Source organism: Hirundo rustica, chromosome 1 (assembly GCF_015227805.2).
Source record: "Hirundo rustica isolate bHirRus1 chromosome 1, bHirRus1.pri.v3, whole genome shotgun sequence".
Classification (NCBI taxonomy): Eukaryota; Metazoa; Chordata; class Aves; order Passeriformes; family Hirundinidae; genus Hirundo; species Hirundo rustica.
In genome coordinates this window covers 48310566-48528107 of record NC_053450.1, presented here as the reverse complement: position 1 = coordinate 48528107, position 217542 = coordinate 48310566, and the positions used below count along the sequence as shown (strand labels likewise).

General features: G+C 39.9%; 3 protein-coding genes across 15 annotated transcripts in view; 1 reads left to right on the top strand and 2 right to left on the bottom strand.

Annotated features, from left to right (window-relative positions):
- Positions 1 to 39669: 39669 nt before the first annotated feature.
- GREB1L (GREB1 like retinoic acid receptor coactivator) lies at positions 39670 to 172834 on the top strand. 11 transcript variants are annotated; one of them, XM_040077803.2, is made up of 34 exons: positions 39670 to 39859; positions 96454 to 96557; positions 111259 to 111418; positions 111728 to 111928; positions 119003 to 119179; positions 121764 to 121940; positions 123888 to 124010; positions 127198 to 127335; positions 129206 to 129343; positions 129679 to 129798; positions 131535 to 131672; positions 133447 to 133632; positions 139159 to 139485; positions 140358 to 140486; positions 141262 to 141396; positions 143356 to 143553; positions 144990 to 145170; positions 146651 to 146843; positions 148297 to 148430; positions 150479 to 150818; positions 153719 to 153834; positions 154189 to 154433; positions 155456 to 156018; positions 156470 to 156572; positions 159345 to 159500; positions 159708 to 159847; positions 161564 to 161725; positions 162033 to 162237; positions 162934 to 163099; positions 163790 to 164017; positions 165348 to 165489; positions 166609 to 166809; positions 168546 to 168684; positions 170113 to 172834. In XM_040077803.2, the coding sequence occupies exons 3-34, from the start codon at positions 111262 to 111264 to the stop codon at positions 170274 to 170276; spliced, it is 5922 nt and encodes a 1973-aa protein (XP_039933737.1). In that variant the 5' UTR covers positions 39670 to 39859; positions 96454 to 96557; positions 111259 to 111261; the 3' UTR covers positions 170277 to 172834. The 11 variants fall into 11 exon arrangements, with proteins under 11 accessions (XP_039933737.1, XP_039933701.1, XP_039933684.1 ...); XM_040077767.2 differs by having other exon boundaries at positions 162030 to 162237; XM_040077750.2 differs by having other exon boundaries at positions 123873 to 124010; positions 162030 to 162237.
- A 550-nt stretch (positions 172835 to 173384) lies between these two features.
- ESCO1 (establishment of sister chromatid cohesion N-acetyltransferase 1) lies at positions 173385 to 207724 on the bottom strand. Of its 3 annotated transcripts, none has more exons than XM_040083546.2 (12): positions 207650 to 207724; positions 204949 to 205052; positions 204591 to 204789; positions 202641 to 204009; positions 201889 to 202000; positions 200691 to 200754; positions 198495 to 198609; positions 188467 to 188598; positions 180389 to 180478; positions 177761 to 177904; positions 176730 to 176917; positions 173385 to 174363 (listed from the first exon to the last, which is right to left on the bottom strand). In XM_040083546.2, exons 3-12 carry the CDS (start codon positions 204785 to 204787, stop codon positions 174216 to 174218), a joined length of 2559 nt encoding a protein of 852 aa, XP_039939480.1. In that variant the 5' UTR covers positions 204788 to 204789; positions 204949 to 205052; positions 207650 to 207724; the 3' UTR covers positions 173385 to 174215. The 3 variants fall into 3 exon arrangements, 2 of the variants coding, with proteins under 2 accessions (XP_039939480.1, XP_039939490.1); XM_040083556.2 differs by lacking the exon at positions 207650 to 207724 and adding an exon at positions 207139 to 207273 and having other exon boundaries at positions 173407 to 174363; XR_009208473.1 differs by lacking the exons at positions 173385 to 174363; positions 176730 to 176917 and adding an exon at positions 181058 to 181180 and having other exon boundaries at positions 177856 to 177904.
- Positions 207725 to 213842: 6118 nt separating this feature from the next.
- Positions 213843 to 217542, bottom strand: part of ABHD3 (abhydrolase domain containing 3, phospholipase) — a 24864-nt gene continuing 21164 nt past the window's right edge. The window contains exon 9 of the mRNA XM_040077492.2: positions 213843 to 215940. Within this exon, the coding sequence (XP_039933426.1) occupies positions 215762 to 215940 (179 nt within the window). The 3' untranslated portion in view covers positions 213843 to 215761. The remainder of the gene's footprint in view (positions 215941 to 217542) is intronic.

The following is a 217542-nucleotide window of genomic DNA, read 5'->3' as shown; positions in this document are numbered from 1 at the left end:
ATCCAGGCGAATCTCTGATCTAACACCACCATGTCAATTAGAACATAGCCACTAAGTGCTACGTCTTTTCTAGAACACTTCCAAGAACAGCGATTCCACCATCTCCCTGGGCAGTCCATTCCAATGTTTATCAAGCCTTTCTGTGAAGAAATTCCTGCTAATGTCCAACCTGACCCTCCTGGGCTCAGCTTGAAACTTGAGCAAAGTAATGATTTCAAATATTACTGGACAGAGGCCACTGTACTGGTTCAGTTCCTCAACTTTGGCTGCAGTTCCATAAATGGCAATGGCATTTTTATGAAGATCACTATAAATTGCATAGAGTTTGTCAAGTCATTAATCTCTGGTCACTGAACAGTTGCCAGTAGCAAACCTGAATCATTAGCACTATGAGATATTTTTCATGTCATGGTCAGGAAACAAATTCATAGCCAAGTGTTAGAGCACTTGAGCCATTCAGTCTTTGTTGTCAGTACTTTCTATCTTGCTTTTTTCAGAAAGAATAAGAAATGGCATTCTACATTTTGCTTTTTCTTATCCACAGCTGCCTGTGTCTTTGTTTTCTGCTGAGAAGTATGTACAGTTAAAGCAAAAATACAGGCTACAGCAACATTTCTTACTCTCTTGTTTTATGCTGGCTACTACCACAGCCTTTTGATTCTGAGGGTTTGGTTGTTCTTGGAAATGCAGATGCTCCATTTCAGCAACCACAGTCCAAAGAGAACATTTCCACAAGCTACAGGGAATAGGCTTTGGATCATTTCATATGTGATGCAGTAAGTCATTTCTAAAATACATAGAAAATGTTTCTTGCTGTTGTCATCTAAAGCAAGATGAAAATCATTATTAGAGATACAGAGCCTAATTCTCAGTGCTCTTGGGCACCTGATATAGGCATTAGGGAGGATGTCAGGCATTAGCAGGGTGATTTGAGGCAACTAGCTGGAAACAATGCAAAATTCATGAGCCTGTAATAGAGTACGGAAGAGGAAGCCTGAATCTGCAGCTCAGTGGGCAGGATCACCACTGTGATCAGCAGGTGCCATTTATGTGTTTTATTCTATGTCTGTGGGAAAACTTACGGGTATTCTTGGAAATGCAAAACACCTTGCATCCTCTCCATATCTCCCTACAACAGAGCTACATGGGTCTTGCTCCCTCTTGCTCTTTGCCTCTTTGCATTTTTTTTCACAGTGGTCCAGATTCAACACATAAAGTGGAGAGAAGCACCATCCCATTGTTTGGCAACTTGTAGAATTCACAGAGACAAGAGCTGGGTGTCGGACAGGCCCAACCTCTCATGCTCATTTGCCAGTGGAGGATCTTGCCTCTGGAGCAGTACACCTGAGAACTTCTACCAGTGTTTGGGGTGAGCAAATCTGCTGTGTTTGTGTACATCTGCTTGCAAACTCTGTGTGTTTCAAACATGTCTGTCAGACCGGACTTTTCTCACGACTGTGGTGGACTAAAAGTGCTTGTCTGTCTGTCTCAAATAGAATAGAATTTGTGTGGGAGGTACTCGTGCAGCTGTCTAGGAAACTCTGAGCACTGCTTCGAAACTGTAAAAGGGAGGCTATGGCTGCCAGCGTAAGAAAGGATAATGGATTCTAATTTTTAAAAGCAGGTGTTGTCTGGTGTGATAAAGTACTCATGTTGTAACTTGGGAGTGTAATGTAATCGTTTTTAATCCAGAAGACACTCATTCATATGCTGGGATCTTAAAGCCCATTTTCACAAACTTCAGTTGGACTATTTGTATCTATATGATTAGGAACTTGCATATTTCTAACACTGGCCCCTTAGAAATCGTATGAATCCCCATCCTACACAACCAACTAGTGGACTGAACTACTGAACACTGAATTGTTTTATCTTCTTGATAAATAAACTAAAAATGAGTAATTTCTTCTTGTTGCATTTGTTGTGTCACATATTTTGGAATCGAACTAGGTTTTGTTGAGCGAGATAGTAATTACTCAACATATACATGACCTGATAACACTGAGCTGATAAAGCATGCAAACCTGAAAGATAATTTTTTCTCTCTTCAAAAGCATATCTTCTCTAATCCTTAAAGTGTCTCTAAGTAAGTTGATGTCCATGCAAAGTAAACAAACAAACTGTTAATCCTAATAACACCAAAGCCATGGTCCCCATATCCATATTTTCTTGCCTGTTTCATAAGATATTTAAATGTTTCTGCTTTTTGTGTGATACAAATGGACACTGACTTAAGAGCTGATTGTTTGGCAGAGATTGAAATTTCTTACTAAATACAGAATATCAGTAAACTGTAGAAGGACTACATTGGCTTCCTCCAAACTATAATAAAATACTTATAAAAAGTACAAGTAATACTGTTTATTGTGCAAATAACATTCTTGTACATGAGAATAATAAAACTGTGCATGTAAGAGGTTTCAGTAGTGCTCATTTCAGGAACATTTAGCAAACAGCGAGAACACAAGAGCAGTGGAATACTCAAAGTATTGGTTCAGCCCTCTCTGAACAGGTACTGTTATTCCCATCCTCCTGTGAAAAAGCTAGAAAAAAATGAGCAAAAGAGCTTGTAACAAAGTTAAAGGCCATTTACATTTTTCAGGTAAAAGAAAAAGGAACGTGCATCTTAAAAGGCATACACTCTCAAAATAAGAATGCTGGGACATCCATGTTCCTGAGCCAGCTACTGACTTCAGAAGAGTTGCACAAGACAGAAATGAGACTATATCCTGTTCACCATATTAGGCCAAGTTAGTAATGCATGAGGTCCCCTCACATTCAGCTTCCGATTTAGTCAGCATGAAACCTTCAGCAGTTAAAGCACATTATGTTAAGCCTGCCTTTGGTCCACCACCCTCTCTCCTTTGCCCTGCAAAACTGGCTCAGTTTAGCCTCTGCTCTAGTCCTAGGGACAGCTAATAGCACAGGCCAGTGTGGCTTGAAGCCCTGGGATGAAAACTGGCCAACAAATCCAGTCCTTGGGCAAAATATTTTATCATTGCTAAAGCACATCTGTGCAACAGGCTGTTTGCAGGAGCTTCCTGCTTCAGGCAAGGTGTGATGGATGCTCAAGCAGACGTGTCTGAACTGACTTTGGATAAAGTCACACTAGCACTGATCTGTGTGCTTGCAAAACCTGAAAAATAAAGGCTGCATTAGGTAATGAATGCTGGTGGCTGTAAGTAGCTGTCATGGTGGTGACCATACTGCAGACCCCTCACCTTCCCTGGGGACTCACCTGTGTACTGAAAAGACTCCTCAAGGAATTACAGACTGACAGCTTGAGGTGCAAAGTGCTCTGAGCAGTGAACGCACTAAAATGATTTCTGAATAGGAGAGAGAAAGTAAAGAAATGAGAGAGATATTACCCATAATTTAACATGCTGAGAAAAGTCATCTTGGCTCTTGATGAGGTAAAACATAGGACCTATGACAGAAATAGAATAGAATAGAATAGAATAGAATAGAATAGAATAGAATAGAATAGAATACTAGAATAGAATAGAATAGAATAGAATAGAATAGAATAGAATAGAATAGAATAGAATGGAAGTGGCCCAGGCAATAAGAACTGCTAGCATGAGCAAACACTTTTGCATATAATAGATCAAAAGATTATTTCCTATGGGTAGACTCAAAAAAGTAGTATATTTCAAACATCAGTTTGGCAAAAATGAGTTTGACATTGAAACAGTGCAACATATACCTATGCGTACATAAATGTGTTTTTCCTGCCTGTCACCAGATTTAATAAAGGTGTGAGGCTCCAGGCATATGGCCTTGCCTGTTCCAATGTATCCCAGCTTTCCAACAGAGGGTACTTGCTGTTGTTCCCTATTCCAGTGCATTTTCAAGCACCATAGTACTTGTGCTGGAACCCTGAGGAGAACCTGCTCCTGCCGCCTGCGAGTGGTGAGTGATGAGTAAGAAATGGGACACCTTAATCTGAATCTTTGTTGTATGTTCTTGAACAAACTAGAAATAGAGGGGGGAAATCACCTTTTGGAACTTAATGGCTCAGTTTGATGAAGAGGATCCGGTCTGAAAACAAACTGCTGCAAAGGAGGAAGTAAACTGGATGGCATTGTCTGTTCCAGCACAAACACAGATGCCTTTGCTGCCAGCAGACAAGGGCATCGTTGTATAAACATGATAGACACGCCCAAAGTAACTTCTGTTGTATCTGGAAAGAAGGGGAGCTGTGAGAGCAGAGATAGATGGCAGCTCCCATATCTGGTCACCATATGGCTCAGGCCAACATCAGCCACAAGTGCATATACAGCACAGGCTCCCTCTGCTTTTATGCTTTAAAAGTGCAGAAAAAAATCCTTAAACCAATGTATGTCAAAAGCTCACTAACTGATACGAAATCAAATCAAAATTCCACTGGAATGCTGAAAGGTTCATACCACAGTAAGGACCATTTCCGTGGCAATTACTATTTTCCCATTATAGCCACTTGATGGGTACAGAAAATGTCAAGATGCCAGAAATTCTTCTTTTACCTTGGGGAAAAAGCTTTTTTATTTTCACTATCCCAGGGCTTAAAAATGGCCCAAGTACTTGTTGAAAATCTTTGAAAAGCTGAACAAATTCAACACAATCAAAAAAACCCTACAAACCAGTGGAAAAAAAAAAAAAATTGCCTGAAAAAAATGAAGGTTTCAGAAATGTAGGAGTATATTAAAACAGGAGCTAAAAAGTAATTTCCTAATGGTCTCATCCACCAGGATATAAACAGAAATAATATATCTTTTGTGTCTATATATTTACATTGTATAAATGGAAATATAAATAAATACGTATTTCCATTAAAAGTAGAGTGATTATCATCATTTTAGACCTCTAAAAAGCTATCATTAATCCAATTGTCTGCATTGGTATTAACTGTGAATCACTTATGAGATTAAGAAGTTTTCTACGTATTTCTCCAGTTCATAACCCTAAGTGCTCTCTCCTAGAGCAAATGTCTCCCACCCCACCTTACTCCTGCTTCCCTGACATACACATATCACATTTCCTGTGGCTGGATTAGTTTTGCAGTCCTTGCTCAAATAGTTCTTCTGAAGACAAAAGTTAAAAGTAAACTGGGCTGAGTTGAAGAGTAAACTAGCTTTGATTGCCCTGGCTTTGTTTTTTTGTATGCTGTCCTAAATATCTACACTCCTTGTAAATGCTTTGCTCTGATGAAGACTATGACAAATCCATAAAAAGCCATGGTTTTTTATCTTGGGCCTGGGAAATATTTAACAGTTTGAGCCCTTAACAGATAATTAACTTCTAAGTCACATATCTCATAATTTTGCTGTTATAAACAGAGGGCTCAGTATGATCCTTTTCAGGACAGAATGGCAAACGTTGCCATTCCTGACACTCACAGTATAAAGATTCACAACACAAGTTATAGACAATTGCTTTTATACCATGAAGCTTCACGAGATTCTACGTCTCTTGTCTTAAATTAAATGCACTCAAAGGCCATTAAATATGCAACTTTTTAAAATGCATGCGTTTCATATGACTATCTTCCAGATATTAAAAAAAAAGGTAAAGTTTAGTTACTGAATAAGAAATCAAATTCACTGCAACTGCAGGAAATATAAATGAATCAAGTTAGTAATTTTTTGGTGAATTTTCATAACTAAGTCCCAGAAGCTGATTTTGTTCACAATCGGGATATTTTCAAATTCTTTTTTTAATCTCATGCCACTAGGCAACTGGTTAACCATTATTTTATACCAACACTACCCCTGTTGTTTTCTTTGTAGAGCTCTGCTACTCCTGGAACATATCTATAAGGTTTGAGAGAGTCTAGTCTTAGACAAAAGAGATGATTTATATATTGACTTTTATTATAATTCTGTTTTCATTTGGCCGTAACAACCCTAACCTCAAAAATGAAAATTTTATAGGTGTGTCATAGACAGAAAAGTGTGAGCAAGCTCTTTCTCATCAAAGAGTTAATCTTTTTCTTCTTCTTCTCTTCCTCCCCTCTTGAAGATAAAAGACACCAAACTTTCTGCTTCCTGTGGTAAAATGCTATGCAAGTCTGTTGGGTAATTCAACTCTTGATACTCAGAAGATGGCAATTTTATATCAGTTTTACCTCATGATTTTACATCTTTATTATTATAATTATAATTTATTATAATTATGGTTACTTCAAATCCCCAGAACTGCCTTGTTTGAAATGGAGAAGGGAGATAGGACAAGAACAAATGGCCTCAAGTTGCAGGAGGGAGGGTTTTGATTGGATATTAGGAAAAAGTTCTTCCTGACAAACCAAAAAGATTGTCAAATATTGAAACAGGCTGCCCAGAAAAATGGCTGAGTCACCAGACATGGAGGTATTTAAAAGATGTGCCGATGTGGCACCAGGGGACATGGTTTGGTGGTGGACTTGGCAGTGCTGGGTTAATGGTTGGACTTAATGATCTTACAGGTCTTTTCTGACAGAAACCATTCTATGATTCTATAGACTCCTAATTTGATGATAGCAAAAATAATCTGACAAAGGGACAAACTAACGGCCAGGAACAGGCCATTTCAAAAGTGTAGTAGATGCAAAGCAATACCTTTTAGATAGAGAGATTTTAGGCAGAGGGGAAAAAAGAGCCAACTCAATTTGCTTTTTCCAGAGTCAAATAAAGCCCATCCACCAGGACTGGAGAATGTCAGCACTGTCCTAAGTTACCTCCACACCACAGGAATAGATGAGGCTGCTTTCCAAAGCACTGGATTAAAAAAAGTACAAGGTGATTGAATCATTCATGGCCCATAGCCATACTAATACTTGCAAGATTGCCTCCAGCTGATGTTCTAGAACCTTTGCCATAAAAACAAGAGGTACTGTGGCAAACAAAGCTGTCCCTCATACAATGAAAACAAAGCTGGGAACATGCATATGCAAAGCAGTATTTGTAATGAGTTACATCATTACACCTTTGCAGTCACTCCTTTTTTTGTGTCAAACTTTGCTGAAATTGTGGAATAACTTGGAACTAGAGTGAGTTCTTTTAAACAGATTGTTGAAACTATAAGTACTATGTCCAAATTATTATGGAGTTTGAGTTTGTTTTAATGAAAATGTCTTTTGTTTACCTGAATGCATGGAGTTCCCAGCGGTCCTTGGTGGTGGCCATGCCATCATCTTATATTCCTATGAAGGTAAAAATGTTCTTATACTGTCTGCACTGTAAAATATTCACAGCAGCTTAGACCACATCCCCAATGTGTTGACAGATGTGATTGTATAGTCCAGCTGGCTGAAGTCAAAGCAGGTAACATGAGTTACCTGCTAGCCCCAGGCCATATGAACAGAAGTTTATCCTTTTGCTTGTCAATGTGCATGCAGAAAAGGGACACACAACTCCGCAGCTCCAGACTCACCTGAGCTAGTTTCTAGCCAGCCAGCTGAGGCACCTGCAGTGACACAATCAGCCTCCACAGACCAAACCCCGTGTTGCTGCAGCTTTGTGCAGCTGTTCCTCAGTCAGCTGAATTACACCATCACATCTGCTGAGCACAGTGTGGGCATGGTCTGAATTCCTATGGGCATTTCAGCACCTATAGGTGCTGGGAGCATAATGCTGCTACCTTCACATGCGTAGAAAATGATGGCACCATTACCACAGGGGCCTGCAGGGAACTGCTTCAAGTTGGATAGACGCAAGACCTTTTCAGAGAAGGAAACCTGAACTCTGCTATAGTTTGGATATTGTACATGTAGTTTCAGTAATTTGAATATAGGAATCTGTCCAATTATAAAAAATCATGCAGTTATAACAGTCAGTGGTCAGTGATGTTATCTGCACTGTGGGTAACTATGGCAAGAATTTACTGTAGCCAGTATTTCTACTATTTGATGACCACATGGTTTTTTGCGTTTTTTCTTTGTGGGTTTTTTTTTGTTTTGTTTTGGGTTTTTTGTTTGTTTGTTTGTTTGGGGGTTTTTTTGTTGTTTTTGTTTGTTTTTGTTTTGTTTTTTTGTTTTGTTTTGGTTTTGTTCATTTTGGGGGGGGTTTTGGTTTTTTGGTTTTTTTTTGTTTTGTTTTGTTTTTGTTTTTGGGGGGTTTTTGTTTGTTTGTTTTTTGTTTTTTTGTTTTGTTTTGGTTTTTGTTTTTTTTTTTTTTTTTTGTTAGTTGTTACTATTTCTTTCTTGACTCACTCCGAAAAGGCACTGACACATCACAAACTTATCAGTCACACAGCAATAACTACAACTGTCCTTAAAACAGTTTTGCAAACCTGCATCTAGAGCACCCTGTACCAGAAGGGTGTGTTCTCTGCATCTTGTTAAGTTGAAGTCCCCCACTTGGTTTCAATGTGAGCCATGAGATCCAGCCTTTCATTTGGGCTTCTTTAGGCTGGATTGAGTCTGAGTGGAAGCGCCTGCAAAGCACTGGAGGTAATGCCACGCCATGGGAAAATGAGGAAAGAAATGTATGTCTCCTGGAGTGTGGGAGACAATCAGCTATTAGCCACCATTCTTCTCAACTGGGTGGAGGTTTTAATCCCCCCACCTCACCCTTGGCAGCCAACAGATCATTTCACCGCAGTCATCTTTATAGCATCTATGTGAGCATGGTGGGATGCCTTGTACTTCTGAACACACATTTCGTTAATGTCTCTTTTCAAGTCCTGATCAGACTATTGCAAAACCCCCCACACAGTCTCCCCAAAATGAGTCATGTCTGCCGGCAGGGATGCCTGAAAGATGTCTCTGCACAGAGGTGCAGAGCCGTGCAGGAAGCGTGGGAGAAGACCATCCTGGCACAGCACAAAAGCTTGTTTATTAGAGAGAATGCCTTAGTGGAGCAGAGAGGGCCTAGCAGGGCTACCCCAGGGGGCAATCCGTTAGCTTCTAGATAAAATGTTGTGGGTTCATTGTGACTTCCAAAGTCTGACTGCCATGGGGCCTGCCCTTCTATGAAATAGTCCCCCCTTGCATCTGCAGAGAATTGAAGATTCGGTGTCCAAGGGTAAACCCCAGTCGGACTTGGGACGCTGGAACATGATCTGCTCTGCACCTCTGGGTCCCCAACTTGTCCTTTCTTGTGGCATGTTCTGATTTATCTGGTTTTACACCCACTGTCCATAAGATTTTTCCTGTACATCAAATCTGACACTGGGAGAAGGAGCTATATTACTCATACATAATTTCAAAATTGTGGGCAAACTGGATGGTTTCTTGCTCCCATAGACATATGACTTCATCGTGTCTATCTTGCCAATTTCACGCACTAATATCCTTTGCTTCAGAGGGCTTATCACCAGCTGAAAAAGAATTCCTTCCTTAACAGGTGATGGCCTGTTAAGTTGAAGGATCAGTTGGGGCAGCCATGTGGCATCCCTTGGTTTCTGTCTGCCAGTAAGTTAGCTGCATTCAGTTTCAATAACTGAATGAAATGGCTTTTCTTAATATGTTAATTCTTTTTTGGTTATTTAAATGAGAAAAAAAATAGGTTGGCATGGCAAAATTCAGACCTTCTAAAGCATAGCAGATTAATATAATAAAGCCCTGATATTGAACAAGTGACAAATAGCAGTAAGCTATTAATTGCTGAAACCCTCTGGTTTGCTGCTATAGTCTATAAAGGATTAAAAAAAAAAAAAAAAACAACAACAACAACAAAAAAACAACACTTAAGCAGCCCAGTCCATTTCCAGCCCTACAATTTAAACTCGCTGAATTACTAGGCCAAATCTATATTCAGAAATTGTTCCATCCTACTGTATATGCTTTCTCACTCTGTTTCCTCTCATCTTTTCCCAAGCATGTATTGGACAACTTACATGCAGAAAATAACATCTGTAAGTCTTACCTTGATTTTTAAAACATTTATTCTCCTGTCAATCAAAACAAAAAACAAAAACCCCCCTCCTAACCAAACAAATAGAAAAAACAAATTACAAAGCTATGTGCAGACTGATACAGAGAAATGGTAATGCAAATTTACCCATCTTTCACACTCAATAGCTGATTCTAGTACTCTGCCTTTGTCCTTAGGATTTAATTAAATCTCTCACAGAAAACAGAATTTGCTAGTACTTGACCTTTGTTTTCAGAGCCCAGAAACACAAAAGGCATTTAGAATCAATGACTAAGGCACAAAACACAACGCACTCCATTTAGAGCTCAGGGAAACACAATGCTCATCCTTTATATGGAGAGACCCTGGGTTAAAAAAGGATTAAAATTAAGCCACAGTATTCTTTACTAGGTTGTCTACTGAAGAATCACGACTGCTGCTTCAAGCTAATTATATGTTATGCAGTCCACCAGCACATGATGCTGCCCAATGCTACCCCTAATCTTTTTTTCACTACACAAACTATATGTCCACTCTTTATTTGCCTTCGCTGGCTTCCTTCCTGTCTTAATTCCTCACTGCAAGCTCCTCACCCGCCGCTTGAAGACCAAACACAAACTCCCTGCTCCCATTTCTGCTCCCACTTCCCCTTCCTCTCATCCGGGCCGCCTACAGCCAACATTGCTCCAGCAGCCTTTCTGCTTTTGTTTCCCAGCTGCTCTCTCCTGCATGTCTTCAGCTGCTCTTTACATCACTGACATCCCTTTCCTATATGTTTTTTTGCAGAGATTCTTCACACTTTCTCTTCCTTTTCTTTCACTGATTTCTTGCTGGATTTTTTTTTTTTCTTCACTTTGGTGTTAATGGCAGAGAAATGGTGGATTTATGATAAATAATGAGTAAAATTTTAGTTCTTGCAGAACTCATTGAAGCAAATCTGAAAATTAACAGCTAAAACAAAAACTGGTAGAAAGCTAATTAAGGGAAAGCATGATTGCCTTGAACTATGTAGAAAAAGGCCACTGAATGAGAAGCTACGGAGAATAATTTTGCTTCTGGCCATGTCAAAAAGGGACAGCAAGCCACACATTAATTATATCCCTCAAATTGGAAGGAGCTTTGAGGGTGAAACTCTGCTTAGCCCTTGCAGGGTGGCTTACAGTAGGAGAAAGGTGTGTTCTGCCTATCACACCAGCCAGCCAGGCCCAAAACCTTTTCTTCTGTTGATCTCATTCTCATTTACCATCCCTCAAGCTGCAAGGAAGTCGGTTCACAGCTTATTTCCCACCCAGAGGCAGGCTACACCTCTGCCTGCTATTCATGCAGCTGGGAAAAGTTTGCTTCCCTGAGATAAAAAGTGTCATTCTTGTGTCTGTTAAAACATTGTTGCTCAGCACAGATTACAGTCCCAGGGTTCACTACTGGCTTGTAGTTTAATTACAACCTGGACATGTTTTTGTTTGGGTTTTTGAGGATTTTTTTTTTTTTTTTTTAAATGTGGGATTAGAAGAAGCAACAAATAGAAGCTAATATATTTGAGGGAAATAATTGAAATAATTTAATAATAGCAACAATTAAAATTATATTGTAACTCAAGTTTTTTGCCACCGGTATCCTGCAGAAGGATCACCAGGTTTGCTTTGGCATTTTCAACCCCCTCCCATAATATTGCTCACTGCAATTTATACTGCTGAGGGGCCTCCTACCTCCTGGGATGCCTTCAGCGATACCTGGTTCTGGCCCACATGGTACAAATCACATATTTTAAGCCTTCTGTAGGAAAAGCAAAAGGTGTCCAAAACTTAGGAAAATGAAGACTGGGGGAGATGCATTGGTACTGGTCCCATTTCCATCTTCCCTGTTGGCTGAACACCATTTTAACCAACAACTTTTTTCTTTTTTTAATAACAAATTATTCTGCGGGTCATTTTAAAAAATTCCCATTATCTACACAAAACCTTAGGACTTTTAAAGTTCCTTTGCAACCCGAATACACACATACACACACACAGAGGAATCCACCTCTGCCTCTCTAGGCCACTCCAGCAGCTCTTTTGGCAGGAGCTGCTTCGAGGATGTGTGAATCACTAAGGTGTTCCCAATTTCTGCAGGCTGTTTCACCAGGTGCCAGGCAAGTTACAAGGCTACAATCCCCAGCCTGAGGGACGCTCATGGCCCTCTGCCGGGCTCTGCACAAGCAGGGGCCTGATTCTGCAGACAGATGGAGGAGGGAAAGGCAGATACTCTCCCGAAGGGAAAAAAAAGCATGAGCTGGAGACACATGCTGTACCACCACTGCACATGCCTATAGAAAATGCTCCACATTACTCTGCTACAGAAGCTGCCTCTCCAGGACTTGCATTTCCTTTGCTTTTCCTATGACCAGAAACAGCAAATAACAAATTGGGAATCAAACCCAATACCCACCCCTGAAACCCTGTGCATTTAACAGAAACCAGCTGTTTTTCTGCAGCATTTTTACGGTAATCTATTAAGCTATTTTCAGACTGCTTGAACCAAGAATAGCAGTGAATGTCAAGTCCTTCTGTGCATGGCTGTACCCTTCATTTCTCTGCGAGATACATTTCCAGGCAAGTATCAGGCCTCGACAAACTATATCAAACCTTCAGATCAGGAAATGTTATGTCCAAGAGGTAGATAATTTCCCCCCCTGCTGTGGCCAGAAACACAATATTCTACAACCCAGCTCCTCTGTTTCTTCCCATCACATATGCCAGTTACCACTGTTTTCCTTATTCTGTCTTTGTCCAGAGTTTTGACCTCTGATTGACTTTGAAGTTTACATATGAGGAAAAACAGTCAGGCAGCTGCTAAAACAAGCGCGGAGAGATCAAACGGTTCTGAAAGAATTAAAAACAAACAACTTTTATCTTTTTCTTTTGTGTTTACCAATACATTAACAGATCCAGATAGATGGAGAGATACACAAATGCACATACATATACATATACATATAAATGGTAACATTCAAAAATTACATTTAAAGAATATTGTTTAGATTAATGCAGCCGGACATTGACGGATAAGGAAATCAGGAAAATTAGGAAATACCAGATTAAGACTGTTATGCTAATTTCTTTCTGCCACTGGGTGTGATTATCCTGTGTTGTACAGAATGAGGCATGCATCCTGTGGGAAAGTCTAAAGTCTGACTGTGTCAGGGAAGGGTTTGTAAGAAAATATATGCACATGGGGAGGGACAGAAAAAGATTGCCCAGAGAGTCTTAAATCTGCCATTTTCTAATGTATCAGGAACTGAACTGTAGCTTAAGTGGCACTATTTAATGACTGGAGCATAGGGAATTGGACGTTCTAGCTTGGTTTTGAGAAACAAAGAGAAAAAAAGCTAGCAAAGGGAAGTCCCCTGCAACATGTATAGAGAAACACAGACTCTTGCCCTTTATTGAGTCATTGCAGACATTTAATTAATTGGGTTTGGAGTGTCAGGCATAAGTAGGAGTTATCTGGTCCAGGCCCTGGAGCTAGAATACCACTTAGTAGAAACCAAGTTTTGTTTCCTCTGCCCTACTAAACCTTCTTAAGCTTCATCTTTATTAAATTGAGTCCAGAAATTTCATTCTGCTTTTTCTGTACAATTTCTCCTAGTGCTTCATCTCCTCTTGCTGTTTCAGTGTCAGCAAGAACTCGGATCTTTTAAACAGTGATGTTGCCCAATAACTATCCTGGCAGACTGCCTTGACCTTTCCTGGAGAAACCAACAAGAGAAAAGCAGTGGTGGTTCCCAACAGTTTCCATCTCAATGACTTTCACACAGAAATTCACAGAACACAGGAAAAATGTTTTCTCTGAGATGAATGACTTTGAATTTCAAAGGTCTGCTGAAAGCAATAAAGATGTTAAACTTTACAAAAGACGTCAAATTTCACAAATACCAAAAAAAATTTCTGCAGTTACCATATAAGTATGAATAATAATCTAAACCAGAATGTTATAATTGACAATAAAATCCCATTTGCTTTGTGAGAAGTTGGGGGGGGGGGGGGCGTTTTGTTTTGTTTTATTTTTATTTTTATTTTTAAATATAAGATTACTCTGGCCTGTATAATATGAACTCTGTAGTGCTCTATAACATGTGGCAGAGGCAAGCCAGTCTGTGTGTTCTCCTGCCTCTTGATGTTGCTAGTACATGTAAGATAATTTCCATAGTCAGTTAATTCAAATCTGCTTTCTTAAATGTTTAAAAAGCATTAAGTTATAGGATGAAAATTCTACCAAATCATAACTCTCTGTGTCCTTTTGCCTTTCTGCCATAGACAAGCCATTGTCTCTTATATAGTCTATAATAGACTGCAAAAGGACCAGTTTGGATAAATGGAAATACATTTTCCTGTGGTTTTTGTTGTTTTGTTTGGGTTTTTTTTAATGCTGAATTTCACAGATTTTTAAGATAATTTTTGTAGAGAAAAGTAGCAGTATAAACAGAAGTAAAACTATCTTTTCAATATTAGCTTTAGAGCTGAAGTAGTTTGTGTACAGCTATCTTTTCCATCTATCCCTTGGGCATAAAGGCAATGAAGGAATTCCTAAAGAGGGGAAGGAAATTGCATTGGTCAAGATCAAATTGCAAGCATGCATAATTTGATGTACTGATGACTGTCCACCAGATATCACAGCAGGAGACTTGCCAAGACATTAATTATCCCAAGGACTGGAGTTTGATGTTTAACAAGCATCTTAGTTTTGTTGTGGAAAGTTACGACAGCTGCAAAGACTCCTTGTCTCAGTTGCATGTGCAGTAGTGAGTAGCATTGAGAGAAATCCTGATTTTAGATGAAAATGTCTTCTGCTTGCAAATAGTATTTATTGATAGCGTTACTAGAGATAGAGGAAGTGTAACTTCATAGCTTCTGTGTGTGGAGTCAGTACAAAACGCCAAGGTTGACTTTTTGGCTTCAACTCATTTCAGACATTAGGGAAGCATGTAATTTTGTGTAGCTCTTTCCAGTTTTGAGAATCTCACGTAGTATTTTAGAGACAGTCCCACAACTAAGTCCTTGTATAAAACAACTCAAACCTGTATTTCACAGTCTTTGCATAGAAGTCTGCAGGTTGCAAACCTGACACATTGCAGATTGGAAGATGTCATTTTTCACCTCTCATTTCCAGACATACGAGCCAACAAACAAATAGGCTACTTAGTTTACTGTGTTTTGAAGCAAAGAGGTCAGTCAACAGCCCATCAAAAAGATTTATAATGAATAAAATATTTCTAAACACAGAAGACTCCCCTAATCTGACTTCTGCTAAACAAGCCTGCTATTCATCACCCCAGTCCTGAGCAGTGTACATAATAAGAAGAAATACTTCTCCATTTAGGACAGAAAATGTTCTCACTTTGATAGCCAGGATTTCATTCCAGGTATTAAGAAAACTCTGACTGTACTAATTGTAGATCTGCTGGTCATGCAGGGGGCATTGGACTCCTACCAGCCAAGTAATTACCCAGTTGGAAAATGTTACGGCCTTTCTCTCTGATATTTCCCCTTACCACCAGATGGAGAAGAATCCTTTGACACAAAACGTTACCATGTCTGATTTGTTGTAGCTGTTACTGTGGAAACTGTATACATGGACTTGGATTCTGGTTTTGGTGGAAGTAGATTAAACTGCAGAGGGAGTAATTGGAATTAACCAAGAGCTATCACATATATGCTGGATTACTGAAGCATGTAGGTGATCAGCATTTCCCATGGGCAGCAGTAAAAAAATGTCAAGTCCTTTTTCTGCAATAATCCTAATTTAATCTCAACATTCTTCTGAAAAAAAAAAAAGTGGTAGCTATGTTTATCCACAGCATATATCCATGATTGTTTCAGTTTCTTCTTTGTGCAAACTACACAGAAAAAATGATCCGAGGCGGAATACATTAATTACTTTACTTGCTGATGAAACTGTATCTTTGCTACAGTATTCCTAGACAGAATCCTTGGAAACAAATATAAGGGCAATTATCAATAAAGAACGTTGAGAAAAATAATTATATCAAACCAGAAGAATTACTGGACTGTAGTGACTGAAAGCTGGATCTTCTTCAGGAGTACATCCAGATACCTAAAAATAGTGTGTACTTCAAAGCTCTGTACATCCATATTGATGATGAGAAGTAATAGCCATATTATGGCAATTCCATAATCACTACTGGTTCCTCAAATGCTTGACTATCTGCAAGAGATGCTGTCCATCAATCTCAGTTGATCAAACGGTTGAGCATTTTCTTCCAAAGCAAAAGAACTTGGCATCAGCCTGGAGCTCAACCTGGAGTAAGCAGGATGAGCTGTGAGCTGGGTAGAGCAGCTGTTGATCCTGTTTTTGTTTCAACTGCTGCTTGCAAGGAGTTATTTACCCTGCTACACTTCACAGGCTGCTCCAACTTGCCATAAGGCTTTTCTTTCTTTCTGCAGCATTCAAAAGAGGCAGGTCTGTAAATTGTCTTCTCTGACGACTCTGAATCACATTAGCCTGCTCTTTTTTTGTGAATATACCCCATAGTGATAACAGAATTCAATCAGGCAGGCAACATTGCTGGGCCTGCTCTTCCCCATGTGCATGCACTTTGCCGTGTTCACCACCGCTTGGGGAGCACATACAGGGGAGCAGCTCTTGGAGTTCTCCTGCTGCAGGGACAGGGAGGAAAACCCCACACACCTGCCCTCTGGGGAATGCATAGCCTGTGAGAAACCTACACAGCAGGGAGCCCATCCTCTAAGAGAAAATTCACCTTGGACAGTTTTGTTTCTAACTGCCAGGGAAAATACTGACATTTTTCTGTGGCACTGGTGCCAAGTTACATTTAGGCTTACTCATGCTCAGGAACTTTTTGGTTGGGAGAGAGAAGAAAAAGAAAGCAGTTAGGCTACAAGGCTCTTCACTGCCTTTCATTTTGTCCCTCTGGCCTGCTGCCTTTTTCCTTACTCCACAGCAATTCTTGTGGGAGAGGAAAGAAGTGGCTGTGGCAGAAAAGCACAACAGAAACTGGAGGCAGGAACCTGCATATTAGGGCATGGTGACCAGCAAATCTGCCAGGAGCCAGCGATAACACCCAGGGCACAGTAACCTACACTTACAGCTAGAAAAACTACTTTATGTGCTTCCAGGTTTGCTGGCCTGTTTGTGCTCTTACACATTCCTGGGGAAAGTATGGAGCTGCTTCTTGGTGTCAGCGCTGCTGGGCACCTCGAAAGAGTTTCTCCATGTGCTGAATACTTGCCTCTGGGAGGTTAAGAATTTTGGTTTGCATAAATAGTTCATATTTTATTACTATACTTACCCAATCATAAATTTAATTCATTATTTATTATTATAATGTGTTATGTATTTTATGTAAATATATTTGCTTCTCTAACTCCAAGTTGAACTGCTGGCTTTATTTTCCCAGGAAGAAAGAACCCTTGTTTTGGGAGTGTGTGTATCCACCCTCAGAGGAATTGCCAAAGGCTTGAAACCCAGGTTTCTCCTGCACTATCCAAAGTGAGGAAAATACCATTGGTGATTATTACATATGGCAGAACTGAGGATGAGCACCAAAATCTGAGGAGCACAGTCTGAAAATGGGTGAAATTTTTTGCTTTCCCTACCTGGTCTCCTCTTTGCTCTCTCTTACAGAAAGATGTTGGCCTGGATCAGTTTCTGTTTTTCTGAAGGGACCTCGCCCCGGGACACCAGGGTAGCTGAGAACAACTGCTGAGCAAGGACATTCCCCACTTCAGTTTGAGCAAAATACTGTTTACCCCATTCTCACTCATTTGCCTCTCCCATTTCCCTGTTTCTTACTGGAGGCGACAGCTGCCTGAGGCACGGGAGTAACAGCAGATCCCTCAGCTGCAGCGGGTGTCAGACCAGGAAGGGCACACCGAGCCCCACAGATTGTACCCAGGACCCTTGGAAATCTGCTCTTTGCTACATGGTCCTGTTACTGTGTCCAAAGCCCCCAGGGAGATGCCACTGCCTGGTCTGGCATTCTTCATACACACACCCCACTCTGTCATTTACTTCCAGGTGCCACTGCACAGCATGCTTATGCATAGCTGCAGATGATACTCTTCTTCCCACCACCCTGTCACTGCTTTGAGATGCAGAGGATCCCTATGGATATGAAGAGGGATGTCTCTAATTGTGGTTTCTGGTCCCAGATGTGCTGGTGCCAGGACAAGTGTCCCTCATTTCCCTCATTCATGGGAAAGCACAGAAGAAAGAATCTCAGCACTAGATCTGTAGCTGCCTGAGCTCAGAAAGTCTCAGGGTCTCAACTGCTGGCACTCAGACTTGGATTCCTTTGTGTGTCTGACCCCCTCCCACTTGCCCACAGTTCTTTTCAGTCTTGCCTGTCTTCTTTGCAGGAGAGACTAGGAGGCTTGGGCCAATGAGTTCTGCATACACTTGGTGACATGGATTGAGTGTTGGTTCATCAGGACTGGTTTCTGCGTATCTGTAAGGTTACTTACTCATCACAAACACCACCACTCATGGTGAAAGCCCAGGTTCTCACAGTGGACCATGAGGGAAAATACAGCTTGCCACTGCTCAGGCCAGATTTGTCAGTGGCACACTTGATGGCAACAAGAACAGGAAAGCTCAGGAGAGGGAGCCCAGCAAAACAGTCCTGGGCATGACACACGTATGAAGGTAATTCTGACCTGCCTGCACAAACCATCCTGGCTTCCCATACTTGTGTTTTTTGAGTCCTTCCACTTTTTAATCTGATTTATAAGATTTGCTGCACCTGTCTATGCCAGTTACATAGTGTGCACACAGTGGCTCTAACCCACATATCAGCAAATCTGCTGTGCACTGGCAGCTGCTCTTGGGGCCTGCCTTTCCCCTTTTGTCAGTGCACTTGTGCCTTAACATGGCCTTGGAGCCAGTGTGCTCAGGGTTGTTTCTACAACATGAAGAAACCTGTGGTGGAGCCACTTTTCCCTAGAGTTGATTACAATACTGTTTCCTCAGATGGCACAGAAGCCAAACATCAGAAGGCAGTGCCTTTGTTTGCCCTTACCAGTTCCTGCCACACCAGGAGCTCAGCTAAAGAGGCTCTTAATTTCAATTTTCCTCAGAGATACATTCTCTGGTTTCTTCCTGGACCACAGGATCAAATAATCTTTTGTTCCTTTGTTTCACAGATTCTCCCATCTTTTCTGGTTTTTCTTTCATATATTTCCAACATGCACTGAATGTTGGCCATAGTTGGTTATTCTCTCTCACACATCTTGTATGTCTGCTCTGCTACAGGCACTGACTTGCTCCCATGTTTGGGATGAAGATTGCTATTGTTTGTATGGTCTAGCTACATAGAACTATATTAAATAGGAGATGACAATTAGGCAAATACAAAGCCATGTAAAGTAAAAAAAGGCAAGTTATTTGAAAACTGGGGGAATGAGAGGCTGGAAAGGGACCTGGGGGTCCTGGTCGATGGCAGGCTTGAATCTGAGTCAGCAGTGCCCTGGCAGCCAGGAGGGGCAGCTGTGTCCTGGGGGCATCAGGCACAGAATTACCAGCTGGGCAAGGGAGGGGATTGTCCCACTCTGCTCTGCTCTGGGGCAGCCTCACCTCCAGTGCTGGGGGCAGGTCTGGGTCCCACAAAATTAGAAAGATAAAAAGCTTTTAGAAGGTGTCCAAAGGTGGTTCAGGGCTTCACAAGGAGCAGCTGAGATCACTTGGCTTGTTCAGCCTGGAGAAGAGGAGACTGAGGGGAGACCTCACTGCAGCCTTCAACATCTAGTTGAAGTGTTAGGGCATGGGTTGGACTCATGACCTTGAAAGTCTCTTCCAACCTAGACATTCTGTGATTCTCATAAGGAAAAAACAAGGGGCAGACACTGATCTCATCTCTCTGGTGATCAGTGACAGGACCCAAAGGAATGGCACAAAGCTGTGTCAGGGGAGGTTTCGGTTGGATTGTGGGGAAAGGTTTTTCACCCAGAGGGTGGTTGAACACTGGAGCCGGCTCCTCGGGAAATGGTCACAGCACCAAGACTCCTAGAGTTTAAGAAACGTTTGGACAACACTCTAAGGCACATGGTGTGATTTCTTGGGCTTGCCCTGTGCAGAACCAGGAGTTGTATTCAATGATCCTTGTAGGTCCCTTCCAGCTCATCATATTCTTGGATTATATATTTCTAAATGTTCGCTCACAATTGTCCCAGACTGCTCACTCAAACTTTTTGCTTTGATCCCCCATGTTCTGCTTCACATTTAGGGATGACAATCCTTCGCTTCACTAGAATAGAAAGATGAAGAAATATACGTGAATCTCCCAGATGTTACAATAGTGAGAAGCATAGAAAAGCCTAGGAAGAAGCTGATGGTTTTTCCTCTGACAATGGGACTTGGGTCAGGCAAACATTGATGAAGAAAAACTCAGTTCTACTTTGATTTTGTTCTTTCTTTTCCTACCTAACATTCAGCCCATCTCCTGATACTGTGAGACATGGGGGAATGGTTATGGTAGAAGGAATCACACCACCTTCACCACATGGCAGGAGAAGAGATCCCCTATTCACCAGGGAGAACCTACTGTGGGAATCTCCAGTCAGTTTAAGTTCATGCTCTGCATGCATAAGCAGAGCAAACTTGGCAAGCTGAACAGTCTGTGCCTTGGGAATATTGACAGATGAATATAAACTCAATTACCTTGCTTTTTCATTCCAGTTGGGTTACATGTGCTGTGTAACTAAGTACATCAGTGTCTGGAGTCAATCTGAACAGGAAAAAACATTTTCTGGTGTTGAAAGCAGAATTTTGTACAGCATTTATAACTTGCAATAAGTCAGGAGGCTGGCTGTGCTTTGTTTCCTACCATCCTGAAAAAACCAATCAAACCAAAACCAAGGTAGAAGGGTCACCATTGCCAAGGGCTGGGGTTTCTTCTTTTGGTATAGCTAAAAGGCTGATAGCTGTTTTGCCTATGAGCCTGCACAACTGAAAGATGTAAAACCAGCTCCTGAATTTTCCTTACCATTCTCCCCACCACCTCCATCTTCACTATCCATCAACCTGCCTCATTGCTGAAGGCTGAAAACACAAAAGTAAACATTAGTTAACAAGGTTTGCACCCAGGGATGGTAAACAAAACTGCTCTCCATGCCTGTGAGCTCTCAAAGGGAAACTGCTGCAGGAAAACGAATCTCATCACAGTAAGAACAGGTCTGCCTGGGGTAGGGTGTGTGTGGAGAGAATGAGAAGAATATTTTCATTTTTCTGATTACATAATTAGGGAATGCTGAGGCATAAAATCTTTCCGAAATGTGTCCCCCCAGTTAGAAAATACATATTTGCCTTATCTTTGTTTTCCTTGTAGCTAGAAGCAGAAGTTGATGCTAATCTGATTCCTTACTCCTTTGTAGTTTGGGACATTTCAAATACATATTTTTTTGTCCTGAGATTTTGTCTCAAATGGAGACAACGAGACTTTGTCTTGGGCTAAGAGAATCAAGACTTTGTCTAAAATGCAATAATATGGCGCATGCTAAACAAAACAAGGCTTTGTGTATCATTGTTATTAAAACATTGTAGCAGCAGGAAATAGCTAGACATGGACTTTCCTTTGCTAGTTAACTGCTACTATAGATCTGTTAAAGTTCAACTCATTATACATTTAAATCCCATTATAGTAGCTGAATGGTTTGACAAAGAAAGAAACAGCCTGTAAGACAGTTCCTTGCAAAATAGTAGTGCATATATTAAATCAGTATGTTCTCACCTTACCGTGTCCTTCATTCACTCCACACTTCTCTGAACGTGACTTTCACTCCTGCACCCAGGCGTGACCTCCTCCCGCCTGCCCAGTGGAGCATCACCAGCGAGCAGGCAGGACCCCCCCGGCAATCTGGCCCCCTCGGGAGCCGCACGACAGGGTCAGGTCCCCCCCCTTCGGCATCGCTCGCCAGAGCCAGCCTCAGTCCCAGTCTCTCAGGAGCCGCTCGTGAGCCGTTGGTAAGAAGAAACCCCGCACGATTTAATGCCCGTGGCAGGGTCTGCTCTCTCGTTCGGTGCTCCCCCCTCCACAGGGGTATGGGCTGAAACAAAAGCAAGCTCTATAAAAGCAGATCTCCCTAGTCAGACATTCAGGGATGGATTTTTTCTTCTTCTTCTGGTGCTCAAATCAGGGAGAGGACTAATTCCTCTGAAGATAATAGAGCAAACCAACACAAGTCAAAGGAGAACCAGACTGTAGCTCTAAGAAACACTTATTCCTATTTCTTCCTTGCTTTTTTTTTTTTTTTTTTTTTTTTTTTTTTTTTTTTTTTCCCTTGCAAATATATAAATCTTTGTATTAGCTGACTTCAAAGATCATAAAGCCCTAATTGTAGGTGCAAACTACTAATGCAGTGTGCTGCTGATGCATAAAACATCATAGAAAGTACACAAATACACTCAGGCAGGGCTTAAATTTAGCTTCAACCACACAAAAGATATCTTTATAACTAAGAATGATGGGAAGAAAGATCTCATTCCAGACCAGAAGAACAACTCATTTTTTCACTAATTCTGGATTTGGCTGACCTGACTTAAATGTGTCCTAAGACATTTCTTAGTGCTTTGGAAATTACATCAACATACTTGGGTTGGAGATGCCAGAGTTAGGAAAAAAAAATATAAAAATGTGGATTCTATTTTTAAAATTCTGCTGTTCCTTTTAAAAACAGATCAGTGAAGCACAACTTTTCCTATAGCTGTAATTTTTCAGGCTAAGCAAACTCCAGTAATTTCAAAAGCAGTGGGAACAAGGGGTCACTTGGGGCCAGCCAGAAAACAAAAATTAACTCTTTGCTCTTTTCCGGTACAAGTTTTTGTCATGTCATTTTTGTTGAAAGGAGGCAGCATATCAGTGAAAAGGTGAGCTTTTCCTTTCAAGAAAACACAAACTGAAAAAAGTCTGCAGCAATAGTGATTTCAGAACAGTACGAGAACCTTAATGAGGGAAGAGAAACAACAAGGGAAGTTCAGCTGTGCATTTTCTCAGTACTTATCACTAGAGCCAGACTAGATTTTGCTAAATGACATCTGTCACTGACAGCTGCTGTCATCAGGAGACTGCCAGGAGCCACAAACAACTTTCAGCAGCAGGAGGCTATCAGCCACGGCAGTGTACAAGCTTTTCATGACACTGCCTTCAGTGGTGAGAGCTCCAAAGCCTTTCCCCAATAATATTGCTGAAAGTCTTCAGTTTAGAGGGGAAGAAAGCAGCATGAAAAATTAACATGGATAGTACAGATCCTTGTTTCATCATTGTTTTGTATCAGACAGCTAGATTTTCATGAGCTAGTGTTTTAGGTGATTTTTAGATGTTACATTTTATACAAATATACAAATAACCCCAAAATACTGAAAAACCCAAGCCCAGGTAGATAGGCTGTCCTTACCATTAAGGTGCATTTAGCAAAAGGATGGACTCCCCCCTGCCTGAATTCACACCTTTGAGCTCTGGCCATCTCACAGATAAAATCCCTAGGAGCAAAACTCAATATTTACTTAACCTGCCAGTTGTAGCTCAAGTTTGCTGCAAGATTTCAATTGTAGCTCCATTCACATTTATATAGAAGTCATTTGCCATCCTCCTGGCAAATCATAGGGTAGATGGTTCTTTTCCTCCAGCACTTTTCAAGAATGAGAATGGAGGTTAAAAAACCTATTGGTTCCCCAGTGGCTTCCAACAGGGTAATGATAATTTGGCACTGTAAAGGCTTGGCCTCTGTAGTTTGAGAACCAAACTGGGGAAGCTAGGATAGGTGTCCAGGCTTTGAAAACATCAGCTATCTTCTGTTTGTATCTACATCTGCATTGGGATAAACAGCTCTCAGCAGAAGAAAATGCAATTTGTTTAAGTATTTCAGCCAAAGAACAGCAATTATAAAAATAAGGCACTCCTTTCCCTACCATCAAAGCATTTGCTAGTGTCAATAACTGGGACCTGAGACCAAGTCCTGAGGCTTAAATTTCTTCTAACTGAGCCAGCTTGACCCTTAAGAGATCTACCATTATGCATTAGACACTGTGAAATTTTACAAACACTTTCTAGTTAGAGCTTTCCTTTGCCCCATCGACTAAGGAATAGTCACACTATCTTGTAGACTCCTTGATAATGAGCTGCTTCATGTTGTAACTGCAGAGTGTGATCCATGGATAGACAGGACACCAATGAATCTTTAGTCACAAGCCATCCATGAAGTTCAGTAGCACCCTCTGAAACATCCACAGCTCCTTACTTGTCAGGAATTGTGTTGTCTTAATAAATCACATCAAAAATCTTTAGTAGTATTTTAACAGCATTGAGCATGCATTGTTTCTAGGAAGAAAAAACCCTAAACTCTCAAAAACCAGATATAAGGATTTGAAGTAAAAAAACCTTGGTGGTCTAAAAGTGTATACCAGGAAGAAAAACACTGTACCTATAACTCACAGTAGCTCCTGATGTTGGCATTGACAAAAGGGAGCCTTCTCCAATGTAACAAAGATTTCCATGAGTTCATCAGAACATACAGAACTCTCTGACCAAAAGTCTCTTTTATATAAAAAAATCTGCCATATAGAAGCTATTATAATGAATAAATTTTAAGAGCTTAATCAAATATAAATTTCTTTAATGAAAGATAAATTTCTGCTTATAAAGAATTTTCATAAAATTTCTTAATAAGCAGAGATTGAAAAGTGTTATATAAGGTTAATTGTTTGTTTTGTGTCTTACTGTAAAAGTTCTCCTGCTAAAAGAATAAAAAAAGCCTTTATTGTTTTTTCTTCCTTTTACTTTTCAAGTTTTCCCTATTTTCATTTTTGTATTTTGATTCTGAAAAGCAGCTTAAATATTGGGGCAAAATTACACCTGCGAACGACCCATATTTGTGGGATCAAGTGGCTCAATGCAGTCTGTTGTGTTCAAAGACAGCAGATGGATCCTACATGAAACACTTCCCTGAAAAATCTACTCACCTCAGGCAATGGCTACTTTGAATTTCATAACCGAAATAGTGCCAGACCACCAGTCAGATGAGAAATATGCAAAGAAAAAACCCTGAAGATATTTTAGTAGTGTGGGGACACGGTAATTTTGAGTTTAGGACTTCCAGTATCAGATCAGAAGCTGGCAGTTGCATACTGTAAAACATTTTGGAAAAAAACCTCATGCTTTTAGCTGAATTCTGTTTGAAACAATCTTAACTCTATGCAGGTGGCACTTGGGCTTGTATTGATACTGTCAGAACAAATGTCACCAGCCAGTCCTCAGCTTCTTGTTATTTTGTTATCTGCAGGTTGGTATTGCCAGTCAGTGTCCTTTAATTTCAGATTCATGTCAGAATCTAATAATCTCTGTATTGCAGCCATTTCCAGAATTTGCCGCAGATATCTTGCATGTTCGTTTGACCTCTGCTTTTGCATCCACCCTTAGCCTCCCTCCTCAAATGCTGAAGGAAGTGGAGAAACTCAGGATGATCTCAGGGGACAGACATGGGTTTCTATCCCTAAAGAAGCACACTACAAGTCACGTGCACTCTTTGTGTTTCCCTAGCCCTGTCTGCCAAAATTCAGCCTGGTTCCAGGTTGTCAGCATTCACCACAATAAAGTTTACAATGCCATTTCTATGTGGGTATCACAGGATAGACACCAAAGAGAACTGGAGAACAGGAGCAGAGCAGTGATGGAGTCTTGAAGTGCGACCTCAAGAAAGAAACAGATGACTTGATGCAATGGGGTGCTGCTGGTTCCTGAGGTGACCAGCTCATCCAAAGAAAGTGGATACAATGGGAACTTGAGGGCAGATTTCATACTGAAACTTTGAGCCTAAATGTTCTCTTATCAGAAAAAAGAAAAAAAAAAAAAAAAGAAAAAAAAAAGGATTCAAGGATTGAGGGGACTGTCCTAAGGGTGGCAGACAAAGGGTACATGGGTAGATGGGTAGATGGGCAGTACTTTCTCTGTCCTTGGATGTGGCTACAGGAGAATGTAAAACAAACAAACAAACAACACAAAAAAACCCCAAACAACAACAACAAAAAAACCCCCAACCCAACAAAAAAAACCAAAAAACCACACAGACACAGACACACACACACACACACAGAGAGACACACACACTCACACACACACACACAAAAACCCACAAAAAACAACAACAACAACAAAAAAAAAAACCCAAAAAAGAAACCCCAACCAAACCCAAACCAAACTAAAAACAAACAAACAAAACAAACCTGCCTCTGGCTCAAGTAAAGAAGCCACTATGAGAGCTCTCTTCTGCTTGCATTGTTTTGTTTTCTTGCTTTATTTCTTTTACGAGGTGCTCCAGTTTTCTGGGCGCGTCTCCAGGGGTGTGCTTTGCCAAGCAGCAGCTTCACATTCTCAGGCAGGCAACATCCTGGTTCCACCCTATCCTGAACGGGGTGTGCTCACACACCCTCATCTACCGTCAAGAGCACTTTATTTCAGACAGATGTCTGGTGAAGAGAAGTTAAGACTAAATCTGCATTTCTCCCACGAACTGGCCTAATTTAGCGTACCAGCACCTATAAATATGAGCTGTAGCTTGACATAGAAGTGTTGCATCCTTTGGAGAGCTCCCAGAAGAAGAGATAACTCTCCGAGACTTGCATAGGCTCTTTCCACAGTCAGGTTCACAACGTCTCTTCAGGCATCATTAGCTGCTGATGCATTGTGGCGTAGTTTGACTCGAGTGACAAGGGACTTCAACTGATTAGAAATCATGTGGATGACTGTCACATTCTCAAGCACGGCAGAGATTTCACCTGTGGACCATCGCCCACAGACATTTACTGTCTCCAGGGCTGGCCCAGACAGGGAAGGAAAAAAAAAACAAGACATGCAGATTCTAAACAGAAAGGAAAATAATTATTATCTGTGCAGTAGAGGAGAACTGCTTACATTTTACAATACTGTCCCGGAAGAGGGTGTGCAATTCAAGGGACAGATGATAAATCCACATGTGTAAAACGCCAGGGAGCCGGAGAAGGCAGCTGGGGCGACAAGGGGAGGCCTCAGCCCAGCAAGCACACACCCCTTCCCCGGCGCACAGCTCTGTTCCCGGGCAGCCACGGGCAGCGGCCGGCTGGCTCCCGCGGCCCCCGCTCCCAAGGAGGGGAGAGAACAACCAGCTTGTTCAGGGGAACGAAACTTACTTCGGTGAGTGCCGCGGACCCCACATTCCCCGGGCCGGGCACTGAGCGGCCGGCGGCGGCGGGCCGGGCCCGGCTCTCGGCGCTCGGCGCCGCTGGGCGGCACTGCGGCAGCGCGGGCCCGGCCCCGCGCCGTGAGGGAGCTTGTGGGCTCGCCAGGCGCTGGCGCTTGTGGGAAGCTGTGAGGAATAGTTGGAGATATATATATATTAAAAAAAAAAAAAAAAAAAAAAGGTTTAGGCGCAGAGGGGAGGTTCCGTGGGAGGATGACGTCCATGGCACTACTTGCGTACGGCAGCGAACCCCGGCGGCCCTGTCCCTTTTTCCCCCGGGAGCCCGGGTCACCGCCGATGCGTCCCTGGCCTCCCGAGGGTACTGGAAGCACGTTCTCGTGTGTCTCCCACACCGAGGCAGTGCCGATACTGGAGGGTTTGTCGGGATTTCCACGGGAAGGACACAGTGACAGGCGGCACGCAGCCAGGAGAGGCGGCAGCCGTGTAAGCACCGCAGAAGGGCAAGGACGCCGCAGAGATGAAAAGCAGCATAAATACAGATAATAAACACTTCAGAAGAAGGTTTCTCTAAAATGATAGTAACAAAGGGATTTTAATAATGTATTAATTGCTATATGGGGACGGTATATAAATGATAGCAGTGACGTAGGGAGGGGTGAAGCTTCAACCAACATAACCGTGCTCCTGTAGGAAACACTTCGAGGGGGTTTGTCAAGGGAGACTCGGCCTCAGTTTTGACTCAAGTTTGCCTGGTATTTTTGCCTATGCACAATAAAAACCGAACAAAGATTTGCAATGGACCTGTTTTGGGAATTTCAATGACTACCTCAGTTCAGCGCCTGGGAGTAAAAGCAAGTGGAGTTCCTGCTGTGGAGTAAGAGTAGGAATGTCAAAATGCTCAGAACAGCCACTGATACCAGACAATCTAATATCAGAAAATGTATCAGCACCCCGGAACTTCCTAAGAGCTGGCAGAAGCTTGTCACTAAAACTCACTTTCAGAAGACCTGGAAATCCAGGGGATCTCCAGGGAGTCGAAAAAAAGTTCATGTTGAAACAGTATTTTGAAAGATACACAGAACAACCTAGACACTTCAGGCAGTGAACTTCTGTCCAGCCCTGACATTGCCTGGGTTCTACTGGCTCTGGGGCTGATGGAAGTCCATAGTCTGAAATTTGTGTTGCCCAAAATTATTGTGTTAATAAATACCAAAATAAAAGAAAGTATATTGTTCATACTAAGTGACATGGATTTACAGAAAGCAGATTTTGCTGAGATAATCTGGTACCTTTCTCAGAAGAGTAAGATAGTTTCATATAGAGCTGCTAGATGCACGAGGCTTTAGTTTTGTGTAGCTCTTTGATGGAGATGTTATAATATATCAGTATATCAGTTCACAATCCAGTGGTTAACTCTATCAGTAGTCTGAATGTTAAACAATTATTGTTCAGTATCATTCATTGTTCAGGGGTGTTAACTAGTGAAGCTCCACCTAGATTGTCTCCTAGCTATTTTCCATTTTGATCTGTGGTACAGAAAAAAACCCATAAACTCATCATATGGGAACAGACCAGAGGAACAGAAACGAAAACAGGCCACTGATGTAATCAGACAGTAAACAAAAAGCAAGCATATGATATACCTTATTACAGGTAAACATGAATCTATGTATCTAAGAACAGAGAATGAAGGCCACAAAATCAAGATGGGAAACTATACTTTGAAGCAGTGGCTCTGGAAAAGACTCACAAAAGAGGGACACAGCAACTGAACAGAAACTCCCACTGAAAGAGGACCTAGAGTGATAAGGAAACCTTTATATGTACAGGCAAGTTCTTGAGTTGGGCTAAGGAAGATTTTGAGAATTGTTACTAATCTTGCCATTATTCTGAAATGTTTGGTCTAGTTCTCCTATGCCTGGGTCTGGGAGGATTCTTGTCACATTAGTGGGGGAGAGGTCAGTGTCATTTTGCTATGTTAGACCCAAAGCACACATTAAAGAGCACCTAATGGTCCAGGGACTTCTGTTATAGACAAGAAAATGGTGTAATGCAGCAAACAGAATGCTGACATTGGTGAAAGCAAAGCTTTTTCTACCTGAAAGATTGATTGCTGGTTGTTATCAGGCATAACTTTCCTGGAACTGAAACCATTCAATACAACTGAATTTTTCTCCTAGATGGAAGTAAATACCTTTGAGGTCAAGCTTTCCAGCTTCTATGTGTGACTGAGAACAAAATTATGTCCCATAGGATAGTTATCTGAAAATTAAATCATAGAATCGTAGAATCATTGAGTTTGGAAAAGACCACTAAGATGATTTAGTAAAACCATCAACCTAGCACTTTCAAGTCTGCCATCATTCTTTTTGCAAGGGTTTCCTCAACCTCGATATTTTGCCCTCGTAGTTTGCTGTTGGACTGCTTTTGCACAGAGCAGCCAATGTCAACATTTGCCTGTGTCCCTATGTGAGGATTTATGCATTTGCATGTTGCCTGCATCTTAACACCTCACCACTGTGTTTCATTTTAGTTACAGCAGTACAATATGTGCAACTAGGAGGCTAAAAGTGCATTAAAGTGTCCTTTCTTTTTTACTGAGTCACTATGCAGTTGCTTACTGATGACAGAAAAAAGGAACAACTGGAGAGAGCACCTGCTCCAGCCCCTGCTCAGGACAGGGCCTATTTAACACATGCTATTCTGTGTCTTTTCCAGTCAGTTGTAAATATGCCAAGGTAGGAGATTCCTCAGTCCCTCCAGGTAACCAGTTCTTGAAAGGGTTTTTTCCCTCTAATGTTGTGATGGAATTTCCATTCTTGTTCCCTGATAGGCAAGTAAGTGTCAACTGGTGTTTACAGGGAAGGCACTATGCTTGATGTGATGTGATGAAGGACAAGCGCAGGGAGGTGGCATTTACGTTCTTCAGCTTGCTCTTGGTCTTACTCGTTGCTCAGCAACTTGTCTTCAGTGAAACCAGATAAGATTTGAGTAGCAACATTGTTCTCCCAGTCAGTGGGCAGTTAAAGGACCAGGTAATTGACCAAAGTGTTTGATGAAGTCAAAGCAGCTTCTGTTTCGACCAGTACTCTAATGAGCATTGTGTTTACCTGCCTCCATTTCATGCCCATCTTCTTATGCCAGTTTTAGTGACTTCTGGTTCCCTCCTTAGTTGCATCTCTTGAAAGATTTTATAAAGTATTCCCAAATCTGACTGTTTTCAGCTCTGACTTGCTGACAGCAGTGGACTTCTCCCTTGAGTCTTCACCTCACAAATGATATGCTTTTTCTCCTACCCTCAACTTAATTTGGAATTGAAAAGTTCAAAGTCTAGCAATTTTCAAGTTTACTTTTGCATAACGTTCACGCTCCTGGTGCTGATGTTTACAGCAGATGTAGACAGTACCCGAGCACCAAGAGCATAGTGCCTGACAACACTAAAAGTTGCCACCACAGCTGGAGCCATCTGTAAGATATCACACAGCTCATCTGGTAATTTAGGAAAAGTGTTACTCTCAGGCTGCCCCTTGAGGAGGTTCCTGCTGAGAGAGACAACAGAATGCCTTATTTTTATTTGGGGATGTTAAAATCCAAGAAAACCTTTGGACTTTCAACTACGAAACATTACGTAAAAGTGAACTTACTTATGGGGAAAAAACTTCCTCACAGGCTAGGGAAAATAAACAAACAAAACCCAAAACCAAACAAGACAAAAACAAATGCCCAATCAACTAACCAACCAAAAAGTAAAGGAGGGCAGGAATACCATATAAAATTCATAGATTGCTAAACACCATGAGTGAACATACTAAGAGACTTAAATGACTTTTTGTTAATTCAGATGAACAAAAACTTTTTAAACAAACTGGAAAACCTGGAGGAATTTGTTTTGCATAACCTGGATCTGCCCTTTCTCTGGAGCTACTGGAACATGGGCCATTCTATACAATAACTACACGGTAAGGGAAATTAATTGAGATTAACCCACAGCATTAATAAGTTCATATTTTGTAGCCCTCAGGACTTTCTTGCTCTTTTTGGCTGGCTGGACAGCAGCTGTTTTTGGAATGTGTTTCTAACCAGCAGAGCAAGCAGACAGGTTTCCTTCCCTGCAGACAGTGATCACAATCCTGTCTGTTTCACTGTCAGGTGGTGCCAAGAAACTGGTACAAGAAAGCAATATGTAAATAAAACATGACCTGAAACTACATGTCGCTGTCGTGAGGATCCAACCATGTCCGGAACTGGGGGCCATAGACTCGCTGTTGTGGACTCCAGGGCAAAGCCATGCAGGGAGTTAGTGCAGCAGCCTTCCCTGCTGGCCAACCCACATACAAACACCATCCCCAGATTGCTTTCCAAATGCTACTAGGGACTCTCCACCAATTCTCTTTCACAGATGCCATGAGAAGACTCACAGAAATCCAAAAGCCCTAGAGCAAATTCTTAGCAAAGGTAACTCACTGTGCATTTTTTAGTACCCTTAGTGCTTGAGAGATGGTAATAGAGTAAAAGACAGAAAAATACACTAATCTGATGAAACAGCTGATTTCCCTGAGACACAGATGAATCCAACTCAGTATTAAATCCAATAATTTTGTGAGACATTAACCTAATTTAATCTCTCATGAAATTTACACACAGAGAAAGAGAAAGAAAAAGAAGATGGGTAGTTGGACAAAAGTATTTGTAATTAATACATTATAATTCACATACAAATTTATTTTTGCAACGAGATTTGTAGGCATATAGATATGGCACCATTTAACTTGGTTTGTTTTCGTTTCCGCTTTTGTTGGAGAAACAGCTGAGAGATGAGTAACTAAAGTATTTTGTGTCTGCACAGCAGCAGATTGCAGGTTGAGACACCTCAATTTCAAGACCCTGGAAGCTGCCCAAGAGAAGGATGGTGGGTATCCGGCATGTTTCCAAAGCTCTGTGGAAAACCTTCACTGTGGAAAACCCAGGTGCTAGCAGGTGTGCCCCATGGCACACACCCATTTTTCTTTCTGTGCTTCAAGAGAATTGGGCCAAGCTGTCTCTGCACTCACGTATCTCTGTAAATTTTTCTGGAGAAGACGGAGATTTTAAAAATATGGGAGTAGATATCTGTGTTGGCTTAGATGTTTGCCTCCACAAGACTAAGGCAGCATTTGAGCCAGTCAAGATACAGTGAATGCTGAACTGAGTTCCCTTACCAGCTAAGCTTTTCATTAGCATAAAGTCTGGTCTACCATGATGTATGTGGAGCCAGTAGGAAAACTGGGAGAGGAATGAGTTACTGTTACTTCTGCCAGCTACACAAGCTCAGGAATTTTACCATAGGTTGCTTTAAGTAGGATTTTTTTTTTTTTTTCTGTGTGAAGGGAACAGTGACAAATCCATGAATAGTTAGGGCTTGTGCAGTCTTATCTACCTCACCTTAAAAGTATTTGTAAGAACCCCAAAAGCTCAAACACATCTGTGCCTTTCTGGCAAAAACAAAACAAAGTCACAAACCAAGATGAAAATATGATACCCTAGACAGATAAACCTGCATAGATTATAGGTAGTGGAAACCACTAAAAATTTCTGGCACTACAAAATAATACACTTAGGCCATGGGTGACATTCCACTAAAGATATGGGTGCTGTAATTGTGAAATGACTGTTTTACACCTCTGAAATTACCAATTTCTACATTTTCACTCCAGTATGGATCCAGGGCCATTTTCTCTGCTATTGTTAACATACTTGTAGTTCATAAGCAGCCCCTCTTAATTCAGTGCAAATATCTATTTAAGAAAAGAACAGCAAAAATAAAGTAGCAAAGGAACTAATTGCCATTTCCCAGCTGGATTCAGAATAAATATCCCAACAAACATCAACCAACACTGATGAGGCCAAGTTGAATGGAGCTCTGAGCAACCTGGTCTAGTGGAAGTTGTCCCTGCCAACGGCAGGGTGTTGGAACTAGGTGATCTTTAATGTTCCTTTCAACCCAAACTATTATTTGATGATTCTTTCATAGAATTATTCTATAGAAACTATTATTCTATGATTCAACTTTGATGAGAGATCCTTCTCTTACTGACAACAACTGCAGAAAACCTTGCAAATTTGGAATTTAAAAAACTAACCATTGAGCAAACCATGTCAGTGCAACAACAACAACAACAACAACAAAAACCCATCTCTGTAAGCTCTAAATGTAAATGCTTATATGAAACTGCAACTTACCTTTTTGCTGTATATGACTAACTAGCCAGGGGACTCACAGCCAGCCTGTGAGTGGTTCTGTTGTGTAAGTCAAATGGCGAACAACAGGGAGAATTTTTTTTTATGTCCCTGTGCTATATGATCTTGTGACCCTAAGGAGATAGTCAGCGTTCCCCCAGCATTGGTGGTGTGTAGGTGAATAGTCTAACCTAGGCCTCAAAAGTCAATGAGAACAAGAGAAGAGGGGTTGCCTTTTGAAGGTGCTCATTTAGGAATGGGATCAAACTGCCAAATCATTTTCATTGTCTATAAATAAAGATAGATTAGTTCTCAAGTTTTATACCTCTGAAAGTTAGGCAAGACTGCCTCCTCTGAAAGTAAGTCCTATTTAAGAGGATTATTTCACTCTAGGCTATAAAATAATTCAATTCAATTAGATGTGTTTGGCAATGGAGATGTGTCACTTAGGAGTAATGGGTCTAAGTTTCAGTAGTGTCTCTGAAGGAGCAACCCATGGAGAAAAATCCAGAGCAGACTGAGGTATTTTATAGAATAGTCAGTATTATGCATACCTTTTCCATTTTGTTGAGATTGCTTTCCATATGGTCTTGCACTTTGAAAACATTTAAACAATAGGTAGTGTTACTTTTTATTACATACAATTAGCTAAGTAGCCTTGGCAAAATAATTTTTTTAAAATATTATTTCCCAATTAAAAACCCTAATCTATATCTAGATATCCCTGGGGGAAAAACAAGTCTTTGTTCTATGGGCCTCATGAGTATAGTAACCATGCATTCAAAGATACATGGAAATTCTTTATAATGTAGTTAAAGTGAACAAATACAACTACAACTACAATCAGAAAACACTTCTTGAATAATTTCAAACAGTCACCGTGCTTTTAATTTCCCTTTCAAAAGTGATTGCAGTGTCGATCACATTTTGTTGTGTAGTAAAAAATCTGTCTGTATCTTCTCACTGGAAGAGGTCAAAATGAATTGTGCTAACCACTTGTATAAAAACCAGGCTCCATCCAAAAACCTGAATCCACACTGTGTGATTCATTTTACTCAGCTACATTCTAAAGTAATGCACAGATTAGGTAATAAAAGTGATTCCTTGATCAATAGCTAATAAAAATGATTCACTGAAAGATCAGTGAATTCTGAAAGTGAAATATGACATCAAAATTTTTATTTAAAATTAATAGGAAACATAAAAACTATGTAGACAGTCAGCTTTGACAAGTGCACACTTACAGAGTTTTCCTTAACTGAGAACATACTTTTTTGCAATACGTGTGGTAGTATACCAAAATGGGGTAGTCCTTTTTCACCACCTTATCTGAAACAAAATTATTTAGAAAATGATGAAGAGACACACTGTCTCTCACGTAGTGCATTTTCCCTTTAGCTGGTATCCAGGCTGCTGTTAAGGACAGGCTTCCTAGCAAAGGAAATGGCATCCTGCCGTGCTTTTCATATGCTGTACAGTTACCAATCTGTGAATGACAGCTGACACTGACACCAGTTATTTTATAGAAGCTTCTGAAAAATGGAGACTCTGTTATAGTTTCTAAAGTCAGTGTGACTGAAATCTAAGTGATTAACTCCAGAACTTTTCTACAACCATCATTTTCTTTTTGCGATTATCTCATTAACAGTGGTCATTCTAAATGACCTAAAATCCTATTAAAATCAAAAAGGAATAGAAAGTATATGCCTGTCACTGACTATATACCGCTGCTGAATTTCCAGAAGAGCCTGATGGTGGGTTGCTCAATTTCTATGGAGTGAGTAATAGAAAGATAAAGCAAGTATTTCCTTATTAGTTGTAAGAAACACCATTTGTCTCTTTCATCTTGCTGTGCACTATCAAGTTTATTTGGTAGGATGTGTGCTAAATATTCATGCTAATAACATGGATGCCAAAATATGGATTTTAAAAACATTGCCATGAAATAACAGTGATAAGGAAGCCTAGATATGATGACTTGGAGTTGGAATTACAGCAGTGTCTGAGCATCAGATCTGAATTCAGTATGGCTCTGCCCTCAGACTGTCTACATTAAAGATGTTTAATTTTATGTACTTTCACTCCCCATCTCCATCTCCTGCTTTCTGTTTCTTCCTATCCACCTGTTTCACCCATTTAGAATAAATGCTTTTGGGGGAATAGCTCGTTTCATAGATGCCTAAATATTAAACAGACCAAATAGTATCGGTCCTAATCCCAATCACAATATTACAACTAGGGAAAGGATAATTCACATCAAAATAATGAAGGGGTAAAGTATGAACCCTAAAGTATGAACCTTAAAACATTAGTGGTGATTTATACAGAAGGATAAAAGTTATTTAGAAGGTTCAAACCAGAATTACCCATCAGGATGGTGGGATTCACTTTAGCCCCAAAAAGAAATCAAAGCAAAGTCTGCAATCGGATTTTAGCAACGACAGCTCCAGGTCTGTGGAATTCAGACACTTCAATTCAGTCAAAATTTAATACCAAAAGTTTTGTAGGCTGGATCAACTAAAACATTGATACTAAAACAGGATAGAAATTACTGGATTTAATATGTATGAAATCAATAGTTCACAAATAATAAGAAATTAAAGCAGAGGGTTCTCTTGTGGAACTATTTGTTTATTTCTCTGTGTTTTTTGAAACCTGATTCCTGAGGCTGGATTCATCAGATTATCAGTGAATATTTAAATGCAACCGTCATGGCAACAATAAACAAAAGCTGCGGTTCAGAGAATGATCTAAGATGAACTTAAAACCTTTGCTTGTTAGATTGAGAAAAAAGATTGAAATCTATTGGAAGTTTGCCTTTCTGGCTTGGAAGAGGGAAATGGACTCCCAGAGCGCTATATCATAAAGGACCTTATCCCTATTGCTCTCAAACCCAGCAAACACGAAGAAAGTGAAGAGACTTTCACTAATGTGCAGAGTGAAATGCAGTACACAATGAAGGCTCAGGTCAGAATGATACCTATCAACTTCTGTAGTTCCACTGGGCAGTGGCCCATCAATCTTTGCACAAAGTGTAGTATCATATAGTGTTCTTATATAGTAGTTCTTTACAATAGAATAAAGGTGGTGGTATCTTGCCTTGTGAGCATGAAAATGACCAAAACCCAGCCTGTGATAGACAATTTGCTTTTTGTTTCCTAGTCAGCAATCAGAAAATGCTGTTTGCTAAACCAGGTGCTTTTTTGGATGCTGCCTCTTTACCTCAGTATTAATTGACCTTGATTCCCAAAGTGAGTCTCTAATTGCTGTGCAACTGCGTATCTGCTGTCAATGACTCTGAATGATTGACTTCAATTTCTCACTGCTTGAAGTTGCGCTTTCTTGTTCCCTCAAATGTTCTTTTGTTCTTGATGCCATCATGTCCCCCAAACTGTGTGGTCTCTCTTTTATTTCACTCCAGCAGCTGCTTTGGCATTCTGCGTCTTCTGTTTCAGATACATGAGTGGCTCTGCACATTTGTTTTGTGAATATCATGGCTTCAAACCCTGAAAGACTTTTATGTCCCAAAACGTTCTCATTGCAGATTTTATCCTGCCATCTGATGTGCAATATGGCCCACAGATGGTACAGATGAAACCACCCTACAAGCTGTAAATGTTGATAGTCAAAATAAGAAGTTAGAAGAAAACATATAATTAATCTCTTCCTTTTCAAAAAAGCAAAACAAAAGTAAGTCCAAATAGGAAAAGTGTTATTGCATTAAAGCTACCAAAATAGTTCTCACTCATTCAGTACATATCTCTAATTAAATTCAATCACAAATTTCGAGGGAAATCTAGATTGCAATTACTGGGATCAATTTAGATATAATTAAGTAATCTGAGTTAGAGTTATCATATGCTATAGCACATACAGGCACCTTGATATGCTTTCACATCTCTTACAAACCTTTAATAGCAACAATAGTTACTATCTAAATCTGTCCAGAGCCCCATGGCAACATTATCTCAAGAGAACTGACACTGACATTACTTAATTCCAATCTATTTTTGTGTAGCATCAATAGCAGATTTGACATACACAGCATAAAAACGTACCACTTAGAATGGGCAAAGTGACAAAGTTTGATCCTAAAGCCTGACCTGATTTGGTAAATTCTCTTAAACTCTGGTTCAACTAAATTTTTAGATACATATTGTTAAGGATCATATAACAACTTTATAAATACAGAGATACCAAGATGTTTAGGCTAACGGAGGCAGCATGTCTTCAGGCAATTCATGACTGAAGCCCAGGTCTAAGCAATTGTCCTAGGTTACAATGTAAGATGTGCCCAAAGTATGTATTCTATCACCATCTACATGAGATGTTGAAACTAGGTTGGGCAGTGTTTCCTTGCCCCCTCCCTCCAGACTACGTTCTATGCTCTGCCATCAATGCCCTGCTGCATGACTCATAGATAACTCCCTCCAGGAGCTATCTCTGTTTAATGGGCAATCAAGGACCCATTGCAAGACTGATGAAATTATATCAGCCCATTGTGAGATGCCCCACCCAGGGGGAGGAGCCAAGCATTCCCACCTGAATATAATATGGGATTTGGGACAGCACAGGCAGCCTTACCCACTGGATTCCCACAGGACAAGAGCTACCAGACCTTTCTAAGGGAACACTGCTTCAACAAGATCACTTCATCTGGACTGCTACCACCATGGTTTCAGGCTGTATTCTGACTCTGTCAGTGATCATTTGTACTATTGCATGTGTTTTATTTTATTTTACCTTTTTTTTCTCTCCTATTAAATTGGTTTTTTCTGACTTGGAGTCTCTTCCTGGTTTTGCCTTCAAGCCAGCATACGAATTCAAGCATGTGGATAGTGTTCTTAAAGCCAACTGATGTACCTGTTCACATAAAATTTGCATGAAATCAGAATCAAAGTAGCCAGCTGCACAAACAACACAGTTGCAAAGATTTATTTGGGAGGTGCCTTGGTTTTGAACATTAAATGAACCTAGCCTTTTTCTGTATTAATCAGTCTTGGCTATAGCCGCAAGCTCCAGAACTTCCTTACATTTGTTCTCCTGTCACAGTTGTTCTCAGTTCTGGACCAAGCAGCAGTTTTGCAGCACCACACTGTTGCTGTGCCACCTCTACTTTCTCCAAGAGGTATGGACAGTTTTTTTCCCTCCCACTTTTTGATGGGAATGATACTGGAACTTAGTGTTTCAACCAGCAAGTACAAAAGAAAAGGATGTGACAAAAGTACTGGATTTCTTTTTCTCTGTCACACTGCAGCAGGTTCCTGTCAAAGAAAATGAACAAACAACACTACCACTTTTTTGTCAGTGTACCTTTTTTTTTTTTTTTTTTTCTTTGGGTGTTGAAGAAGAAAGATAAAGCTCTGCATAAGATTGAGCCCTATGATCCCAAGAGATGAGAAAGACTTTTTGAAAAGATCTCAAGAAATATGTTCTGTGAAAAGGGAGATAGTTTATATGTTCGCTTAATCAATCCAAGGCAAAAGGAAGGAAATGCACAATCGTTTTTTCTCCAGTTCAATGGTTATTTACCCTCAGCACCTGGCTATATTTCTAGTCTTCTTCCCACGCTCCTGCTGTGTCTGACCTTCATCTCTGAACACACCAAGGATCCAAACCTGTTTCTTCCCCACCCACTTGGTCACAATTTACAGATCTAAATGTTCCAGATCCTTCTGTTTCCAATCTCTCCAACACAATCAGACCCCCTCATCTTTACCCACCTCAATTAAATATCAGATGCAATATCAGTTCAATTTAATATCAGACACAAATATACTCAGAGTGCCCTTCTCCTATTCACCTCCAGCAACCTCCTAGCCTGCTATATCCCTTCAGCTTCTACTTCAGCACTCCTGCAACAGCTCCATGGCAAACAACCCAAACACGAGGTGATCCTCCCGCCCAAAATTTCAGCTCTGCCCATAGCTCTGACCAGCATGCCCTGTAAGGCCGTCTCTCACAGGGCAGATAGCACCCTCAGTGCCATCTCCTGCCCTATCGGCCACCGAGCCACGCTGAATACACGACAGGGTTTTGACACCCTAACTTGGCTCCTCTCCGTGCAGGGCTTCGCCCTTTCTCTCACAGACTGGAAGCACCCTGTTCGCTCCGTCCTCATCGAGGGCCGGCTGCCAAGTCCCGAGCCTCACTCTTCTCCACCTGCCTCCTCCCCTAACTCATGTTCACACGAGCGCCCGTTCCATCACCTCAGTCCCTGACACGACGCTGGCATCCCCTTCCCAGCCCCGCCGCCCTGGAGCGTTGCCGGAGACGCGGCCGCCGGACACCCCCGCACCTGAGCGCGGCACTCCCGCGGCCACCGCCCGCTGCCCCCGACCCTCTCCTCCCGCTGACAGAGCAGGAGGGGCGGCACCTGCGGGTCCGCCCCATTCTCCTCCCCTCGCCTCCCCTCCCCTCCTCTTGCCGAGAGAGAGAGAGAGACCGAGACCCGGAGGGAGGGAGAGAGAGAGAGACGGTGGCACCGAGGGCGCCAGTAGGGACTGCCTGAGCGCAGTGCTCGGCGTGAGGGGAGGGAGGGGGAAATTGAAACAAACCCCCAAAATTTCAAATATTTAAATTTAAACAAAAAAGTGAGGAAGTTGTGGAAGGAGAGTGTTTCAACTTTTTCTCTCTCTGCCCAGCAAGGTAAGGGGGCGGCGCGGGGCTTTGCTTCGCTTTCTCGCCGGTTTCTGGGAGGGTACAAAGGTAGCGGGATCGGGCGGCGGCAGCGTCTCCGCTGGCGGGGTCGCGCTCGGCGTTGTCACCCCGCGGAGCGCAGCCTCGGGGGCGGCGGGGGCGGGCTGCCAGCTGCGGGCAGCTCCCGTGTCACCCGCGGGCTGCGGGCGCCCGCCCCTGGGTGGGCTCCAGCCCTTTGTTACCGGCTTCTTGGAGCGGGGCGGGGGGAATAACCCGAGCGGATGGGGCAAGGCGGCGGTGGGAGAACCTTGGCCGGGGGGCCGCGGGAGCAAAGGAGCCGCTGTGGCCGGGCGGGCGGCGGGCGGCCGAGCCTCGGGACGAGGCGGGCGCGGGGGGTGCAGGTGGCTCGGCCGGGGAGCGGGCGGCGAGTGCGCGCCCCCGCCCCGCGCTGCCACGCGGGCGGCCGCCGGCAGAGGGGGCTCGGCCGCCTCGCCCTCCGCGCCCGCGGGAGGCTGCGCCCGCGGCCGGGAGCGCCGGCCGCCGGTGGCCCGCGGGACGGGGGTGTCTGGGGGCGCCTCTGGACACGTGCAGGCCGGGTCTGAGGAGCGAGGGGAGGGCAGGGCGCCGGCCCCCCTTCGCGGGGATGAGCGGCTGTCGCTGCGTCCCCGGGAGACGCGACGGTCCCGCCGCCCCGCGGGCCGTGTCAACCCGGCCGTGATGCTCCCAGCTCGGGGGGGCAGCTGACCGACACGGCTCCTTTGGTGTTGGGAAGCAAAGGCAGAACGGGGAAAAAGCGGCCGGGATGAAGCCGGCGGCGGCTCCCCGCGGCAGCTGACAGATGTTCGCGGGGGCCTTAAGGTACCGCTGGCTCCGGCCCTTCCCTCCCGGCGCTTCCCGAAACCTCCGAGAGATAAAAACTTTGTGTACACCGCAGGATTTCGGCCAGCTCAGCGGGTGGGCCAAGCGTCGCTGTTTGTTTAGGCCCCAAGCCTGTAAATATTCATCCATATTCTGAAATTTAGGAATTATCAACGGTTAGATGTGTTTGAAGTGGGGGAGGCTCTTTCAGTTACCCCGTGGAAAAATACTTCCCATGGCTGCTGCTTGTCAGCATGTTTGCTTTGAATACGCTAAAGGGCCTTTTTTTTTACATTATTCTATTTGCCTTCATTTGAATTGCTTCCTCTTCAGACTTTTAAGTATTATTAAAATAATACTTCATATTCTTCATACTTCATTGATACCTTGTTACAAAGAGCTTTTTAAAAGATGGGAATAAAATGCTGCTGAGAAGAAAATGTGTCTTTTTGCCTGACTAGAAATTCTTGGAGCTGTATTTTATTTAATTTATTTTTACAATCATTACTATTTGAGAGGTGAAGCAAATAGGTGCATAGTTCAGTTGCAGGTATAATTTTACATGTGGCTTCTGAGACAGGTAAAGCTTTAAGCTCTTTTAAATGCTATAATGCACGCCTAAGTTTGGATTTTTTTATGGGATATGTCCTCTAAAGAGAAACAATGATGGGTCTTACATTGATTGAAAAACTTATTACATATATGCTAGTGGATTAAAAAATCTTTACAAATTTTAAACTTTATCCTATAGAATTTGCTTGTGAGTACAGCAAAAGCACTTATGAAGCTGGAGGATTAGCTTGTTAAATACCTCTTTGCAGAGCAATAGGGATTGCCTGAGTGTTCTCAGAGCTGTTGAGAAATATTTAGTTATTTGTCATTTTTAACATTGGTGGATTTTGTACATCGGCATACTTTTTCTCATGTATTCTCAACTATTCCCAACCAAATGCTCCAGAAAGTCAATGAATAATGCTCAATACGTGCCTACCTGTTTAAATGATTGGGTTCTGAGCCTTAAAAGTTTAAGTCAACATCTGTAAATACAGATTTATAAAACAGTGTATATTTTTGCTTACTGTTAGTAGTGTTTGTGCAAAACAATTTTTTTCCTAAGGTGTTTAGCAGGGAAAAAAAAATAGCTATAAGAAACAATTTGTACATACCAGGAATTTTTATTGGTTGGGTTTGGCTGTAGAGAATGTAGCAATCATAAATAGTGAGGATTTTTTGGTAAGTCAGTTTTTAAGTCCAGGATGTAATACTAAAGGAAATAAGCAGTAACAGGCAAGCTGATTACTGAGCTTTTACTGGGATAAATAAATTACATGAAATTTCTTAAGACTGCATGAGGTCATCACAGATGAAAGGAGGGGTGATCTGTCTCTGTGAAAAGTTTTTCTAGTATTCAAGAAAAATACATTTGATTCAAGGTCTTCTGAAACATATAGCTACTGGCATTGATATTTGGCTGTTCAACAAGTCACGTCCAAAGTATTTTGTAGATACGAGGTAGAGAAAATTTGGAGTCCAATTTAGAAGACTCTAATTAGTTGCTATGGGATATAGAGAATTAAACTATTTTTGAAAGGAAAAATGTCAATACCTTGAAGCCAGTCACACTACGAATGCTGGGCTCTTTATTCAGTGTAAAATTAGACTCAATATAACGTCAAAAATATACTCTAGGAAACCTTTTAGTGAAAGCTGAAAAAAAAAAAAAAGATTGAATGCATTTCCCTCTAATTTGCAGTACTTCTAGGAAATTTGGAGTGGGCATAGGACTGTAAGGATTTTACATTCAGTGGAGTAACCAGTTTTGTAGTACCTTTTATGTTGAGCATGTGGTTTTTAAAAGTGCTTTTTTTGCTTTGTATGGTTCTGTGCCATATGTTTTGTATTTAATTCTTTGAATGACCACTGCAACGCAGCCAACTTTGGGTAAATGTGGCAACTGTTAACTAGCGCTTAGCAACAGTGCACAATAATCAGGACGGGAAGTGAGGAAGAATACCATGTCTAATTGAAACTACAGGGGGCATTTAGCTAGGTAGGATGTAATTAACAAAACATGGAGCTTGGACATGATATTAAGGCATCACATCTTGACTCTTGCCAAAAAAGGATTGTGAAATCAAGAACATAAAAAATCCCATTTCAGATATTTGGCTTTATACCTTGAAAAAACAACCTCTTTGAGGTGTATGTTCTTTGCCTATTCTTGCATAATCATTTCTTGCACTTAATGCAAAAGATGCATTTTCTTTTGTTTCTAAAGCATAATTGTGAGGAGAGCTGTTGGGAAAACCAACAAATGAAGAAGGAGTAATATGCCTTGACAGTCTAGCAATCATTTCTTTTAGAGAATTAGTTCTGTGAACTGGAGTTCATTAGATATAGTAAGCAATTAAGATATCTCTAATATCCTGAAACAGATTACAGCAGCAGTCATAAAACAACACTAAACTTTTACAATTATTGTGGTGGTTTTTTTTTTTTTTTTTCAAATTTGTTGACTTTCCTCAAATCCTGTCTTGTCATTACTTTCCTTAATATGTTGAGAAAAGTATTGCATGTAAGAATATGTGTTCGAAATGCTTTTGCCTAATGTAGTTTCAGGTTTTATTTTTTAAAAATTCCAGAACTGATCATTTTGTTTCATGCTGTATTCTGTGTGGAAATATTCATGGACCGATTTTATTTTATGTGTATAACCCAAACACATCTTGTTTCTGAGAACTCTGAAGATATCCTTGCATAATAAGGAGATAACTGGTGAATAAAGTTTCAGTGAGTCATTGCAAAACTTATCTGCAACTCTGAGCAAGCTACTGTAGCCCCTGTTAATGGATTTGAATTTGCAGGTAGGTAGTGAAGATGACCCAAAACCAAGGAGCTGTTCTTTGAAGGTGCCTGTATTGGTGAGTTCACCAATATCCAGTAGCATTAGGCTCTTAATAATTAAATAGAATCATTAATGTTTTTGTAATCCAGAAGTAAAAAACACAGGATATCTGTTGGAGGAACTTGTAGACGACAGAAATTTGGAATTGTGTTTATTCACAATGGGGACAGCCAAATTTTGTACGCTGTTGTTGTTGGCTTGAAAATATCAAACAGAAGTATGGAGCTCTTACAGAAATTACAGGCTGGATCGATGGGCCAATGCCAGTTGTATCAGGTTTAATGAGATAAAGTACCAAGTCCTGCTCTTGGGTCATGATAACCCTGTGCAACACTACAGCCTTGGGAAGAATGGCTGGAAGTGTACCCTCTGGAAAAGGACTCAGGGGTATTGGTTGAGAGCCAGCTGAACATGAGCCAGCATGTGCCCAGGTGGCCAAGAAGGCCAGTGGTATCCTGGCTTGTATCACATACTGTGGCCGGCAGGACCAGAGGAGTGATTGTCCCTCTGTATTCAGCACTGGATGAGGCTGCACCTTTAATCCTGTGTTCTGTTTTGGGCCCCTCAGTTCAGGAAGGGTGTCGAGGTGCTGGAGTGTGTCCAGAGATGGACAACAGAGCTGATGATGACTCTGAAACCCAGGTGCTATGAGGAGCAGCTGAGGGAGGCAGGATTGCTTAGCTTGAAGAGGCTCAAGAGGGAACCACCTTGCTAGATGGGTGTTGATCAGTTCTGCAAGGTAAAATTGATAGGACAAGAGGAAATGTCCTCAACTTCCACCAGGAGAGGTTTAGATTGGATATTGGGAAAAAATTCTGCATGGAAAGATTTGTCCAGCATTCTAACAGCCTGCCCAGGGAAGCTGCTGAGTCAGCAGTCTTGGAAGTATTTAAGAGGAGTGCAGTCAGGCACTTACAGACGTGGTTTAGTGCTGAACTTGGCAGTGCTGGGTTAACGCTTAGACTCAATGATCATATAGGTCTTTTTTGACCTAAGTCATTCTATGATTCTGTGATTCTAAAATGTAGTTGGTTTTAGTTTGGATGACTGCTGAAGCCTGGTGAGCTGGTTTCTGTTGTCTTGTTGTATTCTGTCACACAATAATGTCGCAACTTCTGTGACATTCTTTTGGGGCATGAGACACCGTAGAGTATTGTGTAAATTACTGCTTTCATTGTACATTCAGTGTACTGAATGTTATTCTCATTGAGTTAGCATTTTAAGTTCCATGGCACCACAGATGTTTAGTAAAAACCCTCCATATACCTGAAGGTCTTGCATCGTATACTGTCAAGTGCTTTGGTTAACTTGCATTTAATTTTTTTAGCAGTTACACTACACTAGCTAATAAAATGTTCAAAAAATATAAAAGATAGAAAGAACTATGTGTTGTGACATAAAATCACTAGAAGAGCAAGAAGGTAGGGAGTAGCCTGAGTCAATATGACAAGATAGGATTGATTAATATTTCTCATGTAAGTTTCTGGAGAGGTGATTTTGAGGTAGTTTTTCAAACTGCTGGAGCTGTGAACAGAAGACAGTGTGGGCAGACCTAAGATACTGTTACTTAAGAGATTACCAGACATCTGTTGTACTGGTTCAATGAACAAGCCTGGAGTGACTAGTTTTGTGAAGTGCTGTGCAGAGATCCTCTTGTTTTCTGTCTCCTATCTCCACCACTGTCTGTAATTAGCTCTTTTCAAGACCCTTGGTGTAATCTGATCAGAGCACTTTGAGGCAAGTGAAGAAGTCAGTCACTGAATGTAACTGTGGTTATTAATAGTTGCCCTTTTTAAAATGAGGATTCATCTGTGTGTCTCACCAAAAGTGATAATATTTCCCTAGCACATACAGTGTGAAGCTTCTTTAGATGGCTGACTATTTTCAGCTGCTGAACATTTTCCTGGTACTTTTGCACCAAATTCTGCTGCACATCCCTCTACAGTGCTGATTTCTCTGCTGAATGGAGTGTACAGCGCCAAAATTCCAGAGAAATCAGTAGTCTGTTTTGAAAGGCTCCATTTATGCCGTTGTTTTTGTCTAGAGCCATGCTAAATTTCAATTTGGCTTCATAGAGAAGTACTAATGTGCATATGAAACGTTTTACCTCTAGCATTCTGCGCATTTGAGAGATATTCGGATTTGTCCCTCCCCATCCCCTTTCTTTTATAATGCTACCTCCAACTTCAAAACTTGCTTTCTTAAAAGACTCCCAGGTCTTTAGGCATAAGGAAACCTATGTACAATTTTTTTGTGAGTGTGATAGTTAAATTATGCTTTTAATTTGATAGATTTCCATGCCACCCCCCTTTCCCCCTCATTATTTCCAGCTGTCTTTTAAAAGATAGAGGTGGTCATATGGAATTGTAATGCCAATGTTCAGGGAAAGTTGCGTATACTCTGAGTGGTATGGTCCCTTGATGTGTTATCACTCAGGAGTAATTGAGTAATTAGAAGAGTCTTTGGAAATTGCTGTGAGCCTGATCCTCCAGTCTTTCTAGTAAAGAGGAAATGATCACTTATTAAAAAAGTGAAGTGTGGCACAGCTTTCTGGGCTTAGTGAGATCCAAGCTGTTTCTCCATCACACCCACTTCAAAGAGATGGTGTAGCGGTAAGGAACAGCAAACGCAGATAGCTGAGCTCAACTGCTTCTGATTCTGTAAGGAATCTGGGCAACTACCTCTTTACACTGGAATCCCTGGAGAAATAGGGCTGGTCACAGGAAAAATTTACAAACACTACTGTTACCTACCCGTGCTCAGAATGAAGAGCTTTGTCTTGATAGCTTGGTTTGGGATTTGCAGAGAGCCAAGCACTCTGTCTCCTGTCCTGAGCTCTGTGTCCTTTTACTGCTGGTACAGTGCTTCACTGCTGTTAGTTCTCGACTTACTATCTCCTTGGTGATAATGTGTTTCACAGTGTACGATTGCATCTCAGTTTTGCCATTCAGGACGACAAGCCAAACAACTTTTACTGCTTTTGTTCCTGCCTCACTGACTGTCTCCCTGTGCCTTCCCAGGAAGTCTCCCAAACTCTGTGTCGCTTTGCAGCATTAGGTGGCTTTATTCTCTTGCTCTTTTACACCTTCAGTCCACTATGAGAACAGCTGTTCCATAAAGAAAGCCTAATCCTGTGATTTCTTTAAACCACTTATACAGAATCAAATTCTTAGTACAATTAGGTGATTCCTTTGGGAAGACTGAGAAATAGGTCTTGATTTTTATGACTACAGTGCACTGAATCGAGAAGAGGGAAACAGCTTCCTGCCAGTCATGTTGTATGTGACATTTAAGAACATAGGTGATTTCCTATTCTTGTAAAAAATGCTTTCAAAAATTAATATGTATAGATATGGTGTTAAGATACTGTTGTTACTCTTTTGAATTCTAACCTTTTAAAGGGAAATTTCTGTTTGTGAGAAGAATAAGAAATTGAATGGATTAGCCAAGTGATCAGTACCACCCCACAGAGGAGCAGTTTTGAAGAAAATGTTGAGGAGAAGGGTGGGAAAGGCAAAGCCACCCAAGAACACTTTAATACCTCCAACGGAGGCATACAGAACAACTGATGAGATATTTAAAACAGAAGTTCAGAGTGAAAAATATGCATATCCTCACAGTCCCTTTTGCAGCAGTTTCAGTGAAGTTTGACAGTTAGTGCCTGCCATATCTTTTTTTCTGGTAGGAGAGTCAGCCCTCAATTTCCAAGCCTTTTGAATAGCATGAAGACAGCTTGCCCACCAGACATTGGACTTGGAGGAAGAAGGTGAAATAACAATCATGATTATAGCAGATGTGGAAGGTGAGCTGGTTTTCAAGGGCACGAAGACTGTGACATTAGCTGTTGACCAACTTTTGCATCAAGAGCTATGAAATTACAGGGCGTGTAAACATACAGATTTTTTTTGTTTGTTTTGCTGCATTAATTTAGTAATACTCTTCTTTCTTACTACATGTCTGAAAGGGATTTAGGTGCTGCATGGAAAATACATAGGAGACAGTTGCCTCTTCCAAAGTACTCAAAACTATTAAGGGTAGTGTGTATGTTTGTGCATGTACTTTTATATATATACATATAAGAAAGAGAAGAGGACATGAATTAGGAAATTTGAGGTCTAATATCATACTGGTCCAACACATTAGTGGGTCTTTAAAGAAAATTCTTTTTTTTTTTAAATGGTTTACTGGCTGAGATGATTTATGCTGGTTTTTTTGTGTTCGCAGTTTGTCTTTATAGACCAGAAGTTTTTAGTTGGTAGATGTGCCACTAGTAACGTTATTCAAAGCAGTATGCCTTGGAAGCTTTTAAACAAAGGCCACCACCACCACAGAAAATAATAATAATAAAAAAATTTAAACAGCAGATGTGACCTTGGGACAGAAAAGCCTGAGAAGGAAGGGGAAAAAAGGATTCTTCTGGCTGCTCTCAGCCGTCATCAGTGTTGCTTGTTGACTGTCCAGCTTGGCTGTTTTATTGAGGGGAGTCTTCTGTCTGGTGTCTGTGGAGATAGATGCTCAATTTTCATCTGCAGCACAGCTGACTGGCTTTCTGTCAAGCTTGACTTTGGTCTGAGTCCAGTTGTCATGTGGAACTGGTGTAGAAAGAGGGAGACCATGCTTGCAATAGGAGTTAAGCACTCCCCTACACAGTGCAGTGTAGGTTTTCAGCTCAATTTGCTGTCACTGTAGTAAATCCATTTCTGATTATGTGCTAAAGCCAGCCAGATTAACTGCTGGGTTGAACTTGTGAAGTTGCATGTGTGTTGCCAGAGTCTCTCCTGCTGTAAAAGGCAGATCTGTATAGATCTGTAGATTCAGAACAGTTGAAAATTCATCCTAACATTGTTGCTTTGATGTCTGTTTGAAAGAAAAAATCAAAAAAACCCCCAAAAAACCAACAAACACCCCCCCCCCCTCCCCCCCATGTTTGCTTCTGATTACTGTGTTTAAAGGATGCTGTCCCAGCAGAATAATAAATGAGAATTGGATCTGGGACTTTAATTTCAGTAAAAGACTATGTTCTTCCAGATGCTTTTAAATCGAATATTCCTGTGAAAATGGGCTCAGCTTCAAATTAAGTAACATGCAGTTCAGGGGTTTAGGGTTGAAAAAGAGAGAGGAATTCACCAAATGCTGCATAGTGCTGATACTTCTTATGTCAGATGATACTGATACTTTAAGCTTGTGTTCTTTATTCTGATTCACTATATAAACAAGAACAGCATGAACCTCAGTGTATAACCTTGACACGACTGGATCTTTACTTTATAGGTCGCTAGCAATTTGTCCAAATTGCAAAAACTGCGTGTTGAGAAACAGGTGAAGTATTTGCATCAATAAAGCATTTTATTTCCTTTAACAAAAGCTGTTTTGTTCCTTGAGCTTTTTATTTTTAAGAAATGGACCTTCAGTTCTTGATTTGTTATACTCTAGCTGAAAATCACTTTTAGATTTGACAGGATAATAAGTCAAAACTATCAATGCAGATCAGACATGAACCCAAGTACATCATAATATATGTTGTTTGGATGGGATTTCAAACGTGGCCCTACCAAGAGTGTGAGTTTGAACCGGTTAACCTTCAGAGATTCCTTCCAACCTAAGTGATTCTGTTGTTGGTTGTAAAGTGGGGTGGTACAAAACCCATAAAACTTGGTGGTATTGCCTATTGGTAAGATACAGCTTCCTGAAACAATTCATCTGGCCCAAGGCCTTTGCAAAGATACTCAAGGAACAGGCTACTGGCAGCCTGAACTGTTTAGGTAACCTGCTTTCCACTGGCCTCTTTCTGGCCATTTTTCTGCTAGGTGCCAGATGTGCTTTCTGTGTATCCCCAGAAATGTGCGCTGGTTGCACGTCCAGCCGCACGCATCGACAGAGAGTCTCCGTGAGTTCGCTGCTGGCAACTCTCTGATGCTCTTGTCGTGTTGGTGGATGGCAACAGAAATGGTCTGGTGATTGAGGCATCGCTGGGCATGTGTTAATAGGGAGGCTGCAAAGCTTGAGTGACTCCGTAAGAGGTTGTTTGGCCTCCCTGGGATGGAAGATTGAGCATCAAAGGCTAATAATGTTACCTGATGGCTTGATATTGTTGCATTGTCTGAAATCAGTCTGTCCAGATTCACGTTCATAATTGAATGTTTTACTCTAAGAAAACTTGGAATAAGCCCAGTACTATTAATTTTAAACCTTTTTCAGGGCTAAAGTAAAGCATGCATAAAAAGGAGATATTTGTTATTTCAGTCAATCACTTCTACTTCTTCTTTTGTTAATTAGTGAGATTTGGGAACTGCAGTTTTCAATGGCATGCCCTCCAGCATCTTTCTGTTGAGTTGTATGTGTGTCCCTTTATTCTGTTTTTCTGGACATATTGATTCTTATATGATGATTCAGTTTGTGGGTTGCAGTTTCTCCTTGGTTGTCATATTCTAGCTGAACACACTCCATATGTAGAGGAAAACCAGCCAGCTGTGGAAAGAGGGAGGTTGTGCGCTTTTTTTGTTGCAATTATGAAAAGAGGAATGGAGGCTGGATGATAAAATAGCTTTTCCTGCTCCAAATGATTATCTGAATAAACTGTGGGAGATTGAGGTTTTGTTAAAAAAACATGGCAAGGGAAGGGAAAGAACTAGAAATTTGAATTTTCCTTGAGAAACTCCACCTCAGGAAGAAGTTGACTGGCAAATTAATGAGAGCCAGAGAGCAGAACTGGTTTATGATTCATAGTTTTAATCCTTTGTCCCAAAGACAGAAGCAAGTTATTTTGAGGCCATATGCCTGGAAGGAGGCTGGCCTCAGGATGAATTCATTAAAACAATTCTGTCCTCCCTGTTTGAAAGTGCAGTTTGTGCTGAGAGAGACTGATAAATTTCTCATTAAGAAATGCTTGTTGAAAATGTGGTCTATTCTCTGTGTTGTCACACTGCCTTTCTGATCTGGAATAAATTACATAAACTGTGTTCCTTTCAGCTAGCATGCAGAGATAAGAGAATGCACTGGTGAATCTTGTGTCCATTCTGTCATTATGTGTGCCAGAAAAAATAGCCCCAAACTGAATATATAAGCAGAAAATTGGTTTAAGAGAAATGTCCCCTTTTAACACTTTGATGTCAAACTGGGGGGTAAAGAGTTAAATAGCCACATGAAGGATAATATTCAGGTTCTGATGTTCTTTGTTTTGGAAATGAGGCTTGTAGTTATCTACTTGCCGTTTTTACTGGCTTACTTATCCCTGTAGGTGATCCCTTTTGTAATTGCTCCTCTGTTTCTGTGGATAAACTTATTTTTACTTAACAGAGCTTTAAACTGATTATTACTGTTCTTTACCATGCTATTCTTCTGCCTGTCCTTTTATGAAGAGTAGTGTTATTATGATTTTAATAAGACCCAGGAATGTTCTTATGTTTTGAACACTGCCTATTGCTGTTATGTTCTCTGGCAAAAATGGATGGGGACCTGTTTGGGCCATTCACAGATACAGACTTAATTTTGCTGTTGAATGGCTTAGTTCAAGGTAGAGAGTCAAGTTAAACTAACTATTATAATAGACTGTGTTAGAAGACTTAGAGTTCTAAACTAGCAGTTTGAGAGAAGGAGAATGCAAAGAAAATCTGTTACGATTTTTCTACGAAAAAGATACTGGAATGCAGTCTCCTCAGACTTAATTTCATAGAATCATAGAATTATTGACAGAGATTTGAGGTAAACTTGTGTCCTTTTACATTTCAACCAAAAAACATGCAATGTGTCTGGAGATGCAACCTTGGCCAGGGAAAATTGAAATTTCTTCAGTCACTGAAGAAAAAGTATGATGATTTACTTAAGAGGGGGAAAGAAAACTACTTTTCTTCCTCTTCTTAGGTGGTTCTCTCTCTCTTACCATGGCAGAGTGGTGTAAAGGACATATATTTAAATGTAAGAGAAAACACCTCTTTTAAAACTATAATAAATGCTTATGCAAAGCTGTAATGTGTGTTTTTCTCCCAGATGATGATCTGTGTATTAGCAGGTAAAGAGTATGGAGCTTTTGCTACCGTGGTATATTTCACACCATTTTCATCGATGTACAAAAGAAACAAAACCCTTGTAGTCCATAATTCATTTAATATTTATAGAGAATTTGCTAACTTGCATTAAAGAAGGGTTGTAGTTTCATGTCTTATTTAGCCAAATTCTGAATGTGTTAGAAAAATAAGTATCTCTATTCCTGAATAACTCTGAGATGACTATCATTGTCTGCCTGATTGGAGAGATTATTTTTGGTTAAAGAATTGGATTTAATCTACAGGTTTCTTGTTCGGCTGTGAAGAGGCCAGGAAAAACAGCTGTAAAAATGTTGCTGTTGGCCATGAATTTACATAAATAACAACTTGCTTTCTTGCTTTCACATGTGTACCCAGGGTGATAGTACAGTGTGGACTCAGGTCTGCGGAAGATCTGGTTTTATTTCCAGATTCTGAGAGATGGCACATGGCTTCTACATGCCCCATTTTCCCTCTCTCTAAACCAAGGGTGTTGTTGACTTGGGAGTTTTTAAAGCACTACGTGATAATAATGATTTGCTGTTAAGGTCTTTTATGGCTGAGCCTGGAGGGCCCTTAGTTCAAGTCTCCTGGTCAGGTCCTTGGGCTGCTCAGCTTCGTGCTTCTGTCAGAAAGCTTTAGACCTCAAAGAACAAATAGTGCTTTTGCCATACATACAAGCAGCTATTTGGCTTTTGTGTTCAAATCTTCTGTTTAATTTCAATTAACTTAATTTTAATTAATTGAATTTAGACATCACCATCTCTGGTTTGCCTGTGAAAACTATTTTCCATGCACAGAGAGCCCGGGGCAGCGTCACCACTGAGGTGATTTTGTGGTGGAATGGATTCAAAAGTCCGAGGCCTTTGGTCAGTGAAGCAGCCCATGGCCAGGGCTCTGTTTACCCAGCACAGTGGTGGAAACCAGTATCTGCACTGGTGTCAGAGGAGTGGATGGAATACCCAGTGAAAATAGGCTGTGTCTTGCAGAAGGCCTTCAGCTGCCTAGAGGAAACAGTATTCGAGGAGGGAGTAAATAAAGCTCTTGCAGACCACATGCTGTCACAACCTTTCCCTTCCCCCCACACCCCCGCTCTTCTTTTTTTTTTTTTTTTTTTTTGTCTAGTTTTTTTTTTTTTTTGGCCATATGTTTTAGTAGTCTAAGTATGTGTCAGCGGTAATCCAGGCTCTGTGCTTTTAAAGGAAGATTACCCAGTTTGTTGCCGAAGTGAGACTTTTTCTTCCCCATTTAATTAATTTCTGTGAGGGTTGTAATCATAAACCTTTTTTTTTTTTTTTTTTTTTTTAATAATTTATCTCAGATTACTCTTTGTGTGGCTAAATTTAACTCCCATCTCTTTTTTTTTTTTGCTGGCTGGCGGTCTGTTCCCGGTTTGTATGATAGAGGGGGGTCAAACAAACCGGTTTGTTCCCTGGATGCTAATCTGAATTTCAGAGGTGCTGTCCTTCACCCCCGGGCTCTGCTCCCCTCCCCCTACTCCCTGATCTCTGCAAACAGCCTCCTCGGGTCTCTTTCTCCCCTCCATCCCACCCCCCACTCCAGCCCCTTCTTTCCTCCACCGGCTCAACAGAATAGTAAATGTTGATTGTCCTTTCCTACTCATCCCATACCCCAGTTCTCACTTAGGGTGTTTGATGTGCTAGAGAATTAATGCTCCTAAAATTCAAATTGTTTTAAAGCCCGCTGGTCTGTGTGTCGTATTAAATATATCATGGTGCTATTTTGGGGAGTTAAGTTTTATGGATTTTCATGGGTTAAAGCAGGTACAGGGTTTTCTGATGGGTTTTTAAAAAAGAAGGTGGTGACCTTTTGTCAGGGTATGATGAGGTTCATCTTGGTTTTATCTAAAACAGTGATTAGGAACTCCCCTCTGTAGGGAGTAATTTCTCAGGTCACCTTGGCGGAACAAGGAGGGGTTACTAACTAGCGTTGAATTCCTGCCTGTAACCCATCTTCTTGGTAATTCTCCTAGCATGGATACAGTTAACCTCCTCCTTGCCTCAAAAAAAGAAAAAAAAAAAAAAAAAGAAAAAGTAAACGTGGCTAGTGGGCTTGCAGAAAGGCATTGTCCTTGCACAGAATAAACCCTCCTACCTGTTATGTGGAAAATAAACGCACAAACCTACCGCCCTAGTAGATTGAAATGTATGTGTGTCTGGGAGGAGGGGAATAACACGTAGGAAAAGATTTATGCCTTCCTTTGGGCTGTTGCTTGGTAACAGAAAATGCCTCTTAAGCCTATTTTTGGAGAGGGGAGGGGTGAAACTTGATTCAGTGACCATCTGTCCCAAGCTGGTTGATTTCCTGTTGAGCTCTCCTTTGTTTCTGTCAAACAATTGATTCTTACCCTTTACAGATAAGAATACTGTTGGTGACATTGCCCTGAATCAGCAGGTTGCCTTGTGGCAACCACAAAACAGACCTATTAATTTTAATAATTTTTTTTTTGATGTTTAAGAGATTTTGGTTTCTTGGAGGCTACTGACTGTGGGTTTACTGGGATTTATTTATCTGTGTTGTGGTTTTGTTCTTTTTTGGTTTTTAGCTCTTCGGGAATGCCTGCAGTACAGCAGGCAAGCGTAATAAATGTAATTGAAACATTTTTAGAGACGATGTAATAAATTGTTTCTTCAGTCTGAAATTGTTGGGGAAAAGCAGCCATGGTTTTGGACCCATTAAGCCTTTTGTCAGTGGGGGGGAGCAGAAGTTAATTGAAGTCACTATTGCAGAAATCCCCACTGTTTCTGTGAAAACAAAACCAAGATTCTTAATTGCAAATGGAATATTTGCTATTGTTCTTGCTTAATTGTCAGAAAATCATTCTCTGTTTGACTACCTCCTGATGTTTGCTTAGTAGTAGCGTGCTGGATAAAGTTGAACTCAAGTTATTTTTAAGTCATCTGTTTTATTTATATTGCAGAAGCCCGTGTTTTTCCTTTAGTTTTATGCATGCAGGGTTCCAGGCCCATGCATATGCCAATATGTGCGCGTCCTCTGTAGCTGTGATTATTTAAAAGCATTCCAATACCGTTTTCTTCCCTGCCCTGAATTTCAGCGTTCAGAGAAGCATTTCGTAGTTCCAGGTATCTGCTGAAGGGGAACTAAGGCGTGTGTGACACAGAGAGGCAGGTAATATCACCAAAAAAACTAGCGAAGTCCTACAATGCAGTTAGGAAAATGATAGTCACTGTTATTTCCTTCAGTCATTGAAACTCTTTCCTGGAGTATTTCCATGATGATGTGTGTTACAGAGGGGGGTGAGAAGGGAAGACTTTCGATACAAATACCTTGGCATCTTACAGATGTTTGCTTATTTAAGTTTAGGCTACTTGTCACTCAGTAGATGAAATTTGGAGGCAATTCCCAAAGGTCACTTTGCAGACTTGGAGGTGTTAGAAAAGTTAATTTCCCTTTCTCTTCTATTTTTCCCACATGCTTTTCAGATTGCTTTCCACAGTTAGGAGATCTGTTGTCTACAGCTTTCAGCATGGTCCTGGATGCATGGGGATTCAGCTCTTTTTGAAGCCAATGGCAATATGCCTACTGAACAATGATTAAGTGTGTGTTGGGTCAGGGATACTTGTGAGGTTTCCATCCTTTCTTTTAAAAGAAAGTTGCATCTGTGATTTGGCTCCATAAGGGAGGTTCATATCAAACCATGTGAATGAGCCTTGTGGATTGTGGTCCATCAGCCCTTGCTCCTTGTCGGTTGCCCATTTCCTCACCCCAGTCTCAGCCTTTTCCCCTGTTTTGCTGCTATTTGTTTGGAGCATGCTGACATCTGGCAGAATGACTGATCCGCTTGAAAAACAACATCGTTTTCCAGGTTACTTTTCAGATGGATGAATTCCTTGACCCAGTTTACCTGCTGAGTGGCATGCCAAGCTTGGTGCAGTGTAACACGATGGGGTGGAAGTGATCGGTACTGAGCAGATTATTTTTTTCCCCCCACAAACCGCTAGTGCCAAGAGTACTGTGAAGTGTTTCTAAACATGCAATCTCTTTTAGGCTGAGAAATCCTACTTTTGGCTTTTACACTGGACAGGTGTAAAAATTGATTTAAAATGCCTATATGTTGCTTTTTGCTGTTGTTTTATTTTAGAAAGTGATAGCTACCACCAACATGCCTTTTGGCTATTTTCAGTCTGTCTTGAGATTATACTGAGATCAAAAATTCATTTGCAGAACTAGTGCCAACTAGGTCAATGTTGACTTGAGAGTTGAAACTTGGCAGTGAAGAAACAGTTCTGAACTGTTTTAAGAACTGTTTAAATTTTGTTTCTTCCTGCAGACTTAGTTTTGTGAAGGGAAAAAAAACCCCACACCCTGGAAATTTTATTTCAGGCTTGAAATAAAGGAAAAATTAAGCCCTGTTCTAGATATATGGAACACATTTTTGTGTCTGACCTAGAGAAGATGATGAGTGGTTGTTCAGGTTTTCTTGGAACCTTTAAAAGAGCATTACTAAGCTGTATGACTCAAATTGTAGGGAACTGACAAGAAGTTCAGTTCTTCCAGCATCTGTGGCAAGCAGCTGAGTCCATGGCCTGTGCAGATGACATAGCAGTTATTATACAGTCCTGCACTTGTCTTTGTGCTTTCTCTGCCTGGCTTGTACTGCACTTGTCCCCTTAGAACAGATCTGATGTGCTTTTCGTTCCCAGATAAAAGCATCTCCCGGTCTGCCAGTCAGAAGGCACAGCACCTGTGGCTTACCCTACAGACAGGAGGGCAGTAATTCTAGAAAGGGAGGTTGGTAGAAGACAGGCATCTGCTTGCATTCACCTTCTCATGTTGCTTTTGCAAGGATGGAATTATTTATGTACATTTTTTCCCCATCTGAGTGCAGTCAGCCACAGTCTGAAGAACCGCTATTTAATGTCAGGGTGTTTGGCAGGGGTATTTTTTTGGGTGGGGGAGCACAGAGGTAGGGTCATGATGAGCTGCTTCTCTGTGCTGGGTGAGTTCATGTACGTGCCTCAGGTATGTCATCGTTGCAATTGTCCCTACTGCAGTTCTGACTCAGCAGCCATTTACAGAACTGACAGCAGTGCCATCCATAATACGAGTTTGAGAAATCTTCCTCTTTCATGATAAAAAGGCCTGTTTGTGGTTCGCAGGACAGAGTTTGGGCACTGTAGCAATGACTTTATGCTGTAAAGATAAAAATGATGCAACCTTTTCCTCCTCAGCCAAAACCCCCAACTCCAAAACCACGTGCATCAAAGGTGCAAGTGCCAAGCTTCCCTTCTTGGAAGGTATGGCTGTCAGCACCACTGACAGGCTTTTCAGGTAGGAAGCAACAAAAAAAATGTTTTTTAGAGAGCCTTTTTTGTCCAGCAAATAGCTTTCTGAAACTGCAAAATTGAAACTTAACTTTGGAAAGGAAGAACCCCATGTTCTTCAGTGGAGTCACATGGCCAATCACTTCCTGGTCTACCACAGCCCTGTTCTGTGGTAGAAGTTATGGCTTTGGTGAACACTCACCTTCAAAAGAGCTCCAGGCTTGGAGCATACTGGGCTATGCTCATCCTCTAATCTTTGCTTAATATTCTGAGGCCTAAGCTAATGTCTCAAAACCTACCTTCTGCATATTTCTGAATAAAATGAGCGCTTTTGTAACCTATTGGCTCAATGCTCTTATGGGGGTGCTTTCCTTTGTAGAGATGAGCCCATTTCCCACTCAGGAGTGGGGAATAGCAGCTCCCATATTTATCTAAAAAGCATGTGAGTGGATTAGAAAGTATTCTTCCAAACATAATAACTGAATTGATTTAATCTAGTCTTCTTTTTGATTTAACTTGTAAGTTCCAGTTGCCTGGAGATACGCTGCTGTTTTGCGCTATGAGCAGTGCATTGAAAGTGTAACTTTGGTGTTTACTAATAGTATTTAACATGACCCAGGCATTTCGTATATTGTAATATAAAAATAGAGAATCTGGACTATTGCATGTTAAACAAGTGTTGTCTCTGTATGGTACTGCTTTATATATACATGGATAAAGGACTGCAGAAGACTGCAAATACGTGGAGGATGTAACTCTTATGTGTGTCAATGTTACCCTGGAACGGCAGTTTCTGTGAATGGAAAAGAAATACCTTATCAGTTGAAAGAGAAATGAATCAGTGCAAGGCAAGGCCAGTGTCTCTGAACTACTGTTACTTTCCAGGCTTTTTGGTGCAAAGATTTTTGTCATCACATGATGGCCAAGCAGACCTATATTTCTGTGGTGATTTGGTTTTTTGTTTGTTTGTTTTTTTGTTTTGTTTCCCTTCAGTGAGCAAAGATACGTTCATTCCTTCCCCACCCTTGTTCTCATATGACTGAATTTCTTGCTCATTTTTCCAATGGTTTTGCTGGAGTCTTTTTTCAGATTGTTTTCCTAAGTGACTAGGTAGCAGCAAAGAGTAAGGGGGCAGAACTGAAATTACACCAGCTAAAGCCAGCAGCTGGGAGATTTTTCTTCTGTTCAGTCTTGACCACAAGCTTCCCAACAGACATCTGTGGGGGTAGGGGCATGGATCTCAGTTCTTTATCTTCTTAATTTTCTTTTCCCCCTTCATGTGTAAAATGGAAATAAAGTATTGCTTAAATGAGCGGTTAAATTCTCCTTAGTGTTGATGTTGAATTAACGTACTCTGTAAAGCCTGTAATAAACTGTGGGGTTACAGAAATATCCTGGGACGATGTGCTTACTTTTTATTTTTCTTGCGGTACATTTGCTTAAAGTGAATTTTCTAAGTACCATGAAAGTGGGCCTTTGTTTTACTCCTTTTTTTTTGAATGCAATTTATTAGTGATATCCAGAGGGGTCAGCAGCACAAATGTTGGTTTCGAGGCACATAGGGTGCAAAGGAGGGGGGTTCACAGTGAAGAGCTGTTTTGTTTGGTGTGGCCGATGAGGAGCTAGGCTGGAATTGCTCATAGCTGTCATTCAGGTTTTGTTTCAAAGTCCAAGGACCTACTGGGAAAAACAAAAAGCTAATGAAAGCTGACTGTATTTCAACCCAAACCCTGTGGAATCCAAAATGATGTCCTGACACTGCATGTATTCTTATTCTCCTGCATTCCCATGGTTACTAAGGTAACAGGTTTTTAGAGGCTTTACATCTTCATTGTCAAGTATTTGCTACACTTATTGTTGCTGTTTGCAGATTAGGGCAATCTAAACAATGCCTTTTGAAATGGCGACCAAAAAAATACAAAAAGAAATATAGTAGAAATAGATGTAATGAATCAATTACCTTCCCTTGTTTAAATTTTCAGCGCTACATCTTAGAATCTATGTACAAAATGTCACACTGGTTTAGTGTAGAGATTTTAGGCCCAGGAAAATTCTTTTTTTTTTTAAGCTAGTTAATTACAGAACTCTGGATACAGATGTGAGGAGTATCAAATGTGACCTAGTGCCTTTTTTGACAAAAGAACTGTGAAGCAACTGAAGTTGATGTTTGTGTCAGGGTATTGCCTCTCTGCTTATAGTACATCTGAGGCAGTGACCCAAATCTTGTAAGCTGTTTTTCCTACTGCATCTGTGAAATCATACTGGAAAAATTAAGCAGCTGGGGGGAAAAAATTTACTTTTTTTCTAACAAAGCTTAACTATATGCAGAACTCTTGTACTTGAACACACTTTATTGATGGTCCTCTGTGTCCATTTAGATCAAGCAGAAATATGCACGTTCACATCTTCACTGGAGAAATGGATTATAGATGAGATTGTCAGGCTTGTAAGTGTATCTCCAAGAATACGGTACTTAAACTTATTTAGTACCTGCTGACCTCTTGAAAATTAATGCATTGATGCAGCAAAGATCTATGCTAGGAGAACAATTAAAGAAAAAAATTGGTGAAAGTAGTAAATTCTTTACATCACGATAATTTGTGCTACACAGCTGAGGTACGGTATATAATGATTCCACTTTGCCTGACAGAAATACAATGTTTCTAGTTGAGAAGAATTCTGCTAGACTGGGAAAATACAGGTACTGTTCTCCCTGAGTGTCCTTGAAACGAGTCTTTTACCATAGACTCAATAGCCCTTTATTGGACAAACCCATGCACTGAGATCCCCATGCTGCTGGAGTGAATCACCACCAGTGTTCGTGCTGTCTTCATCTGGGCAAGACTCAGAGTATGCCCTTAGACCACTTTTTTAATAAAGGTGGGTTATATGTAACAACTTTATTGCTGCTTATTTGCAGCTAAATATAGTTTCTTTGAAAGCATAAGTGGGGGCCCTGTTGAGCACCATTTTATTGCAGTTTTGTCGATGTTGCTGACGGTGGTTTGTGCTCAGTCAGGCACATGTCTGGGCTCAACCATCTCTACCTAGCAAGAGGTAAATTTCTTGAGATGGACAAGACTTAGAAGTCTAGTGTTCAGATAAATACAGAGCAGATTACCCCAGAAAAAGAGAGGTGACAGATGGGTGGCTGACGCCAGAGGGGTGAAGCCGAATGCAGACTGATTTAGTCCCTGCAACCAAGGACAGAAGGTGCTTGGCACGCAGCTCTCACAAGTTATCATTTTAAAGTGTTTGTAGGGAAGCCTTTAATTTGATTAGGTAATTTCCTTAATAGTTTTGTACTTGTGGTTGTTACATTGCCCTGGACAAAGGTGTGATTTGACATCAAAACTGCTGTTAACATTTAGCTTTATAATAAGCCACGGGATTTAAATTTTTCTGGTACATACAAAAAGCTGAATTAATGAATGTATGTGTATGTATGAAAATAGGCGTACTTCTGTGAGATTACTGAAGGAAATGTCATCTTCCTTCCATCTCACTTAAAAGGATGTATGATACAGAAAAGACATAAGGTGTGCAACTCAAAAAAATTATGCAGGGCACCATATAATTACAATTGTTTATTAATTTTGGGGGGGTATTTTTATGGGGTTTTTTAAACTTGTTTAAACCTATTGTCATACTTTCAGCACCTCTTTAAGTTTTTTGAAAGTTGTAGAACAAGTGGGGAAAAGAAATTTATTATTAATGCTTTGTGAAGCTTTTGAGATCCAAAGCTACCAATATTCAACATGTGTCTGTTGTAAGCTTACTAGGAGGGTTTGTAAATTCCTTAGTTGGGGGAAAAAAAAAGGTCTCTGAAGTGTAAGTTTTTTAAGGACAGACTTGAATGCAGAAGGCTCCACAAGAACTTGTTTTTTAAAAATAAATAAAATAGAAAAGTCATACTGCTTTTTCCCAAACTTGGGACAGTCATTGAAAGCTAATGTGGCAGGAGGCTGTGGCACCCCTCTGGCAGAATTTTTCTCTGATGTATGGAGGGTTTCAGAGGAGCCTGGAGGGGGCCTTTACTTTAGGGAGCAGGGAGGATATCAGGGTGCTTTTTGCATGCTTTGGCATTCCAAATATAACTAAATATCATTTAAAAGCATTTGTATGGGGCAGGCCTCAAAGGATCTTTCCACTTTACTAGTGAAAATCAACGTTTCTCTTTCCTTCTTTTGGTCCCCCATCCAAAAGACAGGAGCAAGTCTTGCACAAAAACATATTTTCCAACCCATATTTTTTAATCAATGCTGCCTCTTTTGGTTTTATTAAGAATGATTTTTATCCCTTTTTGGTCAACTTTTTAGATTCCATTTTTAATTCCTATTGAAAACTTCTCTTTCATGATAATCTTAAGAAAGGTTTCTATTGGATAGGCTCCTTTCTCTTCAAAATGATTATTTCAGACAAACTGAAAGATGTTAAAATTATATGAAACTTAAACTTTCATGAGTCATTAGGTATATGTCCTTCCCTTCAACATGCTGGTCACTGATTAGATTCTAGGAGATTCTACTGGGTGCTTCATAACTAAGAGTGACGGCCTTGACAGTGAATTTGAGATCAGAGTTTGGCAACCTTGATTTAATTTATTTTTTTTTTTTAACGGAGGATGTTTGAATTCTCTTATTTTTAAATAGCAGCCAGAAGGATTTACTTCTTACTTACCTCTAGATCTTTCAACAGTATGTTACTACCCTTCAGCGAGGTGAAGGGTATTTTCCTCAGTAAAAACCAACTATGACTGAGCACCAGAGAAAACAGGAGGGGTTTCTTTTTCTGCATGGTTTGGCTGTTAAAAGCAAATTGAAGTTAAACTAGGAGTTAGTTGACTTAGCTGTTTGCATTCTGACATAGAGCAGCTGTCTTAAAAGATTTTGGGGACTGAAAGTGTAGGTAAAACCAACCAGATGAATTAGTTGCTGGAATGTTTAGTGTGCTTCTGACTCAAGCAAGGGAATGACTTTTATTCTCTGTGGATAAAAATAATTTAATGCTTTAGCAGACATGTAGTTTCTAGACTAATAGCATAGTATGAAGCATAAATGAGTTATAAATTTGCATTATCTTCAGAAGATACGAATTTTGTTCTCCTGAGCCATTAAGCAGCTTACCAGTTTGTTCCCATTGACAACGATGGCTGATGAAGTGGCACAGACATTGCAGGATAAACCTATACATTTAATTTCTGGCACACTGGAAGCTCTTCAAAGTGTCTTTTTTTGGCTAACAAGAAAGTTCTTGCAACGTAAATAAGTGCTGTGTCTTGCAGCCCGCACTGAAGAGAGATGGAATGAAATGTAAGAATATTCTTTGAGTTTTGATGAAGTGGTTTTCTCTGGGAGAAGAGAACACAGGAATATTTCAAGAACCCTTTTAAGGCTGCAAAATTTAACTACTTTATATCTTCTTCAAGCAGCCTGTGCTGAATACCATTTGCTGTATAAGAAACCATGTCTGAATAAGTTGAGGGGTTCTCCTCAGTAACTGCAAAGTGAGAGACTGATAAAAATCAGTACAAACCTTTTCTTTTCTCATCCTCTTTTTTTTTTTTTCCCTATAAACTGACTGTGAAATTTCCACACAAAATTCTTAAAGAATGTCCCATTTTTGACATGGCAGCTCTCAAATCTGGGTGGAAAAGTTATTGGTCATGCACTAGAGCTAAAGTAAATTATTAATTGAATAACTGCTTCACCTGACACTTAGTGTTATAATAGAAAATTTAATATCACATCTCATTTATTCAGACTATCTAGATGGAATGTATCCAGTGATATTTAAATAGACTTTTTTTTGCAATATTTACATTAGCCTAATAATCTTTTTCTTCATTAACTGTATGGAGTGCTACAGCCTCTGGTTAGATTTATATTGGTTGAATAACCTTATGGGAGGAAATTTGGTGGTTTTCAGCTCTGTTTCACGAAACTAAAGTATTCCTAAGGCCAAATAAGTACAAAAGATTGGTTGCAACTAACTTTGGTTTGCAGCAAGGAAACCAAGGGAAACCAGAAGGCCAAGGGGGTTGTCTTCCATCTGTGCTGAAGATGCAAAGTTATGCTATCTATAGGAAAAGAAAGATGACATTGCCCTTTAGCCTGGGTTTAATGTAGGTCAGTTGGGTCACCAGATGACATGACTTTAATGGCCAAACTGCTTTTAACAATTGCCTTGGGCAGTGTTTAATTTCACTGATCTCTGCCAGCCTTCAGGAGAAGAGAGAGGAGAAATCCACCTTATCTTTTGGTTTTCACACAGTGACGATTTAATCCTCTTTTGTACTAAAATTTCTTTAATGAAAACGATTACTTAGTTGAATTTGCTATAGTTGAGCACAACACAAATTTGTATGAAATTTCAGAATGAGCTGACAAAGAGTTCATGGACTGTTCAGCTGCCATGTGCAGAATTCCTAGTCTGCTTAAGTTGACCCGTGGTTTATTATCTCTCTTTCACATGCAATATCTTCCTTCTCACTGCAAACCACTGTAACACTCAATCATACTGTAATAACAGAAGAGGAAGGATAGAGCTGATTTCCAATTGTCCAACTGTTTTTCCATCCTGGTGATGTACTGGAATAGCAGTTCAGGGAATATACAACATTGTCTTTCGGAAATACCTCAGTATATGTCTTAGCAAGTGCATGGATGTGTGTCAGTTTTGTATAGATGCTCTGAATGGGCTACTGCTCAGAAGCAATGCCTTGAGGCTGTAAGGGAGGGTGCTATTAACGTGCTAGCTTAATGGTCTGTAATGGTAGGGGGAAAAGACAAAAGCAAATGTTGAGGCATTAGTGGAAAAAAAAAAAGGAAACCAAAGGAAAGGAAACGAAAATTATTCTGCCATGCATATGCATCTTTTAAGATACCTGCATCTTAAAGGTTATGTGCAATTTGTCATCTTTCTCTTGGTCTGTGATAACACGTATTAAGACTGGAAAAAATACAGAGAAAGAAATAAGGTCGATCCAAGTGTAGAATGACTACTATTATGTAAGGAACAACTACCTTGACTAGACTTCAGCCCTGCAAGTCAGACAGCTGGGGTCCATAAAATACTGTGGGGCAGAAGGTGAGAGCTGTCTGTGTCTTCTGGAGGAAAAGCACTGAGGAGCATCAAATGAAATTAGCAGGGGCCTTGCTGAATGCAAGCAAAAGGTGATAATCACCAGTGTGAGGTGGGCTATGGCACTCCTTTCTCAGGTCCCAGGCATGGTGCTTTCTAAAGCAGCTGGATAAATTCATGGTTCGTGTTAAATGGGCCTTGAGCTGCAGATCACTGGAGGCTGGGAGAATATTTCAGATACTTATGACTGCAGGAACATCCAGAGTTTGTGCTCTTCTCTGAATATCTGCTGTTGGCCACTGTGTGACTTAGGGAAAGCAGCCTGTGGTCTGACTTTTAGTGTGTCTGCTTTTAGGTTGATCTGACCACTCCATTGATTTCCTTTGATAAGTGTGGGTCACTGTGTGAAAACACTTTTGGGCAAGGTGGGCTGCAGAAAGTATTCCAGGTCTGTTCTTTGCTTACAGTGTATTTTCTGCAGGCAGTGAGCCAGATGAAGCACCAGCATACAGGTGTCTTGTCTGCACCATGTTGGTTTTATAGCTAATAAAATTAAGCATTAACAAGCAATTGCAGGAGTGCCAGAACTGAAGAAGCTAGTTTCCTAAAGATTTATCTCTTTCTTTGTTAATAAACTCTGATTTCAAATGTTTTCTATATTTAGGATGTGGTTAGGATCAGCCCTTCCAATGCCTTCCTGGTGTACTATCATTACACAGTCAAATGTCCTGCCTAACTGGCTTAAGTTTCCTCATGAATATTCAGAAGCTGAAATGGTTTTCAGAGCTCTGTTCCTCTGTTTCATTTGCATGGAATTGTGAGTTTAGGAGGTTCTTGACAGAAATCATGTAAAAAGAGACATGTTTCTCCTGGAAGCCAGGCAAACAGAAATAGTACGAAATAAATAGAAATAATACAAGTAAGCCAAGTAATCCTTCATCTTGCCCCAAAGTAGTAATAATATTGTCGAAAAAGTCACATGAAGATGAAAAATAGATTTGTGTTAATCTTTTTAAAGTTCTGAGTGTAATACAGGTTAGTTCAATGCTCCCAGTTACGCACAGAAACAGTGGGGTATGAGTGTGACATCCTATTTTTCTTAGATTATTTAGTAACTGACACATGCTGTGTTCTTGCTGGTTGTTAACAGCATGTGAATTATGAGGCCAAAGGGGTCTTCCTCATGACAATGGCTAATGTTTGCAGAAATGCAAAGGTCACGATCATGAGTACTTTTTTTTTAATGCCAACTGGATACCAATGACAATTACTGAACTAGACAGTTCTTAAAGGGTCAGTTTATTGACTTAGCTTCCCTGCTTTGTGAGGGGTGGTGGAATCAAAACGACTGCCCAGCTTCTGGGCTGCTCCGATTTAAGTGAGTTTAACCTTGGATAGTTTTCCTTTATATTCCCATGCAAAATGAGATCAACTGGTTCATTAGGTTTATTTTTCTGTGAGGTGCTACTTGATTAACAATACTATTACCACCTTTAAAAAAGAAAAGAAATCAACTTCTTAAAACATGTTTTGTGTTTTTGAGATAACTTTCTTTTCCTTCTAACCTCTAGTTTAAACTTTAATGGAGAAAAAATACTGGTTTTGATTTTGTACTTAGAGATTGTAAGTGCCAATGGTGACTGTAGTATACTTTTGAAAAATAAGTTTTTTAAACAAATTTGAATATTGATATCTTTGTGCTAATCCCAGGATGTTCAAATAAAGCTCTTTACTTACTGAAAATATGTGAATGCATATTTTTAGTTTTTTAACAGATATAAGAGGGAATTGCAGCTGTAGGACAAATGGCCTGGGTTGTATCTTCTCTTTCCCAGCTCAGGTGTTCAAAACTTAGTGTCCATGAGCTTAAAATTGTTTCTGAATTAATTCCTCTGCGATGTGGTGACCTTACATCTGTGGGATGCTGGAAGTCTGCACTGCAGTGTGTTTAGTTACCCTTTACAGTGATTAAAAATTTGAAGTGAAGACATGAAGGCTATTACTTGTTTCTTTGGAAACCATACTTTCCAATTACTGCACTGAGTGATTTCTGGAGTAGTAAAATACTAGACTAGTATTTTGAGAGAGAGCAGGTCATACATCAGGAAGTTGAGTCACAGTTGGAGTGGACACAGCACTAGGAAGTTTCTTTCTTAATAGCCCGAGAAGACAAGAGGCATTAGATGACCTAATCTTTTTAGATGACCTAATCTTTTTCCTGTGAAATTTTTGCTCTTGTGACTTTATTTTCCTGGTTGCCAAGACTAAATGTGGAGGTGTGGTTTTTTGGTTTTGTTTTTTTTTTTTTTTTTTTTGCCTCCCACTCCATCTTTACACAGAAAAGTTTCATCAATATAGAGCTGGTTAGTTTGAACCTTACCTGAATTTGTGGCGTTCTGATGCAGGTATGGTAGGAGTATGGTAGATGTGATACCACAACTTAATTTTATCAGTTTACAAAACTGTTGATTAATTGCTAAAAAGAGGACTTTGACTGTATGATGGGTATCTTTGTCTCAAAAGAGTCTGGAAATTATACAATCAATGACTTTGTGTTTGGTAATAGCAAATATGCATACTTACCAAACACAGAGTCATTACATATACTGTACATATGTATGTACGGTAATAGCAAACATGAATTTTGTCTGAAGTGAAAGGAGTTGGTCTGCAGCCAGATGTATCAATGGGACAGTTCGAGTGTAAGCTTAAAAGTCCTTGTTTGCATCCCCTTGGGAGCTGGGGTGTTGTGGTGGCAAAATGAGGGTTAAAAGTCTTGCCAAGATTAAAACCAGCAGTGAAGGAAGACTCACTTTTAGAAACAAATGATGGGAAACAGCAAATACTTTTAGGCAAATTATATTATTTTATTGTTTTAAGTAACTACAGGTGAAATTTATAATCTGCTGAGATTTGCAAGTGGTTTCTGTGACACAATTTAATATCCCAGTGCTTTACCAGACTTCAGTCATTTGTGTGAAACTTGAGTTTGCTGAACAGCTGTTGAAGACTACTCTGCCCCCTTAGTTCAATTGTTGGCAGTTTTTGGCATCAGGCACACAGCTGGAGCAATTGCTTTTTTTGCAGAAGGGAAAATACTGTGAAAACATTGTTCTTGCTTGCTTTTCTTTTTTTAAATACTTGCTGTCTGATTACTTTGTACTTGGCAGGAGTAGATTTAATCTTGATTTTACATCTTTGCTGTCCCTTCAGAAATTAGCCAAAGTTATTCCTGTTAAGAGCCAAAACTTCTAGTTTGTTCATGCTCAGAAACTTGCTAGGGTGCGCTGCTAAAATTCTGCCTCCCCTATGGTTCTGTTACAGCCTGCATCTCTACAGCCTTTAGTTGTACCCCCTGATCCTCACAATCCCTCTGAAGATCAGGCACTGAAACTGATCTGAAACTGAGGAGGTTTTTAAAGGTGGCTGTTGTGTGTCTGTGTCTGTGTGACTTCACTGGTTGGATTTAGGCAATGTGAAGGTGGAAGATGCTGAGGAAACGGAAATAATCATGGGAGGAGTAAACAAGGAGGGTGACAAAGATAGGGAAGCTTGGAATGAAGGATGTAGAATAAATTGAGGAGATTGGGCTGGCCATAATAGAATCTGAGGGCTTGGAAACTAAAGGGTGTGCACATGTCAAAATAAATCAAGATTGACTTGATGAAGAGGAAGTGTTTGAGAATGAGAAAGGGAAGTGAAGGGGAGTTGAAGGCAAAGCTGGGCAATAACACTGAGAATACGTTGACAAGGAACCAGAGAACTCCTGAGATGAGGAGGAAAAAGTGTACTGAAGCCAAGTGTTTCTGACAAATTCCTATATAAATAGGCAGTGTCGTTTTTAATGAGTCTTTGGTTGGCGGGAGAGAGTTGCTGAACTGGGATAAAGCTTTAGGAATGGGATGAAAACCCTACGGAATGACAAGAACTGGCATAGTGTGGCCTAGTAAACAGGATTCAGATTAGGGAAAGGAACTGGTCTGGAGTTTGACAAACCACTTGGGAGAGGAAACGATAGGGTTATATCAGAATAATATATTTCCACAGAAATTTATCCATTGTAATCCCTAAGAAAGGATCAGTTTTTATTTATTTTTGGGGGGATTTTTTGTCTTGTCACTTTACTGCTCTGTTTTGGCCTGACCCTGGCTGGACACCACATACCCACCAAAATAATTTTATCACTCCCTTCTTGAGCTGGGCTGGGGAGAGAAAATACAGCAAAAGGCTTGTGGGTGGAGATAAGGACAAGAAGAGATCCCTCGCCTATTACTAACAAGGGCAAAATAGACTCAACTTGGAGAAATTAGTTTTAATTTATTACCAATCAAGTCAGGGTAGGATAATGAGAAGTAAAGTCAACTCTTTAAACACCTTTCCCCCACTCTCCCTTGTTCCTGGGCTCAGCTCCCTTCCCACTCAGAATATTCTGTGATATTTCTCTCCCTGCTCCCCCCAGCCGCAATATCAGTTCATCACACATTGTCTCTGCCATTCCTTCCTCCTCAGGGGGAGGACTTCTCATCCTCTTCCCCTTCTTCACCAGAGGGTTCCCTTTTCACAGGGTGCAGTCCTTCAGGAACAGACTTTTACAGCATGTGTCCCTTATGGGGTAACAGGTCCTCCCAAAAATCTTCTCCAGCCTGGGCTTCTCTCTTCATGGGCCCACAGGTCCTGCCATGAGCCTGCTCCAGTGTGGATTTCCCAAGGGGTCACAGCCTCATTTGAGCAGGGTTTTGTGTCCTCCATGGGCTCCAGGTGGATCTCTGCTCCACCATGAACCTCCATTGGCTGCAGAGGCACATCCTGCCTCACCATGGTCTGCACCACAGATTGCAGGGGGATCTCAGTTCCTGAGCCTGGAGCACCTTCTCCCTTCTCTTCTTCCGTGACCTTGGTGCCTGCAGTTTTTTCACATATTCTCACCCTTCAGTTGCAGTTGCACATCAACTTTTTCCCCTTCTTAGCTCTGTTATGCCAGAGGTACTACCAAGGTCGCTGATGGGCTCGGCTGCCTTCTGCAGCAATGCCTCCACTAGCATTGGCTTTATTGGACGCAGGAACCTTCTAGCAGCTTCTCATGGAAGTCATCCTTGTACCCTTCTGTCACCCTGTTTTTTCAAAAGGCTTTTAAAAACTCAGAAAAACCAGGGTGACACCCTTCCACCACCATAACCTTTCCACACAACCCAAATACATACTGTCAGTAAATATCATAAATCTTTTCGCTGACAGGGTTTTGCCTTATTACCAGTGTTCCACATGAAGCAACTGGCTCAAGGAGAGGAACTCCAAAGAGCTTTGCTGCTCCCATTTGCTAAGCAGACATGGGAGAAGTGAGCACCACAGTGTTCTTGCTGATCTGTAGGAATACTGGCAGTGCTGCTTGGCTTCTTCTTGTCTTCATGAAAACGGACCACCAACTCGTGGTTGCCCACCTCCTCCCCTGTTTGGGGATTAATTATCCCCACAGATACTCACAGCCGTCTGATCACACACTGCTGGAGCCAGGACATTGGTGAGTTTGGCTTAGTTGTTGGGTCAGGCTGCAGCTGGGATGGAAAGGAGGTCACAGTCAGGGTCAGGAAAACCCAAGGTCAGAGACCAAAGAAGTACAAACACATTAATTTTGAGGGCAAGGCAGGGGTGTGGATGCCCGGCTGTGATGCGGAACGTGGGAAGTGCCGGTGTGCCAGAGTAAGCATCAAAGCCCAGAGTCTGGGATGGGGCTGGACTCAAACGCCACATCAGAACACAGGAATGCTGAAAAAGGGGGCTGGTGAAGCAGGATTGCTGGGAATGAGTCCCAGAGTATCAGAAAGTAGGATCAGGGAGTAAATGTAGAAATTGCAATATAATACATAGTTTTAGGAAAATTGGCAAGCTAACAGAACACCTTCTGTAAAGACATACCTACCATTTTCTGATGGTATGGCTAAATTTGGGGCAGCTGGCAAATGGGGCAGCATAATGGGGGACTCCTATCATAGGAGAGGTTGAGTCAAAGCTCAGTTGTATAAGTGAAGATAATAGTGTTTTTATTAACTTATTGCAGATGCCTGGGCTTCACTCTTTAAGGAGACTATGCCACAAATGTGTTTGTAATGTGCGGTGGTTTCCTTGCTTTGTCCTGGGTGTGGCAGGTGCACTGGCGCAGACAGAAAAAAAATACTTATATGGTGAAATCACATTCTGAACTCTGTTTTTGTGAAGATTTTTGAAGAGGGTCCTGGAGCACTGTTAGGAGAGTAAAATCAGTTCTCTGGGAGGAACTAAAGCCATACATTATTACAATTATACGCTTGACTGTTTCAGAAAATTAGAATTATTAACTTTTCATTGAGGGAAGGAAGAAGGTGTGTGTGAAAGCTGGTCTGAAATGTTAAAAGAAGAAAAGTTATTAATGAGAGTTCATGTACATGAAACCAATCTCACTTATGAAAGCTAACTAGCCCCTCATTTTCATGACTATAATAACATTCATTTATTCCTGGCTGCTGGCAACATAAAGTAGCTTAACAATTAGTGTGGGATGGGTTCATCTGTGGGTGGCATGTGAGGTAATACCAATTATTCGTGAGGGGAAAACTCATACCCAGGCTGTCATATTTTTATCACCCCAAGCACACTCACTGGACTTGACTCCTGCACCTGTGGCTCCAGTGTAGCCAACATGACGTGAGTGTGGGATTTGAATCTGGATTTCCAGGGGATTTTGGCTCAAACAAATCAAGTGACTTGCACTGCCTTCTGTAAGGTGAAAACTCAGGTAGAATTAAGCTTAAAAACTTGTATAAATAAATGCCAATTCACAGTTTTTGAGATGTGAGGAATTCTGTTGAAATATTCGATATTAATTCAGTGCTCTGTGTGTGGAAGGGGAAGAAGTGGAGACAGAAGTGACTTGATGTTCCTTCAGACTGTCTTAGTGTGTAACACAGGTCAGAGTGGCTCTCACACTAAATCTTGGGACACAGGAAATACATAATAATTTTATTTGGTTTTCTGTCCCTTAAATTTAATAATTTTCATTGGCTGTTTGTTTGCCTGGGTTTTTTTAACCTTTGAGGCACACACAAGATATTTTACTACAATTTGTTTCACAAGACTAGATGATGTTTTGGTGTATGGACTTTGACATTGCCTTAAAAATATAATTTCTTGCTGGTATATCAAATTGAATCTGAGAAGCATTTCTATGTTAAATACAGTTAAATTAATTGAAAAATATTTTAATATAAAGCTATTTCTCTTCCTCCCAACTCCACTCCCTGAACTCTAGGAAAAGCCTATCTATTTGTAGAACTTCACTCTTCTTTCAGTACTGGTATTTTGGGAGGGCAGTCATATTGTCAGTTGTAAAGAGGCCCATCAAAGCCTAAAATTTTATTTCTTTTTTTCTGCCTAGTGTGTTCATCCTGCCTGGTTTTGGTGCAGAGATTGTAGAGTGTTGCACAAGATGGGATGGAGAAGAAAAACAGGGACAGAGAAAAATACAGTGCTTAATTTAATAAAATTTGTTTTTCTGTTTTAAAGCCTGAATAGTTAGATCGTGTTTTTTAGAACACTGGCTTTAGAGGAACATTCAAAATAGTGAATCCATTTTCTAGGTTGTAGAGAAGTGCTATTTATTAGGCAGCAGTCACAAGCAATGATAGCAATTTTTTTTGGGCTTACACACAGTATAATAAGATTCCGATGACAGTAAATTTTACTAAAATATTTTGTATTAGGAGAAATGCCAATCCACACATTTCCTAAGAACAAAGATGTGCAGTTGGCGCAGCCATTATTTGTTGTATCTCCCCCTGCTCCCTCCCCTTTGATTTACTAATAACTCTGATTCCCTTGAAAATTTTCTTTCTTCCCCACCCAACAACTGCTTTACAGCTGACAAAAATAAGCCATTTCCTAGCCTTATCCTCTACCTACAGAGGTCATAAAAATTGCTAATGGAAATGCTGTTGCCTTCTGTTGTGTGATTCTAATAGGAAATGGATCACTGCAGTTTATGGGGTACTTACCCTTTTCGGTACATGATGAATGGCTTCACTTCAAATGATGTTTCCTCATTGATTTCCAAGTATTTATCACCAGAAAAGACAGAGCAGGAAGAACAGCATTTAAACATGAAGTTGATTTTGAAAATGTCATCTTTTCACTACGGTGTGAATTCATGGCAATATAACATTTGCTGCAGTAGGGAAGCAAAAGATGTGAAGTCAGTTTGTTACATTGCTCTTAAGATTAGGTCTCTAAACCAACTTTTTGTTGCGCTGCATTAGCTTTCTTGCTTGTTCTTTAGTAGGGAGAGTGTGAGGCTTACTCCGTGTAGAGGTTTTGCTCACACTCTGCCTATTTGTTGTCATGTTCTTGAAACAAGCACATATGATATTTATATGCCAGTAGTCTCCTTGTTGTCAAGCTTTTTGGGATACTTCCACTTAATTCACAGGAAAATCTATATGCAAAAAAAGTCTATGTAATATTCAGCAGGTGACTGAAATATTTGTATTGGTGTGGTGTTGTTTTATTTTACTACATGAAGTATTAGAAGAGACCCTCCGAATCTGTTCAGTTTCTGTCTGGCTGGACTGGACTGAATTAAAATAAAACCCATTTCTTTAGTGTCTGCAGTGTCCATACAATCTGTTTCTGTGTGTTGCTGCATAAATCACTGGGCGAAACCACATGTAAGCAAGGTAGGTCATGGGCAGATACAAACCCTACAAAATATGTTTGTTTATAAATTGCCAAGAGTAGAAAATTGGTACATCCCTGTGCCAGGTAGGATAACTTGCTTCAGTTGAGAAGCATATTTCACTTTTGCTGTTTGTAAGACTGGCTTAAATGTCATTGACTTGACACTCTGAAATTTGCAAGTGGTTATAGCTAGGCAAAGTAACTAAACTTTTCATCTTTTTAAATGGTAGTATTAAAACTTCTTTGCGTTCTTCATTTTTAGAGAGTCCAATACTAGATAATATGCTAGCAAAAATGAGGCTATGTTGGTTAGAAAATAACGTGGAGTTTCACAAGTCACTTTGATAGCTACTACTGCAATTAAGTTTGCTATTAAATTGATATAAGCTGATTTTTCATTAAAGTACTATATGAAACCATTGATGTAAAATGCACGTATTCCAGAGAACTTGTAATAATTTTAACTTTCACTTTGTAAGAGCACATCTGTAGACTATTGTCTTACATTATTTATCTGCTTCTTGAGATTATAACTTTGCTCCTTTCTTATTGTAATGTTATTTACAAATTTTTAGTTTCAAATCATGATGCAAACAAGAAAAGTGAAGAATAAAATCTGCAGATGAAATCTGTGCAATTTCCATTTTTTTCTCTTTTTCTGAAAGCTGTGTTGAATAAATCTCTCAACAAGCTACCAGGCTGCATGCAGATGACTGACAAAAACCACTTTGTATTGTCTACTTCCATTGCTAAGATACATAGAACTGGTCTTCAGATGTCTCTAGTGAAAACATACTGCATGTCAAAAGAAAGCAAGTGAAGACTGTCATACCTTTCTCATCATATTTGTTCTAAAATGAGCTTAGTATAATGCACAATTTCTTTCTAAATGAAAATCACTTTTCTGTAAAACTGTCCTTTTCAGCTGTCCTTTCTAAAATCAGTATTATCAAGTGTTCTGTTCTTAACTTCACCTGCTTCCTCAACTGCCACACTGCAGTTACTTTCAAAAGAAGAGCTCTGATACTTGTTCGAGATGTCTCGTATAAAATAACAACAAAAAACTTGTTACCAGCCTTGCAGAACACTAGATTGTATGTTAATTCATGTGCTGGGCTAAAAGTTGCCCCATAAAGGATTGCCTCAATTCCCACAGTGTTCAAGTGGAGCCACCACAGTCAGTGATTAACCTGTGTTCCCTTTGGAAATGGATGTTAATCGCTTGGACACTGAGTAATGAGTGATGGTGTGAAGAATAGGAGCAGCTTTAAATCTGTGTAATATTGTAAAAGATAAATGAAAGAGTATCTTCAAAGCAAAAAAATATTATCTGCTTGTTAGAAGGCAAGGAATAAACTACATTCTTTACCTTGGGTATATGTAAGGATATGGGTGGAGAAAGGGAAGGAAAAAATATTGTTGGTTTTCTCTACTGTACTTCTTTTCAATGAAAAACAAGCATATTTCATTTCAGTGTATCTGCTTTTCTTTGTATCTTAGGGTTTGGTGTACATACTTGAGTGGCAGAGAACAAAATGTACTCTTTGAAGATAAGAAATGTTCTAAATTATGAGAACAATGTGCACTGAACAAGCACAAATCATTCAGACACCTCTCTAAATTGCACATGTTGAATTTAAGTGACTCAATTAGGCTGCAGTAACAATCTAAAAATACATAGAACCTCTTTTTTCTAAATCCTGCTTTTAGAATTTATGTTCTTATTGTACATCAAACAGTCCCTAAATGACTGGCCCAAATCACAGCTGAGTAATATTCTGGAATGAACTATTCATAGTCTTTCCTCTTCTAAACCAGCCTTGTCTCTGAAAATGATAAACAGTCTTGCCTTTTGCTCTTGGTTATGGCATGGTCTGCATTGAAAATCTCACATCTGGTGATCCTGACATTTTGCTGCAGCTAAATGAGCATCTGAATCTTGATAGTCACAGAGCTGCAATGGGCATGTTTGTAAGGCTGGAACAATGATGGTTTTTAATAGTGCTGGTGAGTGTTCCTGAAAGATCTGTCATTCAGGGGATTTCAAAACAAGGGCAATTGCAATAAAACAATTGACAGAATTTTAATAAAGTTACAAATGCCTAAAGTGTGTTCAAACTTACTTAACTTGTATTTTTACCTTATACCTGCCTCACACTGTTAACATCTAAATGTAAGAGCTGATTATAAAAGAGTTTATGTTGGTTCATGAAGTATTTTAGCAATGCTACCCAATACTTTCATTGGCTTTGCAGTAACACTTGGCAGAGCCGCATGGAAATGCAGACCACACCTGAATTATTAAAACCATGTATGGCTAAGAGTAGTCCTATGAAAGCTTTGGATATTATTTGGATTTTCTTTATTCAAATAATTTATACTAATAATCTTAAATTATAGATCAGTTTTTAGAGAACTTTGAAAAACATTTATATTGCTGTTTGTCTTTTAGAGCATAGGTGAGAGAGACTCTTGTAATTGAGAGGTAAGTTTTCATTGATAATTCTAGTGGAGGGTTGTTTTTGAGGTTTTTTTAATGGAAAAATAAATTAAATGGGTTACTTAAAGTTGTGTTATCTCTAAAAGCAATTACACTTTACTACTGGTTGTGGTTGAAACTCTTATTTTACTGTAGTCTAAAAAGCATTGGATTTTTTTGTCATTGAAGCTGAATGTTTGAACAGAGTCTGTTGTAAATGAGAATTGCTTACTGCTTTGAGTTCCAAAAGGGCAGAAGAGCACTCCACTGGGCTTCCTTCTGCAGGTGCCAGGTTCTGCATTGCCAGAAGGTACAGCTGTAGCTATAAGCAAAATGTCGGAGGAACTGTTTTAAACTTCCAGTTTGTTCCTTGCTACTTAGTGCTATTAAATAAATATCCACTAAACTTACATGTACTGGGATTATCTGTTTGTTCTATGTCCTGTGTTTTCTTTCTGTGTTGCTTTCTGCTCTATCTGAAAAAAGTGTTATGAGTTTGTTGTTTAATAACTTGCAGGGAAGTAACTTTGTGGAAATTCAAAATCCCTGACATATAAATGAGTTGGCAAAGAAAAAAGTTGCACAGCCTATCACGAAACTTCATCACCATCAGTCACTTCTAGTACAGAGATCTATTCTGTTTCCAAAAATGCAAACTAACAAGTATTTGCATGTTTAGTGCTCAGAGACCTGACTTTCATTTTCATGCATCAGAACTTAATCATAAACTCAATGAAATTCTCTGCTTGGATAAAGTTGATAGCAGCTTCTTGTCCATCAGTATGGGGATGGAAAGTGCTGTTCTTTGCTCCATGGAGGGAAATGATAGTATCCTACAAACAGCTGACTGGTGAAACCCTCCTCAGAGGGTCAGCATGGAGATGATGTCAGTCAGAACATTCTTTTTCAATACTCTGAGGAGCTTCAGGATGGATCTTCACTTCTGGTGTCAGCTTTCCCTTCAATGTTCCTTCAGAGACTGACACTACACCTATAGCTCCTGGTGCTAATAGGACTGTACCTCCCTCTATCTGCAGTTCAGACATCAGGATGGGAAGAAGTATTTGATCTGGTTAAAGCTTGTCATGGTGCTGTAAATTATGACTTAAAACCTTAAGTGAGCCAGAAAATACTTGTGGAGGTTGTCAGCAAAGCAGCAAGCAAAGTCTTTATCCATAGCTTTTTCTTCACTAGGATGAATTCATTGTCCATGTGCCTTTGGCCTCGTCTTTCCAAAGGAATTCTATTTCTAGTGAAGAGAACCTTGCATTCAAAATCTGCTAGCTGGTACCTAAGTGCCCAAGAGATATTTAGCATGGAGAGGAAAATGTTTTGTTCTCAGTCTTGTGACTATTACTTCCAACACAAAAGCATCCACAACTCTGCTCCATGGATTTGCTTTAAATGAATGTGCATATGCTAACAATCTTCTACTCAGTATATACAGGGGGATAGTACCAGTAACAAAGGTACTGCCTTCTTTTAAAGTAGCAATTTGCTATAAGGAATTTACAGGTTTTAAATGTCCTGATCCATTCTATCATCATACAGAAAACCCACAAATATGGTATTTCTACATATGTTTTTTTCAGTGCAGTGCAAATGCAGCTGTTTGGAGAAAGGTTGGACTTGGATAGACACTGACCCCAGGACATCAAGGAGCTCCATGTGAGCTATCCAGTCCACTGCTCAGAACATGATGCTCACAAAGCTGCCTGCAGCTGTGGGTGGGCTCTTTCTGCTTCTTGAGCTTTCTCCTCTCTCCAGATATCTTTGGTCTGCATGTGCTGTGAAGATACAGCCTAGTCAGGGCTATATGTCAGCTCAGTGCTTTGTTAACAAAAGAAACAGACTCAAAGGCATGTCTTATCTTTGCAGAAGCTACTGCAGGTCCCAGTGCTCTCTCATTCCACCACTGGGGGAGAGCTACTCCTTTGCTTTCAGGCATGTAATGCAAAATTCATCAGTGAGATGCTGAAATTGTTGTACTTGTTGCTAAACTTCACCTCTGACTGACAGCCATTCAGTTTGCTTTTGGGTTCTGCAAATAGGAAAGAGAATACAGACCTCTTAGATGTACAATGCTAGTGATTCTTGCATAGTTGGAGTCTCATTGAAAATAACACTTTGCAGCTCTCTGGTGGTGCCCTTGTCCAGTTCCTGTGATCCAGTAATCCTCTGTACTGTGGCAGTAGCACTCGATAAATTTTTGCCACTGACTTGACAACAAAGAGAGGAAGTGTTCAGCTGAGGAGTAGAGAGCTTTTATGGACAGAAAGCTCTGTGATCTCCTCTGCTCTGGGGAATTCACCTTTCCCTGGCCTGGGCATTTTTAAAACTTCAACTTACCATTTATTGATCTACGTTTTTTCCCCCTCTAATTTGCCTTGGCACTCCCAGTTTTAAGAAACTAGGTGGGACTGCAATCTAGAGAAAAAAAAAAAAATCTTATTTCTGAGGCAAAAAAGATGGCTTGGGTATGAAGGAAGGCAGCTTTTTTGGTAGCTCCTACTCAGGGGAATGGAGAAGAAAGGAGACAGTCTTACTCACATTTTCACATCCCTTATATGACAATCTACATTAGTAGAGTTTGATATTTAGATTAGAGAGTAACCTCAAATTTTGCACTCTGAAGTTCCAATATTCCTGTTGTTTTCCAACAGTGCCTTGTCTTCCACAGTCCTTTGTTCACTTTTACCTTTCCTCTGGACTCAGGTTGCCTAGCCTTGCTGCTCTGTCTCATCATTTCCAACCTAGTCCCTTCCAGTGTAAAAAGTCCCCTTTCTTCTTTAGCAACATACAGCAGAGACCACCTTGCTTTTTCCACCTATCTCCCTTTTGCCTCCCAGTTGGCATCCTCCCTGCATTTAACCACAGGTCTTTGGATTTGGATGGTCTCTTCACCCATGCCAGTATTCCTCATTTCTCCTTTATCTATCCTGTTGGCACAAGGACCTCGAGGTCTGTTGATTCCTGAGCCCAGATGGGGAAAATTCGTAAGGAGAAGTAGGAGACTGCAGGTGGCTGTTCCTGTGTTGCCTCAATATCTGCAAGCATAAAATGCCAGTCAAGAGACAGGGAGATCTTCCTCTGGGTTGTGGCTTACAGTATTTTTGGGAGAAAGAACATGTAATTTTTTACACTTGCTCTGACATAAACAATATTTAAGTGCCACAGCCCGGTTGGTACCCCATGAAATTTCATGTAGTTCATGGCAAGATCATTGTGTCCACTTTTTGAATGGCTAATTTTACTCACAGAAATAAATAGTGGTAGTTGTTGTGGTGTAAATGAATGAAAGAAAATTGCTTGGAGAACTGGTCTGGGCCAGATAGTGCAGGCAGCTATTTTAATGGAATGATAAGTCCTGAATGAAACAGTCAAGGTCAAAATGGCATCACTAAACCCAGGAGTTACCAAATTCCTTTGACCCAGGTGAAGGTCTTTTTCTTGGCAACCTCAGTAAGAGAACACTGCCTCTTGTATACCTCTGCCTTGGTTGTTACATTGGTGAGACACAGATTGTGGTCTGATTTATATCTGAAATAGATCGCTGAGAACTGAGTTGGCCTTGCCCTGGCTGGCAGCAGTTCACAGAATGCCGTGCCCTGGTCCTTTCTGACCTGGACTGGCTTCCTCTGTGACCAGCAATTATCAAAGAATTAAGAGTTTTTAAAAGGTATGATCAACACAATGTCCACCCTTTATGTAAGTATAGAAAATAATTAAGTGAACATATAATTGTGCCCAAATATTTTGCTTATCTTTTTGGGATGGTGAGGGAGATGTGTGGAGAGAAACTACAAAATAGATATAAATATATATATATATATATGTGTATATATAAGAAAAATACACATTTCTACATGCAAACCCAGTGATTTACATATTAAGTATCTGTTTGTGGGAAGTGTGAAGAATCTTCTTTACATCAGGATGCCCTTACTTTGGTTACACCAAATCCGTATCCTCAAAGATAAGTTACTAGTGTGGGCTTTGGCGTATTTTATAGTATATGGTATCCCCCTTTTAGGAGACATTGTATGTTTCCCCCTCAAAAACTGGAATTCCTCACAATCTTAGCAGTAAGATATGTTAGAACTCAGGGTAAGTAAGGCAAGAGGAGGAAATTTCAACTGCATTATAAGAAAAATTATTTTGATTAATTAGGAACACTTGCAGGCCCAGGGAGAGAAGGAAAGTGTATGATCCTGCTAACAAGGGAGAGTGAGAAGGAACCATAACTCAATTAAGAAAGCATAATCTGTGCAAGACTTTTTTCTTTACAATTTCTGCTCTTTCAGTGTACAGTAATGCTACAATTTGTCTGGATTTTGAATCAGATCAGTGTAATTAGCTAACTTTACTTATTAGCTTGAGCTGATTCTAGTGGCACAATGGTTGAATTGGTTGCCATTATATTTGTTTAACTGCTGTAAAGTAAGATTCTAACAATAGGTTTCTACACTTAAATAGCACTGTCGAGCACTGCTGCCCTATCAATCAGTTAGACCTCTCCCTCCTGCTGTCTGCTCTGATACACAGTTCTGCTGATGTGGGGACTCTGGAAGAAGAGATCAGGAAGAAGGGATGATGGATAAAGACCATCTCCTGTCTTGGGAGGAAATCAGAAAAATCCTTTCTTTGACTATCAGCAAGCTGCTTTGTCAAGGTGTCAGAAGATTAATTATGCTCATGCAAGAGGCAAGAGTGGCTGTTTTCCGTGCTGGTTTTGGTGTAATGGGGTGGCATTCTTCTGAACTACGGTAGAGAATTGCAAAGAAAGAAGCTTAAGAGATTTCAGCCCCCTAATGTCGCTGTCCTGTAAGGGTTTGTAAAGCTCTTAGGCACACATCCACAGTACTGTGAAGTTCTGCCAGTAATTGATTAATCAAAGTGTTTGTTTCGAGTGCTGTATGGACTTGATCTCGTGAAACATTTGGTGCCAACTGCTGTTAAAATCTGTCAGCATGATGGGTAGTTGGGATTCTTTACATAGAACACGCTTTTAACAAAAACATGCAGAAAATTTTTCCACAGCATAACGGTGAATGTGTAAACATGCAACCACTCACTAGTTTTTGGAGTTTATAAATCAGTGGAAGGGAAAATCTCCAGTAAATGTTTGGAGTATTTCATATTGGAGCTGAGCAAATCTGCTTTGTGTTTTCTTTTATCCAGCATGCTTTTGTATGTTTTTGAATAAATTAAATGTAAAGTATTATAAAAATGGAATTATTTTACATTTTGAAGTAATCTTTTTTGGGGAATAAATAAAATGTGCTAAGTTTAATTCTGAGCAGATTAGATTTTGGTAAAAAAGAAAAAGTAGGGGTTTTTCTTAGAGTAAATCTAAATCATAGACTTGAAGAAATTAACTACTTGAGATACAAAGTCATTTTTACTAAGGCACTTGATATATTAAAAGACTGTCTTCAGAAGCTCTTTAAATTTTGAATAAACTATGTCAGTAAAAGGACTCCTTCCCTCTGGTCTAATCTGTCTCAGTCCCATGCTCAGATGAAGAAGAGCATTTTTTGTAATCTGCTAATTGGATATAGTTTTAGGTTTTTTTCTTGAAAGAGTTAGGTCTTGAGTTAATAAAAGGGAGGGTTAAGGAACCAGACTACTTTATTCGTTTTGGTTTAAGATGTTTTGAACTCTAGCATGCTGTAGTTGAAACTGTAACGAACCCAAACGTTTTAAACATGGCTGTGCCTGACCTTGAAATGCTGCTGATAAAAGCTAATGCTGTTAAATTGCATGCCAAATTAACCCTCATTTCCAAAAGCTTTGTGTGTGTGTTTCCTGTAGGATAGGCTTTGATCCTGCCAAGCAACACTTCTTTTACAATCAGTTATTTTTTAATGAAGGAAAATCAATGAACAAGTTTCAGTAGCTGATTTCAGCGGTAGTGAAATGCAATGTTTTATTTTACGTCCTTCTGCCACTGTGCTTGGGCTACGGTATCAGACGCCTGACGTGACACAGTGTTTTTGTGTAGAGGTAATTGATTTTCATCAATTTTGTGTAGAGTTGATTTTCATCTTAAGACCTTATTTTTACATGCGTAAACCTAATCAAGAATTACAAGTTCATGTGATAAAGGCACAGGAAACTGGCTAATAGACTGGGCAAGGAGTACTTTCTGGAGCAGTCTTTTTTTAAGTCTTGCTGAGGCTTAACAACAGTAAAGTGGGGGTTTAATCTAGAGCAAGAGAAAAAATGTTAATAGCTTCACAAGTACTTTTTTCTTGAAGCATCTGGGTTCGCATTATTTTAGCAGTTGTCCATTTTGGAATGTTTGTTTTTAATTCAGATGTTACATTGCAGGAACATCTGCCTGTGCAATCCACAGGTTTTTCATTTGCATCTTTTGAGAAATATGGAATTGGTATGAGATTTAATGGGGTGTAAATCATGTGCCTTTTTGAACCATCAGGCCTGTGTACATCTGGTGATGTAAACTCTCAATAGATTTAGACAACAGGCATGAGCAGAAGCTGCTCACATATAGATACTGGCTTTCTGTTCATTCTCATCTCCTGTTTAAAATGGAAGTGGCTGTTTTTAACCTCTGACAAATGAACGGCCACCTACATAAATTAATTTGAGGGGGACATTATCTTCCTGTGTGAACTTTGGCGGGAGGCGCTTTCAGGCCATAAAGTGAATCATTGGTCTCCCTGAGCTGGAGTTGGTATCTTGGCCTCTCTCCCTGGCATCTCCTCCAGCATGTTTAGCTCCTGATCCTCTGTCATGTGTCTTTTCTCTACCACGATGCATGGGACACCCATAACATGGCTGTGTTCTGTGTAAGGTCTCTGACCTAGCAGTATTACCTTTTCACGTGGAGAGGGAAATACCAGGGTCCAAACTTCCACCTTCCACCTTCACCACATCAGGACCATGTTCATTGCACTGGTCAGATGTTTCTTTATGTCTGGTCTGTGTAGCAGTTGTTTTCTGAGTGTCACCTTGATTGTGTTACCTTTCTTTTTTGCACTTCTCTGCCAGCTTTTTTTTGTTGTGGTGGTTTTTTTTCCAAGGCCCTCAAAAAAATCCCCCAAACCATGAGGGTTTTTCTCTCCGTTATCTGCCACCTGTGCCCCCTTGTTATTGAGATGCCTATTGAGGGCCTAATGGGGCAGCTGACCTTGATCCAGGGCCAGCACAGCACTGGTGGGGCTTCTTGAGTCCCCACTCCCTGGCACCATCTCACTTGCATGGTGCTTTTGCATATGCTGAGACATTTTGGCTGCAGGAATGGAAGTGTGGCTGCATGGAGCCTGCCCAGACAGCTCCTGAGCCGGGGTGGAAGAGCCTTCTCCAAACCAGAGGTGGCCAATTGCTGTGCCGGCACTAACCCTGCTATGGGAAGGGCTTTTTTTTTTCACCCTGGTTCTCACCTGACCTTGCTGCTGTCAGGAGAGCTGCTTAAACATCTCTGCTCTGTGGTCCCATGCTCTGGAATTGGATTTTCCTGTTATCCAGTGTATTCCAGGACCCACTTCTCTGTATACTGGCTGTAACTGTATTCTTTTGTGAGGCCTGTCGTCTCATGTGGGTGCTTGGGAAAACAGCCAATCTGTAGGTCAGGGCAGGTCTTTCCCAGTGTATATAATGCCAGCTTCAAGGTAACACAAACTATTGGAAAAGAATATTGTGTTTTACCTAGATACTTCGGTGCAGACCATTTTAGAGACTTGTGGGGGTGGGGAGGTGTGAAGAGTTGGGAGGGAGTGAGTTCAGAGAGCAAGACTCTGGATTTTCCAAAGGCTCTGTTTTGTTTGTGAGCTTTTAAAGCATCATCCTCTTTCCAGCTCTAAATACAAGAATTATCATTACTTCAGCACAGTAAATTTTGATGCACAGCTCTTCCTTTATGCAAGCCCACGCAGCCTTCTGCCTACTTTGAGGGACCTTGGATTTGCCTCCAGGAAAATCCAGGGGCAAGGTTTCCAGTTTGTGCCTCATGGTGGGGATTTGCAGCGGTGTGAATGGAAGCAGAGAGGAGGCCTTGCCTCTGGAGCAGCAACAGATAGAGCTCGTGGGCGAGCGGATTGCTCGTGGCAGTGCTGACGTGCTGCTGGAAGGGGCGTCTGGAGGTCTAGTCCAGCTCCTGCTCTTGACAGGTCTGCTGCCAGCATTTGTGTCAAAACTCATGTTGGAGGAGGATGAAAAGGTGATGGGGTATGACCAAAGATATTGCTATATTATAGCTGAGAGAGCCTTAGGAAATGCAATAGCGAGAGGAAGAAGTGATGGGTTTGTTGTTGCCTCTTTTTAGCTGCATTTCTCCGAGAATTTAAGAGAAAACGAATTCTGCTGAAATGACCTTTTCTTCACCTCCTACTGGCTCTTGAAAAGCCTGTGCTCCCTGAGCCGTCCACATAAACACACAAATAATGAAAAATCCAAGTGCACATGCTCCAAGGGGTAGTTAAGCATGACTTAAAAAAAATCCTCATTGCTGTTATTGTGTTAGAAGGCAGTTGTTTCTGCAGAATTTTTTTCCCCCCCATTTTAATACCTTAAAAATGCTTTTAAATCTATCCCTAAGGAAAATGTGTTAAGTTCCAAATAACTAACTAGTAGCTTTTTGAAGCCAGGAATAGCTTTGTTGCTCTCCCTTTGCATATGTTTTCCCAAGACTAAGGGCTCTGTTAAAACGTCAAAATAATATTTAGAAAGAGATAAGGTACCTGATCTTTTTAAGTCATGTACTTCTTTGTAGAAATTCAAGGTAATTGAAAATGCTGGGTTTTTTTCATTTTAAAATTGGGTGTACAGCAGATACAAAGTGAGCTTCAAAAGAGGCTGTTCTGGAAAGGAAGTAACTTGAGAAAAATGGGCAATTGAACAGGAATTGGTTTTTTAGCTTTCCTTTGAGCACAAAGTGTTCCTGTTGTACTTGCTGACCTAGTTGTCTCACCATTATTTCAGAGTGTACTTATTTTCTCTTCGGCATTTTTTTCTTTCTATTCTTGGAGGAGTAATGTGCAACATTTGCCTGGTACCTGACAGTAGATCAGTCACATCTCTGCCTTCCTAAATGAGACTATTCCTGTCTGATACTATTTTGGTTTTTTGAAAGAGGAGAACCTGTATTTTCCTGTCTTGACAGATTAATGGCCATGAATGACACCTTGCAATAAATTCAGCGTTCTGGCATGGTCCCTGTTGGGTCTTTTGTATTTACAGGGCAGGAATCCCTGATCACCAGGTTGTTTTCTGTGCAAACACTGGGAGAATGCTGGGACCAACAAGGTTGAGCTGACCTTATGTGCTGGCCTGCTCACTGCCACTGACTGTCGTGTTTCAAAGGTTAAACTAACTGTGGATGAAATGTAATCAGTAGTGCACTGGATCCTTTCCAGAGCTCACTGGAGGAGTGCAATAACCAGCATTGTTAGCTTTGGGAGAGCAAGAGACAGAGGTCATTACCTGTGTGCGTCTGAGCATGAGGAACCAACTGCCCTTCCTGCTACCTCCCACGTATGTTTATTTAAATCTTATCTGGAATTGTTATCTGGCCCCTGCTTTTTTTTTTTTCTTTTCTTTTTTTTTTTTTTAAGTCTGTTTATTCTTCATACATTGTAATTTTCATCCTTCTGTTGCTTTCTCAAGAGTTTCCATAAGAAAAATGTGCTTCTCTCAAACCCTGTCATTAGATGGGATGAGAATTGATACTTGGGGAAGCATAAAAGGCTGAAAGAAAGAATTGCTGTGTTTTTAGATGACATCCCTACCTAGGCCAGGGTAAACCAGACAGTACTCTTAAGACAGTCACATAATGCACCACCAGGGGAAAGATGATCTTGGTAAATTTTGCTTCTTTCACTAGTGGGTAGCAAGGAAAAGAGCTGGTAAAATAGGAAGCTGGAGAGGGACAGAGAGCAAGTGTGGGAGGAGGATGCCAAACAGAAGCACCGAAGCAAAGATAGAATTTCTGAGAATTGATTTCCTGTTTCTTTCTATACTCAACCACTCATTTTCCCCAACTCTCTGTCATTATACAGTACTCTCAGTCCCCAGCATTCAGATCTGCAGCAGGAGTCTGTTCACAAGATCAGATAAAAAGGCTTTCTGGAAGGCACCAGAAGCGAGTAGGATATGGTGGGGAAGTACTGCTTGTTGTCACGTTAGGAATTTCAAGGGTGACAGGCATTGAAGCCAATATTCTTTTTTTGCCTGTATAGCTTTTGCACTACCTGCCATCTGAAAATGCCTGTACAGTAACAGTAGATTTAAGTGAGGAGCAAAAAATTGTCTTCCTTTTGAGTCTTGTGGAAAGATGCTTTTTCACGCCATCAAAACATTTTTTTTTCTTCATAGATCAGGGTGTGGGTATGGCCTTGAAAACCAATACATTTAGCAGAAATGGAGACTTTTCTTTTGAAAGAAGAAAGGGACAGATGGGGGACTTCCATTTCAGAGCAAGTCAGAGCTGTAGAGGGGATTAGATTATTTGAATATATGTTTTGGTAAACACTTGTGATTATTGTGTTATAATCCACTAGTGGGAATATGAATGTCTTTTTCAGGATCTTTCTGTATGGGCCTTCATTCTGAGATAGTTTCTAAAGAAGCTCTGACAAAAATAGAGCCCTGTACCAGTTTATAGGGAAGTCAGCTCCATTCAGAAAAGCTCAGTGTAAGTTGGTTGTGATGTCATGAGAAGAAAATGCCATTACCCTCCTTAGCCCACCTTTATCAGATTCTTAGATTTGTAATCACAAGCAGAGAGAGTTCTTTGACACTGTTTCTATCTGTTGCCCCCTCCTGTACTTCAAAAGTAGAATGATCTTTTCTTTATTCCTGAGTCTTCATGAGATCTCTCTACTTCAGTGTGTGTGAGAGAGGACAAGGTGTTTTCTTTCTATTTACTTTTCTTATGAAATTCTTATTTCTGAAAGGCCTTTTTTTCTTTCTTTCTTTTTTTTTCCCTTGGCCGTTCTTTTCCTTTCTCCTCATGCCAGAGCACTGAAGATGTGGAAGAACTGAGTAAAAGCACTAGCAGATCTCTTATCCCTGTGAATGCAGAGCAGTATTCTTTCCCAGTCCTGCATCTTTCACATCTATTTCTCTATGCTGGATTTCTGTTATAACTGTTCAAAGGGCAGCTTGGTTTTTCTTCCCACCTTGAAGTAGAATGCTTCAATAGCCACTCTTGTAAATATTCCTGGACTTCTGGCATAGCAAGCCGTGTCTGGATTAGACATAATTTCTCTATGAATGGTTTCTACTCTACTGGGATAACTATTCTAATGTCCAATATTTGTGGTCCAAAAATGTGCTCGAGGAAACTCTCTGGGCATTGTGCAAGTCTTCATATAGGGAGCTTCTCAAGAAAAGCAGTTTTGTTGTGAGAAAAGATGTAGACTCAAACTGCAGTCATAGAGGATGTAGATCAGCATGAGTAGTGAAGATGGCCCTGGTCTGTTCGTGGTTTTCCTATCAGCTCAGTAAGGAGCCCATCCATTTTTCTGCATATGTGGGGGTCTTTGTAGAGACCTTGTGCCAGTTCTGCTGAATGGCCCTAGGAACAAGAAATCAGTTTCTTCTACCTCCCAGGTGTTTAGTCAACATGCCTAGAAATGTGTCTATGGTGTTCCCAGCTAGGGGAAGACCTGTGAGTCAGGTGCTTGCCTCTATGTAGAAATAACTCAAATTCCTCAAAGAGAGGAAAGCTTTTAATCTTAGCATTCTTAGGAAGGTCTGGCCATACTCAGTGTTTCTGCACAAGAAACAGCAGCTAAACATCAAGCCCTGACAGAGTTTCTATTTTTCTGGAATATCTTAATGATGAGGGAACTTGGGCAACACAACTTGAAATAACACAGCCTTGCTTGGGAAAGACATTTGTAATTGAAATATGGGGTCTACTTGTATTAAATATTTAAAGGGGGATTTTTATATTCTGGACTGATTATCTTCTTTGTTTAGAGTGCTCTGACATGTTATTGGAAAGATAGTGTGTAAAATCCCTAATTGTAATCTAACTGTTCATGACTACCAAGCATGTTCTTTCTCTTTGCAGTACGAAGGCCAGCTGTGTTAAAGTGGATGATTTTATGTGATTACTGGCTGCATCCATCTTTGTATTCAGACTGGCTGATTGCTATAAATACAGACACAAGTTTATTTGAATCGTGATAGGCTGAATCTCCTCCGTATAAGGGTTCAAGATGAGCCAGATGTACCACAGCTTGTGTTTCCCCTCTACCTAGATTTCTACAGCGCATATGCATGCACATTTTGGCCTCAAGTCATGTTTCTTTTTGAAATTTCATTTTTTCTTGACTGTTCTTCACAACTTTCACATTTTCCTTCTGTGGATTTATAAAGGTGTATTTATGCCTGAGTGGTGATTTGGATAAGAAGATATTTTTACAAGAACAGTAAGAGAAGATGCTTCTACTCTCTCTGTCTTCTGCCCATCCACCTCTTTCAGGTCACGTATGTGGCAAAAATACTAGAAGCAGCGTGGATACCATGGTAGTACTCCAGAGCAGAATGGTTTGGAACAAGGAAAAAACCATATGTGCACAGTATCCACTCCATACCATTGGTCTTTTGGGCTCTGATGTATGTTGGCACAGATGTCCCCAGAGATCGCCATATTCTATAATTAGAGGCCTGCCTTACATCTTTCCCCTTTCAGATGTGTTCAATGGCTATGTATTTTGAAAAATTCACCAAGTAGCAGAAAGTGTTTGCAAAGCTTTTTCTGCCAAGCCTTTCACTGAGCCTTGATAGCAGGATTTCCAGGTCAATGCATATAATATATTTGTGTCTGGGCACAGCTGCAGGTTGTCCTTTTACACTGTCCCCACCAGATTCTGCTGAGATGTTTTTCTGGGTCTGTTTTCTCTGCATTTGTCACTGAGAGGAGTCAGTTGACTGTGAATAGATAGGCTTCATACGTGAGATCCCATCCTTACTGATGCTAACAGGTTTAGTTGCTGTATGTGTTCAAAACCCAGGGAAGAGGTGTGGTGTTCTAGGAAGGCTTGTTCCCACACCGTGTGTCAGCTTTCTGTCTTGTGTGCTAGCAACAAGAGATGCAGAGAGCAAAGCCAAAATATTGTCTGTATACCACGGTGTTCCTCATAAATTTCTTCTAGCTCGTGAATATTTCATAGCAGGACAATTTACTGTCTTGTGAAGAAAGAAAAAAACTTGTTTTGGCTTTGAGTTCATGGAATTTTTAATTGTATAAGACAAAATTGTGGCAATGTTTCCAATTTTACCCTAGAAGGTTTTGACCTCTTTCTCTCTCTGGTGTCTACATATTCTTATACACTTCTGTGTTTGAGTTTTGCAGTTGGTCATTGTGATTATAGTGTGCCTGGGCTTTTTTCAGGATAAAAATCCTGTTTTAAGCTTCTGACAAGGAATATAATATGATTCTTTCCTGTGTTGACAGTAAGTGAGACGCACATGTGAGGAAAAGGGGACTGGGGAGAGAAGGTAGCTTTCTCATGTAATTGTATCAGAATATTGTGGTTTGTGCAGTCTCTGGAAGAGACTTTTAAATACAGATAAAACTAATGAATCTTTTCCTCAAGCCTAACCATACGTGTTAAGTCTTCTAACTGAAATCTGGACAACAGATTTAAAAATCGTTATTAGATCTTTAAAATGTCGTAAGGATTCAAAGGCGAAGAGGCCAGTTTGCCTCTTTAAATTATATGGCGTTCAAGGATGTGTTATTTCAGGAGCTTTTCCAAGACACTGCACTGTCACAACTTCATTACTTCAAATGTCACTTCAAGTAGGAGCAGTTTTTATAACGACACAGTAAACTCAAGATGGTTTAATGGAAATGATTTCTTCATGTGTCAAAATGACCCCTTTGTTTCTCATTTTACTCTTTTGTTGCCTGCAGCTAATCTGGTTTTTGGGTTATCAGATCCAAGCATCTTACAATGCTGACTCTAGCAGCAGCATTCAGCTGGAATGCTGCCTTTTGTTTACTGGTTTCACCAGGCCTCCAGTGCTTTCTTTGGTCATCTGGTGGCTCCACTAATGTGATTTGCACTCCCAGGCTCTGCAGGTAGTCATGGGCTTTTAAAAGGGAATTAGAGGAAAGCCTACCACCCTGGTTGCTAATGAATCCACAGGGTATTTCTTATTGGTGTTTTGGTTTTCCAGATTCTTTTTTTCTGTTTTATGGTATTTTTCTTCTGTCTGCTTGGACTTCAGTTTCTAAAGTTGGTTTACCTGGGTGTAGTGTGGTGACATTCACTTTGCTTGAAATAGAATTACCAAATCCTATTGATCGCTGTGTCAATTTGGGATTTTCTCAGGAACTGTAAATAAGTATGGAAAAAAATAGATGACAAAAAACCCTCAAAACTTCTTTATTACAATACATATTATGCAAAGCTTGGTCTTGGTAATAGGGGATGTGATAATAAAAGACAAACTTCCACCTTCATGAAAACTCTAACTATTAAAATAGCAAGTCTTGTCTCATGTAGGGAAGTTGAAGTGTTTTGCTAATGAGGTTGCAGCTGGAATCGTAAATCTTTGCAAGCACACCAGGAGAAGATGCAAGTTTATAAACACCCTCAGCTCAATCTTACAAATGTGAGCCAGTGAAGGACATAGTGAAAGAAATATTCTATTACAATTTTTGCAAAAAGCAAGTTATTCTGGAGAGGGTTTTTTAAATATGAAAGGCATATGCACAAAAGAAGATATAGTCTTAAAACATCTTTGGCTCTTTTTGTGGAGCAAAGGAGAATTTCAGACTCTGAGGAGTTGAGTAGCATGTCAGATGCTGAGTAAAATGCCATTCCTTCTTATATCCACAACCTCTTACTTAAGTATCCTTGTGGATTTGAGTAGGGATTAATAGAGTGATTAGGGCTGGTTGGAGTTGTTGGGTTTTTTTTTCCAGATTAGTCCTGCAGTTTTGTTAGGGCCAGTGTTTGGCTTGCACAAAAACAAGCACAATGTCAATGTTTTTAAAGCTTCACAAAGTCTAATTAAGACTCAACCTACAGTGGCAGAATGTGCAATTTTAAAATATTTTTATAAAATATTTTTCCTCCATTTCTGTTGTTTTAGAATGGAAGAGAAAAAAACCTTTGATAAAAGCAAAATCTGAATAAGACTTTGGAAATAAATGAGCTCTTTCCATGCAAAAATAGTTAATATTGAATCTATTCTTACTGTTGTTTACCTTGAGAGCAAGTCTATCTGTTTACCCAGGTCTGAAGAATTTAGACTGGTAAGAGCTGTGCCACTGATATGTGATTTGTTGGGTCTTAAGAGCAGAAGAAAGCTTTAGAAAAGCTGAAGTACACGAACATGTTTCAGTGCCCTTTGTGTTTTCCACGATGTCAGTGCTTTAGGATTTATATTATATGTGTGTGTTTAAGTTTTTAATATACAAACTGAATAATGCAGCATTGCATTTTGTTCAAAGAATGTCCATATAGTCATTGAATTAGTATTTTTGCTTCAGAAAACAAACAAACAAACAAAAAACAAACTGTAGAAATTCAGGTGCAGGGGTTTTAATAGTGGACAAATATAGCAAGAGTGTATCAATTGAGTTTTACTAGGCTGACAGCAGCACTGAAGGTCCTCATGATGCAGAAGTTTGTGACCCATGAAATCTCCATTTTCCTTCTATTGGTAATGTATCTTGGGGAACAGAAGCCTGGAAAATGCATCCTGGGTGACCTAACACATTCATTACCTACAAACAGAAAATTATTTGAGCTCATTGCTAAAAATGTGTTTGATACTAGTAAATATAAGGGGTAGGCTTAAATTAGATTGTTAAACAAGTGTTCCCTGAGCACAAATTCACTAAGGCAACAGCCAGCCCTTACAGGTATGAGTAAGACCTGCTATATTTTCCTTTAAAATGCTAATTTCAGATGCTTGGCCATTTTGCTGATTCATCTTCTTCAGCTTGCGTGCCAGTGCCCAAAAATCAAAATTTTGCTTTATAAATGGTACTTGTGTCTGATTGAAGGAAATAAAAGGTGGTATGGAATTGAGCAGAGTTATTTCTAAAACTGATAAATATCCAAGGTTCATTAAAAGAAGTCTGTAGCACACAGGCACACCAGCAAGCAGATTTTACAGCTCTGTCCAGAGCACAGAAGGAAGATAAATCATGGCCATCCCCCTCTCATTTTTGAAACGGTTCAACCCAGGGGTTTAGCTGAAGGACTTAAGGAGTTTTTGAAGTGCAAATAGACTGGTGAAGGGTAAACCTTTTCAGAGTTTCATTTAGATGGATTTTTTTTTTTTTTTCTATGTGGATTTCTGGCACCAGCTGAGATCTGGAAAGCCACAGGATTTTTTTGTTTTTGATCAATCAAGCAAGCAGAACTTGCCATGGGGGTGTACATTCTCTGCATACATATTGATCCCATTGTGTTTAAAAGTAGTTAATTTAGTCAGGGCTTTTAAAAACCTTCTCTGGTAAAACTTGCATAAATGAAGCTGTCATTTCAAGGTCATGTTTCAGTGTCATTAACTTAATGGCAATGACAGAAGCTACCTGTATGTTTGCTATCATTTTTTCAGTCATTCCATGTTAAAATTGCATTGAATGAGAACTGATTTTACATACATGCATGTAAAAATGTTCCGCTTCAATTGGAAAACGTGAATCTCATTAAATGAGAGATTTTCAAAGCAGTGTGGAGTTACCAAACACACTCATACCGACAGTTCTGATACTGTTCACTGCTGTTTGGATCAGTATCCTTGGCCTGCCCTATTCCATATAGAGTTTGGCTCCAGTGATCTATTTTAAGCTTTGTCTCTTCCAGCAAAACGGTTGCGGTTTTTATTCAAGGCTTTTCTAGTAGTTTTGACCTTTTACCTTGCATTTTGTCTTGTTTAAAAGCAGCAGCATGCAGAAGATGGATTGCATATTAACTATAAACACTTCTCTCTAGTGTGATAAATATTTGGAGATAAAATGTGTAAGGGCTGGCCGTTTGATAAGATGCTTATTTGAATGCAGAGTACAGATTTTATAAGGCAGGATACAGTTTACTGCTTTTTTATCCATATCTGATGCCAAGATCTTCAAGTATTTTGTGTGAAAGCATTATATATTTTCAAGACTTTTTTCCCGTGAATATTAACATCCTGTTAATTTTGTCCACAATGAAGTGCAGACTTCATTATTTGTTTCTTTGATTTATTTGGGTTGGAAGGAGCTTCAGAAAGTTGTTCTGGACACGGTGACGCTCAAGGTATAGTGGAGTTAGTGGATTCAGAAACCACAGCAGAATGTGCCGGTACATCTCCCGGAGTCAATTTTCTTGTTTCTTTTCTTCTTGGTAGTTGCAGTATGCCTTGAACCCTGCCAGTTGCTGAGACATGAGGTGGAAAGCAGAGTCTTGCATAAAACTTTTTCAGTCATATACCAGTAATGATCTTCTGTAGATTTGCTGTTTGTGTTCTTCCCAACTGAATGGGATTTTATTAAAGATTTCGGTGTCAGATCACTCGGTGGCTCAGAATAGGAGAGGAGCTCTAAAGGTGGTCTGAGGCCCAGAGTTGGGATTCTCTTTAGGAAGGACCAAACCAGTTGTTAGTTTAATTTCTGTATGTTGGATGTCCAAAATGGTAGTGCAGAATGGCATACTGTGGGGAAATGGCCTATATTAAAAAATGGTGTATTTATACATTATTTCTGTATTTACAGTCTGGTGGTTTGACATGGTCAGCTATGAGAGCACAGCAGAAAGATTCTACATCAGAATATGGACATAAAATCACAAGTCATCAAAAATTAATAAATATAAGCAATCAATAAATCTTAAGAAGTCTGTGTTGTGATTTTTCCATGACTTTACACTGGACAGGAGATGTTTGGTTATCAGGCCCACTATCCTGGTCTTTTAGTTTACAACTCTAACTTCACGTACATAAAACTCATCTGTTCTCAGTCTCATGTACTGTAATGATGGTTATTTCATGTGGTGTTTGAAAAGTGAACATGAGTTGCTGTTTAAAGCTTTACTGAGAGACAGGGAATTTCTTTGTATCTCACAGCAGTGAAGGGGTTCTCAGGATTTGTAGTGTCACTTTTGCTAATATATCATCACTGGGATAAGCTAACATGACCTTTCCTTTTTTTTAAACTCATATTTTCTATCATAACAAACGTTCCACTCACTGGATGGAGAATTTTGGGTCTATTTCAAATCAGCAGTTTTTAGTTCAGTCTTACAGGCATAGAGGGCAGATTTTTGTTTAGGAAAAGGCACCATTCTGTAGCTGTATATGTGGGTGTTGGCTGGAAAACCTACCATTCTAATTTAATTTTTTTTTTTTTAAGTGGTGCATGCTCAAATGTCAAAACACTGAGGGGCTGTTACTTGCAGATTACAGATTTATCAAGCAGCTGTGACATTAAAGTAATCATACTCTGGTTACAGTATGCATTTGTCAAGGGCACAGGCTTGCACCATGATTCTGAATTCCTGTGGAATTTAACTGAGCAACAGCTGGTCTGTAGGATGTGTAGATTTTAACAAGGTAATGTCTGTGTTTTGGCAAAGGACTTGTGTGACCTTCTGCTGAAGCTGTTCCAAAGTGCCCTCTTCCTCCATTCAAGTCTGTAGGGGTCCTGAAAGAGTATTTGTGTGAAATTTCTCCATTGTCTCTCCTCTTGATTTTATCACAGGTAAATTCTACAAAATTCTTCAGTGGGGTATTAGGGGAAAAAAAAAAAAAAAAGAAAATAAAAAGGTCATCAACACCACTAACTACAGATCATGATAGAAAAAATACTCTTTTTGGCTTGTAATTGTGTCAGATTCCTTTTCCCCACAGTTGTTGTTTGGGGTTTTTTTCACTTGAGAGAGGTTTATGGTGCTGTGTCTGCCAGGAGAACTGTGTCTCAGGGTTGAAGTTGTATTTCTCCCCGAGTTCCTAGAGGTGATGTTATCTTTTGTTCACTCGACAGCATGGTCATTCCTGAAAACATCTGTCACTTTAGGCATTGTAAGATGGATGAGTCTCAAGTGAACTGCTAGTTGAAGCAAATGGTAAAAATAAGAAAAGACATGGGGGTTGGGGGTCTTCAGAGGGGACAGACAACAAGGAAGCACTGTTAAAAATCAAAAGTAAGCCAGACCATAGAGGAAGAAAGAGCCAAGATGTGGATCACGTTAGCAGATCTCACAGGTCTTGGTGAGGAAGATTGGTGACTGATGAATTCTGAAGAGATCTTCTGCATCTTGGCAAGAATACTGTTGATTTGTTTCCTATTTCATTTGAAAATAAAGGAAGATAAGAAGGAGATGACCTAAACATAAGATGAAAATTTTTTTTTTCTCACATTATGTTATACGGTCAGAACAAATTAATGTTGCTAATAATCAGGAAAAGGGTTATCGGTATTTTGTATGTCTTAAATATTGTGTGATAATCTGTCAGTTTAAACACATAACAGTAACAGTATAAAAACCAAAGCAGGATATCAGCAGTTTAGCTTTCGGAAAAAAAGATGGAAACGTAAAATTCACAGTTGATGGTATTTCAGAAGGTACTTAAAATTTTTAAAAGAGCTAAGGCTCCCTACAGCATCTCTGATTTAGCTGGGCTAATTGAGTTAGACTTTTTAACAGAGAGAAAGTGGTGCAAAACCACATAACCCCCAAGAAAACTCCCTCGAATGCACTGACAAGCAGACCCATACCCCCCACCCCCAAGCTGAGCAAAGGTCTGTGTTTGCAAAAGCAGCCGGCGAAGGACAAAAGGCACTTACAGCCCAGTGTGTGTGTCAAGGTTTGGGAAGGGTCCAGCAGGATCTTGGCTTGAAAAATTATTTTGTCACACTGTTGGCATTGGTCCATAAGGGGAAGCACCGGTTGAAAGGCGAAGAAATTAAGATGATTAGAAGCTTTAAAGCTTCACAAATGGTGGAGTATCTCTCCTCTCAATGGATGTAAATAATAGATGAAAGACCGAGAGTGACAACAAAGGCTCAGGGCCTTTAAGAGAATGTGTGCAGCCTGAATAGATGTCTGTGGCCTAGGGCCAAAGGTCTTAGCTTTGAGTGTAATTAGAAGAAAATACAAAAATGTCATTACTAGCAGGTGAAATGTTCAGCACGTGTCTGAAAAATAGCAATTTCAGCGCCAGGAGCGGTTGGAGCTGGATTACTGGCGTTCTGCAATCGCTGGGTTTGTGCGGAGCCCTGCAGCCGGGTCGGGAGCTGCGTGTGTTACCCGCTGTCGGCCTGGCGGGGATGCGCCTTCGGTGGTCCCCGGAAACAGAGCTGTTCAGTGCCTTTCTTCAGAACACACCGATCCTGCCCAAAAAACCCTCCCTGAGCCAGAGGTGAGCGTGTTACAGCTGCTCTCTTGAACAGGCTGGTTTTTAAAACTGAGAGGAGAGGCAGGAAGCTTTAAGGCCTTTAATTTTGACACCTGGAGTTTGAATTGGGGGTGTACAGCTGTTCCGGTTTTGCCAGCGGGCCTGTGCCCGTAGTGCCAGCTTTAAGCTTAAAATCCCATTTGCGAGCACCAGGGAACATACCTTTAAATCTTTTGGCAAAATATGGTCTGTTGCTATTGAGAAACCAAACCGGTTTGTCTCCCTAAGAAAGCCTTGTCGAAGTCCACTCGGTGATAACTTAATTTAAAGCTTTTCCTGATGTTAATCGGTGTTCGGTACAGCCCTAGATATTTTAGGAGTTATTTTTTTGCTTGCTGCTTGCTACACCATTTCTGCCATTCCTTGAGGTATTTCAGGTGTATTTTCTTTCATAGAATGTAATTTCTACAAGTAATGTTTTCACTTCAATATTTTTGTGGAAAGCCGGATAGGAGAGCAAGCAGCTAATTCTAATTTCATTCTGAATATTGATCTTCAGGTTAGTTAACTGCTCAACTATTTAGTTTCTTTCTTTATAAGTAGTAAAATAATTACTTCTGCATTATCATTTTTTAATGTTTCTGCAACAGTTAATTTTATCATATTAATGTGATAAATTCCTAATCTGTCATATTGTGACTTCAGTGCCAAAAATGTGCAAATTCTTAGTTTGTACTTCTGGTAGAATATAGAGAAGCAACCAAGCATTTTAAATCAAGTATTCCTCTAAAGAATAATGTGCTTTTTTAATTTCATTGGCCCTCCTTTTTTCACCCTAGACCAGGTTTCCACAGGAAGGGTTTTTTGTCTTGTTATAAACTATACGCTGGCGTGAGTTATTCTGATTTTTTTTCTCCTTTTTTATTTTTCAGGTGTTCAGGAGTTTTAAACAACTTTGCAGCAAGGCTTCACAAACTCTTAGCTGCATCCTTTAATCATGACTGCATTTCAAATAGGTTAAAAGGAATCTGAGAAGGTACTGTACTTGCCTTTCCTAATAGATGATACACTCTATGTTTATGATCAGCATCTCTGCTTTCATTTCCATTGACTGCATTTTAGGAGCAGTGTGGACTGTAAATAATGATTTTATTTTTGCTTCATGCATGTAAAATGTCCAAGTTCTTAAAAAAAAAAAATCATTAAATCCAGTTCATATAATCAAAAAGCCTTCATCAGAGGGCTGATTTTTGCTTCCATTTTTTTCTTATATACCCACAATGAGGTCAACTTCATTATTTAATGACAGTTCTTTTGAAGCTGTAACAATCTTCTTCTGCTGTTTTACTCAGAGGCTCTTCAAATACCTAAGCAACTAGCTAAATATATGTTTTATGCACTTGGAGGGTGAATGTTTGTTTATTTGTCCTCTCAAAGGGTTTAAAACAAATGGGAAGAAGAATGCAGATCTTTGTAATGATTGGGGTAGATTTGTGCTTCCAACTGAGATTCTCACAAGTCTTTTTTTTTTTTCTGACTTCTGAGAGGGGGGAGGCATCCCTCAGTACACAATATTGGGCTCACATAGTTTCTTGTTGCATTTAAATAGCCAGCGTACCCAGAAGGCTGAAGATCTATTCCTGCTTTATGACCTGTTGTATCCCTGGGGGCAAGGGCAGCCCTGAGCCCAGCGAGGGGGTCATGGCCACAGCCCAGGTTCTGAGCGGAGCTTGTGGGCTCCCAAAACCTCCCTGCGGGAACATTTTGCTTGGCAACATCTGGAACATGGTATAAATCTGGAAGAGGGGGGAACCTCTAGGATTTTGCTTCGCCAGGTGCTAGGAGGAAGCAACATTAGCCTTTTTGAGGGGGGGAGGCAGATTCTGTAGCCCTGAAGTTAGGCTAAACAATTGCAGAGGTCAAAGGACAGCTGAGTGCGGTCAATGAGACACCCTGGGGTGTATTTTGTTACTTAGTAAAAGGAGCAGCATCCTAAAACCCTAAAGGATTCTCTTGAAAATCTGTGTTGTGAAAAGGTTTTATGAGTCTGATGGCAAAAAGTGCTGATTTAGCTAAGGAATGCTTGCTTTTGTCTAAATGAAAGGCTAATCCTTACCAAATGTTGGCAGCTATTATAGTGCAGTCAATGCAGGTCTGAAAGGACAGTTAGAGTAGAAGTGTACTTTGGGATCACAAATGTTTATCATTTTAATGGTTCTGTAAGTGAAAAGATTTCTGAAACTTTCACCCTTTATCCTAAAATTTAAACCAGGAGCGAAATATCTGAAAAAGTATGAAGTAACTGTTCACTTATAATTTAAAAAACTGTTCATAAGGGAGCTGTGCCTGCCTGGTTATGCTATATTCCCTGACAAATTTGCTTTAGATTCTCAGGGTGCTGTCTTTTTTCCTTTAATCTGCTAACACTTATTAATTGGCTGAAAAAAAGTGTGGGGGTTTTTTTCTGATCTTGAGTAATTTTTACTGTTCTTGTTTCAATGCTCATGAGAAAAAAAAATAAAGGATTGGTTTGGGGTAATTAATTCCTATAATTTGTTTTGCATTATCTTTCTTTAAAAGGACAGCTTATTAACACTTAACATTTGTCATAGAAACAGATAAGAAATCAATGTCAGAGCCAAGACCTTGTAAATAATCCAAAAGGAAATGTAATAATGGCTGTCTTCACCACAGAGGTGGTGGGGGAAGGACTGGGCATGTGGCAGAAAAGGTTCAGTGCTTTTTGTTTTCCTTTGGAAGAGGGGGGTTGCAGCAACGCACAACCCAGGGCCTCTGACTCGTTGGCCCTACTGTCTTACGCAAACACTCATGGTTGCATTAGGAAGAAAAAAGTACTTGGGTGCCAGTGGTGGTGGTGTTTTCATAGTGCCCAGCCCAGTGTTTCATCGTGATCTTTGAAAGAACCCTGTAAGAAGAGCATAAAAGAATGAACTGCGTAATTTTCAAGGTGGGTGGAAAGTGAACAAAGAAGTTGACGAGTTGGTTTGGTTTATTTTTGAGAGAAACCTCCTTTCAAGATAGAGCTCTTTGTAGAGTTTAATTTTTAAACTCTTCAGAAGTTCTCCATACAGATGCTTAGCATTGATTTACATCAAGGTTAAGGCACCTTTAAACAAATAAAGTTGGGAATGGATAAACCTACTAAAATACAAATTGCCTATTAAACACAGAAGATGTTTGTATAGCATTCAGGTTGCCACAAAACTGACACATGTCCTGAAATTCTCCTGATAACCCCTTCTAAACACATCAGGAAATGATGGCATGTGTTTGAGGGGTACACAAGGGAGCAGCCAGAGAGGACAGAGATGGAAGGTCAGGCCTTAGCTTTGACTTTCTAGGCTTCAGCTTCATGCTTTTGTAATAGGGTGATGATAAATGAAGAAAGGATTAAGTGATTTATTTATCAATGAGATTGGTCTGGCTTTTGCTGTAGGGATTCAATGAGAGGTCTGAGACTATTTTCAGCTTTATCCCTACAGACAACAATTATCACATTTTACATATATATCTATGTGGAATTAACTGCTACATCTGTATAATTAAACTGCTTAGAAGAGTGCATATTTGAGCTGTAATGCTTAATTTTGTTTGTAACTTCAGAATTTAACTACTCAGAGCACATTAAATACGTTTAGATGTGTTATTGTATTTTTTTCTCATCTACTGGAGAAAATTATTCTGCATTTATAAACTGTTTATTTATCAGGTGTTTGGGGGTTTGGGGGGTGGTTTTAAGCAGATTTTATCCCACAGTGAGAATTTTATGCCAAGTATTTATATTCTACTGTGGAAACAGTCACAGAAAAATATTTTGAGCACTAGTTTCTTAAATGTCAGGATTTACTGGAAGTTTTATTTGCATGCCATCAAGAATGCATAGAACCTGTCAATATTCTGTGTTGCTAACTCATTAAACCATAATAGCAGCTTTGGGAATCAAGATTGCCTGTGCTAGCATGTTTATGTTGCACGTAAATTAAGTCCAGCCTGTAAACATCACTAAGATTTTGGGGAGAAAAGTAGAGTAGCACATCTAATGCCTTCAACAAGTCTAATATTTTAGTGTCATTTTTTTCTTCATGTAAGACATAGCCACTCCCCCCCCCCCCCCCCCCCCCAATTTATCATAGCAGATAATGAGTTGCATTACAGAACAATAGAAGCCATAGAAATTGCAAACTACTTCCTTCTCCTATGGAGTGTTAATATTTTGTGAATTGAATTTTTTGGTTTCTGTTTCAAGTAAAGATAAAGGTGGGGGGTTTTTTTTAGACCTAATGGCATTATATAAATGTAATTTGTGGACATGTATCCCACACATAACTTTTGAGATTCGTAAGTATCTAGAAAAGGTAGCTTGAATGTCAAAAATCTTCTTTTTTAGTCTGGATATGGTGTTCAAGTGTTGTTCTGTTGGTTGACTTTTTCCTGCAAATTTAATCCTAACTAAAATATGGGATATTGCAGATGGACCAACAGTGATTAGTATATTTGATATCAAACAGGGTTGCCACTGGTAATTTCAGAGATTCTGGACAGAACTTTGTTTATTTTACAGAAGAATTTGTGGTATTCTGGGAAGGGGAGAAAGTAGAGTCAGCTCTGACACGTGACAAACACATGTTGTGGAAAAGGAAAAGGAAGAACTCTACAAAGCACTCTGCACTTGGAAGTTCATTTCCACTAAAATTACCTATGAGAAATTCAGGCAGTTTCCCACCAGCAGGGAAGTTGCAGAAAGTGTCTGAATGATACTAACCTGACATTACTTGTGGATTTAAGCTGACTGTTAAGTTTTTGACCTATAGAGTGTTTTCTTGTCTATTCAGAGCGTTGCTTTCTACATAGAAATGGCCACAAAAGCAGCTGGCTTTGCTGTGTTGGTCTTTTCTTGTCTCTGCATCATGGGCTAAAAGTGACTGCAGAAATGTTAGATATGCCTCTCTATCTAGTGACTATGTGGGAGCTTCAGATAAGAAAAATCTTGTTTGTTCATTTCTAAAACATTTTTTGAGTCCAAAAGAGTAGAAGCATGATCATTCTGACTTGTTTGAAAATGGTACTTTTGGAAGGGTTGTGCAGGTACTTGCTCTGAGGGAACTTGACAAGCATTTTGACGTAACCCTCTGTTAAAGAGGAGGGGCTCATTTCCACGTTTGCTGGTTCCTTTTTAGGGATGACTAAGCCTTGTAAAACCAAGAACTCTTTTTCAGGCTTGCCTGTTTTCAAACCGGGGTCTAGAGAGAAAACCAGTCCTTTTTCAGAGGATGTGAGGAACCAACAACTTACCTAACCCTCTATCCAAGTGCATTAGTGAAGGCTAGTTTAATTATGTAAGGATGACTTTTTTTCTTTTTGATTTTTTTTTTACTTGATAACCCTGAAATTACTTTCAAGTTGCATATTTGAAGAAGTGCCATGGTACATCTCCACCTCTGCCAAATTCAGGGGGGGAAAAAAAAGCTTGCTTGCAGCAAAGGAAAGGTTGAAGTCAACAAAGTTTTATTTTTAGCCTGTTGCAGCTGTCAGAAATCAGAACATGCATCAGATAAGATGAATACAGTGGAAAAAGAAATTATTAAGTGGGTATTTATGAAGAATTGTGTCATCTTTGTTTGGAAAGTTTTAAGAGCCAATGTAATCTGTACTACCATTATGCCTATTATTCAGAAAGTTTTATTTTTATTAGTGTCAGTTTGTATGTGTTTCAAGAACTGAGGACTTTCAGAACCGCTAATGTCTCTGCAAAATGAATAGTGATTCGTTTATATTACTTGGCAATAAAAAATATCTTTGCCTTTTATTTAGCAGCACTCTCACATGAAAAAACTTTAAAACAAAAAAAGAAAGAAAAAACAGGGGGAACAACGCTTTTATTGTAGATGTACGTATCTAAAATGATCTTTATTAAGGAGTTTCTTTTTAATGCTGTACAATCTGATGCTGAGACGTGTACAAATGGATTTCATTTTAGCTTCTATTGTCTCTATCTTAATAGTGATTTTTTTTGCTGTTTTCCTATGAAGTAGTGTAATCTTGGTGAGCAGTCTTTAAAAATGTCAAGCGTAAGTTCCTGCACAAATGGTGCATTCTGCCGATAATAAATAATTAGTATACGCTGTGATGTTTAAAACTTAAAATTTTGCAGCCCAGTGGCCTAAGGATTTACAATAATTTACATACATAAATGTATAATGTATAAATGTATGCTAAGCCATAATGCACAGTCCTACTTCATAGTCCTTTTGAAGGCAACACCAGGCAGGTGAATATGTACTTACAGTACTGACTTCTGGAAGCAGATCAGGAGAACTGCTGTACAGACAACTTGCAGGGAAAAAATGAAACATGAACAAGCTGAGCAAACTCAGTGGTTGGAAATTACTTCAATATCATTAGCTTCATATTGTGGTCTTTGCTAGTCCAGTTGAGTTGAAGAGCTGGTCACAAAATCAATTGAGATGGTATTTGAAGTATGCCTGGGATTGTAGGTGAAGTGCTCAGCTTCCAGGTGCCCAGTGCTTAATAAGTGCTTAATAAATGATCATCCCTTTCATTTTCACAAGCAATACCAGCTGAGATGCCATTGTGATTGCTTCTTATGGAATTACATGGCTCTTTTGAAACATTGGTGACTCTGCCTTTCAATTTCTCAGGATAAAAGCAACTGGGAGAAAAAAACCAACAACAACAAAAAACCCCCCACATAATTCATAAAAGTCAGCAATTAGTGATAATTACCAGCATTAAAATTCATGACAAATGCAGACTTCTGTTAATTTAGAAAGACCATTAACTGAGCTTCCCAATTATGGATTTATTTTTTTTTTTAATGGTGGAATATTAGACAGTGTTCTGTTGAAATTAACATTAAATCTTCATTAGAAACAAAGCTTTAAATTAACTGGTGCATCTGAGAAGATACTTTACTTAGCAGATTTTTGTAAACTATGTAAATATATCGCTAATGCTTCTGAATAGTTTGTTTTAATTGCTAATTACTAAATATAGTTGTTAGCTAACAACTTACAATAAGATCTGTGTATTAACAGAAGATATGTTGTTAATGAATGAACGCTTATATATACAAAAAGTACATAAAAATAACACCATTTCAATTAAAATACATAGGCTTTGGGAACAGGTACTGAGTTTGAATACATTATTTGAGGAACAAATTTGTGCTTATTTTATTATGTTAATTGCTTACATACTATATTAATTTTATCTGCTGTGTTACTACGAGTGGTAGCTAAATGAATTCATAGAATCATAGAATGGGTTGAGTTGGAAGGGACCTTCAAGACACCTAGTCCAACCACAGCGCCTCACCACCCTCACAGTGAAGAATTTTTTCCTAACACTTAGTGTAATTCTATCTTCTTTCAGTTTAAAGCCATTTCTCTTTGTTCTACCACCCCTTGCCTTTTGTCAAAAGTCCTTCTCCAACTTTCTCCTAGGCACTGGAGGTCTGCCTGGAGCTTTCTCTTCTCCAGGCTGAAGAGCCTCAACTCTTAAACCCTTTTCTCATAGAAGAGGTGCTTAAGCCCTCTAATCATATTCCTGTCCCTCCTCTGGACCAGCTCCAGCAGGTTTACATTATTCTTAGTATGATGGAGAGCCCCAGAGCTGGATGCAGCACTCCAGGTGGAGTCGCACCAGAGAAGATTAGAGGGACAGAGTCACCTCCTTGGCCTGCTGGCCATGCTGCTTTTGACAGAGCTCAGGATGCAGTTGGCCTTCTGGGCTGCAAGTGCACATGGCAGGGTCATACTGCTCTTCTTGTCAACCAACATCCCCAAATCCTTCTCCTCAGAGATGCTCCTAATTCGTTCCCCATCCAGCCTGTTTTAGGCCTGGGGTTGTCCCAGCCCAGGTGCAGGTCCTTAATGAAGTTTTCATGGGACCACCTCTCAGGCCTGTGAGGTTCCTCCACATGGGATCCCTTCCCACCGCTCTAACCCCATGGTAGAAGATTGCCAAATTTTCATCCGTGATTTGTCCTTAGTGAAGCCGTGTTGGCTGTCACCAGTCACCTAATTTTCCATGTGCCTTAACATAGCTTCCAGGAGTATCTGCTCCATGATCGTGCTGGGCACAGAGGTGATTCAAACACATACTTGCCTGACGGTGCGAACACGCCGGGTTGTTAGAAGAATAAATTGCAATCCGTGTCTGCAACTAATTGTAAGATCAAAATTACACAGCAAAAATATGTCTTGATCCTATAGCTAGGATGAAGCATCATTGCTGATTTGGTTGTATTGCACTGGCATTAATAATGTGGTTAATAGTCTTGTTGATTTAGGTCAGAAGACGTAAGTGGGGAAGGCTATGTATGAAGCTTGCGTGTCTTGAGGAAACAGGCTGAGGTTTTCAAAAGTGCTCCTTGGTGATTAATTTGTGTCATCCCTGCCACGACTGTGTAAGGATATACTCCTTTTAAAATAATCAAGTCTTTTAGCGATACCTGAACTTGAAAATCAAAAGCAGTGTTTGTGGGTTGATAACCCTTTTTTTCCCACGTGAAGGTTTTTCTGTTGAAAAAGAAGTGTATCCCTTGTTAAGGGTGCATTGTAATGTTCCTTTTCCTATGTATACTGTGAAAATTCCCTGCAGCATAAAAGGATTTGATCCATCTTCTACAAAGGTATTTAGGAAACCCTAAAAAATCTTCACAGTAACTTATCTGCTCACTTCATAACATCATCTGAAAGGACTCCAAAAGCTTTGCAGTCAGAGTAGGCTAAATCCACATAATCAACTCCTGAAAGCTTTTATATGTTTTCCTTCATGTGCTTATATTGCATCTGTTTTTTTTGAGGAAATGGCATCAAATGAAGCTTGGAACATGCTTAATCTTAAATCACCTCAGTCCTCACTGGAGGAATGTGTTGGTGCACTGACTGCACCAGTTTTCCTCTCACTGTGTTGTAAGAGTTTAACCTATTACCATTTTTTTTTTTTTTTTTTTTTTTCCCCTGTCTTGAGTGGGAGCCATAACCTGAAGAAAAGTAAAGCCAGTGCCATCTTGTAAAACTTGACTTAAGCTCAGCTTGCAGTGACTTCTGTACCATTGCTCTTCTTAGCGTAGTCTATGTTTGATCGTGGTTGTAAACTGCTCTTGATGTGCACAGTTCTGTGGATAACACTGTTAAAAAGAGCTAAAGAAATATCTCAAAGTTTCAGTAAACGAGATGAGATGGTGTTTCAGTTGCTGTTTCTGAGTGATTTTTGCCAGTCTCAGTGTTACATCACTGCTGGTTCATTCTGTGAACCTGAAAACTCCCAGGTCACCGAATTTCTAAGAATGCAATTCAGACTTAATTTTTGCAGCACTTGGGGGTGATTTGAAGTTGATAGCTTCATGCATGTAAGTTCAACTTAGTAACACCATCCTGCATCCAGGTGTTAATTTTACCTTTAGTATGTTTATTGTTTTGTGAGCTGCTCCTGAGGACTGTAGGAATAATCTTGGGGTGGGAGGGATGGAGCAGTGAGGGCATAGCAGCCTACGTATTAAGACCACTTGTGATTTGCTTTCTGTTTGATGTTGTGTGGAAACAGCTGCCCTCTTCCACCATCCTGCATGTGGCTCTGTAGTATATGCATTTTTCTATCTCTGTCCAAGGAATTGTCCAAATCCCAGATAATATGATGCAATACTCCAAGTACAGATACCATTAATTGAGCAATAAGAGAACATCGTCAGGAAAAAATATGTGTTCTTGATCCTTCCCATTACTCTTATGCAATAGTGGCAACATTAGACTGAAAGATGAGACTCTAAATGGTATTAGATGCAAACAATATTTTCTTAAAAATAAAATGAAAAATAAAGATGAGAGGAAACTTCAGTGTAAATAGAGTAAATCCAAACTAATAATTCATTTTTCTTGAAAGACATTGTGAATGAGTTATTTATCTGTCACTTGCTACATGAGATTGTAAACTCTTTTGCAGTTGAGTTTGAATATCCCTAATGAAGAAAAAACTGGATGAGAATCTCAAGACCTTGAAAAGACTGTGGGAGGGGGGAAAAGGATCCTACAGTGTTTATGAAGTAAACCTTAAAATCTTGTTTTGAATCACACATAAGCCTTCCCCACTGAATGCTACAGCTGATGCAGTACATAGATTTTGACTTTGAAGTCTGCACTTTTAAATTTGCTATTGTCATTTTTACCTGACATTCTTTCTGTGTATGCAAGTTCAGGGTACATCCTAGTGATGCTCTAATGGGAAAAAATAATACTCCCAGAACATGACTAAGAATGATGTAAACAGTCAGAAACACAAGCTGTACCTGAAACAACCAGTTCATTATTCCGCAGCACAAATAAATGCCTGGTCTCTCTCTTTGCCTGAGATAACCCTTTGAGATACAGAAGCTGTGCTGGGCCTGGCAATGCCTTTGTGGTGGAACTTGCTTTCTTTTCCTTTGAAGAGAAACTTTTCTGTGGGGTAGGCCAGATCAGAAGCCAGATTATGTGTTTTGGAGAACACAATTACATTATTAGGTTAAACACAAAGTAAGGACTTGATAGAGCTGACTTAATGGAGGGTGTTTGCATCAGATTCATCATTCGCTATCAGGTAATTGTGAAATTGCTTTAAGCCATAACAACAACACTCACCCCCTCCCTCATCCTCCAGTTCGGTTCCTTTCCTTTAAAGTCTCTGGGGTCATGACCCACCTGGAGGCCAAATATGTGGTATCTGGTGTACTGAATGATCTGATTATATTTTTACTAGCAGAGCCTTCAACTCAATGTGCAGTTCTGGCTCGCAAGAGTTATTGAGTAATGATCCACTTTTCAGAGGTGACTTTTATTTATTTTTTTTTTTTTTAATCTAAAGAAGCATAGTCATATTTTTTCCTATCTAAAAGTGGGGGTAGTATTTACTGTACTTACACTGCTGGAGCTGGGCTCTGGTTTTTCTCAAACATCCCATGTCATGTTTCTGCACGGGTCTTTTGAAACCTGGGTGACCACAGGGAACAAGATTATTTGCTTGAATTGACAAGGCCTTTTTGTAAGCTCCGCTTCCGGGTTTGAAAAAGTGATTATAATTTCTGTGAGTCCTTCACCACACAGTTAAGATGCAGTGTTAAAATCAATGTGCTTCGAAATTTTGCCTTTGTTCTTTCCATTTCTGTCTGCCTTGATAGAAGCTCATGGTAATTGTAGTTTTGCTTTCCACAATAAATGTCCATATTAATTGTTTTATTAAAAGCTATAGCAATAATCCTTCTTTACCTGTGATCAGGTTAAAGGAATTTCACAATTGCCTTGTTCCATGTGTCTTTGTAGGGAGACAGATTGAAATTTGAGGGCTGCCTTCCAGCTCTGTTGTAAGGCAGTTTTCACTCCAGCAAATCTCATGGATAATCCCCTAGTTCAGTGATGGACCACTGGAAAGAAGACTTGAAGTACGTTTAGGAAATTTGCTTTGAGGAAGCCCAGCAGCAATGGAGCTGTGTTGGGTGGTGCTTTAGTATCTGAATCTTTTCAGAGAAGAACTCTGAGAGATAGAGCCTGGAGATGGAGGTGATCTAAATTTTAGGAAATTCCTCTCTTATTTCATGTTTTCTTTCAGATTTAATTTTGAAATTATTCTGATAATGTCTTCCAAACCCCATAGTAAGTTTTAAGGAAATGAAATAAAATTCATCTGTGTACAGTGGAAAAGTTGTTGAGGTAGAGAGAAAGCCTTAGAGGGACAAAGTTGCCAAAAAGTTGCCAAATTGAACCTCCTTCCTTAGTAGGGTGGTGGGGAAGGAAAAAGTTTAGCAGCTAAATACACGTATAACTTTGCACATAGTAACATTCTGTAACAATCCAAAACAGACCTCAAAATGTTGCCAAGAGAAGTAGGCAACTCAAGAATTACGCTGGTATCCATCCAGTGGTGCAGGTAAAAGGAAAGGTGAGGGCAGGAATACTGAATTAGAGACGTGCAGATTGCTCATCACTGGCAATCTAACCAGCTCTGTGCTGAGCAAACTACAGTTAGTGTGCATGTAGACATGGAAATAATTATTTACCATCTCATCAAACCTCCTGCCCATTGGAAACCTCTTGGTGGATGCGGGTAGCAGAGTTCCGTGCCATGTTGCTGGGTGTGGAACAATGGACACGAGGGTGAGCCCCAATGTGCTAGAGCTGGCAGCACAAAAACAGGTTTGTGAGATTGGGGAGGAGCTCCTGAGTCAAGTCCAGCTCTGTTTTCTCTCAGTCTCTGTGTCAGATCGGCTCTGATGAACTCAACAATGGAATGTCTTTCCCACATCCTCCCGAGCTCACTGATACATCACATGGGCAGAATTTTAAGAAAACCTTGTCTTGATTCTTGATTTCAGTACAGAAAGCAAGAAGGGTTGGTTTGTTCTATATTACCAAATTACCTCATATATGAATGTTGGATAGACATATTATTTGGGTAACTTTTTTGACTGTGAGCATTAAATTAGTTATGTTAAATCATTGGCTTTGGTCACATTTAAATGCAGATATGGCAGAAACATATCTTAATAAGAGAAATGTTCTTTGGTTTTGGTGGGGCTTTTGGGGTTGTTTTTTGTGGTGTTGTTGTTGTTTGGTTTTTTGGGGTTTTTTTTTTGTTTTGTTTTTGTTTTTGTTTTTTTTTGTTGTTGTTGTTGTTGTGGTTGGTTGGTTGGTTGGGGGGTTTTTGGGGTTTTTTTTTTTGGGGGGGGGGGGGTGTGTTTGTTTGGGGTTTTTTTCCTTTTTCCTTTTAAATTCCATCAATTTATTTTTCCTCCAGGCTCTGTCGCCTCCTCCAGCCCCCTCAGCCCATTTAAAGCACGTTCTGTCTCTGCTGCTGCTGAGGTGTGCTCCCTGGAGGCTGCCTCCCATTTCCTCTGTGAGGAGGAAAATTAACCATTTCCTAATAGCACCAGGCATTGAGTGGTAGAATCAAGCGCAGAAACACTGAGTTGCTCCCTTGAGTTGGTGCTCCTGGCTTTTGGGGAGGCCGGATCAAGATGGCACAGCCTGAACCAGGCAGTAGCTCACTGTTGGAGGGTCTTGCTTGCCCCGTCCTCGCCCCTGCGGAAGGAAAAGCCCCTGCCCTCCCCTCCTCAGCTCTGTTGAACTCCAGATGAGGCCCAGCTGCTCTAATGGCCTCAGGCAGTGTTAGGAAATCAGCTGCCCCGTGCTGTTCTCCAGGGCTCCCAGCCTCCTGAGCTGCAGGCCAGCAGGACCCGCGGCCACTCTGCCCCCGCCCCGATACCTCTGCCAGCCCCGTCTTGCACAAGCGCATCCCTGACACGCCTTCCTCCTGCTCTGCTTCCACGCTGCAGGGACCAGAACTCACAGCAGCTGTGCTTCCTGAGCTTCTCTTTACTTGGCATTTCCACCAACGATCTTGTTTTCTCTTGGCAAGCTAGAGATAGCCTCTGGTAACATGAACCAGCTTTCTCAGGTAAATCTGGCAATCTCCATCGACAGGCAAGTCTCCTTGTACAGATGCCAGGGAAGCAAATCAAATTGCCAGCATTTTTGCTGTGTGCGTGCTATGCTTTATTAATAGCTTCCCGTCAGAATTAAAATAGTTGTCATACATTTTATACAACAGGTAGGCTGTAGAAAACATGGAGAATGAACAGACTTCACGCAGATGTTCTGCTATGGGAATTGCAAATTTTCTGATTCATGAAGTTTGATTAATTTTCATTATGGTGTTTTAACTAAAGTCTCTTCATTTGAACACATTCCTGAAATCTTACCTTAAGCACAGCGTAACTGACATAAATAGCAGAGAAATTAAATTTTATTGAATGAAATTTAATAACAGTATGTAATGATTTCACTTACATTTATGGAAGTATCATGACTGAGTAAAATAAGTATTTCAGTCACTTAGCTGATTTCAAACAATTATTTTTTTCAAAGGCACCTGACAGGCTTTAGCTTACTGCAACCTTAATTCTGTTTCAGTGTAGTTTTTTCTCTAACACGCTTTATAGTAATGTGTTTGTACACAGTCCCGACCATTTCCAAATTTAATGAAAACTTATAGAAGGGAAAAGAGAATCTACTAATTTTAGGTATTTCATTGCTGATAACAGAATATGTCAGGTTAAGAAATGGGGTTTTTATCTGATATTGTCTCTGATTGAGGTAGAGAGGTGTAGTTGCCACAAAATTTATTAAAAGCCAGTCTAAATCAGAGGTAGGGAATTATTTTGCCAAAGCTGCATAAAGTCTCTGAACAGGGAACTGACCCTCTCTCCCAGGTTAGAGGTGAATAATTTGATTTGTTTCACACCTATGTATCCAGTAATAATTAGCTCTTAGATATTTGTCTACATCAGTAGAGCTCAAAGGCTGATGGAAGTGGCTGTCATGATTATTGCCCTTTTACAGGTGGCCCTGAGGACCTTGGGCAACCTGGTGATAAAGCAGGAGTGGAACTGTAGGTTTTCAAAATGCCAACTTATCTTCTTGACCAAGGTCTCTTCCTGTTTGTAGGGCTAGGTGACATCTAGTGAGGGGAATTACAAAGATAAAGTTAGAAGGTTTTATACTTTTGTGTCTGTTGATTTAACTGGGGAAAACTTTTCTCTGTTGAAATAAGTTTCTCTGAAAGTTCATTCTTGTGTTCTGAATATTGGAAAATGATAGATTGCTGTTTATTTGGAACAAATGTCATTTGGTATAATGATCTAGCAAAGTGGAAAATTTCCTGTTTCAGTGAGTCTCCCTGAGCTTGTTTTAAAACCTTCCATGGCCACCCTGTTACTAAATGTTTAAATCTGAGAGTCCATATCCTAGTGCTGGGTGCACAAATATAACAGTCTATGGGCTGTGTGATGCCATCCAAGGAGATGAAATGATCTACAGGTCTGTTTGTGCTTGAATATTTAATTAAGTTTCAAAGTTCATCATGGCTATAAACAGAAATATTAATTATTAAAGCAGATATTTAAGTGATTGTTATCATTCTATGAGTGTAAAGCATAATTCCAAATAAAGACATTTCACTGCACTTGCTGAATGTGGTTTAGAATTATATATTTCTCTCTTTTTTATGTATATCTTTTGTTATAAGAGTATAATTAGATTCTTTGATAGGTCAGACTACATGTAAATCACAGTAATACATTGAAGACAGGAGATGAAGAGATTCTGAAAAGACAGAGAAGCTGATCTTCCATGTAATTTCAGTTATTATGAGCAAGAGCAAAAATTCAAGTTATTGGATGCCTTTGTGTAAAGTTTTTCTCCAAATATGGCATACTGACAAGTGTAATATTGCATAAACACAGTCTTTGACAAAAACTGATGAAGCTCAACTTGATTTTTTAAATCTTTTTTTGTTATGTACCCTTCTGTATTCTACCCTGAATATCCTAAAAAAACCCCAATTAATACTGATTTTATCTACCCTCCATTAATTTTTATACCAGACAGGTTCTTGAGGCTGTTGAGAGGCCATGTATGCAGAAGACACAGAGCAGCGTGCTGGAGATGTGCTCAAAGCTTAGTGGAACAGGAGGATGCAGTCTGCCAGATTGAGAGAGAAACATGAACATGTAGTGCTAGTTAGAGATGTTGCTTCCGCAGCATATTTTCATGCTAACTTTATATCCCTGTCTTGGATGATAGTAAGACCTCTGTCTTCATTTGTAAATTCTCTGTGCATGGACGTTCCGATCCCCTTATCTGCTGTTTCCTTTGTGTTTTTAGATCATGGGGAATTCATATGCAGGGCAACTAAAATCTGCCCGTTTCGAAGAAGCTCTTCATAACTCCATAGAAGCTTCTCTGAGATGTAGCAGCGTTGTCCCACGGCCAATCTTCTCACAGCTGTACCTGGATCCTGACCAGCCTCCTTTCTTGCCGGAAGGTAACCATGAAAGTATGGCACGTTTCAGTTGTTTTTCTCTGTGTGAAAAGGGTGGGGTGTGTTTCATTGGGAAAAAAAAAAAAAAAAAAAAAAAAAAAAAAAAAAAAAAAAAAAGGCAAAAACTGCACAGCAGTTCATTGTGCAACAAAATCTGAATCTTGGGCATCATTAAGGGGAAAGAATGGCATGCTAGTTATTTTAAAAGGGGGTAAATATTGTATTAAAGGCAGAGACTGTAAAAAGTTTAATTTTCTAAGTTATTTCTATTTTTACTATATTTTATTATTTTTTTCTATTTTTATTCTTCAGATGTGAAGCCAAAGGTAGAAGAGTTGGATAAAGACTTAGTACATCGTTATTCACAAAATGGAAACCTGGACTTTTCTACTACCAGCCAAACTGTTAATGAAATGGAAGATGAAGAAGAGGAAGAAGACATGTCAGATTCAAGTAGTCCACCAATCCCATACTCACAAAAACCTGCCCCGGAAGGGTCGTGCACTACTGATGGTTGGTACAGTTTTTTTTTACTGTACAATCTTCACAACTGATTCTAATGATAATGTGCACTCTCTACAGTTACAAGTTCTTGAGCTAGAAAGTCTGAAAATTCAGTCAAAATATTGTCAAGCCTTAGATCTGACAAAATACGGATTAGAAGGACTAGCTTGAGGACATAAAATTTAATGTATCATTTGAGAGTGGTGTCGAGGACTGGCTGTGACACTCCATTAGTTTCTGAAAGCCCTTTTTTGTCTGTGGTTTTCATTGATTCACTGTCCTCAAAGAGATTACCTGAGTTGGCATCAGTATGGCTGCTTGTCAGTCAATCACTAAATGATTCTTGGAAACATCGACAAAGCTGGATTTAGTTGCTTCCATGGGCAGAAAGAAGAGTTTGGAGAAAGAAAATGGGGAGGACGCTTAGTGTACTTTCTACTGCTGAGGTGATAAGAAGGTTGGTAGTGGAAGCCTGTCTGTTTTTTCTTCCCAATGTGCCTGGTGGCCATTGCTTCATTACCCTGAGCTATCCTGACTGGTTGTTGCTCAAAATGAGCAAAATTGTTGACCATACTGTATTTGTTTGGGTTTGAATGTGTTAAGAATGAACCAGGTCATAATGGATGTACCTACTTGGCCAAAGAAAATTTTGTGTGATTAGTTCATCTTATCCCAAAATTGTTCTGTTCTGAAGGTTTAACTTCCTCAAAAAAGGAAGATCTACTCATTAAAGTAGTAGCAAAGAGCTTCTTGTTAAAACATCTCCCTGCTGACTTCAGACACCTGAAAACAGGAACTGCACCCACCAGGTCCAAATGTCCTTCTTGACATTTATTCAATATCCTCCTGAATCATGGAATTCCTTGTCCACAAAAAGCTGTACATCAAAAGCTATAATTTGTAAAATAGTTTTGTACCTTACTGAAGTATCTCGTTATATGAAGTGATAGAAGTAAGGACCAATTGCTGGCAATTCTTTGACATTTCTTGGGGGTGTTAGTGCCATGTGTTGTCATCTTTGCCTTTTCCACTTCCAAATGCAACTCACACAAGTGTGTTTACCCTCTGTAACAGCGTACTGCCCGTTCCCTGTAGCACAAAGAACAGAAGGGCTGGCTGGCTACTGTGAAAAGATGGGGAATATTGTTGGGAGAATTTGTTATTCACACGGAAGTGTGGTTTTCTGTTCTTTGAAGGCTTGTAAATTTGAAGGAGGAGGGAAGGAGAAAGTATAAGGGGATGTATTCCCAGGAAAGTGTTCTCAGTTGAGGACAAGTATCAATAAAGTCTGCAAAATCTCCTGTGGAGAGCAGGAGCAGTACCTTTTTCACTTCACGTATTATATATATATAATATTAAACTCCTTAGTACGTCCTAGAAAAAATGTGACCTTTCAGAGGCAGTTTTGTGTTTTGATTTTTCTCTCTAAGATTTTTACAATCAAAGCACTCTAGAAGAAAGTTTTGTGTGTTACATCTACAGAATTTTAGTGTTGTTCATTACTCATTTTTAAGTTTACCATTATGAGTTTACAAAATCTGCCTTACTTTTAGATGTTCTCGAGGAACTGATTTAGGAAAGCAGTAATTTTATATCTGGAAAAGGAAAGGAAAACAGATTTTTTTTCCAAATACTTCTGGGGATCTGTTAGGACAGTTTTACATAATTGTTTAAAATGCCCTGGCTCCCAAACATTCACACTGCAGACCATATCTCAACAAGATATTAATCTGATAGCTCATCTTTCATCTCATGAGTATGCCTTCCAGAGATGTAAGACAGGATCACTGCCATTGTTTGCTTCCCTTATCTTAGTTATTTAATTGCAAAAGTAAATAACATTATGAAGATGTTAAACAATACTGATGGACCATTTGAACTCACTGTGTTTGGATACTTTAAAATAAGCATGTATTCAATTGCTTATCCAAGAGCACAGTATTGGTACTAGAACCTGCAGTTCATCACTTTGCTTGCTGTAAAACCTGTTTCCCACCTTTTCAATCAGGTGGGATGAAATCTTTATCCCTTTAAGGTATTTGTGCTGTTTGCTTTTCCTGAATTCAGGACGCGCACCATAACCATCATACTATTTTCTGTGGTGATTTGTTCTTTTATTCAGATGCATTTGTCGGTCACATGGGTGCAGAAAGTAGATCTTAATGCCTTTAGCTGTCAGCTAAAAAAAAAAAAAAAAAAAAAAAAGTGCCTCACAAGTGAGTTTGTTGGATATTCCTTCTCAGCTGCTTTAGTATTAGAGCTCAACTTTCTCCTTAGCTCATTGGAAAGAGCAATTGCACTTGCCACTGAGCCTTGCTATTAGTCATGAGAGTAATTCACTTGTTTTCAGGGGCTTTTGGAGGGCTTTTTTTTTCCCTGCTCAACTCAAATTTTTGTAACTAAAAGTTCCATGAAAATAGGGTTTCGAGAAAAAACAGTTTATTTGTTTGCATACGGATACCTCAAATAGGCAGCAAAATTCTTGCATTAGCAAGAAGCTGTTCTGAACCGCTTGCTTGCTGTAGCTTTAAAAGAGGCAGCTTCTAATTTGTGGAATAGCATTCTATGCAAGCTGTGGGAAAACACAATAGTATCACCTTTCTTTTGTTAGCAAATCCTCAATTTACCTGATGCTTAAAGAGAGGCCAAGGTAGTTTCAGAAGCAATTAGGTAAGCAGGTACTTAACACCTGATCAGTTACTGCGAGGTTACAATAGCGAGTGACAGTGACCCCTAATTCATATGCAATCCCTGGAAGCTAATTCCTTATGCAAATACCCCATTTATTACAGTGCAACAAGGGACTGGTACCCCACATGGAAACTACTTCTTACAGTGGGGAAAGGGAAGATAGATACAATTTCATTTTAAGGAAGATTCTAGCACTTGTAGTCATTGACAGCTGCAGGGATACATTTCCAGGAAGATGGGACTGGGTTATTTTAAATGAAGTGATGTTGGAGAATGCAGATGTGCTTCTCAGACCAAAAACTAGTGAATTTTCTTTCAAATAAATTAAGACGTCTGTAAAAGCTGTTAATATTTTAAGTTTCAGGTGATTGCTCCTGGTATTTGCAAATCTTTAATCGAAATATAAGTCCCGGTTCCTTATTTGAAACAAAGCTGAGATCCTGTGAAAACATGTTGGTTTGGGGTTTTTTTAAGTACTTCAGCAGTTCAGCTTTGGACTTGTGTTTTTTGTAATTACATGTCGGTAAAAGATTTCACAAAAGAGAAGTTGCTTTGGTTTAATGACTTGTGTTTTCTTCTCTTTGTACTTAAATTTTCATAAAAGGTACACAAATAAATTAAAGTGCCATTCTTTCTTCTTTAGAGGAAATGTTTTACTGCTATTTGACATAGAAATGTAGGTGCCAGCACAATTATAAATTAACAGCTATGAAATGTAAATGGATTTTAAATGTTCTAAGTCTTAGACACTGACGGCACAAGTTCATCTAGTACTCAGATATTATGTCTTGTCTTTTCTAATGTGGAAATTACTATTTCTAACAGATAATTAATTACCAATGCAAAAATAATGCAAAACAGAAAATAAAATAAGGTTGGGGGTCTCTGTGGTGCTTGCTAGTTAGAAAAAGACAATGTAACAGAGAAAGGGTTAATCCCCGCTTCATCTCCCCACAGTCAGTTACTTGCTTCCAAATCAATGTGTTTTGGATGGATTTTTCTCATTCAGTTTCAAAAAGCAGCAGAAACATAAAAGACTGCTTTTCAGCCCTAAAAGTTGAGGGAAATAAGGACAATGAAGAGCTCTTGAAGTATACCATCTGCATGTCTTTGAAGGAAAATTCAAACCTTTTACTGCACAGAAGCAGATTTGCATCCTCTCCATATCTCCTTGATGGAAGTAAGTTCTGGCTGTATCTGGCCAAGCTCTGCAGCCCTCCCTGCTTCTCCTGTGACAGCAGTTCAGCGAGCAAGAGAAAAGCTCATGAGGCCTCTGGGGGTCTGTCTGTGCTGCCTCTCTCACTGCCCACCCACCAGGATCCCTTTCCCTTTGCAGAAGAGGAGCCAGAGGATACCATTTGGTTTCAGCCCTGTTTATTATCTCACCACCTCAGAAAACTAGGTTTTGGCAGTCACCTGTGAGCTCTGAGCTGGTAGCTGCTTTCTGCCATTGCGGGCAGAGAGATAGAGATTATACAGGTAGTGAATTTCAGCAAGATCTGTGAAGTTCAGGAGCTGGTTGGATGACATCGGTGTCCCCAAACTTAAGTCCCCTGGGGCAGCAAAGTAATTATAGCTCTCTCACAGGCTGAACATACCTCTCTGATGCAGAGATGTCGCCAGCCAAAGCAGAGAAGGATGCCAAAGGAGATTGTGAAAGGAGGGAGAAGGGGGAGTGTGTAAGGGATCTGGGAGCACTGGATAAGTAAGAGATGATACTGGGGGTAAATCTCAGGTATTGTTTGCAGATTAGGTAGGATGCAGCATTTCTACAGTCCAGTCATACACATCCTAAATGGTGGGAAATACTTTGTATATTAAGATTTCTTACAGCCTTAAGAGCCTATATTAACAGTCTCTCAGGTAAGAGGCAGCTGTTCCCATGATAGCAGGCTGTTACTGAATTGTGCTTGTAAACTTGTGAAGATGTTGTTTCTGAGGTTCTCCTGTAGCTTCTCCCTTGGGGACTGATGCAGAATGGTGACACACAGCTGCTTAAAGTGCAGCTTAAATTGTTTTGCTCATAGCCTGGATAAAGCTGAGTCTTTTCTTTCATCTGGGATGTGGAGCACTGCTTCACTTCACTGGGACATCACAACCCTCAAACACTCCAACGGGCTAAAAGCTTCGCATGTGGTATTCATTCTTCTCAATATTGTGTGCTCCTTCAGAAAGCAAGTCTGTATTGACATGCAACAGTGACAACATTGCTTGTGCTAGTATTGCTATTGCTAGCAGTTCCTTCAAAAGCCTCCTGTTGGACACCATTTGTGCTTCTGGGCATTTCTGGAACATTTTTAGGTAGAGACCAGGCTAGAAGCTAATTGTGTAAAAGCACGTGTTTAAATCTGTGTTGAAATCTTACTGCACTTGCTGTTTCATAATCCTTATCTACAGATTTCCTGTTTGCCCACATTGTCAGCAGTGGGTGATTTTTCTATTTTAAATCTAGAGGTAATGTGCTATTTTCTAAGCATGTCAACTACTCAGATTTCACTGAATGCCTAAATATTTAAGGTCAGTTTTGAAAATTCTGGATAGAATACCCAAATGGCATAAACATTGGAAGAAGAAAATTTTATTTTGAATGTAAGGGATTTTTCCCCCGGGTTTATTTGTGACTGTTAATTTCTTAATTACATCAAAAAGTCTAGATAGTACTAAGTCTGGTACCTGGCTTTCTCTTTGACTAGGATCGATATGTTTTTAGAGAACAAGCCTTAAGAAGAATTTACCCAAATAAAATCTAATGGCGCCTAATCAGAAAATAATTAATCATGCTTTAAATATGCACATTTAATACTTCTCTCCTAAAACATATGTAAGTTTTTATTGTTAAGTTATTGATATAATCAACTGATTCATGCATGAAAACTTTAGGTGCTTCATTTCAATTCATTGCCTGGAAAAAGGTATGTATGAGGGGTGAATCCAAGCCAGCTGCTGCTGGAACAGAGCTGATTGGAGAATTAAAGAAACCATTCAGCCAGGAACTGGTTCAGCAGATTGTGAGTGCAGGCACAAGACTGAACCTGTATTGGACCCTGTTTTCAGCAAGCTGCTGCTTGTGAGGGAAATTCATGCAAGCTGATTCTGTGCATTCCACTTTGCACATGCTCTGTGCTTGCTACAGTTCTGAGATAAAACCAAACGCATTCACTTCCATAATTTTTGCTGAAGTTGCTATAGGTTTTGGCACAGGAGCCAAGAGCATAGACACATATATCAATGATGGCTGAGTTGGCTTTTGGTTAAGCTGTGATCACATTGTGCTACCAGATGATTAGACAATATCTTTCTCCAGGATTTTTTTTTCTTCCCTAAAATTTCTGTGACAAATAAGGACTACATGAATAATATTTTAAATCAAGTGTAAGTAATAGGTATTGGTAATTAGGCTGAAGTGTTAATATCTATTGCACTAATTTCAAATTGAACAATAACCTTTATTCTTGTGATCATTATTTTCTTAATTTTATTTAGCCTGGACATTTCTCTGGGCTGCCCTGCGATGCTTTTTGTGTGGCCCAGCCTGCTACCTGCTCACTGCGGGGCATAGCACGGTAGAAACTCTCTCAGGTCCCCATTTTTGCCCACTTCTGCTGCTTTAGCTCTACACTGATTAGAAGCCCAAGGAACAATGTATGTCCTTATTTTGTGTACATATGTGTATTTGAGTGGAGAAAAAACTTAACTGAGGGCTTGAAAATCACTTGCAGTCCACTGAGACTCAAGAGACTCAACTGAGACTTGCAAAAACATGATTCACCTGTCTAAAACTAGAGAATTATTTATTTGCTGAAATTTCCAAAAGGTGTAGAGAATTTAAAAATTAGATATTTAATTATTTTAATGCAAGAAAATAATTTTTAGTAGCCACTACTAAACTTCAGATATCAATTTTTATCATTCTTTTGTATTAATTAATGGTATTTATGTATCAATGCTAGCCTTCTGCGAGCAACAAAGACAAAATTGTTTCTCTGGAAAAAACTGTAAACTAAAGTTTGGAAAAGAAAAAATAATCTTTGGCATGTTTTAAGAGCTGTTTTCTGTTATGAAATCACAAGCTTATCCTCTGACTTTGGTTGTTTTTGATACATTTAGTTTCTGAACCATTTGATGTCTAATGTTTGGACACTTAAATTTCTTTTGTGTCTGTATATGTTCAGCATATTTAAAATAATGTTATCTATTGCCTCTGAAATCCTCAGTTAGTGCTTCTGATGAGATGCTATCTCAATTTCCTTTATTTCCCCGTAAAAAGACTATATTAAAACTCCAGTTACAGCATCAAGTTGTGAAGCCCATTTGCTTTTGCAACTGATAAAACAAAGACAACTAAATGAATTCTTCTGAAGAGATATATTTTGTTTTGTTTTGCTTTTGTAGGTTTTTGTCAAGCAGGCAAGGATTTACGGTTAGTATCTCTGTGCATGGAGCAAATTGATATCCCAGCAGGCTTCCTGTTAGTAGGAGCAAAATCTCCCAACCTTCCTGAGCACATTCTAGTCTGCGCTGTTGACAAGCGGTTTTTGCCAGATGATCATGGAAAAAATGCACTTTTAGGTAAGAGATCTTTTTTCCTTCGTGTCATAATAATTCAGAGGAAAAAAAACCCTGTTGAAAATTATCTAATGTCATTTCAACTAATAACCTTCTATTAGAAATACGTTGAGGAGAGGACTGATTTCATTAAATCAAATCTGTAGATGAACCTGTCTTAAAAGCCCATTTTAAAATAAGTCCCTGATTCCACAATTAACCACAATTGAAGCTCCTAGATTTCTGTGTGGGCAGAAGTCAATTGCAGCCCTGGCATTTTAAATGTGAACTATCCATATACTCTTTATCTCTGCTGGAGCTTACAGCATTTTCATTTAAGAAGAAATATGCTCATCCAAGTATTGAAAATGAACTATGTAATTTAATATTTTTTGATTAAGGGATGAGTGGCTTTACCAGGATCATTGTTCTCAGTAGAAGTTCTGGGAGGAACTGCTTCCCAAAACCCAATACATAGGGACACCCCTCCTGCCTTTCCCAATTATGTCATTATCTGTTATATTTATAAAATTTAAAATTTTTATATAACAATGCCTCTTGGTAATTGAAGACAGGCCTATGTGCATCTAGATTTCCTGCCTGAGTCACTACTGGTGCACTTTTTAACAAGCTAGTAGAAGTGATTTAATGTATTTTGGCTCCTTTAGCCTGTTTTGAATTTACTCTCTCATTTCTCCCTCTAGTCATTGTTCTGCCTAGGATACATTCAGAAAGACCTTTCAACAGGAAAGAAATTACAACAAAGGATAAATACCCTAATTTAACTGCATTGCTCAAATTCTGGTCCAGACCAGCAATATTTTGCGTAACTATTGGAAACAGCTTTGTTTTGTGCTTTAATGTTACCTCTCCATTAAATCCATTTGATATGCTACTACACACTGTAAACCTTTGGGCCTAAGGCAGAAATGCACCTGGCCTGAGTTAGAGAGAGGCTGTGGTGTGATGTGCCCCCACTGGGTGTGACTGGGGATGTGCAATAATGGGGCACTCTGGTGTACATTTTAGGATTCAGAGGAGCTTCTCCCCTGCTAAGAAGGGGAAGAGTCAGGAGCTGACCAATGAGAACTATCAGATAGACAGGCAGATAGTGTTTAAACCTGATTAAATGTGGTACTGGTTGTCTTTGTTGGTAAGCCTCCCTGCCATCCCAGCTCTGTATCCATCCATCATCTCTGGTCTCATTTGATAATGAGCCTGGTGACTCACATCTCTGGCATCGCTGATGTATTGAAGTGCCTCCAGGCTTCTGTAACTGGCACCTATGAGGAAAAAACTGACTCAGTAGCTCTGTGAGACCCTGGTTACTCTTTCTGAAAACTGTGGAGATGCACCAGTAGATCCTGTGAGCTGCAAGGGAGTAACAAAAGAATGATTTAGTCCCAGGAAAAACAGGATGAAGAAATTTGCATCTTGGCATCCTTGTAAAAGTTGATAATGAGGCACAGTAAGGCTAAAGACAATGGCCTATTTATTAAGAGTTTTATGGATAAGGTATTTTGTAAAAAACATTAAATATCTTTGTTATAAATTTCGTTGACAGGTGAGTGTAGGAACCAGCATCCTCCAGGGTGATTGTCATTGTGGAAAATAATTATGGTATCAAGAATGAAAAATAGATTCTCTTACAGATCTTGAACTTCCATAGAAAATCTGTTTTATTAAGGGTCAAAAACAATTTAGAGAGAAGTGGCATGACAAGTAAGACGAGGGGGCTTAATTGTTCAGCATTAGATAGAGGGCTGATTCAAACAACAAAGATTTTCAGGCAGACCCGTTTCAGAACATCCCCTGTGGTTTGTTCTATGGAATGTGAGACTGGTGCCATCATTATGCCAGATTCCCATTAACACAGCTGTGAATGGCACTGGAAATCAAGACTGCTTATTATTCTTAGTCTGGATCATATCCTCCAGACCTCAACTCAAAATTTCACCACTTTCTGTGAAACCTTGTTGGGAACATTGCAGAAAAACAGCCTTTGTCCCTAAACTTGTTACTTTCTTAAGAGAGAAGCGGTAGGTTTTTAAAAACTATTCTGAAGCACTCCTAACTTTGGCCATGCAAATCATGACCACATGATTGCTTTCAAGACTTTAATAAAATGTAAGGTTCAGGTTACTTAGAAAGTATTTTGTATAAACCTCAGGAAAAGTTTATTTGATGTTAATTTCAGTCATATGAAATTGCTCTGATTGATTAGCCACTATTTTGAAAGAGATGTCTGCAGTTTGGAACCCATGGGTTTTTAATATAGAAAAAATGGCCTCTTTTTTTTCCCCTCTCATGGAAATTTCCTAGTGTTGAAACACAGTTCTCCCCGTGCCAGACAGTTATTCTTCTCTGTGCTCTGTAGAGTGTAAAAATTGGCGGTAGGATTTTGTCCTAAGTCAGTATGCCCCAAAGAGATAGAGGAGTTTCAGAAGAGCTAAGACTGACACACATGTGCTGTGTCTACAGAACCTGGATGGCTGGAGGCCTCCAGTCCTTTGGAACTGGATGTGCAGGTGGGTTTAGATGGCCTTATTCCTAGCAGATAGTACAAGACATTTAATCTGTTTGTGCATCTTCTGCTTCGTTCTTCCAGGATTTTCTGGGAATTGTATAGGCTGTGGAGAAAGAGGATTTCGGTACTTCACAGAGTTTTCCAATCATATCAACCTGAAATTAACCACTCAGCCAAAGAAGCAGAAGCACTTAAAGTACTACCTAGTAAGAAGCTCCCAAGGTGTACTGTCAAAGGGACCCCTTATTTGCTGGAAAGGTAATAAAGGTGCCCATTCAATTACGGGTGTTTTATGCTGTTAGGGGTGATGTTGAATGAAAAATTGCCAGTTGCTGTTGAAAATGTATGCATTTAAAAGCAACTGCTTGAAGGGAAAATTCTCGCTGATTTCACTGAAGTTTGGATTTTGCCAAAGAAGTTTAAGTCTTAATAACAACCATGTGATTGTAAACACTCTTCTTTCATCTCCCCATAGTTTTGGTGGCAGGCCTAGATCTGCCCATCTTAGAGTGTGCAGTCATCTTGGTAGAAGAAAAGAGGTTACTCAGTCTGATGAATTCTTTTATGTGCCTGAAGCAAAGTGACTCACAGCCAGGGCTGCAACATTGGTTTTCCACTGATATCCATCTTTGCAGGTGCAATCCAATCTGTCTCATGCCTGAGGAGAGCTAGCATGCCATAAGATTAAGAAAGCTCAGATCATTGATCTCAGGGAAGGAAGAGACTTGGATGCTCCTGCCATTTGCAGTGTTTTACACTTGGTCTGACCCTCTACCAGAGCAGCCTATGTGATATTATATGCTACAAGAGGGTACATTTGTGACCCCAAGGCAAGGTAGCCATGGGGTCTCTTATTGACAGATGCAAGTTTTTGGAGCTAGAACCATGCAAAGACCCCAGGAAAGAGTGGTTTACCTACTCACTGTCTACCAAGTTGGTTTATGTGCAGACTACCTGATCTTTTCATTTGTGATCTCACCAAGTGAAGACAGAGTTCTATCTGGTCCCTGTTGTTCCAAAAACTTAATGTGAGGAGAGGGGAAGCTCTGCAGGAGGACTGACAGACATCTGAAGAGTCACATCCTCATGTGAATAGCAGCATGACACCAGAAAGAGATGGTTATCACTGAGCTGTATGGGTGATTATAGTTTGTATCAGTTAGTGGTTCAAAAGAATCCTAGCTTCAGCTGCTTTTCTCTGTTACAAGGATAATTAACTACTGCTTCAGAGTGCATGTGGCTTTTCGACAGCATTTTTCACAAAAATGACATAAATATTTAATTTGGTAGTGAAATTCCAAATACAAACAAAGCAAGCCTTATTTTATTTTTTGAATCTTTTTTCTGAAACCCCTCTCTTATGTTCATGTAGTTGGTGTTGGTGTGTGTCCTGGTAAGTGAAGTCAGGAGTAATGCACATGTGGAAGAAGCAGATACTAGTTTCACTTTTGGTTATATGCTAATTGCAAGTGTTCTGAGCACCCATGAAAAGTTTAGAAAATCAACCAAAAGTCAACTTCTTGGACATTACTTTGATAGGTTCTATCCCCATATTGCTGCCATCCATCTGGCAACCTTTCACTCTTCACTTAACATTACAGGTCTAATTAGAAGAAGAGTGCTTTTAAACACTTAAACCCTTCTCTTAAAACAAATCTTGATCAGATCTCAGTTTTAAAAATGGATTAATATCTGATTTTCAAGGTGACTTTCTCCTCCCTCGACTCAGTTTTCATCCAGACAGGCACTAACAGCGCTGAGATCTCCCTGAAGGTTTGTGGAGGCATATTAAAAATCTGGGTTTCAGCACAACTTCTCCTTTTAAAGGGAAACATATAACAGTTTGTATACAGGTTGTGCCACAGAAGCAGCTGAGTGTTTTCTGGGATATATGCAGATTCAAATCTCAATGTCCTCTTCAAATCTCTTGGAAGCTGTGGTCTGAGGACTCATGCCATTTTGCAGCATCTGGTCTGTATTTGCCTGGCCCCCTGAGTGGCCCCCAGGGAGGTTTTCTTAATTAGAAGACAAAGTCGACTAAACTGCAAATCCGTATTTTCGTTTGAATGCTGCCATTTGCCGCTGTTTGTTGTACGTGCTCTATGTATGCTCTTAACATTTTGTCACCTTTCGCCACCGTGTTGCTGAACTTTGCTGCTGGAAGGCAGGCCTTGTTAATATGTACTGTAGCTGCTTCGTTTGCAGAATGTAGAAGCAGGCAATCATCTGCTGCTAGCCTCTCTGCTAAACCAAATCCTTCGGTGTCACCGTCCACGACCCCAGAGGGTGGATCAGCTAATGGATACAAATCAGGGTTCACTCAGACAGGTAGGAGCTGAAAGTGCTGTAAAGATAACCATTGGGGGTGGTAAGTTACCTCAGACACTGGTGGGTCAGGGATGCTGTAAACAACTGGGTATTTACCTTGAGCCGTGTATAGATTACACTGGAGAGGATGCCTTTCAAAATTTGCTTTGGCAAAGATTAAGACCCAGGTGAGGCTGAAGGTTAGATTAGTCTCAAAACAACAGTTGATGTAAAAGCATTAAACGATCTTTTGATTAATTTATTTGATTCTCTGCCTCCCTGAGTTTGTTTCATTAATTTTTTTTGTGCATCTCAAAAAAATTCAATTACACATTTGTAGGGAAGTGTTTATTTACTTTGTATATAAACTATGCTATTTGTCTGGAAAAGCAAAATAATCTCCTTTTAGGGAGAGGGGGCCAGATTTTATTTTATTTACTTGCTTATTTCCTTATCTATTTAAATTTTATTGCACACAAAGGTGTACTGAGAATTACAGTTTCCCCATATGCACATAGTAGTTTTGTGTTTTGTGACCTAACAGGTCTCTAACGACTATTCTAGAAAGCTATTGATGATATCCTTAAATAAGGAGAAAATACAAAAATCAAGTAGACATTGACTGACAAAGCAGCAGCATCTTAATATAATGTATCTGTTTATTTATTGCAAGTAGACAAAGTGCTTTTGTTTGAGCTTTCTTCCTCATTGCTTTATTGCAGCTTCTTCTATGCTGTTGTATGTTTTTGTGTCTATTCGTGCTATTTCTCAAAAAGCCAAAAACAGGAGAAAATGACCTGTTAATTGTTGTTATTAATTGATATGAATGTTGAAAAACATATATTTCTTTAAAGGAGTATGAAATGCAGATATAAAGCAAGATGGCTAAAATATTTTTTATACCTAGAAAGTTCGTTAAGAGGAGTAGTAAACAAAAGCTGAACACAGACATTCATATGAAATTATAATCACTGATTAGTATTTTCAGAGGCACTTCCCTCAGGTGGTTGCCCCTGTCTCTGCTGAGGAAGCTAAATGCTTTAGGCTTTGGGTAAAATTAAATGACAACATGGTTTAAACACATCTGCATTTCATTGCATGATCCCTTGGCTTGCAGATCAAGGCATGAGAACTGTGCAGATGCATGAGAACCTGTTTATTTGGAACAACAAGAATTCTAATATTTACACAGCTTTGTCTTCTATTGTATCTGCCAAGTTAATAGATACATCTTTTATATGCAGCTTTCTCCTTATCACTCCCTGCCATTTTCGGTCTGCTTGGTTTTTCTGTGTGTCACTGTTTGTACTCCTAGGTCATGCTCGTCAAAACCTTTTCATCTCCTCCTACTGTTATCTTCTAGTGAAGATAATGCCACATACATTGCCACATGAATAATACCACACATGAATCACCTGTGACTGGGAGAAGGGGGGGAGCACCTTTTATTCAGTGGCATAAATTCTGATGTGTCCCCTATGATGGAGGGCTCTTCTGGCCTTTTCTCGATTCTGCATAGCTCTTTCTACTGGAGTTTGCTTCTCAGTTGTTTTAAAACAGGACTACTCATTAGCTGGTTGTTTTCTGAAATTGTTTTCAGATCATCATCAACTCATACCCCTTTTTTTCTTTAAAAGTTGTGTAAATATTTCTGGTGAGCCGTTCAGTCTCTGAGTTCTATAAGATACATGTAGGTAGTTATGGGCATACAGTATCAAAAATACAGTTTTGGGCAGACATTTGAGAGGGGAAAATTCAATTCATGTGTTAAGTAACTAGAAACAAGGCTTTACAAGAGAAAGATGAAGAATTTTAATAACTTGTATCTTTCTAAGTCCTGCTTAGGTAACAGAGTGGTGTTTAAACATATACCAGCCACATCCACAGTCAGATAAAATTTCAAGAAAATGTATTACAACTAGAGATGGGGAAAAAAAAAATCCCCAAAGCTTCTGGACAGTTTGCTTTGAGGAAACTTTAACACTACATATTTGTTACATCATATTTAATGACAGACCAGCATCTCCCTCCAAGGGCCCTGACCTGGTGGTCTATTTTGTTAGCCATTCAGCGTATTTCCTGTTAACATGGACAAGATTTTCTGGTGGCCCAGCAGCAGCAGAGGATTCCGTGTTTGTTCTTCATGTCAGTTACTCTGTCTGGCAAAGCAGAGCTTCCTCCCACCCTCCTTCACCAAATGGTGTGTGGCCTGAGGGTGAATGTGTTTGGCAGATCAAGTTGGTCTTTGTCTCCTGTTTTTTTAGCTGGCTGTTTTACTAGGACATCTGTAGGTGAACTTAGCCTCCTTGGCCTACTTGTTGCAAAGTACTTTCTGAACTGATGCTGAGTTAATATTCTTTCACTCTGGTTATAAGAATTTGGATTTTCCAGTGTATCAGCATCCGAATGCTTCAATTTTTTCTTGAAGTAAATTGCAACGATGAAATGCCTGATGTTAAAGGTACTTACATGCTGAGAGGTTTGGAATCAGTTTTATTCTGGGCAAATATTAACATTTGTTTGTTCTCTGGTTTATCTTTATATAAAATAAGATTTATAAGTTTTAGCCTTGGTAAAGTGCTCTAAGAAGTTTGTTAATTCATGCAAATAGTTTGGGCTCAAATGTTCTTCATTTTTTACCCAGATTTATAAGTGGGCATATGCTTTTTATAGTTTTATAGACAGTAGGGCTGTAAGGAGGCTGTGGTTTTGGGTTTGGTTTTTTCTGCCCTTAGTCAGGCTTAGGTGTGTCTAACAGATTCAGCAGCTTGTTGTTGAAAATATCAGGTAATGGAGATTCCATAGCCTCTTTAGGCAACTTATTCCCGTGCTTATTCCCTGTGCTTGCTGGCTGCAAGTTGCATAAGCTCTTTGTCTTAGCTTCCTCATATGAACCATGAGATAACTGCATTTACTTGCCTATCCCATGAAGCTATTTTGAGGAGCAGTGAGATAGCCCTTTCTACAGTTAAAATTTTTTTTTGAGTATGTGCGACTGCAAAATATTGTGGAAGAGATCAATCATGGGTTCAGCAGATTACAAGATTCTATAGAAACACCCAGTTAAAAGTTTGTTAAAACACATGAAAGATACATGGTAATTTCTTAGGAGGGCAAAAAAATAGTTTGCAATTTCTGCAGACATGAGTTTTGATAAATGTGTATATATACAAATTTTAATCATTAATTAAACAACTTCTCTTCTCAGATTCTTCTGTGTTCAGTCCAGCGAAAACATCTTCTGCTGCTGTTAACTTAAGTGGAACACAAGACCCATCTCGGAACAAGAACATTGTGAAACCTCTGGCTCTGTCAGTACAGCTCGTAGGAAAGGCATTTGCCTCAGGTATGGCTTTGCTTTCCAGAACACCTGACAGCCAAGGGAATCATCAGCTTAACAGCCAAGAAAAGAGAGTGAATTTTTTTTGGTGGAAAAGGGAAAGGAAAACATTCACTAGCATTCTCCAGAACTCTTACATTCTTGCAGTCTTCAGCACAGAAATTTTTGCAGTTAGTACTGTCCCCAGGCTTGAGCCATACCTTGGCTTTCAGATTTAACATCCTGGTAAGAGTGCAATGATAGCTCTCTCTGCACTTCCTAGGATATGTGAGAGTGCATAAATGTCACCTTTTGATGTCACACTGATTCCTGCCTCAGCAATTGAGAGCTGTGTGTAGTTCTGCATTTCTAACAGTTATAGTTCCTCAATGTACATTTAGTGGAATTTAGTCTCATTTTAAGGAGTTTTAATATCTCTGCTGTTTTAATTGCTTATTTCTGTATTGTGTGTTTAATAAATGATAACCTTCAACTGTGACATCTAAGTCCCTCCCCGACACTCTGTTGGGATAATCTGATTGTTTTTCACTTCAGCTGGTTAGTCTTTAAGCAATAAAAAAAGAAATCATCACACTTATTGCAGGACAGTATGCTTGAATAAGAAAATATATCCATTTATTTGGTTTATATATGCACATGAGCATTACACTTGATATTACATCTGCTATTTAATACAATATATGATGTTATGATACATAATGTAATTATGTTGTATTTAATTAATCATTAACAGTTCTTTGTGTAAAATACCTTTTTCCCCCTCCATACTTCCATGATTTTATTTTGCACTGAAATTTCTTCCCAGCTTTTCAACAACTTCTGTACCTGACCCATGGTCCACCATTTTGGTCCATACAAAATTTTTGACTCAGAGTACAAATGGGGATCTTACAATGGGCAAGTGAGGTTATTGTGTAGCTGGCAATTGGAAAGACTTGTGCCAGAATTTATTTGGATGTCTGCAGCTGGAAAGTTGCACTGTTTTAAGCTACATACCACATCTCTAACACGTCCAATTGCAGCTGCCATCAGCAAGCTGCTGCACCATCTCCTGGTGTTGCTCCTGGAATATGTTCTTGGGAGCTAAATCCTTGTGGAGCTGGCTGATATCAGCAAGGAACTGTAGTTTCCACTGGCCTCCATGTTGGCAGTTTATGCCATTATTTTTCTTCTGCAAAAATTGTGTTCTGAAAAAGAATGAGAATGAGCTCAGATGAGTGATGGTAACTTCTGGTGACCATCCATTGTTGTAGTTTAATTTTGTGGCCTGGATATAGTGGGTCCTGCCAGAGTGTCAGGCTTGCTGGGACTGGGGGATCACCTCAGCAAAATTAAACATGGTTTGCCTCAGTCATGATCAGGTCATGTACACTTTGCAGCAAACTGCCTTGTCTTCCCCTGCTCAGTGTCCTTTGCTAAGGCTTTAGATGAGAGCCCTGTAGTGAATCACTGTGCATATCGTGTATGACTTGGGGAAAATTCTGTAGATACACACAAGTGGCTTAGAAATTTTTACAAACTGAATTTGTGATGTATATTTTTTTAAAAAAATATCACTGTGTAAAAAAATATATCACAAACTTCCCAATAATTTTGTGTACGTGTAATTTTTTATTGTATTTTGGTGGGGCTTTCTTTGGATTTTTTCTTCCATCTATCCCTCCCCACTTTGCAATCTGGACACCCCTTTTCAAGGCTTGGATTTTGCAATCTGAATGTTTCTCTGCCAAATACATTTCATGCCTTCCCTGGAGTATGTTTTTTTTCAGTCATGCATCTTACCCTGTTCTTCTGCATCTGTGTGTGGCTGTATTATTTTGTTTGTTTGTTTTCAAGATTGTCTCAAGCCACACACTCTGTATTTTATTATACTCAGCTCCTCTTTCACTGCGTGCCACGGATGTTGCTAATGGAAACGCTAATGGAGGAAGAAATAACGCATTGAGTTCTACAGTCTCTCGGCCAATGCCTCACTCGACATCTCCAAGTCCTGGCTGTGCAGCTGGAGACCAAGGTAAAGAAAACCTCTCTGTTTTTTCATTCTAAGCTGCAGTGAATATTGAGCTTGAAATTTGTGATTTTGTTGTTCTTTAGAATGTAGCTGTTCCTACCATTCAGTCTTTACAGATACGTTTGCTTTTTGGCATGAGCATTAATGATAATGCTGGACTTTTTAACACAGGTAACAATGTTTTTCACATCATAGTCTGGTTTTATGTAAATCTAGGTATGAGCCTCTGGTGCTCTGTGATGTGAGATCTACTCAACACCAGTGTGAAATGGAGTGTGGGCTGGAATTTGGTCATTTGGGAGGACAGGGTTTAGAATTAGTTTTTGCTTTACTTCCAGCATCTATGTCCAGTTCTGGACCACCAAAGAAACGTCACCGAGGATGGTCTCCTGGGTCCCCAGTGCCGCCTCCTGGTTTAGCAGTACCCGTTCCTACAATCCGGCCTTCGACAAGAACAGGTAAAACTTGAATGACACCAAGATTTCATTTGTTAAAACGTGAACTCAGCCAGCCCAGCAGCCCTGTGCTGCACCTCTCCCGTCTTGCACAGCAAACATAACTGATCTTGTTGAAGTATTTAAGCACAACATGGAGTGTTTTTCAGGTGCCCCCCGAAAAAGCACATATGATTGCTTGGTCTTGGTTGCTGTAATCTAAGATGTGACACTGGAAGTAAAACTGCTGGGGAAGAAAGAGGAAAAGAAGAGGAAAACACTATTGAAATTAAAAACTAATATTAAAAATAAAAAGCTAAAAGAAATCCATTGTCCCCCAACTGTAACTCAGTTGTTGTAAAAATGTGCGGGTGTATGGATATATGAATATATTTCAAGGACTCTCGTTAGCCTTCACCTTGGCTGTTGTGTCTCAGTCTGGTGTGGGATGCTACAGAAACTGTACACTCTGTTTCTGCATGGGAAAAACAGCTTTATATAATTTTGGCCTAACAAAGGACATTGATATCCACTAGGTCATCTTCATTTAAAAGCAGAAAGTGAGACCAAATGTTAGTTGTGCATGGAAAAGCTGTAGAAGTTTAATACCATGACATGAAATAGAATTAATTACGAGTAGTCCTAGATACCCATGTAGATAACTCTTTATTCATAACTGCTAATAAAACTATTCACTATTTGAGTACTTTTCAGTTGTGAGATTGAGCATATTTTCTAAAGGGGAGTAAAGAGTTACTTGCTCTCTCCATAGAGTGAGGGAATAAGCACCGAAGGATGAAAAAAGCCATTCATCAACATGCACAATGAGTTTAAACTCTGCTCTTGAGGACTTGGTTTTAAGATATTTTGCAATTATTTTCGGAGATATTCATCACAGGAGGAAGGGTTACATGGTAGTGCAGGCCTGCTTATCTGAACACCTCAAACTGCAGCTTTTGTCAGTTTCTATCTTCAGAAACCTATTGAAGAGCCATGATATAAGGCAACCTGCTCTTTTTGTTGAGTTTGTCTCGGCTAATCTGCTACCTCTGTTGTGTACTACATTTTCTATGAGTCTTTAGTAGTACTTTTTTCTGTTGGATAAACAGTTTCCCCTGCTAAAATGTATGCATTCAGTCATGCTGCCTTTGATGTTTTTCTGTTGATGGCATGGTTTTAAAAAATGGTTGCAAACCATCAAAATGAAGCCTAAGAAACTTGTGAAGTAGGCCTTACTCTGAAACCTGATTACAGATTACAAAATTCTTGCACTTGGTTTCCTTTACTTACGAAAGCTGCTGTTGCTCTTTCATGAGTATAGTCTGATTTTTATCCTTGTAGCAACTATCAAAGGGCAGCTTTGAGATTTTGGCCTGCTTTTACTTTTCTTATCTACATATATTCCAGGTCAGAAGTTGAAGCAGTTTTTTCCCTTGTATTGGCGAGGGAGGCAGTACTGGGGGATGCCTTTTGGCTTAGTACTTGGCTTTGTTTAAAGATGCATATTCAAACCTGTGTTTTGCTCTCTCATTCTCACCAACAATACAGTGGTTAGAAAAAGTTTTATTTTAGAGGTGGAGCTACAAGAGGATATAAGCTCTTCATTTAAATTACTTAAAACCATAGCAGGAAATGCAGAGACCTTTTGAATTTTATTACAGTTAGTGATTTGCAGTAATTTTTTTTCTTATTTGTTCATAAGGCCAAATCACAGTATGAGCCTTTTAGTAATGGAAGTCTCTCTTTTCTTTATTTTATAGAGCCTCTTTTGTCAGTCCCAGTTCCTCAATCCATGTTAAGTGGAATTTTACAGCCTCAACCTATCCCAGCAGGGGAGACTGTAATAGTTCCTGAAAACCTGCTGAATAACTCCGGAGTTAGACCAGTGATTCTGATAGGTAAGTCTTACACTGGGGAATCAAATGTTGCATTTTGTACTAATACACACTCCCCAAGAGAAAGGGGATTTTATTTCTTTTGGTTCTGTCATTCAGTACAATACAAAGTTGGTTTGTCGCAGATAGTTTCTCTTGGTTGCTCAACTGAGAGTCAGGCGATTTCTGGAGGACTTGATTTGCAAACAGGTCACCACTGGGTCAAATTTTATGCAGAGCCACTGGCTAAATCTAAATTTTATACAAATAAGATCTTTATAAAACCCAAGAAGAGAAACATTTCCAAGTAATGAAAATAGCTTTCCGGAATAAAGAACTTATAAACTAAGCAAATATTTCCTGCAGCATTTATAGTTGAGATCATGAAGCCCCAGAATTCTACATGAGAACCAGAAAATTGATTTGCACTGACTAAACAGAAATAAATCATACTAACTTTTTGTCATTTATAGTCCATAGTTCTTGTAAGCAATTGAGATAACAGATCAGGCTTCAGGCTTTTAAAATCCTTTAACTATATAAAATACTTTGTTAACTCTTAGAAAGGTATTGCTTTAAGAGTGCGAATATGCTTTTAATGTGAATATACCTTTCAACCTGAGCTATTTGGGCATAATATATATATATAAAAATGGGTCAGCTAGTGCTGCCAAAATTTTGATGAGTGATTTTTTTTTCACTCCAAATTTCTTTTATGCCCAATATAGTACAGATGGTCATATAAGATGGCTTCAGTGTCAACAGAACATGCCTATCAATCCAGCCCGTGGAATAATTTACCATTCTGAAGGAATGGAGAAGTTCTCCAAGTCCTCACTTGCACTGATAATTTTAATACGCACAGTTCCCGGAGTATTAACAGGGCCATCTACACCAGTAAATCTGTCAAGGATAGGGTTACGCTTCTGGTTTGTTTTGCTTAGCGTTGTTTTCTGGAAGCCAATTATAAAGCTTTAGCATGGTGCTCTAATGGTTTTCAGAGAAACACTTCCTTATTAAAGATGAGGGTGCCTACAGCCATCAGCTTAAGTGCAAATTGAATGCAGCCCTCAGGCTCTTGGAGAGCTGCCATTAAGTCCTCAGTTAGGCTAAATGTTAGTGGCCCTGAGAAACAGCGTCCTATTAATAGTACAGAACCAGATGTACCCAAAAGGATGGATTTGGCAAAATCTCTGTGGAAATGCTTCTTTTGAAACAAAAAACATTCTGAAAGAAAAGGGGAGTTAGCTTGTGCTCATGTGCTTTACCTTACAGAATAGCATGTTTAGTTGTCAATGTTTATTTTACCTGTTTATGAAAACAGAATGAGAAGGTGACAAAAAAGTGAAATCAATCACAGCAATACCACAGTGGGTGGATCAATCCTAATGTGACTTATGCTGCTTTTATAATGTTAAGATCAATGTACTTTTGCTTTCATTGATTTTTCTTCTTTGTACACTAGATTATGGAGAATCTGTATTTAAAGGTCAGGGTAAGATGCAAATAGATAATATTCTCATCTGTATTTGGATAACAGTAGTTATTATCCTGCTGGATATCATGCAGTTAATGTTAGTTCTTGCAAATGTATGTGATCACTTGTTTTAAAACACAGCAGAGAATCCCTGGCCTATAATTTATTTTTTAAGCTATTATAATACCAAGAACATTCATTGATGCAATGTATTTTGTCAGAGAGCTTTAAGAAGAAGTTTGGAAATATATCGTTATGCAAGATTTCATGTAATGGCAAATTTTGTGAATTCCTGGGTGGGCTTTGTTTCTTTTATCATAGGCTATGGCACTTTACCTTATTTCTATGGAAATGTTGGTGATATTGTTGTAAGTCCCTTGCTGGTGAACTGCTACAAGATTCCACAGCTGGAAAACAAGGATTTGGATCTCTTGGGTTTGTCCAGCAGTCAGCTGCTAAGTGTGGAGAATATGATACTTTTAACTATTCAGTATCTTGTCCAACTAGGTAAGCAATTTGTCATAAGCACTTGATTTTATTTGAGACTGTCCTTTTTTCTTCATACCTTCTTTATGTCCCTTTTAGGGCCAGTTTTCTGGCTGCATTTGTGGCTGGAAGAGGCAAGTGGCTCCATCTAGTGAGTGTGACTTTGCCACTTTGTTCCTGAAACGGAAGAAGTGAAATGAATTTAAAGACTGACACTGCTTCTGCTCTCCATATGGGGATTGACCAGGTCACCTTTGTGAAATGGATTTGCAATGCAGATAACTCATTTGCTTAGGGTATCAAATCATCAGTTATCACAGCCCTTTCTAAGGACACTCTGTTTTATTCAGTTTTGTGACAAATGCTGGCAGATGTGTGATGGTTGTCATTGTTTTGGTGACAGCACTGTTTACATGAAAACCACATTTGTTATTCAGGCTAAGGAAAGTGATTCAGTGAATATCTCATTCTTGTAAATGTTTTTGAAATGGATTTTTTGCAAGTTTGAGAGCAAACCAGCAAGAATTTTTTTTCTCTTATTGCAGGTTCAGTCATTTTCCCTACCTTAGAATAAAACCAGCAAGGTTTTAGAAGTTAAAAATGCAGGATAGTGTTGAGAAACTTCCATGGCAGTCTCACCCTGACTTTTGTATTTGAAAAGATGACACTTACCATAGAAGAGTGTGAAGTTACTTTTGTGAAGAGCACAGTACATCTGTAATACATAATGGTATGAAATATCCAGGTGTTCCAAAAGCAGCACAACTGCTGATAACCTTACAATTTAGGGAGCAAACGTGGTCCGTGCAGGTTTCACCCATGAGTGCTTACACTTTGCTGCAGTTCTATAAGAGACAGGAAGGAAACCATTTTCTGCATTGTAATACTCAGTAAGTGACCTGTTAGCTTTGTTTATCATTCTCTGCCTCACTGGTCCATTAGATGCCATGTCATGTCCCACTGATAAAGGGTTTCTTAATTTTTTACAGGATATTTTTCTGTTACCTTCTATCAGTAGGCTTAAATTTGTTATTTGAGGTGTTCATCTTTATTGGAAACTTTGTAGAGTGTGTGTGTTAAAACCTGTGGCTTCATAAAAGTCTGGGTTGATTGAGGCAGCTTGCAAATTTGTAACCAGCTGATAACAGCGTATCCAATTAAAAATAAACTATTTATTGAAACCTGTGAGTCAGTGAATCACGCTCCATGAGCAAGTCTAACTTTAGATGGATGCAGCAAGTCTATACTTGCTGCAAAGTAGAGGAGGCTTCATGCAAAATTTCTGTAGCAAAACTGTGTTTATTGAGCACTGTGACTTCAGCATAAAGCAGTTCTCTTATTGGCAGGTGTTTAGTTTGGCTTTTGTTCTTAGCTGTGCAAAGCTGAATAGTTTCCTATTTGACCTTATGTGGAGATGTGTGCCAGTACTGTAAGATGAAAGAGCCTAATGAGGAGAAAAGTAAAAACATTCTGTAGAGGAGGAGATTAAAACATGTTGCTGGTTTGAATACTGCTGCAAACTTAAAACTGTTGGAATTGTGACAGCTGCACTGATCTGTAGCCTTTGTCCCATGTTGTTAAAGCAGATAAGAGATGATTGGAGGGCAGCCAGATTCAAAAGTTTTTGACAAGAAGAGACAATTACACGTATAAATTAACAATTTATTCATGTAAACCTCTTTTTTTTTTAAATTGAGAAAGTAGGACTAAAATGTTTTTCTTTTCTCAAGAGTATACTGTGAAAGAGGTAAAGGCAAAGATAAAAAAACAGGCAAAAGCATGAAAGACAGAGTCTTGCCTAATTTTTTTCTGATCTCACTACTTGTATAAAATACATTTGCAGATGATTGTGATCACAGATGATAAGAATATTATCTCATTCCTATCAGTTTTCTTGTAAAATTATGACAGCATTAATTGTAGGATGATGCTGTTGTGTTTTCAGAAATCAGCTGAGCAACTTGTGATGATATTTATAAATCAAAGTAAAAAAACCAAGTGCATTTCTGATTCTTTAAACTTTCTATGGAGGCTACACATATTTAAACCTGTGATTGTGAGCCATAGCTTTGCTATAAATAAATTCCACTGACTGTGATAAAAGAAGAAGTAAAAAAAAAATAAAAACGTGTGTTTGATTTTAGTGGGTTTTTCTTAATCTACCTCCTGGACTTACTAGGAGTTCACATTTGTTATCTTTGGCAGCATTCATGGTGAAGCATTCTCAGGCTTTGCTTTCATATATCAGAATGCCCATATTTGCAGTATAGGTTACATTCCATCCTCTGTAATCATCAGCTTTTTACTATTGCACTGCCGTTTCTACAAACACAATCTCAGCCTGTGCAGTGCTAAGATGGTCCATGTTCTGGTTGAAAAGGATTTCTGGATCCTGTGTTATACCACCTGTTTGGAATTCTGAAATCATACTCCCTTCTCTCTTGTTGTGGTTTATTTGAATCACTTTGACTATATATGTTGTATGCTGTGACACCCAGAGGTGTTCTGTAGTTTTAATATCCAAATGCACATCCAGACTCAAGGCTCTTGCAAGGCTTTGTCTTGAGTGGAAGGGATAGTCAGAAACTAAAAGCAGGAGCTTATTCCAGCAATTCTCCTGTCTTAGATGGCTGGAGAAGCAGTCTCTGTGGATGCACCCTGAAGTTTATCTACCCAGAAATGAGTGTCATCCGGAAATGGATGACATTTGAATATGTTGACTTAAACTGTATAGAATAATAGAATAGAATCATAGCAACATTGAATCTTTTAGGCTGAAAAAACCTTTAAGATCAGCGGGACCAATCATTAATCCAGCACTGCCAGGTTCACCACTAAACCATGTCCCCAGCTGCCACATCCACATATCTTTTGAATGCCTTCAAGGATGCTGAAAACACCGCTTCCCTGGGCAGCCTATTGCAATGCCTAACCACCCTTTCAGTGAAGAAATTTATCTTAATATCCAATCTAAACTTCCCCTGGCACAACTTGAGGCCATTTCCATCTGTCCTGTCACTTGTTATCTGAGAGAAGAGACCAATCCCCCCCTGGCTACAGCCCCCTTTCAGGTAATTGTAGACAGCAATGAGGTCCTCTTGGGCCTTCTCTTCTGCAGACTAAACACCCCCAGCTCCCATTTCCCATAGAACTTGTGCTCACCAGGTTTATTGCTCTTCTCTGGACATGCTCTAGCACCTCAATTTCCTTCCTGTAGTGAGGGACCCTGAACTGGACAAGGGGCTCGAGTTGTGGCCTCACCAGTGCTGAGTACAGGGGGATGATCCTGCCCTGGTCCTGATGGCCACATTATTTCTGGTGCAAGCCAGGCATTGGCCTTCTTGGCCACCTGGGCATATGCTGGCTCATGTTCAGCCAGCCATCAACTAACACCCCAGGTGCTTTTCCACCAGGCAGTTTTCCAGCCACTCTTCCCAAGCCTGTTGCATTGCTGGGGGCTGTTGTGACCCAAGGGCAGGATATGGCACTTCGTTTTGTTGAACCTCGATCCACTGTCCTCAGCCCGTTGATCCAGCCTGTCCAGATCCCTCTGCAGAGCCTTCCTGCCCTCTGTCACTTGCCAGCTGTCTGACCGAGCTCACATACAGTATTACTGAATATTCTGAGTTGAAAGGGACCCATAAGGATCATCGAGTCCAACTCTTAAGGGAATGGCCCATTCTCCAAACAATGGAGTTTGAACCTACTACCTTGGCATTATTAGCACCGTTATTATTCTCACTCAATCCCCTTGTCCATATCATCAATACAGATATTAAGCAGACTTGCCCAAACGCTGAACCCTGGGGAACACCCCTTGTGACCAGACACTAACTGGATGTAACTCAGATATTAATATTTTATTTTATTGTTTGTTTTGTTTTTGAAATCAAGATGATAATTTGCCTGCTTATTTCTATAGAGAAGCTGCTCTATATTCCGTTTTAGCACTGACTTATTTTTTTGAGGAAATTGTTCACAAATCAAAATCAATATCTATCATTTTATCTTATATCTCATCTGATGCTAGTTCCACTATTTTTTCTGGACAGTTGTGGAGAAAGACTGCCATACTTTATTATAAGTAATCTGAGTGAAATTCTGTGTATTCTCATACTGAGAATCTGCTTTTCCATTCGTACCATTATTTTTATCTTCTTGGATTCATGATGATGACCCCTGTGTTTAGAGCCTGTCTATAAAGTAGCCTCCCTTAATCAGCAAAAGTTTGCTTTTTTCTGTTAGTGGGTAGCATCATTTTCAGGTAAAATTTATTTCTGCAGAGGAACATTCTTCTCTACTAGTGTTTGTCTATTTTTTTTGTTGTTGTTGTTTTTGTTTTAATTTTGAGGTCTTCAAGGATCTAGAATGTGTGATGCTTTATTAGAAGGATGAAGAAAATACATTTTCAAAAGAGAATTCTAAAAGAGAGAATTATGTCCATGCACTCATCAGAACTTTTCAGTTTGCAACAAAACTGAAAACAGCCTTGCACTTACAAGTTTATAGTTGTCTTACCATCCTAGGGTAATTGGGTGGTAGCACTTTCCATATGTTACTTCCCAAAAAGGCAAAAATGACAACAGGTGGCAGTTTTTACAGATTCTGTGCTGTGGGTTATTTACCCACACCCTGTTTCTCACACAACCTTTCTGTTTCCTGGCCTGAATGAAAACATAAAACCAAAGCCAGTATTTCACATATCTCTGATATTTAAGCCCCCTCCATTTTGTCATAGGAAAGCAAGCTGCTGAAGTGTGAAGCTGCCTCCTTTGGCACTGATAAGAGATCTTGGCAATATAAGCTATGGTTACTTTTTACTCTGTGTTCATGAATATTTTTAACTATTCCTGAATGTCTTTGACAATGAGACAAAGCTAAGTGAACAGAATGTTAACTGAAGTTCATTTGGAGGACTGATGCCAAGATAGGATCGCTTATTTTTCTCTTTTCCAGTTCAACTTGACAGAGTCTAGGGAATGTAGATTTAAAGCTGCATATTTTTCTTTATGTTAGATGCTTGCAGATTTGCTAAATTAATTTAATTTAGCTAAGGAAGAGGTTAAACATCTTTATTTGCATCCATGCTTAGTTGATTAGCATGCATGATGAGAAAAATCAAAGAGCATTTACCAGGCTTTGTCAGGAGGCATGGCTGTGATTAGATTACAAGGATAAGCATTTGGGTTTTCTGCTGCAAAAACATATGGCTGCATGCTTAATCCTTCTCTTCTAGGCAAAAGGCACATATTTTCCCACTCCCTTGTTCATCCCACCCCTTGCTGAAGCTAGGAGTGAGGTGGAATACCTCATTGTTTGGAGGAGAAAAATAAAAAGAAAAAAGGCAGTGGTGGAACAGAAAGGCTTCTGAAACATAAAAACCAAGAATAAGCCATGTGGGTAGATATCCACTGAGTAGCTGGTGTTTTACATATTAAAAAATGTGGTGAAGGAGCTTGTCAGACCAAGACAGACATGTAATTTTTCCTGGTTCAATAACATTTTTATATAAGATGCTGTTCTTCTGTTTGTTTGTTTTCATTTTAGGTCCTGACCAGATACCCCTGAGGGAAGAATTTGAGCAGATCATGTTGAAAGCTATGCAGGAGTTTACTCTGAGAGAGAGATCCTTGCAAATGAGTGCACAGTGTATCTCTGTGTCACCAGGTCAACTCCCTTGGCTTGCCAGGTTAATCGCTAGTGTGTCTCGGGATCTCGTGCATGTGGTTGTCACCCAGAATTCCCTGGCAGAGGGCATCTCGGAGACCTTGAGGTCTCTCAATGAAATGAAACATCAGCAAAAGCTACCAGATTATGTAGTTGCCATTTGTGCGTCAAAGATTAGAGGAAATGAATTCTGTGTAGTGGTTCTAGGTGAGTATATTTGCAGATTGCTTCAAACGGCAATGCCAAATAAATTGTCTTGAGTTATTGATCCGGTTTTTAAATCCCTTTTGTTCTTTTTATTCTCCTTTGTATTGTTGCACTGCAATGTCACAGTTTACTGTCTCTTCAGCAAGACTTGGAGTACTGAGGTTCATGAGGATATTGAAAAATATCTTTATGCTAGTCATTACTACTTCTTGAGAGGCCTGAGACTTTATTGTTGTGTAATTGCCTTAGAAATATCTTGAAGTGACCCAGTGACAAAATAGTTGGTTTGTCTTTGTTTCATGTGACTACTGCGATATTTTACATAGCAGAGTCTTATGCAGACTGCTTAAAAGAGAATGTGCTTTTCATCTTTTTTATTCTTTTTTTATCCTTATTTTTATCCTTTGTATTCTGCACTGATGACTGGCTGTGCTGTTTCTGTGTGAATGAGTGTGTCTGGATGTAAATGAACTTTGACTAGTCATCTTTCCTTTGTAGGCAGAGAAATCAGTAATGCCAATTTTTTATTTTTTTACCTTTTTTCCCCACACACTAGGGATAATTGCTTTTTTCACATTTATCCAGAATCCTCCATTTCGTCTAAGGTACAAATACTTATTTTGAATATCATTTGTCATACAAGCATGCAAAACGATGTGCAGTAGCAAAGAACCTGCTAAACTTAGTCATATTGACTAATTCTGCAGTCACTAGTGAAGTACACTTGAGACTGCTCTCCCAGACTACTGGATAAAGGCAGTGGAGATCCATGATTGAAGATCAGAGTGCACCAGGCTTCTAGGATAAAAAGGTTGTGTTGACAGTGAACTGTATTGAGGTTTGCTCTCACTCTTTCCCCCTCTCTTCTGCAGGTCAGTATCAATCTCGAGCACTTGCAGAGAGCATGCTTACCACCAGTGAATTTTTAAAAGAGATCAGTTATGAGCTCATCACAGGGAAAGTTAGTTTCCTGGCATCACATTTCAAAAATACGTCTTTAGGTGAGTGATTCTAAGAAACAGAAGTTCTAGCCATGACAGTCTTGGTGTGTCTCCTGTTCATCAGTTAAAATGCACATGGATTCAGCTCTTCTCTCTCAAATTGAGAGGCATTCTGTTCTTCTCTCCTCCTTGTGTGTAAAAGAGTGCTTGTCTCCTTTCACCTGTGTGGTGGCAGCTCATAACCCTTGGGCAGAACATTTTTAACAGTCTCAGCTGTTGAATGTAATGGCAGGGCATGTAATACACTCTTAAGTGCACAAGTGTTTTCTAGTTTGTGCTTTTAGCAAGGTTTCAGAGGTTGTTTTATATTGTGTGTTTCTTTGTAATCATCAGATGTCACCAGTAGCTGTAAAGCCACAAACCTGAAGTTAGACAATTGTGGGGGTTTTTTTGTTGTTGGGCTTTTTTTTCTTTGGGGGGGGGGAGGGGGTGGGGGGGTGAGTGGGTGTTGTTTTTTGTTTTGGGGGGTTTTTTTTTGGTTGTTTTTGTGTGTGTGTGTGTTTGGGTGGGGTTTTTTGTTTGTTTGTTTGGGGGTTTTTTGTTTGTGTTTTTTTTTCTTTGGTTGGTTTTTTTTTTTTTTTTTTAATTAATCCAATTGATAAATCAATAGATAAAAGAGAAAAATATTTTCCCTCCCTTTCTTCCCTGTATCCCCGGTCCCTTGTCCAAGTGCAGATTTGACATGAGCTATGTGAGAACATGGGTGTATGTTATGTTCAATGTTGTTTCTCTGAAATGGTTTCCAGATAATTTGGTGTTGCTAATTTTGATCTAGGTGATGATTTGGACAAGCTGCTGGAGAAGATGCTACAGCAACGGGGGGAAAGTGTCATTATTCCTTTTAATGGAGATGTTAGCGAGTGTGTGTCATCTCAGGAGGCAATTGCCATGGTTTCTACACAAGAACCAGGTAATTTTTTTTACGTGCAAGTTATTAAATAAGTGAGTAGCTTGTTAAATGTCAAAATGCATACTCCTCAGGAGAATCTGAGGGCACATTTGCAGTCAGTGTGCCAACCTTAAAATACTAATACTGCCAGCTAAATGTAGCAATACAACAGTTGCTCAGACAGAAAATCTCTGTAATAACCTTCAGCAATTTTTTTCCCCTGATGTTTTTATATTCTCTAAGGTAAAACATGTTATTTTCTGTTAAGCATCAGGCAGAGTAGCGAAGATGTTTCTTTGTAACACTGGCAGAGTGGATTCATCTCATCTTTTTGCAAGGAGAAAAGGAATGTAATCTTGAGTTTAAGGCAGAGGGGAATTGTGTTCTCCTGATCTCCTCAGGTGTCTGTGCCTGGTAATATGCATTAGAGACTTTTGTTTTGAGGCTTAAACTTTTAGGGAATGTGTTTTAAGATCTTGGACTGAAAGCGCTAGGCAAGTGTGACTGTAATTTGTCGATCTGAGCTATGTCTTATTCAGCATAATGTGATAAGATGCTTAAGTGCAAAAGATAAGCTAGGATTTCCTGTCCAAAATTGCTACTTTTCAGAACTATTTAGCTATTCAGAGTCCTAAAGATAAACTTTCCCTTTCATTTCACAATAATGGCATAAGATACACTGAGCTGTTGTGAACATTGAGATTCTTTCAGGTCTAGTACCAAAGTAAATTCAACCTCTAGTAAAGCTTTTTTCTGTGAGAGAAAGTTATGGTCTTGCTTCATATTACTTAAATTAAATTAATCTATTTGGTGTTAAATCTGAGTGAAAGCAAAATGGTTTATTGTCTCCACATGGATCAGGAGATCCAACTAGAAGGGCTGACAGATACTTTGTTCTGGCACCTTCAGAAGTACAAGTCTTGAGCTTCTTAAAAGGATTAATTAAAAGGGAGAACAATCTTCAGATTCTGGTGGGTTTGGGGTTTTTTGTTGGTTTTTTTTTTTTTTTCTTCTTACTGCATTTTTTTTTTTAAACCTTCACGTTTTTTCAAACAATTGTTCTGAGTTCGTTTTGTCATTAACAAATGGCTGTACAGTGGTTGAATCTATTGAGAAACTGCCTGAATGAAAAAAATAAAGAAGTAAGTCACCTAGGCAGTGAGAGAGACATTACTTCCATAGCAGATCTCCTGAAATGGACACTAAGGCATATTTGAACAGGAGATAAGCACACGTGCACACGCACACAACAAAACACATCCCTGTGTAAAACCAACACAGTAGAAAAAGTGGCATAAACAAAAACTGTAATACCATTATAGGATTTAATCTGGCAATCTGCAAGTTGAAAATACTCAGTGGTTAATGAAGTATGGATTGTTGGACATGGAATTTACCTAATGGAAATATTGAAATGGAACCTGCTTTTTATTTTGAGGAGACATGGATGCTCTGGTCAGTCAGTTCTCTGCATTTAGTGTGATATTGACATTTAGTATATCCAAATAAATCTGAGTTTCAGGAGAACATTAGAGCTTTGTACCCCTCTCTCTCTCCGCTTTTTATTATATGGAGCATGCACATCTTTTTATATATATATATATGTATGTATGTATGTGCATGTATATTATGTAAGTGTTGGTTCATTTAACAGAATGCATTTCACAGGGTTGGCATTGAGGTTTCTTTAGGTCGCGCTGTCAGAAATCCTTAAAACACTTAGGGCATTTTAAAAAAGGGGCAGTGCTGTACTTGAAGTTGTCTGATATATTGCCACATTTTGATCAAAGAGAGAAAGTTGGCATTTGTGATATGGACCAAACTCTCCAGATTGTTGAGATTTATTCTGGTGAGTGATTTTTTTTTTTTCCTGGTAATAGAGGGTAGGCCGTTTGGAGGGTCATGTTTTGCTGGGGGGGTGGGAAAGTAAACATGTTTCTTGTTGTGTTTTGTTTTCTTTTTCAAACAAACACACTCTAGATTTGGATGTTGATACCTTCCAAATTTACCAGCCACAGCTCACAGTTGCCAGAAAGCTCTTGTCCCAGGTTTGTGCTATAGCGGACAGTGGCAATCAGAGCCTGGATCTGGGCCACTTCAGCAAGGTGGACTTCATCGTTATCGTGCCCCGTTCAGAAGTGCTGGTGCAGCAGACCCTTCAACGGATTCGACAATCAGGTAAAAGGGAGGGGAGGGGAAACAGCCTGATTAACCCCAGTACGTGATATTATTACATCATTATTGGTACAAGGTGTCTTGGTTTGAAAAGACAGGTGTCTGCTAGGGAGAGGCAGGCCTCTCTAGGAATGAGGAATTCAAATCCTTCCTTCCGTGTTATTATAATTTGGAAGATTAAAAAAACTTTTCAGTCAGAGCTATGGGGAAAGGAATAACAGTCCTTTACTAGTAAATATAACAGGACAGACAAAAACAACAACAGCAATTATAATAATAGTAAAATAGAACTAAGAACCCTGAGGGGCAAACGGTGGAAGCTCCGGTGCTGATGGCTGGAAGCGGTGGATTGTCCTCCGCAGGCAGGGGGTGTCCTGGCAGGCGAAGTGAGGACTGCTGGGGAACCTGCAGCGGCTGGACCCGGGCTGACCCAAAATCCAGCAGGGCAGCGAAGAAACTCTGAATTCCTGGGCGCTCCAACAGATGATAGAATTCCCAGGACCAGACTTCTCTCTTAACCGTGGACTCCACGCAGCTACCAGTCGCCTGACAGTCCTCCTTGGAAAACCGAGAGCAGATGAGTCCCCCCACCCTCAGCTCTTGGGAGCCTTTTCCCTCCCCCAAAACTAAGTAATCAACTTCCTTTTTCCAGGTTGAGCACCCTTTAACTATCAGTATTTAGTCTCCTAGCAACTTATGGGGGGGGAAAAAATTCTGCAGGAAAACTTAACCCTCAACACAAGGGGAAAAGTAAGTTGCTCCAATAGATTTTTTGTCCTCATAGTTTGTGTTTTGTTTTACTTTTTTTAAAAAAAGTTTTACGAAATCATGAAGACCCTGGAAAAGATCTAATTGACCCATATTTCAGAGTAGTTTATTCGTACTTCTTTAATTCAAATGACATTCAAAGTCGAATACGTTGCACCATGCCTAATTTATGAATATGACAACAATATATCTTTACAAAGACTAGTTGTATTGACACAAACATTGAATCAGAGCATGAAAAGTATGATATGATATATGATGGAGAATCAGTTTTATATAAATTAATGATATTTGCAAAGGAAAGGTCGAGATAACTTTTTCTGACTCAAACAATATTAATACATTAGCTTAATGTAGGCAAGCTTGGCCTAGGATCATGGAGCACAGCCAACTGAGTGCCGGTTTGGAAATATTTGTGGAGGCTTGATTTTTTCCCCCCATTTTTTGATAATGTGAGAAATTTTTGAAAGGTCTTCAGGCACTTTTTGGAGGAAATCCAGACTCCAAGGAGTAGATTTTGGCCTCCATTGTGAGAGAAATTGCATTTAGATAACCATCTTCTTACTGGGGCCTATCATTGGTTTGGTGTACAAGTGGCAACTTCCCATTGACGCTTCATTTTTGGATGCACTCAAAGGTAAAGGACTTTGTTGTATTCTTCTTTTTGGCAGGTGTGCTTGTGGACTTGGGCCTAGAAGACAATGGAACGGCCTATCAGAGAGCTGAGAAATATGTGGTTCGGCTGGACAATGAGATTCAAACTAAATTTGAAGTTTTCATGAGGCGAGTGAAGCAGAACCCCTACACGCTCTTTGTGCTGGTTCATGACAATGCCCACGTGGATTTAACAAGGTAGCTGCTTCAATCTGCTGAAGGAAAATCATCCATCTCCCAGCACTTGTCCATTAGGTTTTTTGTTACCATCTTAGACGCCTGTTGCTTTCTCTAGGCATTTTTAAGGTATTTTGTGCCTTATAACTGGAAAGAATCTCTCTTGGTTATCCATGATATATCTTACCTAATTCTGATTCAGCAGAAGGTAGGTGAGACTAGCTACAATTATTGGATGCCTAACAGGACTCTTTTTAGATTTATGTGCTATGGTGCTGAAATCAACAGGAAAATGCTGGATTTTGCAAATTTATTTGTTCTTCTTGTCTTGTTTTCCTGTTCCTCTTCTTTTCCTGTACTCAAACCCAAATGCCTCTGATGTTCACAACCTGGTCGTGCTTTAATTCATGTTTTTAACCCTGACAATAGTGTTCTTTGTGACATGAGAAAGCTTACAGACTTTTAAGTCTGCATCTTAAGAAAGATGCCATAGCTTCTGTAAGAAAAGGATTTAAAAAAACCAGCTGTATTGAATTTGGCTTTAGGTCTAAACACAACATGTACACACCTGCAAAAACATTTCTTCACACCAAATCACAACTTCATCTTGAAAGAAAAAAGAAGTAAGTAAAGCTGATTATTCTGTTCTTGTTCCATGCATAAACTAAGGAGAATAATGTGGTTTAAATGTGATAAATAAGGCAGTGGGATTCATTTCAATATCAAAAAGAGGGAAAGGTGTCCCAGCCCACGGCAGAGGGGCTGGGCTTTAAGGTCCCTTCCAACCCAAACCATTCTATGGTTCTATAATAAGCAAAATACTCTTCTTGAAGGACAGCTGAAAATAGACAAAACCAATATTATTTCTACCTGGTCTTCCCCATTACTTTTTTTTTTTTTTTTTTTTTTTTTTTTTTTTTTTTTTTTTTTTTTTTTTTTTTTTTACTGTCTTTGCTATACTTTGAATTTTGAGTTTCTGAATATTGAATGGATTTCTGAATATTCAATGAATATTGAATATTGAATGGAATTAAAAGCAATTCCAGGAGCTCAGAACATCAGTAGATTTTCAGGCTCCCTAGCCTTGTAGAATTTTATTATTTCAGACTGGAAAAGCCTCTGGGTTTCATAAAATTGCTACTATATCCTATTGCCACATCTCATGAAACAGTGTTTCTTAATGAGAGGGATTTAATCAGTTTGGGCTTATTTTTGGTTTCCTCTGTGTGATGCTTTTTTAAATTGTCACACTAATCTACTTTCTCAACTGTCAACAGATTTTGATCCTTTATTTAGGTGTTTGGTTTTTTCCCTTGTTTTCCTGAGTTTACCCACAGAGAACAATTAAACATTTTTTGATGTCTTTTACCTTTCCAAAGAGATTTTTTTGTGCTATGGTTCTCTGAGTCATGGTTATTTAGAGATTTTTCTGTAGGAAGAGAGTAATCCGTTGAATTTCAGGATGTCAGTAAGGCAATTCTTTGCATTCTTATTTCTGCAGTGCCATTTCAAGTTCCCTGTCACATGGTGAGCCTAATCATGGTCTGGCTGATAGAGTTATTAATTGCAGGGAGGTGCTTGAAGCATTCAACCTCCTTGTTCTTCAGGTCAGCTCTTTCCCTTATGCCCTGCAAACGCAGCAGTCCAGGATCAGCTCTAGCAATGAGGTACATTGGATACAATCTGACACTGTGGTAAGTGTGTTACTGTTAATTTTAACTGTGAATTTTAATGTGGAATTCACACCTAACAGAATCTAGAGAACAAGTGTGTTAGGAGGGAGATCTTTCTCTGCTGGAGTTTCTTCTCTCAGATTCCAGATGGACAGCCTTGAGATACTGATGGATAGAGGCAGCACCTGATATTTAGGAACAGGAATTACACAGTTTTCTTTATCCAGCCATGCAAGATGAGAAACCACTTTCTATGTTCTGGTCAGACAAAACTATGTAGATATGCCATAAAGGTCCAGAGCTGGCTTTCCCTTTTCAAGCAGTCTGACTTTTAACTGTAAGTCAAATATTTGTCACATAGCCTGTCAAGTCTGTTAATTACTTTCCCAGTCCTAATTAAAAGTTGTGCGCTAGGTTAACAAGTATTGGTGTATTAGGTGCTGTCATTGTGCAGAGGAAAAATCCTGTTGGATATTCTGCACTATCAACTTTTTTCATCATTTCAGCCAGCTGATTTTGAGGATGTATTGGATAAACTTTAAAAAGTAGCATTTTCTCCTTTTAATTATTTGGTGTATTTATATCAGATTTGACTTTACTGTGCTGAGTGGACCATTGGTTTCTGCAAAGTGTCTTAAAGTAGAAGCTGTAAAAAATAGTTAATGTAAAATGACAGAGTGAATGAATATTCTGAGTTTGCTTTTTGGTTGGTTGTTAATATAAACCATGTGGTGACCTTCTGTAAAATGATCTAGACAATTTTTTGTTTTCCAAAAGTAAAAACATTAACAACTTTCAGTCTTCTGATTAAAAAAATAACCCACAAAAAGGGGGAGACTGTAGGTGATTAATTACATTCCTAGAGATTACTGCTGTTATAAGTGCACTGGAGAACATGATGTGCTTCCATCAAAGGCTCATGAAATTTGAAATACAAATATTCTGCCTTTCTGATAGCTCTCTGCAGACTTACATTCCAACAAAAACAAAAAAAATTAATTTGTTGTTTCCATTAGAAAAGCATGTAGACTCTGACAATCAAGAACAACCTTGGGAATTAATTACCCTTCTCTTTTCAGGTTCTACTCTAAATTGAAATGAGTTGTCAGTAGATATAAAGACAGAGACAGGGAGTCAGAAAATAATTAGCAGTATTCTAGAAACCCCATGCAGTAACACGTAGGAGATATACTGAACAATTTTCAAGGACTACACCTGTTTTTCCTAGCTGTAGGCAAACAGTAAGTTAAGTAAAAAACAATTTACATTTTATTCTATTTGTTCAAACGAATAAATAGCATCACTTAGGGAGAATGGATAAAAAGAAAGGATTTTTTGGTTTGGAAAGTGCTTTCCACTTTTTTTTTTTTTTTTTTTTTTTTTTTTTTTTTTTTTTTTTTTTTTTTTTAATGACACAAGAAATAAAAATTTGTTCCAGAATACCTTATATTTTTGCTGTTTGTGTATGAAACAGGATGATGCAGCAAGTGAAGAAAAGCTATACTTTGGTTTGAATGAATACAGCAAATCCCTCCAGTGGGGAGTCACAAGTCCCCTTTTGAGATGTGATGAAACCTTTGAAAAAATGGTCAACACGCTTTTAGAAAGGTAAATAATAACATGGAAGCTTGGGATTCTGCCCAGTTGGGTTCTTAAAGATATATTTTTATGAGCCCCATTACAGGAGGTGAAGACATGATGATATTTGATGTTGATCTCGGAAAACATGAAGAATGTGCAATTTTATTTTTGTAACAAATTTAGTGCAGTTGAAGAAGGGAGTGGATATCCTGCATTTGTTTTTAGAAGAGACCGGGCCTATTCAGCAGCAGTCTGGGCTCAGCTGTGCTTCTCTTCTTTTGGCTCAGCCCTCGCTGAGCTCAGAAGGTACCAGGGGTTTCCGACCTCACCATTTCTGGTGTCTCTCTTGTTGGTGGTGAGGGACATTGTTTCAAAAACATCATTTTTGTTATTTCAATAGTTGTTCATGGTTTTGGTTCCTGCATCTCAGGGCCTATTCATACCCTGCACCTGCCTGAAAAAGCTGCTTTCATGGCACATGTCCAAGATACAATTAAATGTGCCCATTTCAGGAATGAAGGGAATACTGTCATTTCCAGCAATGTGGAGTTAATCTGCTGTGCATATCAGCAGGACAGATCCCTTATAGCACTTCAATAATAGGTCTTGTGTTTTCATATTTCCTAGAACAGGATTGTTCTGTGTTCAGTACTGTGTTTTCTGTTTTAATTAGGTCAATATAATAGTTGCAAATGTATCTGTATTTCTCAAGTAGAATTCAATATTAAATGTGTTAAATTAGCAACATTAATATTTAAGTACATCATTAATACTTAATGTTTGTTATTATCTACAAATAGGCAATAGTAATTAGGCCAGTTCCTTATGTTTCTCCTATTCTTTCTGGTCAAATCCAGTGGAAGAGATAGTGGTCACTATCACTCTTTCTGTTTAAGTGTGGGTGGGAAAAAGGATGAAAGAGGATTTATGTATGTGTAAATAATCGTATGAGATTAGGGTAACAGTAGAGATTGATGGCAGGTGAACCTCTCTACCTTGGAGCCAGGTGAATCTACCTTGGAGCCAGGATATGTTTTTGTGTCACAGTTTATCAATTTAGGCTCTGTTTTCAAGAAACTGCACTATTCTGTCTGGGCAGATGAGCTATTCAAGCTTACAAGCTGAAAATATTACAGACATTTTTGTATATAAGAAAGGCTCCATTTGTTTGAGTAGCAGAAGTGCAGTGGATATTTTTATGGCAAGAAGAGTAAAAAGTGTTTTAAAAACGTACTGGTTTAATGACTGGCTTATGGCATCCAGAACAAACTACTGTATATACTGGCTAAACACAAACACAAAACTTTCTTTAAATGGATATCATATTGTCTATTAAATTACTCAAGAAAGAGGCCAGAGAAATTTGGAACCTCTAGTTATTTTAGTTATGCCACTAATGCGGCATAAGACTCAAGGCATATTAGTGTAGTGTTTTTCTGTATTATGGTGGCGAGTGAGCTCATGGGAAATATTTAGAAATTGAGTGGTTTATTTTGCTTCTGTAGATTTTAATTTTATTTCTCTCAAAATTTTACTTCATATTTGTTGTCATTGTATGTAGCTGTAATGGAAGCGAAGATGTTGACTATGTAAGTTAAAAGGCAAAATGAAAGTTCAGGTTTGGCTCAGAGCCAGTAGTTCCTATTGGTATGTCCAGCTTTCTGGTGAGAGGTTGAGAGATGTGAAATCCTGAAGTACTTCTCCTCCAAATCACTTGAAGCCATGATGGTTCTCAGGTTTGTAGAAGAAAAAGCTTGTGGAAAGCAAAGCAATTATGGACATGTGCTCTTGGAATAAATCGGATCTGAGGTGTTCTTATCTACATCAAATCAAAGACCTTTAAATCTCAAATTCTGGACTAGATGAGGGTAACAGGAGTTTATATTTCCTTTTACTTGGGCCAGATACAGAGAATTTTTGTTCAAAATTTTTGTCTATGAAAATGGAAGACTTTGTTCTTTGACCACTACTGGAAAGAATAGGCACTTCTTTCCTATGCAGTCCTCTGTTCTGGCCGATTTTCAGACAGTAGTGTGGTTTTGCATGTGCTAATGCACGACTGTGTCTTCCCCAAGGTACCCCCGGCTGCACAGCATGGTGATCCGCTGCTACCTGCTCATTCAGCAGTATTCCCAAGCTCTGATGGCCCTCACCACCATGGCCTCTCTAAGGGATCACAGCACACCTGAAACACTCAGCATAATGGATGACCTTATCACATCTCCGGGAAAAGATAAGAACGGCTGCGGCCACATGCTCGTCATTCGGGTGCCGTCGGTGCAGCTGGCCATGCTGGCCAAAGAGAGGTTACAGGAAGTAAGGGACAAGCTGGGGCTGCAATATCGCTTCGAGATCCTCCTCGGGAATCCTGCCTCAGAGCTCACTGTCGCCAAACACTTCGTGACGCGGCTCAAGGTTAGCACAAACTGAATGTTTGTTTGTGTGCCCACTGTAGTCATCTGGCTGTTGAAGTTGTTTTGTGTTTATTCCCACGTGTTTATAGCTTAATTATTCTATAGGGAAGGGGCAGGCGTTCTGTATCTGTCACTGTGAATGTATTTCTGTACTTCAAACATAAAAGAGAGACTTTGAACAAACCCGAATTGTTACTGGTCCATGAAGTCAAGCACCAGCTGTTATTTCTCTTCTTAAAGTTGAGTAACAGCATGCATTGGATAGGGTTCATCTCTAAAAGCAGAGCTCAGATCTCTGTAGGCAAACTAATTATTTCCACCAACTTATCTGTCTGTCTAGTGTGTCTGTTGTCTGCTCTGTTCATCCAACTTCTGCCCTTCTGATAACTGGTAAAGTATGCCGTTTGTCACAGATTTCTTTCCTCAACCCCCCCTGCATGCTGAAAGCCTGAAGAGGCTACATGCATATATGCCTAGCATATCTGCACCAGCCCAAAGTTTTGCATGGATTTACAAGAGCATGGTTCAAGTAGCCAAACCCACTTCATGAATTGACCTCACTACATTAAACAAAGGGGTGACTGGTTGCCTGCCTTAGGTATCAGCCTGAAAGTAATACTAGTTATCTGTCCTGATTCTTGCTCTAAGTCTCAAAAAGAGATTAATTTTCTGCTTCTACTATGAGTTATACAGTGTATTCAAAACCACAGAGAAGAGCAATGAATCTTGTGAGCCTGTCTGAAAGAGCTTGCCTACAGCCAAAAGCAGATAAAATGTCCTTTAAAGAACTATGACTCCTCCTTCTCAAACTTTATCTGCAGCAGGAGAGGGAAGAAAGTAGTCATAAATGAGACAATGACATGTGAGATAACAGCTCTGTGCTGGTGAGTTTTTTGGATAGGCATTAATTCCACCCTTAAGTTGTTCTGGATTGAGTCCTGTGAGGGCTTCTTAATAGTGCTTTGCCATAATGAGTTGCAGCCCTTACACAGTGCTGAAGCAGCCTGTGAGGCCTTGACTGTGGAGCAGTTGCAGTTGGATATCCATGTAGACACTGGTCTGGAATAGAGACATTTTACCAGGTAGAGAGGTAGAGAAAAACCTTCTAAATAATTATTTTTATTCCTCTCTTCAAAACATAAGATTCACTTTTGGACTAAACAAAGCTGTAGGATTCTGGATTTGTTTCTTTTCTTGCAGTTTACTAGAAGAAAAGCCCTCAAATCTGAACCATGCGTATGAAGGGAGGAGAGGAATTCAGTTGCCCAAATACAAGCCTGTAGTGTCTTTTTAGGCGGGGTGTCTCAGCAGTATTTCAGATTAATAAAGGTCACCTGTGAGGAGGCTGATGCTGCACTACCATACCTGCTAATCTGGTGCCTGGGATAACACATTTTCTGACATGTGTAAGCATATGTTTGGGGAACTGACTCCTGTTATAAAATTCATCAGCCTAAGTTATTGCAGACAATTTTGATTTAGTCTTCATGCTTCTGGGCATTTGTTCTGACATTAGGTGGAGTACTGAAACCGAAGGACTAGAGCCAGTGGAGAGCTTTCGCTACAAGCATCCCAGCCCTTTTTTTGATGCGTGTATGGGGAGAGAGCAATATGAGGCTACTGAGTGCTGAGGCTCAAAATGTGGTCCCACCAATACATACTTTTGGTTGCAGGAAGGATGAGACCTCATCGTGACCATTTTCAGAGGCAGGGAAGGAGACTTTATATGGGTGTTAGTGAACCCAGCTGAAAAATGTGACTTAACTTAGCCTCTCTCTCAGGTGGCATTAGCAGGTGCCACATCAGGGCAAGGGAGGGTGGGCAGCTGTCTCTGCAGTGCTAGTGGCTACATTGTTCCCCTCTCTGTCAGACAAACCTGCTGGTCAGCCAGTCCAGCCAGAAAGGGAGCCAGAGCTGCAGAATGAAACAAGAGAAGGAAGACAATTTAAATAACTATTTCACTGACCAGGGATGCTGTCATGGTATACACTTTGAGTGTAACAAGAATCAAACTGTTTGGGAGACATTTACAAGGGAGGAGCTCTGAGGGTTGCACCTCTCTGACCTTCCTGAGAAAGATGGTCAAAAAATACATTTTCTGGATGCAAGTTTACAGTTCAAAGCCTCAGGTACTCATTCTTTTTAGGTCCTTATGCTAGCAAAAAGAAAACCAGGGAAAATCAAAAGAAAAATTCTCTTCCCCTATTTCACTTTCTAGTCATGCACTTTCACAGAAACTTTGGTCATTGGGGACGCAGGGGAGCACACAGCTGGACTAACCTTGTTGAGCCAGAAATTCTCTCTCTGCTGTCAAGGTTGCTTTACCAAGTCATTACATACTGCTAGGTAATGGGAGAAATAAATTTTTTCAGTAAGCTCTGCTGAACCAGGGGAACTGAAGGGTGTACGAACATGGGACTGATCCTGCCAACCTTTCCAGTGCTAAGGGAAAGTGGTGCAGTTTTGTGGTCTCAGGTCTTGATAGACTGTAGGTAAAGTGTTGTTTTGGGGGGATTACGTCCAGGGAAAGGTGAAACGTGTTTCTGTCACGTAATCTTTCATTGTATAAAATTATTAAACAAGGTTCATTGGCCCATTTTCATACTCCACTTTAAAGTCTTACTTTAGCTTTTTTCCCTGACAGACCACACTAATACCACACCAGGTGAATATTTCCAGCACAGAATAATGCTATACACCCATTTTCTTTGCATTTAATGCTTGGCTAACAGTTGGCTAACAGAAAACAAATGCATGCCTGCACCCAAGGTCTCCTTCCTGCTGGTCGTTGAGTAAGCAAGCCCTAGATACAAAGCAAAAGCAGGAACTGATGAAAAAAGGAAACAGCTGAAGATTTATAAGAGGTCATTTAGGTGTGACTGGAATATTCTCTGTTCACAGGCTTGGAGGGGCAATGAGCAGGATGACTGGATTCCTCGCACCTATCAGGATCTGGAAGGTCTACCTTGCATTGTTATTCTCACTGGCAAAGACCCTCTGGGAGAGACTTTCCCCAGGTGCTGTTATTACTCTTTCAGTATGATTGCTCTCTAGCATGTTTAGATAAGTTGATACCATCTACCTGTCTTTTCACAAAAGAAGTGTATTTTTGTAGACTTTAGTTAGGAAACATTTAAAGGTTTGGAAAGTGCAGTTTGTGAAAAGTCATGTTACTCTACTGTGTGGGCCAGCAAGTATCTGTGCAAAGCACCAAGGAGCACAACTTATGTGCTGAAAATTTTAATTTTTTTTTTATATGTATGGGCTAATAAAATTGTTCATGAATATTTAGTAAGCAATTAAAGATAGGGAGTGTTCTTCAAAGTCAGAGAAAGCAAAACTTCTTTTTTCATTTGTGTTGGCTTTCCTAGGTCGTTGAAGTACTGTGACCTTCGACTAATTGACTCCAGCTACTTAACTCGTACTGCGTTAGAGCAAGAAGTAGGCCTGGCGTGCTGCTACGTCTCCAAGGAGGCAATTCGAGGGCCTATTGTAGCTCTTGACCTCAGTGAGAAGGAGCAGGAGAAGGCAAATGGTAGCGAGAATGACTCTGATGAGCTGCTGATAGACTTGGACCGGCCCCAGAGCAACAGCAGCGCTGTCACTGGAACCTCAGGTCAGTTATTGTGCTCTGGGTCTGAAAAACAAGTCTTTATTCCTGCGTCACTGGAATCTGGATGTAGACAGTGAGATGTTTTCTCAAATGTGGATTGCTTAGCTGGACCCAGCTGCAGGCTAGACGATGAAATTTTAGTTGCAGATTCTTCACACAGTGAGCAATTTTCCTGTCTACTGCTAAAAGGAGGCGGTGTTTCCGTGGGAGGGATGGTATGCCATGGCTAAGCGTCCCTTGTGATTTTGATTTTTAAACTCTCGTTTTACGTTTGTTGCTAGCTCTGTTCAGTGGGTCCTGAAAAGATCTTAAAAATCAGATTAAAAGGGGCTAGTATAAAATTCTAGGAACAGAAAAATGCTCTGTAACTCTGGGAGTACCTATGGACAAGGATGGATATGTGCCTTCTTGCCAAGACCAACAGAATTGTTGGGTGTTGTCCTACCTCTTCAGGCATCACCTCCCAGCAAACTCTCCCTTCTTTGCATTCTGCAGACACTTCTGGTTCTTTCTCTTTATTTCCCTATGAGTCTGAGGTATTAAGACAGGTGAACTGGATCTTTGCTCTGCAGCAGGTCTTCCTATGCACTAACTAAACCTGGCAGGTAGGGAGGAGGGTGCATGGCCCGGTTCACGTCCAAGTTGCCGTGAAATAAACACTCTGTTATTCATAGAAAGGAAGATGCAGTTAATCTGTGTATACAGTGGTTTGTTAAACTTGACTTTCAGAATGTTGTACATCAAATTTCAAATCCTAAATGGGAAATGGAAATGGCTAGCATACAAAGATTAGGACTGAACACTTGGAGTCCGAACCATGTTGCAGCAGGGCATTTGCCTCTCCAGCCAAAGGGACAGGCAGATCCAAATGATTTCTTTTTACATGGTGAAACACTGACGTAAGCCACTGCAGCGTTCATTGAACAGAAGTATTTGCATGTTAGGATTGTTGCATAGATCAAATTAATTCATGGTTTTCTTACATCAGTCAGTAACTTCTCATTGCCTGCTTTTTGTTTTCCCAGGTTCCCTGGCTGACAATGGTGTGAGCTCCTCGAGTGCCACGGATAAGTCTCAGAAGCAGGCACCATCCCTTAACTTCCAGGCCGTGGCTCACAGCTCAGTAGATGAGGGAGCTTACTCCAGTTTCACAGCCAGAGAGACCCTGAAACAAGAGTGTGACTCTCTGGGTAACCAGATGGCGAGCAGCACCACCCCCAAAGTCTCCTCACTGTCCTCAGTCTCCCAGACCTTTCAGTGGCCTGCCCAGTCAGCCAAGGACAGCAAGGCGCTCCGTGTGGCGCTGCCACGCATCGTCATCCTGTCCAAAGCTGCGTACTGCCTCCTGAGCTCGCAGAAAAACGGGAATTTGCCTTCCTCCTCTTCCCTCCTGCCTCACGCTGACGTGTCCTGGCTGAGCTCTCTGAGGCCTCTGCTTCACAAGGACATGAGCAGTGAAGAGCAGTCTCTGTACTACAGGCAGTGGACGACGGCCCGACAGCACCACGCGGACTTCAGCAATCAGGCTGAGGCGTCTGGGACCAGGACTTATCATCCCCGGCGGCTGCTTTTGACAGGACCACCACAAGTGAGAGCACAGTTCCTCCCTCCTGCCCTTTTAGCAGGGCCAAGCTTGCAGTGATGTGTTTTGAGGTCAAAAACCAAAGTCATATTTTAAGGCTAAGTCCATGCTGAAAGTGATAAGGAGAGGAAGGGTGATGCTTTATGTTGCGTTTTAGCCTAAATGAAACACATGTGGGTTGCACTGGGCCTAACATTGCTGTGAGCACATCAGGAGAGAAGCAGTTATGGCTGCTGATCTTGCACACAAAAGTGACACAGGCTGTGGCCAGGTTGTGCTCAGAGACCAATTTAGTAAAAGTGTTTTCAGTTTAGTGGGCAATATTACATCTTGCAGTGTCTTCAGGCAGAGCTGAACACACAGCTTTGGGGTAAGCTCAGAGGCATTTATCTGAAATTTGCCCTTCCACTGTAGCAGTTTGAGTTGGCATTTAGACTTTTTTCCATCTCTGGCTCAGGTTGGAAAGACTGGTTCATACTTGCAGTTCCTAAGGATTCTCTTCCGCATGCTAATCCGGTTGCTGGAAGTGGATGTGTATGATGAAGAAGAGATTAATGCCAGTAAGTATTTAGTAGGTATTCTTAAGATGTATCCTAAAGAGCCTATGTTGTGTATTATTCAGCAAGGAAGTTTTTAGGCTCACTGAAAGACTACACCTACTACGTGTCCTCTCCATTGGTGTGTAGCCAGACTCTACGTGTCTGCATATATTTCAGTATAGACTGGTAGAAAAGTAAACTTTATAATGGGCTTATCTGAGAACTATTAAATGTATTTTGGGTTGATACATTTGTGTAGCACTCAGATGAAAGTGAGCACAAAGCTGTAAATGGGCAACATCTGCCCATGTTATCTCTCCTTGCAGGTTTTTAAGTGCTGGCTGCTTTTAAGCAGACAGGACATTTAAGAACATTTTGTTCCTGGCCGAAACCTAACTATTATTTATGTTTATTTATAAGTTGTATACCCATTTTCAGTAAGATTGTCTCCTGTCTGCAGTTTGCAGGTTTTATGCTGAGGATAAAGGGGAGCAGGATCCTCTTTGGATTTGTACTCATTTGTCAGATCTCACAGATCCATTAACTGCCATGGCAGCACTTTTCCTTGAGAACAGCAAAACCTTTTAAAAATTAGTCTTCTTCGTGGTGTTCTGGTACATAACTCTTATGACTATTAGACTGGCATCCTGAAAATGTAGTTGTTGTTGAACCTTTGAAAAGACTAATTCGTATTTCTGTTCATACAATGCTATTAAATGGAAAAAAAAAAAAAATCCTTTGATTTGGAGCTTTGGGGGCAGTTATTCCCCCATTATTTGAACTAAAGTACTGCAGAAACTTAGGATGGAATATCAAAATGTAAGAGATGTTCTGCATCATACTGACTGGCCTTTTGAGATCATGGCAATGCGTTACACCCCTGCCAGGAATGCATGGAACTCCAGCAGAAGAGCAGTTTGGGTTTGCTTGGGGTTTTTGGTTGTGGCTTTTTTGCTCCCACTACTTCTGTTGGAATGCTTCTCCAGAGCCTTCATGTTCTCATTATTTTAAATACTGCTTTATTCTCCACCCCAATTACATTTCTGTCCCATTTATGCACATTATCTTTGGGACCAAAGAACATAGTAATTTAAATTAAAATACTTTTTCTCTTTTTTGAGGTTTGTTTCTTTGGAGTGGTCAGGCAGCTATCTTACCTCCTTTTAGCATTTATCCAGGTAGATCTTCTTACAGGATTCTCACAATTGCTCTTTATTCTCCTTATCAGTTTGGTTCTCCGGCCTACGTATCTATTTTCAATTTATCCTTCTGGTGCATGGGTGAGCAGAACTGAACGTTTAACCAACCCAGCCTACAATAGCTCATGTATTCCCCTGCCCCCACTGAAAACCCCATGACTGATGAAACCTATGATTGCACTGGTCTTTTCCATCCTCCAAGCAGAAAGGCTTGTTATTAATCCTTGAATGTACATATGACTCACATTTTTCCTGTTAAATACCACCAAGTTTTTGTTGTTACAGTTTTCGAGGGTGTTGAATTCTTTCCAGTTGATCTTTGATTCCTTCTCCATGTTGACAATTACTCTTAGGAGTGTGCCACCAGCAAACTTAAGCAAATTTTTTGTTTAAGATGGTGACATTAGTGAGATTATTAGTGTGCCCCTCTACTGACCTTTTAACTTCATTGGTAATCTCACCTGCCTTAATGTTTACAATTTCACATGCTGCCATCTTCTATTTAGTCAACTCCTTCAATTTATAGACCATTCCCTGTCTCCATTTTCTTCAGCTGTATTATTATGTTCTATAGTATCATACCAAGTACTTGAGTCCAGAAGGATAAGATTCAATGCATTTCCTTTGTTCAGAAAAATAGGTATTTCATAGCCACATAATGAAAGTAACACAGGATTTCTTTAGTCAATCTATTTGCATTTCATCACATTTTTCATTTAATTCAGCATCTTTAATTACTTCCTTCACCCTCTCTCAATTTTGAACATTACCCAGGTCAAAGTAATGGACTCAGAGCTCTTTACTGTCTCTCCTCTTGCATCAGGGTAGGATGAGCATGTGCTCATCCATAGACCCAACCTTCATTTCACCTGAATTCACTTTCTAAAATCAATAACCTCAGTTGCACACCTACTTTTCGTGTGTTCTCCCATCTCATTTTGATCTGAATTGACTCATGTTCAAGCTGCATTCCAAAGCTGTTTTCTTTGGCTAGTGTTTTCTACCATTCCCATTGCTTAAACTTGATTTTCTACTCTAGACTTATCTCTGTTGGATCAGTGCAGAAGAGTTTTATTTGATCCTTGCTGGTAACCTCTCCTTCTGTAACAGAAGTGTGTCTTCTACTGCCTTTATCATGTACCACCAGCTACTAGTTGGTAAATATACAGAGCCTCTCTTTCCTTGCTTTCATCCTTCTGCCTTTGGATACTTTTGCTTCTCATTTACCCAGTGCTCCTCATTCCACCACAGGGAGGCTCAAAACTACTACACCTGTGCCTTCTGCACAAATAGGACCGCTGATCTGAGCACTTTATGTTTAAACCAGAGTGAATTATACCTCAGCAGCATGGAGGAACAGTGCAGAAAGATGCCTAGGAAGCTCCTTCCCCTGCAGGCAGTTTCTAAGGAATTGCCATTTCTTTGAAATGGCTTTGTGTGGATTGTAATTTCACTGGTAACATCTATGATGCTCAAAGATGTTGCTCTGTGTGTGTGCCTGTGTGAGTTCCAGTGCAGCTGTAAAGCAGCAACCATCACATAAGCATCATTTGGTGGGTATCTGATTCTGCTCACCTGAAGTGTGTTGTTGCAGATCATACAGAAAACAGCGAAATTACTCAGTCTAGCAATGACCACTGGCCCGACATCGAGATCTTCAGCAAAATATCTTTTGACCTGAGTGTACATGACCCTAAGTACAGGAATATAAGTCCTGTATACACAGAACAACTCTCAAGAGTGAAACAAGGTAAGTAAAATGTAGACTTTTAAAGAAATACTTTCCTACAGAGACTCAGTGTTTATTGTCATTTGAGCACAAGTTCACAAGAACCCTTAATCTCCAAAATTAAATGGAAAAAAATAGTTTATGTATTCTTTACAGTTTTTACCAGGATCACAATCTCTGGTTTTTAACACTCCTAAAATTTCTGTTGCTTCTTTCCTTTGTGCACAGAAACAAGCAAAGAAACAAAATCAGAGGAACCTAATAAAAGGGAGACTGTGTCCATGATGCTGACTAAATATGCAGCTTACAACACCTTCCATCACTGTGAGCAGTGCCATCAGTACATGGACATTAATCCTGCTGCACAGGTTGGTGTCAAGGTCTAAGGGTAAACTGCATCCTTGGTTTTTTATTGTGGTCTCTCCAGGCAAACTGCTCTCATCTCAGGACTTGTGCTTTCACCTTCCCTGAGATGGAATTGTTTAATTCTTCCAGTCTCAGGGGAGACATTGAGTTACAGAACCAGCAGCATCAACTGTGTCTGCCATGTTCTGAATGAGCAGTTTTCCTCTGCAGCTGCCTCTGGCAAAAGGTGAACATTGTGATTAGTTTTCTCAAGCCAAAGCATTGTTCAGCCTGCCCAGAGGGTTTGCAATGTCTCACAGGAGAAAACTGTAAAAATTAAGAGAAATGCTTGTCTCACCTAAACGCTAGCCATCCACACCTGTGATGGGAGATGACAAGGCCTAGTTCTTCCTTGCTTTGTATGTAACTGTGCATCCTTCTCAGCAGTAGCTTATGAGTCACTGGACAGAAATGAACATTTTAATCTGTTTAGTTAAAAAACCTTTAGTTTCTAAAGCAAACGATTATGCTCACAGGAGACTGGCAAGTAAGATTATTCCTGGTTAATAGCTCACACACGATTTCTTATCCACCAGCAGCAGTTTACCTGGAAGTTTCTTATCTCAAATCATTCCTTCCTTGCTAATGTTTTCCAACAGCTTGCTATTAAGATATGGCAGCATAGACACCCCGACCTGGCAGTGAACAATGGCAGTTCCCTCAGAGCAGCACCAGCAGGTCTGATCTAAACCTCATGCTTCATTAAGTCCATTGACAGAAGCAAATCCTCCCCAAGGACATCTGTTGTTCCCTCCTCTCATCTTTGTGCACGTGGTCAAATATAACTAGTACTAATAATTATAAACATCTACTCGCATAGTAGTAGTGCCAATGTGAGCTGTGTATATAGAATTAAGATAATTAAGCTCAGGGAAATTACACTTTCAAAGGGGAGTCATTGGATAGCAAACATTATGAAGGAAGAAAAATTCTTAAATGCTTTAACAGAACCTAAATAAAGTCCCTTGCATTTTCCATCTTAGGCTAATTATTTCAATTTTTAGCAAAGATTATAGACAGCTCATTGGTAAGAGTAAGTGATTTGACTTTGAAGTAAGACAGATGCTTTTGTAGGATGAAATCTATCAGCTGTGTAGGCATTTGTATACACTTACATGGTTCAGCGAAGTGCTGTGCAAACTAAGCTCACCCAAATTCTTCATAGCCTTGCTAATGGTGTGATTTGCTTTGGTCACACAACTACTTAGGAGAGTATTGCCACAGGAAAAATACTATACTGATATCAATACAGTAGTGCTCCTGCTGAGGTGTCTGAATGACAGTGCATGCTGCTGTGGAGGCACCCCCACGTGCTGCACTGCTCTTTGAATCTTCTGGGGAAATTGATTTGGACAGGATTTTCCCTATTATGTATGCATGTTTTTATGTATGTGTGCATTTAACTTCTCTTTGTAAATGTCGATAAATAATTTCTAGCTGAAATGGACTTCAGAAGAGTCCAGTTTTGCCAAAGACCATTACTGGTACAGAAAGCTGATTCTAATAGCAAGGCCTAAATAATATACCTTATTGTGAGGAAAGCGATTACCAAAAGAGAGTGATTTGGATGTTCTTCTCTGATGGCTTCCAGTACTGTGACTGTAAGAACTCCTCCTCCTTTACATAATCCTTGTGTGTTACCTGCTTGGAATCTCTTTTTGCTGCTTGTTTGTATTCAGGTGTCTGACTCCACTCTGCATGCATTCACGTTTTCATCCTCTATGCTGGGAGAAGAGGTTCAGCTGCATTTTATAATCCCCAAGTCCAAAGAGAACCATTTTGTCTTCAGCAAACAGGGAAAACATCTCGAAAGCATGCGACTCCCACTTGTTTCTGACAAGGTGCGTGTGCTGCTCTTGCCCATCTGCTGCATGCAGTCAGCTTGACATACATATGCAAATTAATGGGGGGAGTTTTTTCTATTGTCTTTTTGTTTTAAAGTCATTTGTGTAAATCTTGCCTGACTGTCCTTAGAATGGGGTTTTTTGAGAGCAAACATCCTTTTTTCCATTCCTAGCATCCAGTTTGTACATGTTGCAATAATCAGTGATCTTAAAATCTGTTATAAAAAATAAATAAAGATAAGTCCCTATCAGGAATAACCTGTTTTTTTAACTAATGTTGCCAAAATATCTTGCGTTCCAGCAGAATTTGAATGCAGTCAAGAGTCCTATCTTCACGCCGTCGAGTGGACGTCATGAACATGGACTCTTAAACCTCTACCATGCCATGGAAGGCATCAGCCACCTGCACCTCCTGGTAGTCAAGGAGTATGAAATGCCACTTTACCGAAAATACTGGCCCAACCACATCATGCTTGTCCTGCCAGGCATGTTCAACAACGCTGGAGTAGGTAAGAGACACCATCAATGCATTGCTGTGAAGGTATCAAAATCTACATTGGACAATGTGGATCATGCTGTCGCACGAAACATTACAGCAGCTCCTCACATGCCTGCTGTGATAATAGCAGTGATGTCTGTGCAAAAATGTGGAAGAATGCTGTCAGGGGCATGGAATATATGTTTGCATGGATCACTGCCTTCTCAGCTTAAAGTCTGATGTTTTATGGGCCATATTCACTCATTTTACTCGACCCTGCTGTGTAAATGTTCATTCTAGATGTTTTACATGTATTCAGACTGCAATGTTTTAGTTAGCAGAAGGTAAATATTAACTGCAGCTAAACACTGGGGGCTTGAACTTTAGAATTTGTTTTCATGGATGCTAAGTTTATTCTGCAAGAAGTTTTAAGTTTTAAGTAGCTTCAGTTTAAGAATCTTAGCCCCTTCTTGGTTCAAGTTACTTCATTAATGCCCACAAAATTGTGTTCTGCAGAGTGTCTTAAAGCATCCAGTCTTCTTGGAATCTGCCTTTTAGATTTAATCACACTGAAAAAGGGACATAGAGATTTCTTTTTTAACTAAGGTGTTATGAGTACGAAGTTCAAAAAGGGTAATGACTGCAGATGTTCATGTTACCTTTCTCTGGAAAGAGTGATAAAGTCTAATAAAAATGTCTGTATGTCTTCTTTATGGTATTTCCTCAGGTGCTGCCAGGTTTCTTATTAAGGAACTTTCCTACCACAACCTAGAACTGGAACGAAACCGCCTGGAGGAGCTGGGCGTGAAGCGCCAGTGCGTGTGGCCCTTCATCGTGGTCATGGATGACTCCTGCGTCCTGTGGAACATGCACAGCCTTCACGAGCAGTCCAGGTTGGTACCCACCCATGCTGGGTCCTTGCACTGATCCAGCACTGACAGCAGCACATCTGTGACCAAGGGTTGTCTCCAACATCTGACAGGGAGCTCAGAGCAGCTGGAAGGCCGTATGTTTGTCTTGTTGACCGCCAACATTCAACCACTTGCTGTTGAACACTTCCATGTGACTGTGCCCTTACATCTGTGTCAGTACCCCCAACAGATCTCTGCTTGTGTTTGTTCTTTGCCTACAGCCACTCTTGTTTCTAGCAACTGAGTGATTTTTCAATATGGTAATTTGTTTTGATTCGATTTATGTTTCTCAGAAGAAAGAGTTTATTTGGGGAACTTAGAAGGCATTAAGCTCTTGACCTTCTCTGTGCTTTACACTGTCCAGTACAGAGAAAATAGCATTCCAAAAATTATGTGTAAGGTGACTTCTTTTCCCTTCCTAAATTGCTGTGTAAGAACTTCTTCTGCTGAAAGGCTAATTTTCTGAATCATTGATGGGGTAAAATTAGTTGCCTGTTGGCTGAAAAAATCTTCCTTTATGTATGTATTTTTACAGCATCTGAAGTAAACATTCTCAATTGTCAATGGAATTTTTTTGGTCCTTTTTATACGCACATATGTATATATATGCAATGTATGTAATATAAAAATAATAAAATATGTTCATATGTTGTGTGTGATCATGTTTTGCAGCCAGTCCCTGGAGCCTGGGGGTTTCAGCAAGAATGTGTCTTTGAAAAGCGTCCTCCAACACATTGAAGCCACCCCCAAAATTGTTCATTATGCAATACTGGGTGTTCAGAAATGGAACAGCAAGCTGAACACCAGGAAATCAAAGGCTCCATTCTCCAGGTGCCACGTGCGTGATTTCATACTGCTCAACATAGACCTGACCCAGAATGTGCAATATGATCTAAACAGGTAGGCAGTACATATATATCTGTGGAAAAATAGCATATTGACTTGATAAGAACATTGTCACAATGTTTCTGAATGCTGCTGAGATAAACAGGAAGATCCTGCCTTAGGTAATGAGTGCACAATCACAAAAATAAAACACAGCATGATATATGTTTCATCTGAATGGGTAAGGCATCAAAATAAACCTGCCATAAGCCAAGAAAACCTGGGGAAGACAGATCAAGGGAAGGGCTTCACAGGACTGAAAAAATGAGGAAAGAAGAAACTTGAGAAAAACGTAATTGGGACACCAAAAGTACAAGAAAAAGTACAAAATCGCGTCAGTTACAGGAAGAATGGGGAGCTTCCAGAGTGCCTAGGAGGAAGGATTCCTTGTATTTCCTTCATAGATAGCTGTCCTCCCTGTTGCCACTTGAACTTGCAAGAAAAACAGATGAAAAAATTACTTTCTACTCTTGCCTCCTTTCCTCCCCTCCTCTTCACCTAACTTCATCCTAAAGCATTTGCAATAAAGCACCCATATCATGGGCCTTTATTGCTAGCTCTCATCACAGATTGAAGAAATACCCAATTCTTCCTCTTCTCAGACAAGTGAGTTCCAAATAAAGCCTGTCTTTGCTGGTCATAAATGCCCCTGGGTCTTCTCTGCTTGGGCTCCTGCTGCTGTTTTCAGGGGTCCTGTGTGTTTCAGTGAGGAATTGTAGCCTGTCAATGCAAGCTGGTGTGACTTTAGGACCTCTTGATTTCACATTCTGTGTCAGGTTGAATCATGAGGTGGGAGTCAGCCCATAGAAGTGAACATCGACATCATGAATAGTGGAGGACTAAGGTTACTTCCCAGCAGCTTTTTCTCCCCTAGCCAAGTATTTGTTAAAGCCATGCTTTCCCCCAATTCCATTTTAGGGAGAAATATGTCATATGGAACTAGCTTGTTCAGAAGTGGAGGTTGGTCACTGCAGAGCTTCTGTCAAGTCCACAATATATAATACAAAAACCCTAAACATAAAAAAAAAAGGGTGGGGAGGAAATTGTTGATGCCAGTATGTGACAACACAAGGCAGATTTGGTGTGGGGAAGCAAACAGGCACACTGAAAAGTGAAGACTGGTTTACTGGTTCGGGTTTAGGTGACCAGCAGCTGCTTTCCTCCACCAGGAGCACATTGAAGGAGTGAGTCTTCAGAGCTCTGCAGAAAATTTGTAGTGGTGCCATATCAGATGATCTCCAAAAATCTCTGCTGATCCCTACTGGTGCATTTCAGCAGGGGGTGTGTGAATGCTCGTGCACAGCAGCCACACAGCTGGTTTAGTGATCTTGTGTTTAATGTCCAGGTATTTCTGTGAAGATGTGGATTTTAATCTGCGGACCAACAGCAGTGGCCTCCTCATCTGCCGCTTCAACAACTTCAGTGTCATGAAGAAACATATTCAGGTTGGAGGACAGAAGGACTTCGTTGTTAAGCCAAAAATCATGGTAAGTCTGGAAGTATGCTCTATTGTACTTAAGGGGTAAAATTAAGACCTGTTTTCCTTAGAAATAATGAATTCTCTAGTTCTTTAGATTTGTTTTGCGCTTATTTGACGTTTGACATACATGGCTTAATCCATGGTAGGGTTTCCCCATCAAAAATAGAAAACAAGAAACATTTTGCTATTTATAAATTACTAAAAATATCCTCCTAATCTATTAGAAGATGTACTGAGTTTGGGAAGAGTTTTGTCTGGCTTTTCAGTGGTATCTCTGATGGAGGAAGAATTTGCAGACTCTGATGCAAAGCAGGCAAGTTGTACCACATTCAGTTTTAAAAAAGTTAGCACAGCCACAAGTTTCTGGTGTTTGTTTATTTGGGGTGATTTTCAGTCCTTGCACTTCCTAAGAAGAAGAGGGATGAGGAAAGGCTCTGAAAACAGCAACCTTCTGAAATTCCCCCAGGAAATCAAAATACCAAATATTTTATACAGAGTATGTTACACCTATGCCAGCTTTAAGTGGAGGTGTATTTCAAAGGATTGTCTTTAATCTAGGAATCTTACCGTTTGTAAGAAGAATCTTACCGTTCTTGGTGGTTTTGAACACATCCCACACCCTCTCCCTTTAAAAAAAAAAAACCCCACTTCCCATACTTCACAACTTAACTGACTAAAACTCTGGGTTTGAGTATTTTTGAAGATCATTTTCTGATTTTCCTTTTCTTGTGGTTGCAGTGGAATCTGTAGTGACCGACTTGCCTATGAGAAAACTCCATAGAAAGCACTTTTTGTGGATGACTCCACACAAGGAGTATGTAATTTCAGACAATGCCCAGGAGTAAGACAGGATGAAGGCCACTGTGACAGTTTGAACTCCCTATTTTATCTCTTCTTTAGGCAAGCAGATATCCACAGAAGTATGTAGCAAGCACAGAGCAAGCAATTAATTTATTTCTGTGCTTTGGTGCTAAATGAAAATCAAATGGGGAGTTCTGATCTTTTTGTTCCTCTTCTCTCTCTTCCTGCTCTGTCATGGCAATCCCTTCCCCCATTAGAGGAACTCCTGCAGAGCAAATACACAGAGTAGGTGGGTTAAAAGGGGCTCCCCTTGGTTTCACTGCAGGTCTCAGACAGCGTGGCACCAATAATGCCTCTTCAGTACGTCTGTGCCCCTGACAGCGAGCACACATTGTTGGCAGCCCCGTCTCAGTTCCTCCTGGAGAAATTCCTTCAACATGCAACCTACAAACTCTTCCCCAAGGCTATTCATAACTTCAAGAACCCGGTATTGGCCATTGACTGCTACCTGAACATCGGGCTCGAGGTAAAAAGATTTGCTGGGATGATGGGGACAAGGAAATGCAAACCTTACTTCAATATCTTTGTTGTATTGAAAATGCCCTTCTTCAGCATCAAGGGTAACATTTGAAGACTTTGGTCTCAAACAGATTCTGCTGCTGGAAGTAAAGGACCAGTCCACTGGAGGAGCTGGTGGTGAAGCCTTCAGCTGGCTGGTGTGGGTAGAGACCAGAGGTCTGTGATGGATTCATGTGACTGCTGGACCATGTCAGATCCTGCACTTGGGTCCAACAACTCCATGCAGCGCTACAGGCTTGGGGAAGAGTGGCTGGGAAGCTGCACAAAGGAAAAGGACCTGAGGGTGCTGGTTGACCACAGCTGAACATGAGCCAGGGTGTGGCCAAGGTGGCCAAGAAAGCCACTGGCATCCTGGGCTGGATCAGCAATAGTGAGGCCAGCAGGAGCTGGGAGGGGGTCATTCCCTTGTACTCGGCACTGGCGAGGCCACACCTCAAATCCTGTATTCAGGTTTGGGCCCCTTAATTCAGGGAGGGCATTGAGGTGCTGGAGCATATCCAGAGATGGGCAATGGAGGTGGTAAAGGATCTGGAGCACAAATCTGATGAGAAGCAGCCGAGTGTGCTGGGTAGTTTAGCTTGGAGAAAAGGAGGCTCAGGAGAGACTTACCACTCTCTACAACCACCTGAAAGGAGGCTGTAGCCAGGTGGGAGTCAACTTCTTCTGCCAGGTAACTAATGATGTGACAAGGGGAAACAACCTCAAGTTGTGCCAGGGGAGGTTTAGATTGGACATGGGGAAAAATTTCTCCATGGAAAGGTTTGTCAAGCACTGGAACAGGCTGCCCAGAATAGTGATGGGGGCCCCATTCCAGGAGGTAATTAAAAGATGTGTAGACGTGGCACTTGGCAACATGGTTTAACGGTGAACTTGGTAGTGCTGGGTTAACAGTTGGAGTCAGTGATCTTGGATCTCACTGATCCAGTGGGATCAGTGATGAGAGTAACCTAAACAATTCCATGATTTGCAAAGGAAATGGGCATGTCTGTCTGAAATTATATTTCATGCGAAACAAAAACCTGGAAGTGATGCCATTCTTGACAAAACCTGGCGTTCATCCTTTGATGCTTCTTTTTATGAACTTGGGTTTCAAGGAAATTAGATTCTTGAAAATATGTTCTAGATGTCTGTAGGTGGGGAGGATTTTTGAGCCCAATGGTCAGTCTGAACTGGGTCTGGAGGAGGGCCAAGGTGTCTAACAAGGGTGTTGTTCAGAGAAACTTTATGGAGGTCAGTGGTAAGATAGTGGAGACATCCTTTGATATATAACAGCCATCACAGCACTAAGACACAAGAGTGCTTGGAACCATAAACATCAGCATTTCCCCTACTTATGGAATGGCTTACTTTGTTTGACAAATGTATCCTTATTAGAATAACCCATATAATCTATACAGTCATTATAAGCAGGTAATACGTAGGGAAAAAAAAAAATCAAACTGAATTACAGAGAGCTCTGAAATAATGCATTGCAGACTTGGTGACCAAATCTGAATCTGGAGGTTTGTTCTGTGTGTTACTTCTTTGGGAAAGTTTGCTCAGTACTGCAATCTTGCTGGACTGGATTTTTAGCAGAGCACCAGCTGACTTGCCTGTTATCACTAAGTTGTATTCCATTCCATAAAAGGCATCCTTAGACATTTCTGAGAGACAGAAAGCATTTCTCTCCCCCTTGTGTTTCAGGTGGCCATATGCTACATTAGCTCTCGCCCACACTCAGTCAATGTCAACTGTGAAGGGGTGTTCTTCAGTGGACTTCTGCTCTATCTCTGCGACTCCTTCGTCGGTGCAGACCTCCTCAAGCGGTTCAGGTTTCTCAAAGGTAATCTCACTTCTCTGCTGAGCATCTCGCGTGCCTCTCACCAACTAATAACAGCATGGAGGAAAAGGGAAAGGCAGAGGAATAAGCAGCTTGATTAAACAGCTCCATTATTTTCAGTTTGCTTTGGCACTGTTTGAAAACTTAATAGATGGAGGGGTTTTTGAGGTGTGTATCAAACTTCTGTTCTTGTTTGCAGGTAATTGAACCTTAGGTAAGCATTGCTAAATGATATTAATTATTTCGAAATGACATCAGCAAGGATTGTGGAAACCAAGCAGTGAATTGTGCAGTCAGCAGCTTGAGAATTGTGAGCATAGACGTTACTGATGAGGATGGGAAATTCTGCTCTGGCAATCAGTCAATAATGGCAATAAATCTTCATTTCTGTAAATAATTGCCCCAGGAATTCAGTAATGCTGAAGTGTGTTGCAGAGCTCCAGTGCAGCTGTGGTGGCACAGCTGAGCCGTCTCCCTCTCGTGCTGACTGAGGATGGCACATGTGCAGGAGGACCATTGGGATGACCCGTAGCCAGTTCCAAGAACCACACTTGAAGTTTGCGCCTGTGCCCTCTTGGGCCCTGCAGGGCAGGGACAGAGGGGGAAGACACAAAGATGCTGGGGATGGTGCTGCCCACCACCGGGTCCCTAGAGCTGATGCAGCCAGAGGGCAGCTTGTTGTTTCTTTGGCAAGGGGTGGCTTCTTCCCAAAACAGACAGTAGATGCCTGGTAGGAAGGGCCTTCCCCTGCTTCAGCCAAGCAGAGGGATCTGAACTAAAACTTTCCATGTGCCAGATGCATGGGCTGGAGCACAGAAGAGAGAAAGTCCTGAAGGTGCCCAGTTCCCCTGCTTATTAAATGATAATGTGTAACACCAGGTGGAATGAACTTTGTAATTTATTAAGCCACAGAAGAAATTATGGACTTCTAGAGTGTTTTACCAAGGGCAGCTCACTGACTTAAGGAAGTCAGTGGATTTTCTTAAGTCTGTGGGACTGGTTTGGCTTAGAATATCATCACTGACAATCTACAAACCCAAAAGTCCCATGAAATAAACAAACAAAAAAGTAGGCCTTATTATTTGGGCATAATTATAAGTAGTAATTTAAAGATCCAGTTAATGTTCTCTCTGCTGCAGTTGATGATATTAACACTGCTTGTCAGGCAGTGACATTCGGTGATCCAGAGCACGCCCCATACCCCACGCTTGCTTCTCCGTGTCTGTGCCCTCCTGCAAATGGACACATTCATTTCTGTCCTGGGGCTCAAAGGGCTGATCTGAGCCTGGGCTGGACAGTTGGTGTCAGACCCTTCTAATACTACTTTTTTCCTCCTAGCAGCAGAGATTTCTTTAAAATATCATAGGAAAATCAGTGAAGGAAATGCGCTGTTATTGTACCCCGAGAATCTAACACGCTTTTCAATTGAAGGTGCCACCCTGTGTGTCATATGTCAAGACAGAAGCTCGCTACGGCAGACAATAGTCCGGTTGGAGTTGGAGGATGAGTGGCAGTTCCGACTTCGGGATGAGTTTCAAACTGCGAACAGCAGTGATGATGAACCACTCTATTTCCTTACGGGACGCCACATATGAGCTTCGCTGAGACACCGCTAACGAAGGAAAAAAAAAAAACTTTTTTGTTTTTAAAAAAAGTACAATCACTGTGGAGCAAAGTGCAACCAATATTTATCTAGACTGCTCTAAAGGATCCCCCGCATTCTGAAGTAGCTTTATTCTTTGGGATAAAATTACCACATCGGTTATGAGTTAAAGGATCCTGGACTCCAGTTATTTTCACATCATTCACAACCACCGACACTAATCTACCAAGATGTAGGATCTGGGAAGAGGATGTTGTTTTGTCAAAGAAGAATCCTTTTTATATTCAGCTGAGTTAGGGGAAGAAGCTGCTCTCCTCTTGCAGCTGTAAGCTTGAATGTGTTATGTGAAATGCACCCTAGCATGTGGAATTTATCGAAGATAGGTGGAGGAGACCCCACCGTGTCTCTTCAGCTCTGTGCTGTGGTACAGGAATACTCAGGGGTTTGAAACTACAATATAAAGTAGGTATTTGTATTACAAGGAATAGTCTTGTTCTCTGTGCAGTGTTAGTTTAAAAAAAATTCGTAATTGTGTACGTACTGAAACTGTCTTTGGCAAAATTTCCACAGGTGTTCAAAGTTTACTACTTAAACCTGAACAAATGGGCAAACACATGGCAGGCACTGTGTACCCTTAGCAGTGGTATTTTGCCCCAGTAGCCACCCCCTGCTCAGCGCCAGGGCCCGAAGCAAAAGGCTTCTCAGAGCTGCTCTCTCTCCAGTTAGAGGCCAGAGTAATTTCCCAGCAAATCACACTGTTTCTCACTCTTAGAGCTTTGGAAACTTGTGGTCCGTCCCCCTTTGCGTATGGAAACGCATCCTCCTGTCCCTCCGGTGCCTTTGTAGTGGACTGTCTGCAACTCATTCTCCATTTCCTTTACACTCAACTCCAGTTGGCTGCAGAGCTGAGATCAGGCCTGAGGTGTGCCCATACGTAAAGCAATACAAGAAAGGTGCAGGAGAGTAACAGCGCCTGAGCTGGACCCAACAGAAACAGAAAGTGCTCTACAATAGCTCCAGGGGGGAGCGCGGCCGCCTCAGGAGGGAGTCTCCAGAAGCAAAGATATGTGAACACATCACCTGACACCGTCATCCGTGTACCTCTGTAAATACTGGCTCTGCAGCGGTCGCACACAGCTCTATTTCCAGCCGCAATGCTGATCCCGGTGAAGGTGTTCCCGAATTAACTCGGTGCCGTGGCATTTGGCTGTCAGGGGTGAATGCAGCAGTGCTCTGTTCCCCTCACACTTAGCAGGTGTTGCCTCACGGAGGTTTACACACACCTCCCCCAACAATCATGTTTCTGCACATCGTGACCCCCTTTATAAGTAAGAAAAATGCAGAGTGTTCTTAGAGGCCGTTCAGGATAAGAATTTACTCCCCAAAAAGCAATGAAATTAATGCATCTTTATACCTGACCTGCACTCATTGCAGAAGGACCTGCCAAAGCTGCAATTTTTTTAAGGCATGGTGTTAATTGAGCAACTTTTTTTATCTTGTGAAGAGATGTTTACAGATGAATAAACATAATATATTTGACAGAGGCCAAAGGAAAATGGTTTGCATATGTCTGCGTTGATGTAGCGTTATTTCTGATGCCGTAAATTTAGCAAATTTCACATGAACAACCCCTTTCAGCAAATTTATTTTTTCTTTTGCTTCAGATAGAATCTGCCTTACCTATTTTAACACTGGGAAGAAGTAGAGATATGAAAGATGATTCTTGAACCGTTCGCTACACACCTGGATGTATTCCAGTAGCTCTGGTTTTGCCAGAGGGCTTAAGGCCAGCCCCCAGTCTCAGCACGGTGTAGAGAAGTGTCAGGTATTACATGTTCAAAAATGGCTTCCTTTTTGTTCGTGTATTTGATGTTTGCACTAAGTTCTTATAATTCCATGTGCTGAGACAACTAGGAGCAGTTAGCCCACTGGTGAAGCAGAGCAAAATCATCCTGAAGGGTGAGAGTGCTTTTAGAAAATCAGTGTATTTGCCCACCTTTACCAGCTAATAGTAAACCCATTTCCTTAGTGCTGCCCCCTATGGAAGCAAGGAGTTCTGGTAAGGCTCTGGCCAGTGCACTACACCAGCCCCGACAGCACAGGCCTGTCCCATGAACACTTTAAACTGGCTGCCTGTGAATTCCTGGCAAGGAGACCCGTGCTAGACAGGCACATGACTGCTATTCCACTTTAGTTTTAAGCCTTGCCATTAAGGCCATTCTTATGAATGTATGAAAATTGGCCAGCGTTATATTTTACCTGTAGATGTTCTTGTCTATTCACAGGTTAAAACTGAATGTAAACTAAGATTTAAAGAATCATATGCAGATGCTTTTTGCTTAACTTATGTAATTGCTTTTTGTGACTTTTGGAAGAGGGTTAAAAACATTGCTTTCCTAGTGTAAAGTTTTCTTAACCAAAAACTTGGTGAATTTAGCTTCACTAGTCAGTCTACCTCATGTTATTGTTTATGAACTGAAACTGTCTGAAGTTGTGGCTATGGTATGTTTATAATGTGCTTTCATTAAATTTGAATATATTAAGTTACCATTTCAGACTGCCTCTCTCTTACTGGGTCCCGCTCTTGCTTTCTGAGCCCACCACAGCGGATCACTTCTAGAGTTCCTAAGCACCTGCACCACTTTTCTGACAAAGCTCTTTAGAGGCTGCTCACAAGCCCCTGGGAAATCACACCTGGCAGCTTGGAACCAAAGAGCCCCTGCAGCCCAGAATTCACCACCTTTCTGCTACTCCAGCTATAAGTACTCTTGAGTAGTATTTGGGATGTGGTGTAAGGTCTTTGCTTTAGCTCTAGACCAAGGCTAAGGACAGCACACCACAAACAAGTACAACCCGATTGCACACAGGTTCCAAAACTGAAATGAACCCTACCTTTGACCTTAACTCAATCTTTCCCATCTTCCATTACGGTTTTTAAACTGTTACTGAAGACTGAAAGTATGCCTGCTCACCTGGCTATAAACATTGTATCAGGATGGTCCTGATCCAGAGCTCCTGGGAGCACCGATCTTTAGCACGTTATGTTTTCCCCACCAAGACAAGTATGAAATACACTAAAGATTCATTCACACTTAGTATTATCCAGAGTAACTTTAAAAAAGCTATCAAGTATTTTATTTTTAATGTATCTACATTATGTACAGATCAAGAAAGGCCACAGCAGTTTTTCAACATACAAACCCTTTGAAAGAAGAGAGATTTATGAAGGAGTGACAAGTATCAAAGTGAAGTCCACTAACAAAGGTATATACTCAGTACAATACTTGAAGAATGACGAGTACACCAGTCCTTGGGCTTTCCCATTCCACCTTTTACTCCCAAACTAATCTGGGGGAGAAGGGGACAGAGGCCACAAGAAGATTCCGATGCTGCTGCCAGGGAGCAGGCGCCCTGACACGGAGCAGGGTACAGGGGCACCCCAGAAGGCACCGCACAGCCTGTGGGGGTTGTCGCCCACAGCGACTGCGCTGTAACACTTCCTGCCTCGATGTCACTGGCCACAGCCTGGAACCCTGTCAGAAAGTGCTGGCAGTGGGAGCTGGGCCAGGAGCCCAGCGCTCCATACTGGGAAGCACTGGTGTATCACCTCAGTAGGTACTCGTCAGCCAGACTAGAGTCTTTGAATTAGTTTACAGTCCACTATGAACAATTTTCTGCTGCATGTAAACATGACTAACTAGATAAAATACAATCAAACTTCTGTAAAAGTTAATAAAATATCTCTTTTAAAAAAACAAAGTTAGCCTATTACTGCATTGTTTACAATTTTAATAAAATAGTACAACCGTTTGGTTGTTACCAGTCCTGAGTTCACTGTAATAAAAACGGCCCTGGCTTCTGCTGAAGGTCTGCGCCTGCTCTATGCAGTTTGGCAGAAGTCTCCAATAAAAATGGGATTTCTGCAGAGCAGTTAAGTCTGGTGCTGTCCATTGAGGAAGTTGTATACCAGGAACTGGCCAGTGCCACAGTACTGTGTTGCAAAGAGCTTTCCATCAGGAGTGGGGTCAGAGAAAGCAATTTCCTCCTTGCTTAAGTATGAGCCATAGATGAAGTTGCTCCTGTTTAAAAGAGGGGAAAAGGAAAAAAGAAGATGATTACCCTCAGGGAATAATGAAAAATATTTATAGTATTAGGCCACAAACCATTAAGTAAGTGGCACAGACATTCAGAAGGAGGAAGCTCTGTTAGGAGGAGATGGCTCTATTTATGGGATTTAGCTCCTCCTTCCAAAGAGCAAGGAGGATCACTTGCTCTGGGAGGGGTTTTGTAAGGGTCTGGTGTTTTAGAAGGAATGTTTGCACAGAACAATCGCACCGAGACTTCAAATTCACAGTTCAAAAGTCTGAATTCATTCCAACTATTTTTTAATAGAAAAGAGACCACTAGGGCTGTGACTACAATCACCAGGAATGAAAAGCTACAAAACAAGTTGGGGTGCTTATGGAGGGGCCTCAAGAGACCAATCTCAAGGCATAATTCCTAAATACACATTCAGTAATACACTATACAGAAAGAAAGAATCAATCTGCTTAACTTGTTCATGAAGAGTATTTCCTGTATGTTTTAGTCTTATTTGAAGGAGGAATGGGTATCAAGGGATACCATTCTAGTTCTCTGGTTGACTATGTGAGCAATTATAGAAAACAATTTAGGCTTTAAGAACCTGACTGGGGAAAGGAGGAGGTAATGTTTATCCTTAGAAAAAAAAAAAAACCTCTTTAAATATAGGTTTTTTTAGTTTCTGTAAAATAACCATAAATGTACTTCAAGAGCAAGCATGAGTTTCACTCATATGGACATCTCCACTGAATACTGAGGAAAAGCTAATAGGAGCAAAATCCTTTTTAGTTACTACCAGCTTTATTCTCTTCTCTTTCAAGTGTTCAGGAAGATGATTTTGCAAGGTTCTTAAGACTGACTGACTGGATTTCTGTGACTCCAAGGTATACTGTGAAAGCCTAAGCAAAATGGGGCAGACAGTCTCAAAATGGACCTCAGTCTGTTAACAATACCCTCAAACATTCTGAAGTCAGGATCTAGCTGGTTTTCAAATCATTCCAGTCCAAGTACCTTCTGCTATGGAAAATGTTTGGGTTGAAGTTTTGCTGGCAGCTGAGCAGATCTAACTGCTTACTGCCAATCCCAAGTAGGTTTCACACCTTTCCTTCGCCTTCTGCAGCTTCCCGGGCTCCCTCATCTACACCAGCTCTAGAGCTCATCACACCTTTCCACAAACCAGTGGAGCACCAGAATAACACAGAACTGTTCAGTGAACACAGCAATGAGCTACTGGAAGGCCAAACAAGCAACAGAGCACAGCAAAGGGCAGGTGCAGTGCACAGTTAAGTCGAAAACGGAGGCCTCACTAGCTGAAACAAACAGTCAAAACTGATTTTAAAGATCCTTTAGGGCTTGTAGTGAAGTAATTCCAGCATCACTTTGGGAGAGAAATCTTTCCTTTAAAAAGAGTTTCTAGGAAGCTACAGAACACATTATTAAAAATCTGCCAAAAACATAAGCATATCATGAAGTCAGTATGCTAATCTGAATACAGATTTACTGTCCTAGGTCAGCCAAAACATGACCTGATGATGACTTGCTCCACCAACTGCAAAAGATGAATTGTGAAGGGCAGAAGAGCTTTGCTGAGCTCTCCCAATACCCAAGAGGGTGAGGACTGGCAGAGGCAGCAGTACCTGTTCTAGAAACTCCAAGATGAGGGAAGCACAAACCTGACAGCCCAGCGGTCCTAAGATTTGAGCAGTTCTTGCCATTACTCAGAACTGACATTTAAACTTCTCGGAAAGAAACCTCAGGTTTTGAGGATTCAACGTTTTTAACATTTATCTAGCGATAGCACAGATCTTTGAGTCCTTTTTCTGGATGTACCACTTAGCATTCAGCTGGAATGCACTCACCACTAGCTACTAAAGCTCCATGGAAATTTAAAATATCCGTAAGGCTCAGTGAACCTGAGTATATACAAGACCAAAACAACAGCTGGAAGCCACCAGACTATACCTAATAGTTTGGGGCACTGGGTCTCTATTGCTTCCCTCTTTGTACCTCTAAGGAGTGGACAACCCGGCAACGGTTGGGTCCCAGTCCATGGGTAATCTCACACTTTGACCAAAGGCAGTCCTGTGTCTTTTACTCATAATTACTGTGGAGGAATTTCCCCTGGAGTCAGCCAGGGTGATTCACTACAATTGCACTCAAAGATTTCTGTGAAAGACAAACTATTGCAGAGTACTGACGTTAGTTATTGAACTCCACCTCATGCTGGAACTATCAGCTGCGCTCAAATCCGTATCCCCAGTGTCACCAGCAGCTTGGAAATACGAGCTGGAGACACACAAAGCAACCAACGTCTTGGACTGAGTTCTGCCTAAACCACGTTAGCTGAGGAATGTTTCTGTCTTACCTAAGACACTCAATCATCCGAGAAGCGATCTTCTTCCGGCGCATCATGCTGAACACCCAGATCCGACTGATCCCGCAGATAGCAGGCTCTGGAGAAGTTGAACAGCACCATGCTTTCTGTCTCTCAAATATGACTTTCTCATTTTCTGAACTGACTTCTGGAACCTTCTCTTCTATAACTCTGTAGCCCTGCAAGTGATGGAAAAAAACATTCATCACTTTATAAAACCATCACTGATGACCGAGGAAAATAATTAATGTTTAATTTATTTCAGTTAAACATACCTGGCTGCTAAAATGCCTTACCAAAAAGACTGTATTTTCATGTCTTACCTAATTTCTAACAGTTTCAAAAATCAAGCAGATGATAAGAGATTAAATAAACAAAAAGCCCTCTAACGTTTATCTCACTTAAAGTAACTGCAACAAATAATCCAATTCTTATTACCATCTGTATTGAAGTGTTTGCATCAATTTCTCTGGCTTTGGCTAGGATTGTTTTGCTTGTTGTCTGATACTCCCAAGTATCAGACAGTAGAAAACACTAGGGTTTGGAACGAACAGATTATGTGATATCAGTGATTAGTACTGCAATGACTTCCTGTCATCCCTTCCAGTGCAGTTCTGTCCTCTGCTTTTATTTCCTGTGGCGCTTGACCCTGTGGTGATTCAACTCATACAGAGGATCCCCACATTCATCCATGCTGGATTTCTGCTGGGTAGAGAGTTGAACCCACTCATCGACAAGCAAGAGCAGAGCCAGAGCTGCGTAACAGCAGAAGAAGGAAAATTCCACCCCTCAGCTGCAGCAAGTTTTCAGATGATGAGGTCTGTCTGAGCCAAGTATGACACCATCCACGTGTCTCTGCTCAGCGTCAACCACACAAAGCTGAGTAACTACATTTCAGAAAGGTCCAACCACCCAGTCTCTTTCTCTGTGGAACAGGCATACTAATACAGAATACTAATTTCCTGTGAAAAACAGTTACTAAGCACTGACATAGATTATCTCTCTCCAGTTCAATCACTTACCCACTGGATATGTTCTGCAATTAAGCAGCCAATGACTTTTTTGTCATTAGAAATAAAAAGAAGAGTTTTAGTTCTAGAGTAGCACATGAGAGGAGTTTGCTGAAATCCCAAGTCATTGTCTACCATTTCTCTGATTTCTTCAACCTGTCAAAACAATTTTAAATGCCGTGTAAGAAACACGTCTAAATGCACATTTTTATAAGTTTACATTAAAATCACAGATTTGCAGAAATGTATTAGGGTATCTAGAACACTGAAAGCTATTCCAGAAGTAAAGGATCAACCTAAGTAACCTGCAACACATCATCCACATAAATGTTCCTCAAGCAATACCCATGTGGAAATAGGAAGAGCAGAGACCCTTCAGTCAGCTTCCCTTAAGTCCAAACTTCATTAGTCAAAGGCTAATACAGAGAATGCAGATAATCAAACGGTGAGCTCCAATACTTTAGAAGTAAATTAGACCTAGATGGAAAGTTAGAGCAGTTTAAGATTTTTTGTAATTTTTTAAGTCTTGAAAGAACTAATCCATTACAGGTTTTGAGCAGATGGCAGCAGGCACAGTGTCAAGGCAGGTAGAAAATCCAGGCTTTTGTTTTAAAGGAATAACTTGTCTCTTTCCTTCAGCCTTCTACTCTTCTATTGGGTTTTCAAAGAGCAATTGAAACTAAAAATGAAATTTTGTTTGGTAATAGCAAATTTAGAAGAAACAGATAAACTCCAGCATAAACATAAATGAAAGCTTATGCATGAGCTGATTTTTTACTGAGGGATTCCTGAACCTACATCTGGACATTGGAACAGCCTGTATCATCACTAATCTCCTATAAGACAAAAAATGCACCCTCACCAATGGCGCATTAAGGGTCGTAAGCTTCCTGACTGCATGTTGCAGTTACAGCAGTAACTGATGCTGTGAGTATCACAGATTCACAGAACAGGCCAGGTTGGAAGGTATCACATCTGTTCCCAGCTCCAGCAGGGCCCATCCCGGAGCACACGGCACAGGATTGCACCCAGACAGTTCTTGAATTATCTCCAGTGAGGGAGACTCCACACCCTCTCTGAGCAATCTGTTCCAATGCACAGGCACCCACACAGTAAAGAAAACTGTGTTAAAAAATGCTTTAAAAGTAATTTTTAACAGGTATGTTATGAGCTACTCTCTATTTTCTCACCTAACCTTCAGGTACTAATCATTTAACAACACGTCCAATTATCTGAAACATTAAGTAAAACTATTATTGAAATCAGGCATCCATGGTCATGACAGCTGTAAGATTCTATCAACTTCAGCTAAACAGAACCACAGAGAACTCTATCCTAAATTACTTAATTTGCTACAGTCTTCCTTCTTTTTCTTCAGCCATTATATTAAAAAAATGAATGCACAACAAATGTACTAAAATTAAGATAATCCCACCAGAAAAAGAAAACAAAACAAATAAACGTATCTGCATCAAATGCAAAAATTTGTAGTTTATTTTTAATTCAGTAACTTAGACTAAAGAAACCTGCTACAGCCACACCAGCAGCAAGAATTGCCTTTGGGCACCAATTCAACCTCCAGAGGTCCCTTCCAACCTCAACCCTTCTGTGACCCTGTGACAGGGATACTGCAAAAAGTTCCCATCAGCCACAGCAAATCCCCAGCTAAGCAGAGTCAGTGCCAGGCTACAATGAAACGAGACTTTAAGATGTATGAACATAGGTTAGCCAGCAGGACACTGAAGCACCCGACTGCTCAGAGTCCCCATCAGTTTTAGATGGGCACAGTTTTAGAGCTTCAAGAAAGACAGGAGTCACGGCACAAATGGAGATAAGCTAGAAGAGAGCATGACAATGAATGGAGCTCTAAAAAACATTATTTAGGAGCATAAACAAAAAAAAACAAAACCAGCACATAGAGTCAATCTCCTTAAGGTAAAAAAAATCAGTTTGTTCAGGCACAAAAAATCCACTGCAAGGATGAAAAGAAGGATGTTTCCTACAGCTATGGCAGTATGACTAGTACTAATAAGCCTAAATTGCAGTACGGAGAATCTGTTAAGACATTCAGGGAAAATTTCCTAATGTTATGGTTAGTGAACCACTGTAATACAGTAAAACCTCTAGTGGCAGAATTTTCAGAAAGTTGTCAGATGCATCGTAACCAGAGCAAATCCTTCTTTGGGCATAGCAATGGACTAGATGACTTTGAGGTCACTTCTCACCTAATTCTGTTTTTATCAGAAAGCCATCTAGAGAACAGTGCCACATTTGTGCTGTGTTATGAAGTTAATAAATTTCAGTTCATTTAAATGTAACGGGAAGTTTATATTAATAAAATATCTGTCAGACATTCTGCAAGGATACTTAAAAAACAAAACCAACACCAAACTTTAAGAAGTCTGCTGGTTGACGTTCTTCCCACCCGTGCCCAGGCCCAGCCTCTCTATGAAGAGACCAGCAGTGCTTAGGAGTGAGGTATCTGACCTGTCTGTGGAAAAGGCAACAGAACCACTGCAGTTTTGAGTCCAATTTCAAGTGTTCACATGTAAATGACAAACTTTTCTATGAACATTCTCATTAATTATATGAAAACATCGAACAAAGCAAGACATACAAGTCCAGTCCTTCTTACCATACCTTTTTAAGTGCATATTTTGGGTCATCGGGAAGAACCATTATTATCTTTCCATCAGGATATTCAGCCAAGATTCTCTCCTTTTTCCAACCCTAAATAAAACAAACACTTATCTAAACCATATACAAGATGTACTTTTACAAACAGAAATGGCAAATGATTGCTCTAGACACTGAATTTATGCAGATCTCACAGAATTTAGCAGTTGCTTTGCTAGAGAAGGAAACTTCAGCTAGCTTTTTAAAATGAGCACAACAGATAAAATATGATGTTATTTATACGGTAACCTAACTATATCTAAAAATAATGTGAAAGTGTCTTACAATTTCCCAGCTAGATTTTTCCCCCAGAACTGCAGTGCAAACTCAATTTTAGAACAGAAGTAGCAAATTCAGCTCACATAACTGATTTCCAAACCTACGTAAATACTTATTTTTCGAAGTCCAGTGAATGAGAAAGCCCTAAGTTTTATTAGAAGATTTCTTTTTTAACATAGTTACCTCCACAAATACACACTCAGTTTTAAAAGTCTGGCATGCGAAAGACCTCCAGGAGGTTCTAAGTGAACTGATTGGCATGCAGTTGCCCAAAATGTAAGGAATAGTTTATTTTGTTACTGATCATAACTGTTAAAGCCACAAGAAGGATACTAGAAAAAAATTTATAACTACCTTCTAAGAATCTAATAGGGAAGGAGACTACGTTGTGTGTATCTGAAGTATAAACATACTCAAAAAAATAGAGGTAATTAACTCTTCTTCAGATCCACACTCGTGGTGAATAATGAGCAGTACCTGCATGGAAAAAAACAAAACAAAAAAGCCACTTAAATCTAGCAAGATGGGACTGGTAGATATTAGAACTCAGAGTTGCTTTGATGGGACCTAAAAATACTGAATGCAGAAGTAACTTCAGCCACTAAAAAGGCTGATCTACAAGTCTTACTTCAAAGCAACTTTAAATAAAAAAGTCTTTGAAGAAACAATACTGATGGAGTGATTCTCATTGAAATCTGTACCTTCCCATAACGTTTGACTGAAGACCAAGCAATGGAATTTGGCACTCTATGAATGCCATATATACTACCACAAAAAAAAAAAGTTAAACTTCAGTGTTACAATACTTGAGCTGTACCTCATTTTATTCATTTTGATTTTACTCCTTTACCCCAAGGAGGACATGAAGAGAGTAATTTTAGAAATGTATGTACTGGTTTCTAGCCCTGAAACTATTTAAGTGTTAATTTAGCACCCAGCATAGCAATGGTTGCAACACAGACACCATTTTAATTCTATCTGCTTTTCTTCTCAGTAGTAACTAGACAAATGAAGATCCTGCTTGAATTTATATACATTATGGTCTGAACACAAAGGTCAGTAAACAGCAGTGTCATCATATTTAGGGGAGCAGGAAAGTGCAATTTGTGGGCTTGTGACATGCTTTTTGAGACTCTCATCAGGAAAGGCATCAAAAATCAGGCAAGGATTACTACTCTCCAGCCTTAAACCTTACCTCTCTTAAGTTTTTGTCCTTTTCTGCCTTTTGGCTACCTGTTTGCTCTGCAAGAGCTTTTTACAGCCTATTTTAAATCACCACTCAAGATATAAATGCAAGGTGTTTGATAATCCTGCCATTACAGCACCCAGACTGCTGCAAGCCTAATGCAGAAAATTCAACCCTAATTTTTAAGTTAAGGTATCCTGTTAATGTTATAGCCAAGTATTTCCACAAAATGCAATCCAATAAAGAAGAGAACGCTTCTTAACATCACAGCATTTATGCCTTTAAGCAACAGTATATTAGCACAAGTCTAAAAATATGTAAAAATGCACTAGTGTATTCGCAAATGTGTAGGACTCATTATTTTCATTACTGTCCACCTGTTCATCTTAAGTGATCTGCATAATATGGAGACTGATGATATTAACAGGAGGGGTAGTTTCTAAATTCACCTATTTTGGAATTCAGAAATGCATCTTTTAGATGCAGCTTTCCAAAAAGTTTTTGCAAAGCCTAAGCTCATCCAAAATTTTAGCAAAGCCATACTGAGCCTTTAAAGTCATATGCAGTTCTAATAGTGTTATAAAGAAAAACTGTGATTTCATATATTTATCTGAACCTTTTATACCCTTACTGCTGACGTTTGCTTCCTCTAAACCAGACGAATGGAAGCAATGCACCAGACTGGTCACAACTCTGTCATACTGTAACACTGAAGGGCAAGTGCTACAGCTGCAACGGGGCCTAATCCTACTAGATATTTACAGTACACAAAATATGCTTTAGTGCCAGTATTTTCACATGATCTGAAAATGATTCCCCTAAACACACCTTTTAACACTTCTTAACCAACCCCCCAATATTTTAACACTACTAAAAGACTACAGTCTGCAAGGTATTTCAGTCACTGAGAACTGAAGTGGGACTCTTCCAGCAGGCAGATGACAAGAATAGCTCAGCAGAGTAAGAAACAGAAGTCTTATGTCTGCAATATATAGTATTCTATTGCAGCAGAAAAACTGCTTTCCCTTTGGCTTTAATTGACACTACTTTGGGACATTAAGACTTATTTACTGTTAAATCAGATGCCCAAGCATTGATACACATCACCTGTAATGACCGAAGAAGTTACAAGGAAAGCTACTCCTCCCACAGGGACACATATTCTGCAAGGCCTGGAGAAAGAGCACAGCACTCCTCCCTGATACCGCAAGTCTGTGCCCAACAACAGATGACCTCCAGCCAGCAGCAGCAAGGCAGGCAGAGACCCTTCACTACAGCTGGGCAGACTGTGGCTGTAAGGGGGTGTAGAAGCACTGTAGCAACACTCTCCTCCCCTCTGTGTTGGGACTGTTTATCTACAAGTATTTGTAATTGCTTGAGAAAGGAAAGCAACTCTGCAATGCTCAGTTAGCTCCTTTTTAGTCTACCTCTAGCTTCCTCCCAATTCAAACAAGAATCAAGGCTGCTTCTGCTGTGTTTATTAAGGGGCAATGGCAATAGGATTACAAATGACATCATTACAAAAAGGGCAATACAGACAAGCAGCTGCTACCAGATCATGAAAGAGTGCGGGCAGGAGCTACCCCTACAGAGTGCGCTGCATTGTTTTCTCTGGATATGATGTATGTATATAAAGAATGAGGTAGAACAGAGGTGTAAAGATGGCTCCAACATTAACAGCACAGTAACTAAATATTCAGTGCTCTGTTTTGGATCAATTATGTTCTGTTTATAGTTTAAAATAATCTCTGATGTAGATTTGTCTTTAAAAGCCTAAGTTAGCAGATGTGATAGGAAATTCATAGGAAGCAGGCTAAGTTTTTAGGAATTCCTACATATGAGTAAGAAACAATACAGCAATGCTGGCGCCTTTCTGTTATGCCAGTTCTGGCTTTTCTCTACTCACTATTTCCCAAATGAATACAAATACATGAAAAGAAACTCTTTTTCTTCAAAAGTTTTTTCCTCAAAAATACTGAGGTACTGAGGAAAACATGGTTAATACTGTATAACTCTTGGTCTTCACTATGAAAAGTATTTATCAGTTTTTTCCCTAGTTCTGGGGTTTCTTCTCTGAGATTCAGGTGGTTTTAGAGTCTTTTTGCCTTCTGCAAAGCTCTGAGCCAAACGCAAGAAAGAGACTGAGTCTTGAGGTTCTGATTTTTCAACGTTGCGCGCTTCATTTATTATTTCTTATCTTACAATTTTCTCAGTGCCCCACAAAGGTCTGTGCAGCTGCTCGGGCATCTGGTCACTCCTCGACTCCTCCCGAGCGGGGCTGTCTCTATCTTCTATACTAATTGTTACATGTTCTTTATTTATCATTATTTGCCAATACCTATCACTTATACTGAACAGGTCATCCCTACTTTGACCCAATCTCTTTAAAGTACTTTGTGCCACCATCACTGCTGAAAATGGAGTGAGGGAAGAAGAAGAAGCAGGAAACAACACCCTAAATCCTCCATCTTGCCCCCACTCACTTCAATACTAAAAACCCAAATTTACTGTTTTTTCACCCTGTGATAAGCTAAACAACAATCTTTCACACTCTTGTGGCCGGCAATCCCTCCCGCAGTGCAGGAAGCCTTTCCCATGGACTGAGATCAAAGCCAATGTCCCTCTGAGCTCTGGGCCGGGGTCCCAGACCCCCCTGTCCAGGTCCCTGACCCTCCAGGGCAGCCAAAGGAATGCCCTGGACTCCAACACCTAGTAATGAAGTCTAGTATGAAATTCTGTAAACTACTGTCCTCAACAATTTGGAGCAGACAAATGTGTCTGCTGCATTCCTCCTGACAAGTACAGATATTCTGCCTCTCCTTCCTACAAATGGAATACAGAGAATGAGTTTTTGACTACAGAACACATTAAGATCCTTGGATATACTACCAAATACTGTTCTCTATTAAAACTTCTCACAGAAGATACTAATGCTAAGAACTTCATTTGTAATATTATTTTTATGTCACAGAGATGCATAACTTTTGGAATTAATGCAAATCAAGACAAGTATAAAATCCTTCTAAGATAACATGAAGTTCAGCACCATCTTCAATCCCAATATCCTATTAACTTTAGATGCCAAGATGTCAAATACTGCCTTTCTTTAAATGCGAGAATCCCAAGAAGCTCAGAGATTAACCTGGGTATAGTTACAGCAGAATAGCTGTAAACTTACCAAGATTACACAGCCCAAACATTTTTCTCAATTTTCTTAAGCTCAAGATATTCTAAACCAAGAAGGTGAGCTTGAAATACAAACACATTAACTGCAATCACATATGACACCTGAATCCACAGGCATTTATTAACTTAAGGTTTTGGTTTTGCAACTTCAAAACACCATTAAAAATGTCTTGCTCTTACAAAAATATTTTGCAGAAATACTAAGTTGATCCTACATGGTATCATAGAGAGGATGCAGAACTGATACTGTGTGGTATCACAGCTAGAAGATTTTCTAAAACTGAGTAATTTATCCATCCCACAGAGCTGTCCACCTTGCTGGAGCTAACACCTGATGTGCACATCACTGCTCAGTGCACATGCACGCAAGAATGGCATCATTTGTCTGGAGACTTTCAGAGGTCTGAAACCAGAAGAAAGTGAGACAGATTGCTCCATTTGTCTGCAGCTGGGGACATCTCTCATTCCTGCTCCAGTGCTATCCTTGGCCATCTTACCTTCTTCCTGTTTTCATCTCCTTGCTTCTATTAATAGCAAATGTCACCCTTAGGAAAATCTGTATCAATCCTTGCCAATCTTCCATTCCCAAACCTAGAAATTGTCATTGCACTTGCCAAAATTCCTCTCTACACATAAGGCCTACAATTTCCTTAACATCTCTATCAGACACCCATGACAAATCAAGTATCCAATACCAACTCCTTGTTAGCCTGTCCTTCTTTTGGAGGCATCATGATATTTCTAGAGACGTAAACAGAATTTTTACCTCAATGAGTAAGACAGGCCTTCAAAATAACCCACCAAATAAAATTTTATTTTGTTGAAGATAATAAGTAATTTATTATTTACATGAAAGCTACCTTCTGGCTACTCAAAACTTTTTAAAAATCCCGCAAAGCACCTCCTGGCAGCTGGGCAAGACACTAACAATAATGTCCATTGTCACAGTAAGGAGCTCTAGCATGACAACGTATACAGACCTACTTTTTTTGAGTCTGTGAAATGAATTATTCATAGAACTACTAAGCCCATAACAAGAGATACTTAAAAGGGAGAAAAAAACCTGAGAATCATTTTCTCAAGTCAGACTGGGACCTCATCATATTGGCATGGAGAATGTGAATGACAAATTGCTTATAAGATCCCTTAGAATGGCCTCTGAATCACAAGTAATGCCAAACATATAAAGAGTATATAGAGAGCTCCAGTTTTAGCTGAAGAGCTAAAAAGGTAACATGCCAAGGTCACTGAGACCACATGTTCCTGGACCAGGAAGTCTATCCAAGGAGTTACCAGGACTTTCCCTAGTACATTTTTTTAATCCCCTGATGTTACTGTCCAGTTAACACTGTCAGGGCAAGGAAGACAGTGAAAATTTCAATGCAGTAACTACATACAAATATCCAGAACCTATGAGCCATCCTCCCAACCATCCCCACTAAAAACCTCCTAGCAAAACCAGGATAATTAGCAATCATTCCAGTATTTCTGGATGACTAAGAATTAACAAGTAGTCACTTGGTGTACTAATTCACTGCCAAGAAGGCGTGGAGGCGAGAATGTTTCTGTCACAGTACTATCAACCAAGAACCACTGACTCCAGATCAAATGACTAGTGGTAAAAACTCATCTATTTAGAATGGCAAAAGTTGCTCATCTATGCAGAAAACAGTGTTAAGATTGTTAAGAGGGAAAAGAAAAATCAGTGGGGAATTTGAAGACTCGTAAGAGTTCTTCCTTCGCCTCTTAGTTAACTCTACACTTTCCACTCCAGAATAACCATATAAATCTGCAGAGCCATGGCTCCATAGCTCTACAGTTGTCTACAGTGTCATGGAACACAACTAAAGCCTCAAAAGATTACAGAGAGAGAACTCTTTCCTCACTGAACTGACAATACAAAGAATTTGCTTGAGTACACACTGTTGGAAGTTTTAAAAAGATGACCTGCAACTGAGAAAACAATAGAGAAAGCTTAAAAAAAAAAAAAAACAAAAACAAAACCTAACTCTGTATGAAATTATTTATGACTGGTTTAAGGCAGTCTGCTCATTCACTTTCATGTTAATTATGTTGCTACCCTAGACATACACACAACTTCGAGATTTCAGATCTTTCAACTTCCAAAACATTCAAAACTTTAGTACAGCTTCTTACCATAGTAGCTTTAAATAGCTACTGAACTCAAAGAGCTTCTGTCCAAAAGAACTAAACATCATCTTCTGTGAATTATGTTTACATCTTTGGTAACATTTGAGATAGGAAAGTACTCGGGTGGAGAGAGGGAGGACAAACTGGAATTAAATGGGGAAACGTGTTTTCTGCTGCCATTACAACGTACTGAGTTCCATCAGTACACTTTGTGCCCAGTCCCACCCTATGATGTAGCTAATGTGTATCACAAGAGATCTTTCAAGATGTCCAGATTATTTGGCAAAAACTAACCAAGGACAGAATAAATACCAGAACTATTCACCAGAGACTTTCAAGCACTTTAGGTATGAAGTCATATTTTTCTATTTGCCAACAGTGAGATAAGAGTGTGCTTGAGATTTAAGAGTAGCCCAACAGCCATTTGGTGCCTACGAGAAACAAATAGGTGGCCTCAGTTCAGTTATCCTGGAGGTCTTATCTACTCGAGTGTAGAGTACTGAAGGTAACATGTATGATAAAGAAAACAGACTTTGTGGATTCTGCTCCGGATTTCAGACATGTGAACAGGCATTTCCTATGTCTTGTAATATCAGCTAGTGTGAAGTAGCTGACTTTACAATATACTTGAAATTATACCGAATTTTTCAAACCTGAGATTTAATGAGAGATACTCAGAGACAGCATATATAATGAAATTTGCAGATAATATGTATTTTAGAGATCACATTCTCATTACAAATTCTGTACAGCCTCAATACGCTACAAAGTTGTATCAGTTGAATTCCTAGGCAGTTCCTCCTCAAATTACACATAATTAATGGAAAACTAATTCCTAAGTCATCTAAGATCACACACTTAGAAAAACAGGACAGTCAGCCCTTCATCTGACTATTAAGTCAACTGCTGCTGCAAACACCAGTTGAAGAGAAATCTCTATTTAGTACTTTCAGAGCAGTGACATTCCTTTGTTTTCCTATCACTACCCTCAAACCTCCCCCAACTGCAGCAGAAATAATAACATGGCAATGAAACATCATTATCGTACTAACTATTTTTATATGTAACATATAACCTGTCTACCATGGCTCTTAAAAACATTTATTCCCCAAAGTGGATGATTTACAGCCTGCTGTGATATTAATTTAATAAAACACAACTTAATGTAATATGAATTGTAACTAGTACAAAGCAAACAAAAGATACTGTTTATGCCTTTCAAAACAGAAGGTTTTCTTACCACATATTTAACAGCACTTATGAACTGGTTGTGGAATAATAGATGTTGGGTCTCATCCTCTGGATTTGACACAGTGTAAAGCATTCCACAAATATTACAGGAAATAGCACCAAATCTCTTCTGTACTCCATCCTATAAAAAAAGAAAAACAACAAAACCAAAACAACAAATAACTCACAAACCAGGACTTTATCAATTCTTTGCACAGTAAATACAGTTAAACAGAACTTTCACTGAATCAGATATCCCTCCTAACAGTGTATCTTCTGGACACTCAACACAAATGCTAAAATGGGGTGAAACAGGAGAAACAAAAAGCACAGAATTTGGTATTCACCTTCCAAAAACCCATATACTCTTTAAAGGCACGGGCATCAATCACAAGGCAAACTCTACCTACAAATACTAGCTGCACCCCTCATTACTTTTGAACAAATTACTTTTATTCTATGACATACAAAGAACAGAGAATTCCTTCACTTCCCCATTTGCAGAAATATAAACATTTTCCACAAAGAAAATTCCCATATCCAGCCCCACACTACTTGGTTTTCCCTACACTTCTGCTGCTGCCTGTCTTTGGTTATGAGCTGCTTTGTGGCAGGCCACAGGTCAGCCATTTGCCTGAAAGTCTGGAAGGGTATCATAAAAAACCAAAAGTTATGGAAATAATCATTAAGATCAGCAATATATCTGCAACAGCTGATCACTACCTTCTTTGGTTTTTAATAAAAACCAAATATTTCAAGGTAATTTTTGAGACACTGTATAGCAGCTACCATGCAAATGACTCACGACTTTCTAGGTTCTCCTGCCACTCTATATGCAAGCATTACCAAACTCAGGGCACTACTCAGTACCTGTTGCTTTATATTTATTCATCAAAAGTGTTATTATTCTGGAAATATGCTCAGATTTTGGAGTCAGTGCCTAATAAAGAGTGAAGTATCAGGTGCTGGGGCTGCCTTTTGCAAAGGGCAAAAGAATACCATTTAGAATAAAATCTCTAGCCAAAAAGTCATGTTTAAGTTACAGCTTAAAACTCAACTTTTTTTCCTCTTTAACTGCATTTGGAAATTGAGATGTAAGCAGAAATAAGTGTCACTCTTAATTTATTTTAACATACATCACAAGCAACAGAGAAACAGGAATTTACTCTATACTCTAAACCAGTATATTACAAAAACAAAAAAAGATTTAAGGGTGTTTTTTAACATTAGATTGATCTGTGTGCGCAATTTGCAACAAAACAAATCACGGGAACTTAATATTGTTTTCTAACAGCTGAAAATTTTCACAGTAAAAAAAGCCGGTTTTACAGAAGAAAGCATTCTGGAACACAGAAGAAGTGTTTACAAAACATTTCCTATTCCTTCCATCTTCAAAGACATGTCTACGAGCTAAACAACAGTTGAATTCTCCACACAACAGCAACTTATTTCAAAGTGACATTAGTGCCATCTAAAGTGTAGATATCAGTTTCTTTCCAAGAAGTGATTAAAGGTACAGCAGGCCAGACAAATTCAGAGCTGAACATCTCCTCACGAGCACATCTGTGGCACTCAGCCAAAAGAAAGAAGCTCAATCTGAGAAGTCATTGCTTTAACTACACATCAATGTACAGACCCCTACCGTATACAGAAGGAGAAAAAGGAGCACACTATGTTCCTGAATGAAGAGGGAAAGATGACCCCTGAGGTTAGATTTGTTAAGTCAGAATAAGATGAGCTTTCTAAAAGTCCAAAAATCTAACCAAACACATTTTATTTCGCTTGCAGATTTCCTTTAAAGCAGCAAAACAGAGTATCCATTCTAGCCACCAAAGGACATTGCATTTCAAGGGTTAATACATGAAAGATAAAAAGGCAGTGCAGCTGACTATCTAAAGATGAACCAACTGAACCAGACTCGATAATCCTGTCTTGAAGACTGAGAACATATCCCCTATACCTAGAGTAGGATAAGTGAAAAGAAGTGTACTTTGGTGCTTGAAATATATGTCAAAAAAATCCTCACCACTTAAATTAGAAAATCAGTTACATAAAGCAAGTCTTAAGTATTGGTACTTCATTAAGTCTCATGACACAATTTCTGTTCAAATCATCAAGAAGCTGAAGTTATTAAACTAACCTGTAGGTTTACTATCAAAATTCTCAGGCCATAAAAAAACCTAGTTATGCAGGAAGTCATCAGAAAACTCAAGGGGAAGGATATCCTCAAAGTTGTCCGGCTCCCTAGCTCATCACATCTTGCCTTGTAAATACGAATGCTCTTTTGCAAGCTTCCAGGAACAGATTAGTTCCCTGGAATAATATTGCCATATTACATTTTAGTCAGACTTTCTCAGATGTTGCCGGTATCAGTGGCTTTGAGTTTTGGGGAGGGAGATCTTTTGTTTGGATTTTGCTTTTTAAGGATTTCACTGGTATTATTATTCTACACACATTTAGTTTTATCACTGGGCTACCCAGAGATGTTAATATGAAAACCATGTTTCATAATTATCAAAAAAAGCACACTGTAGTGTCTAAAGCAATCTTTTGAACTCTGTAGCCCTGATAAATGTGGACTATGGCCTTTAGGAAATATTTTACAGTCTCCTAAAGACAAGGAAGAAGATTTTTGTATAACTGGAAGTAATGTTGCAAAGCCACAGCACAGGACAAAATGCTTCAGGCAAAAATTAAATGCAGGAGCTTTAAAATCTAACACAGACTGCAACAACAACAAAAGACACGCAAAATAAAGTCAGGACTTATGATGAATGCATGTTTTTACTTCAACAAAACATCTACAGGATCTGACTAATTTTAAAGTGATGTCATTGCATAAGCAAAAGTGGAAAGGGCATGCATCCAGAGGAAAAAAGTGCTCCCAAATCATAATAATCCATTAAAGCTTGCCAGACCTTCCTAATGGGAAGAGATCAACAACAACCTACCAAAAAACAAAATGAAACAACTAAAAAAAAAAAAAAACCAAAACCCAAACCAAACAAGCAAAAAAAACCCCAAACTAAAAAACCCCAAACCAAACAAGAAACAAAAAACCCTCCAAATCCCAACAACCCTTGAGCACCTTCTGTACTATCCATGAGAGTAAATATAACTGGAATTTGAAAGTGGAGGGGTGTAATCTTCTCAGCAAGCATCAGATACTGAAAAATAAAGTGCTGACTTGTCACAACTAGAAAAAGATGCAAGAGGTTTGAGTCTCAGAACTTGATGTTTTTCAGAGCAATAATATTCAGGAAAATGTGGGGTTTCAGGCAGAAAAAATGTTACTCTGTTTACAACTACGTTTTCTAAATAATAATAATAAAGAGAAAAAACACTTATTTCCTAAGCTAATTTTGCACGTGTAGATGGTAATTATGCATTCAAGCAACTCTGGCAATCCTAAAGTAGAGGATACCCACTGTTTCAAGGTTAACTGTAATTGAACACTGAGAACATTGAGACAATACTGCCTTGACTTCAGAAGGGTTTCTTAATTCTGTGTTAGACAGAAAGAAAAGTCTTACCAATATCTTCTCTGAGAAGGTGCATGTCTGCTGATCCTCCATATGTGCAATAAGGAACCCTGCAAGCAGAAAAGGCATTTGGTGCCTCTGTAGGAGATGAAAGGGGGCCTTTTTTTTTTTTTTCTTCTTCCTTTCTTTTCTCTTCTGTCACAGATTAGGTCACCTCCTTCTTGATTACCCAGTATTAGTTAGAGGAAGATTGCTTTTTCCTCTTTTCCTCTAGCCTTTTCACAGAACAAGGAATAAAGCCTAGCCAGAGAAACAGGCTGGATAAGGAAATATAAGAAGTGCAGGAAGAAACATCACAAAGATTTTGGGGCTCTCCACAGAAAATTAAAAGGTCCAAGAATGTTATTTCAGTGAAAGATGCATTCAAGACTGAAAGTGATGGATAGATCCCCTTGCTGACCAGGAGGATCAGAAGACATGTCCCAACTCAGAATAAATTCCACTCTTCATTTTGAAGAAAAAACCCAACCAACCAAGAAAACAAACAAACAAACAAAACAACAAAAAAACCCCCAAACCCCAGCACCCGTGCCCATGTTCCTGAAAAGCTATTTTAACAGAAGGATATAAATCAACTTGAAACTTTCAAAGCTGTGATGTATCTAATTTTACTTAACATATTTGAAAAATGAAAATGGAGGGTCATTATCCATCATTAAATTATACCCTCACTGGTCACTGGCTAAAGCAATATGAAAAGCGACACAAAGTAAGAAAATAAATCTGCACAATATTTACAATGGACCGGTAATCCATTCTGAACCCAAATAAAAGCATTAAGCAGGAATACTTCAGAAAGTGTTCTGATGAGCACGTTTTGGCTTGAAAAAGGTTAATTCCCTTCACAGCAGCTGCTATGGCGCTGTGTATTAGATCTGTGACCAAAACAGGGCTGATAATACAGGGATGTTCTAGCTACTGCTGCACAGTGCTTGCACAGCATTCAAGGCCTTTTCTGTTTCTCCCACTGCTGTGCCAGTGAGGAGGATGGGGGTGCCAAGAAGCTGAGAGGTGACAGAGCTGGACTAGCTGATCCCACCTGACCAGAGGGGTATCCCATGCCATATGGCATCCTGCCCAGCAGTAAGAGCTGGGGAAAGAGGGAGAAAGGGGAAGATGCTTGAAGTGAATTGGCATTTGTCTTCCCAATTGTTACACACGATGAAGTCCTTTTTTCCCAGAGAAGGCTCAACATCTGCAAGCCGATGAAGAGCAGCGAATGAATTCCTTATCTTGCTTCGCTTGCACGAACAGCTTTTGCTTTACCTGTGGAACTGTTCTCCCCCGTCCTACTTGGGGGCAATGAGAGAGCAGCTGCATCGTGCTTAGCTGCCTGCCAGGGTTAACCAAGAGCACAGCATTAGCAGCCTTGGTTACAGCTCCCAGCTGATGTTACAGAACAGTCTCACCTCCCTTCAGGACAAAGGACACCCAGTACAACCCACCTGAATTTGCAAGACAAAGCTGGGTTGCTGCAGAGAAGAAATGGGAAGAAGTGATAATAAGAAAGGATACCATCCCTGTAAGAATAGAGCTATCCCAAAGGGCAGCATTTGTGTGGAACGAAAAATAACTGCTCTCAACTACCGAACACCTTTATGCTTACAAAGCAGTCACTGTCTTGTTTTCACTGGGCTTACAGGACAGGAGAGAGGCAGCACCTAACTAATGCGAACAAGGAAAGATTGCCTAAAAGCCATTCTGTAAATCTTCAGAGAAATTGCCTAACCAGACTATACAAGTTCAAGGAAGAAAACAGCAACTTTAAATGATTGTTACACAAGTTTCTTCAGAAACTCTTCTCGTAAGAAATTATTCTTACATTTATTATTTCCACTAAGGGCTGTGTTTTCACCTTAAAGAAAAATATTTATTGCAAATATAACCTATTTCAGTCAAGCAGCAAACTATGTTCAATTTTAATAAAAACATATGTAAGGAAAAAGTCAAGCATGATATCCAAATGTGTAAAGTGGATTAGCATGCACATCACACCCACGTGTAGCACCAGCTCAAACCTGAGAATCAAAAGCACCTTCCATCAAGCAATCCTGATCCATGCACTTGCTGATACTTATAAAGATCAACTATATTTAATCACATTTGCTGGCATCCAGGCATTAACTCAGAGCTCTAAAAAGGCAAAATAGTCTCTGTAACTCAAAACTACCCTATTACTTCAGGGATTTGTTTTCACTGTTCATTCATTTTACATGTTCTTTCCTAAAACTGATGACTTATTTTCAAAATACTCATCAAATTCAAAGGAACAAACCTCAAAATGGAATTAAGTATCCCTGTGCTTCATTGGCAATTATAAATAAGATTTCTTTGTAGCATTAATGCTTCTATCAATTCTTATTTTTATGGTCAAAATTTTGTCCTCAGTCTGACAGGCAAGCAGAATTTTTACAAGATGAAAACAACTGACCTTCCTTGTCTTGGTTGTACAGCATCTCTTATTTGATGAAAACTGAGAACACATGCTCTGAGCGTTTGTATTTCATTCCACTTCAAAAATTAAAGGAACAGATGAATTCATATCCAAGTTCTCATATTTGCAAATCACATTCAAGCAATTGCAAAGTAAAGATTAATTTTTGTGCATTACTCTACAAAGCTTCCTATGGAGCTTCATGCAGCCTGACAATCTACCAACGGAACATTTAAATGAAGTGCAAGAGGGTGCAGTTCACAAACATACAGAACAGACTATTCCACCAAACACCAAGTCACGGATCTGGAATGTGATGAATTTTCACCCTCAATCTTAGGTTCAGACTGAAGAAAGTATGATCTCTTTTTTAGGGGAAAGAAATCAAGTCTTTGCGTATCACTTCCAACACCACTGTTTTCTGGCGCTGTTTGCTTTATGAAGTGTCTTAGAGCATTAGATGCTTTGCTGTTCTCAGCTGAAGTTCTACACTCTGAAGAGACTTGCTTTCTAAGATGTGTGACAGCAAGCAAATCTGAACAGAAACAACCCATCGTTGGACTTAGATGTACTTCTACAAAATGAAGAGAATTTTATGTTTGAAAGCTGCCCAGATAACTAGATGATGCGTACCAGGAAAGAACACTGCAAGTGCAGCAACAAAGTATTTCTTCTACAAACAGAATTTGTATTATTTGACTTCTGCTAGTCAAATAGCCATAAAGCTTGTTAAATACTATATTACTTAAGAAAAAAGGAAAACCAATCCATTCATTATAGTAATCATATGGAAGAAGAAGGAAGCTAAGATACATCTTTAAGGATTAAATATAAAAAACCCAAAACATATTGTGAAAAACAAAGCACAGTTTCACTGTAACAACTCTCTAAATATTGCTCAGGGACCAAAAAGATTAGAATACACAGACAATACTGTAACATTCCAGACTCGGAGCATTAGATACCCCCAAAGATTTAAAAGGACAAGTGTCAAATAAAAAAAGACTAGGAAAATTCAGTAGCAAGCAAGCAGCAAAATAAAGACTTTGCATTATGTGACTAGTCAAACAAATAATTTTTCTGCTTTGGTTACAAGAAGAAAAAAGGATTCTGTACATACATTAAGACGGACTGGCTTGACACATCTTCAAAAGAAACAGATCACACATTAGAGAGCCCAAAATTGCCTCTTTCAGTCATTTAGGTTTTTTTAAAAAGTGTAACAAAGCGCTAATTAAATGTCTCTTGCTAAGAATAAAAGCGTAATTTCCTAACTTTGCTCAAGGTAAAGAATAATGAAACTGCTTCTCTTAATACAACATGCCAGAAACTTGAAATAAAAATGATTTCTAGCTATTAACTATAATTTTTTAGACACTATAAATGCTAATTTAAGTGATTTGACCTTGTGTAGTTCGACTGCTCTCCACACAGGAGAAATTTCCACCTCAGCAGTTTTTAAACCATATTACTAATTTCTCTGTTCTCACAGGATCATTACGGAACTACATAAACACCTTTGAAAATAATTACTACTAATAATAGAAAAATAAACCCAGCGATTCAGAATCCACATTTTAAAAACCCACCACGGTTTTGCAAACAAGACTATTCAAAAAGTATCTTATTTTATTATAAGCATTTAATCCCAAAGCTTTTGAGTATTTGTAGAAGGAAAGCCTAGTAATTTAGAAATTAATTTAGCTACTTTTCACCTCCAGAAGCTGGCACAAACTATTCTAAACATAACTATGTCTCATCTCCACTCTAACCAAGGTCAAGGACTATGGAAGCCTAGGGCCCTGAGATACTCTTTCAGATTAGGGTGAGAAAAACTTTCCTCCCATGGGCCTTTGCAGACACGTTAATATTTCTTGGGTTTCGTTGTTCTATTGGCTTGTTAAGTTTGTGTCAGCCTGTTCAGCCCCTGTTCACATATATGCACGCCTCCCAGAATATTCTTCCTACCCTTGGACCCCACTGGGTTATTTCACCGCCGTACCCCACCCCTGTGATCCTAATTAGTCCCCCTGGCTCCTGGCCACCCTTCTGTAGCATTTTTCCGTATCTCTACTGGACCCAGACCCTCAAGACCCTCATTTTCTCCGGTTAACCCGGATCCTTGGCCCCATTTTGCCTCTCTCCCCTGGAACACACTTGAGGCTGTACCACGATGCATGTGCAGACGACAGACAGTGCTGGGATTTCCAAAGGTGTCCTCACCTTCACTGCCAGCCCTTTATTAGCAGAGTGCACCGGGCCCCCAAGGCGCAGGCCACGCTCAGGGACACGCCGAGCGCAATGTAACAAAGGACGGTGTTTTACAAAGTGGCTTAACTAATATTTGGGTTCCTCTACGTGTTTTGACAAAAGAGCAGTTTCCCTAAGGTAAAAGAACAACAGACCAATACCTTACCTAATGTTGTCTTGGTAAACTGAAATATAGGCATTATTAAAAGGCCCTTTCCACACTATAAAAAGCCTACTCTGAACCCAATGAAATCAAAGTGAATTAGATTTGTATGAAGTGCTGAAATATGTAAGATATTGTGAAGCTGTTACCTTCACATTTGGAAATAAAATACCCACTTGCATTTTTCAGACATACCCAGAGAAAACCACAAACTAAGTTTCTCCTGTTCTTCCTCATTTTCCCCATTGTTCTTCATCAACAAACCTTTCTTTAAAATTTTGCTTCGTAATTAAATTTTATTGTTGTATACCTGAAGAAAAGATTACTCTCCTAATTCTAGCTGAATACAAGGATACTATCAGCATAATCAGTAAGTCACAAAAAACTCTCTTTTTATAAAAAAATCCCTTTTTATAGTGAACATGACACAAACCCTCTTCAGTAGCCAAGCAGGAAGTTCTGTATTTCTTCTTGTCAAAGAACCTAGCAACTTTTCAACCAAGTTCTATTACTGTATGAGTAAAAATTAAGTTAGTTTCACAGAAATGAAAACGGATATTCTTATAGTCCTTTTAATGTAGTTGAGATATTTAATCATTCATTTTAATTGCTGGTAAAATGGATTTCAAAGAGACAGTAACTGAAGTACTTTTTAAATGTTAGATACAGTTCAGTTACCCTGTAGCTGAACATTCACGTGCCTAAATTTGTGTAGCTTCAGATAACTGGAGGATATATTTATCATGTCAGTTCTTAGAAGCTTTGACTTTAAAATATTTCAGTATGGCTGTAACAGCATGTTCAGAATTCATTTGGTTCTATTTCAGTTAATAGTTTCACGTGTATAATCCACGTATTACGTGAAAAAATAACAACTTAGTAACATCTCCAATTATATATGCTAGAGGTATAACTTCCTAAGAAAACTCCTTTCTTCCTAATGGCCTGGCTTCCTTTCCCGCTCTAGCCTTTCATTTCTCAAGGATTATCTGTCATCTGCGTTATTGTAAACAAACCAAAACAAAACCAAAAACCCCAACTGCCTCACAATCAAGTTGTGTGATTCTACAAGACAACAACACAACCGTGTCACTCCCTTCTCATTTTGCATTTTCTTGTTACCTGTATTTTGTAGCTAACAGCCAAAAGCCTAAGAATAAATAACCCAACTGGTAGTGCTGCTTAAATATTATGGTAAAAGTAAGTGCATGCACTGGGAAATCTTTTAAGTTGGTCTCAGAACAATGGACACTTTAATGACACAGGAACAAATCTGTTGATATTAATTCTGCACACAATCTACCAGAAACACCTTCCCCTATAATTTTGAAATTTTAAGAAACTGAGAATTTACACATAAGTAAAGGCATATTCATTCTCCCTATTTTCAACAAATAGCCATTCTATTGAAAAATTACAGAAATTTATTTTAACAAGAAACATTAAACATTAAGAGCTGCTGACACCATTTTCCCATCCACACTGAATGGCAATCTAGTACAGGCTCTACTTTTCCAAGTCATTTACAATGGTGATAAGTAGTATGTGTAAGTAATGATTTTTAGACAAGTTCGTTAAAACACAGCACTGCAAATTCAGAGAAAATTTCTTCAAGAAGCTATAAGCCTTACTAAAAGGGTATTACTTACTGTGATCAGCTGCTTATCACCCTCTTTTCCTGCTTCTTTTAGCTTCTGAATATGCTCCTCAGAGGATGGCAAGTTACTGCATTTTGATGCTAATGAAGGATTTGACAATGGAGCCCTTGAAATACAAATATATTTCAGGTTAAAAATAGAACTACTTATACACGTCATGCTAGAGACCCAAAACGTTGTGATTAGTACAAACTTTACCAAGATGCAAATCCAATTTAATTATATAAAACACAGTCCTATATATTTTAACATGTAATTCAAATGGAAAAATAATGAAATAAAATGATTAATCAAAAAAGAGTTTGTAACTACATTTTGTAACTATATTCTACTAATTACAAGACTATTATTGTCCAGTAGATAGGTTAGTCTCAACGATTAACACCAGCATCTAAAAGAGGCACTTTCAGAGCACGACCGACGGTGCCTAGTGCTATGTATTTCCAAAGTAAGATTTAGGTATCATACATCAGGCTGCTAAAGCAGACCATGTAAATATATTCTCACAAATCTAAGCCAGATGTCAAATCCCTACAATTAAAACTTATTCTCTTCTAACAGGTGGCAGTGAACGGAGGAAGACCCAAGGAATAAATGCATCGGTATCACTGCAATATTACGCAATTTAAACCTCCTCTTGTCACAGCTGGAAGAAACACTGCAAAATGCAGTAATCTGTCACCAAAATCATTCTATGAACTTACTTCTGTATCCAGGGGAAAAAAACATGATATTCATTCCAGGTTTGGATAAAACTCGTGGAGATTGCCAAAGCAAAACAAACACAAAAATACACATACTTCAGCTAGGCATTTACATATTTTTCTGTTTCCGAGCAAACTTAATTGTGGCACCTCCTGCAGCACAGGCAGCAGGTTAATCCAGTGATCTTTTTAAAAAATTAACTCTTGCCAAAAGTTTTTAACACAGAATTTTTGTGCTAAATCAGGGGTAATTTTTTTATTCCCTTCATGTACCCTAAAATTTGCCTCCTGTAGCTACTTCAAGGTTTGTCTTTTCCTGCTGCAACCTTATCCTACAAAGCCCTAAAGATAAATACACTGTAGATATGCACACAGATGACAGATTACTCTATGTTATGGCAGGAGTACCACAGAAAGAATGTTAAATTTTGGATATCATATCAAAAGAAAGCAGGTAAAGAAAGGTCTCAGAATTAAAATATATATATATCCAGATAATAGTCAAGCAATATGAGCTTATTCAGGTAATAAAGATAATAAATTTAAGTAGATACCATAAACTTGCATGGCAGTTGAGAATAAAAATATGAAAAATCAAAGTCATTGCAACGCTTACCAATACATTTTAAACCACGCATTTAACTAGTTTGCATCTATCTTACCAGCCACCTTCTGTGAAGTTCCAGAGTAGTAGGGTTTTTTCAACATGTACAAATGGGTTGGTTAATCAGAATTGCTAATCTGGCCTCAGAAAGATGTACTGAAAATTACCTGAAATATTTCTTCTTGTAGCCATTATGAATATAGAAAATAGTAACAACACCCTAACCACTGCTGCTGCTCAAGGTATCAGGTATGAAGAAATTTTTGTCTTTAGCTTGTAACTGGCTAAAACTAGAGCCTATGTCAGAACTGCTAAAAAACTGTAACAGTTAACGCGATCAAGGCTAAAATGCAAACTTGAACTGTAAGACAAACTTAGTACTAATAACCTTTTTCTTTTTATATGGCTGCTGACACCTTCATTTCACAACAATCACAAAATTCTAAATTAAATCCCCTCCTTCCCACCTAAAAAAAAAAATTCACACGTACAAGACTCCCATACTACAAGTAGTAAAAAAAAAAATTCCTCTAGACATAAGCAAAATAATTCAGTATGTAAAAGTCCTGTGCCAAATCCTCCCCCTACTCTATGGTTCTCATCTGATTTGAGGAAGAGACCAGTATAAATGTTTTACCAACGCTGTTAAATAATATTTTTTGAAATAAATGTGCAGCTACAAATATCTTTATTATTTTCTTAGCAAAGCAAAAAAACCCCTCAACAATGGGATAAAATTCAAGTCTGTTTTTACAAAGGACAACTCACTTAACTTGAAACTGGAAACTAAGGCTGGGAGACAATTGGTTTATAACAAATTCCCTGATAACTCTATCTATGCAAGATTACTGTAATTTCATAATATATGAAATACCATACCTGTTCTCAGATTCAGAAGTTTGACTTGTAACTGAAGTTTGCATCAACTGCGTGGGAGCCAAATCTACAATTAATCAAAGGTTATAACTTAATTATAAAGTTTTTAGTTGCAAAGGAAATTTGACTTAGAGAAACAGTGATTTTCAAAAAAACGTACTCAAACCAATTTTGCAATCTATTCATGGGCAATAAAAAATATTCAACTTTGAGGCAGTATTTGCATGTTTCTCCAGGTATATATAAAAAAAAAAAAGGCATTTTTCTCCAAGACTTTGACAGCAGTTCTGCAGAACAGTTTGCCAGAAGCTAAGACCAGCAGTAAACTACATCGGAGTTTAAATGTGTTTATACTGACATACATAAAAGTAGCTCTCTATATTTTATTAGAATCATAAATGTACAGTATGCCCTCATCTGAGGCATGTTCTACAACACTTAAGGAAAAGGAACAATCAAAAACAGCAAAAGAAATAAAATACGTTTTTTATATTCTGTACCAGAAATTCAAAAGTACCCTACAATGGCAGGAAAAAACTCTCCAACTGCTTAGTAAAGCTAAATAATAAAACAGTGCGCTCAAACTAAGGTTCAGATAAAAAAAAAAATACAATAAAACAAACCACTAAGAGCAGAAAAAAAATTAATGAATAGACTAGTTAGTGAACCATTGACAGTATTTCTTATTCAAATGTACTTCAGTCAAAATATTCGTATCACACTCATGATAAGCTTTGACAAACTGCATTCACATGCTGATAAATGAAGACTAGGTAATAAAAACAGAGAGTGATTACTCAATTAACAATTTAGTTAAGATAAAGTAGAAGAATTTAGAAGAAAGAAATGCAGATGCTTATTCAAAGGAAACAGAGCAGAGAATTAACAAAAACCAAGCCAAGAGAAGAAGCCAACTGAAATATGGAAATTTTACTGCTTTATTACACGGAAAATGGAAGAATTTGGTTGGGTTTCTCCTCTTTCCCTCTCCACAGCCCAGAGAAAAAAAGCATTTCAGTGCTACTCAAGTGGCCCTGGGTGTGACACAAAGCAATATAAAACCCCCGGTCAATAGCTCCAACTGTCGAAGTTCAGTTCTGTGCCAGCTATGCCTTACTCTGTGAAACATTCCTCTTAAAGGGAGACATCCTTCCCACAGAACTGATCAGACCAAGTGGAAAAATCAGGAGTAGACAGTTACCTTGAGGTTCACGTTCCCTGAGTTCTTTTTTTAATTGTTTTGGTGGTCTAGGAGCTGTAACACACTTTACTGGAGAACTTTCCGGACTTGATTCCAAATGTAATCGAAAATTCTAAGCAAAACAGAAAACATTAAATTAAAAAATGTTCAAATCATTCAATGTCTTTCACCTATTAACAAAACCACTAATTGAACTAAGCATTAACATTTTGAATACAGCATCAGTTTTATGTTAATTTAAGCAGACCGAATGCAACTGGTTAGCCAGTCCATATTGAAGTTTGTGGTATTCATTTTGAAAAAAACTCTTTTTCATTTTATATATAAGCTTGTAAAATATTTCCTAGAGAACACAGTTGTCCTTAAAATCCTAAATTTTAGTAGAAACTCATTCAGATAAGGAAATGAGAGGAAAACAAGTGCTCTAATACACCTTTTCAAAACAAAACAGCTAAGGAAGCTGAAGCCATACAGAAGTGTCCATATGAATCCACACCACCTCTGGCTCCGGCACAAAATTTTATTGATCAACATTTAGTTAGCAAGAGGATCTAGGAGGGTGGAATCAATTAATTTTTCAGCTTACTATCACCCATCTATGACAACATAGCAGTAAATCTCTAATAAATTTGAAAATTTTAAGTTACTGTAAAAGAAAGTCACTGTTAAAACAATTCTGAGCATGGGTTTCTCAGAAAATATAATAGATCTACAACACCCTCCCACTATACACCATAACTAAAATAACTTACCTCATCTGGTCTTGGCTCACATAATCGTTTTGTCAAGTTAGGCAACAAACCATTTTCTGCACCTTTTCTTGGGGGCTGTTTTGTTTCTAATGTCACTTCTTTAGCTTCAGCCCTTTCAGATGAAGGATCTGATTTCTCCCGTGCACAAGTTGTACTTCCAGTCTCAAAGGGTCTTGTTGACAGCCTGCCTTGTGCCTTTGAAAGCTCTGCTTCTGCAGCAGTTTGACTTGCCTCTGAAACTTCAGGGAAATCTTTTAAAAAAGGAAGCTTGGGGACATTCAGAGAATTTGAGTTACTTTGCTTCACATTACTAGCTTTCAGCAATTTAATTTTGGTCCATTTAGAGTTTTTGTTTGAGGGGTTGTTTCTACCATTCAGAGTGCATTTGACAGGCATTGCTTTTTTGCTGGGGAAAAACCGTTTGCACTGAGTACTTTGACTGGGTTCTTTCTGAGTAAGCATTTCACTTTGCTGTAATTGTGCGTCATCGTGCTTTTCTTCTGCTTTGCTATCCTCTGCACTAGGGGAATCTTTTTTCACTTCTACAGTATCTGACTCAATCTCACCTGCAATTTCTTCACAAAGTTCAAGGATGCTCACCCTTTTGGATTTTGCATCATTCTCTGGTTGATCAGCCACATTTGTCTCACTTACAGATGGCTGTGAAATATTTTTTGGTTTTGTACTGGGTTTTATGTTCTGATGTGTTTGCTGCTTTTCTTTAGATGCTGTACAATTTGGCTTAAGAGAATCGATTTCCACTTTCTTTGTGTTGCTAGAATTAGGAGATACAGGGCCTGTTTGGTCTTTCTTGACTTCCTCAAGACTGTCATCAGGACATGATGAGGACCCCTGAAGACTGTGTTGAAAGCTACTGGAATTATCCTTTTTATTGTCCGCTTTACACTTTTTCTCTTTCTGAGAGCTGGTCACTTCTACACATATTTCTTTATCCCTGTTTGTATCGTTTGGCTTTATCTTTGTGTTTTTCTGTTCCGTTTTCCCTCCAGCAGATTTCAGTGGTTTTGCTGCAACACCGTGAGTGTGTTTTTTTGCCTGGCTACTGTGCTTAACTTCTGAAACTTTTTCTTCTTTAACTTCTCTGCTGCGCAGGGTTCTTGCTGGAACATGCACATGTGTTAACTGCTGCAGTCTCTGTGATCTTCTCATTACCGGCTCGTTTGGTGCAATTAAGCATTTTGACTTAGGAATTTCTTGCACAGACTTTTTCTGGCATACCTCCTTACTTTTTGCAGATTTAGGCTGCTGCTGTTTGACTGCTTTGCCAGATATTGCTTTATTATTTGAGTTGAGTGCTGAAGATCTCGTAGTCATGCGTGTTCCTACTTCAGGTTCATTGGTGCTATCACTGAAAGATTTAAAAAATATTTTTTTCAGCATCCAGAAAGTAGAATCTGTCTTAAGATTCTTTTCATTCCTCCTCTGCCTCTTTCTTTTCATTTTTAAAATACTAGGCCCTATACTCTCAGTATTTTTGGAAGAATTTGCTCTAGACTTATTCCAAAAAGGTGTTCGCTTCCACCTAGTTACTCTCAAGTGCTGTATTTAACGGTTTTTGTGCATGGCAGGACTGAACTATGAACCCCAGATAAACGCTTTTCAACATCACTAGCAGTTTTTAATCGCTGATGTTTGTAACTTTCAAATGAAATATGAGCTATAAATACATAGAGATAATCTTAGATTTATTTTTGCTTCAGAAAACTTTTTTGAAGGAGGTCTTTATGGATTTCAAGGCACTTAAATGGTTCCAGAGAAAAATCATGTAGCAGACAGCATATACAACGATTTAAATCTGGTCTCCCTTCCAGCATTATTTAACTATTTAGCTGTACCTTTAACTCAGATTCCCTCTGCTTAGACTGTTTCTGCACTAATGTAGTCTAGCAAGATAATGTAGAAATATGTATTGTATTTTTTGTCACTGACCTGTTTGGTTTGACAGAGGTTTTAAGTACAGTTTTCTCCTGCACTGCACACTGACTGGGCTTTGACTTATTTGAGCCATGTTTTGTATCCGACACCTCTTTTTCCTTCTTTGACAAAGTCGGTTTGCTGTTCTTGTCCAGCTTTGGACGTTTAGCAGAAGGTTCTACTAATGTAGACTTCCTTTTCTGAGCTGCCATTTCTGTAAAAAAAACAAGCGACTCAGCTTTTAGACTCTCTGTCAAATATCGTAACTTTTCACTTTTACATATTCACTTTTCCTTTTACAGCCAGATCATGCTGTGATCAGAAAGAAAATCATTAAAGCAATCTGAAATCAAATGACACTCATTTTACTTACAGGTTTTTACAAGAGGCAATCGATGTTTAGGCCAAAGTAACTTATCAAGATGTGACAAGAGCATTCCTTATGCATATGCTTACAAACAGGATGTTTCATGCCACCTATGAAGAACAGAAAATGTTCATGCAGTAAACACTTCATAACTTCCTACCCAAGACTCTGAATTTCCACCCTCTTCCATCCCCTCAAACAATGCTTAGCTTTAGAGTTTCATTGATAGGGAACTAAAAAAAAACCAACAAACCACAAACTGACAACCCACCAAAAAACAACAGACAACTTTTTTTATTTCCATGTCTGATCATTTTTGGCAATTTGCTGTCTCAAGCACTACCCTTTTGCCTTTTGAAAGGTGGCAAGTAACAGTACAGTTCAAAAGGAAGTTTCTCTGCCTTTCACCTTTTTCCAGAAAATAGTGTGCTGCTGTCTTTCAGAGGCAGAAAAAAAACCATGGGACTACTGTCAATCTTGTGCTTCACAACAACATGGAATAAATCCATTAGACTCAGTTACCAAGTTCTGTTACTGCTACAACAGAACTTCACAGACATCTACACTACACCACCTACAACTGCTCCTTCTAATATGACTTAAGCTACAAATCAGAGATGGGAAGCCCAGAAATTGGCATTATTAGAGACATTTGCCTCGGGCAGCTAAAGACAATGTCTTCATGAGAACTGAAATGATGTTAACAATGCAGAAGTTACTCTGCGTAAGAGTCTGAAAGCTAACAGAGATTCTTGATAAAAAAATCTCCACAGATTTGGTTGATCATCCCTTTTATATATATTTCTGACTTGCGAAACTTTTCAGTTCCCTTATTCAATTACACCATTATTGTATTATGGCATGGGTAATAATTGCTCAATAAAGTTTCACTAATAACTTTATAAAATTAAGTTTACTGGAAGACTCAGTGGTCAGAACTTCCACATCACCTTTTTCAATCAAGAATTACCTATTAATTTTTGTCACTGACAGACTTACAGATTAGATATAGATTTCTATAAAACTATATTGCTTTTTAGACCTTAACTGATCTGATGTTAAACCTGACACATTTTTAAAGTCAAACAGGAACAAGTCACTGGTTCATTACAACCAAAGTATGATTTCCAATATTGACAAATGAATGTTTTACCCTAACAATTTGAAAGATACTTATGTTCAGCTCCTTTAAATAATTGATGACTATGCAAAAGAAAAAGTAAGCAAGTGTACTTTTTTTTTCTTTAGACTTTATGTTGTCCTTAACCTCATTTTCATTTATCCACTTATGAAAGCATTTCTAACTACGCAAAACTGGTAATTTTGTTAAAAAGCTGGCTAAAAACTCACATTCCAGACACCACTGATGTATTCTGGCCTCCTCCTTTAAAGAAGATACATGATAATAAACCCTATATTTGAGGTATATTTTTTTTAATTCTATCCAGGGAAGAAATCTCTAAAAGTACTTTTTGTGGTGCTATTTTCATGTCCCTCCCTAAGGAGCAGGTAATAGAATTTCCCTGCCATCATTTTAATAAGCTCATGAGCTCCATAACACCTCACAAGCCTAAAGGGTTTCCACCAGTCAAAGAAAACCCGTCAGAGATGCAGTATGGTCACTCATCCTCAACAGCCCTAGTTGCTGAATAGGTCTTTGGTCTCTTAGAGCACAACACCGACCCTCAGAATTTGAGAATACCATGACACACACTCTATACACCTGAACCTTCTTTGGTTTTTTCCAGATATGACATGGCACACTCAGGGAAGACTTTCAAATACAAAACAGAAAGCACAAAACTCCCCTCGCTGGCACTCCTTCTCAGGCAACTAAAAAATACACTCTCCTCCCACAGAGTTCTTGAACAGTAATTTCTTTCCTACTAATACTTTGCACAACAGAGCAAAGTCTTTTCCAGACATTCCAGAACTGGCAGTCTCTGCCCTGGAGAAGTCACCCTCTAGTAAAACCCGGATTATGGAAAGCAGGGAAGACACCGAAGTGCAGGAACAAACTAGAACACAAGCAAAGGTTTGGTGCAAGAAGTACAGAGGGGAAAAAAACCGAAAACAAAACCATAAAAAACCAAAACCTTAAACCCAAAACCCCTAAGCCAACAAACGAACGAAACAGAGAAATGCGAGCCCCACAGCTTCCAGTCCTTAGAGCACGGGCTGAGGCTGGTTGCGCACCAGATGGGCAGGGCGCGGGGGGCTCGAACCCGAGCCGTCCCGGCTGAGGGCCACGGCAGCGTCTGGCAGCCCCTACGGCACAACTCAGGAGGAGGGAAGGGAAGGGAAGGGAAGGGAAGGCCTCCAATCGTGGCCCGGTGTCAGCTACCCCAGCGCCCCGTGGTGACAGCCCTCCCGGGGCAGGGCCTGGCGGGGGGACCCCAGTCCCGGCCGGGAGCTCCCGCGGCCAGGGCCGCCGTGGGCAGAGCGGGCGTGCCGGGATGAGGCCGCCGCGGCTCCCGCTCGCGACAGGGCACGGCCGGCCCGCTCCCCCCGCGACAGCGGCGGGCAGGCCCGGGGAGGAGCCGCCGCCGGGCTCTCCGGTCCGGGCAGGGGCGCGGAGGGCAGCGGGCACGGGGCAGCCGGGGATGACGGGACCCTGCGGGACACGGGTGGCGTGAGGAGAGCGTGGGGGAGAGCAACTTCTTCAGCCCCCCCCCTCCTCCCCCCGGGTCTGCCGGCGGCCGCTTACCTCGCTAGGGTGTCAGCGACGTGCCGGCGCTGGCGGAGGCGGCGAGCCCGAGCCCCGAACCCGCCCACAGCCGGGCACCGCCGCGGCACCGCCCCGTCCCGCCCGCCTCGCCGCGCCCCGCCCGCCGCCGGCCCAGCCTCCCCCGGCGGGGACGGGACATCTTCCGGCGGGAGTCGGAACCGGCAGGGCGGGAAGCGGTGTGGCTTGCGCGTGCGCAGCCGCCTGTGTGAGGGCGTCTGCCATACGGGAATGCTAAGGAATCCGGAGACGGTACTAATTAAAACACGCATCTCAGGACTGGCGGGTGTTTATAAGAGCGTGTATTGACAGGAGAAGGCGGAATGGCTTCAAACTGAGAGAGGTTAGGTTGAGGTTAGGTATTAGGAAGAAATTCTCTAATGCGAGGGGGTGAGGTACTGGAACAGGTTGCCCGAAAAAGCTGTGGATGTCTCATCCCTGGAAGTGTTCAAGGCCAGGCTGGATGAAGCTCTGAGCAACCTGGTCTAGTAGGAGGTGTCCCTGCCCACAGCAAGGAGGGTGGAACCAGACGATCTTTAAGCTCCCTTTCTGGCGATGATGTCCCAGTGGCTCAGCACGCTTGTATTGAGTTGTCCAAGCCTCATCCTTTACCAAAAAAAAAAAGGGGGAAAAGCGGCGCCACGTGCCGTGGAGCCAGTGGGGATGAAGTGACTGCAATGGCAGCCCACACTGTGTCAATGGCTGACACCTTAGAGCTGGCAGCCGTAGTAAAATGACAAGAATCAACTCGAGTCACCTGAGTTGGGAATTCATCAGTGTGTATAAATAAATATCCAAAGGGGGGGGTGTCAAGAGGATGGAACCAGGCTCTCCTCGGTGGTTCTAAGCAGTAGGACAAAAGCAACAGGCATGAAACTGATGTACAGGAAGCTTCACGTGAACGTGAGGAAGAACTTTACTGTGTGGATGACTGGGGACTGGAACAGATTGCTAAGAGAGGTTGTGCGGTCTCCCTCACTGGAGATATTTAAGAACCATCTGAGCACAATTCTGTGCCATGTGCTCTAGGATAATCCTGTTGCTCAGGAAGGTTGGACCGGATGGCCTTCTGTGGTCCTTTCTAACTTGACCGATTCTGTTTTTCTGTGATTCTGAGTCCCACCAAGTTCCTAGTGGTATTACAGGAGATGTGCTTGCAGCAGTGTTTCCTTAGTGTTTGCAGGCCCCTTCTCACAATTATTTTTGCAGACACCTTTGAAATACGTTACTCAGCTGCTGCCCAGCTGTGCAGGTGTGCAGACAGCTGCCAGCCCCCTTGGTACAGGTGACAACACCTCAGTTAACCTCATGGCTTCTTTCCCTCAGGATATATATGCGTCTGAGCCTGTTGTCTACATCGGCAAGTAAGAGAAGTTCTGAAGAAAAAGCTGAAGATCTGACATCCACACCACTGATGTGGCAGTCCAGACCAGCTTGTGTCATTATGGATGCAACAACAGCTGAAGTTTGAATATATTGGGTGTGTTCTGAGAGTGTGCCTGTGGGTTTGGTTTCCTTCAAAAGGAACCCATTATGCACACTCCAAGACCCTGCGTGGTAAGTGGGAGCCATCAGAGGATTCCCTGCTGATCCAAACTAGAATACTGAGGCAGAGGTGCTCCATCCATATTACTTTCCTAGGGGTAGCCTGAAGTAGGTCCTACCTGAAATGCATGTAAGTCTATCCAGATCTCAACATTCGGTATCTTTGCTCTGCATACCCATTCCTATCAGTATGTTCTACTTGCCAATATAGACACAGCCTCAGTTCATTCAACTGTGAATTCACTTAGTGATGTGTATACACCACTGAAGAACAGCGTGATGAACCTCAGCCAATCTCCCAGAGATTTCTGATTTCAGTTACACTTTCTGGTTACAGTTCACTGATCTAAAGGAGACCACAGAAGTATTTTAGTATTTGGTTCTGTAAATATTAATTTGTTAATGCTTGAAGTATTTAAAAATGGGTTCTTTTTGTTTTTATAATGAGCTTTCTAGTTTTATAATCTTCAAAATATTTTAGTGATTTCTATTGCTATCACATTTATGGGATTAATTGTTGGAAATTGCTGTCACGTTTCTGACTAGCATAAGTGTGTATACATATCGAATTTACCTGGAGACACTCTGTTTTGCCTGTAAAGTTTTCTTTTTGTTAACTGGAACAAGGGACTGTCTTACTTCATAAGTCCTCTTTCTGGACACACTTCATTGAAGCACAGTTTATACTGGACAAATGGGAATTTTCAGCAGCTGTAGTTTTTTTTAAAAGCTGATAGGGGGAGATGTTATTTATAACTCCCTGTAGCAGCTCCTCTTTAATGCATGATAATCTGCTGTGACTTTACAATGAACGCAACAACATGTGGTCTCCTGCTCTCCTTCAGTAACCGACAGAATATTTTCCAGACAAAGGATATTTTAATCACTAGGCTGCATGTAAATTTCCTGAAGGATGAAAAAAAGCATTTCTTTATGTTATCTTTATAAATTTATGTTTTCCCATGTCTCTTTCTTGGGAACATGAAGCAAGTAAATCTAGATTTTCTTACATCCTTCCATGAAATAATAATTTGCGGTACAGCAGGCAAATAGTAAAGTAGCAGGCACTCTTATAAAGCATTAAATTCCAAAATTTGGGAAAACGTCGTTCATGGGATAGAATATCGGTAATTTTCCAGTTTTCCACAGAAGGTGGCAGCATTCTGGAGCACTGATGTCAGCGTGAACTTGCTAGCGAATGTCGTCGTTGAAAGAACACAAACTTTACAGACATTTATTCTCCTTGGAAGTTGTGGTGAATACAAACTGGAGTGCTTGGGCATGAATTGTTGTTGAACAAGGGAACCTGGGGAGGGAGGAGAAACTGCATTCACATAGATGGAGTATATGAATAGGACAGATTTAACCCCCAAAGGATTCTTTGTTAATTTAGCCATGTTTATTTACCCGTGCAGTAATACTGCTGGAGTGTCTCTTGTCTGCAGCTAAGTGAAAAAATTACTTGCTTCTAGGTTATGCCTTTTTTCACAGAATAACTCCGCTGATAATGGATCACTCCAGTAATTACAGAGGATATCCTGCTGGGCTACAGCTTTGGGAGATGACTATCACCAGAGAGGGGAAATCTTCTCCTGTTATTTTCTCCATTTCCTTTGCCCACTCCCAGCAGTGTTCTCCAGCCCCTTACCATGCCAGCCTCCACCTAGCACCTGATGGACCTCCATAGCAATTAAAAAAAAAAAAAAAAAAAAAAAGAAGGTGGAAAAACTGAATCATATTCTACCAGAGTAAGAAAGGCTGAGGACCGTGTGACTGGAATCAGGATAAGAAAAGAGAGGGGAGGAGGAAGTGCAAGCCTTCTCCTTTTGGCAGGAGGGAGCTGTTACCATTGACAGCTGCTTGTGAAACCGCAGCCTTAGGGCGGGGTGCGTAGTTACGGGATTGAGCTCTTGATCCCAAACTCAGTCCCAGCGGTCCTGCCAGCACGCAGATGTTACAGACCCCTTTGACATGCAGACACACTCGAAGCCTGCCGTGCTGTTTATCAGACGTCTCATCTGACCAAGGAAGTGGTGAGAGACAACCAAAAGACAGGAGCTGCTTAACCTTTCACCGGTAATTAACCTTGCAAGCACCGCTCCTGCCTCAGAACGCTTCAGACAGGTGAGGTAAGGCCACACGGGAAGCTCATTCAAACCAGTGGCTCTCTAATCACTACATATACAGAACACTTAAGGAACTGGAGGAGCAGCTGAGATAGCACAGGGCTTCAATTTTCCTCCCTTCAGCAGATGCAAAAAGTCCCTCTATCCTATGAAGGAGGGAGAAGCTGATTTTTGCATCTCAAGTAGAAGGAATGAGACAGGAAAATTGATCCTTCGGAGGAAGAGATGTTTGCCAATGAAGGACCACTGTATGCTTGGCAGATTTTTCCTTTCCTTCTGTTGGAATGAAAATTAAACAACAACCCAAACCCAAAAAGTGGCTGAGATATTCCACAGCAGACTGGCTGCAGCTGGAGTTACGTAGGGGGACCCAGCATGTGTGCTGGAGGTCAGTGGCAAGTCCCCAGGGTGAGTCTCTTAGGCTTTTTTGTACTTTCTTATTCATTGTCTTGAGCATTCGAAGGCTCTTTTTGACCAGCTGGCATGCCGGCATGAGAATCCCAGTAAGTGGCACAGGTTGAAGTGTGCCCATGTGTTACAGCCACTCGATGACTCGGGGAACAAATGTTTCCTTCTTTTTTTTCCTCCTTTTTTGATGCACTGAGCTGAAGCGACCCGGGGGAGCAGCAGAGTGCAGGGCCTAAGGTCTTCTTACTGGCAGGGATGAGTCACTGGCATGAGCCAAGCAGCTACGGGAGTTGTAGGTGAAAGAGGCGGTACCCCTCAGAAATTCCTGTACAGATGGCACGTGGGACAACGGGGATTGGCGAATGCCCTGCCTGCCTGGAGTTAAAGAGCTTTACAGGGCAATTAGCTGAAAAAGCAGGGGCCCGTGTTTGAAATGCGGAGAGGCAGAATTTGAATAGTTGGTTTTGTTTTGGTGTTTTTCTTTTTGCAGGGAGGCGAGGAAAAAAATTGGTCTGGGATTTGTCCGCTTACTTGCATGCATGCTGTAAGCTGTTTGGTTTTGGGGTTGTTGTTGTTGTTTGTTTTTTTCAGGGGAAGAGGGGAACCGGAATAAAAAGGACTTGCAGGTAGCTACATCTGGAGGGAAGGCTGGTACAGTTGGCTTACAGAGATTTGGGTCTGGGACAGAGAATGGATATGTGTGTGAGTGGTACACAGGGGTCCAGACCATTCCAGAAAGAGGAGAGGAGGCTGTTCTCTGAAACATCTGGGAACTGCTGAGATAAAGTAAGCTGCTCCATTCCGTTGATTTGAAGGGCTCAAACAGCTGACTGTTAGATCTCAGCTGGAAATTGCGATTTGCAGCATGGAGAAGGTAAAGGAGAAGCTTGATGAACCACATCTGGGGAGTAATTTTTGAATGTGGAGCCCTTTTCCAATCTCTAATGGTGAGTCTAGGCCTTGGGGTGACTGCACTCTGCAACAGTCAGCAGTTTGGTGTGACACTCAGTGCCGCATTGACCATGTTGACCTGCCTGAAGTCACTGCTGCGTCATTGGTATTTTCTTGACACCAACTCCTGTGGAGATGTAGACTGTCATCCACAGCCCCTGCTGCTAAGTATTTTTAATGGTGCTGTTACATGTCTTGGTTTCTAAAAAGAGAGTTAATTCTTCTGTTCAGTGTGAAATGTATACCATGGATTAGTTTCTCTGTATTCAAAGAACCATATTTGCCTATTGGAAATTTTCAGGTGGTGGTTTTGTTTGGGTTTTTTTTTTTTTTCTTTCCCCTAGAGTGGACATAATAAATTATACCTTAAAGTCTTGTTTTTTATGATCTGGTGCTAAGACAGCTGAGGCCACAAATGGTTCTTGGGTGACTAAAGGTCTCACAGAGAAAAAGAACTGTACTACACATTGACTCCAAGGGAAAAATGAGAAGTGGATGGTCTGGAGCATGTATATGTTCCGTCTTGGTCAGGAGGGTTGAACTAGATAATCTCTAGAGAACCCCACCAACTTCAGCTTTGGGATTCTGAATAGGAAGAAAGTTCTTTTAAGAGGTAGGTGTCTGCAGTGTTTGTGGCTTGGAATTTCATTTTCAGTCTACTTCATCTTTCCAGTAATGAGTACATTGAGAACTAACAATTTTCTCCAACCTTCAGCATCACATATCCCTGTTGATGCCTGGATACTCAGATCACATGGAAAGCCAAATAGAGACCCTATGAATTCACATTTTTGAATAGAGGGCACATTGTGGACTTTGGCTTACTTATAAAACAGTGTGTGTGTGAGGTACAGAAATGTTTATGGCACTTGTTTCTTATGTGTACCCTGTAAGATTTGAGGTGTCTGCATTTTTTTGTTTCTGAAAATCTGACTGGGAAAGCTTGAAGATACCCATATTAAACTTTGATTGTTACCACCTTGCACAATGTGCTTTTCCCTGGTGGGGTATAAGGACACTGTTCATCTGTGTGGGGAATGCCAGCTTTACAGATTTTTGCTTGATGTAGCTTTAAAGATAAATGTCTCATGGAGCTCTCTATAGGGATCAAACCTAAATTAAGACAGTGCAGAGAGACAGAAATTCTGGCATTAATCATATTACTTTTATTTAAACAGCAAGATTTGATTTAATGGTAGTGGTTTTATTTTTATTAATACTTGATACTGAATTTTGAACAGTAGTGTACCTAAACAATTTTACAAACATAACACTAAATATACTGTTTATTGCTAATTATTTTTGCAGGAACATAAAACCTGGAAATGAATACAAGAATAAATAAGGCACCCTACTAATACGCTATTTTTCTGTATTGTAGTAGCATGCACAAAGTTTAATTTTGCTTTTGCAAGTCACTTTCCTCATTTTTCTTAATAGAGAAAAAATAAGAGTTCATTATTGGGGCAAGTGCCTGTTTGAAAAGTCAAAACTTGAAAGCACTTTTTAATTTTCTTAATTCAACTGCCTACCTTACAAAACAGCTCTCGTATAGCATGTCCCAATTTCTTTCTCTAAAGACAAAAAAGTATTTTTGTTCTTCCTTTGCTGTTACTAGGAGACATGCCTTGCAAGAGGAGTGTTCACGTACTGCTTGAGACAAAAGATCTGACTTGCTTCTTTTAGCTGAATTTTCTTCTTGTACTGACCCTGCTCAAAAGATAAAAATAAAAATGCAGAGGCATCTTTCCTGACTTCTTGTATGTGGCTGGGCCCAAATCCAGTGATCAGCAAAAGATGGGAGCTTCACAGATGCTGCTTAAGGGCCTGCTTTAAACTTCAGTATGCCCTAAATCAGGGCTTCCCAACAGTTTCAAAATGTATTTTGTCCAACTGTCCTTTCTTCTCAAAAGCCCACACTGGCTGTCACAGCTCAGGAGAACAGCGATGCCTCGGGCACCCTCACAACTTGTAAGCCACTAGGGCAGAAGTCGGTTTGCAGTGGCTTCAGTGATTTGGCAACCTACTGCCAAAATGGTGACAAATGATCAAGTAAACAAACCAGAGTCTTGATTGTGACCTCCATCCCAACTTTCTTTAAACAGTTTGTTCCATTCTTTTCAGAAATTATATGAAACAATAGTAGAGACAAAAGGTTTGAATTGGTTTTCCTTTTTTAGTTTAAAGCAGATTATATAATAATTTCCTGATGCTCTGATATTTATTCTTTAAAATTGAAATGTTCTTGCAAGGTAATATAAACATAGCAGGTTCAATCACCAAGTTTACCAGTTATATGAAGTATGTGTTACTTACTTATGTAACAACATCCAGCTTTACATAAACTCTGAAATGCAAAATGTCTTTTAATTACATAAGTTATTACAGTACTGTTTTAAAGGAATCTTTTGGTTATATGTAAACACTATAAATTAGCTCTTTAAAAAATAACCATGTAAGACAAAGTATGGCATTGACATAGTTTGATAAACAATAAACAGCCCTAAATCTGAATGCTCTCAGGGCAGAACAGCAAAAGCAGGTATCAATCTAATGCTATGGAATAGCATGCTGAAATTTTGACTTGCTTGAAGAATCAGTACTTTTATTTGATCCCTCCTTTTGTTTTTATATTCTAAGATTTTCACCATCAGTGCTCTAAGGAATGGGCCAACTGGTACTATATGTGACAGGATAATATAAGCTATTTTTAGTGTCGCCATTCTCATAGTAAAAGCTATCTAAATAAAGTCTTCTAAATACATACTGGTTTAAATTAAAATCCTGAGGAATTACAATCTCTCTACTTGATAGTTTTGGTTAAGTGCAATTTGATGTATGCAGAACACTGTTTCATTAAGGTCATTCTTAGTAAGGCATATTAAAAATAAATATAAAAGTGACAACATAATATTTAGTTTCTTGCTACAAAATCTTAGGCAAAAATATTTTTGCATGTAGTAATGGACTTTATCCATTTGCTGGCTTACAGGAGTTAAAATTTGTGCACTAAGCCTAACTGCCCTTGTCAGAATGTGCCACTGTGCTTATAAGTGGTCCAAAGCTACATGCTAAAGATTTTATTTCCATGCTCAAACACAGCTTGCACAAACTGCTTGAAGACTCTGTCCATGTAAGTGCACTTCCTTGGCCATATTCCTTCCAGAAAACCGATATGGCCTCCACACGAAGTCAGAACCAAAGCAACGTTTGCATTTTGTTTGGCAGCTTCTACTGGGATAGCTAAAAGGGTGGGAAAAATGTTTTAAGTCCTTAATATTCTATGAAATGCCAGCCATTGAATAGTTTCTCTTAAACATTTTTCATATTATGTATCGATAAATAGGCACAACATTAATATATGCTTAAATGTCTTACAGGGTTTGGAACCACAGCTGTATTAAAAGTAATTTTTCTCTTCATCATCAACTTACCTTACCTGTGAGGGGTTTTTTTTGTTCCTGACTGCTGTAAAAAATTCAGCTTCATCTGTCTTTCACTCACACAGATGGAGCAGCACGCATGTTAATGCATACTTAGGATTTGCTATAAATAGTGCAAGTAAAAGGACAATCAGCCCTCTAATTTTTAACTGTTATTGCAATATTCAACTTCAGAAAAGCTGAGAACTGGGACCTCAATTGCAATTGCAATTGTATGAGACTCCAAGCACAGAACCTTTAATGTCAGGGTTGGTCTGTAAGATAAGATTTGGTCTTTAAGATACCTTATCAGCTAATACAAAAGATTATCATTATATCTGATCTGCCATATGTTTACACCTGCGTGTTCAGAGCACACCGTGCAAACACACTGGGGGATGGTTCTTGCCCTGAGGAGCCCATAAGCTAAAATACAAGGTAAACAGAGAAAGAGGAAGGGGCAAACAACTGTACAAGGACACACAAAGCTGCTCCGTGCCACCCAGGAGATTAGCGGTTCTCTACTGAATAGTGACATCTAGAAATTATTTTAGAATGTCAATTATTAGACTGGATAGTACAAGGATTTTTCTTCTGCTGGGTTAGTTTTCCTGATCTGATTAGTACCCTAATCCAGTTCCCCCTGTTAATGCCAACATCTGAATAATGGCAGCCACAGTCAGATGGAGCCTTCAGTGAGGTGGCCATTTCAGCAGTGGCCTACAATTAGCTTAAAGTCATCAGTGAATGACACCTGAGATAGGCACTGATCTGGAAATGTGTAGGAGGGAGGCTTCAGTGCCTCCTATTTTGACTCTGCATAGATGTATGGCTTAATCAGTTTCACCACCTGAGCAGTTCCCTTCGTGAAGGAAAATTGAGGTCAGTTAGCACAGACTGACACCAGAGAAAGCATATGACTTTACAAAGGGATGACCTTGTTATCATTTGAACTGGTTGATACAGCAGGGGAGATTCATATCAAGACTGCAAACACCACAGATACATAAAAATTAAGTTAGTTAAGCAAATTCCTCCAGAGTTTTAGTTATGCTAAGTAGACATCTGAATGAGCAGAAAACTCAGCACATTTCAGTAAATGCCTTTCAAAGTTCCAGTTTTCAAGTAAGAAACTTTATGAAGTGGGAAAAAAAAATCATAGAGATTTTTGATTATTCAGGATTGTCATAAAAAGCAACAACAAAAGAAAAATCTTTTGTCCAAAGAAGGGAGTAGCAGCAGTTTCACTGTGTCTAAAAAAGGTTATGACACAAAAATAAAGCTGATTTAAAGTTATACACTGCTCAACTAAAAATGCCTTTTCACTACAACACGAAGCAGCAAGTCCTTCACAAGATTTCTATTACTTCCTCATTTAAAGTATTTTTGAATCATATTCAATTTTGGGGGTGTTCAGTTGTTC

What these genes read in the sequence shown, in the direction of transcription:
- GREB1L (XM_058422502.1), top strand. Translation starts at nt 111,262, where the DNA reads ATGGGGAATTCATATGCAGGGCAACTAAAATCTGCCCGTTTCGAAGAA. An exon ending in GTGCAATATGATCTAAACAG is followed by an intron (nt 164,018 to 165,347) that starts GTAGGCAGTACA and finishes TTTAATGTCCAG; the next exon opens with GTATTTCTGTGAAGATGTGG. An exon ending in ACCTGAACATCGGGCTCGAG is followed by an intron (nt 166,810 to 168,545) that starts GTAAAAAGATTT and finishes CTTGTGTTTCAG; the next exon opens with GTGGCCATATGCTACATTAG.
- ESCO1 (XM_040083546.2), bottom strand. Translation starts at nt 204,787, where the DNA reads ATGGCAGCTCAGAAAAGGAAGTCTACATTAGTAGAACCTTCTGCTAAA. An exon ending in GTGATAAGCAGCTGATCACA is followed by an intron (nt 188,599 to 198,494) that starts GTAAGTAATACC and finishes CTTTTTTTATAG; the next exon opens with GATGGAGTACAGAAGAGATT. An exon ending in TAAGTGCTGTTAAATATGTG is followed by an intron (nt 180,479 to 188,466) that starts GTAAGAAAACCT and finishes TGTTTTATTTAG; the next exon opens with GGTTGGAAAAAGGAGAGAAT.